Source organism: Serinus canaria, chromosome 2, assembly GCF_022539315.1.
Source record: "Serinus canaria isolate serCan28SL12 chromosome 2, serCan2020, whole genome shotgun sequence".
Taxonomy (NCBI): Eukaryota; Metazoa; Chordata; class Aves; order Passeriformes; family Fringillidae; genus Serinus; species Serinus canaria.
In genome coordinates, this window is record NC_066315.1 from 59,521,013 (window position 1) to 59,809,370 (window position 288,358).

A 288,358-nucleotide genomic window follows, 5' to 3' on the forward strand; every position below is an offset into this window, starting at 1 on the left:
CAGGACTTCACCATCCTCACAGGAAAGAAGAATTTTCTATATCAAACCTGAATTTTGTCCCTTTTACTCTCAGCCCAATAAATCACAATGAACTCATTTGTGGTCATTTTCATCAAGGGCCCAGCTCTTTGTTCCAGCACATCCAGCAAGCACCAGGCAGGACAGCATGGGAACCCTGCTCACAGGTGAGGGACTCAGAAAATCTAAACACCAGCAGGGCACATTTGTCATTTTTCCTGCAAGAGACAGCACTCAAAATGATAGGTAATGACAGCCTCCTAATCCTTTCTCCCTTTTAAACTTTCTCTGAAAGAACCAAAACAGCTCTTAAAATTCTTTTATCTTAGTCAAACCCAGATCTTAGGAGAGCAGACTCAGAAAGAAAGCACAACATTAATATCTTGTTATTCAGACGTGGCTTGGTGACCGTCTTTCCCTACTAAATAACAGCAGTAGATAGTGAGAAAAACCAGGTATCCTGAGGAATATTTCAATCCCTGGAAGTGTCCAAGGCCAGGCTGGACAGGGCTTGGAGCAGCCTGGGACCATGGAAGGTGCCCTTTGCAAGAACATATTGAAAAATGATTAGGGATTATAGCACGAAGCATTCCAGACATGGAAGTTAAGAGATGGTGAAATCCAACAGTCACGTTACCCTTTTGCACTTGTTTCCGAAATGGGAGTGTGCAAAGTAGCAATAATGCAATAATTGAGCACTGCGGGAAGGGCCTGGGCACACCAAGGGCTACAAGCGCCCAAGTCCAGGGACTTCTCCATGCAGCTTCCAGTCGGCTCAGCTGCTGAAGGAGCGCTGGGTGTGGCCATCTGACACACAGGGCCCTTGATGATGCAGGACATGGTGCTGCCCAGAGACCCTTGAGACATCAGAGAGCCCCTCCATGACAGAGGGTAGATAAGGGGCGCAGAGCCCTGGGCTGCTCAGTCCTGTGAGAGTTACTCTCGTAGAAGGAAGCAGCTCCCGGGATCTGTCCTTGCTACAGGAACTGAGATATAGAAAAGAACAAGAGTAACCTCAACTTCCAGTCACCCAGCACCCTGCCCAGCTGGGGACAAGACCAGGCCCTCAGTGGGCACTTGGTGGGGGCAGTGGGTGCCTCACTCTGGCCACAGCACACACTGAGGAGGAGGAGGAGAAAACCTTTGTCATCATGGAGGGAAACAAGAACCCTGGCATAGATGACAGGTGGGGAGACGTTGGGGACGAGGCGACAGGCCGCGACTTCTACCAGTCCGTGTCAGCAATGACTGCAAAGGAAGCGTCCTCACGCAGCGCAAGGAGTGCCCATGAGTGTCACCAGTGGGAGGCGGCTCTGAGACTGCTCTGGGGAGATGGGGGACAGCAACAGCCCTACCAGTGTCAACAAAGGGCAACAGTCCAGGAGCTGCCCCAACTGAAGAACGACGTCACTGAGCCAAAGCTGACCCAGCGAGGGGAGGGAAGTGTGAACAGCCAGGAGAACCAAGCACATTCTCCTGTCTCCAGGGAGGAGGTGCCATCAGCAGGGACACAGAGCCCAGTCCATGCTCCATATAGCCCCAGCTGCCCCCCTCCCTCACCACTGGGAGACCAAACCCCCAGTGAGCAGCTGGAAGAGGCAGAGCAGGGGTCACTGCTGGCACACGAGAGTGAGGAGGGCACCTCAAAGAAGACTGGGAATACGACAGCCACTCTGAGCTTTCCCAAGAGGGCCAAGGTGAGGCAGAGGCAGAGCTCTCCCAAGGAGACATCAGCAGCTCCCAAGACCTCTCCAAGTAGGAAGACAGTGTTGAACCAGAGCTCAGACACCTCCAAGAGACTTCCACAGAGGGAGACAACAGCAGCAGAGACATCCCACTGGACTGCAGGGACCTTATAAGCATTTTCAGCTTTGGGCCCACTCCCTTGCTGTGTGAGGACAACAATGACAATGACTGGGATGAAGTCAGCGTCCTGGAGCTGCACGAAGGAGAAGGCAGGGCCCAAAGCTGCCAGCGCTTGCAGCAGATGGGCTGCCAGGGCCCGACCCTCAGGAGGCCTGGGCTGAGGGGCAGGCACCGCAGTCACTGTGTACCTCGCTTGCCTCCCTGTACAGCGAAGCCTCCGTGGGCCAGCAGGGGCCCGAGGCAGGGCCACAGAGCCCAGGGCCTGCCCCGTACAGCCCTCCCGGCGCCTCAGCTCCCCAGCCGGGAGCGCAGGCCCGGAGGCAGCAGCCGGCTGCCCTGAGCAAAGGGCCCGGCCGCCTCAGGCGGGCGCTGCGGGCGCTGCGGGCGCTGCGGGCGCTGCTCTGCTGGCCCTGCCGGGGGCTGCCGCCGTAGGAGTAGCGGCCGCGCCGGCCGATGGCGGCTGGCTCCCTGCGCGGGGCCCGGGGATAATAAACAGGGATAATAAACCTGTTATTTCTCTGTTGTTAGGCAAAGTAATCATATTTCTCTGCTGAGGTGCATATCCCCCCACCACCTCTCTGGCTGCTTTACAATTTCAGGAATGCTTGTTATGCCCCAGTCTTGATTAATTCCTCGTATGCAGTTAAGCTCCCCTTGAGATCATTGGAAACACTGTCTGCTCCCAGGAATTCCTGTTGTCTAATGAGGTCCTGTTTCCTAATGAAGAGCATCCCTGGTCTTCATGTAAACCATTCTAGATTGATTCTAACCTGATTTTGCTTTGTGTACTTTATGCATATAGTAATAGAATGAACCTTATCACCAAGCGCTGTGCTTTTGCAAACTTATATTAAGCCTGCTTTTGTCAATATTTTGGTCAGTGTTTCTCTAAGTGACCTAGACCACTCATTCACAATGCTCTCTCTTCCTTTGACTTTTCAGACATTTCTTTCAACTTGCTAATGATCTTCATTGTTGCTTTCCCATTGTCACCTATTTAATTGAAAGTCTTTTTTAGCAGTTAATTTTGCTTTAGATATCGCAGTATCTGATTTCTTGTTGTAAAAGTCCCTGACTGTAATTACCTTTCTGTCCTTTGATTAAAGCAGCTTTCATACCCTAAATCAGTGCTGGTGACTTTTCCTGCAATAAGCTCAATGACATCATGTATAATTGTCGTTTATTACAGCACCTTCTCCTTTCCCTGCAATTACATTCCAAGGTTCTCTTACTGAGTATCTTCTATTGGCATTCTTTCAGGTAAAGACCTGATTTAATACATTTGTCAGATTCACTCTCTGGGCTGCTTCCTATGAGCCTGAGATGAGCCTAGAGCAGTGTTAGGATGAATACATCTTCTACGGCTCTTATGCTTCCCTTTTGGATGCAATAGCCAGCCACTATGAGGCAAAGGCAGTTTCATAGATATAAAACTTCAGCTGCAAGTGTAATAATTTCACTGAACTACCCTCACTGCCCTCTACTTTGATCCTGCAATATTCTCCCACCAGGCTCAGCAGTAAGGACTCCAGACCAATTCAAAAGATGCACCATGAGAATTCAAGGGGAAGAAAGAAAGGATCAGGCCTTCTACACCGAGTCTTAGATCTCCTCTCCTCCATGCCAGTTTCTTCTCAAAGGACACTGTGTTGTTTCTAGATGAAAGTACGCTGTAAAAACTCTTTTTTTTAGCAGGGCTTACACTGACTTGCTTCCCACAGCACTTCCCTGAGTACAACTGAAGCCAGTTACAGTTTTCTATTGCAACTCTAGAGAGCAGTCAAGACCCGACAGATCAGAGTATTTCCACAGTCTTTTCAAACTGTCTTTCTCCATTTCTCAGTCTTGATCTGAACATCTTACTCAAAACAGCAAAACAGATAGTTTTTCATTATGGAAGTACTTCACATGATTTGACATTTTTTCCTGAATGACATGGGAGAATAAATATTTTATATCAAAGACAAATCAAAGCTAGATGAGAATTCAGTAATTCCTTGTATGACATCTAAAACAAATACTGACCAAACAATATCCTCACAGTGCAAGGGTATTTTACGTGACCTAGGTGTGATTAGAAATGAAAAGACTACAGAGAGGTGATCTCATTTTCTTTATCATATGTTTTGCATGTAGCTTTTTGCTTCACGTGTTGGAAACACAGAATCATAGAACAGCTTGGATTGGAGAGACCTTAAAGAACTAGTTCCAAGCCCCAATGATAATGATTACAATGATAAAACATATAACTATAGAAATTATAATGATTATAATGAGAAGACATAACTCATTCCAAATGATTCATTTCAGGCCAGTGTCTCCAGGTATTAAATATCAATTCTTTCCTATTTTGTGTAGGTAGGTAGGTTAGATTAGGCAATTACCCATAAACATTGTTTTGGTTTCCATGGTTACTCAGGTGATTCTGGCGCCTTTCTTCCACACCATTGGTTGCCACGGATACAAGTCAAAAAATACAGCAGCTACAAGTCAAGATTGCAGGGGTATAGTCCTCCTGCATGCTGCACATATATGCAACATAGCTTGTTTGACACAGCATTTGAATCCTGAGGGCATAATCAGTGGAGTTCTTTGAGTTAACCAAGTTAATAAATTTGTTATAAAAGGAGAGGATGCTCACCAAACATAAAATGGATATGACATAGCTACATTGCCTGAAATAAAGCACTTGAGTGCCTTCTGGCAAAAGATAGGAATATCCTGATCCTAACTGTATTATAAATTTCCAATCCAGACCAACAGAAACTATATCAGAGCAGAGTGCTGTCTACTGTTAAGGTCAATATTATCCTATCAACAGTGAAAATGTCCTGCACAGTAGGTACTTGTGTAAAAAAATCCACAGTATTTTCAAATATCTGCTGCAAAATGTAAACTGACAAAACGAGACCAAACAGCCTACAAATGTAAAAAGAGAAAGAATAGGAAGTGCACCGAACTAGGTTTAAGTTTTTCTGCTCACAAAATTGCAAGAAGAGGTTTATGTGGGTATTGGTATGTCTAAGTGTCTAAACTACATGGAAATACACACTAGACACAGTTAACCTATATTCAAAAACTGAGCCTTTAATAAACTCCATCAGATAGCATGTAAAAAATAGATGTTCTTTGTAATTTTGCAGTGCACATATATAAAAAAATCAACCCCTGTATTTTCATTAGAACACAGTTCACTAAGATCTAAGCTTTTAAGTTCTTTCAAATGGCAAAAAATAAGAACACCTATACTTTTCAGATATGACACACAACTTGCTGAAAATTAATAACTTCTGATCTTGTAAAAACTCAAAAATTGTCACAGGGTGCTATAGCACAAGATATCCTCCTAGTTGCAATAATGTTTATTTTTTGAAAGACATTTTAAAGTATATTTTAGAAACCTTTCTGAATATTATTGCTGTCTGAAACAACAGTTCATGTTTCTGAAGTAGAACATGACTGAATAAAAAACCCCTTTCCCCCTATGAAAGAGATAGCTTAAATTTTTTAATGGATCACTGTCTGCTGCAACTTCTAGAAATCCTGAGAATTAAGTGTCTAAAAGAGCTTGAATTGGTTTTCTTCCATCTTGATATTTTTGGGGATCTTTCCCTGTAAATGGATATCTCTCTATTTCCTTGTCTAAGACACTATGTTTAATTTATAAATATTTTTTTAATCCATACAGGAAATTTGTAGTACTTTCTTTCTAATATTAACTGTATATTATTGACATTAACTTTTTAAATGTACCAAATGTGGGCAAAAAATTGAAATGGCTTTCATTCCTGAAACATACACTATCCTTCTAAAGTTGGATAAAGTTAATGTACAGTCTTATAATCTGCTTAGAAACATGAAAATAAATTCTAGAGACCCAGAGTCTGCTGTTTAAAATATTACATTGCAATTTTAGATGGCTGACCATTCTTATACTAACATATTACAGAATCTGTGGCGGGAGTCTGATTAGCTGCAGAAGAAGTAAGCTTTTTTTTTTTAAATAAAATTAGTAATTCTTTTTCTTCTGTCAAATTGCCTTCCTTCCTCTCTTTTAAACAGATTTTCACAACTTACATAAAAGTTTGAGTTTTGAGTTTGCTAGCTGATTAAGAATGCTAGTAGTCAGCTGAATAACATCTCCGTGAAAAGATTTGAAAATTCATCATACTTAATTTAGGACCAAATTAAATAATATTAGTTGAGGAATGTAGTTGAGGAATGACTTCTTAAGTTACCAATGTTACAAACCAAAGGCATTAAAATGACATGCAGAATTCACTAGGATGCTGCAAGTTTATGTGAAAGCTGGTCCTCAAAACACTAATCTGCTAATCAAGCAGAAAACATTCTAGTAACACTGTCAAATGTGTTGAAACAAAGTATGGAGCTAAATCTTTAGGCTTGACCTGAATACAAAAATTAAATTGGGATGTTTAGCTCAAACATTAGCAAGCTTTTGAGTCCAGGATTTTCATGTGACTTTCAAGAACTGGCCAAAATCACTTTTCTAGGAGAGCTGCACACTTAGCCATGGGACATGCTTCTGTGTGTTTGAAAATAGCTGCATAGAAACAGAAAAAATATATTGCAGAGCTTCACCAATACTGAAAAAATAAATGTGTAAAGCAAAACAATGATGCACGGTGCCTGTCTTGGGTGGGTTCAGGTTACCAGACTTTTCTGATTCCTGTTCTGAGTCACTTATTTGACAATTCAACCTCCCTATGCTTTGTTTGAGTTTGTTTGAGGATACCAAGCTGCAGGTGTTTGAAGACTTAGAGCTCTGTAACTTCTTGCCAACAGATAGTATGAAAACTAAGAGCTAACACAGGGTCAAATGGAACTTGGATGCTCATGGACTAGAAATACACAGGAACACTACAATCAGCTCACAAAGACAAAACTAGCTGGATGCTGGGCGAATGTAGAAGCTACCACGTATATTTTTCCCTAGCTGCCTGATTTTGGCAACAATATAGGACAGGGTACTGCACTGAATGAACATTTGGGTTGACTGTGCTTGTGTAAGAAATCCTTGACGTGTAATTTTACCAATCAGCTCTCCAGCATAAAAGACAGTAAGTATGAGTGTTACATGAAAGATTCTGCTCAAGATAAAACTACACTGTGAGCTACAAAAACTCTTGAAGCTCAGTCTGGATAATTGGAAATAGCCTGGATTTTCTGTTCTGAGCCCTACACATCTCCCTGTAACTATAAACAGCACAGTGATATGGCTACAAAAATGGACCATGATGACATTTATTTTTTCAAAAGCCTCTATCTGCTTTTATTTCCCTATTCCAGACAGCTATTTCTTTTAGGGAGGCTGGTATCACAGTACAATTTGTCACCATGGACCAAAAAGGCCAGTCATTTTAGTCTATTTTGATGTGTGCAATATATGCCAGTGTGTTTAATTCCTCTGTTTTCTATAGCTCACTTGTTTATAAGGACTGCTTAATGCTACAGGACCCAGCTACTGCAGGCAACAGTAATAAACTTTCAAAACATGAGGGGAAGACAGCTGCAGGGATCAGAGGGTAAGAGCTCCTGTCTCACCACACACCCTTTCCTCCCCTCTCATCACTCTGGATGAGATGATCCTCATCACACCAGAGGACCCTCCCTGGGGCCTGCTGGCCTGGCCTTGCTGGGCATTGCATCATGTCCTCAGCTGGGACAGGGGGCTCATCCTGCTCGTGGACAAGGGTGCTCATGCCCTACAGCCACGGTCATGGCTGTGCCTCTCCACTGCAGGAGGTCATGGCATGACAGGAAATCACTAAGGACAATCAAATTGATGAGAGGGAGAGACAGTGAGAAGGAGCCCTTCCTCTACAATCAGGAGCCCTGGTCACCTCTTGGCCTCAATGAGCTGCCCAGGTAAAGTCAAGTCACATCTAGACACAGCTTTTCATTATTTTTGGCTACATGAAGGGAAACCATGATATGACAACTGAAATAAAATTTTAAAGGACCTATTCTTAACATACTCAGAAAGCTTCTCAGGAGTGTCTCGGCTTAGAACCATCGTTGTATAGTCTCATGACGGCTAAGGCAGAAAACTCAGTATTTGATTTATCCATTTATGTTTCCAAAAAACTAAAAGCTCATAAAATCCTCAGGTGCATGCTAATTTTTATGGAACAGCTGTCAAACACACCAGATATAGAGAGCATTTGTGGGTTTTGGTGGTTTTTATCAATTTGAAAAGCTTTTTGTTTGCTTAGACTTTCAAGGAAATTATGATGATAGAGGAAAGTGTGATATAACCATGTTTGTGGCTTCCCACATTGCCAGATTGTCTTTCATATTTGCCTTTTATACACCTTTAACCTGTGTGGGTTTTTTTACAAGGAATGAATCTGATATTAAATTAAATTACTCCCTCCATCTTAAGTAACTGGGAGCATTTGAGTGTTAAGAACTGGGACTGCAATTTAAGTGATAACAGTGGTATGAAATTTGGAAATCTAATTAGTAGGGTGATATGATGCAGAAAAAGGCAGTTAAGACTCACAACCTCAGTTCATATTTACTGGATTTTTTAAGGAATTTCTTCTGCACCAGTTGTCCCTCTACATCTGTAACTTTAACTAAGCAAGTGTTCCCTGTTCTCCTACATCTGGTTGTGAGTGAGAAGGCCAGCACAAGCAAACAGTGCTCACAACTTTTGATTTGCTTCATGTTCTCTTCTTCCTCTTAGCAAGGAAAGAAAAACCATGAGGTTTGCTTTAATTGCTTACATCTCCTATCCCTCCCTGGGAGTTGCAGCCAAAGGACTCATGGGGAAGGGGAAGGTGAAGACAGAGGGTGAGAATTTAACATTCCTAAGCATCCCTGAGAAAGGGAAAGCACCCTAAACTCATGCTTTGTCAAAGAAGCACCAGTTTACACACCCTTCTACATTATGACTACTTTTGTTTCTCTGTGTATCTTCAGGACTATTTTGAAAGAAAGGAGAAATGTTATTAATGGCTGATGTTGTAGGACAGGTTTCTAATTTGGAGAAGAAAGAAAAGTAAAAAGAGGTTTCAGAACTTTGAGTGACTTAGCATCATGCCTAAGCTGCAGATCCATCTCTACAGCTTACTAACTGCTCCCTCCTTTGATCAGTAGTGTTTCTTCACCTTTGAAAGAGTGAGTGAGTGGGGATGTAATATTTTTATTAGGTACAAGCAAAGTCATAACACTTTGTAAGAGACAATTCATTTTTCTAATTGCAAAGACAGGCAAGAAGAAAATTATATTTGGTGCAATTAAGTGGTTAGTCATTTTTCCAGAATGAGAAAATCTTGCATACAGCTTTTAAAAATTATTTTGAACTACAATAAAGCAATCATATTTAAAAAAAGGCACAAATGCAAAATGTTTTACTGACTACTGAATATTAACCAAGCACTACATCTTTAATTAAATACATTTTAAACCACTTAATATGTACCAATATCACTGACAATCAAGCGACAGAGCATTTATATCAATTTACCTCTTACATGGATGTAAAAGGCAAAATAACTGCTGAATATGGCAATCCAAACTGGTAAGAAAACACAAAACTATTTAAGGTTATAAAAACAAAAAATGTAAAACCTAACAAAATATTTATTAGTCTAAAACTTAGAATTTGAATTCTTTTCGTGAATCAGTGATATAATGTTACAGAAACTATCCATCACAAAGGATTTACATGAACATGGAATATAAGAAAATGCAGTGGTTATCTCCTGTTGATAATGAGAAACAACAATGGTTCTTGATAAAATTCTGTATGATCAGAAGCATTATTTTATTAATACTTTGATTTGTGCATCAAGAAAAGCAAATTCTTCTGAGAATCTAGGCAAAGGCTTAAACATTTCTACATGAAAATAGCCTGAAATTTTAAATCAGAAGAGATATAACAAAATAAGGAAATGTTAAACAACCATGAGGTAAATAATAATTAGATGGATTTAAAAAGAAAAAAGGGGGAGAAGCAAAACCACAGTAATAAAAGGAAATCATTTTATCATGACTAAAAGTATTCATCTAAAGAACATTTATGCTCTTAGCTATTGAAAATAATCTGATCTTAACTACAGAAAATAATCTGAAATTGTAAGTAACAAAACTTTGTTTATAAAGAGGCTGTCATTTCAGTCAGGCTTAGAAAACGGGAGGCTTAAATGGCAGATACAGTAGGCTGGAATGCTGTTACATTACAATTGAAATGAAAGTAATATTGCATCTGCAACAACCCATGGAAAGATCATTACTCTGTCATTATTTATGGATTCATGCATTCTTAACAATAAATAGACTTAAAAACATACAGAAATGTTGTAAAACTACAGTTTTGATTAAGGAACATGGAAAAAGTATAGACTGCCTCAATGAAACATAGCATACTTCAACATCAGAAAGAAGGAAAGGATTATGCCGTGTCACTCTAACCTTTTGCACTCTTATTAGATTTACTGATACTGTCACTGGTGGGTCAGAGAAGCCAATAAAAACCAACTCAGACACAATTGGTCAAGGCAGAAGCTTTACTGGGCTGGCAGTAGAAATGACATGTAAGAACAACTAGACAAATGTGGCCAAGGGGAACTCACCTCATTCCAGCTTTCAAAAACTTTTACAATTACTGATGAATCAAAAAAAAAATCTGTCTCAGGAGCCTTGAAGGTGAATACTACCCTCTTTTTCAGTGTTGGTAGACACTTCCTTGAACTGAAACAGATGAAGTTATTTCACCTGTTTAAATGGGAGGTGGGAAAAGGTTCTTTTCAGAAAAGTGAAACACAATCTAATAAGGATAAAGTAATGTGACCTAAGTGGAATATGCCCCAAACCTCTTTCTTTTGAAACAGATGTCACAGGGAAAACTTCCGAGCAGCTGGTTTAGCAATCCAGTTGAAAAGGGGAAGGAGAGTAGGGTGCAGGGCGACTGGAAGGGCTGTGCCAGCCCCCTGGGGTGGGAGGGACCTCCTGTATATCACCCTAATGTTTTGTTATGTCTCAGGTGGGCTTCCCTGACTCATCAAGAAGTTGTTCCTAAGGTCCACTTGGCAGTGATGGGAGTGCATGTCCGAGGCAGACTCCAAAATGAACCTGGATATCTGGTGCTGAGTTAATTGTCCTGGGTGATGACAGCTCCACGAGACTTTTGTCTGATCATATGAAAGCACTTATTGTGGGAAGGCAGCAGGAGGTAACCAGATCAGCATTTACTTAGAAGGCTATATTTTAATGATTTTGAGATAGCATTATAGCATGCTAAGACTATTATTTCGGGAGGGTTAAGGCTATTAATTTATCAATTATATGAAAGGCAAGAAAGGCTCAGCAAGAAAATACCTTCTTAGCCTCACCCATCTGCAGTAAACCTGCCTTCACAATCTGTTTAGCCATTTCATAGCATTTCTGGAGTTTGCAGACTGGCAGCAGAACAGGCACCAGGTGCTGCTGCTGGGTTTCTCGAACAGGAGCTGTTTGCTCCCATTCCTTTGTGTTTGCGTAGGAGTAGCTGCATCTTGATCACTCAGTGGAGAAGGCAATCTGGAAAGCCAAGGGCACTGATCAGCTACCCCTGTGCAAGGAAAGCAAATAGGGACAGTTACTGCTCTCATCCTTTTCACCCTGTTTTAATTAAGACAGTGAGAAAAATCTCCTGACAGGACATGCAGAAGACTTGTGTCCCTAAGCTTGTGCTGTGCTAAGGAGCCTTTTGCATACCAGCACAAATTCTTCAAAACGTCTGAACATTGAGTGAATAATCATTCCTGCAGAGAAAATAATTAAAAAAAAAAAAAAAAAAAGTGCCAGTGTATCTGGTGGCAGTCAGTAAAATAAGGATCACGCAACCATATGAAGCATTGGAGGTCAATTTTCTTCTCCCTCTGGGTGAGTAAATTGAGTCCCAGTGCTGGCAGGAAGGCTTCAAGGCATGAGAAATGGGGCTGGCACAAAGGAAAGATATCCAGGCTTCCTCTCTCTGCACACACATCCTCTTCCAAGTCAAGTAGACTAGGTCAACAGTGGAAATAATAAGTCTTCTCTTCCTTTTGTGTTGTTATTAGAACACATTTTAGGAATTCACATGATACTTTTTTACTTCAAATGAGTAGACTCTGTCTCCCTAAGCTGGCCAAAACAGCCAACATGCAGAAATCACAGAAACTGTGGAATCAAAATTGGCATAAGAACACAGCAAAAGAAAAAAATTTTTTAAATGTCAACAGACAGCTCCTTTAGGCTCCTTCCTATATATTCAAAAGCAATCCGCTATTACAGTTCCAAGATATCATTCCTTACTTTAGAGAGCAAGCACATGACTCACGACCTTCCCATACTGAGGAAGACATTAAGTACCTTCAGGAAATAGAACAGACTATTGTTGAATACAGTTGGTAAGGCAGGAATCAGACTAGGAGGTAAAAGCTGTTGTTCACACAAGAGATGACATTTTTACATCCTTAAAATGCTTTAATTTTTACATCATCCTGTAGTACCTGCAAAACACTGTTTACCCCAAGTCAAGCACTGGCAATTCATTAAAGACTGAGCAGAACTTGGCAATACAGTAAGATCACCAACAGGTGGAACAGAGGATCTGGGACCTTGATAAGCTGGTGCAAAACAGAGTGAAACCTTTGCAAGTCTGAAATTCACTGCTCTTTTTTGTTTTATTTCACTTAAAAATGAAATTGCTTGTTCTACAATGTTGCTGAGGTGGATATACTTAAATCACTTCTCTATGCCACGTGGACTTTGGTGTTGAGTAGAAAAATGCCTCTTTCCAAATCAAATTGGTCTGTTATTTTGGAGTGAAGCTGTAAAAATCAAAGAAGCAATCAAACCATTTCTGCATGCTCTGACTGCAAACAGAAAACGGCAATGTGGCAAGAATAGAGCAAAATCAAAGACAGAGAGAAATGCTAAATATTTTGTTGAAAAGCTATTCTGAATAAGCCTCTTGCAGAGGCTTCCAACAGAGATATTTGCCATTAGGATGTGGTACTTTGCCAGACGAGCAGCACTGGCTCCCCAGTCCAACATTCAACATTCAGAAAATTGGAAAGCTAAGGATCAGAAGGAAGGTAGAATGAGGATGTGTGAGCTGGGGAGCATGCCCTAGTGCATCTCATGTCTATCAGGTGCTGGCTTCCTGCTGCAGTCGCGCTGTGAAGCCAGTCACCATGGGAAATCCCTATCAGCAGTACCAGTGTCCCCAAAACACTGCACGTGGAAACAGAGCAGCGAAAAGCCGAGCAGGTGGCAAAAGCAGGGAGACCTGCACGCAGGGATTGGGTGCAGGATCCCCTTTCGAGACCAGCAGCAGTGCCGTGGTCGCCTTTCGGACGCTGGCACCCAAAGCGGCGTGAGGCCGAGAGAGAGCCCAGCTGCCTCCCCGCCACAGCTTGTTGGCTCAACACCTCCAGACCTTTGCTGAAGGTCTTCAGACCTGGGAGACCTCTCGCTGCTCTATCTCCAGGTCGCGTCCATGGAGCAGCAAGAGCCCTGTCGGTGCAATGCCGTGGAAGGTGCCACCACGGTCCCGCCGGGCGGGGAGGACAGCAGCGGCAGCGGGACCCCGTGCCGAGGGGATGCGCCTCCCACTCGCCCCCTCCTCAAGATGGAGACGCGGCACCTCCTCGCCTTGCTGCCGGCAGGAACCCCCCCAACCAACTCCCTCTAGGGATGGAGTTGGACCGACCCCACCTCCCCGCCCGGGGGCCGCCTCCCAGCCCTCCCCCGCCGTGCCCAGGGCTGCCCACAGGTGCGGCCCGCTCCCGCGGCGGCGGGCGGTGCGTGCCCGGAGGGGGCTGTGGGCAGCGATCCTGCGCGGAACGCGGCGGCCGCCCCTCGGCAGCGGCGTGGAGGGACGGCGCCTGCTCCTGAGTCAGCAGCGGCGAGGAGGAGGTGGCGGCACCTCCCGCCCTGCCCAGCCCGGCCCGGCCCCGGCCCCACGCCCGCTCCCGGCGCCCAGCATCCGCGGAAGGGAGCGAGGAGGGGCGGCGGGGCTGCGCCGGCTCCTGCCCTCCGCTAGGTAGGGTCGGCACGAGATGGGATCGCCGCCAAGGCCTGAGCGAGGGTGGGGAAGGGGCGGAAAGCGGAGCCGGTGCTCCGGGTGAGGCGCTCCCCGAGCCGAGCTCTGGGCAGCCGCCCTCGGCTCCCGGCGGGGCGCAGCCCGGGCTCCGGGGGCAGGAGCTGGGGACGCCGGGCTGGAAGGCTGCGGGACAGCGGTAGCAATGAGCCAACCGGTCTTCCAGGGAGTTCTCCTTCACTCCTTGACTCCCCCGTCTGCGTGAAGCAAAGTGTGTATCCTGTGCGACCTGTTAGGCCGGGAGCCTGGGGAGATAGAACAGTGGGCAAGCAGCTTTGGGGAAACGTGTGTGTGTGTTGGCAGATAGATGTATTTATTTATGCGTGTAGAAAAATAAGTATTTATGTATGAAGGATCAGTTTTGGTAGGATATTTCCTAGGTATTCATGTGCAATTTTCCGTGTCCAATTCGAGATCAGAAATCATGTCTTCATGTTGTTCTCTGTGTGTGTGTATATATTGATATTTATATATCCAAGGAATGTAAGAATATTACTCTCACCAAGCTGCCCTCCAGTCTTCTGTCAAAGTGTGTTTTTGTTACAGCTCAGGCATGTATTTATGTGCCTGCTGAGAATGGTGCTAATGTATAGTATGTTAAATGCTTTGTTAGTTTGCATTCTGAGCAGTAGAACAGAGCTTAAACAGGAGAAAGTGCTATGTGTGATTTTTATATCACTGCAGTTTTGGGTGTTATCTGCATTATGGGTGCTATACAGAAACATTTCCATCCTTCTCCTGACCCCCTTCAGGCACCTATTGCAGAATAGTCAGATAGTTGAGGGAACAAAATGAAATGCAAACTGTTTTGCCCTCTGTTCCTCCCTTGTCTGTTTATACGGTAGGAACACCCTCATGTTCCTCACACTGACTGCATGACAAGATAGTGGAGTTGATATATTAAACTCTTTGGGGTAGGTTCTCTATCTGTTTTTGCCTTTGCAATACCTTGTCTTTGGAGATTGATCCTCAGCCACACAATTTTGAGAGATGTTGTTTCATGTATCATGTAAGTATCATGTAGGTATCCTTGTGTTTTACAGGATTTGACTGTTGCAGTTGATGTTTCACAGTTAGACATTGTGTTGAGCCAAATTTGAATCCCTAAAAACCTGGCATAATCCAGACTTAACAGGTGATACTGTCTATACTCATTTTGGTAGCTTAGATGATGGGAGGTGAGCTGCTCAGCATGTTGTGGGTCTGATTGGTGCAGGTAAGGTAAGAGTGGTATGTACAAGCTTCTTGGGCTGATGCTTTTCCCTAAGGACAAGACAGTGGAGAATGCAGGATAGCCTGGATTTTGCATTATTTAAGATAAGTGGAATCATGATCATGGGGATCTGTTGAGGATGCTGTGCACAGGGATTGCTTGCCCAGTGTAGTCTCTTCCCTGCCATTTCCTTTGGGGAATACTGTGGTGGAGTGCTGGAGGAGTACTTCTGCAACACTTCAGGTTCCACAGAGAACATGTGCAACTGTTAATCTGCTTCATCTTCACTAGCTGTGTATCAGTGAGCTGTAATTCTGTCAATTTTAAGGAACTGCATGAAGTGATGAAGTTTTGGTGACCTGGAGATGCTGTAGTTTGGTTCAGCTTTGCATTGTGTTGACCTCTTGCCTCTTGGATGCTGTCTGAGCTGGCTGCTAATTTCAGTGGCATGGAAATGGAGGATTTACTGTGGACAGGTTTCTGAACCTGCTAGTGAAATCTCCATCAGGAATGCTTTAAAAACAGTTTATTTTCTCTCCTACCCGTGTGCAAAGACACGATATCTGTTTCAGGTGAAATCTTTGTAAACCTTCCCAGCTGTACTTTCTGTAATGTTGGAAAAGGTTTTCTGTGGGCTTCCACGCATACCAGTGGTACAGATTTGCTTACAGCTCTTTCATTCAAGGAAGTGTGTGGGGAAGGTTTATGTATGCTAGTTTTGAGATGTTAGTATGTTAGGTATATCCTTAATGGAAAACCAGTGATTAAAGGTAGAGCTGTGAACGAGTGCTGCATATCCATCAGTCTCCAATTTCAGGACAGTGGAGAAGGCAAAAACCATTGTAATGGATGTTGTACCCATAGGGAGAAATCTTTCCTACTGTCAGGCTGTTAGCTTTCAATTTCTGTCACAAGGTATCTTTCTGTACAAATTTATAATCTAATTTAACAGCAGATATAGTTGCTTTTCCATTTAAGCATCTAATCTCTTCCTGAATTATGCCAGGGTATGACCACTGAGTATTTTTCAGGATAATGTGACTTTTTACTGAGTAGGTTGGAATTGAGTCAGTCCAGTTGGTGATAATCTAAATGTTGTAAGGCTAATGCCAGTTTTCAGGCTACTTAACCTTGATGAAGAGGCAGTTCAAAGGTTATTTCCTATCCTGATGTATTTTCTTTGATAAATCTGTTCTCTGTACAGTTTGTTAATTGTTTTGCATGTTGCAAGGACTTTCCCTCGTAAAAGATGGATTTTAGAGAAGTAAAACATACTCAGTTATCTGAGATTGGGCTCCAGAAGTTTGCATCTGACAGGAGTCTGTGTGTGCACATTTGCTTTAGCTGTTTATTACAAGCAAGTAATTTCCTGAACAGCAGAGCTAATTAAAATTTCTGTAAAGTTGTGTATTGAGGTCAAAAACTGCATTTTTTGCCACATAGCTTCTTCTTTCCACAGACTGGACTGATTTCACAACACATGGGCCACCATTTTCAATTTTGGAAACTGGATGGCACATTTTATGAGGTTTGAGCCTAAAGATGTTCAAATTGCAGTTTTGTTTTCTCCGGTCTAGCTTATTTTACAAAAATTGTGAGAACTTAATTACCTTCTGGTAATCAGTTTTTCTCTGGTTGAAATCAGTGAATGGCCTAAAGGGTACATAAGTGAAAAAAAATCTTTCAGGCAAGATTTTTCCCTACAGGACAGCAGACTAACAATGGGCATGAAAACTTGCCTTTGTCATGTGGGTCAAAAGACTTCCCCATGTCTAGAAATGGATTTGCAGCATCCAACTGCTCTAAAGCTCTTTCCTTGAAGGTGATAAAATAGCAAGACAAATGGAGAGAATGCTTGTGTACTTCATCTGGAAGATTTGGGCTCTTCTGGCTATCTGCTGTTGTATCCATGCCCCTTATGCAAGCTTTTTTTCTCCGCAGTGTTTGTTATTTTATCTCAGGCAGTCACTGGGTTCAATGTTCTAATCTCAGAAATGGTCAATTAACTTAGTTGTCATTAATACATATATTTCTTCATCCAGTCTCTGCCAATCAATCTGTGAAGAGCTTGGAAAGCTTTCCTAAATTAGATGCACCTCTAAGTCTGGTTTTATCACATCATAGCATGATACAAAAAACATTACCTAACATCCTAGTGCTTCCATTTGACTTTAAGTGTCAGACTGTTATTTCTTCAATTGTATGGTGCTTTGTTCATTAATGAAGGTAGTATTTATCACTAATTTATCACTGAAGGGCATAATTCAGAAAGCTTGCATCTCCTGTAAAGGAAGTGGGTTCAGGGAACTTCTGCAGTAAAACTTAAATTTTATTGTAGTAGTTTTGCATTGTCTTTCTCCACAGTGTTTGCCTTGTGAGTGCAATTAGTGCTAGAGTGTCAAAGTAAAATGTAGTCGTTAATTTAAGTGCAGCAAATTGCGCTGGACAATAACACAGATGTTTTTGCAGCTCTTTCTGTAGCTAGTGTTGCTTTGGCTGAGGTTACAAACTTGGGTTTTTTTGAGACACCCTCATGTTTTATGTGACAGCTGTCCTCTACATTTCAAAGATACAAAGTGTCTGCCATTTCTTTTGAAGTGTGATCATCTCTGTATTCAGCACTTCTGAGATTGGTGTCTAGGGTTCCTGCATAGTATATTTGAAAATTTGGACTCCAGTCTGGAAATACTAGCTTTGATGCTTAGGTAGAGATCATGTTACAAGAAGAGTAATCTTTTTTGTTGTTGTTGTTGTTTTTATTAGATACTAAATAGCAGTACTAACAATTGCAACAGTTCAAGTTATCATAAAAGAGGTCATTTAAATCCTAGCGCTGACTTACATGTGGTCATGACTTTTTCCCCTGAAGTTTTTCTTAAAAAAAAAAAAAAGGGCAATATTTAAAGTCTTGACCAGTCTATGAAAACTATGAATCTTGTGGGTTTAAATTGTGGGATTTTTCTCTTCAGTAGAGAGAGGTTTTTTTTTTTCCCCTACTGAAGATTGGGACTTTTTCAATAATTGCTGTAGTTCAGGAAATGGCACTTTAGGAAAATTTGTCAAAATCTTAAGAACTGCAATTCAATAATGGCATTTTGAATCAATTCATTTTTCCTTTTAATTTGAGGATGTAGAATATAAGTGGAAAAAATTGCTCTTAGTTGCAGCTCAATGCTATAGCAAAGCTTTTTGTAGTTTTAGTATAGTCATTTTTGACCTTGAGTAAAATAAATATATTTTTGTGTTCTTTGCAATCATGTGATCCAGATTAAACTATCCATGTGAGAATTTTTCTTGCACCTCTGCTTTTAATTTCCTCAAGTTTCTTCAGAAGCATCGACCAGTACTTGCAAATTGTCCCTGAGCTGCACAGAGATGCCTCAGTACCAAGCTGGAGCCTGCTGTGCTGTGCAGCCTGCTGAGTGTTATTGCTTTCTGCCAGAATGGCACTTGAAGGAACCAGGCAGTCGACTGAGACCACACAACTTGGTCACACAGGCCTTCAGTCAGCAGTTGGGCAGTACCAAATTTGGATTCTGCAAACTGAAAAAGATTTCTGCCACCTTCTCTGCAGTTGTACATGTCTTTCTGCAAGCAGTTTGCAAAATCCGGTTTAGCTTTTTCCATCCAAAGCTCAAAACTGATATTATGTACACCCATTGGATAGTTTTCTTCTGTCACCTGTTTTCCTGTTAGGAAAAAAGTATTTAAATACTTGAAGGTTGTATAGATAGATAGATATATACATACATACATACATGCATACATACGTAGATGATAGATTGATTCTGAACTACCCTTCATCTACCAGGCTAGATGAAAATCCAGAGGATTATTCAAGGTTGCTTTGTCTTGCTTCTTCTGTGGAAGGTACAAGATACCATCTTGTTCCTTCAAGCTCTCTCTCCCTTTATGGGTCTCACTTAATTTTCATTGTGGAGCACATATTTGAAGGTTGCCTCACTTATCAGTTCTCTCTGTCCTCTATGTCCTTGTGAAAGTGGAAAACAAATGAAAACTGAGTATAATGGTATAGAGGAGCTGTCCAACAGTTTGATTGCCTTCTGAAGAGAGGTATTTTGATGTGTCTGGCCAGTAATGGGGAGAGAAAGGCTCTCAGGTGTCTACTGATCTCACTCTGTGTTATTAATTTTCCTAAAGGTTAGTTTTTGATTAGCCTTCCCTCCTTGCTGGGCTGTCTGACCTCAGGGCTATGCAAATGTCTGTATTGAAAATTCAGTAGTAACAATCGTGAAACATGTCAATCCTGACACTAATTATAATGTTTTTATACCTTAGCAGAGTAGTTCCACCATTCATTGGTGGTTTCAAAATCTTTCCTTCCTTGTCAATAGCTCTTCACCCCATATACCCCATATAGTGGAAATCTCTCAGCTTTAGGATTTCCACTATTGTTTGCACTCTCCACTGCAGTTGTATTGAAGACTGCTGAAATCTTGTAGAATAAAATTGTTTTTTCTGTGCAGCACTACTCTTTTCTCTTTCTCTGGCTGTTTGGTGTCACTTAGCAGTTGACAGAGCTGTGGTTACCAGTGGAGCTAGTTGAGCATGTATCCAATCCAGCTTTAAATGGCAGAACATATTCAGCTATCCAGTTTGTTGTTTTGTCACCATTACCTTGCTATTTGTGCCCTGGACCTGATTGAGGAAGTGGATAGAGTGTTGGGATGTAATAACAGTCTAATGTCAGCCTTCACCAAGACCTGTGGGAGACCCTCTTAATAAAGCAGAGAGACATTTGCAATTATAGTAATATCCTGCAGCTGCAATAACATTCTATCAGAAGTCATGGTGTTGTTTTCAAGTATAGGTACCTATATTTGTTAGCGAATTGTGTGAGAGGAAGGTGACTTTGCACAGGTCATAAGCATTGATGACTCTGCAATACCTTCCACATCTGCTGAAGGGCTTGAAAATTATCTCCTTTATTTAGATGCCTAACTTGTGGCAGTTTTGACGATGTGTGTTCAGACAACACGTGTTATTGTTAGAAGTCTTAGTGGCTGCGCGTGTCCTGAGTATTTCTCTCTGTTACTAGGGACAAATGCTACTGGCATAAAGTTTAGTTTTCTTTCCTTCTGCAGTGTTTATGCAATGTTAATGCTCAGCTATTAAGTAACTGTCTCAGGTACTAATGCAGGTACCAAAATTGATAAAATAACCAATTTGAATTCTTCATGAGAGATGGATTTCCTGAAGGGTTGTTTTGTACTAAGTTTAATAGAAATCCTGACAAATACATGTGTGTGTGTTTATGTGTATAGACACTTTGATTAAGTGTGGTTTTATGTTCATTTACTCAGACAGCCTGCTTTATAAAGGAAATGCTGTCAGTTCAAAAATAGGGATTTGTTTTACTGTGGCTTGAGTTTCAGATGCTGTTTCAGTATTTCTTTTGGAATGTTTCCTAGCTGTGCTAGTGACCACAAGGGCAAGGAGGCAAGGAAATCCTGCCTGCCTTTCTCACTGATGCCAGTGTGGCTGAGCCCAGTGTTCAGGCCCCTCATTCTCCTGGAGGTTTCTGCTGCCGGGCAGTGCTCTCTGACTGCCTTCACAGCACCATTTGTCCCTGTCTCTGATTTTGTTGGCGTGCAGGGATTCTGCTACACCTTTTGTGGAGCACCAGCATACTACCTTATGCTCTATTTGCAGTTTCACAGCTGAAGGATTTGAATGTATTCCCAGACACAGGTAATTCAGTCTGTACATGTTCTTACTGCTAATGGCCCTGGCCTAATTATGTGTAGGAAGTGGCAATATAGTTCTGCTTGGCTGACCCCTTTCTCTCTCTATGGGAGAAAATTACTTGAGTCTGCATTAAAGTTAAGGTGAACCAAAATGCAGAGTGAGATTTGGTGTGGAGGAGAAGAGGAATATAGAGGTAATTCCTTTCCTTGGAAATCTGTTGTAGTTCTTGTGTTATCTAATAAAAGATGTTGTGGTCCTGATCAGCAGTTGCAAATGTTTAGAAGGTCATGGAGTCAAAATGTTTGTATAGAGACTTTTCTCTTATCCTGTTGCTTAGAGCACTGCCAAAAGCTGCCAGCTGGAACAGAAAAACACAGTTTTCAGAGTAAGGCAATATATGTATAATACATACCTATTTTGACTATACCTGCTGCTCAAGGCTGCCATCCCTCTTCTAGCTAAGAGTGCAAGTCAGACTTGAACTTTTAAGAGCCAAAAAATGCCAAAATAATTATCAGCAATGCTGTCTGCTTGTGTTATTATAGAAATAACAGGCTTTGTGTTATATGTGAAGGATAGAGATTCAGCTATCAAATTGATCTCATGGCCTTAGTTATTTTTAATTGCCAGGATCTCAGAGCTGGCCACCTTAAATTTTAATGCATCTTTGTTTGCGTGATGAAACTTGCACTTGTGTGGAACAGAAGAGTATCATGGGGAAGATAAGAGGAGCATTTCATGCACACACTGCAGCACTGTTTACTGTTTTAACAGTTTAAGAAGGCACACAGTGTCTGGTCGCTTTGTTCTCATCTGTGGGTCAGAAGCTGTGCACTGAATTGTGACCGGGTGTGCTTTGTGGCTGAGCTTGATCCTAATATCAGAAAGCACAAGCTAGTGTTGCAGTGAATGTGAGCTCTTTTATTATGGGGAAATTAAACATCAATAGATGTGGAGCCACAAAGGAGCATGGGAGGACACAGTGCTGCTTTTGTGCATTCACTGTATCCTCACATGGTGTGTCCCATCAGGATTCAATGAAGATTGTACATGTGGTCCAAAGTCTAGCATTTTGCAGCTTTGTTAAGTCATGTTTTCTTAATATAAATTAAAAACCACAAAAACAAAAAAGCCAAAACAAACCCAAAACTAAAAACCACAAAAAAAACAACAACATAAACCAAACCAAACAAAAATCCAAACAAACAAACACACACCAAAACAAACAACCAAATCCATGACCGTTTGCTTCAGGAACTTTCATTTCTGAACCTGAGACAAGTAACATTGAAAAAGTCTGGATCATTTGCACAGTCTCTCAGTGTTTTTCTTAGTGTTGCTAAAATGTGGACTATCATGTCAGTGTTGCTATCTTGTGGACTCCTCAGGGAACTGTTCTATGGTAAAAAGAAGCTGCAACTTGTCTCTTTTTAGTGACAGTGAGATTGTAAAGTTGGCCTTGCAGAGGAAAAGGCCTATAAAATAAATAAAATATTTTTCCGCCTTAGGTTGTTGTTAATTTTCACCTTGTGATGTTCTGATACCAAGCCTGATGCATTTTTCCTTAGGCTAAAGAACTAAAAGTCTCTCTTAGGCATCTGGTCCATTTAGCTGTTTCTGGGAATGGGTGAAGGTTACAGCAAATGCACAATATCTCAGAAACCTTTATCTACAGTAGTTAGTTCTTCTGCAAATTGTGATTTTTTTGTGGCTAACAACTTTCCGAGTCTAGAAGGATTTCCATAGAAACAAAAAAAAAGGCTGTATGTGAAATTTTGATTTCTGCATAATAATCTCTTCTATACCTCAAGGATGAAGTATTTGGGGTTTGTGCTAATAAGATGGGGATATTTAATAGGAACATAGCATACTTCTGCTACTCTTGTTTTTTTTTTTCTCAAAATGCACAGGAATGTTTCAAAAACCATTGAAAGATGAAGCCTGTAAAAATTGTATGCTCTGTACATCTCTCTGGTTTAGTTTGAGTGTCTGGAAAAAAGCACCAAATAAAAATAATCACTTTGAGTAATGTGTTAGAATAAACGTACATGGACAAGTGTATGCTGCTGCATTCAGCTTAAAGAAAAGCTTAAGAAGCCATCTCTTTTCAGCTGGAGATCCCTGTCTGCAAAACTGAGATCTGGATAAAGAGAGTTTCTCATGGTGAGGGTGACCATATACTGGCTGATTGTCCAGGAAGTTTGTGGAGTTACCCTCGGAGATACTGGATCTGTCAGGACATGGTCCTTTGGAGCCAGCTCCAGGCTGCCCCACTTGAGCTGAGGCGTGTGGATAAGGTGTCTTACAGAAGTCCCTTCAAACCCCAACCATTCTGTGGATGGGTTGTGTTAATCTCCAGAGTTCATTTCAGTGTGAAATTAAGCAATTCCATTTGCTCCACCTTTACAGTGAAATCAAAATACAAGGCTCCATGTTGTGGGACTTTCTGGACTGACACTTTCCCTCTTGTGCAGAAGTGCTCATTTCTCTTCAGTTGCCAATGATCCTGTACTCTGATCCTGCTCAGTGGCTATTTCAGTGGCTGCATAAGTGGAGCATTTAGAATTACTTGGCTTAAAGAAAATAAGAACTTTTGGTCTTTTTGTCTGCTACAAAACTAAATAAGGTTATAGTTGATGGAAGGACAGAAGAGCAATTAAGTAATGCAAGAAAGTAAAAAATGGTCCTGTTGCTGAAAATTTTGTATCATAGAAGTAGTACCTGGAAGCATCCAGACAATCTTTTGCATCTTTCTTAGGTAAAGTCTTAGTAAATTTGCTACAGAGGAGCACAGTTCCTCTGGCAGGAATTGCTTTCTGAGAGAACATTTAGCTACAGATTTTAAAATAGCATCATCTTAGAAGCAGTATTTTGTTGTGTGTTTGGTTGGTTGGTTGTTGTTTTGCTTTTTTTTTTTTTTTGATCAGAGATAATTTTTTTCATTGTGCAGCATAGGAATAGGTTGGAAGACCAGCTTACTCTTCACTAAGGCAGCTGCCTTAGGAAGGAGATTTTGTTTTATGTTGGATAGAACAAAGGTCACAGAAGTCAAGTATCAGGCTTTTGGAAAGTTTGTAATAGTCTCTCCTAGTTTTACAGGGAGCATTGCCAAAGCCTTATCTTTTTGTACTTGGGACAGTCTTTGCTCTAGTCCTGTTCTGAGTCATTTTGTTTGTGTTTTGAGCAAAGTTTGTGCTTGTACTATAGGTTTGAGGAGAAATTGTCAGAGTCCAGTATTCTTTGACCAGGCTCATTTAGATATTCCATGTGTACAGCATGCAATGTCTAATATCATATTGAATTATATGGAGATACTTACTGTGACATGGGATTTCTGATTTAGTGAAGCAATACAGAGTATGCTGAAATCACAATGCAAATATCCTTTATACTTGTCAAAATGTATCAGTGGCCATATATAGTTCTATCTGAATACCAGTATGATTCTCATCACTGATTTCTATAATCCCAGCATCACAACACTGGGCATCCTCTGTCACTGAAATGGGGCATGTGGGTTGAAGCTAGCTCAGGCCCAGTCCTGTCTTTTAAATTTTTTTGTTAGTTGTTTAGTTTTTATACTCTGTATCAGGTTAAGCAACCTGTTCACTTGGCATGTGCTGGTCTGGCTTCCTGAGGGAGGTAGCCACACTCTTTAGTGAACTAACTGGGGGAAATATTTATTCCATCAGTTGATCCACTCAGCTTTTGATATATCTCCTAACATCTAAAACAAACATCTGGTCCCTTTTGTCTTGAGATAAATACATGTTTTGCTTTGCAAAAGCTGTGGTCAGTCCTAGAAGTGCAAATTGCAGATCAGGGTCCAGTTGTTCATGTGACTTAGAGACATGCCACCTATAAAGGATCCCTTTTCGGAGAGGTTGAGCTGCTAGGATTTCTACTCTAACTCAGTCAGCCCTGGCTTGTCTAAGTAATTTACTTTTCCTTTGCAAGGGAAAAAACCTATGCAGTTTTTCATCATATAAAATTATGTGTGGCAAGGAACCTGCCAAGAGCAGCCAGTTAGCAGCATTTCCATCATTTCAGATATAGGGAGCTGAAATATGAAAGTTTAGTAATGAAAGTGTGATACTCTGCCTTGAGAAGGGCTGTTCACTGAAAAAACCCCTACCTCTGTTTTCATTTACAGAAGTGTTTTTTGGTCAAGCATCCATTTAGGATCCTTTATGTGAGGGGAGTTTGGCTAAACTGGTTTTTTTTTGTTGCCTGAGTAATGTTGCTTTGAACTATTCATTCCTTACATCTGTTTGTTGCTCAGGATACCTTACTTGGAGAATTTAGTGTCCTGACAAGGAATGTCTCCCTAGAAATTCTGGAGTATTGTCTGCTTGCATTGCCTTGATAGCTGGGAAAGAACAGCTTGAACACTGCCTCAAAAGCTGACTTAACACTGCATGGATTTTAGCATGGAGAATGCTGTCTGTGATTCCTTGGTTTAAAGTACCTGCTAGTTTAAAGTTATAACTAAACCAGGGTCTGGATAACTGCAGACAGAGTATTTGTGGGATTTGAGGTACTGGAGGCCAAGAGTGCAAATATTTCTGGGGTGTTTCTGTATCTCTAGAGAAAGAGATTTCCAGGTGGGTAATTTGTTCTGTATCTTCAGCATGTCTGATCTACTATGTCATCCACCAAGAAGTCAGTAAGTAATGATAAAGCCTGCCTGTCACCTGTCTGTTGTCTTTAACTGCGACATTCTAATTAATGCTCACATCTGACCTATTTTTTCCTGTGCTGTTTCAGTGCTTGATGGCCACAGCAGGACACTGAACAATATTAGAAAAAAACCCCAGCACGTATAATTCCCACGCAACTGGCTGGAAAAGGGGTTGTCACTGCCTTCCTGGTTCAGCATGGCATTTGGACCTGGTGTACTCTGCCTGTTCCTATGGACAATAACAGGTAGGAGTACTTCTCCTGTGTCTGAATCATCCAGACAGAACAAGTGAATTAAATACTCCTGGAGTGTGTATACATCTGTGAAATAAATATGAATAAGGCAAAAGCTGGGAAATCTTGTGACTCCTCAGTGCAAAAAGCTTTGGTAAGTTACAGCTTCATAAGTTGCAGTGGAGGAAGGCAGTTGTGAGTAGATGTTTGAAGCCAAATTCAGCATGCTGTTTTGGGGGAGATGCATGGGGCAAGAGTGGGTGGTGGGAGAGTTCAAAGAGATTTACCTCTTTTTCACTTGCAGGAGAGCAATTGAAGAATAATGTGTTGCTTGCATTATGAGCTACATTTTTGTTCTGAATTATCATAAGGTGTTTTATATATGAGTAGCATGAGATTACTGGTTCACATCTCTCACCTCATCATACTCTCTCCAAACATATCTATCCTTTCAAAAAACACAGGAAAGTCCTGTACATTTCTGCTTCAGATGGAATAGGTTATTTATTTCCATAAGCAGTCAGATGAAGCATGATAGTTGATACTGCCTCTGGCAGAGAGAGACTTAATCTGGTGCAGGTAGTTTTGATATGGTAACTGAAGAAAAATATATTACTGAAGAAAAAAATATTAAGAAGTGGGGTTTATTTCCTTAAAAAAATATTGTTTGAATTCTATCTGTGGTGGTACTAATAGTATCCATATTAGCAGAAATTGAGAAAATAATGCACCACTGTCTGACTCTCACTTCTTGTAGTATAAACAGAATGGGCTGTTTCATGAAGGAGAGACTTGCTTAATGTGCTAAAGCTTAAATTGACTGCTGAATTTGGGAAAGGAGATGGATATTAGCCTACAGCTGAGGAGGATTGTCATTAACTATGTCTGAGCTCGTAGGTGGTGTTCAAGGTAGTCGTCAAGATCACCATGAGAATCTCATAGAGCCAAGCTTTTTGAAGAGAGCATGGAGCTGAGTTTTTGGTTGCTGCAGAGAAGAAGTTTGCCTTTTGTAAATAAAATCCTCTCCTGTGAGATACTGAGTAAAAAAAGCCCACAGCAACTTCAGCAAAAGACAGTAATGTGCAGTAAATACTGAAATTTGCCTGTAGAGAATGTCACAGTTTCATGCCTTTGATAATACTGTTAATTGTTAGCAGATTAGAGCATCTTCCACATGTATATAGGAAGTTATCTGGTTTTAGTTGCAAATTTGCTATGCTCTCTTGGCTTATCTGAGAACAAGACCATTGCTCTCAAAATGCTGGCTGTATTTCAAGCCTCTACCTGTATCTCAACTACCAGTTCACAATGTTTAGAGGATAATATAATCTAATAGCTCATATTATTTTAGTAAAAATAATAAGTTAGTATTTATTTCTATATCAGTAATTTGCAATATTTTAATATTAAATTAGTATTAAATTAAACTGGGAGATTCCTGCTAATTTCCAGGATGTGTTTGCTACAATATATCAGTAAATGCTTACCTCTTCTAAGTCAAAAGGACTTCTTTTCAGTGCAGGCTTAAAGTGAATTGAGTGAGACTCAGGAATTTGCTAGATGTTCATTCTGCAGGTTTTTTCTGCACATGAGCTTGTGCTTTTAAAGGCTACCTTTTCTTAAATCCCAAGTTATCTCAACACTTGTTTAATTTAAGATAATGAGAAGACTGACTTAATATAGGAAAGAAAGGCATCACTGAGAGAAGAGAGAAACAGCCTTAGTGATGAATAATGTTGGAAGGATATTGAAAAATATGCTCTGGTTCATTAAAAGAAATTGAAGTGGGCTTCTCTGTCCTGTTTAGGTGATGTTTATTTAGTTTTATTTAGTGCATGATAGTTTTTGACTAATAGTGTTTTACTGCTTTTAATGAATGTGTGGGTTGACCTTTGCTGGCTGCCAGGCACACAGCAAGTCACTCTATCACTTCCTTTTCTCAGCAAGATAGGAGAGAAAAATAAGATTAAAAACTCCATGGACTGATACTTGTAACTGGTACATGAACAAGACAGGTTATGTCTTGTTCATGTACCAGTTACAGACAAGAGCTGACAAAACTTGACTTAGTGAAATTTATTTAATTTATTGTCAATTAAACAGAGCAGGATAATGAGAAGTAAGAACTACTATAAAAACACCTTGCCCTCACTTCTCCCATATTTCTATATTCAACTTTACTCCCAATTATTCTTTCTTCTTTCCGTGAGCAGCTCAGAGAGTCAGGGAATGAAGGTTGCAATTAGTTCATAATATTTCCACTATGTTGCTCCTTTTTCCTCACACCCTTTCCCTACTCCAGCATGGGGTCTTTCCCATAGGCTCAAATTCTTCAAGAACTACACTTCTGTGGGTCCTTCTCCCATGAAAGTCCTTCAGGAACAGGCTGTTTCGGTGTGGATCCCCTGTGGGATCACAGGTCCTTCTGGAAAATGTGTTTCTGTATGGACTCCTCTTCATGGGCTTGCGGTTCAGGCCAGGAGCCTGCTCCAGCCTGGGTATTTCAATGGTTCACAACTCCCTTCAGGGCTTACCCACCTGGTTTGAGTGGGGTCCTCCATGGGCTTCAGGGATAGGTATCTGCTTCAGTGTGGATCTCCAGGAACTGCAGCAGGACAATGAAGCAGTGATTCGCCATTGTTTTTACCACAGCTGTAGGGGAATCCCTGCACTGGCACTGGAGCACCTTCTACCCCTTCTTCACTGACCTTGCTGTATACAGGATGGCTTTTCTCACATTTTCTTACTCCTCTGTCCTGCCTGCAGCACTTGTGCCAGACTTTTTGCCTCTTTCTAAAACCTTATCACAGAATAGCTGCCACCATTCCTGTTTGGCTCAACCCTGGCCAGTTGTGAGTCAGTCTTGTAACAGGTTCTGTCCTGGCATAGGGCATTTTCTGGTGTCTTCTCACAAAGACATCCTGGCAGTTCGTTTCCCCCTGCCCCCATCTACCAAGATGCGCCGCATAAACCTAATTGATACAGATATCCATCACTGACAAATGTTCATGCCTCTCAGGAGGCTTGATCTGAGTGTAGCAATAGGTATGAGTGGGTACCATGCCTCTGTCACTCAACATCTCATGCCTTTTGGGTGATTGATTTCCAAAATCCCTGGATGCAGCTCCTAATTTATCCATATGCATATTCCTTAGCATGCTTATAATCTTGTTTCTGTTTTTTGAATCCATTAATTGATGAAAGCAGCATATATTGAAATAAATTTCATTTATTCTGGCCATTAATTAATGGGTTTTTTTTGCTAATGTATCAATTTCTTTTTTCTCTATGAGAGAGAAGAGACATTGTTTTCCAGCACAGAAAAGTGAGTTTACTTTGCAACTGGGAGTCCAGTATCTTGGGAGCAATTAAGTCTAGCTCTCATCTTGAGCGGGCATATTCTAATTTGGCATTTGAAGCAGACCTTGCAAATACTGCTGTTAAAATGCATGTCTGCAAATATTATGAATAGCATTCTTGTGGCTGACTCTTGGTTTTGTCATAGTGTGTGTGTGTGTGTTGTGTGCTTTGAGATTAGCAACTCCAACAAAAAGATAAACAGCTATTACTAGGTAATTGCAGTCCTAGGTGTTGTGTCATCTAGTCTCCTGTTTTCAGATTATATGATCTCCCAGATTCCTTGATAGCCTTCACCAACTTGTCCTTTTCTTTATTCTAGCAGAAGGTGTTTCTAAATATATTACAAGCCCACAATTTGCTACACATTTCACTACTACTGGTCTTGGACTTTGAAAAAGATTAATACCTCTTCTTCCTACATGTCAAACATGTGAAGCCCAGGCCAGGAGTGTCAAGGAACACTTTATGATGTGGGTGTGCCTTTGAAATGACAGTGGAACCACTGCCCTGGGGTCATGGTGCGTTCTTTGTTACTTATACTACAGTGCCTAGATGTTCTAGTGGCCTGGTTCACAGAGGTCTTTCCCGAGATAAAAGGTGGTGTAGCGCTTGATTACAATCTCTGAGATCATAGTGAGTTATGCCATATGCCAGGTGAGTTCACATTGTCCGTGCCTTCATTGGAAGTGGTCTGGTATTTCCTTCTGGAGGGAGGCAGTAGTTGCTGCTGTGCATCTGCCCTTCTTTTTTCTTATTCTTTTTTTTCCCCTTCTTTTTAAATAGCACTTAGTTGGTTTATCAGCTACAAACAGGGATGATAATTGATAGGAATGAAAACAATACTTGGAAAGGATCATCAGACCCACTGCCTTGACAGATTCTGAACAAAAGAAGTGTGAAGACTGCTGCAAAGACCATAAAGGCTTTGCAGATCATTATTGGCAGATGTTTACTGTTGATAGCCTTTGTTATCGCATATGTATCTGTGTTTAAAGACCTGAGAGACAACCTCAGGGCAGCATGAAGTAAAAGAAGGAAAATGCTTTCATGGTGTGCAGAGATGTTAGCTGCTGCTAGACGAACCAATGCCGTGACATTTCAGATGTTGAAATGTTCAGATGTCAGTTCTACTGCTTTTCTGGTTTCAAGGACAATACCTTCTGTAGGGCATTACCAAAGCTGATTGAGTATGAGCCTTTTTCATCATTTATGATATGAAATGTGCTTTGCAGGGGTTTATAGCTCTCCTGTGGAAATTATCTCTAGCTTGAAAATTGGAATTTTAGTTTCTCCTCTTAGATGACTGTAACTAAAATTAAAAACTTACTTTAATTTTGCTTCCAGAAACTTACCAAAATTATTTTGGTGAGTTATAATGGTAGTAGGAAAAAACAAAACTTATTTTTTACTGATGTGATGTCTTTCATCTCAAAATTCACCAAATGAGGTAAAAGTTACTTGAATGTATTTTAAGAAAGATCACTAAGCCTAAAACCAGAATAGAACTAGTTTGCTGCTAAAAGAGAATAGATGGAGCATATGGCAAGAAATCAGGGACAATCCTACTCTTCCTATAGCAAACTGGTATAGGATCCTCCATGCTCAGGTAGTTCAGAGGTTTTTAGGCTGTGAAAATAATATGCTTTGTGGGCGCTCAATGTTGTGCTACCAGCAAAAAGGTAATGGGATTCTAGTCAAATGTGACATTTCTTGGTGCAAGGTCTGAATCTGAGCTTTTCTCTATTACTGTACATTTCCTCTTACCACTTCTTTCTGCTTCTTCTTACAGTGCTTGCTGCTAGGGAAAGCAGACAGACTGGATAGTTCAGCCCTTGCAGGGCTTCCTGCTGGGGTGCTGAGCCTCAGTGATAGCGCATGGTCAGTTTTCTACTGACTGACTAAAGAACACTTGCGACCAAATCTTTCGAGTGCTCATGGCTGTGTAAGCACGGGGGAGAGAGACTCTTGGGTTTCCATGTCCACTTGAGGAAAGGTCTCCAGCCAACTGCAACAGGGGAACAGCTGTGTTCCTGATGGGCTCTTGACATCAATGGACTCATGCTCCAAGATGTGAAGGAGCAGAAGTGTGAAACTGAAAGAAAGGTGTGGATGTTCCTTCATTAAAGGAGGGAATCACTTTAAAATTAAACTGTATTCCACACTGTGACTCTGTTAGGATTTTGGTAGGGGATACAGGCTGGGGTTTTTTTTTTTTATGGTAACCAACTTGCCTGACTAGGTCTCTGGATATGTCAGTGTTGTCCTACTGTAGATGTAACAAGGTGCAGCCAAGAGGAAGGGAAACACTGCTTGCAGAAGTTTTAGGCTATTGACTCATGTTCCAGAGGGTTTTCAGGGCTTTTAATAAAGGGAATCAGTCTTCCTGTGGGTAACTTAAATGAGTTCTTCTGAAATAGAGAATTGCATGATGCTGGTTTTTGCCATTACTGGTCAGAGTAGGAGAGAAGTTTAATTCCTGAGATCAGTTAACTAAAATAAAATAGCTGTGCTATGACCTCACACAGTGGGTAGTACTGTAGCAGATACAAATATTACTAAGTGAACTTTGATATTGCACACCTTCAGTAAATTTTCTGTAAATAAGAGACCTCACTATTTCTGAGTCCACTGCAGACTGGAGATGAGATGTAAGAGAATATGAAATTAGAGATCAGATCAAGTTCACTCTACGTAGATCTTACATATTTTTCAAATGAAGTGGACGCACCCAGTGTGAGACCTAAATAGCTTGATAAATTCTTCCTTTCTTGTACACCTAATACTACAATTCAACTCAAGTGTAATGCTAGATAAAGCAAGAGGTGAAACTTCCATTACTTGAGATTTTTTCTGTTCCTTGTTGGGATGAAACCAAGGCCTTCTGACATTTGCAAAAGCAGGTAGCCAAGGTTTGTGGCTCGGTTGCAGACTTGGGAGATCATGGTTCAAAGTCATGTATAATCCTAGGAATGTGCTGGACTTGTTTCTCTCTGTGGCTAAAGAAGCACCATGAATTTTGAGGGATGTTGACTCTGCAGTGTGATAACTCATGTGTCAAACTGAAAGTGGTGGAGTGAGGTTTGAAGATGATTGAGGACTTGAAGTCTGGCCTCAGGTTAGGGCTGTGTAGTGTCCAAACTGTGTAAGCCTGTCTCTTATACAAGAACTATTGGTCATTCTGTTCTGAACAAATAAATAGTGAAACCTTCTGTTTGTTTTTTTTAACACATTCTTCACTTTCTGTTTTCAGGAATAAGTAAAAGAAGAGGGGTGATGAAAACAGCCATCAAAGGAGCTTTTTGGCCCACATTAACAGTGCTGTTCCTAAAGTATTCATTATAATGATTTGTTACTGACCTGATATTACACATTTGCACAGAGTCAGGTTTCTGTTTTCCCTTTTTAAAGGCCTGTTACTCATCTCTCTACTGATTTATGGGATTAACTAAATGCATTTGAGTTGCATAAAGACAGAATGTTTGAATGGAATGCCTGACTCTTATACTTCATTTTAACCCAGAGTTTTTCTGGCTCCCCTGTTCTAAGTTGTGCAGGCAACTTAAAGGAAAGACTTGTGATGGCAATTCTGAGTCTCTGCCACCGTCTTATGTTCTTGGAGGTAAAAGGGAGTGTAGAGGAAATGTTTATATGCAGTGTAACAGAAATAATATGCAGAAATCTTGAGCATCTTCTGGGTACAGATAAGTATACTTCATGTTTGGGCTGTATAAGAGCAGGATAGGTTGTTTTAAGTGCATGTTTCCCTGGATAGATTTTTTTCACTGGAAGTGTAAAGTGGAGCAGTTGACAGCATCCTAGCTCTGTGTGAAAGAGCAGCTGCAGTCAGAAAAACGGTACTTGAAGCTCTTTATCTTTTTTGTCAGCTTCCTATTCAGCTATACATTTGCATTACATATACATCTTTTAAATTGGTTTCATGTATTTCCTTACCCCACTCAGCCAGCTCTGCAAAACCATCATACCATCTTGCCCTCTTTCCCTCAGTATTTGGTGCAGTTTTTTGTTTGTTCGTTTTTTTGTTGTTGTTGTTGTTTTTTGGTTGTTTTTTTTTTTTTTATTGAACTAACCTACTTTGCAAGCTTTACATTCTTCCCAGGCAGTTTGATTCCCCACATATGTTTTGATACCTATATTCAGACCATGTATTGTGAAGGAGTCTGCTGCAGTTCAGCCCAGATGAGGTGGTGGGAACTGTAATGTGGTGCTGGACACATTGCATGTGTTGGAGGATTTCTGCATCTCATATTCAGACCTAACCCCTATTTCCAGCCTATTCCTACTCCTTGATTTCATTTTTCCTATTGTGAAAACGACATACAAAGCAAGCAAAGTCAGGTTTGTCTTCCATTCCTCTGTTAGCTCCACAGTGGGGGCATGTTTTCATTCATTGAGATAGCAAGTCCAGTTGAAAACTAAAGAGAATAATTTTCTGGTTTTACTCAACTTTCTTGAAACAATCAGATTTTAGGGAAAAGGATTATGAAGAACAGTTATAAGCAGGGAAAAAACACCTAGAAAAGATGTTAAAAACTGACTGGAATATATAATGTGTTGATTCATGCTTTTTTTGACCATGTCACACTCAGTCTGTAATGTGCTATGAAAATAATTCTGATGTCCTTTTAAAAAATTTTAGCTTTACTGGAAATGAAGGAAAGAGCTCCATGCTGGAGCAGGCTCTTGGGTTTTCACATGAACTTGTGGGTAAAGCAGCAGAAGTTTGAGAAATTGATCCAGGTTTAAATTAAGACCAGTAAGTATTGTTGGAGTGAGGAACTCTTCATGACATTCAAATGAGATGGCAAATCTCTCTCCTGTTTAGAGTTTTGCTCCCTTCTCCTTCAAGTGAAAAAAAGGACATGCTACAGCATCTTATTTGAGTTTTGTTTTAAAACATGTTTCTAAGGATCCCAGTAGGAACATTCTGCGGGAGTAATGGAGGTACCACATGGTTTTGGGTTTTTTGGGGTTTTTTTTGTTTGGTTTGGTTTTTTTGTTGCTGTTTTGGTTTTTTTTTTTATTCTCTGCTCTTTTCTTGTTTTTAAGTGTTGGCAACTTGCTTTCATCTCTATGTATTTGAATTTGTAGCACAGGAGTAAAAGGTACTTCTGCAAAATATGTCAAGGTCCTACACTGGAAAATCCTCCAAAGTGCAAATATTACTGCAAAGGGGCATGCTTAAAAAGGTAGTGGTGATGTTAGTGAAAGGAAATGAGCTTTTTTAAACAGAATACCATGTGTCTCTATCTTGAAAGCTATTTATGGTCACAGTAAACTATAATATGACTTGGATGTAGTGCTGTGCCTTATGTTGGTGGTGTTGTTGCAGGTTCCAGTTGTGAGCAGTGCAGAGAAGGAGCCACATACTCAGGTGCAGTAATATCTCCCAACTTAGAAACCACTAAAATCATGCGAGTTCCTCACGCTTTGTCAGTGTCTGACTGCATCGCAGCGTGCTGTGACCTCTCTGGTTGTGACTTGTCCTGGATGTTTGAACGGCGCTGTTACATCGTGAACTGCCAGCACAAGGACAATTGTGAGCCTAAAAAAATTGAAACTGTCAAGTCCTACCTTACCTTTGTGCTGAGGCCTTCTCAGAGGCCAGCCTCACTGCTAGGGCTTGGGCAAGTGATCCCAAGCATGGTCCACACTGTGGGACTCCAGAATGAGCCATCAGAGGAAGTGAGTAGCCTGAAGAAGCTGTCTCTGCTTGGCAAAGATCCCAGCCTTGAGGAGATCCCTGAATACATTGATGATTATAAAGAGTTGGAGCAGGACCCCTTTCAGGTGGGCATCAAACAAGAGCAGAAGGACGGTATGGATTATGCTGACTGGGGCCTGATAGTGGCAGGTGAAAATGGCTTCAACTCTTCCACGGGTGATGATGGAGATAACCAGGAAGATTTTGCTGAAAAGAAAGGGGAGGCTGGGAAGGTAGAAAGCCTTCTGAATAAAAACAGCTCTGAACTGACTTCTGTCAATGAACACCCCACAGAGAGGTCATCCCTTCTGGATATTACACCACTCCCTGGGAAGACACTTGAAAGGGAAGCAGCAGTTCCACTCCTTTCACAACCTGAGGATGCTTTGCAAAAAGAGGTATGTTTGCCCGTAAGGAAGCAGGCTATGGTGAGGCTACTTGGCAATTATTTTAGTTTTCAAATCTTTGAAAATCTTAGGTTATTGCTTTATAATATTACAACTCTCAAATGACTTACAATCATGTTACCGTGTAGAAGAGGCTGAAGGGGATAGGATTGTCTTAAGAGACAGGTGAATCACTAAAGGACTTTTTTTTTTTTTCTTTCATCAGATGATAAGGAGTTAAATTCCCTTTAGGGCACTGTGAGGTTTCCTTGAAAGTGTACAAATGAGTGAACCTAGACCTGGTTACAGTGGTCTTCACTTCTGACCCACTGAAAGTGGGTCAGAAGTGAAGACCACTGTAACCAGGTCCAGGTGACTCACTGGAAGAAGTTAGCCGAGCAGTACTTCTAGACCCCCTGGTATCCAAAGGTCAAGATCAGGGAACATAAGCTCCTCCATCAATTACATTGGGCCTGCTTCATGGTTTCATGCTACTAAGGCACATTGGTGTTATAGGTGTAAGTGCTGAGGTAATTTTTATAATGCTTTTAAAACATTAGAGGGGCATGGAACTTAAGGAGGGATGATAGCGGTTTTGGACCATGATGCAGCAGCATAAAGTGGATGAGGTGTTTCTGTTCTCAGAATCCTTGAGTCTGATAATTAGAAAAATAAGTTAATTACTTAAAATCCAATATGTAAGTCAGAATAAGTGAGGTGCACCTGTTCTTTGTTTATGTAAGTGCACCTGTTTTCTATTTATGCCAACTCGATGGATCAATTGAGACTAAAGGGGCCTTGGTTTCTTAATAACAGGGTGGGTTCACTTGGAAAGTTTAAACAGGCTGCAAATTCAGCATTCCCTGGGTTTGACTCCTCTTGCCAGAGGACAGAGGAAATTGATCTGTTTTAGCTGACTTGCTCTAAATACCACAAGATTTTGTAACTAGCAAGTATGTATTGCTGTAAAAATGGAAATTTATTGTTGTTACTGTAGGGAAGTAAAATGCAAGCAAGTAAGAAAGTTGAGTGAAATCTGTGACAGCTGCACTTCTGGGAGGGGTATGACTGATGTGTGGAGAGCAGCAAGTCAAAGGAAACAGATAAAAACTTCGGGTAACTGAAAGGAGCCTCCTATTAAGAGCCCTGGTCCTCCAGGTGTATTTAAGACACCCCAATACCTACTGGGGGGGGGCAGGAGAGCAGGGCAAAATCTGTGCAGAAAGTTTCTGAAGGTTGATGATAACTTCAAGAAGGTTATTGCTTTGAGTTGCTTCCAAGAGTTGAGAAGGAGAGACTCTGCTGGACCTCAGCCTTGCAGGAAACAAGATTGGTTAGGGATGCAGGCATGAGGTAGAAGCTCCTAAGAGGGGCAGGAATAAGGGAGGAAGCAGGGTCACAACCATGGGCTGCAGTAGAACAGTCTTTGGCCATTTGTGGGATCTGTTTGGAAGAATTGCAAGGGAAATTGCCCTGGAGTTAAGTGGGGGCCATAACAGCAGGCTGCTTTTTGAGGACCATCTCCTGTAGAGTCAAGGTAGCCTGTGACTTTTATGACTGACTGTTAGTCTGGAATGTATTGGCACAAGTGAGAAGAGATTAGAACTTGTTTTCATGTGTATGGAAGAACACTTGACAGCAGAACAAATGCTGTGGCAAGCTGAAAATTAGGTACTGCTACTGCAAGCAGAATTGATGATGGGAGACTTGTTTTTAAAAGTTCTTTCCATGCACACTTCAAAATGGGCATAATTAACATGGGGGTTCAGGTGAGAAGAGTAGATATTGGTTGTTTTTTTCTTAGTATGCAAAAAGTATGTATATATGTACATATGAAGAGTATGAGACCAAAGTAGGCTGTCACTGCTAATAAAATTTAGAGTGACATTCTAACTAACTAACTAACATTAGTTAGTTCTAGCAGAGGGCAACAGCTGAGCTAAAATAAAGGGCATCCAACCACTGCTATACTAAGCTCATCTCCCATATTTCCTTCCATCTGCAAGGGGAAACTTGCAAGCATATTTTAGTTGCTTCCTCTGTAGTGTGATGGAAATCAAGCCACACCAAGAACCTGCAGCAGCTCTGTGCTCCACCATATTTATGCACTTTAGGTGTGCAGTAAGACTTGAAACTTGTTTCCATTGCATTTTGCTGTCTAATGAAGACCCATTAGCATGGTGCTAATCTTTAGCCAATTGTCAGGATCCCTGCTGACTGAACTGCTTATGCCTTGTACCTTAGAGGAGTCATAAAACTTCAAGTTCACCTAAACTAGGTGTCAGAGCAGTTTGTTCCCTGTCTCTAAGGAACCATGTGAATACTATTTTACGAAAGTTGAGATTTCACATCCTGCAGCAGAGGTAAATATACATGGCCAAGCCTACTTTGTAGATCTCTACTTTGATTTTCCCACCCCAGCCGGAATATAAAGATTTTGCTTTGTCTTTTTACACTGACTGTAGATGGGAGTTTATTGTAAAGTGAAATGGAGAGAAACCTACTTGTCACTGGGACACAGAGTTATTTTTGTGTGATCTTTATATTATGCTAACATTATACTAGCACAGCCACTGAAATTCCAATAAAAAGGCTGAGGAATGAGATTGCTGCTTTCCGTGCAGAAGGGAGGAAGTGCCAAACCTGGGTCAGTCTTTAGCCACAGCTGATAATGATGCTGTACAACTGGTAAGACAAGTGTAGTTGGAAGGTGGTTGGGATGTGCTCTGTGAGCAGAGCTGTAGAAAGCATGTTAATGGGATAACATCAAAAGCTGTTCATGACATGTATTGAGAAATGGCTCTAAAGGCTCTCTATTAATGTAAAGATAGAATCTAGGGAAGCAGAAGAGCTTCAGAAACTGACGAAGTCTAAGTGACCTTTGTTTCCTAGGTGGGAATTCCTTTGAATTTAGACGCATGTGGAGAAATGGAGATGATGAGTGGTGTTAGCAAATAGTTTTCCCTGACCTTCCCTAGAATCAGCTTCAGTCCAGACACATCTCCTGTCCCCTTCCTAGACTCCACTCCCCTTCCTTTCACTGCAGATTATGCTCATTTACTTTGATGAAGAAACAGGTGGCACAGGAGGCTGGGGTCAGTGCCTGGCAGTCTCCTTTCTGCCACTTGTCATTTCTTTATCTTTCCTGCCACTGTTCCTTCCTTTTTGTTTCATCTGCACTGGTGTGGCTTCTCTGTAGGCCTCATTTCCCTAGGTGGCACCATGGGAAACATGCACTCCATGCCACCTTCCCTAGGGAGGTGGCATGGAGTGCATGTTTCCACGAGGGTGTCTTCAGCCCTGTGCACAATAATGTTTGCTTCCAGATGTTTCCTGTTGTGCATGCCCCCGCATCCTCCTGTGTCCCCTGCCCACAGTGGCTATTACCTTTTTTTGACTGGGTTTGAGAGGTCATGGTGTTGGTGCATGGTGGCTTGATTCCATCCACTCCTAGAGTAGGTCCTGCAGCCAGTCCTCTGCCACCTAAGTCCTGCAGGTATGCCCAACACAAATTTTCAACTTGGCTTCAAGATGAAAATTTTCTTTTTCTAGTTTGGGAACTTTACTTGTGACCCTAGTGAAATAGAAGCTGCCTGTGGCATATTGTGGTGATAGGATTTCCTTCTTAGGTGTCTCTTTTCTCCAGCAAACGGATATTTTCATCAAATCTCATATGGATTGTTTAGCACTTATTTGTGATTCCTTCTGAAAAAAAAGTTGTTTTTTGAAAACCAAATTTTGTTATGAAGGAAATCTTAAATTTTTACCCTGGATTAAAAATGCTGAGAGGTTTCCAAATAGTGTTTTCATTGGTATATAATCCAAACAACCTCTCAAACTGTGGTGGTTTTATATAGGTTATGAAAATATGAAGGTCTTAAAATCATGCTTACTACTAAGTTTAATGAATTGCCCTTTTTATTGCACATTATACAATGTTTTCTTATCATCCTCTCAGTTCTGCCACAGCAATTCTGTATCTCTGTTGCTGGATCTGTGCTGATGCACTGCCTTCTGCAGCTTCCAGACAAAGCTGTTTTGACAAGCCAGACAGAGCAAGGTGGCAAAAATGCAATTCCCTGATTCCCTCCCTTCACAGTAGTCAGCAGGATGTGGTGTCAGGTGCTGTGTTTTTTGAGCAAGGACCTGCACAGAGATTTTAAACTGAGAAACCAACCAAACACAGACCTCTGGAGTCTGTGCCCTTGGAGCATCCTTGTCATAAAAGCAGTCAAATGCAGGGAGGGTCTCTATGTGATTTGGGAGAGAGGATATGGGGTTTGTCACTTAAATGAGTCATCTAACTGTTGGGTTTGTATCAGAGTTCAGAGGGATCTTATGGACTGTCAGTCTCCGGCAGCTCAATAACATGAGTGCGTTCAGAAACCTGTACAGAGTATGTGCTATCCAGCTGCCCAGATCAGAAATCTGCAGTGCTGCCCATCCTTGAAGTAAGATATCTGAAAAAAAAAAATTCTTTTTAAATTTTCTAGTTAAAATTTCTTTTTACGATTTCCAGTTAATTTCCAGCTGATCTGCTAAGCCAAATAAGGTTTTTAAGGTCCTAGCCAGAGTCTAGCTGCTGCTATGTTGTTGCTGCAATGTTCCAAACATTTACACAGTAGATAAGGCCTGACTCAATTCTTGTGCTTATTGTATTTGCAGGGATAATGGTGCAGTCAAAATGCATAAATCTCTACCTAAGAAGCCTTAGGATGGCTGACAGACTCTATGTGATGGTGAGCCTTTTAGTGTCTGACTGGCTTGCCTTCAGAATTCATATTTAAGAGGTAGAATGCAGTTGAATAACAGAGATGTTCATCTCTTGTTTTGGCTTTGTTTCAGTTTTGATGCCTGCAGAAGCTGAACAGATCTGTTTGGTTAAAAATACATTGACTTGATCCATAGAGGATGTATAAAACCCCTGAAAGATATTTTGATATTTAGATTTACCTTTCTTTCTATTTTGAAGTCCGTACTTCACGTTATATGGTTGGTCTTATTTTCTGTCAGAATTCTCAAGAGATTTGCACTCAAGTCAAACCCAGGGAACTGGAGGATGTGGGCTCTTGCCATTGGTGTGTTTGTATCAAGCAATGGTGGCTGTAAAAAAGGGTAAAAGCAAACAACCCACAAAGTCCCTACTGGCAGAACTGCCTATAGGACTCACTCCCAGAAAGAATTCTTTTTTTCCTTTAACTTTTACTTTCCAAGCTGAAATTTAGGTTAATCTTGCCCTCCACATCTGTTCCAACAAATCTCTCAGTAACAGTTTCTGTCTGAGAGCTTAATTTCTGATATTGTCCCTGTCCCAGTTGTCTGCTGTCTGCTAACATTTTTAGTTTGTCTTTTTGGCTGTGACACTGCTTTAGACACGACAGTGCCACAGGGCACCTTTTTTGACCGCAGTGTCTTGCCTAGGCTTGCTGACTGAAGTGATGTTTGGTGCCACTGCAGAAGAGGCACCCTGGAAAGGTACGTTTGAGGTGACTTTGTCTCCATCTGTCCTACAAAGCCATGATGGCTGCTTTTCAGCTGCTAGATTGGCAAAGAATGAGGAGAGGAGAGAAGCCAGAGGAAGCTCAGGAAAGTAGACTCCCCTCAAATTCAGAAGGCAGAAAAGAACACTGTGGTTTGCCTAAGTGTGGGAAGAAAATCTTTTGTAAATAAGATGAGGAGTGGAGTGGGTATGTAAAGGAGACCTATCTTCAGGAAAGACCTTTTGCCAAGATACAAAGCAGGATGGGCTTGAGGTTCTCCCTGTACATGATGCTGTCAAGGGTGAGACTCCTGAAGGCACCACTTTATGAGAGCTGCAGCCCCTGATCTTGCTCTCAGTGTCCAGCTGCTCAGAGTACTGTCTGCATATGGAGCAGAGCTGGAAGTGTGGCCACAAAAGTGCTTGTCTTGTCTCTGTTATGAACTCACTCAAAAGTGCAGCTCTTGGTGGTGTCCTCGGCATCCTCAAGGGTGGGCAGCCGCAATCCCTGACACTGCACAGGGATTTGTTCTCTGTGTCCATTGTTGAAGATTGAGATGGACTTGCAGATGACTTCTGTGCTCTGTTTTCTTGTAGGCTGGGAAGGAACAGTTCCTGTCATTGCTTTCACATTCCCAGCTGCACAAGGAGCTTTTTCTCCTATCTATAAGGCACGGCTGCTCTTATTTCCTGGGGAGGCAAACCCAAAAGGGAAAGTAGAGCACCTGAAATGCAAAGAGTAGAGAGTTGGGACTGTTCAGCCTTGAGCAGAGAGGGTTCATGGGATTTTATAGATGTGTATAAATAACTATTATGGGTGTGAAGAAGATGGAGCCAGGCTCTTCTCAGTGCTGTTCTGTGGCAGGATAAGATACAATGGACACAAAATGAAATACAGGGAATTTTATTTAAACACTAAACCCTATATTTTTTTTCTGTGAGGATGCCCAAACATTGGAGGTTTTCCAGAGAGGAGGATTCTCTGTCCTTGGAGAGACTCATAACCTGACTGAATTTGGTCCTGAGCAGTCTTCTGTACCTGGCCCTGCTCTGGGGGCAGGGGCTGAACTGGGATACCTCCAGGGGGCCCTTTCTACCTCAGCTGTTTGTGATGTTAGTGTACACTTTGCCAACCTTCATAATCCTATTCTTCAGTTAATAGATGATGTACAAACAATAGTATTTTGCTGTACCTTCATATGCCAAACACAGTAGCCATAATTAGAAAAATGCTTTCCCCATATCATTGGATCAGAAATAAATCTTAAGAATATTAGGGAAAACCTGCTGGCCCATTGAGGGTAATGTGTCATTGAAAGGCAAGATTAACCCAGTGCTGAGTTATTCATGCCACACTTGCCATGTCCTTTGGAGCAGTTCTGATTTACTTACAAAGTGAGGTGGTGCTGCTTGATGACTGAAGTAGAGAGTGTAGGGTGTTTTATTACTGTTGAGGAGATAAAAAGGCACAAGCAACTTGTGTACTGAGCAGATATAAGAAGCAAGGACTCTTTTATGTTTTTGTATGGCACAAAGACAGTAATACCACAGAGACTTTCTGACTTTGGCTTTTAAAGGTTTATGACTGTATTTAGAACTGGTTTATGACAGTATTCATCCTGTCTTATATGCAGTATTCTTCTTTAATACTGAAAAATTAAAGTATTAATTCTTCAGTATTCTTTAATACTGAAGAATTAATACTTTATTTCTTCAGTATTAAAGAATACTGATTTCTTTAATATTTTGGTAACTGGTAGCGTTAGTTGTATTCCAGGTTGCCATATGACCGTTCTACATCTGAAACTTGGCTGTTATTAGCAATTGTAACAAACCTTGGTTGGAAAAAAACCTAGTCCTTGTTCAGTGGGTATTCTGTATGTGAATAAAATCTAGTACCATAAATCAGTGGGGTCATCCTACATGCTATTTAAAAAACGGGATACCTCTAAATCTAGAAATGTGAAAAACGTCTCACAAAAACTCTTATCCTATAATTCCTATTTTCAGGCTGCTACACCTTCCTCTTCTTCAGATAAGCCAGATTTCTCCCCAGGCGTGTCAGAGAAAACCCAGACTCCCACAGTGGCCCCAGAGAATGCCACTGAAGGTGGGCTCATGCTACTTCCCACTAATGCTGCACCATCCGAGCCCATGCAGCTGTTCACACCACCTGCTACTGCTGCTAAAACAGGTAATGTTTCAACAGAGCTGGCAATCTGAGGGGTACCTGCAGGCTGGACAGAGGGTGGGGATGACTTTTCTACTGTCAGGTTTCCAATCTGTTGTCAATAAGAGCTCATTCTTCATCCAAATGTTACATAATCCTACTTTAAACCTGTAGACCTACAGTAACGCTGCAAACTGCAGACCCTGTAGTCACTTAATTCTGAGGCAAAACCCTGCCCAAGTCCACCATTAGTGGGAAATGACAACTCAAGGAAATACAGCTAGGGAAAAAGCAGAGATTAAGACCTGTTTTAAATGTTTTAGTTTTTGGGGTTTTTTTACTTTGTAAGCAATACATGAAGCTCTCTCGGGTTTCAGAATAGTCTCTTGTAGCCATATTGTTGTTCTTGTTGTGACTCTTCAGAACACTGCTCCTGCTCAGAAACTCTGCAGTAGAAGCCTATCCATAGTTGCCGGATACTATGAAGCAACATAGATGGGACCTGAGGAAGCTCAGCCCTTAACAGTGGAGAACATGGCCCTCAAATCCTGGGAAAACAAAATTTTTCTCTAATTTCAAAACTGTGGGGAAGCTTATCACACTTACAGCTGCAGAAAAATCAGTTTTATTTTGAAAAGGACTTCTGACTGCCATGTCTTCTGTAGTTATGTTAAATTCTGTGTGTATGTTCATGTATCTCCTTCCTCCTGCTGAGTTTTCTGCCTCCCTGTGCACACTGACAAAGGGTTAGAAGGACCACAAGAAGCAGAGAAGCATAGATGTGTGTTTTTATGCACTCCTAATGTACTGAGGGTTGTGGAGAGCTAAGCCCTTTGCTTCCTGGTAGAGGAAGTCTGGTTTGGGACATTCTTGACACCCTCTACCAAAATGCAACCTGCCAGGCAGGACAGCAATAGAAGGTAAGAGGAAGAGAGAAGCTACAAGAGATTCCTCTCTAAGACAGTGGATCATCATTACCATTGATTGATGGCTAGGCAGCTCTTTGTCCTCCTCCTGTGAAGGAAGACATTGAAGAGGGCCCAAAAAGGAGTTTGGAAGAAGAAGCTGAAGGGAAGGTTGTGGTGAATCTCACAGTAGGTACTGCTTTATACAAGGATTGCCTAAAGTTTTTGTGTTCTCAGCCAGACTGTCTAGAAAGTCTCAGTGACAGTCCCTCCTTCTCTCTTTCGGCTATCACCCTATTCTAGCCGTTTTATTATCATCTGATGTGAAGGTCCAAGTGCAAACCTTCACTCCACAGGTGTCTAGGGCAACTTCCATGATCAATTGTGAAGCCTTGGGTGAATTTAAGTGGCAGTGACAGAAAGTGTGTTGTCAGTGTCTTCATTTCATCATTTTAGACCCATCAGTTGCCACTTCTAAGTAGCTTCTTTGGCATCTCTTCTGAGTTTGGAAGTTGGCCATTTAGATACTAGTGAATTCTGCTGTCAGAGAACTTCTGTTCTGTGGATTCCCAATATTAAAAGGAAGATATTTGAAACATTTGAAATACAGGACTAAGTCGTACTTTAGTATATTTCTTCTGGGGGCTGTTTTTGTGTACTTTGGCATTTTTTGAAAGAGAAAAGTTTTCAAAGACAAGGACTGGATAGTAAGTGGATTGAATGGGCAGTTCAGATAAGAAATAACCATTTTCCCTGCTATGCAAGTGGATTTCTTAAAAGGAACACAAGATGGACATTCGAACCTGCCTTGCAAGTGCCACACGAACATAGAAGTAGTACTTCTTGGTGAAGGAAAGTGGTGTTAAAGTTCTACTATGATTTTTTTGTCTTCTGTAACTGTGTTTTTTTAATTCCTGCACTTCCAATTACTGAGGAAAATACATAAATCTTTATTCAAAGCATTGTTACCTCTGATATAAAGAAAGAAAGAGAATACTTTTCTCTGAAACAGAAGTAGGGAAAATGAAACATCATAGCTGGAGAAGAAAAAAAAACTTTTGTCTGGTAAAAGATGAAGAAATCACAGTCATGATTAAATAGATCATTATTTTATAATGCATTAAGAATTTTTTAAAATTATTGCTGCCTGTTCTCTGTGGAGTACTTGTCAAATTTTACTTAATCCATTGCAAATAATATTTGACGATACTAAATTTATATCAGTTCCATCTGTAATAACATAGTGTACTCATCCTGTCTTATATGCAGTTAAAGAACTTATTGTGTCTGCTGGAGATAACATACAAGTGATGTTACCCAAAAATGAAGTTGAACTGAATGCCTTTGCTGTCCCACCACCATCTACAGGTGAGTTGAATGCCTTGGTATACAAGGAGATGCATACACTACCAATTTGTAAATGCAGACAGGTTCTAAGTTATGTGAACATCCACCACTTGGGATAAAACATTTTTTCTTATTTATAATATTGCCTCTTTTGTGGCTCTAACTGCAGAGAGATTTCCTCTCTTAGATTTTAAAGCAGAATTTTTTTAAGTGGCTTTTACTTTCAGAACCTGAACTTATTAGCCAGATGCTTCAATAGAAAGCCTGTAATTTCTGCCAAAAGATGATGAGGCCTAGATTTTAGCATCTTGCTGTAAAGCTCAGGGGAGGTGGGAAAGTAGGTTTTGAATGCAACATTTGCCTTAAAACTGCCAGCTTCTGAATTGCAGGAGCAAGTATAAGATGTTTCATAACTAGCTATGTAAAATATGTTGGCTTCACATGAAGCTGGTTTTTGTGAAGAAGTTGATTATTTGTGAAGTCCATTACATTCTTGCTGCTTTACCAAGCACTGGAAGACACTGGGAATTTAACATGTGGTCATACTGCTTCATTTTACAGGCTTAGGCAGTAGCAGTCATGATTTCATATTGTAGCATTTTATCTGATGAGTGGTGAACTTGATTTCTTTGTTTTCTGGGCTTATCTTGAAGACAAAACTGATTGTTCTTATGCTGTGTTATTGCTCTTAGAAACAGCCTACACATATGAGTGGAGCTTAATCAGTCACCCTGCTGACTATAGTGGGGAAATGGAGCGCAGGCACAGCCAGACTTTGAAGCTCTCTCATGTAAGTGAGCTGTAAGCTCAGGCTAATTATGTTTGTGTGGTCCTTTCATAGAATTGTAACCTGTGGGGAAGGGCACCTTGATTCAAGGAGTTCAAATGGCTTCAAGCCATCCTGAGTCTCTTCACTTGTTTGTGCACCAAATTTATGCCAGTATCTTAGAGTGCTCTAATAATTATCTAAGATAAAGTAAAAACTCCCCCGTGTTTGCTTCATATTCCCCAATTCCAGGCAGTGGCTAGTGGCTTTTTAGGTATGTGTTTATAAAAGTAGTTTGAGGATTCAGGCATCCATATTTACTCTTTGTGATATGATTGTCAGATTTGAGCATACTTTTGTATAATTCAACATGTAACCCCATTTGTTCTGTATTTGTTTCAGTTATCAGTGGGACTTTATGCCTTCAAAGTGACAGTTTCTGGCGAAAATGCCTTTGGTGAAGGTTTTGTAAATGTCACGGTCAAACCAGGTAAATCAGTTGATTGATATAATAAATTTCTTCAATACAAGTACAGCATACTCCTCAAACAGTCTCTCAGTTACTGTTTGTCAAGGACATCTGGCAGTCCAGTCATGCTGTTGTGTTTCATATCTTGGTGTCTAGAGGGGTTTTAAGAAAGTAGAGCTAAGGATCCTGCTCACTGTGTTTAAGTGCTCTCTAGTCCTTCCACCTCCTCAGGCAAAGCCTGAGATATCATCATGCCACCTTTCCTGGTCCTGTTCTCCAGCTGGGGACAGGAATCCTGCTGATCTGGCTCTATCTGCAGGTTACAGTGCACAGCTCTGATCTGAATTACACCACGTAGGAGCACTGCAGTGGAACACTGCTGTGTCAGCACACTGCTCATCACTAACCTCTTCTTTGCCTTGTCCAAAAAGGACAGCAGATGCTGCAAAGCTGTGTCTCCTAAATTTAATCACTGGGGACTATTGATCTGTAGACTTAACATTAGTTTTGCCTGGGCTTTCAGTAATATTTTTTTTCTTCCCCTTTTTTTCTTCCCCCCCCATCTTTCTCACAGCAGTCAGAATTAACCAGCCACCTGTTGCTGTTGCTTCACCCAAAGTGCAAGAAGTTTCCTTGCCTACAACTTCTACCTTCATCGATGGCAGTCGTATGTACTGGACCATCCTGTGCTTATATCCTATATTTTTAATATACAGTTACAACATTATTGTTTGTCAATTTCAAGTGAAATTTCTTATTCTCACTCTTCTCAGAAGTTCCCGGAATAATGATTTATTTTGGGAGTATGTGTCCGCTTATAAATTATTTCAATAAATTAAAAAGTTATAAAACACAACCCTGCACATGGAGATTGAGATGCAGAGCGTCAGAGACTGCTGCATCCAGACAGCAGCTACTCTTACAGCTTCTTCCTGTCCTGCCCAGAGACTCTCTGTGCCAGTACAGCTGGGGCCATAGCAGAGAGCTGTCAGATAGGGTGTGATGAGGTGTTGTAACTGCATTCATAATTACTGAGTGCAAACAAATCAGAATGTGTAGAGTCCAAGACTGATTTTTTTTTTTTTAATTCACGTGTGTGATGAATTGTTTAGATAAATCATACCAAAGGTAACTTGGTATGACTCTGTGGTTAATGAAGCTTGTTCAATTATATTTGTAGAGACAATTGTAGAAAACCGGTTACGGATGAACTTATGAATTACTTAAATATTCACTCCAGCAATTGCTACAAGAAACTGATGTGTTTTTCTTTAATGAATGTAGAAAGCATAGATGATGTGAAGATAGTGAGTTACCATTGGGAGGAAATTAAAGGTCCCCTGAGAGAGCAGAAGGCATCTGCTGACACACCTGTCTTGCACTTGTCTAACCTTGTTCCTGGAAACTACACCTTCAGGTACCTGCATGATTATTTTCTTGGGTGCTTATCTGTGATATCAGCTACATTTTCATTTTTTTTCTGTGCTCACATGTATCTCCTCAAACAAAAGAACCTAATTTTTCTTCTGCATACTGTTACTCTTCATTTTGCACAGTGGGGAAACATACAGAGTGGTTTTATCAAAAAATGCTTGCAGTGATCCTTTATAAGTCAAAATTACAGAAAGGAAGGTATCATAAATTAATTATGTCCCCACTTCCAGCAATAACTACTGTGACAGACTAATTTTTTTTTCCTAGCCTAGAAGCTGGCTAGTGCCCTGAATGAAACTATGAGTCAGGCTGTGAAAGTCATCCTCTGAAGGGTGGTGGTAGACAGAATAATATTGGCAGACTGGTCCTCACAAGACATTGTTATGCACTGATTTTACTAAGAGTCATTCTGTTCTTTATAAAAGCATTTACCTTGCTACTGGTTTCCTCCATTTATGCATTGTTAAAGCTGGGGGCTGCCCAGATAGTGGAAGCAATGTTTGTGGTTCAAGATGCTTTAGTAAAAATCAGTCCATTTTCTAAACTGTTTAACTTAAAGCCCATTCTATAGAGAAGCAGACTTCCCTCTGACCCAGCTTGGGTTCTTTGACTGTCAGTGGCTTGCCTATCAGTCAGTATATTATCTATCATCAGCAGATTGTTGAAGCCAGCATGCATATACATTAACTGTGGTGCTTCACCTAAGTTCCACCAAAAGTTTTACAGCTTCTACTTCTTAATTCTGTATTTTTTATTGGAAGTGTTCCATATCGGACAGTACCAGAAATGAAAGTTAATTTTTTTCCATGTTAAAAAGGGCAGAGTCTGGCTTACAAGCAATGCTTCTAAGTGTATTCCAAACCCTAGGGAATTAAGAAGTCAATTGTTGCATCTCTGCACCTTTGAGGGAGGCTGACTTACCTGAACAAAAAAGTCCAATGCCCTTTATACACATGGCTGTGCACCCCTTGCAAAATGTACATGTTCCTTAATGTTGGAGGTAATGAGCACTAGTTTGGTTCCTGCTCAGGTTCCCTTCCATGTGGTCAGCTATATGCAGTTTTCATAACAGAGGTGGATTACATATTAGTTGGTCACCTTTGAAGTGCCTGCAGTAGTCTCATTTTAAGATTATTTTGTGCTTCTGGGAGGCAGTAATGTCTGAGGTTTTTTAAAACCCTGTACATTTTTAGTTTTGTAACTTGATATTGATATTAAGCTCCATTAGAATTAGTAATGATGTGCCACAAAGAAATCAGTGAGGATCTGCTGCAGTTCTATAAGCAGAGCTTCTGAACATCCAGAGTAGTTTTAGATGTTTCTCTGTACTGTTTCACTATAGGGGATGAATAAAATCCCTGTTTTTTACTGAGTACATTTCTGAAAGAGTTTGTAGTGAATGGTGACGTTGCCATTGACAGCAGGTAAAGGGATTCAGAGTATCTAGGCTGGTTTTTTTTTTGTTAAAGGTTGAAAGTTGTCTTTGTGAAGTTTTCTGAATTTCTTTGCTGCCTTAGTTGAGGGGTATGTGTGTCTGAAGCAGAAGTTCATATCATATAATCATTGGCTTTTGTTTAGGTGATGTTTGAAAAAGTGCCAGAAAAAGATTAATATTTCAATTTGGAAGTTGGCAGAAGTTAATCCTAACAGATACTGTTTTTCCTGTTGTAGACTCACAGTGATTGATTCAGATGGAGCAGCCAACTCCACCATTGCATCTCTGACTGTCAATAAGCCAGTGGATTACCCACCTATTGCTAATGCAGGACCAAATCAGGCAGTCACTTTGCCCCAGAACTTCATCACACTGAATGGAAACCAGAGCAGTGATGACCATGAAATTGTCAGCTATGAGTGGTCACTTAGTCCCAGAAGCAAAGGCAAGGTTGTAGCAATGCAGGTATGTGTATTTCTCCTTTCACAGGATTGAAAAGCTCTTTTATCTTTTCCTCTAATATGAGCAAACACATACCTAAGTAACTATTCAGAAGTACTGAAATACCTAGAATTATGTTATTATTTTTTTGTTTTTCTCTCACATGTATTCAGGTCTTATTTTAGATACTGCTTTTAATTCCTTTTCATAATTTTTTTTAACTATTTGGGGCCAAACAAACTTGCTTGTTCCCTGGTGGTTTGGAAAGACTTCAAGATCACGTTTTCGGTGCTTGAACCCTAGAAGCTGTTTCACAGACTGCTGTCTTTTGAGGCTCTGGGCAGGCTGAAAACTGGTTATAGGAGAATGTAGGGACAGTCAGAGTTTTCTTGTAACACTTTCTCCTAGAAATTTCATTTTCTGAGTGAAAGATGACAAAACCTTTTGGTGGTGTTTATGCAGCCATGCTTTGTGGTGGATTTTTTATCCTCTCTTCACTAAAACATGGGTTTCCAGTGAGGGCTTACAGAATTTATTCTCTTATTTTCATGACTGTTTCTGTTGTTGTTGTTTTGGGGTTTTTTTTAAAGTTAATAAATATTTTCATTGGACTTGCATTTGTTAAGTTGGAGACTCTTACAACTCTGTAGGCAGTTGAGATAATTAATGTAATGAATCCAGCTGAAACTCAGGAGCCATTTTTTATAAGACTTGATTTCTGCCATGTTGGCAAATGCTTTAGACCTTCAGAACTGAAAAGAGATCACTGTAGATCTATTTAGGAAAGAAGTAATATTATTATTGCAAGACTACAGTGTAGAGGAAATTAAAAATTATGGAAGGACTTACAGCATGGTGACTTTTTCTGATCATTCACCAAGACAAAAACTTTCCAAAAGCACCCAAGCAAACTGAACTTGTACTTTTTGAGAGCTGTTCAATCTTGAAGCAACCTTTCTGAAGGAAGGGAATGACTGCTCGAGATAGACAATGGATTCACTGGGTATTTAATGTGGAAATGCAAGTGTATGTTACAGTTTCTTTTCAACAGACTAGTAATCTTTTTCATGTACCTGAAGCTGAGGATCATAGGATCGTAGAATGGTTTGGGTTGGAAGGGACATTGAAGATCACCTGGTTCCAATACCTTGCCATGGGCAGGGATGTCACTCACTAGACCAGATGGTTCAGGGCCCAATCCAATTTGGCCTTAAACAGTTCCAGTGATGGAGTATCTACAGCTTCTCTGGGCAACCTGTGCTGGTGCTTCACCACCTTCTGAGTAAATAATTTCTTTTAATATCTAATCTACGCCTGCCCTCTTTCAGTTTGAAACTATTCCCTCTTGTCTTGTCATTATCTGCCCATATAAAAAGTCCCTCTCCCTCCTTTTATAAGCCCCCTTTAGTACTGGAAGACTGCAATGAGGTCTCTCCAGAGCCACCTTTTCTCCAGGCTGAACAACCCCAACTTTCTCAGCCTTTTTTTGGAGAGGTGCTCCAGCCCTCTGACCCATCTTTATGTCCCTTCTTTCAACCATGCCAGAGGATGCTGGTCTGTGGTGTATTATGTGATATCCACTGTTAGAGTGCTAAGTAATAATTACCTCTGCTGGTTAGTTAATAGTTTATCAAGTCTCTGTTCTTATCATCATCTTTATCCAAACAAAAAAAAAAGAAAACCAAACCTATTTGCATTATGATTTGGTATTCCTCATAAGAAAGATGCCACAAATGTTCCTTTTATTAGCAAAAGGACCTATAGCTGGGCCCAGTCATTTTATGACTTCTATAGGTATCAGCAAATGCTGCTGGAAGAGTAAATTCAGAACAGAGTTGCCTTGTTTCATATGGGGGGTTTTTCCATAACCCTCTTTGTCTGGGTTCAAGTCAAACTTGGTTTTGCATTTAACAGTTTTTATAAGTACTAAAGGATGTCATTATGTTAGTTTTTAAAATATCCCTATGGAAATGGAATAAGCTGTAGGAATTTTCATCAGTGTTTAATTTCCTAACTGAGAATGGTAGTGTTCCATGTGTTTCACAATTATTGTTGTGGAGATGGATATGCAGTGGTTATACAGAAGAAAATAGGATTGATTTCCTATAGATACTTCTCTGGGTTGGTAGGAAGAGTTGGAGTAGTGAACACATTACCTCTGTGCGCCAAATTTTAAGCCTTCTCTTTATCTGCAAGGTGCATAAACTCCTTGCTCAAACAGTATATTTATGACTTAAAGCATTTCTTTTTCCTTACATTTGCTCTGTAAGACCTTTCATTACCCACAACCCTTTCTGTTTAATCCTGTCCTTGGCAATGCTGCGAAGGGAGTGCGGACGCCGTACCTGCAGCTCTCTGCAATGCAGGAGGGAGATTACACCTTCCAGCTGACTGTGACAGACTCTGCGCGGCAGCGCTCCACGGCCGAGGTGACGCTGATCGTGCAGCCCGGTAAGTCAGTGCAGGCACGTCTGGCTCCCTCAGGGCTGGCCCAGCCTGCTGCCTTGGCTCCAGTGTCCAACACCTCCTCTCCCCACATTATACCACTGATATGGCAGCCCAGGTGCCTGGTACCCCTGCAACAAGGACTTGTCCACCTCCATTTTCTGTCAAAGCAAGCAGTTAAGTGTAGAATCAAATGTAGAATCAAACAAAATCCAGGTGGTGATCCTGAGGGCTCACACCGGCCTGGTTCTGTAAGGCAACAGAGGTCTGTTTGCATCTGCTTCTACAACCCAGATTGTAGCTCTTGAGTTTAATTTCCTACAGAGTCTGTTTTGAAAGCTGCTCAGAGTATCAATCAGTGCTTTGCTCAGTTTTCTTATTGTTTTGCAATTCTCCTGCAAGGGTCCTTATGTGATTTGAATTCACTTAAACAAATTGCATTGTGTTTCCCAGTCAACCAAGGACTTTTCAAAAACTGCATCTTTCACATGTTTATTTAGGATTGGGAGCCAAATGATGAATAAGCTGAAATGATCTGGGCCTCATGTGATTTTTTTTTTAATGCCTTTTTTTTTTCACAGTATGTTTGCCTTTTACATCCAGCTTTTTCTGCCCCTGTGCAGGTCTCACATTCCACCATGGGGAAATGTTTTATCTTCCTGTTACTGCTTAATATACATCCTTTGTAGATTATCCCTTCTGGGGCAACTTTACAGCAGTCATTCACTGCAGAAACAAAAACGTGAATAGAAAATGTGTGTGGTGGTGCCTTTTAGAACCCTTTATAGTGTGGAGTTGAAAGATGCTATTGCTAAAGTCAGGCTCAAGGGTAAATGAAAATGCAGGAATATGCAGGTAGCATTGCCAGTTTTACCATGTCACAAAAGCAGAGTCTGAAAACAGAGTTACAGGTTATATTTCTTCACTAAATTCTCTAAGGCTCTCAATTGGCATTAACTCAGTGGCCTTGAGCAGCAGACAGAATGGGTCAGAATCTTCTCTGAGGGCAAAGAATCATATTTGTGTGGGAGGTTTTGAAGGGGGTGGACTGGTAGAACCAGGAGAATGACCCACCACCACCACTCACGTTTTATGACATTTCATATAATGCCTTGAGCATGCAGCAAGATTTTTGGGACTGTGACTGTGCCTTTAGATAGGACTATGAAAAAGGAAAGTAGGTAATGTGGGATTTGGGATCCCACTTGCTGTGGGATTTGGCTTGCTGCAGAATGGGCCTCCTGCCTGCTGGCTTGTGCATGTCATACTTGTGGTTTGTACCTTTTGGGCCAATATATCGAATTTTTATTAAAACACCCTATGTAAAATCTGATTGGCAAGCCTTGCCAGTGACTACCTCGAAAATGTCAAACACTAAATACTAATTTTGCAGAGAATAACAGTCCTCCAGTAGCAGTGGCTGGCCCTGACAAGGAGTTGACCTTCCCAGTAGAAAGTACTACACTGGATGGAAGCAAAAGCCAAGATGACCAAGGCATTGTCTTCTATCACTGGGAAAATATCAGGTATCAAAAGATTTTACTAATCCTCAGTAAAATAGGGAACAAAGTGAAAATGGTTGAGTCTAGAGCCTCTTATCCAATTATGTTGAATGATGAATCGTGATTTATGTTTGAGAAGTGTTTTCAGGACAATCCCACTTGGGTAAGTAATAGTGTAAGAAATAGCAATTTGAAGTTCAACTTGAAAACTAAGACAGTCTCTGCCTATGTTTTGCAATGTTTTGCAAGGCCTCATTTTGAGGCCTACTTTTATAAAATTTAAGAGAAAATGACAGGAACTTTTGTGTCTCCTGTTAAAAAGCAAGTAGCAGATTTGGGTTGCATCCTGTAATATACAGAGTTTTTCATTTGTGTTCAGAACTAGGGTTTCTCAGTCACTTGTTCATTGAAAATAAAGTGTCAGTCACTTTGCACTGAACTTCCAGTAGTGAGTGACTAAATCACTCTTGAATGATAATTGAAAATATTTTACAAAAGCTTATAACTGTATATTTATGTGCAAACCTAACTGATCCTTAATAAAAGGGCAAGGTATTTTAGCTCCTGCAGCTATTGTACGTGGTACAGGAAGAGTTATGCTGGCAGACAGTATAGGTTGTGAGTGGCTCTTAGAGCAATAATATTTGCATGAAATAGCTATTAGTTATAGTTCTGTTTTCATGCTCTCATGAGATAGAACCGTGGTGAGGTTAAACTTCTGGGGGGTGTTTTCTACTCTTCTGATAGGTGGGGAAGTGTGCTTGGGTGCTTTGACTGTCTTGAGAAAAGTCATTAAGGAGTTCTCTAAACTAAATTCATGTCTCAAATGGTTCTTTAGCCATCAGTGCTTACAGCAGTAGTAGACGATAACACACAAAATCAAAAGGCCTGAGCAATGCTGCTGAACTCAGTTTGGCTGGCTGAGCACAATTATTTTTGTGAGATGTTTTGTTTCAGTGGGCCAAACTCTGTACAGATGGAAAACGCTGACAAGGCAATAGCAACTGTGACTGGTCTCCAGGTTGGTACCTATCACTTCAGGCTGACTGTGAAAGACCAGCAGGGCTTGAGCAGTGCATCTGTGCTCTCCATTACTGTGAAGGAAGGTAAGCCTGGCTGCTGCCTCTTAGGGCATGGTGGGCAACTGAACACTTCATTCAGTAGCTGATGAAATGTGAAGGAAATCAGAACAGAAAGGTGTAACATATTCATTGTTATATTTCAAATGCGTTTAAGAAAACAGTTCTTTTGTTGTGAAGTGGTATTAATTAATTACCTTTGAAGAATTAATTTCCTTTGTTGCAAGCTGTTTCAATGTTCAATATATGCAAAATTAGTTGTAATAAACATGCTCCAAAATAATATTTTTTGACAATTGTATGTCTACATCATTAAGAAGATATGTTTTTATTTTATCTTTGAAATTAAGCTTTGAGCAGAAAAGCAGTTTTACTGAGGATTTTAAAGTAACATCCAAGAAGTGACATCTCAGTGAAGCAAGTTCCACTTAAAAATTTAATATTAAAAGACCTGGGTTGTTTGTTTTGTTGTTTTGGTTTTTTTTTTTGGTTTTGGGGTGGTTGTTTTTTTTTTTTTTTTTGGGTTTTTGGGGTTTTTTTGGTTTTTGGTTTTTTTGTTTGTTTGGTTGGTTATTTGGGTGGTTTTTTTTCTTTTTTGTGTGTGATGTGTTCTTGTGGTGAGTTTGGTTTTGTTGGGGGTGTTGTTTTTTTTTTTTTTTTAATTATACAGAGAAACAGTTGCTGTAGTGTGGGGTATTTGTGGGGTATTTTACAGTTTGTGGGTTTTTTTCCCAACATGCAAGCTGTAGAGGAGGCTTTAGGATAATTACAGTATCATTGAGTGGTTTAGGTTTTGAGGGACCTTGAAAATCATCTGGTTCCAAACCTCCTGCCATAGGCTGGGACACCTTCCACCAGACCAGGTAGCTCAAAGCCCCATCCAGTCTGGCCTTGGACACTTCCAGGGATGTGTTGACTTCAGCAAGCCCAGGATGCAGTTGGCTTTCTGGACTGAAAGTGCACATTGCTGGGTCATGCTGAGCTTCTTGTCAGTCAACACCCCAAGTCCTCTCTTCAAAGCTTAGAGGCATTATGCTGACTACTCCCAATCCAGTCTCTACCCAGCTTATACTTGGGATTGGCATTGCTGTGACCCATGTGCATCTTGGACAAGAAGCTGGACTTTGTTTTACTCATGTGCAACATTGCTTGAACTGTTTCAGAGTTTCAGTTTGTGTTCAGTTAGAAGTATGTGGCAACAGCTCTGCCCAAATGTGTCCATGGTCTTGTTTGTGCTGTGAAGTGTGGCCACATTAAGTTCTGTCTACAAGTGCAGGTTTGATATTAAAAATACACAGATTTCCAATAACCAAGTTTAGTCAACTGATTTTATTTGGAAGAGGCAAACCCTGTGCTATTAACAGACAACACCCTTGAGATCTGCCCAGGATTGAATTATTTATGTCCAACTGTTTGTGTACAGTGAGGTATTTCACTCAGCCCCACAGCTTCCTTGAGCCCTGGTTTACTAGTTGTGTTCTGAAAAAAATCAGTGATGCCTAATTTCTGAAAAGAGAACAATTTAGTCTTTCTTTAGCTTTTCTTTACCATATGCCCAATGCATGCCTTAGTTTCACTGCTAGTGGTGAGCAAAAAACATTTGGGAATTAGACTTACTCTTAAGTTTCCTGATTGCATTTTTCCTAAATACAGGCATTTTGAAGATACGAGATCTTGCACAAGCTTCTATTGGGTAATAAGTGATTTTCCAGATGAAAAGGTCCCAGCGTGGTGATCTCATGCTGTGCTGTGTTTCTAAGTAGGCAGAAAATCTTTTTGCTTGACTGAGAAGATCTGATGCTTAAGTTATTGTGAGACTATAAATAGAATATCCCACAATGCTTTTTGAAAAAGATCTTTCTCCTCTACTGCAATGTGCTCAGAGCCAGATTTTGTATGCCCACTCATCCTTTCCTTGTAGCTTTGATATGAGGCTGTGTTGTTATTGTCTGTAATCATCAGGTAAAGAATTGCAGTGTGGGTGTATTGGCAATGGCATGTCACATGTTTTGAAAGCAAATCCATCTCCACTATTTTTATGGCTAGAAAACAACAGTCCACCCCGGGCACGTGCTGGTGGGAAGCACGTTCTAGTGCTTCCAAACAACTCTGTTACCTTGGATGGCTCAGGGTCTGCTGATGACCAGGGGATTGTGTCATATTTGTGGATTCGAGATGGTCAAAGCCCAGCAGCTGGGGTAAGTTTCTTGAAGGTTGTAACATAATTTGGCTTTTCTTATGCATGTAACTGCAGCAGGGAGAGCAGGTATGACCCATAAGATGCTGTCAGGTGTGCTCCCTGTTTCTGGTTTGTCTCTCCTACTCTCTGTAGTGCTGTGGTTCAAGAGGCTGGTGATATTTTTTTAGTACAGCTAGAGAATATAGTAACTAAAGACTGCAGCAATGCAGAGTAATTGGTGATAGTATGATGCTAATGTGTTTGAGAGAAAAAATAAAATCTGAAATCCAGATATTTCAAAGGAGGAAGGGTCGGAGAGAGCAAGTACCAATAAAGATTAAGGAATCCTGCCTGCTAGCATATGAGGTAAAGTTTAAGGTAAAATTGGTGTTTGGCATTACATGTGTAGACACCTTCCCTGGCAGACAATTAGCCTGGAACATTAGGGCAGGGTGTTCTGCTCTCTGAGTGGGACAGGCAGCAGAAATACCTGAGGATAAACTTCAGTTTTGTGTCAGCTAATAAAAGTGGGATAACTTTTTTCCCTTTTTGCAAAAAGTGTTGTGGACAGCTCTTTGGTCTCAGGGAGATCAGCAAGATCGGTTAATCAGCAAGTACTGGGAGAGAAGAAGCAAAGTCATAAAAAAAACTTCTAGAAGCGATTCACATGAGTCTGTAAGAACTGAAGAGGTTTAGCTTAAATATAGCTGACAGAGTTGATAGTTCAAAATGCATGAACTCCAAGGAGAAGAAATTAGGAGTTAAGGAAGCAGAACTAAGGATACCAGAATAAAATTGAGAAATCATAATGGAACTATCTTGTATTTTCAAGAAGATGAGTTCTTCAGATTGTCAGCTGTTCTGTCTTTGGGTATTTTTAATGAAAATATCCATAGTGTGCAGACATCCTCATCACTGTTGCTTTCAAATTTCATTACTGTGCTATAAACTGTGGGTAGGTCACATTTGTCCCAAAAGTCAAAGCAAGAACACACAGCATCATACCAGATAGCTGTTTTGATAATGAAATCTGCAAATGACATCTTTCTCTGAGGGTGTAACTCTTCTGGACCTTGTTTTTGCAGGATGTGATCCATGGCTCAGACCACGAGGCAGTACTGCAGCTAACTAACCTTGTGGAAGGAACCTATATTTTCCACTTGAAAGTGACAGATGCTAAGGGAGACTCAGATGTTGATTCAGCAACTGTTGAAGTGCGGCCTGGTATGACAATTAAAAGGTCATCGACATGTTGTGAATACCACATCTTTGTTCTCCTCTTCACTTATTTATTCAGATGTTGATGAGAATCTCTCAAGTTAAAACACAGAGCAAACAGGTCTCTCTCTTTCTGCCTTCTTACTGTTCTGTGACTAGGCCCAAGTGCGTTAAAAGGTGACATAAGGATTCTTAACTACTACAATTGCCACAGCTAGGACCATAAATAAATAAAAATTATACTTACTAGTTAATATTTTCATTAGGCTTTTGTTGCTTCTCATTAATTGTAGGGTTTTTGTTTCTTTTTCTGGTTGTTAATTAGTCTGGCCAAAAGAAAGAGATGGGAGCTGACCATTAAGTTTAAGTACAAATGCTGCTGTTTTATGGCTTTGTTTGTTTTTCTCCTTTCATCCTGAAAGACCAAATAATTCCTCAAAGAATTTCAGGGGGTTGTAAATGCAGATGAAATAGCTAAATGATGGAAGTTGAAGTCTCCGGAATAGAGTCTGAAATCTTGGGTCTGTCAGAGATACCTTGTTTATCTGGCTTCTGGGCAGTGATTTAATTTTTGTTCCTCAGTTTACTGTTGAATGTAGTCATAGTAATTGGATTATGATTCTCATGGGATGTCTGTGAAGTTTGTTTGCAAGCACTTGAGAAGTTCAAGCACCATTTAACAGAAACCTCAGTTTGTAAGGGTAGGCAGGGTAAACTTACCTGATATTTCTCAAATTTACCATCCTCATTTAGACTTGTTCACTGTCTTGCATGCTAAAATACGAGTCCATCTTTGGCTCCCTTTTCCTGAGTTGCTGGCAGTAGATTACTAGCAGGCAACTTGGTAATTGGACTCATCTAGTGCTTACCTCTGACTTTAGGATGGCAGCATTTAGGAGAGCAGAAGTTGCTCTTCTGCTTGGAGATGTGTAAATGCTGAAGGTGCACCCTGAAGTACTGTATTTCTATTGCTAAGATGGGTTACTATCTTAGGACCCACCAGGTTTGTTTCATAGATAATGTGACAAAATAAGCTGAGTACTTCTCCAAGAACACAAAAGAGTTGGCTTATCAATGGTATGGGTCTTATGCAGAAAACTATATGTTAATAAAGACTTTCAAGTTCTGCATGTTGGTACTGAAATACTTGCCAGGCTCTGAAGGAATAGCATGTTCTTCTTCTGTCAGATCCCAAAAGGAGTGGTCTGGTGGAGCTGATCCTGCAGGTTGGAGTGGGACAGCTAAGTGAGCAGCAGAAGGACACTTTGGTGAGACAGCTGGCTGTATTGCTGAATGTTTTGGATTCAGATATCAAAGTTCAGAAGATACAAGCCTACTCAGATATAAGGTACAAAGATGTCCCTTTGTGCCAGGAAGACTTGTGATTTACTTTGCCTCTCTCACTGCTCATAATTATAAATAATATTATAAATAAAAATAATCTTTTCTAAGATGACAAAAAATGCTATACTTCTCAACAGAATGTACTTTAAAAGGTGACTTTCTTCTGTGGTAAAAAATTGACAACTCTGTAGAGGCTTGAACTGACGTGTTTTGTTTTAAAAAAATCCCTTTTCTTCTGTACAAATTTTTTCTTTTTTCCTTTAAAGAAAGTGCTGCATATATATTTCAGTGTCTTTGTTTCATACAGTGCTGCTGTTTTTTCCAAATGTTGGATGAAGTGAGATAAACAGACTTCCTCACAGTGAAGCATGTATTGTATTTCAAAATAATGTTCCAGCTCTGTTTAATCAAACCTATTTTATTTCCCCTTTTTTTTCTATTTCTTCTCCATGGCTTTGATATTCTTATTATTTTATAAACATTTTCCTAGGTAACTGGTGATGAAAATCCATTTTTTACACAGAAAATTCCACAGTGGATTCTCTTAAATGTGGTATTTTAACATGAAGAAGAAATACTCCCTACATGTGGTGTAGAATGCTAGAGATGGCTGTGTGTTCCCTGAGAAACTTCTCAGCATGATTGGTAGAACCTGTTTACATGAGTTAGCTTTAAATTACTTGTTGTGAATCACTATGTTATTTAAAGCCCATTTTCATGTTTATTTAGCTTTTGGGGAGCTTCTTAAAATTTAAAAACACAGCGTGGAAAGTCTACCATTTATAGCTATGATATTTTTAATCACAGCTTTTCAAATTAAAATGTTCCCTGAAGTGTTTGATACAGGGTGAGATCAACACCACCCAACTTACAAGTTGTGGATTGCAGTGTAGGAGGGCTTCCACATGAAGGTCTCTAGATCCCTTGCTTCTGAGCTTTTTCTCCTATTAAATTCAGTTTCCTAAATTTAGTGAAATTGCTTCAGAGTGTTTTGTGACAGGTTTATATGACAGTGGAGAAAGCAAATGTATGCATACTTAAAGCAAAAGTCAGAAAGACCAAGGAGGGAATTATATTTGCTGTTATCCTCCTCTGTCTTCTGCGAAACTGAGAATCCCAAGAACAGCTGGTGTTCCCAGCTCAGAATGAAGATCAGTTGAGTGCTCCGCAGATAAGAGTTCCCTAGTCTTTATCAGTGGTGATGTTGGCTTTCCAGAAGCAAAATAGACTAAACTCTCTATGCCTTTATACTTTATTGCTCAGTGCCTGACAAAAGTGGTCTGTGACAGCAGTCCTGACCTTAGCTGTTCTTTCTGCAGCACTGCAGTTGTGTTCTACGTGCAGAACGGGCATCCTTCCACAGTGATCAAGGCATCAGATGTCTCACGGACTCTGCATGTGCAGCTTTTGAAGCAGAAGGCTGACTTCCTGCTTTTTAAAGTCCTGCGAGTTGACACGGCTGGTATGTTTTGGATTGTGCTTGCCCATCTCAGAACTTTGCAGACATTTGGCTAACACAGCACCTGGAAGCACTGCATGAAGTCTTTCAGTCTGCCATCTGGTGTCTGGGCTCGGTGGGTGTAGCTTTACAAAAGATGATGTTGGTGATGTTCATGATGTGTGGTAGGTAGACTGGTGTCAGTCACTCTTAAAAGATGTCATCTGCATCAGCAGGCAAAAACACATCTTAATTTGGTCTGCATCAGGAAGGCCTGTGGAATGAGGATAAAGATACCTTAAAGGTATATTTAAGGATAATGAGGATATGAGGATAAAGATACCTTTTCTTAGAAGATGTGCAAAACTTAATATAGCCATAAAATAGATATGTTTCCTTCAGGGCTTTTCAGTAAATAGCTTGTAATCTAACTTGTTCTTGTCTGCCTGTATCAGGCAAAATGGGTGATAGCTGTGTTACCACCTAGTCTTCTAATCTTTGCAATATACACAGGCCACTGGGGTTTTCTGTAATGAACTCTTTGTTTTGCCCAAAAAAGATGCTTGAACATCTAAGCTTATTTTAAACATCAATAGTAATGTCAACCCTTTGTGATCCTTAGGTATTACAGACATAACTTCTCCATAATTTAAAAACAGGACATAACAATTCAAGTACAAACCAAGTAAGCAAGCTTTGATGATAAAATAGTCACTAATTGTGTAGTAAATTCTGTCTTTACTTACTGGTTGAAAAGGTTGTTGTTCTATTATAAATATACTCTGATTCCATTCGTTCTCCTCACAGCTAGCAGTCTGCTAGACTGTAGAACTATTTACACATAACCCCAAAGGAAAGGGAGTTTCAAAACAAATCACAGTGTAATGAGCCAGATGCTTTGCCACCAATCTAGTCTAACATTAAGAGGATGTATGACAAGTTGTCCATTTACACAACAGACCCTGTGTTTGGTTCTGTTCTTAGCCTGTCTTTTGAAATGCTCTGGACATGGGCACTGTGACCCCATAACAAAGCGCTGCATTTGCTACCAGCTATGGATGGAAAACTTGATTCATCGTTATCTAAATGATGGAGAGAGTAATTGTGGTGAGTTTGGGTGTTGTGGGATGTCTTTCAAGAATAACTTGTCATGTGAGACTGCCGATTATTTGTTCTCAGAATGGGGAATACTTAAGAGGTAGATGAAAACAGTTTAGTCTCTGTTTTCCAGCCCAAGAGTACCTTCCTATAGAAAGATATTTGGATAATTTCTTGAAATGATATCTTGACAGTAGTAGCGTAAATTTTGGAGAGAATCCCTATTTGATGAAATAATGTGACACCTTGGTAATGGGAGGGAGATTTTGCAACAATTTGGGGCCAGTTGAAGGGTTTGTTGAATAACATGGGCATTGCAAAGCTTTTGATTAGGACTGTTGCAAAGCTGGAAAAGAGGTGCAATTTCAGTTGCTCTGAGTGGGTGGTTGATGCTTCTGTGCCAGAATATGATCTGATCTAAGCAAAGACATCAGTCTTCCAGTCTGACCAATACTGACCTTAAAAGAACCTGATAAAACTGACAACAGTGAGTATACACATGTTGGAGTTCAAATGATTGCACATCTCTCCGTATCCTTTCCTGTTTACCTGGATTTATAAATATAAATGTGCAGCTAGAAGGATCTACATCTAATAAGCTCCTCTTCTGAAGCACTACTAAAGTGCCAGACCCAGAGCACCTCTTTTTATTTCACTTAGGGAAGGATTACTGAGGTGATAACCATGACCCTTTGTAGGACTGTCAGTTCCCACATAGACTTCAGATATCTTGGGATGGTAAAAAGTATTTTAGAGTATCTAATATCTAATAGAGTATCTAATGTGCACTTCTAATCTTAAAGCTTAAAGGTTTTTAGGAATTCATCTAAGAATATGTTGGTGCTGAGTTTTCCTATATTCCTGTTGCCACTCCCCATTCCTCAGGATTGGTTATTTTATTGGAGTTGTATTAGAAGTTATTCTATTCATATGACCTTACAAAGCACTGTTGTGTTTCTTTTTTCAGAGTGGAGTATACTCTATGTGACTGTATCTGTTTTTATTTTGATTGTGGTCATGGTAGGGCTTGCCTGGTTCTGCATCTGCTGCTGTAAAAGGTAAATGATTTGTGCTTCTTTTTGATGGGGTATACCCAAAAATTGCACACAACTGCCACGTTTTAGTCCAGTCCGTAGCAGTAAACCACTGAGCTCATTTTGGACATGTGAGGAGCTTCCTGTAGCTGTTTCTGTAGACACACACTTCTTTTGAAAAAAAAGGAGTATCCATTTGTGGGTCCATGCTCTTCTGCATTTTGAAAACCAAAAGGTTAATGTTGCAGTATCCTTCGTATTAAGTGATAATTGATGTTAAAATGCTGAGAGTATACTGCAGATCTTCAGTCTTCTACTGACTCCTGCAGGTACTCCATGCTAAAAAAACAAAAGGCACACCCTGAAGGTCACTGGTGTAGGAATGTTCTAGGCCACGGGAAGGGATCTGCTCCCAATCTGTTTTATGCTTTGGACAAGAAGGGTGGATGCCCAGGCTACATGTGGCTTACAGGCAAGGAGTACTCTAGTGATCTCAGTCATGCATACTTCTTGCTTCCTCTTTCCTTAAACAGGAGCATTCATACTACTGAGTGTTGTTTCCCTCCCTGCCTCCCCTCCAGTCTTTCCTAGTGAGCTGATAAGAAATTCTCCTTTAAGTGACAAGCCCCTGCAAGTTCTGTCACTAGAGCAAGTGGTTTTGCTGCAGCTCAAACAGCTCAGCAAATAGATAGCTTGTTCAGGTGTCAGCAAAAATAAAATGCCATCAAAATCTTTCTGGGTTTTCATCTTTTTCTAGGGTGTCTTTGTGGTATGTAAAGGATGTGTAGGAGTTGATACCAATTTTATTTTTATGGTTGAAGGAACAGCGCTGTTAATAGAAAACTTTAAATAGTAAAGTGTGTCCCATTCCACTCCCACAGTGTGGGGTGGAGCTTCACAGACTTGTGCATATTGGATGATTATTTGAGGGATGTTTTTGTAAGTTCAGCTGCTTCTGTCCTTTGTCCTCATGTGGCTTGTGCCCGAGAGTGAGGGCTGGTTGATATAGATCCATGTGAAAAAGAGGAGGGAATTACAGCATGGGACAGCATGTCAAGCGATTCCTTTTGCCTTGTGGAAGCTACATGAAAAAGATAGCGTAGATTCAAGACTTGGCTGGAGATTTGGAGTTTTTAAAAACTTTGAGTTGCCAGATGAATTCTACAGAAGATCGTGGAGGGAAGGCCAAGGCTGGCTGTTGCTGTAATGCTGGCTGAGCAGTAAGGTAGCTTCTCCACTGTAAACTGTGGGGGCCCATGAATATTCATCTACCATGTTTGTAGTTACTGTGCTGAAATTGAACTAAATGTGGCTTAGGAGATCAAATCAATCTGCCTTGCTTTCTTCATCTTTTTATATCAATGAAAAGTAGCAATACTGTCTTGTGCACATTGTACAACTGCCTCACTCAGGTATAAACTAGAAATATTTTTAAATGGAGGTGAGAAAGTACAATGACATTCTGTCTATTGGGGTATGTATATGAAAAGGAAGGAGGGGCAGATTTATGTGTGTACATGAGAATTAAATGTCTTTTCATTTTTGGTTACTATCTTTTTAGCAGGAAGAGGACAAAGATAAGAAAGAAAACTAAATATACCATCCTAGATAACATAGACGAACAGGAGAGGATGGAGCTACGGCCCAAATACGGTACGTGCTGGATGGCAGCCCAGGAGCTCACCCTCCAAGTCTGCAGCCAGTGTGTCTGAATTGTTATTTGTAGGCTGGAGGAGCCCAGAAGCAGGCCTACAAGTTTGGGAATGGCAGAGACAGACAGACAGTGAAGTGGTTGGGGGAGAATCAGTTAATTTCTTTAATAAAGCCTTGGACTCAGCCTCTGCTCTTGAGCTTCTGAGTTTATTTTAATTTAGAACATTCAATTGCCCCACAGATTTTCTCCATGTAAGCCTTCCTCCTCTGCACATGCTTTAATTTGGAGCTAGTTTTGTGGCTGCACAGCAGTTTCCTCCTGACCCATCAGTGCCCTGTTAGATATCAGTAGATTTCAGCTGCTGTTTACATGTCTTTTAATTTACCTGACTTTGTTTTTAGCAAGGGAGATGTTGGAATCTAAGGAAACAAAATCATTCTGAGAAATTGCTGTCCTAGAAAGACAGAGATAATGTTTCTGTAGAAATCATGACCTTTCATTGCCACTCATGTTAGTAAGGTCATTGAGTGGAATCTGATTCCAGATTCAATATATTAAAAATATATTGGGTATGTACTAAGATAATCTAGTGGTTTAACTACATTTAAATTTAAATGCACATATTCACATTTCAGTGTCGTAAACTGATGGGCCTGCAATGAAGTCATAGGAGTATCTGAAATGGTATATGATACTTCTAAAGTCAGTTTTTGTATTGGTGTATGCTGTTACATTGCACTTTAGAGAATGTTTTACTTACCTTTCATATCACAGCAGGGGAGAAGATGGTAATATGCTACTAAAAATCCAAGCCTTTCTAATGAGTTTGTTTTGCTTTTTTATTGTCAGGTATAAAACACAGAAGTACAGAACACAACTCCAGTCTGATGGTCTCTGAGTCAGAGTTTGACAGTGATCAGGACACTATCTTCAGCAGAGAAAAGATTGAAAGAGAGAATTCTAGAACACTTATAAATGGGTCTGTCAGAAATGGAGTTTCCTTCAACTACAGCTCCAAAGACAGATAACTGAATGAGGGTAAAAGCACGGAACACACTGGTGCAACACATCTGAAACATGTTTGGCCCACTTCTGTTGTTCCAGAACCAAAATCTTCCTAAAATATCAACTAATTGCAGATTAAAGGGTAAATTTTTAGCATAGGTAGGGGAAGGCAAAAGGAGGGAGAAAGGATTAGATGGTCAGCAAACTTCTCTTGTCACCATTATAGGAACAAGAAAAAGCACATCTTATTTCTTTCATGTTCTGTGCTGAGTGTTTGAACTTCAGAAGGCCTTTTTTTATATATCACTGCTACAAAACTAGCCAGGGCTGTTTCTGCTACAAACTATGGTAACTAACAATGGCATACAGATTCATATGTGCTCCTAATGCTCTCTCTGAGAAGTGGTGTGATTTGCAACAGCAAAAGCCAATATAGATGAAGTTCCTTACAATTATAGAGAGCAATATGTGGCCGCAGGCTCCATCTTAATTTTTAGTTTAGGATGGAAACACAAAGGGCATTTTTAGTGCATTGTTTTTATCCATCTGTACTTTGGGACTTCCTTTTCTAGAGTAGTGTTCATTGGGTGAAAACGTTGTTTTCAGAGAAAGTTAAAAACTGGAGCAGTTGCACTGGATCAGCTGTAATGTAACATGGTATATCTGTGTCCTGCAGGATGCAATGTTCCCTGTATTCACATAGGGGGTGTGGTGTCTGCAGGGAAATCCAGCCTTAGGTTGCTTCTGTAATGATCAAATTGCTTTGGCTCTGCTATGTCCATCCAGGAAACTGTAGCAGGAAGGACTTAGTGATGCACCTTGAGAAGCATTTTCAGCATCCCAAACAACCTTTTTCGATCACTTTGAGGAGCTCTGGACCTTTTAAGACTAAATGCTCAGCTGAGGTGAGTTTCCATCTGTCAGCATCAAGTGCTCAATAAAAGGATGTGCTGGGCACTTGTGCAGTGAAATGTTTGTGGCAAGTACCCTGTGTGGAGCAGGAGGTTCATTGTACTTTCATTGTCGTGGTAATTGGTACTGAGCAATGTTTTAGCTTGAACATGAGATTGTTTGACTTTTTCCTTTCTGGCTATTGAGTGACTGGGTGTATTGGCCTAAAGAGGTCCTTTTTGGTCTTTGGCAGGGGTAGGTGTATTGCAGTTCTGACATTCTTGTTCACAGTCTGGATAATTTTTTCACAGTCTGATTGTTAGGCTTTGAAATCATGTCCCCAGTACTGCTTTTGAAATCCCTAACTGAAGACCTGACTTTTATACACAGGCCTCACTTGTGGGAGCATCTGTATCAATGGTACTGTTTAGCCATGACATCTGCTTTTCCTGGGGGTACTCTACTGATGTGCTGAAGTCTAGAGCTGAGACAGAGAAAGATGTGTTTTGATGGAGAAAGCATTCCTTTTTGAGGAGGAAGCATTTTTTAAGATGGTTTTTTTTTAATGTTTTGGGGGTTTGTTTTGTTGTTTTGGATTTTTTTAATCCAGTAGTAGAGAACCCGTTAGCAGAGGATGGAGCAGTATAGAGATCAAGGGGAGCAGTTTAGAAGGGTCAGGGAGGGTACATAGCCCATTTCCATCATGAGGAATAATGTAGTTGAGGATTTTGGCGCTTTCTCCATCCTTTCTTTGAAGTCTGACAGAGTAGCTGGGTTGAACACTGTGGCTTCGGTGCTTCTCTTGTTAATGGGCTTGGGCAACACTCAGAACTGTCTAGGCTGGAAGAAATCAGTGGTCAAAACTTGCAGCAAAATATCATGCTCATAACTTGTATCATACTTTTGATTATCAAGTGCAGTCAGCAACAGTCCCTAAAGCTACTAATTCAGCACTGAGGAGTATTTACCCTGTGTCCAGCCCTGCATTTTTCTGGAGATCTTTGTGTGGTGGGAGAGGCTGTGAAGAGCTAGAAAGGGCTAATACAGGTGTTGTCTCTGTTTTTCCCATAAGCAGTGCAGTATGAATGGTATGATTTGCTTTATTCAGAAACCAAGTTTCAACTCTGTGTATGGAGGGTTTAGGCTATTTCTTGAAACAAATTTACTTTATCACACTCTCCCTCTTCTTGAGAGTGTGTGTATGTATATATATATATTTAAATATCTTGGTCAACAAAAGCAAGGTCAGCTTCTGATGTCTTTCAGTTCCTGCTCCAGATGTGTTAACATAATAAAAGCAGCATTCATTTTAAAGCATTCCTGAAAAAACTTAAAGCCCACTCAAAGCAGTAATTTATTTCTTTCCTTTGAAATCCAAATGTTGGGCTTAATCCATTATGAACAACTAGACAGAATGTTCTAGCAGGAATTATTCTCTTGAAAACATGCATTTTTAAACATGCATTTTTAAAGGAAATGATTTGCCTAAATAATTTCAAGTTTGTACGTACTGTGCTGCCATTGAAGCTTCTGCTAAATACTGTCTCCAGTGTGCCTTTATCTATAAGCTTACCTTCTAGAACATGTCAGTGCAGTCTGTAGCATCTGTCAGTTTTGTGAAATTAGTGGCTTATGTCTTTTAGGTTTATTTTATGTTTTTAAAGCCAGTGTTGAAACCTAGGATGTTCTTCTTTGGAGATACTGAAATATATCTTTTTTTAAAAAACAAACAAACATACAAGCCCCACAAAAATGAAGAATTGTTTCTGTAGTAAAACAACTCCAGGAATCCTAAACCTGCATTCCTTAATGCTGCAGAATTTCCAGGACTATTCCCCTCCCCACAGACACACACAGGTGGGCCCAGATCTTTGGATCTCTGGTAAGTTCATGGCCCATGAGAACATATGCATGATTTGGCTAAGTGTTTCTCACTCTAACAAATAAGAAATACTAGACCAGTTTCTCATTGTATAAGGCCCTAGCAAGTGAAAGTTGCTTGGTAAATTCAGTTCTCTGGTGATACTTTAGCATCTTTGTTGCTAACAGTATTTTAGCTGTGTTTTTAAAGTTGCATATAGTTTAAATTTTTCAGCTGTTCCTGATTCTAGTTTGATTATTCCACCTGCTTGGAGTTATTCCTCCTACCATAAGAGCAGGCTTGATTTTAAAATGTGGCAATTGCACAGAAGCTGAAAGCAATAATTTCTGGCTCTGTGAATTTGTGGTATCACATTTGTGTCACTTGGGCAAGCATGTTTGTGTCAGGAATTTAGGAGGGACTATAGCAAGCCTTGTACTTGATTCAGTATAATTGTTACTTCTAGAACTACTGCTTTCTTGCAGAATGTCAGTTCATACCTTGAATGAAGGGTCAGAAAACTGGCTGTAATAGTGCAAACACAATGGCAGAATTTGAATTCTAACCTTTTGGTTCAGGTTATTATAGATTCCAAGCAGGTTCTCAGTTCTCACGTTTACTTCTGCACACTGTTTTCCTTCACATACAGAAAGAGTACTGGCAGCTGATTTGTAAAATTCCCAAAAGACTGATCTGCACTGAAAAGCAGAGGAGACCAGATAGAGCTTGTCCTGTGTGGCTTATAGTCTACTGAAAATAAAGAATAGTTCAGTTTGGCACTGCTAAGATACTGCCTCTTGTTGAAGGCAGGCAGTGTGGTGATACTTGCAGTGCCTCATTGCCTTGAAGTATAAGCACTGGATTTTCATTTGCATCTTGATTTTACACGCACAAGGGATTGTCCAGCTATGTAAAAGGACTGCCTTTGTTTGCATCTTAAGGAAGGATTGTATTTTGGAAAAACTTCCTAAGTATTAAACAGGTTCAGTATCCAATTGTAGTATTCAGTGCAGTACATCCACAGCATGAAACTGCCATGGCTGCAAACAGATAATTGTCTTGTGGATTTTATTTTCCTAACTAGAATAATACTGCAGTATGGAAGTTTACCTTGGCAAATCTGTTGAGATCCACATCCAAATTCTCTGTCCTGTGGTTCAACCTGTCATATTAAGTAGAAAAAACAAAGCAAAATGCAGTATCTCTAATTACAGACAATTGTTTATTTACATAGGTGAAAAAAGGTTGTTTATTCTTGTTTTGTGTGTAAGAATAAATTACCAATTCTGTCTTTTTAGTAAAGTCTTACTCTCCCTCTGTCAGATGCATCAGATAAAAAGTACTGTTCAAGCATCTGTTTTGTGCTGTCAGCTTTGTCTCCTTTGGGCAATCAGAAATTCACAGACGTACAAGGAACTTAACAGTGAGACAGTGAGTCCATGCGTGTGTTCTCTGTGCTGGTGCAAACTTTCCTCAGATACTCGGATGTTCTTGAAATAATTGAGGTCCTAGGGAAATGTTCTATTCCTGCTTTTATTCCTGTTCTATTCCTGCTCACCTCAAGTGAAACTAATTTTGTCCCCCAGTGTACCGGTAATGGGCAGTAGTCAGGTGGAGCTTCAGGGTGATAGTAATAAAAGAACAATAAGTGTAGTCTTGTAACATTTAGGTGAGATTTAAGAGAGGAAAATGTTCCTCCAGGAGAAGGGAAACAGGATACAGGTGAGTTGGTTTCTTAATGTCAGTTATTGCTTATCAGGGTTATTGCTAACTTGAATACTAATCCTATACTTCTGCAGCAAAGAAAAACCTATTTCATGTACCTTTTATATCCTTAACTCCCCAAGGCAAAGGAGGGAAATTAAAAATTTAGAAATAAAATTTTAAGAAGGAGGCGGCAAAGGCAAATGATTTTTGTACAGGCTATGAATCAGGTGCAGATGAGCTGCACGTCTGTATTTTGTCTCTCTTGGTATGAAAGCACTTCTCCCTGTGGGTGGATGGGTGAGCTATTACAGAATTTATATTAGGAATCTGTTTCTAGAAAATGTTATTTATTGTAAATGCTATTGTATTGTAACTGGAACCATTTCTGAGCTGAAATTACTACATTTATGTAACTATTAATAAAGTTTTGTCTTTCCTTTTAGAAACCTGTCAGGTACTCTTTTAAGCATGGTATTCTGTATTGAATCCCACAGGCCAGGTTAATAGACATATGTTGTCTTCTATAGCTTGTTCATACTCAAACATAAAAGCAAAGCAGTAGCTGATTCCTTCCCTCCCTGCTGGCAGAAGCATCTTTTCCTAGAGAGGTGACATAATTCAGTAGATCAGAGAGCAGGAAAAAAATAATTTACTGCACTTCACAATAAATTTTCATGTGGTGCTTGTCCTTACTTGGTTTAATTGGCTGTAAGTAATCACCAGCTGTCATGCCAAGTGTGGTGGTTTCACAGGTGCTGTGGCTTACTCTGTAACAGATTCATACTTGAGTCAGCTGCTTAGCAGTAATCAGAGATACAGGTGTGCAATATAACCCAAAATATGCTGGTAGAGAGGGGTAGGTTATGCTCTGTGTTTCTGAACTGGAAAAGAAAAATCCTTCCATCATTAAGTTTGTGCCAAATAGTGATAATAAAAGGTGCTATGAGACACAAGGGTCTTTCTGTAAGAAAAAAATCACACAGCCTGAAAGCAACTTTTTAAATCTGTTTGGATACACAGTGCCATAGCCTGGGTGGCACAAAACATTGCCACTGGACTGCAAGGGAGTCCTGGCAGCTAAATGAGCTGATGAGATATACATGTCCTTTGTTGAAGGATAGAATCTGCCCCTTTGTTATTGCACTGAACATTTGGTAATAGCAGTAGCCTTCCCCCACCCCTGTGCTGTGAAGTGGTGCAGCAGAAGATAATGGGCGTGATTCCAACACAACTTCAGCCAGTTGTGCTAAGCAGCTTAGCACTCACTGATGAAGTGAGTAAACCACCAACTTCTCATGGTTCTTGTTGGAAGGACCTAAGCAGGAAGTTTTGACCTAGAAACTCTTTAAACAAGTGCTAAAATGTAACTTAGAGCTTCTGAACACCAAACTGAAATCTTTAAGATAGCTAAGTTGTTAATGTCTAGTAGAATACATAAACATAGTTTCTTGAGAGATTATTGCACAGGGAAGTCAGGTAGTGGGGGTGTGTGTGGGGCTGTGTGTGTATGTTTGTGAATCAGCTGTTTAAAGAGTAACTTAAGAAAACAAACTGGAACTTGGCCATGACTGTCAAGTTGGAAATTTAAACAGTTTCTCAGGCTTCAAGACTGTATTAAATAATAGAAGTAAAAGAGCTCCCAAAAACTCTATTTTAAATCTTAATTAATGAAATAAGGAATTATGCAAGTAATCACATTACAAAAGCAGGGAAGACACTCTCATCTGTTTTGTGATAAAAATGTTTGACTCAGCATAAAAGATGGGCACACAAAATGACTGATGGCATATTACTGTGCCCAAGTAGTCTCACCTATCTGATTTAGATTCAAAGGACTGTAATTGGAGGTACCGAAATCTTACACTATATGAACATGTGGATGCCAAGAAGTGGTGTCTTTTCCAGTGATTAAGCTGTCAGAAGAAAATCTCTGCAAATCTGAGAGACTGAACTTAATGTGGCTGCTGTCAATTTGTCAATTCAGCACTGAATAACATAATAAACCACAAAATCTGATGCTTTCACAGAAGTTATTTATTAACTGAGAACATTTTTTAATCACAGTTTTAATATCCAGGAATTGCTAAACTATCACAAGTGCAATCAACACAACTGAGGTGTGAGAATTCAATTAAGTCTTTTGTTGAAGAATCCCGGCTTTTGCTATGAAGATAACTTTGATTATTCTGTGCTTAACTGATGTGGACTTTTCTGACATGAGGATATTATACTGGAATCCAACCACAATCCAATCTAGACAAAAGTATTTCTTAAGTTTCTTACAAACATTATCTTTAATTATTGTTTGTGCTTGTTATCAGGCATTGTAAAAGGTGTTATTTGAAAAAAAAAAAGTAAACACTCATTAGAAGTGCTATTATCAGAACAGCACATTAAAAAGACATTAAGATTTTAAATGTACCAATGCATCATCAGTAACTTGTAGTGAAGAGAGCAAGGGTAAATAATTTCTCCTCCAACTGCACTGTCCCAAGAAGTACACTCACATTAAATACTACACTGTCATACAGCTGTAAGTAAGAGGATTTTAATTTGACCTTATACAGTTTACAGGCAGATACAACTGAATTTCAGTGGCCGATATTCTGCCTGTGTATAATACCTGTAACTATGCCTGCATCACTGGGTTGTGGAAGCTGGGAACCTGGGCATGACCTTCTTTTACCCAGTTGTTTTTTCCAATTAAACACATTGGTAGCCAAGGCTGGCAAACAGCTTTCTCCCACAACACTGTATTCCCTAAATTCAGGCAGCCTGTGTGCTCAACAGTGTTATTTTAGAAGTTGGGTATAGGAAAGTTTCTTGCAACTAGTGCAGACAGAGGCCATCCTTTTTGTGTTTTTGACAAGCACAGATAACAGTACTAAAGTCCTCACTACCACAAATCTGTGGGTTTGGTGCATTGGGAATTACTGGAGGGGCAGTAAATACCCTTTAACTGCCCTTCAGTTGGCATGATGCACACAGTACAGACAGAAAATGTGCTCCAGACCCACCTGGTCTCAACTGCTACACAAATACAACCATAAAAAATATTTTAAAACTAGGAGTAGCAGTCAATGCTACTTTATGTGCGCTTTAAAAAAACCCTGTGAAACTCTGTTCCAGCTTGCTCTCCCTCCCTCTCCAAGTCTTATGTTACCCGGTACCTCTTTGCCTGATGGGATAAAATATTTTAAAATATTTCATTTTAAAGGGTACATTCATTACTTTATAGAAAGAAGAATTTCATTGCCTTCTTTAATTTATTTTTAATAATGAACACAAGAAAAAAAAATTTATTCCACTTAACTTCTGCCATGCTGATTTATTCACCAAATTAACATTGCACATTTAATGTGCTTTGTTTGACTGCCATTAAAATGTTTTTAACAACATTGTTTATTTCATACTGAGGAAGCCTTACATCATCTTTTGAAGATGACAGAATACTGAGATCAAGCCAAAGATCAAAGCCTCATCTCTAACCACCACTATTTAAATCTTTATTAGGTCACAAATAAGCCATGTTCAAAGGTTTTTAAATCTTCCTCCCTAATGGACCTTCACCTGTGTAACCACAAATCTAATTCAAGACACAAAGCCCACAGGGATGGATATCTGCTCCTGTTCTTTGAAGAGGGTGAGTTATGCTGCTTTAGACACTGAGCAATATTTACATCAGGGACTGTACTTCTACCCAAGGAGAGTCATGGCCTTTTTATGGAAGAGAGGGAGTTTATCTGTATCATCATGTCACCACTTGTGCCTTCTTCACACTCCCCTTACAGTCTTCCTTTATAATTCTACAAGTTGTTCCTGTGGGTATCTTATCTTCCTCCTGCTTCTCACTAAGCCAGCAGTTTCTTTGTCCTGGACTGTCCTGTTCCCAGGGCTGCTGGGGCTAACAGGCATCAAACAAGGGCTATATTTCATCCTAGACATGCAAGCTGTTAAGCCCAAAGTACACCTCAAAAACCTAAAGCAGCCCTGCAGTCAGCATTAACAGTGCTGAAAAAGCTGTCTGTTAGCCTGCGTGGATCCCTAGATGTAGCTCAAAACAATTCCTCACCTTTTGTAAGCAGCAGATTTCTCCCACAATTAAAAAACCCCAAAAAACAAACAAAACCCAACAAAAAAAAAAAAAAAAAAAAAAAAAAAAAAAAACACAAACAAAAAAAAAAACCAAAAAACACCACCCCACACACTTGCTTCTAAAGGAGGTCACATAACCACATTAGAAAGTGTGAGTATTTACACAAAATTCCAAAGGGAGACTGTCATCCCAAAGCCTCCCTTATCCACACTGAAATACTAAAATACTAAAGGTAGTAAAAAATGGTGATCTAGTTTCCCTTGCTATAGGTCACAGTCTGTTTTCATTATGCACAAGTCTCAAAGTTCTCCCAGTTACACAGGGATAATCCAAGAACAGTAAATGTACATCCCTACTCTTTACTAAAAATAATGGACATTGTGATCACATTGCTGAAAAACTGGATGGATAAACAAAGACTGTGTAAAAACATTTGGCAGCACAGAATACTGTAGATATCTCTATACATACACACAGGACAGGGCTGATTAGTTCTAATGAAGGTAGAAGTTGCATTCATACATATTTCTGGCTCAAGAAGCTTATAAAAACAACAGCACTCTTTCCCAAGTTGTGGGGATTGTGCTGTTTGAAGGCTTTTATAATCCTCCAAAGCAGACATATTTTATTTCTAAGTATTCATCAATGCCATATTTTGAGCCTTCTCGCCCTAAACCAGACTCCTTTACCCCACCAAAAGGACACTCTGCTGACGAGATTATGCCTTCATTAACACCAACCATTCCAACTTCCAGCTGTTCTGCAACTCTCCAGATCTGAGCTGGATCTTGGGAGTAGAAATATCCTGTCATGCAGACACAGAGATACAGGAGTGAAAATCAGTAAGAAAAATTGCAGAAGACTGAAAAAGAGACTTAATGACATTCAAACTCATCACCCCACAGCACTAAAGCTCACAAGACTGCAGAAGTACATTTATCTGAGAGAGAAGCATACCTGCTAAACCCACATTAGCTGCATTTGCTATAGCAACAGCTTCTGCTTCAGTCTCAAATCTGTCAATAGAAAGAGAAAAAATAAAAATGAGGCCCGCAGTTCACCTGCTGTCTTGCTGACTTACTGACAAGAAGCAGCCTTATTGGGAATTAAAATGTCAATATATTTTTCCCAAAAATGTACATTAAAAAGCTAATTTAACTTGCATTTTGAAACACTGAAGTGTTTACCTCTTCTCTGAATTTAAACTGCAGTTAAGTAGTTAAGATTGCCTTTATCCCCCCGAGGTAGCTGGATGGTACCCAGACATTTACTTCACCTACTTCCCCAACTTTGCATCACTCTCAAATCTGAGAGATAACTGTATGTTCTTCAGTCACATCCAATTGGTCTGCACAATGGCAGGGAAAGCTTTAAGGAGAACAGACAGCTCCAATTCATCCTCTGTCAGAAAAAGCTTAGGACTAGAAATCACATGACAAACTCAAAAGTCCTGTCTCCTATTACATACCACAGATCATGAAGCCAGTGAAGGTTTTGCTGCTGTTTTTAACCATTGAGATACTTTAATTTTCAAAATGTTGCAGAGATGCTAAGATCAGGACAAAAATATTTTTTTGTCTTTCAAATTTTATTCAAAATAATCTTTCACTGGTTTTTTAATTGTTAATTTTAATCTGTGGAATTAATAATCTTACCTGATAACTGGTGCTAAAGGGCCAAATGTCTCCTCTTGGGTGCAAAGCATTTTTGTTGTGACGTTAGTAAGTAACGTTGGCTCAAAGAAATTCTTCCCCAAGCTGTGTCGTTTCCCTCCAGTCACAACAGATGCTCCTTGAGAAACTGCATCCTTAATGTGTTTCTCTACCTGAGGTATGCATAAAAAAGTTAAAGTCAGCATTTAAGAATGAGCAATAATACATTTCCCACTGAAGAAATAATACTCTCCCAATATTTAAGAAAAAATTTTGAAGAGAGGTTTACACTTTGCAGACGATCATTTGCAATATTATCTAATTTCTCTTCAATTCTTGTTTCTCTCAGTCTGACATAATTTCAGGGGGATAAATTATGAATGTGGTCCCCAGCCCACTTTTCTGTAGAAATTAAAAGCCTACACCTAATATGAGAAAAAGTCTTTGCAGGACTAAAAACTGAATCTTGTATCAGTGATCAAGCACTATGGAAATGCAGTGTATGATTGCCATGGAAAGAGAAACAACTCTCAAGATGGAACTGGAGAGAACATGTTCCTACATCTATGTTTCTACCTACCCCCTACAGTTACAATTCATCTAAAGACAACAAAGCAATAAGAAAACTAAAGTAGCAATCCCCACCTAGAATACTGTCCTTTGAAATTACAGAAAGTGACTATATACAGTGTTTATTTGTATATATAATTGTACCTGACACACATACTACACTTTTGTGATGCAAGAAGGGAAGACATGAAGAAAGGAAATTCAAGACCTATATCCTTTGCCTCCCAAATAACTGAATATTTTCCCATTCTTTTATAAAGAGAATCTGGCAGCATTCATGTATAATGGATTCAAACCAAACCTGCATGCAACTGAGCTGTAATATCTTACAAAGTATGGGCCACTTGATTCAATAATCTTTATACTACGAAGAGTGAAATATTATAAGATATGTGACTTTTTAGGATTTTTTAAAAAATAAATATTCCTGGAGTTGCAGGTCACCCAAAACAGAAGACCCAAACCATGAACATGAAGTTTCAAGTGATTACAACATCCAGAGTTCTGGTATTTTTAACCATGAGAAATTATTCTGCCTAGATTTTGCCAAAAAGAAACACTGTTCCTCAAAGGAAATTGTCAATCACAGTGCTTCAGAACTGCAGGATCACTGTACAGCTCTCACAATGTATTCAATTTCAGTGAATGGACTTGAGAACAGCTAGGGAGTAATCAGGAGGAATCAGTTTCCCCTTAAAGGAAACAGAGGGAAGATACATGAACTGTCCACACCTGTTTGTCTACATGTACACATGGACTTGGGGGACAGAACACACTTCTAGCCACACTGCAAATATGCTCTAATAAAACAAGGGAAAAAAGGTGAAACATAAATGTAAAGTTATTTTATGGATTATAAAAAGATAACTAGAATGATAAAAATGAAATATTTACTTATACCTTCTCCACTGCTTTTTCATTTATTAGTGGTCCTTGGGTAGTTTTTGCATCAAATCCATTTCCAACATGTAGTTCCTTGTCTATAGCTTTAGCAAACTTTTCCACAAATTCATCATGAATTCCCTTTTGCACCAGGAAACGGTTTGTGCAAACACAAGTCTGAAAACAAACAAGGTAAGACAAAACCCTGTTAGTTTATATTGTATTTAATCCATCTGTTAATTCATTCTGGCCTTCAGGCCACAGAATCAGGTTACTACACTGATGTCCTCTGCCTCTCCTCCCTCATCCTAAGCTGTTACCTAGCTGTGTCATTTCTTTCACCACCAATTTCACTTTAGAAATACAACTTCAACAAGCTGTCAGTGGTTGTGTGAATATGCCACACTGCCAAGTTGCTTACACTGGGGAAATGTTTTGTGAGTTTTGTGGACTCAGATACGTGGATCAACCAAGGTCCAGAAGCTGCATGAAATACCTTCAAATTAGACTGCAGAATGCTGGACTGAGCAGCAAAAACTCAAAACACACTTAGTGGTCAGGGGTCTTTTTTTCTAACTCCTTTATTATCTGAGTTTGAGTGTGCTTTCTTCCTGAAAGTTGTTTGTAAGTGCTTTCAATGGTCTATTTATTTGTGCTACCCCTTTGCTCTGACAAAAATATATGGGATTTCAGTGTTGCTATTTAGACTTGCTGGTAATTGATTTTAGTGCCCAGAACCATTTGTGTGTGCAGCACCTTTCAACATGCAATAAAGTGTTTTGGGCTTTCCTTTTACATAAAATAGCTTATTTACAGCTTAAACTTTATGCACAGCTCTTCACTGTCTAGACACAAGGACAGAAATTCTCACCTGTCCTGAGTTTCTATACTTAGAAGCAAGAGCTCCTGCGACAGCCTGGTCCACATTGGCGCTGTCAAACACAATAAAAGGAGCATGTCCTCCAAGCTCCATGGAAACTCTCTTCACAGTGCCAGCTGCATGTTTCAGCAAGATCTGTAGGCAAGAAAAGAGACACACACATCTGTACCTCCAAGAGATGTGAACAGTGAAATCACGGATGCAAGAGAGTGAAAAATTAACTCTGGCAAGGACATAATCTGCATCTTCTCTACAATGTTAGACCATCTCCTATGACAAAAGCAACTTTGATCCATTAAAATCCTTAAAGATGAAATTCTGGTCAAGGACTAAGGGAGAGAAAGATTTTGATCAACTTCAGATCAGGCTAAGCTTTTACACACTAATATTGTCAACCTTTTTTTGTTCTATTTTTTTGCTAATGAAATCTTGACTACTCTTATGAAAGTTTTCCAAGATCCAACAGAATTTGGTATTATGATTTGCCTTGATACCAGACTTTTGCTTCACTCTGCATACAGCCATCCTAGGGAACTGTCATTTTGTAGCCACACTCTGGAGTTTTACTGTCTCAATTAGCGATGGTTACAAGATTGCTTATTGACTAGAGTAGATAGCAGAGATTCCACGGCCTCACTCCTCTAATACTTTCTCTCAACTGCTGAAGCCATTCTTGAATGGCACCTTTGAAACTCAGTTTCAGTGTTCTTATTAGTATGTTGTCCCCTTACGATATAAACCAAGAACATTGTGTACAGCACTGTTCACATTATAGTTTACTAAAGGGCAGTGATCAAGAATTACAGACAGGCATTCTTCTGTGAAGTACTGATGCTAAAACATATAAGCAGTATCTCAAGAGGTACAAAATTATTTGGACAATCTGTGTACAGAGAAGAAGGCTCTGTATAAAGGCACACACTTTCCCCCTACCTTTCTAGTATAACCACAGTAAAAATCTTCAAGGATATTCTGTCCACGTATGTACCTTTCCTGTTGCTGTAGAGCCAGTAAAAGATATTTTGGATACCAATGGATCAGTGCATAAAACTTCCCCTACAGCTGCTGTCTGTTGTCTGGAGCAAGGGACAACATTATACACTCCTGCTGGGATTCCAGCCTGGTTTGCAAGCTGCAACAAAAGAAAAACAGAATTTACATAATTAGTGCATTTTGTAAGAGGAATAGTCACTTAATGATTGTTCACTGTTTTGAAGAAAATTCTGTAAGTCAATGGAAGCCAAAAGGACTCAGTACAACCAGGAACAAGTGCCACAGGTGCTTGAGAGAGCACCTTTGCTCCAGTTTAAGCTGTCTATGTTCAGAAGAACTAAATTAAAGATATAAGGATATTTTGAGTATCAAAATGGCCCAATACACTTTAAAGCTCTAGACCATATTAGAGGCAATTTGCGAAGATTCTCAATAAACTAAAATACCTGCATGAAGTCAGTTTGTCCTTTCTTCACACATGAAGCTGGCCAGAGCTACCTGTTTACAGTATCAGTTCATTGTTGAGGTAAAGCTTAGTACTGAAAGCTCACCTCCCCAAGAGCTAATGCTGATAAAGGTGTGTCCTCTGCAGGTTTCACCACTACTGTACAGCCAGCTGCCAGAGCTGCACCAACCTTCCGGGTAATCATAGCGCTGGGAAAGTTCCACTAGGAAGAGAAAAAATAGTACCATCAAACCTAGGAAAATTCTGCCTCCTGTTTTAGCAGAAGTAAGTGACATTTTGAACAGGGGGTTGAGCTGAAAACCTTCATGTGACTCAGAAGAGTTCAGCTATGCTTACTGGGGTTATAATGGCTGCCACTCCTACTGGCTGCTTTAGCACCAGGACTCTTCTGTCCTTTGCAGATGCTGGAATAACATCACCATAGATCCGTCGAGCCTCCTCTGCAAACCACTCCAGAAACGAGGCTGAATATGTGATTTCACCCTGTGCTTCTTTCAGAGGCTTCCCCTTTGATTAAATCAGATTGAAGATACATTGTAAGCAGCAAACAGAAGCAATACAAACAAATTCAAGTAATTTTGGAGTTTCTCTGCTTTTCAGAGAACTTTATGATCGTCTCCCTCTGACATACACTGTGATCTCTAGCAAGGATTATGTGATTACAGCAGCAATAGTTGTGTGGATTCAATACACCATCATTGTATAGTCAATAATTTGTATGCTGTGCCTGGATTCATACCTGCCCAGGACAAGAAAGAGAAACAGCAAATGTAGCATGCATTTATTTACACACTCTAAGTTAGCTGCTATTACCACTCTGAAGAAAGACACAAATCATGGCAAAACAGTTCAAGTTTATTCCAGGGTTATTTGCTTTGGGGGTATTGCTTTGGACCACCCCCAGGTCTGACCCCCAGGACTGAACGACATTAGCACCTGTGATGCAACAGAGGAGTGGCTGAAGTATCTTCCAGCAAGGTTTTGTCCAAAAGGACACAAGTTTGTGAGCTCCCAGACTACTCAGTGATACAGACTATATGAATCCAACTTGGAGACCTGCATGATTTTTCCCAGTCACAAACACTTCTGACACGGGGACCATGGTTTATGTGGATGTACGCTTTTGCATGCCAAGAAGCACAACATGGGTCTGGTTTCCTCTGATTAGGTATTACCGTAATCAAACCAACCCACTTTATGTATGTCCGGAGAAGGAACGTTTGAAACGTCACCCACTGACCTAGCAGAGCAACGTGAGTGCACAGTATGCCCGAAGTTATTAAAAAGGACATGATTGCTAAACTGGTGAAGCACGCAGGGAGAGGCTTGACGGCTGTCACTTTTGCTTGGTGTTCCCGTTCGCCTGCCTGTGTTGGGTTTCCCAGCGCGAATGCCAGCACGGGGCAGTGCCCGTGCCCACCCTGGCCTCCCCACTCACGTTCTCTGCTGTGATGATCCGCGCCAGCTCCTCCTTGTTCTCCATCATCAGCTCGTACCATCTGCGGAGCAGCGCGCTCCTCTCCTGGAGGAGAGGAGAGACAAGGCTGCCGGGGCCGCCGCACGCAGGGACGGGGAAGCGAGGCCCCGGGAGACCCAACCGGGCCGGACCGGACCGCCCCGGGGCCCCCTCGCCGCCACCTCCCGCGGCCGCTCACCTTGGCGGGGAGGCGGCCCCAGGCAGCGCCGGCTTCGTGCGCGGCCCGCACAGCCGCCCGCGCCTCGGCCGCCCCGCAGTCGGACACCCGACCCAGCTCCTCGCCGCTGGCCGGGTCCTGCACGGGGAAAGCGGCGGCCGTCTCCACCCACCGGCCGCCCACCAGGCCGCCCCGGCGCACCAGGGCGGCAGACAGGGCCCGGCTGGCGGCCCGCGCCGGCCCCCGGGCCAGCGGCGCGGGGCGCAGCAGGAGGCGGCGGCGGGCGGCGGCGGCGCCCCGCGGCAGGAGGGTGGCCATGGCCGCGCTGCGGCGACAGGCGGCGGGCCAGACACAGCCCGGGCACGGCCCGCCCGCGCCGCCCCGGAGGAGGAGCTGCCGAGGGGCTGGGCCAGAAGCGGCGTTTCGGTGGGGCTGGGCGGTCCACGGCACCCGGTCAGGGGCACCCGGTGTGCCCGGGCAGGGGTGGGAGCGTAGCCGAGGGGCTTGGGGGCTGGAGCGGGTTCTGCTTCCCAGAACTTCCTGTCCCGCGCCCCATCGAGACCCCCGCCTCGTAGGGAGAGGGGAGGCCTAGAGTCACAGAGTACCCTGTGTTGGCAGGAACGCCCCGGGATCATCGAATCCAGCTCCTGGCCCTGCACAGCGCACACCAGGTGTCACACCATGGGCCTTAGGGCGTTGTCCAAATGTTTCTTGAATTCTGTCAGGCTTGGTGGTCTGACCGCTTCCTGGGGGAGCCTGTTCCAGTGCCAAAGCACCCTCTGGGTGCCTTCCCCTAATTCCCAACCCAAACCACTACTGACGCAGCTTCATGCCATTCCCTCGGGTCCTGTCACTGATCCCCACAGAGATCGGTATCTGCCCCTCCCCTTCATGAGGAAGTTGCAGATTGTGCTAAGGTCTCAGGGCTCTCAGTCATCTCAGGGTCTCAGGCTAACTTGTGCTTAACTGCAGGAGCCCTGGCCCCTGGGAGCCTGTGGGCCCCTGGGTCCCATGACAGCAGGTCAGTCTGTGGCACAAGGGCCACACAAAGCCCCTGGCCAATGCCACCGTGTCGCTGGGGAATGGTGTGGCTGTGGCACACGCATGAAGGGTGGCTGGGAAGCGCAGGGTATCCAGCCTCTGCAGCCAGGAGTTCATAGCAGTACACTTGGCAGGAGTACTTGCATGAGTCTCCCACATATCAGCTGGGCTTTCAATACTGACCATAAAACCCAGACTTAAGTGAGCAATATCCTGTCAGCTCACCAAAGGTTATGAATTTGTATCACCTGCAACTCAGGAGCTAGTGTTTTCCTATCAATACTGCTTTGGCAATTGGCTTTAATTTCTTTTGTGAAATGGGATGTAGTTGCTGTAAGGCAAGCACACCATGAGCTGGACAAACTCTGAGAGGATACTTTTTGCCATGCTGTTGGATTTGACAAAAATCTCACTGCTGCTGTGCAGTGATGCACGGATTACACTGCTCAAATCCCAGAGATATTACAGAATTCAAGTGGAGAGAATACCCACTTTATAAAAAAATCACTTTATTTGCAGTAAAAGAAAGCATTGGTATAAAATAGCCTTTCAAATTTGGCAGTCGTTTGCTTGCTGTGTCAGCAATATGTGTGAAAGAAAAGGCATGCTCCGTAACCTACATTTCAAAGGTCACAGTGCTACTGCTCCAGGCTTCTGAAAACCACAGTTGGAGCCAGCATCATGGTTGGTCTGAAGATTTGGTCTGTCTCGCTGGTTATACTCTACCATTTCTGTCAGAGATGTATCCCATGTGGAATTTCAACACATGTTGAAATAGGTAAGACATGTTCAAAATGGATTTTCTTGTGTTTTGAATTTCTTGTGAAGAGAAGTGAATTCAGATTCAGCTGGAAAGCAGAGGGAGGGAATAATGTTAAAGTAACAAGCAGTCTACATAATTTTAAAAATGTGAATAACAGATAGAATAAGTGAGCAATTTGATTTTTGGAGTTTGGAATTTTACTGGTTTTGTAAGTAAAATGCTTGAGTTGACTTGGGTTGCATATTTTTCCGTCTCCTAAGACACAGGCATTATGTAACTGGAATGTTTTTGTTTGTGAGTCCTACGCAGACAGAGTTTGGTTTGGAGAAATAAAAGGAATGCTTTAGGCAATTTGTGGGATTGTTATATTGAAATTAAAGAATAACCCCAGTTCTTTCTGGTAACTCTGTTTTTAAATCACTCTGTATTAATTATGCCATACCTGCACAAGTAGATAAAATTCTGTAGTGTGTTTCTGTCTGTAACTAACAGCATTAAAATTTTGTTCTGTGTCTCTTTCTAATACGTTGCTCTCTGTAGCCAGAACAGCCTAGATTTGTAGAGAATGAAGGAGAGAACTGAGCGAACATCAAAATGGAGAAATATTTCTGTTTTGAATTCCTTGTTTGCCTGTGCTATTTTTAAAATCTGGTTTCTTCCGCAGTTTTGCGAGCACAAACACAAGCAGTGTGAGGTTATTCTGAGTTACTCATAATAATTGACAGTTTATGTTGTTTCTGGTTTTGTTTCTAAATCCATTGCTCAAACAAATGGTAAAATGTAGAATGTTGCCTTTATTCAGGTAATTTTCTTAGACTTTAAGTACTGAATACAATGCATGCAACTTTGAACAATGTAAAGACTGGGATTATTCATGGTGTTTGATACTGGAGTGTGTTCCCTTACTGAGTGTTGTACCCGTGGTCAGCATCCTGGAACAATTTGCTTTTCCTAACAATGTGTCAAGAAACCCATAATAATCTGTACGAGAAGCCACGCTGCCTGAGGTTAGGCAAGTGCACACCACTCTGCAGGCTCAGGGCTCTAATTACTGAGAACAAGCTTCTGAAGACTTGAAATAACAGATTTGCCAGAATAGAATGTGTTTGAAAAAAAAAAAAAATTTGCAAAGAGAAGCTTACAGATCTGTCCCAAAACAGTCTTTTTTTTTTTCTTTTTCTAATCAAGGGAGCATGTTGCAGAAAACTTGTGTTTATATAATATAAAGATCTTGGTTGCCTGAGTTGTGCATATCCTGAACTATTGGGTTATAGTTTACAACAGGTTTTGTCTGTGTGTCGGAAAATTACGTTAAACTGTGATCAGCTCTGATGCTGCTAAAATGAGTGCTCTTGTTGTTGTTCACATAAAAGTCTATGATGATAAGATGAAAATATTTCCAGAATTTGAACACTGAGTACTCTGGGAAAACAAAAACAAGCAAACAGACAAAAACAAAACAAAAAGAAAAATGCAAATATGAAAAAAACCCCAAACAACAAACCATAGAAAGGAATTCCTCTTACTCAAAGCCAGCACCAAAGAAATCCTGGACAGAGTTTTGAATGTACTTTTAAAATGGTGAAAAGCTCTGCCTGTTCAGAATGTTGATGGTGTTCAGTGTGCTTGGCAGAGCTGTGCTGTGTCCTACTTGCACGGCCGTGCCTGGACGCAGGTCTGAGTGGGGAAGCTCTTTGCCCTGGGGGTTCCTGTCAGACTTGTGAGGCTCTGTGGGACTGTGGGGATCTGGCATAAAATTCCTTGTGAAGGTGGAGTTGTAGAACCTGGGCCCACTTGAGTAGTGAGAGAAGTGCAGGGGAGGTGTGAGGCAGAAAAAGCAAACTGTCAAACTGAGGCTCTCCCACACTGGAATCAGAGATGTGTGTAGAAATGTCTGAGCCTTAAAATTTTAGAGTATTACTTACTATTTTGTTGCTGTTTCTCTTCTGGTGCAAGACTGGTCTTTAAGGTATCTTACTTGTATAAGGATGATTTAGATTACTGGGTAAAATTCAAAGTGAAAGATCGTTCAAACCCCTACAGTTTTGTCTAGATCTTATTCCAGAATAGTAATGGATTGTTTTGGATTTGGTAGGGGAAGTTTTTTGTTTGTTTGTTTTGTTGTTTGTTTTTTTGGGGCTTTTTTGTGATGTGATTTATTTGGTAAGGAACAAATTAATCTTTGAAAACAGCTTTAGAGAAAATTGGGTATTTTTAGAATAGTGTTGATAGATTATTCCTGGGATCTAATATTAATTAGGCGACCTCATTAATGAGAAGGATATAATTTCATTCACTTGTTATGCCAGCTAAATAAAGATTTTGGCAGTAAGAATATCTGCCAATTCAGTGAATAAGTAGCGTTATTTACCTTGCTTATTTACCTTTAGATTTTTTTGACTTTCCATGCATGTTAAAAATCAATCAAGTTACAAACACCCACATTGATTCCCAATATACCTTTTTCACTGTTAAGGGCAACAATGAAGCTTGAATACAGCTAAAACTTTGTGGTCCATGCTTTTCATGTGCTGTGTGTGGTCCTGTCAGTTCACTGCTGTAGCTCATTTCTGGACATGGGGAGTTCATTTCCCTGTGATCAGCTTGGCTGGTCAGCTCAGGAGCTAGGGATTAGAGAGAGACTGAAGATGTGCCACAGAAAGAGCACTTCCTTATTAACTCCCTAGGTGAGAAAACACATACCTTCTCACAGGTACACAGTTCTGTGAGAAATGGTGTTTTCATGCACTTGGTGCTTGGCTTAGGTATGAAAATGTGACATCTTCTGGTTCTGCTACTGCTTCCACCAAAATGTGGGCCAAACGTGGACACAGTACCTGTAAATCAACACTTCAATATATTGTTTTTCAGCACATAGAGCTCTGGAATTTTTCACTAAGCATGAAGGAAGTGTTAATTATAGAAAGGTAGGAAGCATATTATTCCTTAATTTTGTACAACTTTCTTCTGAATGCTTTTCTTTCTGTCTTCTTGCCTTTCTTTATTATTCTCAGTAATGTATGCATCAATATTGTGCCCAGAATGTAATTTTTACCTTTTTTATTCAAAATAATTTGACTGTTTCTGAAAATAATACAGAAATACAGCAATTATACCAGTGTGTGTATATATATATTTTGTGTGGTTTCTTGCATGTTTTCCTATCTTCTTTAGTCATATTCTATGTGAGCAGTTGTATTAGAAGAATCAGTAGAGGACTGTGGGAAAGCAGATTTAATAAACCCAAGGACAGCAAATGACAGCAAGGTTTTGTGCACTACATGGTGCATTTTACCAAGATACTAGTTGTATTTTGCTGGATATTTAGAATGTATCTTTGATGTTGGCAGTAAAATGTGGTTTTGTGCTGTGCAATAGCATTCTGATTCCTTTCCCCCCCCCTCCTTTCCCCAGTTATTACTAAATCACCAAGATGCCTTTCAGGCTGGAAGCATTTATCCTGATGCCTTTTATCCTTCAATCTGCAAAGGTGGTAAGAGAAGCTTTTTAAGTCCAATGTTTTAGCAATTCTATTTTTCTGTGGAAATCTTACAGAATTTAGTGGGTTGAAAATGGTTATATTGTAAGAAATGAAGTGTGGCCAAAAATGCTTTCCTATCTACCAAAAACTATCTACCATTTTTATTAGAGCCTTCTTGTAGTAATTTATAATGAAATAACACATTTGAAAATGTTTTAGAAAGTAATTCTTGGGTAAATTTAACTATTTCATGGGTAGGACAATTTGATAGAAGGATGCTGTTTGACTAAAATAGGTCAGATTACTAAGTACAGAAAGGACAAAATGATGGTTTTTTTATAAATCTTAGGGAAGGCCTAAAACTATTTCTGTGTTAAAAATTATTAGTTTCTATCAGATCAGTCAAGAAGAGGATAGGACAATCTAAAAATCACACAGCAACAAAATAGTGTAGGACCTGCTGGGGGTGGGTGGGCAGGCAAGTGTTAGTAACATCCCAGTCTGAAGCCTTTTATATTGCAAAGTGCAGTCTTTTGCCTTTTAATCTTCTTGTTGGAAATTGATGTCAGTCTTAATTTTGCTGCTTGCAGATCAAAAGACTGCAGTACAAAATTAGCACCCTCTTGCAATAGCTGTAAAATGTCTTGACTTGCAAATGGTCCCCTGATTTTTCAGCTCTGAAAGGTCAGCTCTTGATCATAAGCAACTTCTTCAGCAACATTAGAGCTATAAAAGAGCCAGCCAGACTCTGGCTGTAGGATATTTGCTACTGAAAGGGTAAATCTGAGCAGTTAGCAAATGGAATAAAGAGCCTGTCCTCCAGGTACAAGCTATTAGGGTGTTTAGGCAGATGCCAGACAGGGCAGTGGTATGTACTGGCTTCAATATTGTTGAGATATTAGTGCAAGTTTAAAGTATTGGAAGTAGTTTATTTTAGTGGGCCATGCAAATTCCATGAAATTTGAGGGGTAGTTAGGATTTTTCTTTGGTTTAGAGCCAAATCACACAGTTGCAGCCAAAGTTCTCATTTTTCTCAGACAGAGGTTGTTGATGCTGTCTGTTGGTTAGGCCAACTACAGGCTGCTTCATATCCTGATGTGCTCAGTTCACATCCAAATCACCTCTCTGTTCTGGCATTTAATGCTGGTTTTGTCTTCTGTCACTCGCTGGGTCACTCATCTCGGTTTTTTGCCTGGCTCTGCTAACTTCTTGTCCCAAACTTCAGTCTTGTTTTCCTTGTTTTCATGACTGATATTCTCCTGGGAGTTTTTTCAGTTCCTACTTCAGTTGCTTATATCTATCTATCTATCTATCTATCTATCTATCTATCTATCTATCTATCTATCTATCTATCTATCTATCTATCTATCTATCTATCTATCTATCTATCTATCTATCTATCTCATCTTTCCCTTCTAACCATTTTGACCTGTCTTATACCAGGTCAGAGCTTCTCTATCTACAGTATCTAGTCTTCATTCCTTCACTAACCTTGGAGTCTGTCTTGCCTTGTTAGTCAGGCCACTTGTCAGCAGTTTCCTTAGTTAATATGGAAGAAATAGGTGCCTCTTCAGACCTGAGCTGTTTTAACTGAGTGTGACAAGATCAAGAACAAAGCCATCCAGGCTGCCTCTTTGAGCAGGAGACAAGCTTAGATGTGGAAGGCTACTCTGGTTTTGCTAAGCAAGAGCCATCCTTCTTTTATCTAGTTTAGCTGCACTGTAATATGTCAAGAGGCCAAAAGGTAACTGAATTGCCGCCCAAGGTCTGCTCTCTCAGTGTTTAATCTACCCTAACACTGTGCAGTTTCTCTTTGCTATGTCAACAAACACACACTCTTCCTCCAAGAGTACTGATGGTCTGAACAATCTCCCACCTACCTTCTTCCCCCTTAGAGAATTTAACATTGTATGCTGATTGATCTCTTTATGTCAACATCCCTTTGCACTTGGCTTTATGTAGGTACACAGATATTTTTAGGCAAGGTCACTGTTAGATCCTACACAATCTTTCTGCCTAAATTCAGGTGAGAGTAGTAAATTATTCTTCTGAATGAAACCTATTTTTTCCTGCTTTCCTCCCTTTTTCCCCTCCTGCACTGACTGTATCTTGGCTAGTTTGCCTTCCTCTTGAAACTGATTGGGGTGATAATGCTGACATAGCATGTCTCTGCCCTGTGAAAACTGATACCTGCCAGAAAACATGTACAGCTTTTTTGCCATACAAGTGGATGCATTAATTTAGTCAACAGGTTCTCTGTCAGCTCTCTTTATCCTCTCTGCTTGGGAGGCAGCTTTTCATTGTAGTGTACCTACCCACAGACACGGAGAAAAGGAGCAGGCACAAAATTTTCAGATGCTTCAAACCAAAATCATAGAAGGTAAATCTAGTATCTATTTTGTTAGTATGAATCAGATAAAAGTATGTCTCTTTTGGCTGTTTTCATTAGCTGGAGTGCAAAATGTATCATCTGTCTGACATGAAATTGAACAAAAGTCTGTGGGGTTTTTAATGGAGAAAAAAACCCTTTATTTTTCTTTTTTTTCTATTAAATTCTTCCCCAAAGAATAAATACTGGTATAATTTTATTGTAATAGGAATGTTCCATGATGTGTCTGAAGACACCCACTGGTCACCATTTCTCAAAGCAAGTATTGACTACATCCGAAGGAATTATCCTCAGCCTTGGGAAGAGGTAAGAAAATTGATTAATTTTGCTTGATTGACTTTGTTTTCAGCTGTTTTCTGTTGTCTTAGATAGCATGAGTTCTAACATCATTATAGTGCAAGGGTTTCAAATAGCCAGAGCTTCATACCCCCTCTAGGTTTCTCGCAGACAGCTCCTCTAAGCACTGACTGTTCCTGGTCCTTGCAGCAGTCCTCTGACTCCAGAGCCCACCAATCCACTCTTTTATACCACTTGCTCTTATTGGTTACAGGTGTGGCCTGTTAAGATCAGGCCTGCTTCTAATCTTTAGTAATTGGTCCAGCTGCAACTCATTGGGGGATGATTACCTTCTATACCCCCTTCATTTACCTATACTGTATCCCCCTACAGTTTTCTTCACCTTCACTTGTTGTAATTTCATAATTTTTGAGGTGTAGAAAAACCCAGCATTTTTATATTAAAGTCTCTGCTTATATAGTAACACTTGAAATTTTAATACTTAGTCTTTAATGTTTCAATCTTTACCATACAAAAAACTTACAGTTTCCATATAAAGTCTGTCAGTTATTTCCACTGTGGTCTGGTGCATACATTTCATAGGTCCAAACTTTTAAATATCATTGGTAGTCTTGCATTCCTGTGAGATCTGGTTTGGGTTTGCTGTTTGAAAACCAGACACATTTTAGATTTCTTACTTGTGAAATGAAGAGCAATTTGTCAAAAGTGAGCATGCAGAGGAATGTGTTTCTCTCCTCTGTCTGCCTACACAACAACCATGATGGCAGAGTTCAGTCCTTGGAAGTGTTTATCCTTGGTCCAGAAAAACAGCTTGGTATACATTTAACTTGAAGTATGCAAATTACCCTCACATCAACCATATAATTCTATGGCCTTGGACTGTATAAACTGCTTAAAGCTTCTTAAGTACCAAAAGTTGACCACAGCATCAAGCAATGAGTGGTCAGCACTTTGTCTTGATCAACTCTTGGACTATAAGAGCTTCTCACCTGTATCCTTGTTTAATGCATATACAGAAAATGCTAACATTTTCTTGAAGACAGGAGTAAAATAACAGACAAATGGATTGTTGTTGTGTAGGCTACAGAGAAGCTGGTGGCGTTCCTGTTTGGAATTGCTTCACATATGGTGGCAGATGTTAGCTGGCATAGCCTGGGCATCGACCAAGGATTTCTAAAGGCCATGGGAGAAGTAAGCCTGTATCATTTTATTTATTCATACAACTGGATTTATTGGAATGGATAGCTTTGCTTTGGACTGTGGTGGGGAAGAAAGGGAAAAGCTGGAGCCCTGTTTCAGGAAGATTTTTGGAGAGACACAATGTCACAAACTTCATAAGAGTGAAGCTGGTCAGGTTTGGGACCTTTAACCATTAGTGTTGCTTGGAGAGTTTGTTTCTGCTCATATGAAAAGAAACAGGCAGTTCTCTTGTTTTTCTCTTTCTCCAGATAGATTTTCGTGGTTCATACTCAGAAGCGCACAGTGTTGGAGATTTTGGTAATGTTTCTGTTTGCCAATCATAGATCCTTGTATTGGAATAAGTCCTCTTCAAAACCATGGTGGTTGATTCTGGCTCTTGTCCTGTGCAATGCAGGAGTTAAGGATGGCATATGGACACTGTATTCTTGCCCTCCCCCATGGCTTGCAAAGTCCTGCTGTACCTGTCCTCAGGTTTCAGGAGATGTGATAAGGCATATGGACATTTGGATTAAAGCCAAAATGCAGACCAAAGGATGCTAAGATATGGATGGAGTCACTACTGTGATTTTAAAGTGTACATTATTCTCTGGAGGTATAAAATGTGCAGCATACTTTCAGGTGAACCATTTGTGTATTCCAAATATACAGCTGGAAGATCTGCCATATAAATGCATGTAGAAGAGCCATACATAGCTTCGTGCACACTGATACCCATTACAGATACCTAACAGCTGTTGTTTGTTGGGCTGTGTGGGTTTTTTTCATTCTTTCATCCTCAGGAGGAGATGTGGTGAGTCAGTTTGAGCTGGACTTCAGTTACCTGGCATCAAGTTGGTAAGATAATGAGGTTGCCTTCTTTCATATTTAATGGGGAATTTTGTATAATCATATTTAATAAAATTACATATAATATCACCTGATTCTGTATTCATATGTTTTTTTTAAATGCTGTCCTTTATTTTTCTTTCAAAAAACCCCTTGCAACTCTTTCAAATGTTATGAGTTCAATATTTGGTATATGCATATTTAATGTTCTTTGACATAAAAACTGGAAGGACAGAAGAGAGTTTTATGTACAGGAACACAGCAAAAAAGATTAAATTACTTATGTCTTAAGTTATACGTAGTTATATGTAAAATAACTAGTGAAAACCTTTTGCTGGAATGTCCTAGCAGCTAGTTAAATAATTCAGTTAAACTACAATATCAGTGAGATATATTTAAACTTTGGGAAGTTGAGGATGTTGAATTCAGTTTTAAAAGCATAAAAATGAGCAGAAGACTTAGATATCTGCTATTTTTTCTTCACAGTTGCATGTGCAATCCTGGTATTAGTAGATCTTCATGACCTTATGTAGTCTTTTGAAATTTGCAATATCTTATAGTCTGTTGTTATTACAAGAGCTGCAATATTTTATCAGGTGATGTGGCTCATCTAGTGTTGTAATACATTCTTTTTTGTTTTCAGGTATGTACCTGTCAAAGACCTAGCTGCTATCTATAAGGAATTTTATGGAAAAGAGATCATAACTGAAAGCACAATTGCTGAATGTACTTATCTGCTGTTTTTTGAATTGTAAGTTGAATAACTCTGCCTGAGCTTGTGTAAGTGAAACATATGTAGGAGAAATATGATAATCGTATTTTAAACACCTTACGTATTGATGTCAGCAACGAAGACTCCCTCCTAGACCCCCAAATCACAGAACATCTGAATTTTTTTAATGACTAGGATTCAAATTTGGACTACATAACAACTGGTAAATTATTACACCACAAATGGTGAATCTTGGCTATTTAATGCATTTATACATTTAACGTATTTATGACTATTTATCTGAGAAGAGCTGTATCTTCAAGTACCATTGCACTGTAATGAGTTAGCAGTATAATTATCATGCACTGAAGGAGTCTCTTATCTACACTCTATGTAGATCCCTTCAAGTCCAAGAATAATTCATAAAAGACTTTGGATATCTGGCAGTGTCTGCTTTTGAATATCCTGAACGGCTTAGCTGTATCCTGTATTTCAGTTAATTACCAATAGTCACACAACATCTACAAAAACTGTGAATCCTTCAAAATTAAGGGCAATAAAGTTTATCTTGTTTTACATTACAACATTAAAAATATATTAACAATCAATATGGAAATGCAATGACTTGCATAGGATTTACCATATAGGACTTTTGAAAAGAATTAGTTAAACTATTAAATATTAAATTAAGCAAGTTTTATTTCTGATTTTTTTTCAGGCATGGAGAAAGGCTTCTTGTTGGCAAGGTTGGTTTTCTGTTTTCTTTATAAAAATGAGCATGGAGACGATGTGATCCATCTTACTGAGTATGTTGCCTGTCCCTTAGCTTTTTCCAACAATTGCTAGTAAATCTCCATTTCTGGTGGACAAGTTCCACGAATATTTCCTTGGGGGAGTGGATGACATGGCATTCTGGACCAACAACATTTTTGAGCTGACGAGCCATATGCTAGAGAATGGAACCAGGTATAGTGTGTGGCAAACAACTATGAAATGAAGTAGTCAAGTGCTGACACCCACTTAAAGGTTCTTCTTAAGGCAGGATCTTTGCTAGAATAGGTGCTGAGCTTTAGATCCTCACTAGGACAAGGGGATTTCCATGTCTGCCTTTTACCTGGGTGCACAGGATTATGCAGGCCTTGCATTTGTATTTTTTATGTGTTCACACTCGTTTGCCCTAGTGTGCCTCTGGCATGTCCAGGTGATGCTTACCGGGGAAAATTTGGGGCATTCTTTAAGAAATATGCAAGGGTTTGCTTAAATGTTGCATAGCCATGCCTGCACTGGCAATCTGATTCTGCACCTTTTGGCTGCTGCCATCACTCAGCAAAGATGTCCCTTTTGAGGAGAGGTCAGATATTACCTTCAGACTCTGAAGGCAAATAGGATTAGAAAGACTAGGAGTATATATTCTACTGTTTCAGCTTAGGCTTCTACTCACAATTTCATATTATAGAAGTTTAACCTTGAACAGCTCTATAACAAATACAACCTTTCTTCTTTAGAAGACCAACAGTGGCAATCCATCCATTTATATGGAAAATATAAAATAACTACTGTTGCTATTTTGGGAAGTTATGCTTGAAATACAGAATGGTACAATCTGTTATGCTCTTTGTAACACTTTGATTAAAAGTGCTTTAAATTCATATGCACGCATGTTGCAATAAGTTTCCTTCAAGAGCTGTATAAAGACGTGATATTCATACAGAATCTAATCAAGGTCACCAAATAAACATCGTGGGGTTTCTAAGGGTTATGATGATGCTCTGATTTTGATTTTCTTGAGAAAACTGATGACTTCTGACAGAGGAATCAGTAAGTATAAAAGTTGTATTTTTAGTTTCCTTTCCATTGTGGTAAAATCTTTAAAGTGCATTTTCTGTATTCTTCTTTAGTGACTGCTACCTTCCTGAGAACCCTCTGTTCATAAACTGCACAAAGGAGCACAAGGACAGCCACATGTAAGTATAGCTCTGATGGTTTAAGCTTCAGTGATGATAGGAGACTCTTCTGCTAAGGTGGACAGTGAGCTACTGAAAATTAGAGATATTTTGGGTAATTTTTTGTGTATGAATTTGAGATTCTCTTAGCATGAATAACTAAGTTTTGTATAAAGGAACTGTGCAGAATCTAAGAGTGGCTTTTACCTCAAGTCTTTATTTCAGTTATGTTAATTCTTATCACTGCCTTCTTTATTTTAGCAGAAACAAACAATCAAAACATGAACATCACAAGAATACAACTTCTTTGCTTTCAGAAACACTGGAGAAAAACATAAACTATACAGAGAGAGGAGTTCAGTTTGACATACAGCCTTGGGCAACAGTAAGTGAGAAGTGACAGATGTGTCAGGTAAAAGTCATCTCTATATAATATTGTTCTTGTTTCTGTCTGAAATGCTGCATGAAGGAGCAGGGTTCCTGGATGGTCTTTGACTTCATGGACATTCCAGTACCATTGTTAATGTATCTGTGTACATCATAAATACTCAATTTTTAAACTTTACTCATTGTATAGAGAAGTTAGAACACATCCTGCAATGCCAAAAATTACAAAATATATATTTAGTATTTACATTTTACAGACATATGATGGCTTTTTTGGGTTAAGAACTCCCAGAAAAGCATAGCAGTGAATGATTAGTAGTGCTCCCTTTAAAGCATCCAGATTTTTGTCTTTCTAAAATGGTTCTTATTATCGGAGTCAGACTCCTCTTAAATCTGTGTGGTGATTTCCATTGCTGGTGACTTGATTTTTGAGGTGTCCCAAAACATTCTGGACTTTCAGCCTCTGGAGTTTTAACCACTGTTGTGTCCCTTTATTATTTTTGTTTCAGAAATCCCTCCGCTTGATAAACCATGCTTTTAAAACCAATGTCTGGAGAGCATTAGGAGCTACACACCAGAAATCTTCTAAGCACATCTCCAAGCCAGCAGCTTCATATTTTCTGACTTCACCCTATGCTAGGCTTGGATGGTTGGTAACTTTTTTTCATCCCACTTTCCTCCTAATTTCTGAAAATTTTGAGTATCTACCAAAATATTATTGCTGTTCCTTTGGATACTTTTCTAAGGTGACAGTACAAGTCAATTGGTACAAGGTACAAATCTGAGGGAATATCTTATGTTGTATGACCAGAACAGCAAGTTAATGCATAAGATTTTTCTTTCAGATGCTGATCAAGCTCAGAATGGAAGGAACCAACATTAGAACTATCATTGTCTTTAGTTCTGCACAGTAAAAAATTATTGCTACCCATTTTTGGTTGTTGAATGATGTTTGTGCAAAATTAATCATCTGTCATGAGCTGATGATTGATGATGTCTAGCAAGACCTCTTGGAAATACTCTAGACTAGTAGGGAGTTCAAAGATAGATTCAGGAGAGAGAGAGGCATATTCTCTCTTTTTGCCAATGAGGTTCTTCCTTGACTTGCAACAAGGAAGAGTAATAAAACAAATTTGCATTGCTGCTTATTTAACTTCCCTTATTCTGTCTCAAGATTTGGTTTTAATTCTTGATTTTAATTCATACTGGCTAAATTAACAGTAATTAGTCCTTTCCATGGTCCCTCTCTAAACTCCAGCATGTTACTGAGATCTGGATTCTTTTGCTTAACTCCTAAGTCCATTAAATAAAACAGATGTTCAGTTTAAAAGGTATTTAACTTCTTTTTTTTTTTTTTTTTTGGTATTCTTTGTCATATGCAAACAGCCCTTTTTAATGCTCCTTGCTCTGATTGCTCTCAGGTGCCTAATGTCAGTAAAAAGCATTTCCTACAGATCTCAGATGCATTGATGGAAGATGATTCTTCTGGTTTTACTTAATTCAAGAAAGCACAAATAAATATATAATATTTAAAATGCTGTATCGATCTTTACAAATAAATATGGGAAATCATGAGTCCTGGTTTATCTGATTTATGGGGGCTTTTTCCACTAATGTTGTGGTAGTTTGGAAGCTAATGCTGATTTTGTATACTCCCTTGCTGTACAGGGCACTGATCTCAGCTGACCTAAACCAGGATGGATATGAAGATCTGGTGGCTGGAGCACCAGGGTACAGCACCATGGGCCATGTTCAGATAGGAAGGGTGTATGTGGTCTATGGCAACCAGTCAGGTTTGCCACCAGAGGACATGGATCTGGATGGGAAAGCTGACCAAGTACTACAAGGTTATCAGGTAAGGAGTCAAGGCAAAAATTTGTCACTTAATTTTTTTTTTGCCTGAAAATTGGAGAATTTTGAATGAGCAATAGTATCATTAATGTGTATGAGTATTATTCCTGAAACACTCCTCCTGATGTCTTAGGATGTCATATGCTTTTCAAAAAAAATGATCATTATTAAAGTCCCAGGAACACTTGAATTGATGGTGATCTGTAGGTTCACTTCCATTACTGTACCAGGTAAGTGAGTATTAGACTATAAAGTGCCCTTAAATAAAATTCAGGTTGTGTCTCTGTAAGTCACAGTATAGCTAATTCTCGTGCCTGCATTTAAGAAAATATTGTATTTCATGTCCTTTTTAATCTACAATTTTATATGTTTTAATTCCTTTGAGTCTACATTTCTTCATTAATTGATAAGTTCTCCCCAAATAATTTTGTCTGTAGTAAGAGTATTGGGAAAAAAAAAAAATAAAGAGAAAACTCTTGGACATGATGGTGGCTGGTTTGTAACCAAGGAGTAAGAGCAAATGACCCTTTTGGGTGTTAAATATGATCCTCTGTAGAAAATACCTTTATTCATAAAGAAGATAATATGAAGAAATGAGATACATTTCCTTTTAATTTGTTTCTGTGGTTATAAACTGTGGAGTAACAGCTTCTATCTTCTTACAGAGTGTTTTAGTGGTTCCCAGTCATAATGCTTTCAACAGTAAAGACCATAAACTTGACATCATGACATCAGGGGTGCACTGGACTCAGGAGAGGAAATAGCAAAGCAGCACCATATTATATTCAGTTGTCCTTAATTTTAACACAGTTGACTTTGAATTAAGTGTGTTGACATAGGGGTTATTTCTTAGAAGAAAAAGAATTGTTGGAATAGACTTTTGTCACCTGTTGCCAGTTATTCCTTGTGCAAATGTACATTTGGTTTTCATGATTTTGATTAGAAAACATGAGAGCAATCCCTTTTCTTTTAGCCTTCAGGAAGATTTGGTTCTGCCTTGGCAGTCCTGGACTTCAATGAAGATGGAGTGCCAGATCTGGCAATTGGAGCACCTTCTGTGGGATCTCAGTTTCTTACTTACAAAGTAAGCTACAAACATGGGTTTGTTGTTTTGTTGTTTTTCTTTTTTTTTTTTTTTTAGTTCTCCAAACTGAATGTTTTTATTCATATATAATTTTTTAACATTGAAATGAAAAAGAGAATTTCTGTTGTTGCTCAAGGTGACATTGTAATTTGAACAGAAGTTTATAACCTTTGTGGGTACTTTGACTACAGCAATGACAGCTACCTGTAGTTCTCTTTCAGTGGCCTTTTTGCACATTAGAAATCTAAACCAGACTTTGCCACACTGACATGCTGGAAATGTAAGGAGCCATTAATGAAATACAAACATACCCTTTTTGTTTAGGAACAGAGAGTCTGGAATGGACCTCATGGGTCAATGAATTTTTTCATATGGATGCTGTCACAAGGCCAACAAATGATATCTAAAATGTGGTATGAACACAGACACACGTGCTAAAATAATCAAGTTACAGAGGCTTAATGACTTGCAGCATATGAGATAGGCCCGTATAATGGTCCCTGAATATTTTTAGGCCATGCAAACTAGAGGGAAAATGTTTTGATTTAGACTATATCCATTAAGCTTAAAACTCTTCAAAATTTTAGATACTAATTTAGCTGTCTAAATAAGAATTTAAGTTGCTTTTATTTAGACTCACCACTTGGAAAATTTTGTGCATCTGTTGTGCCATTGCATTAAATAATAATTGTCAAAATTTGAGCCATCTGAACATGTGTATTATGAGCATAAATACACTAGGCTGCCCTTGTTCCTTACACACAGTATGATGAGCATGCACTTCTCTACTTTGTTGCTTGGTTACAACAGTACCAATTACCCATGGATATTCTTAGGTTTGGGGTGGGAAAGAAAGTATTATGGGAAAGCTCTGAGAGGGAAAGTGAAGTTGTATGAATAGCCCTCGCAAAACTGTTCCACTCGTTGTGATTGACCTTGCATTTCATACTTGATACTGACATCCAGTTGCTCTCATGCTTTATTTTCTTTTTCTGCTGTTCAGGGTGCTGTGTATGTCTACTTTGGAACTGAGGGAAAAGGCTTTGCATCTCAGCCAAACATTACCATTACTTGTCAGGTATATTGTTAATGTAATGTCCTGTTTATACTACCCTGTTAGCCAGGCTAGCACAGGGCTACAGAGGCAGGAGGTGAGATAAAGGGGAAAAGAGCTTATGGGCTTAAAAATAGAATGTTAAAATTCAACTTATCATTGGAAGGAAATTTAGACTGATGGGGATGGAGCAAGCAGGTGCTTGGTTGGATTGGTTGTATTTGGGAAAGACATTTATACCCCAGTGAAGGAAGGCAGCAGGATGACTAGAAAGGTGCATTAGCTCTCAAAACCAAAAAAAGCCACCAAAAAACCCTGACCCAAACCAAACAAAAAACCTCAGAAAACAAAATTGAAGCCAGGCAGTGGGAGGATAATTTGGTCAAAAGCAAATTTAGGAATTTAGAATTAAGTTGCTCTATTTTGCTACAGAATTGATGGTTTCAGTTCTATTTCAGGCTTAAACTAACTGTTTATTGCAGTATTCCTACTGTAATCTTGGTTGGTCCCTCCTGGCAGCTGATGTTGATGGGAATGGAAATGCTGATCTGGTTGTGGGCTCTCCATATGCACCCGGTGGTGGGAAGCAGAGAGGATTTGTGGTTGCATTTTACTCTCATTTGAACAGGAGTCACCAAGGTAATATTTGTTGAGTAAATTAACTCTCCCATAGTTTATGTGACTGGTTATTTGTTCCTTATTAATCACAGCATAATTCAGGTTTGAAGTGATCTCACAGGGTGTCCCTCCTACTTATGCTGTGAAGCCAGACCAAATTGCTCAGGCCTTTGTCCAGCTGCATCTTAAACCACCCAGTGGTAGAAATTGCAGAGACACCCCGGGCAGTTCTACTTCTTGGCAGTCCTCATAGGGAAAAAAACTATGAACCAGTATGAACCTTTCTCGTTTCAGTTTATGTTCATTGTCTATTTTCCTCCCACCATGCGTAGTGACCTTACAGGCACAGAAAGCATGGAACATCCCTACTGAACTTGCTCCAGTTTGTCAACGTCTTTGCTGTTAGGGAATGACATATTATAGGTGTGATCTAGGGAACAATCACTTCTCTCTGTCTCTTTGCCATGCTCCTGCTTACATTGTCTGAGGCACTCTGGCTGTCTGCTGTCAGAGCCTCACACTCACTCCCTGCCCACCAGGATCTCCAGGGCCTTTCCCACATGGCAGCTCCTCAGCTAGTCTGTCCCCAGCTGTATCTTTGCAAGGGCATCTCCTTTCCCAGGGTTAGGCTTTGCATTTGTCCTCACTGAATTTTGTGAGGTTCCTGTCAGCCTGTTACTCCAGCCTGCCTAGGTGCCTCTGAATGAGACTACCCCCCTGCAATCTCCTGTTATCTGCCAGCTTCAAAAAAGGGCATCTTGTCACCTTGTCTAAATATTTTATTATAAAAGTGACCAACAGGATGAGTCAAAAAATTGATCCCTGAAGGCACTCCACTTGTTGCAGGCATTCAGAGAACAACACATGGTTCTCTCTTGTCAGAGGGATAATCTCTACCAGGTTTTTCCCATCTGGTTTTCTGTCCATCCGGACTGCAATGTCCCAGCTTGGATGTAAGAACAGTCGTGGCAAACTGTGTTGGGAACTTTACTAAAGCAATGGATTCAACCATCTATTGTGAGTCCAGGGTAGGCTCACTGCTCTTTCTTGGAAAATTGCAAATGAACCTCAACAAATGAATATTTATCATTCTGTACGTTCCTTCATGTGGCTAAAGAGGAATGCTACAAGTGAATGAATACAGGTGATGAGGTTTCTAGTGAATGAGGGAGAAAATGTCATATATGGAACTAAATAATAAAGCTTGGGCAGCTTTGTCAGAATCATGTAATTGAGATTTTATTACGTTAATGCCTAATTTTTGCAGCTTATTCTAATTAATGTAAAATTAGAAAAAACAAGAACATGGGTTTGGAAACACTGATAACTGACATTTTTGTAAAACCAAAGCACAGGATTACTTATTTAAATTATAGCCAGAATGGTCTGAAGCTCTCCCACCCAGCACCCTTGAAGAATTACAAGTTCTGATAAACAGTAAGTAATTTAGGGCAGGCTTGAGTAGGCTATTGGAAGGATTGAGAAACAGCCTGTGTCAAATGAAAGCTTTCACCAGCCAGTAGATCTGCACGGTGAGCAAGCAAAGTCAACGACTACTGATGCCGTGTCATGAACAGTGTAACTTTGCACAGAGAAACTTGTTGACATAGGATGAATCACTGGAGGATTGCCAATGGGTTTTTCAATGCCAGGGCACACCAAGATTTAACTCATATTTTTTTCTGGTCTCTAGGACTTCTGTCAGTACAGGATGCCAACTGGATGGTGCAGGGGGAAGAAAACTATGCTTGGTTTGGATTTTCACTTGCCAGCTGCCAGCTGGAGAATGTGACATTACTGCTGATTGGTAGCCCTGCATGGAAGACTTGTTCTAGGTGTGTTGCATGTGACAGCTTGCTGTCTTCTCCACTCAGCTCTGCTTCTACAAGGTTTAAGATTTGCAATAGATTAGACTTCCAGCTTTTTAGGAAGTTTCCTTTTTGTTCTTCTTGGAATATTTTTATTAAATTAATAGTTTTATGTCTTCACCCTTCTTTATGAAGACAAGTATTTTTAGACCCTCGATAGAGCACATATTTGTTATTTAAAGACATCTAAGAATTTCTTGGGTTTCCTTGAAGAGGGAGGAGAGGGGTCACAGAAATGCTGATAGGTAAATGTGCCTTAAATAACTATATGGATAGCTCTTACTTTGAGATAGCATTTTTAAAAGCAAATTAAATATGAAGATGTATTGGATGATAAAAAAGTGGACAGACAGACCAAGTCTATACTCTAAGTATTGTGTAATTAGTTAGAACAAATATGGAAATTACTGCAGTAGATTTCTAGAATTTTTCAGGCATTATTATTCCAAAGTAAAAGGGGAGAACATGTACAATAATATGTTGTTAGATACAAATTTATTTTGCATTGTAATTGAAGCTGCAATCCCCTCTTGCCGGATGTCAGACAGAGTGTTGGGAAGGTGTACGGGTATAACCCACCGAGTACAGAGCGCTGGTTTGAGATAACTGGAGACAAGGTAGGGCTGCTTCTTTAGTATGGGAATAATTTGTGATTATTTGTGAATAATTTGAAGTGAAGTGACTTTCTGTAGAAATTACATAGTTGTTTTTAAAATCTAACAGGAGATGGGCAGAATGGGTTTGTCTCTGGCCAGTGGTGTGCTGTCTGTGGCTGGGAACACAAGGAAAGTTTTGGTGGTGGGTGCACCTACTGCAGGTATGTCCTGAAAATTGGAGACCATTTCTGCTTTAGGATGTTTTTTTCTGCATGACTTGAGTACAGATACAATGTTTAAGGGAAAATGGATCTTTACATTTCCATGTAATTAAAAAAAATTAATTAGAAGTCACTGTAATCACCGTTATATGCCTTATATGTACAGTCCTCTTTACTGTGCCTCAACTTCAGTGGGTCTTCTTCCTTCTTTAAAATGGGTTTAACAGCATTACTACTTTGCATTATTTATGTAACAATGATTTTCTAGTAGACTGCATATTTCTCAGACTTGAAACAACACAGCATTTTGTCCTCACTGTGGCAGTAGACAGCAAGGAATTGAGGATGTCAAACTGCTGAAGTCGAATGGATTTCTCCCCTGGTACTATGACTAAAAGATTTTGTTTTCCTATGCTAATTAGTGTTAATCCCATATATGCTGATGTCATTTGATACATTATATTAATTGTCCATTTTATGTAATGCCAGTATTACCTATAATTTTAAGTATTAAACCTTAGTTCCTATGTCTGATGCTCAACATCTGGTTTTTGGTTTTTTGGGTTTTTTTTTTTTTTTCCAGACAGCTTGTCTAGGATCTTATTTATGTCCTCAATGCTGCATCAAGCTGGACTGGCTCTGGTATATGACCTGTCAAACAGCACCAATCCTTCTCTACTCAGTGCATTCAGTGGGGACAAGAGGTTTTCTCGTTTTGGAGGAGACATATACCTAAGTGATCTGGATAGCGATGGGCTAGGTAAAGCTTGATAACTCTAGACCAGAAGTGAAGTGTTTGACTTTTGGCAACAGGAAAATTGGTCATCTACATATTCATACAAGTGCTATACACAGCTCAATTGAATTGTACTAGTATTCCATTGTGCCTTACAGGGACGCCTCTCTAAAATCCCAAGCAACTCAATCAGAAATTGAAATATTTTACTTGCCATCATTAATAGAAATTTTGGTATCTAGAGGCCAAATGCCAGCTCTCCTGTGATTTGGTCTACCATTAATTCACTTCTGCTGTCTTATATCCTCTTTGAAATATGTGCAGATGAAATGATTGTGGCATCTCCACTGCGAACTAATGGTGTCACCTCAATCCTGGCTGGTGGGGCTGCTGGCCGTGTTTATATTTTCAATGGCAGACAGGCATCCTCAGGGAATGTGACAGGCCACTGCACATCATGGACATCTCCTTGTCCTGAGGACTGGGTAAGAGTACATGAAAATGAATTCTGGACATAAGTTTAGAATGACAACTAATTAATTACATCCAGTACAAATACCAGGTGTGTTCTGCCTTTGTTCCAGAAAACAAAAGGTTTTCTCAGGCTTCTGAATCTGGGCAAAACTGTCAGGTTCCTCCTGTTTGTTCTTAAATTACTTTGCTGTTTAGGAGCCAGGGTTATCATACTGGTCTCCTACTCTCTTCCACTGACTTTTTATTTCCTCTTTTTTTTTCTTCTTTAGGCACAGCATGTCCTGATTTCTCCTGAGGTAAGTAACCAGAAAACAAATTACTGAGAGAAACTAAAACATCCTACTTAAAAAAGCCTAGCAGCATTATAACCAGCAATGTTATTTTACAGGAACTATCAAGATTTGGGAGTTCTGTTACCACTGTGAAATCTGAAAGAAAGGTGAGAAACAGTACTGTGGTTGGTTGTTTCATATCATCCTTCTAACTCATTTGCATATACTAGCTAACACCTCACATGTATCTTACATATTTTCAAGTCTTAAGTTCTTTACATAGTTAAATTACTCTCTGAACCAATAATTAAACCCATTTTATAGATTGATGAGCTATGGAGTTGCTAAAATTTTGGCACCTAAATTAAAAAATTCGAATCACTTTAAATAGCCTGAATTCTAAACTGCTTAAGAGTATGCTGAAAGGCTCCATGGGAAATGCAGCATAGGTGCCTCCCAGCTTCATGCCAACCTGTATGCAAAGTGGATGCTCAGCTGTGGAGCAAAGCAGGCACCCAAAACCATCCCTCTCATTTAGTCTTTACAGGCTTGCTGTCCTGGCTATCACCTGCAGTGAATGCTGTTCATATGTCGTGTTTCTAAGTGCAGAGGTCCAGTTCCTACCTGACTGGTTTAGGAGGTGTTTGTGTGCCTGTTTCTCTTTGCTTCCCTCAAATGCCCATTTTTTTACCAAACACCAGTTGCTACATTTGTATGATGCACTGAGGAGCCTTTTTTTCAGCTGGTAGGTTACTTAGTGCTTGTTTGGCCGAGTTCCAATGTTCTGCTCACTCTAACACCACCTCCATGAGGACTGGGGTTCTCAGTGTCAGTACAGAGGAAGCCTCAGTACCAGGCTGAGGAGGTCTTCAACAAATGGTGTTTGACTTCATGTGTTAAAACGTGAGATGGAGAAACACCTGGAAATTCTTCTCAGCTAGATGAGGGTGCATAATCTAACACCTGAAATACAGGCATGGCTAAGTGCAAGTGAGGCCATTCTCCAAGCAGTTGCTTTCTCTTGCTATAAAACCATCTAGTCCACAATCCCCCTTCATCCCTATTGATATTAGCCCCGAGAAGCAGTTTATATGGGCAAGAGACTCATTTCATTTGGTTCCAGCTTGCTCCAGTTCCCCAAATTAAATAGTCTGTTTTGCCAAACTATCTTCTTGACTGCTACTCCAATGAGGTGGGCTGTTCTCTCATTTCCCATCACATTTCTTAATGACACTAATGAGATGGTAAAATCCACGAGGGAAGCTTAAGGCAGCCGTGCACCTGCAGTTGCCTTTTCCTAACCTTTGCTCTTTATCCCTGCAGAAAGAAGTTGTGGTGGCAGCAGAGAGAAGTTCTGCGAAAGCTCGACTTGGTGGAAGGCTTTTTGTCTACTCACTCTAGAAGTTCACAGTAGCCTTAAAGACCAGGGCTCACCTGGTCTTCTAGTGGAGAACCTCTGCAGTATTTGTGCTACTTTCTTGAGTCCACACAAACCAACATACCGTGTCAGCAAGCTTTTGCTGAATTGTGGTGGGCAGCAGCATCGCTTATCTAGAACAAGCAAGCTGGTCTGAAAACCTTTTAGAGGTTGAAATGAGCAAGCAGCTGCATTTTTGGTAGTAGTATTTGGCTGTATAAGGAATGTTCACTGGCCACCTTCTTTACTGGCCAGATCTGAGTATCTTCTTGACAAAACTGGGAAACTGCAGCACAGCATTTACAATTCTTATATATTGTGCTAAGGATTCTAAGTTATGGAAACTTACTGACAAAATAATAAGCATGGAGCAGGGGCAGCTTTAAGACTGACAGAAATGTGGATGCTGATCAACAGGACTGTCTCTCTCTCTTCTCTCTCTCAAGTCTTGAGGCGTGCATTGAGGGTGTAGTGCAGCTCAGATCTCCCAGGGAAAAAAAGAACAAGCAAGACTGATAAAGATAGAGAAAATGCAATTTGGCTGATTACTCTTGACATCCTTTCTGCTTTTGTGTAAAATTCCATTACCATGGTAACACAGAGTTGTTAATGGCTTTTATTGTTAACAGTATTGTCTTTAACTAATTAACACTAATTTTGTATGATGCAGGTTTAGCAGTGTGCATCAATTATCTATTAAACAACTTGAGCAGCAGAATGTGTTGATATAATTATTACCAATGCTAGTCTGTAGACACATATGTGTGTTTTCTCTCTTGCCTCCTTCACAAAGTCAAGACATTATTTTTATTTTATATACAATTGCACAGAATTCTAAAAGTCATACTCCAAAATTGAACACCTCAACCTACCTTCCTAGGAAATCTTTCTCAAGGATGTTGTTCTAAACAAATCAAAAAAAGAAAGATGAACATTAGCTTGATTTACAATGCATTCTGGTATCTATTTTGAGGACTAGCCCAAACAGCAGAACACTTAGAAAAGAAGTTAAATCTGAACTTTGTGAAAAAAAGTAACTGGCTACAACTGGGATTGCAGTACTTATGTTACAAATCTGTTAACTGTGGTATGAGGCAAAACAAGCAGTGTCCTTTTAAGGGCAGAATAAAGATTTTCTCTTCAAATCAAAATGGACAAAACCAGTATGTTCTGTAGCAATTCCATTCTAAGCATATACTCTCCACTGGCTTTTTTTTTAGGTATGACCTCCACATAATTTTATTGCACTTGACTGCATTTTGATTACTTGAATTTTAAGAAAAACTTCAAACATTTGCATATGTCTGTGGATAAAAAGCAGTCTTGTAGAAGAAATGTCTTTCGCTCTATGTTTTTATTGTGTTATTTGAGTCAGTTACGTACAAGTAAAGAGTCAAAAGCAGTTCACAGAAGCCTCCCTGCAAAAAAGCTCATGAGAAAGCTTCCCTAACAGCTGCACCAATATCAGTTCTGGCCTAAAGAAACTACAGCTCATTTGAAAATATCAGTATCTATCTCCCTTTACACACTGAGATTCCTGGGGTTTATCAGCCAAGGTATGTAATTGTTTTTTGCAATTTGACTGCTCAGTTGAGTGATTTTTTACTACTTTACCTGCTAAGCTTAAAGGCTGCAAAAAAATCAGCTAAAAAACTCAGAAGCATTACAAGCCCCATTATCCTTCTCACCTTCCCATGCCATTAGGATCTGTACTTAAAAGTCACGTACAGAAGAACTGTTGAAAAGTAACCACATACAACTGACTTGAGCCAAACCAGAATCACAGGCCTGGACAACTTTAAATTATGAACCTTTTTATTTCCATCTTTTACTCATTAGTCCTGAGAAGAATGTTCACAGCTACAGCTACTGTCTTTTCAACCCTGCCAGTACAATGATTTACATGGTAGCACCTAAGGAGCTGCTTACCGTGTTACAGATAGATTAAAAAATCCCAAAGAAGAAATGGACAGAGTGTGACGTGATTTAGACATATTTCATGCTCCCTCTACAACCTGAGAGAAACCAGTGGATAACTACATCCTTAAAGAGAAGTCCTAAGAACAAACAGAAATAGTTGCCATAAGGCTTTTACTCCTTCCTTCAGCCTATCACAGGACATCAGGCCTCCACACCTTTAACCTGGCTACTTACTGTGGTGCAGACTAGTCCATGCTTTGTCTTGGAGGAAAGAGAGAAAGCACAGCCCACCTTAAGAAAAACCAACAACCTGTCTGATGATTTTTACCAGAATTTGAATTATGGCAACACAAGGACTGTGTTAAACTGCAGCTGTATCAATGTGTTTGAAACAGTGTCAGATGGAAAAGTCAAGTGGGCATTATCCATAGGCCCGCTTGCCCTGTGCCTAGAACTGCTGTTTGGAGCCTAAATTAATTGTTAAGGGATATACAAGATTAGCAGCTACATTTCAAAGCCTTTTATTGCTCCTTTTTTCTCACTGCTGCCAATCTAGAAGTCATGCTTCACAAGAGATGCAGGTATGCTTTTTGCTTTGGAAAACCTGTTTTCTGCAATTAAATATGGCCTTAAAAATCCATTCAAGAAGTCACTCTTAGGATGGGTTTTTCTTTGAAGTCGGATTCCTAAATCTGCAGTTCAGAACCAGAATTATTTATCAGTCCTGACTACTTCCTTCTTTAAGCCAAAAATTCTGTTCTCTGTAAGAAGAGCCATTAAGCAAAGCAGCATTTGACAGAAACACTACAAATGAGAATGCCCAAAAAGTAAGTACATGTATGTGATACAGAAAACTGAAGGCACATACATGGGGTGGAGGTGAAACTACTATAGAAAGCATTTTGCTATTTGCCCTCGTGTTTCTCTCCTTATGTGCGTGAGCATTAAAAATTTCATTGTAAGTTTTTGGCACAAAATATATATTAAATTAGCAAGTTTAGAAATTCTTGCAGTTTTCAGTAAGGAAGAACAAATACAAGGAAAGAGTCCAAAGTCCACCCTGGAACAACAAAAGTCTCTTCATTCCTGCAGTTCCTACTGGTTTGTTAATGTGCTTCTGCTCAGCCCAAATGTTTCTCCTTTAAGACTGGTCTTCATGTCCACTCTTCCAGCTGCTGGTTGGGATTTTTTCAAAGCTGCAGGAACCTAGGCAAGAAACAAAATAGCCTGATTACATGAGGAGCTGCTCTACATGTGGCAGAAGGAAGTAAGGCTCCACAGGTGCTTGAACCCTGATTTTGCTTGCCTTATTTTCAGAACAGTGTCTTTGGCTTCTCCCTCCCTAATACCTCCCAATGTCTTTCCCCAAGTCAGTCAATATGTGCTGGACTTTGTTTTGAACTACACTTCAGGATATTCTAGTAAACTGTAGCCATAGTCAACAATCCACAACTACTGCCAGCTGATTCTTAGTTGCAAAAGAGGAGAGGGAAGAAGGGGAATTTATCTGAGCCTCCCTTTGTCACTTGTAGCAACTTAACTTTTGACTTTACTGATGTCTGCCATGAATATTACAGTGCAGAGATGAGGTAGACAACACAGTTCCACAAGTCCTGGCAAGTGTAGTCAATAGGGAAAATGACCCATACATGCTAATCTGAGCATGGTCTCTTTGGAAATCTTCCTACAGCTCGGAACAGCCTGCAGCTTCACTTCTGCCCAGTGCTGGGGCTCCCCATCTCCTTCAGTCCAGTGAGGGAGCAACTTTTCTGTCATGGAACAGACCCTGAGCTGAATTTTACCATGCTTTGTGGACTACCCTAAGATCTAAGCCATCTTATTTTCTGCCTTAGGAATGGAGTGTACAAGCAGAGTGTGAGGCAGGAGCCCCAGCCAGCCATACATACCTGAGGAGGTAGCGGAGGATCCAGGTGCCGCCCAAGGAAGGAAAGTAAGCGCCGCCAGATCAGACCACTTCCCAGAAACATAATCCCTGTCACCAACCAAAATATCCTGGGGTCCTACCAACAGAACACTCTCATTAGTCATCCAATTATCTCTCCAGAAAAGGGATTACCCAAAGATAATCTCTCACTCCCCACCAGTGTTTTCTTCCTTTAGAAGAGGAAGCAGTAAACTCTTCACCATCAACAGCCAAACCCTTCCTTGGAAAAAGGGCTGTTTCACAGCAAAGCAATTTAGGATCACTGTACTGTATTCTGTTACTGTTCCATGCAGCAGTTCTCCTTCCTTCTCTGGGAAGTTTGAAAATTCAATCCTTATATTTAACTGATTTGAAAAGGAATAAGTCTTTGCTTTGTTTGTTTGTTTTAAAGGTGGCATGGGGAGTTTTAAAGTTGCAGCCCCCCAGCTGGTACCCCTTCCTCCCCAGTTTAGGTATAAACAGTTACTGACAGTAGAGTAAACAATTACTGACAGTAGAGCACTTCCTCTGATGTGCTGGAAATGCCCTGGCTGCTTGACATATACACTTGTATCTGGAAGACAAAGCTGCTCTTTTCAGAATAGATGATCATTAACAAAACTTTAATACTACTTTATAATCAACTACTTATACAACCAAAAATTGGTCTTCCCATTTCTTTTCCATGGACATGACACAGAAAAAAGGCTGCAATACAATACTGTGCAGTTTGCCATGCAGTCATTTGCTTACAAAAGAAGTGACTGTATGAACACATGAATCACTGGAGCTTTGTCCATGGAAAAAATTAAGTTGTACCAAATATGAAATAAGCTGTAAGAGCAAGACACACATTTTATGATAAACACAGGACTTGTTCCTTACCTCTTCAAGGGATGACTCCAAGTTCATACCAAATGCAACTCCTATGAGTCCAAAGAGAGAGACAGAGAAAGTCCCCATGGTCAGCTGCAAGTTCAGCCTCATCATCACATTACGGTGGCTAAAGAAGGGAGAAACATCTGTAAGGGGAACCCAAAAATTTATTTGCTGCCTAAATTCTTAAATTCCATATAAAATGCACTAAAAAAGAGTAGTGAAAGAGAGGAAGTCATGCTGAAATTATGTAACTCAGTTGCAAAGATCATGAAACAACAGTACAAAGAAACAATCATTTTAACATTGCTACATCTGGACACCTCTAAAGGCTGCAGGTTCAGCTTAACCATCATAAGGCTTTCCAGTATTGCTCACTTCTCAGAGGTGTAATATACAGAGTAACAGTAAATTTCTGTTGAAATTTGTAACCTCTCACCATCTGCTGCAATTGGCTGCAATTTCTATGTCTGTATTCACAATGGACAAAATTTTTTTGTTACCTTGCAAATTAATACCTTTTACAAAAAACAGAGTAGCTAAATGCTGCAGACTATAAACTTCAGTCCTTTTGAGTGAATTTCATATTCAAGTCTTCCACAAAAAGATTTTTGTGGTTTCCTGATACAGCATCCACAATGTGTTTCTACAGATAACTCCTCAGTGCAGAGGAGAAAGAATATTAAACACTGACCTCAGGGTGGCATATTTGTGCAAATGCAAGCTACAACTCTTTTTCAGTAAGTAATCTGACTAAATGTGAAAAATGTAGCATACAGAGAGAAAGAGAAACTTGCTCCCAAGCTATTAATTTTTGTATCACTCTACAGATAATTTATCTTGTACTGGAAACCTGAGTAGCCTAGCCAGACTATTACTAGTTATCTTTTCTGAACAGAATTTTAAAATGTTTCTCAATTTGCAGACATTTCCTGTACTGGATAGCTCCCCTGAAGGGTTTAGGAGAAGCCAGGTTTCACTGCTAGGGAAGACTGATGCCTAGCTACAGAGTTACATACTAATTACACACACTAATTAGGCTATCTTCTTGCTTTGCTTTATCCAGCTCACAACTAGAAAAGCACAATACAGCTGCTGTGACTACAAGTCCATTCAACCCTCACTAAGACACAATTCTCCAACTTTCCTTGTAGTAAAATCTGAGAAAGTCTAGGCCAAGAAAATCTAAATTCCAGATTTTGATAATCTAACAGATGGTAGCTAACCTGTCCAGGTTGATAAAGATGATGCTTTCTGAGTCGTCAATCAGTACTCTGAGTTCACGAGCTTCATTTAAAAGATCTTCTGCTTGTCTGTAATAATTCTCCAACAGCAGCTCCATTTCCTCTGCATGGTCAATCCCAGATGTACTCTCCTCACTGTGAGCAACAATTTATATTTTCCTGGTTATATATACAAATATGTATATACATACTTATTGCAGAGAAGTGTATTACTGGTGTGTTAAGGCATGTAAGAATTGTGGGGAACAAGAATGCTGTTAGAGACTACACCACAAAATCCAACCTTTTGGTGAGGAATTTCCATCAGTTCCAACAGCATAAAATAAATACTTCTGTATTTATCAGCACCTCAATAGAGCAGTCAGTTAACATTTGATGTGCTCAAAGTATGCACACCACCACATATTTTAATTTTTTCGGGATATTACAAAGATAAAAAGTTATAAATTTTTTATATATTATTAAATTATTATAAAATGTTAACTATTTTGACAGATTAACTTTTTGGTGCCCTCAAGTGGTGAGAGCTGGTAACAGTGCAGTAAAAAAACTCCCAACAATAAAGCAAAACAAAGTCAATCCACAAACAATTACACAGTGATGGAGATGGTTTAGGTTATATTAAAATGGTTCAATAATAAAGCATTTGAGCTGTCCACAGAAATTCCTTCAAAGTATTCTTCAATCCTGAGGCAGCCAAGGAGTGACGATCTTAATGGTTCAATAATAAAGCATTTGAGCTGTCCACAGCAATTCCTTCAAAGTATTCTTCAATCCTGAGGCAGCCAAGGAGTGACTATCTTAATGAAAGATGCTCCTTTCTTAAGTGAATTTTGAAAGACTTTCATATTATTTCAGAGTGCTACTGCTGAAGCAGCAGTCTTCCTCTGAAATACATGCTTCTGGCATTGTGTACATGAAACTGAGGCATCTGAGGTCTCTAAGAGCTTGAAAACTAAGCAGCAAAGCCAGGAAGATTGTTCATGTATTTTTCTTTTGTGGTATGATCTCTAGAGAGATTCAAGTTTTTAATGAATCTCCTCCTGGCATTACTGACTGCTAAAGAAACATCTCTGAAATGGTTTTCCATGAAAATAAGTGGTATGTCTTACAAATCAACTCATGTAAGCTCCCTGAGGATCTTTAACAGAGCACCTAGTTTCTCTATTTCCAGGGCAGAAACTGAGTTAGCCAACCTGATTTGAAAGCCCTCCAAACCTTGAGGTTTTTTCACTGCATGGTGATGAGAGGAACTGCAGACTTGAAAGTCTTAGAGCACTGTCTGCAGTATCACAGATTCAGCTCAAGGTAATAGCTGATGAGCATCTTTACATTTACATCAGCTCCTCTGGGGATATACAAAATAAAGACAGCCATAAAGACATGAAAATAACCGCCACTGGATGTGCTTTCATTAACTAGTCTCCATCTGTCTCATGACTCTTCCACATTCTAGCATTCCTACACACAAAGTTAAGAGGTCTGCCTCATCTCTCTGACCTAAGTTCACCATTCTGCTGCAAAAGATTTCTGATGGCACCTATCTGCCTAACGGGGCTCCTCCACATCCTTTCAGGATGAACTGAAATTTGTCCTCACCAAATACCACCTATCAGTTGTATCAATCCTGGATCCAAAAAGAGCTGTTCACACATAGCCAATGTGCCTCCAAATGTGCTGTCATGGCTTGTGTTTCCTGGTGTGCCTTGTGCACAGACTGCCTCATTACATCCTGCAGCCCAGCTCTTCACACAACCCCCTATTACCTCTCCTACCCTTGTGGACTGGTGTCTGAAAGAAGGGATGCCTGTGTGTTTCTCTAGACACAAACATAAGGTGCCACTGGGATCTTTCCTAGATCCCCTACACACTGTCTACCATGAGGCAACTAAGGCTTTGCCAGCAGACTGTATTATATCTAAAGGAAGGCTGTGAGCAAAACCAGGAAAAAGACCAGCTCTGACTCAGGAGCAGCTGGAATTTACAGCTACCTCTGATACTGCTCCAGAAGATGCCTTAGAAATGCAAACCATGTCCCACTTCTGGAACACTGAGTTTCTGCTGCACATTTAGATTAAGCTCTGCAGGGCAAGACTTCAAACCCACACACCGTATGAACAGGATTAAAATGTACAGGCACTGCAGTCAGGCAAAAGTATCATTCAGCAACTTCACAAAGTACCCTGGAAGGGAACTTCTGTTGTCTGCTTAGATATAAAACACATCTCTATGCCGAGACTTAAATCCAATTCAGCCCAAAACATATTTGGAAATTGTATACATTATCCTTCTGTTTTTTCGTTTTTATTAAAGTGACCAGTGTGCTTCACCAGAACCCCAGAGTGCAATTGCACATACATCTCCTGGAATGCTGTTCTTCAGGTGCCCAAGGTTACTCCAAGGCCTCTTTCTTTCAGGTTCTGCTGATGAGCAAAAAGCTAGGAGCAAGGTGTTCAGAAAACTTCTCGTAAAGGAAGTGTGGAATCTGATCTATTCAAGACAAGCTTTAAAACGTGCCATATTTTGGTGAAACTGAAGCAAATATTCCCAGAATGTGCTGATTTATACTGAAAAATAACATTTGCTTTTTCTGCCATCCTGCTCCTGTTCCATCACATACTAGATGATCCAGCCTGTTATGTCAAGAACTATTTGTAACTGTGTAACAGTGGAGTTCCTCTCCAAAATGGCAACTACAATGGTTTCTGAAGTAGCAAGCATTAGGGTTTAAAAAAATGAGAAAGACTTTTTCTTTCTGATTTTTAGCAGTATAGTGTTCAAGTTCTCCTCAAACAAAAGCCACTGTTAAAAAAATGTATGTGGTTTCAAACTGTACATACAATACTTGTGGATCAGTCCATTTAGACAGACAAAGTTCTTCTATTACTTCTTCTTCATCTAAGATCTCCAGAATTGTTTCTTTGAAAACTTTAACATCTGTTTCCAGTTCTGACAAGCTGAAAGAAGAACAGGCAAAAGGTCAAATAATACCCAGTGGCACCAGTACCCAAAGGTAATCTCTACATGGGTTTGCCAGCCAGCACCCTCACCAGACAGAGTGGCCAAGGAAGACTTCCTTGCAGGGTTGTAAGAGATCCTTCAAAACATGCTCTACAAGCCACACACTTAGCAGTGGCAGTGATCCGTCTGGAGACCAGTGAGGTACAGACACACACTAAAAGGCATCCAGATGTGTTTCTGGATGTATTTGTAAGCAAAAAAAACCAAGCATTCTTTGAACACACAGCAAGTGCACATTTGCACTATCAAATGAGTGAGGCCAATACATGAAGGTAGCACTGTACAAGTAACCTCAAAACATAGATGTACACAGATTTACAAAGGTTTACATTAAAGGGAAGGTTTTTTAAGGTTTACATTTTCACACTGTTTGATTCTCTTAGGTATTATTTTGTTTTGTCAGATGCTATTTAAGAAGCATGACACTATTTCTGACTCTTCCGAATTTCTTTCCCTTTCCCACTGTATCACTAAGTAATTCATATACTGACTTTTATGTTTCCAAATAAGGTGCACAATCCAGCATTACAGTAATTAAGGAAATTAATATCAGATACCATTTTTCTAACACTTTAATGCATGCCATTTTCTATGGTCACCTTCTAGTGTCTTCACAGTTTATTCTTAGTTACCTCTTGCCATTTTGCAGAAGAATGTGTAGTTTACTCCTATCCACGGATAAAAGCTTGGGATCCACTAGGGCTTCCAGCGTCTCAAGGATCTGAGGCTGCAAAGTGTTAAGTCTTCCCTGCAGTTTGCTGATCTAGATAACAACATGATCCTTCATAAGAATTAAAATAATTCATTTAGAATGATTTGGGCAACTGACTCCTGTCTCTCAACACAGAATTCACAGTAATAGGTATTTAATACAACCTGCTTTTCCAGTGCCTGGGAAATACTTCCTATATGGATACTCCATAAACACAAAGCCAGCGCACAATATAGTATTTCATGGAAAGTGAACTGAAACCCAGTGACAGCCACACCAATAAGGCTAATAAAGCTAAAACACTATTGTCTAAAAATGTTATATATATAATGTTCTAATATTAGAATTAGCAAGCACAGATTTCTAATGATAGCTAGAAATCTCATCTGACTCCTGATAAAGAGGCCAAAACCTCAGCAATTTTGTGTGATTTTCATTCCAGCTACAACATATCTGTAGAAAGAAATTCTGACTTGGTTTTTCATTATCCAAATGGTAGTGAAGCCATCATATCTAAAAATTTATTTGGATAAGGGAATGAAAATTTCCTTTACTGGAAAGGGAACGAAAACACACATACACACAAAACTGTAAGAACTAAGAGGTCAAAAAAAAAAAAAAAGAGAAAGTGGAAATGCAGAATACATTTAAAAATATATACATGTAGATATTAACACAAGACTAAAATCATACTGCCATTTCTGTGTAGCAAGAACTTCCCAAACATTTTAAAAAAATGAGATAGCTCACCCAGTACTGCAGAATTGCTTCTATGGCTCGGAATTCAAAGGGCAGGGAATACGTGACTAGTTGACCTTCCCCAGCCAGCTGAGATGCTAGTTCATTGAGGAGCCAGTGTTCCAGACTTAAATTACGATAATCTAGTATCAGAAGAAACTCTGGTGTTATGACAGCCTTCAAGAACTGAAAAAGACAGTACATGTAAGGAGTCTAAAAAAAAACTCACTGAAGATTTCTCCTAACACTGTAGCACATTTGATAATTTGGGCTTTGATAAAACCTATCTTCAAATGTCATTTCAGGTAGGAAAGTAGCAAAATCTCATGCTAACTGCAAAGACACAGCACTGTGCAAGGGATTGAGAAGAGGCTCCACACCAGCCTTTACTTCTGTGACAATGTTAGTAATGTTTCTCCAGTGTTCAACAAGGAAAATGGTCACTAATGTGTACAGGCAGAGCTCCAAAGAAACATGTACTGCTGGACTGCATGTCACAGAAAGCTGCTGTTTTCTTGCTGTGCAAGAAAATCAATGTGCAAGGATGAGAGAGGGTTTACACTCAGCTACAGGAAAACCATTACCTCCATTCTCATGATGATCCTGTTGTTCCTGGTTGCAATGCTCATCACATGTTGAAATCTTAGATCTCGAGCTTGAAGACCCAGCTCCTGGTACAATTCTGTTTTCTTCTTTTCTATCGTGAAAATATTTTTAGATGAAGACATTTAGAGGACAAGCACGTATGTTCCGAAATTACATCCTAGTGTGTTACCAAGTCCCACAACAAAACATTCTTAAAGGTTTTTTTCCTATTAATGTCTCAATCCAAGTTATTTTCTACAACATTTAAAAGACTGTATTTTGAATGGAAAAATTCCAGATATAAGTGAAAAAGTTGGCCACAACAATTAATTTCATGTCTGAAACAACTGACTCATTTGAGAAAGCACATGTAATCCTACAAAGCAGGAAAAAGAGCATGATGGCCAAAAAAAGAAAAAAAAAAAAAGGGCAAAAATAACCTTCCTGTGAGAGATGGTAACATATTATTTTCAAAATATTACTTAATGTACAAAAACTGTAACAACAGAGATGCTATGAAGGCCCAATGGAAGGCAGCAAAACAGAAGAAATGCTTCCACATCTCAAACATAAACATAGTGAAATAGCCGAAACATAATTTTTTTAACCAAGTAGATTTCAATAGGGCTTTTCTGTACTGGACAAGGAAAAAGCTCAAACAAACCCAAACAAAACCACAATGAAAACTTACCAAAATAGGTAGTATTTCCCTCTTTGTCAAACTTCATCTGGAAGAATGGAAAAAAAAAATTAACAGAACCACTATAAAACAAGAAATCAATTTCTGAAATTATTTGCAGTTCCCTAGAAGCCAAATGGAAAACACATTATGAAGAGAAAGCAATTTTTATGCTCTCTATTCACAATTAAGCAAAATAATTGCATGAATTGACCGCATTTCACTGTGTTTGTGACCAGTGTCTTCTGCATGACCGTGTTCCTACACAAACCTTGTTAAGGTGATTTACTGAGGATGAGACTTAGAAGAGACTATTTCTGTTGGAAGAGACCTACAATGATCAGAGTCCAGCTGCTTGACCAGTTCAGGGCTGAACAGAAGTTAAAGCCTGATATTAAGGATGCTGTCCAAATGCCTCAAATGCTGACAGGCTTGGGATATTGACCACATCTCCAAGAAGCCTGTTCCAGAGTCTGACCACCCTCTTGGTAAAGAATTGCTTCCTAATGTCCAGTCTAAACCTCCCCTGGCACAGCTTTGAGCTGTTCTCATGCATCCCATCACTGGATCTCACAGAGAGGAGACCAGCAAGGCATCTTACATCTGGGATTGAAAATTCAGCTATTTGCTCTGTAACACTCTGAAAAATTTACAAATAAAACTTAAAAAGTAAAGATTACCACAGACTGTACGGTTAGGCTTTGTGCCCACATCAAGTATTGCAAAGACATACTATTTAGCTTGTAGCCTGCATCTAAATACTTCTTGTCTTAGCATCTGTCACTCATATTATTCACTTAATGCTTGTATTTCTTAATAAAATTATTTTCTTGGAAAGACTGCCATTCTGGATTAATAATGAAGTTTATTGATTTTCCTCATAAACAGTGCAGCTTAATCCAACATTACCGACTTTTAAACTGACTTTCAGTGAATTAAGTCTACCTAAGCATTCATTCCAGTAGAGCTGCAAGGAGATTACACGGCACCTTGTTGAAAAACAGAATGACTGCTTTTCATTATCAACAAGGAGACCACATCTTCCTTCACTGGCACTAAAAATGGGATTTTTCACAATATATTTATTTAAAAGAAAACCATAATGTGCAAACCAAGCAGCTTGCACACAGCCTTCAGTTGTCTTTAAAAAGACAGCATAGAGAGAGCTTATTTTCACCAAATTCTATGTTTGCTTAGAATTGCAGCTATCAAGACACAAGACTAATAAGGTATTAGCAAGCCTTGAGAAACTTAAGAATAAACTTCTGACTGCAGCACTTCCAAAAGTTGACTTGCTTTCACAATTAGAGCCAGAGAATTTCCAGCAGATGCTGGGCTTTAGAAAAGCATTTTTATCAACACTATGTACTCTAAGTAATCCTCAAATCAGAGTAGCTCAAAGCAACAATTTAGAACTTAGGGATGTTCTCCGAGACACAAATCCATTTGTTTTTATGACTCCTTAAGATTAAAAAACAACCAAACAAACAACAGGGAAAGAGCACCATCATCTTGCACCGGCTGCCCTCGCTGGCGGAAATGCCTGCAGGTACTTACCACGGCAAAAACAGGAGACACGCTGGCTAGGGTGGCTTGGGAGGTCTCAGTGGGGGCATGTTGATAAAATTTCCCTGCGGGGAGAGAACACAGCTCTACTTCCAGCACACCGCCCTTGGCACTGAGCTGCGCGGTGCCCCGCTCCCAGGCTGCGGCACACACGTCAGGAAGCGCCGGTCACGACAAGGCCCCGACCAACCCGATCCCGACGCCGACGCGCCCGTCCCGGCCGCCCGCAGCTCAGCTGCCCCCGCCCCCGTGTCCCGGGGCCCGACACGACGCTCACCGGCCCAGCGCAGCCCGCGGGCGCCCGGCGGCACCGCCGCCACTGCCGCGGGCCGGTCCCAGGCGCGGCCCGGCGGCAGCCCAGGCGCGGCCCGCGGGCGGGAGCCGCCACCCGCCCAGCCGCGGGCCGCGCAGCAGCAGCAGCCGCCGCCGCCCAGGGCGCGGGGGAGCAGCGCGGCCCCGCGCAGCATCGACCCCGCTCGGCCCCTCGGCCCCGCACCGCTCCCGGCGCGCAGCCGCGGCGAGGGAGGAGCCCGGGCCGCGACGGGGGAGGAGGAGCCCGGCGGGGTGACGGCAGCCCCGGCGCGGCCTGCGGGGAGCGCGGCCCCGGCGGGACCTGCTCCCCTGCAGGCTGTGGAGTGGTGTGTCCTGCCTACCCGCTTCTGTATTTCTTCTAAACGCTCTGAGATAACTCAGTGGCGCCCTGGAAGTTCGTAGCCATTGTTGTGTATGTGAAAAATGCGTATTTTACGATTGGCTTTTCGCAAATACTAAAATGAATGTTATATGTGTTGTGTTAGAAAGTAATGCTGTATTAATTCTCTTAAGTAGTGTGTTAAATATAGTTTTAAGTTATTACAAAATGTTAAAATAAAAACTATGCTATGCAGGATGCTTTCTTTTTTTTTTTCTAATGAAAGGACTAGCACTGAGACAGCAGCCACAGGACACCTAAATCTTTCAGAAAGACAGAATTTATTGCCCCATTATCAGGAGAAACGAACTTCTTCCAGCCTCGCTCGGGCAGGACGATGCCGTTAGGATTAAGAGTAAGAAACTGACGATGACCAGACAGAATCCGGTGTTTGAATGGAATTTATGCATCGTGTATGAGATGTATGAATATGCAACAGGTTTTTAAGGGTTAATCCTCTGTTAACGTGTGTCCTTTTTCGGGTTTATGCTGCCCAGATAAAACGTACCCAGACGTCCGTAACTCTTTGTTTCTATTGTCTCATATTGCCCTAATTCAAATTGTCCAAATTATTATTACTCTAATTATATTACTATTTTTATAACAATTTTATTACCATTAAACTTTTGAAAATTTAAAAACAAGTGATTGGCGTTTTACACATGTGTATGCACAGAGCCATGATCCTTCTCACCACCTCACCTGGCCTGTGTTCAATCCCACGAAGATTTGTGAGAATGGGAAAAAAAAAAAACAAACAGGCACCCCATAATGCTCACATGAGCTCCTCTATTGAAGAAGGTCTGAACTGAAAAACAAATTAAATGGATAACTCTTCCCACAAACTTAAGTGTTCTTAAAATCCCAGCTCCAGCAGTGCTTGTAACATTAGCACTCCTTACTGTGGCTGGGATTTTCCTTGCTGCATTCTGCCACTTCTGGATGATCTTCTAAAGTATGGGGTTTTTTTCCAAGTGAAGTACAGTTTTGTCTCCAGCAAATGCCTTGGAATTAAATTTCCTTGCCCTACTTCTGTATCTAAGATAGATTCAACCTGGGTGGTTAAGATGTGAAAGTTTCATTAGCAGCACAGCAGCTTCCACTGTGGTATATTCTTTTGAAACTGCAGCTTTCATGTGCAAAAGTGCAATGCAGGTAGCAAAGGTCCTTTGGCTAGTCCTGCTGAAGTGTGTAAACCAGCCTGGAGGCAAAGCCTGCATCCAAACCCTGCAGCAGAACATGTTATCAGAATGTACTTAGAGTACTCATTAATCCTCAGCAGGGAGGTAAAAAAGGAAGTGATTAATGAAATGATGCGTGGCTGCTCCAAGAGGAAGGCAAAAATCTGCAGGTCAGAGTTTTAAAAACAAGGGTGTCACCAAACAGGACAAAAGAAACTTACCCAACACCAATTTGATGTGAATAAGCAGACACTTCTTTTTTTTTGTCCCTGGGAACACAGAGGATTACTCCTTCAAATGTGTTCCACTAAGTAAACAAAATTCATCTATTTTATATAGTTTTTTTGCCAAGTCATCATTACATAAGTTGTTTTATGTACTATGCATAATACATCCACTCTTAAATTTAACCTTTGCAATAACTGGTTTTGCAAGATGTATAACTTCATTAATATTCCTACTTTTAAGACAATCATTGATCATCTCTGCTGAGCTCTACTGAAAGGAATCCTTGACATTCAAATCAAGATGGGCAGGGTATGGGGTTTCTGAGCAGTGTAACTGGTGTGCATGATGGTCTCCATAGTTTCTTGAACAAAACATAAGAATTCCAATGACTTCTTGGTGAAGTTTCTATGGTTGCATATTTTAAACACAGTACTCCTAACATTGCTATACCTTATACTTTGCTATTTTCTACTTGTATTCATAACTCTTTTATATTATTAAATCAATCATCAGAATATTTATAACAACAGTATATTTATAACAACTTCTTTCCTGCAGCAGATGACCTGTGCATTTGTATGTTTGTGTGTACATATATACATACATTAACATACAAAGATGAGCCTTTGTTCCAAGTGGATTGACATGCAGAGAATCTGAAGGATGGTTTACACACACATTCACATAAAGGTGAACGACCTCACAAGGAAGTAATTCAATGAAAAAGTTCCTTAGTAGTTATGGACAGCATGTATATGTAGACTGAAGCCATCAGATGTTTTCAGTTAAAGGGTATAACCACACCTATCTGCAAATGTTGTCCCTATTCATACCTGAAAAAGCTGGAATTTACTCTGAATGGAATATTTTAGCTCTAGTTTTTGTTAATCACAGCAGGTGGCAGTATGTGCAACACTAATCTCTTGGATGTTAGAGGTACTTAATATTTGTAAATAGCAGACAGCACAGAAAATACCTCAGGAAGGTAGGAAACCAGTGCACACTATTGCTGGAAATTAAGGACAGCTTATGTGGGCTCTGCATGTTGGAATGCAAAAACTAGGGAAGCATCTAAAGGATATCTGCCAGAAATTTACATTTAATGAATGTTCAGTAAGTTTTACAAAGCTGACATTTCACACTCTTCAATAAATAGGGAAAAGCTGCTGGGTCGATCTATTTGGGTTTTTTTGCTCATCTGTTTTTCTGGCTCCTAAGACAACAGAAGTGTTGGAAATAAGATGATGTAACTTCTTACTGAATCTGTACTGATACAAACTCTGCTATGTATGATCCAACCGGCCAAAGTACTGGTAAGCACTGGCATTGTATCTCATTACAGCTGCATTATCAGCCACCACTGCAACTGTCTGGAAGGTCAGACAATAACCAAGTGTCACCTCTGTCTTCAGAGGTGAAGGCAGCACATCGGTGTGCACTGGCAGCCAGGGACAAGTCATAAAGCACACACAACATGTCTGACTTTACACTGCTGCTGGCAAAATATAACTGAGATCTAGAACTGGCATCTATTTATTGTAGCTCTAAACACCAAGGAGCTGCTTGTTGATTCTGCTGTCAGGTATCTGTCCTGCAGTGCCGGCCTTCGGGAGATGTTTGCTGAATCTCATCAAAGAAATACTGGGCCAAGCTCATCTGCTGTTTCTTGAAGAGCTCACTGACAAGGACAGGCATGATGGCTGTTCTTCATTCAGCCAAAAAGAAAGGATATCTCCAGCACAGGCTTGCTTAGTCATGAAACTGCCATCCAAACCAGAAGCTATTTGTGAGGTTGAATGACATGAGCAACTAGTTGCACTGCCAGCTGAATGTCAGCACAGACGGGACTGCTCTGATTGCAGCCAGGCTTTGTGCAAAGAAACACCAAGGAAACACCAAGGAAAAACACACAGAAAGAGAAGGAAAACATAGGTGTCGTCTGAAGAGTCCTTATAAATCTCTGCTGAAGAAAAGCTCAGAGAACTTTTTGGTAAAATTATGGTAAAAAGGCATCTTGGTCTACAGACAATTCTCAGTGTATGACTTGTCCATTTGATCTTTTTTTATATACAAATATGTGCCTGTACCTATGACCTGTTTCTTCTCCTAAAAGAAATGTGCAATTTTATTCATTGAGAAAAAAAATAAAAACAAAAAGCCAGATGAACAAAAAACCCTAAAAGTGCTACCAGACAGTACATAAGTGATGAGTGCTACACAAGTAGAGAAAGATAGGAAAGACCTCATAGAAAAATTGCCAAAAAACCCCACTTATGTTTACAGTAATTTTTCTCACATGAATGAATCAGGAATACCCAATTGATAATCTCAGGTGCCTTGATCAAAGGTAGCTACAGGAACGCACTGAAAAATCTTTGCTTAAGAAGGATGACTTCACTTTCATTACTCTATACCAAGACCACATGGAAGGTATCTTTCAACCTTTTCCTTACTTTAGGTAACCCATCAGAATTTGTTTTTCCATGGAGAACTATTTTCTTTTGCGCCTCTAAGGGTTTGCTAAAGCCTTTTCCCTATATAATCCTTCAGCATCTTGGCTGCCTCAAAAATACTGTTGGACAGGACCTGTGTAGTCAAAAGCTGTGACTTAAACTGTGATTGTCTAAGGTATTTTTTAAAGCAAAAATACTTGATCATGGTATTCTAAGGAATTTTCGATCTGGCAGTTGAACAAGTGGATGTATTTGCTATATAGCATGAGCTTTAAAATTTACAAGTGCATCGGTATTTTACTTCTAGTGTGTGCATGTGAGCTGAACCACTTGGTATTTATGTGCTTTAAACTGCCAGTGCAGACAGTCTGGCTACTCCAGACTTACAGCTGGGAACAAAGTAGCTGCTATTGCTTAGTCTGATTTTCTGATAAGCTGCACAGAGTTATTAAGTGTGATTCTCAACACTGTGTGCAAAAGAATAAGCTGGATTTTATTCTGTATCTAGAAACTTCATCCTTTTCCATTCTGTCCATTTTGTTAGTCTTTTATTCAGCACTAGAGCATTTCTGTCTTCATAACTTCATGTTTTGCTGTCACTGAGCATAGATGGCAAGGCCCTGCAACAAGCTGCAAAATCTTTCCTGGTTCTGAAATAGCAGAGGCTTCACAGCATTCTGGTGCAAAGTGTCCCATTTGATGCTACACTATGCCATGACTCTGCTCTCATCACATCCCCCAGCATTATGGTATGTTACGCTCCTTATGTGACCTCAGGAGATCCTGACACAGGATCTGACAGACTTCATGTCATGCACCAACCTCATGTAAGATGAGAGGTCTGATGTTGCTCCATCATAAAGAGATTATATGTCTCTGCATTTATCTTAATTATGTCAGTGGGTTCAGCAGCTTGACTCCTTACTGTTGAGAATGTGATAGGAGATTGTTTACAAGGTGAAACAATAGTGGGAATAAAAAGTCAAACATTGGAAAAGCTAGGAGGATTGTCATGGATCGAGACACTGCTATTACAGACTGAAGTGTCTAACCTTTTCTTAGCTTTTGGTCAGCGGTTGTACTTAGGTGAGATGCAAAACAAAGGTTTTGTCCACAAATTTTAGGCTGTTTTAAGGCTAGCAGTGCCCTGGCACCATTTAAGGGATATTTTATTGCAGTCCATAAAGTGATTGCAAGTAGTGTGGCCATAGGTAAAGACCAACAGTATTTTGAAGTATCAAAAGTGTCAAAGTGGGTGCACCAATAAAATATTCAAAAATATGTCAAAAATGTTGTGTGACTACAAATTAGACCTAAGATCACTAAATGTGGTAGAATCTGGTATAAAATAGCAGTTAGTTGACATATCACTATTGAATGCAGAGCAGTGTGAGGGTCATCAACATTTTTGGTTTTTACTCAAAAGCCTATCTTTAATAACAAAAAATTCCTTTCAGGTTACAGTAGTTCAATGTTAAACAGTATTAATTCGAGGATGATAAATGCTTGGTTCTCCCCCTTATTAGTCAGGAGACCAGCAACGAGTGGGAACTTTAGTTGTTAACCAATAACAGTAGCATGTTTGACTGCCCTCACTCTGAAATTGCTCTTTTTGTAATGGTTAACTGCTCTTTTGTAACTCACAGCAGGGGGGTAATTTTCCCATCAAAGGAGGTAAGATAAAAGGAAAGAAAATTCTTTCCATCCCGCCTGTTAAAAACCCATTTGAAAAGACAATCATTACTGTACACTACAAAAGTTCAGGTAGGAAGGTCTAGTGCATTTTTAGACTTGAGGCTACTGGCAGGGGAAAGAGTTTGTTAAAGGAATTACATTTGAATTGAAGGCAGTTCTGTTTTACTTTTTCTCAGGTTTTACGGCTTCTTGTCCCGAGGGTGTGCCAGAGTGCGGTGTGGGCGCTGCCGCCGCCAGGGCAGCTCCGCCGCCGGCCCGACCCTTGTGGGAACCGGCGGTGGTCGGGCAGGAGGAGGCAGCGCGGGGATTTCCCTGTCTCCCTCGTTCCCATCCCGTTCCTCTGCCCCCGCGGCCCCCTCTGCCCTCCTCTAGGCATGCCGCCCCTCTCCCTCCTTCCCGCGGTGGCTCCGGGCCGGGCAGGCTCCTGGCGGGCTCCCGCCTGGCTGCCCGGCGGGGAGGCCGAGCACAAGCGGGGTCAAGTTTCCCGAGGAAAGCAGGGCGGCAGGGCTTCCCGTCATGGCAGAGCCGGGGGATGAAGGCCCCCGAGGCTGCGGTTCCCGGCAGTCCGTGTCCCGGCCGTGCCGGCCCGAGTGTCACGCCGCGTTGTTCCGCCTGGGTTGGCGTTTCCCACACGCAGCTCCCGCGGCGCCCGGAGCACCGCGCTGGTTGCCGGGGAGGAGCCGCTGTGTACAGGCTGCGCAGGGCCGGCCCAGGCCCCGGCGGGCCGCGATCGCTCCCGGGGGGTGTGCCCGTGTGCCCGGCGTGGGCGGTGTCAGGGCTAGAGGGGTTCCCCTGCAGGAGCCTCACCCGAGCAGACAGGTGCGGGCGGCTCGGGTTGCGCAGGAGACACCGGCATGGCCAGTCCTGGCGCAAAGGCGTCGTGGCTCTCGCAGCCGAGCGTGAAGAGCGTGCTGGTGTATCGCAACGGGGACCCTTTCTTCCCGGGGCGCCGCATTGTCATCCACGAGAAGAAAGTGTCCAACTTTGATGTGTTCCTGAAAGAGGTGACGGGTGGGGTGCAGGCACCCTTTGGAGCTGTGCGAAACATCTATACCCCCCGGGGTGGGCATCGTGTCCGGCAGCTGGACGAGCTCCAGAGTGGGGAGCAGTACGTGGCTGGTGGCAGGGAGGCCTTCAAGAAGCTCAAGTGAGTGGCTGAAATGTAAGATTTATACAGAAATGAGTATCAGCATTTGTGGCAGTGCTTCACCCTGTCCCTTTTATTAGTCATTGCTCAAAGAGACTTAGAAGCTGTGACCCAGGGCAAAAGGAGAAGAGCTTTAGAAGTGAGCCCCAGAAAGGGTATTCATACCATGAGTCACACAGTGACAACTCCTTGACATGACAGTAGAAAAGGAGAAACAGCCCCTTAACCCGAAGGACATGTGGGAGCAGTATGTTGTTGTGATGTCTGTGCTTAGCTGAAGGGCCAGTGTCCGTATTTGTGCTCAGGGGTAACGTGGTGAAAGCAGTAAAAGGTGGAGTGTTGACAGTCCTGCCATGAAGTTGATGAGCTTGGGAATTCAATACCCAATGCTTCCTTTCTTGTTTATTTTTTAAAATTCTTAAGTATTCTACCCAGCTATCTGTGTCTCCATCACTTCTGTTCATTTTGGATACATATACAGCCTTTTAATGTTTGTCCTGTTGTTTAAAATATGACCATTTACATTCTTTTTATACCTGGACGCCAAGAATTAGGCTGCCAGTTTGTCTGTTTTCTAGTGAGTCACTGGGAGAATAATGTGAAGGAGGTCTGGGTTTTTCGGTGTGCTTCCAGAGTAGCTCTGCATGTGATCAGTAACTGTTCTTAATTCTGTCTGTGAATGTCATGGTCTCAATTGACCATACTGTCTTTTGCTTTGTCTTTGTGGGCATTTTTCCTACAGTTGAATTTATGGAAATGAATCTCAAAATTAACATCCCCTTTCCAGAGATGTGTGAGAATTCATATCATCAACTACCACCTTTACAGTGTCTTCCTCATCTTCGTTCTGTAGAGTTGAGGACATTATATTTTTCAGGAGGGCTCATTATGTTTCAGGACAGAACTCTCTGTGTAATGAACTGGATCTCTATCATCACCCTTACCATTTCTGTCACTAGCTGCCTCTAAAGATTTATTGAAGCTTCTTGCACTTCAGTAGGAAAGCCAGAAAGAAAGATGTATGACAGGCTAAATATAAGCCCTTTTCCAATAGTACTTACTCTTTTCTGTGTCAAATGCAGCGCTCAACTCTAAGAGAGATCTACCATTTCTTTTTCATATTAAATCGTGATTTAATATGATTGATTAATTGTGATTCTGTGGATGGCTTAAAATTGTTAAGTTATCAGCACATCATGTTACACCTCCCTAAATGTGTTTTGTGTTGATAGGCTAAAAATAAGTAGGTGTTTGGCATTAGCATGCACTTTTTAGAGAACTGGGCACTCTGGATTTATATTGTGTGGGGGAAAGTATTTCTTTTGGTCAGGACACACTATGTGGTCAGTGTTTTATGGTGAGACTTTCAGACTTTTATGGTTGCAACATGCAACAAGGTGTCTAGTTATTTAAGGCCAACAAAGATAATACTGAAAGAAAAGCTAACCTAAGGGACAGGGTAAAAACAGGCTGTTTTATATATACCTTGATAATATGTCCTAGTCCTGTGCTGTAGAGAGGATAAATGGGATGACTTGAGATCCCTTCCGTTTCTGTATTCAGAATTTGAGTTGTTCACTTACTAGTATTTGCTTGCATAGTGCTGGAAATGTTGGCAGTGTTTTTATGAGCATTAAAAAGAAGCTGAAGGGCTTAATGTTGAAGTTTTTTCTTAATTGGGTTGTAGACAGAATGGTAATTAGGGAGACAAAAGTCAGAGGAGAGGAAGGGTTAATTGGAAGGAACAGTTTTCTGGAAGGAAGTGAAGGAATTAAAGAAAAATGTGTATGTTTGTGTAATGTGTCACAGGTAAACAGTTACAGTGTGACAGACCAAAGCATCTGCCTTAAGGGATCTGAATCTGGTCTGATGGTATCAAGAAGTTAGATTTAAAAAAAAAAAATCTATTTAATTTTATTTTCCCCCAGTGGTTTTTATTGGACATATTAATTGCTATAACAGACTATGCAGGACATAACTTTGAGATGAAGGCTTGTGGCACTGATGTGTGGGAGCTGTGGGAGTGTAATGGAGAAAGTATCCAAGCAGTAGCAGAAGTTGAAAGTGTCATTGTTCAGCTTCAAGCAGTGCATTTGTTTCTTCTCAGATGCATTACACTGAGAAGTGAATCTCTTTCTTTCCTGTTCAGAGTGAATTCAAGATTGAACTGCGCTCACCTTTAGCACATGAGCCAAATTCTGGCTCTTAATGTTTTGAGGTTGATAGTTCTGGGGGCATATGTTCTAGATAAACTGCTGTATAATTTTTTAAATAAATAAAAAAATCAATGGTTAGAAATTCTGATTTTAGAAAAAAAATAAAATAGGAATTTTCTTCAATGGAGGAATTCTTAGTCAATGTTAGCAATTTTTGTAACGCGTAACAAGTTTTCCAGCTTGTTTTGTCACTTAGAGGTGTCCTAAGTTTACACACTCATTCTGTTGTATATGTGGTAAGGTGTGTTGGTATATTGGATTTGTTGCAGTGGTGAGTGAGAATGCACATGTAGGCTGCACACCTGTGGAGTTCTTCCCCAGCTCTCAGCTTTCTGAAAGAAGACTGTCTATGCTAGAGCTGGTTTGGATTTTTAGCTTTTTATTCAGCATGCTACTCCTTCATCCCCCTTCTTTTGCCCATTTGCTTGTATCTGTGCCCATTCATCAATGGTAGATTGTCCCCTTTCCAGCTGTGTCTTTCTAAACTATGCTGTAGTTTCATCGCTGGCTTGGCTAACCATGGGTTGGAAGCATTTCTGCTTTCTTAGTAAGTGAGAATAAATTTGTAAAATTTTTGATCTGAGGTTTTTTTCAGTGTCATTAAAAAAAAAAAATCCTTTGCTCTTATTTAGAACTTTTCAGATTTGCAGGTCCTTGAAATTTGATGAATGTTCAGACTTCTGCACAGCAAATTTAAGCCTTTGACTGTGTATTTGCTTTTCTTTGTCATTTTTCTTAGTTCTTGGTGAAGTAACTCAGAGGTACTTCAAAAAGAACCACAGTCAGCAGATATTGTTACAGGCTGTTGGAACAATTTTGCCTGAGGCACTTATTTCTTTTCAGTCTTGCAGGCTGTAAGATTTCTTGGTTTGGTCTGAAGAGAACTCATTTCTTTTTATACCAAGAGCTTGGAATGGTTGTTATTATTTGTTTCTAAACATGAGGCTTTTAAAAATGTTATCCTATGTTGCTACACTTACCTTTTTCAAAGCGTTGGCATGCGCCTTCAAGCACAGCTGGGCAGCTTTGCTGTGTCTTACTGTCCCCTCACAACGAAGCCTTGAAATCCCTGTGACCATTCTGTGTACCCTGATAAATGATTGCTATTCCTTCAAAGAAAGGATGATGTTTTTTCTTTCTTTTTTTTCCTCTTTCCTGCTTTTGCACCTTCATTCAAGTCCCATGAATTCTTAACTTTGGCCAAGTTTGTTCTGGCAAATGAATCTGATCCCAGTCATTAACTACAGAGCATGATATTACTGAAGGGCTGCAGATGTTGTGAGATCTGAGGTCTTATGGTGAGCTTGCACTGGTGCTTGGCTTTTAGGTATACCTAACTTCTCAAATATGGTCTTCTAGTCTGAAACTCCTGGTAAAGCACCTTCCCAGTGGAAGTGAGATCAGGGAATATCACAAGGAGAATATAATTTTGTCCAAATAGATGTATTTTTTTTTTTTTGTTTTGCTTGTCCAATTGAGACATGTATTTTGTAAAATAATTATGAAGCTATTATTGGTTCATCCAGCCACGAGAAACGGGTGTTCAGATGCATCTGCATTCTATTGAAACCCCAATGGTACAGATCCTTTTACACTTTAGCTGATGCCCTGAGTTAAACTTGGGTGTGCAGCAAGCCTTCAATCTATCAGTGACTTACTGTGAGAAACTAAGAGGCAAGATGATGACTTTGAAAACTCTGGTAAGGTGATACTGTGCTGAGAATTATTGATCCAACTCACAGCTGTATATGAGCTTCTTTCTGACAAGGGGGTTATTGATGGTCTGTTCTAATCACCAGTGACTTGAAGGACTTGAAGGTAGGTGGTTGCTTCTCCCCTGTCTTTTATATTAGCCCAGAGGGCTAGCCTGAAGATTTGTATTAAGAGTTAGTTAATATGAATAATTACTTAATTTTTCTGTTATTTTGAAGCATAACAAGTTTTAAAACCGTCATGTGTAAAAAAAAGTGTAGAATATTGTTATTGTGTAAGTTAGATGATCCTGTAAATAATCAAACCTGTTTACTTTCCACAGCTATTTGGACATTGGAGAAACAAAGAAAAAACCTCCTGAAGTCAATAATGAGGTAGGATGGCTGAAATATTGAAGAAATAAACCTGAAGTTTATGTTAGTGACATGCCTACATGTAAGCCTGATTTTTAATATGCATTTATTTTATTTAATTTTATAATAATACAGTTATCTACCACTCTTCACATATTTCTTCAGTGAATATTGCTCTGGTTGCTCTGAGCATGATGTATTGTCTGTCTTCGGCTCAGCTTTCTAAATTGCCACATCCAGCTAAAAACTCAGTAACAAAAAAGGTCTGTTGTCTTCTTTGAATTTGGTCATAATCCTAAGGGAGATTTGTACTTGCAGGAAAAAATGGTAGGAAGGAGACTTTTGGGAGTTATAGACCAGCAAATTTTCTTCAAAACTTGGTATTTCCTCTGAAGAAGAGACATTTTTGTTTGAAAAGTGCTAGTGTAAACTTTTAACTAGTTCTAGTCCATTAATTGCCAAGCTCAGTTGTTTCTCTTCAACAGTGCTTATGCTGTAGTTGAAGGAGATAACTGCAAGCTTCAAAAAGAATCATGAGGATTTGTGTAAGATGCGTGGCTCTGCATTATTTTTACTGTTTTATTGTGTATGGAGGTAGCAGTGACTCCCAAAAACATGTGAGTTCCAGCTTCTGCCTCACAAGAGGCATCAGCTCACTTGTTTGTCAATTTCTTTTGCCTTTTGCTCTCGGACCACATTTTCAGCAGGTGTCTTCAGACAGTAGGACACCTTGTACTAGAAGATCCTCAAAATTGCCCTAATGACCTTTAGTGTGATACTCAGATACTTCTTATTCAGAAGCTATGTAATACAACAATTTTTTAATTTAGCATAACTTGTCACCTGTATTTTTTTGAATGGGCTCACTGAACAGGAAGATCAAATTCAAGTTGAAAATTTGATACGCTGCTGCTACAACTACCCTGTAAATTTATTCTTAGTTGGGTACTTATCAGTACAACTACAGCCTTGCTTTTTAAAGGCTGGTTTTAAGGCTGATTGTTCTGCTGCAAATCCTTAGAAGATTTTTAATATAACAGAAAGTCTTTGCAGTTGTAGAAGTAGTTGTAGAAGTTGTGAGGTTTTTTTACTTACAGTTGCATTTTGATAAAAGGGGCTTTTATTAGTTTGTCTAGAATCAGTGCTCATTGTATATTATCTTAACACTTTCAGCCATGTCTTGGGGCTTTGAAGTAATCCAGTATAAACCCTCCATTATCTCAGCTTTCTTCTTCATATTTGACTTATGTTTGCAATCTCCACTGTCTCCCTGTGGAGAGCTTAAATCCCTGTGCTGAATTCAACCTTAACATGATTGATCTATTTGGGGAGAGGAGTCATAAAAATGAGATGAAACATATTGTTAGTCTACAGATTTTTATCTGGATTTATGAATAACACAACTTTATGCCCAAATAATTTAATCCTGGGAGCGAACTTTCAAGGGACTAGTAACAGAAATTTTAATGCCTAAATTAGTTTTTGTTGAAATTATATGAGGTAGCAAGTCCCAAGTTACTTTCTTTTCCAGATGTTCACTTAGAAATCAAAACCCTAGATGTGTTGTAGGACCAAGAAAGGCAGCATTATTCCTATCATGCTTAAGTATGAGGGTATCAATTCTGATTTTATCAAGCACAGGTAATTTGGCATTTTCTCTGCTAAAACAATTACAAATGTCTAATTCTGGTTAGTGTTCAGGGAGCCAAAACGAAGAAAACTTTATGAAGCTGCTGTACACTGTGTATTTGTATGCAGCTGTATGTTTTCTTTTGTGTTAGTTAAGCTGCCAAATGCTTGGCATCTGCTTTTGGGAGCACTTTAATGTTGTTCTTGAAAGCAACACCTCCATTACTTTAAATTTGCAAATAACTAGAAAAGTTGTGTCAAACTAGCATTAAGCAAGAAAAAATTTATGTTCAAGATATGGTGAAAATCCTCTGGCAGAGCCATCATGCTGTAATAAAGCATCTCAAAATTTTAATGGTTGTGTTACTGGTAGGCAAAACAGTAAAAAGATTTCATTCTGACCCAAGCTAAATATTTGTTGCAAACTCTTTCTCATGTGTGTTTCCATCCATGTCTTCTTTTGGCAACTGAGCTTCTTGTTTTCCAAGAGAGATCCCTTTTGTACCAAAGCTGATGTGCAAGTCCAAATACATCTTAAATGATGTGCTTGAGGAATCTAACAATTGATCTCTTGAGAAAATACAGACCAACAGAGTTACCAGTTGTTTATTATAAGCTTAATTGTTTTCAAAAGGTACCGAATGTTATTTTCCAATTATAATGGGGAAAGTCTGTACATTTATATTTCTGTAGGCACTGTTTGATCTAAATGGTCTCTCCCTCTTCACTCAAAGAGATGCATTTTACTTGCCATTGGTGCTGGGCAAGCTGAAGAAGAATCGGCTGAGCTTTTGTATTTGCAAATCCTGTAGGCAGCTATATATTTTAAACTCTCTTTCCTTCATAAAAATATGTTCAGCTGGAGCCTCCTTTCTTCTTTGACTTCTTATGATCAACTACTCTTTGAATACACTACAGTAAATGAACTTTGCCCTGTGATACTGTAACAGCAAAGAATTACAGGTCCCTAAGAAAAGCAGAAGTATTTTGATATTGAAGAAGCAGTCTCTCGCAGCTGAGAGAAAAAGGGAAGGTTACACTGTCTGTATGAAACAGCTTCTGTTATCAGAAGGCGATAGTAAGCCTGCAGTAAGCTACCCTACTGTTGATGCACTTGCCCTTGGTTGATCTTAGGTAGTAAGAATGTTGCATTTTTTTGTCTGCACTTCACTTTTTCTCCTGGACATCTAGGACAAGGTGATTGTGTGGGCAGCTCTGACACAACTATGTCACATTTTCCCAGTTTTCCCAATCACTTTTTCACTGTTTTACCTTATTTTATTGTTCCACAACTACTTTTCGATTGCAACTTCTTGTTTTATCATTTGGTTTAGGTGTGGTCACATTTATAGGAGTATTTGTTGAATGGAATAATCAATGTTTTTATGAATGATTCTTCAGAGGATTAGTAAAGATTCCTCAAAGCTATCCTACATGTATGACCTGCATATTTGTATCTGTATACACATCCAGAACATCTCTCCCTGTAGCAAACTCTTACCAATCACAAGGATTTGAGTGAATGTCTAAACTTTTTTATAATTTTAAATTTCTTTTTCTGATCCAGTGCCTATCAGTTCTCATGTTGGTCACATTTTGGAAGACACAGACATGGGCTAGGACAAGGAGTAAAGTGCTTTTGCTTTCTAGGGAGCTTCATAGAACATGTTTGTTCCTGTGATGAAGTGTGACTGCAGAGTGAAAATGTGACTGACAGAATGTCTTCTACCAGTGGTCTCCAGGTACAGCCCATCACTTAGCAGCTGCCTGGGGGGTCTTGTGAACCAGGCATAGTTGATTGGCAAATCTCAGTGTAGGTCAGCTGGCCACTGTGTTCTTGGTGAGGTCCTGGGACCGGTCCTGGTCCCTGTTGTCCAGCGCTGACAGAAGAGGCAAGCACCATGACAGGGGAGTGTGAAGTAGAAAATACAATGGTTGACACTTGGTGGATATGAACTTAGCACTAAAATTTTCCCCAAAAGCATTTAAGATGATGCTATTAAATTATTTTGAAGATTTGAAAATCCTGCGTTTCTCTCTGTTCTTCCATATTTCAAAATTAAATTATTTTAGAATCATTTATGGCAATTGTTTTTCCTCATCCTTTGTTACTTGAAAAAGTCACCACTATCTGTCAGCAGTAATATGATTGCACTTACCTGTAAAAATTACATTTTGGAAGTCTATGATGTCTTAGTTTCACAAATTATTTTGGTATATTCATGCTGGATATACCTTGTATTTAACTTGACGTGAGTAATTATTTTTCAAGTCCCTTCTCATGAAAAATCACAGTAGTTATAATTATTTTTTATTTCAAAACTACTGTTTTATCATGTTTGACAACATACATGTTTAATCATAAGAAAAATCTTATAATTTTTCAATTATTGGACTCTTGATTCACTTTAACATCTGTCAGTTAGAAATGGTTCATGGATATTTTCTCTCTACAGAAGATAGTTTTGTAAAAGGGACTGAATAGATACTAGAAATTATCCCAGGTTGTGCAAATTACAGCTTTTTGATGTCAAAACAATGTAACTACGTAAGATATTCTTTCCTAAGGATTAAAGAAACCTCAAACATTATTTGTGCTACCCAAAATTGCTAAATACAAAATACTGTTTGGCTGGTAACAAGTCGTGTATAAAGGTTCACTTCATATTCCTTTGCAAAAATGCAAAACTATGGGTTATAGGTTGGATAATAGGAAAAAGATTTTTACAGAAAAAGTGATAAGGTTCTGGAATGGTCTGCCCAGGGAGGTGGTGGAGTCACCATCCCTGGATGTGTTTAAAAAAAGACTGGATGTGGCACTCGGTGCCATGGTTTAGTTGAGGTGTTGGGGTATGGGTTGGACTCAATGATCTTGAAGGTCTCTTCCAACCTAGTCATTCTGTGAATTCTGTAAACCCTCTTGCTACTCCATATTTGGCCCATTTGATTTCTTCTACTGCTGGCATCACAGACTGGGCAAGAATTTTTTTATTTTCTCATGCAAAATTAATTAGTAATTCTGCTTGAAGCGTATTTTAAGGAATAAGACTATTAAAATGTGAAGTTTAAAAAATGTGATATATATCTTTAATCTCCTGAGCAACATCTCTAATAGTTAAATGTGATATTGCCATTGTTTGGTACTTAGTATCCTGGTAACATCATTAGCACAACAAGACATACAAAACAAATACCCTTCCTGAGTGTTCACAGCCTAATGCCAGGAGGCATTAGGGAAAAACTGCCCAGATATCCAGTTAGAAGATAAGCTGTGCCCTTTTTTCCTTATTTGAACTACGGATGCATAAAACTTCTCTTTATATACTTCTGTATTACCTGAACTGTGCAGTTTCAAGTATTTTGACTAGCAGCTTGCTTACAAATGGATTTATTGAATTTTTGAGCAGCAGAAAGACTTTGGTTCATGCTACTGGAGAAATCCATGGTCTGTATTGAGTTTGATCTGAAACTTGAGAGTTGTTCTCTTCCTTGATTAAGACCTGCCTTGCTCAGTAGAGTAGCTGGTCTTCCTGGCCTGTGAGGAGGCCAGGAGCGAGTGAAGAGGTGCCAATACTGAAGCTTTTAATGAGGCATGTGTTAGTCTCATTAATAATTTGTTGCTGTATATTAAATTGATTTACTTGAAACATTAACAGCTTTCACCTTTGATTAAAAATGGTGAAGAAAAAACAAAGATTTTTTTGGGGGGTGCGTTTTGTTCTTCAGCTGTTTGACTGTTCCTAGCTTCAGGTCCTTCTGATGAGCCATAAAGGCCAGAGACTTCCTTTTGTTTTAATTAGTCTAAGGAATTTGGGGAAAATACACAAAATATGAGAGGCAAGACCGGCCAGAATCGTCACTATCATGTCAGTGTCAGAAATTAATATCAGGATCTATTTTGCTTGAATAAACTCTGTTATTGATGCCATCATTGTGTGTGCTGTAAGCGGTGTGGGTAGAGCATTATGCAACTCAGTGAAGAAGTGGGAGCTGTTCCTGGGATCCAGAGGGAACAGAGATGTGATCTGTTTTGGAGCATTGCATAGGCTGTATGTCTGGACAGATAAGGCCATGCCATTGTTTGGCTTATCCCACCTGAAGATTTGGCCCCTAATCTGATGTCCCAAACTCCTGGCAGATCCAAACTGAAACATTTTTTCTTCCCAAGACTTAAATAACTGAGGTGAGATGTATAGAGAATATAAACTCCATTTCACTTGCTCTGGCTGAAAAGGAGGGCTATTTACCTTGAAGGTGAACGGGTTGGCTTTAAACACTCTGGGAATTTTGTAGGAGCTTTGCAGTCTAGAAGGCTCTCTCAGTCACTGCAAAACTTTGCTGTGGAACAGCTCATTTCCAGCTCATCCATGTTTTATGTGTGCTGAGAAGGTTGTGTGCAGCTGTGGCCTTGTGGCCTATTGCTCAGTTATTAGCAGTTTGAGCATTGCTTTATATCCACACCAGAAGAAAGGTTTGTAGTTTCTGGCTCAAGGCTGGTTAGTACTATCCAGAGCACCATCTAGCAGTGCAAAGTAGCTAGGGAAATGTGGATTATCCAAGTTAGCTACTGCATAGGATGACTGAAATGGTTTTGTACTAGCCAAACACCTCAGTGAGTTTGACTCTGCAACTTGAGTCAATGTGTAAAAAATGTCCATTAAAAAAATGCCATGTTTCTATGAGATAGATAACATGTTTCCTGTGCTGTAATAGCTTTAGAAAACTTATCGTTCTAGATTGGTTTTGATCACTGAACCTTGAACATTCCTTTCTTTTACATCACAGGGTGGTGATGGTGTGTATCAGTGGGGTTTTGGTTCTTTTGACCCCAGTTCTACCCCAGGGAATGTAAATATTTGTTCTCAATTTTCCTGGGCACATTGATTAACAAACAGGCCATTGTAACAAACTGGCAAGGCCATGGCTCATTGCATGAGCTGATAAATTTGGAATGTGACATTGTGTTGAAATATTTAAAGCTTCGAAAGGTTAGTTATAAAGTGACGTAAGTATTGAGTGAGATGTTCATAGCACTCAGGACTGCCCTGGTAGCAATAAGAAAGACCAGCTTTTAAGCTTGCACAAATCAAAGTAGCACAGAGCATCTGGTTCAGACACATTACATTTTTTGACCCTTGCTTTGTTGCTGTCCAGTGTGGCTTTGTAAATACATGTTATCCTGCAAATTGTGCAGCTGTTTAATTGTCCCCTTTGATGGGGGGACATTTCTGGTAAGGAAAGGAAATAGATCAGTTAGTGATACCATTTCTTAAGTATGGGTGACTGGTGCATGTATTCATGGCAGCACTGCGAAAGTGCAGCCAGACCTCTGTATTTAGCATATGTCTAATTATTTAATGAACACTGAAAGGAAAAGAAAAGCTAAGAATGGCACATTTCTATTTGAACCGATTCTCAAGTGCATAAAAATCACCTTTTTAGAAACTGAATATGTAGACTGGTGTGTTCATAGGCCAGTTAAAATAATAATTCATCAACTGTATGCTTTTCTTATATACAAAGATTGACTCAGTGAAGTGTCATGTGCCTCTTGCAAGTCCCATGTAGCTAAGAGGAGGTTGTGTAGTTTTCAGAGTCTGTCCCACTTTCCAGTCTATATTTTTATAATAAGTGTTGAGAAGTATAGTGCAGCATTCATAGAAGCAAAACCTCTATGCATGGGGATCAGCAAATAGGTTCATACCAACCAAAAAATAAACCAACTTAATTTTGATACATCTCCATGTCAGAGATTAATCTTAATTATCTTTTACTGGTAAGCATGTGTCTGAAGAAAGAAGTGAAAACTATTAATGTTTATCTGTACACTTCAAACCAATGTATGCCTTTCTCTGAGTCCTTACATGAATAGCCATTATCAATGATGATTTTCATTTAATGCCATATGTGTGACATTCTCTTCCCAATGTAACACTTCTTGGAGTTAGAAAGATTGCATAAGCAAACTCATTCATGGTGTTCTAAAAAGGAGTTACAAAATTTTTGTTATTTAATGAGGTTGACTCTGCATCTTTTGTCATATTGTATAAAAACACCTATAAAAAAAAGAAGTCATGTTTCTATGAAACAGATTTTTGGTGTGCTGTAATGGCTTTAGAAAACTTTCTGTTGTAATTTGCTTTCATGTAGTCAGCTGAACATAAATGTAACAGATTTTTTAAAATGAAAATTGTATTAAAGTGTGTATATATTTATGCATACACACATAATTACATTCAACTAGTGGATATGGACAGACTAATTCAAAATGGTTTTCCTATAAAAATATGACAGTATGCTTTAGGTAATGGTTTGGCTACTGATCATTTAGCTTTGTTTCTGGGGTTTTTTTCCGACAGTCAACACTGGAAGATATAAGTACCTAAAGTAGATTGAGCAATGTGTTGTATGTGTTTCTAAAGTGTTGTGTTTGTGTTTCTTGAATTTTGTAAATATTTAGAAAATAGCTATGTTCAGCATATAATTGAAAAATGTATGGGATATTGTTTAAAACAAACAGCTGTGAGGGCATGGATTTTATTGCCTTGCTTCAGCTGGATGCTGATGTGCTCTGTGTTTGTGTTTACAAAAGGCTGTTAGGAGACACTCAGAGCTAATCACAAGTTCAACACCAGTGTGTTGTGACCAAAGATGAAAGCTGGACTCCCAAGAGACTTTGTAAAATGTGTTCTGAGACTCAAGTGTTTACAGAGTTCTCAAACACTACAGAGTGATTCCCATTCCCAGAACCTAACCTGTGCTGAGTTTAGCTGTTCTGTTTTTCCCAGACTTTGCAAGGTGCTTTGCAAAGTCATTTCACAGAGGAAATAACTCCTCTCTTAAGTAAGGAAAATCCATTCTGCTGTAAGAGGCTCTGTGTGAAATACCTTTTATTTAAAGAATAGAAAAATAAAAATTATAGTGGTTTTGAGTGTCTGTGATCCCATCGTGTATTTCCAGCTGTGTAACTCTTGTTGCCTTGCAAATTGTCATTGGATTGTTTGCTTCCAGATTACATAAAGTTTTCTCTAAGTTTCTTCTTCCTCCCCAGACGCTTTGTGCTGCTGCTGTGTGTTGTTGGGTAATACCTCAGATAAGTATCTCATCACAAATTATGAATTGTTGGCAAAGTTTGTCAGTAGGAAAAGGAAGTTGCCCTTAAATGGGTCTTTTCAAACAAACTGAAAATGTACGAAATTTAAAGATAAAATCATAATGGGGTCAGACCACTGATTAATGTAAATCATCTTGCAGTTGCTGACGTAAATGGGAAAGGGCTGATGTACATCATCAGAGAATGTGGCTGGTAAAATGAAAAGAAAATAAAGGGGTTAGGGGGCTAGTGATGCTGGTCTCTTAATGTAAGCACAAACTTTCACCAAGACCACTTTGTTGTTAATATGTAACTCTGCGGTGCCAGAGGGGTCAGGATATTCCAGACTCTGCAACAATGTGGTGCCTCCCACAAACATAATAGGAGCAGAACTATGTATTCTTTAATTAACCCCTAGTCTGGGTCTTCCACTGGGATGGTTTTGTGGAACTCCATATACCTCAAAGGAAATAAATTGATTTACTGTGGCTGAGGTCTTGGTCTTTTATTGAGTATACTTCTGTATTTTGAAGTTAGCTGTCTTGCTTTTCATGACCATAAATAGTTTAACATTGATCTGTCTAGAAGTTATCCTAAACTCTACAAACAGAACAGTCGGATTAATAAAAATAAACATGTATAATATGGAAGTGGTGGGTTTTTTATTACCTTTTTCTTTCTTTTTTAATCACAGTGTAGTGTTATCTTTATAAAATATGCCTTCAGAGCATGCTTCCTTGCACTGATTTTTGTAGTTTCACTTTATCAAATGTATTATTGCACTAAGATATTATCTTCATTTTTTTAATATAGAAGGTACATTGATTTAAACAGGCTTAGATAAACAATGCAAGTTTATATTTTGTTCCAGTTTAGGCCATGCTTAGATAGAACAGACAATATTTAGTTTTGGCCCAAGCTGGTCCCATGTTTTAATCCACTGCAGTTTCCTTGTTTAATTACAAGCCTAAACTTGTAAGGGACAGAAGGCTGCCAGAATTACTAATGATCTTCAGAGATCAGAGCAACCCAAAAGACAAACTTCCAAGTTAATGCTTCAATATCTATTAGGGGCAGAAATACAATCCTTCAAATAATAAATGGGCTCTTAACATCTGTCAGGTTATTGTTTTCTCCAGGGTCTGGTGAGTGGGCTATGTGCAATCACTTGATGGCCTTCTGAGGAGCCTACACCAAAATTAATGGTTTCATCAACCTAAGGAGCAACCAAGTAACAGGACACACCTAAGGCTATCCTAACCGGCTTCTTTATGTTTAGTGAATGCCTTCTAACTGTTCCAGTAAAGTGTGGAGCATTGGAACTTGATTGCTGCAGACTGCATCAGAGAACTTAATTTGAGGGACTGTTTGGAGAGACTGTGGGAGAGCTTGGGCAGCATAAGTGAGCATCAGGAATGGATGTTGAATCAACTTTTAGAAAAAGTGATTTATAATTTTACTATTTATGTATTGGATATTTTATAGGGGATTATCCTGGCAACCTACCAGCTACAAAGAAAGGTGTAAAGGCATTCAAGGTTCAGTAACTCCCATTTTGTGTTTGTTGCCTAAACGTTAGGACCTGATGCTATGGAAGTAAATCAGTATTGTCTTACCTCCAGTAGGATATTCTTTAGAAAGTAACTTTTCCCCCCTGTAGTCTGAAGTTTTTTTTTAGATTGCTTACACTAAGAAAATAACCCTTTAATGGCTGATAGCAGCAATAGAAATGTTTTCAGATGTTGCAGTTTAAGGTTTATTTTAATTTTTTTCAAGTAAATTTTCATTTCAAATTTTGGTGAATAAATGACCAGTTATGCTGAGAAGAGTATGCTTCAAATGTTTCTGCAAGAATGGCTGAGCTCCCAAGTTACTTGGCAGTTCTCAAAAAATGTCTTTGCCTCCCCTAGTGAGGTATACGATAGCAACTTTTTATTCTCTTTCCAAGCCTGTGGCAGTAGGTGTGAATCTTTCATCTGAATCAGATCACACTGGAATTGACAGCAAGACTGTGAACTGCAATTATGTTAGGCATTAGTGCATGTACAGTATAGTACAAAATTTCTCTTTGCATGAGGCCAAAACAAACATGCATCTGCAAAATAGGTCTGAGTAAATGCAAATGGCTTGTGAATTGCTTGCTGAAGGTCCTCAGCCATGCCAGGAGTCTTCTTGCTAGTCTGCAAGCCATGCTAGCACAATGCAGTAATAACATCTTCCTTGCTGTCTCTCCTCTTGTAGATGTCTCTGGCCAAAATATCCCTTTGCACTGACTTTCACATCACCACACCCTTCTGGGGCTGGTCGCTTCTGTTTAGTCTTTTAGTCTATGGAGCTGTGCAAAGGTTGATTCTACCTTTCTCCATCCATAAACACTGTGGGCTTTTATGTCCTCTGAGTCTCTCAAAACACAAATGTTTGAGGGCTACACAGCTCACAAGGGCCTTTGAAAAACACAAAAAGTTGAAGTGAGTTAAATTCAGAATAAATGTGCTTCTTTTTCAGCAGACATTGGAAAAAAAGAGATTTTGTTCAACAGATTTGCCTGTTGTTGTATTTTACTTGAAATGATTCTACGCTAAGGAGCACCAATATTGCTTTTGTTTTGTTGGTTCCTTTTCTCCTAAGTTTGCTATCTCACCTCCAGAATTAATGTGCTTGGTGCTGAATTTGCTGTGTGACATTCTTTGACCCATGTGGGAAGTCAGGTTTCATTATTTTAATAATAATTTTTAGCCCATTGGGAATATTTACTAGATTGGGCACCTTTGTTTTCAGTGTATGCCTGAGAAAGAACTGGAAAGCATTCTAGTCATTACTAAATGAGTTTGTGTCAAAATCCAAGCAAAGACTAAAAGCCCTGGAGTTCAGACCATTTCCCACAATTAAATGAGAAGTACTGGTTAAGTTAGCACCAAGTGTGATAAAATTGCAACATACTGTGTCATTAGACTGCTTTACGTGGTGACTGGAAAATTGCCAGTTTAAATAAACTTTGTACATCTATTTGAAAACATGTCTCTCTGCACACCAGATATTTAATCCTAAGCTTCTATGGTATTTTTTTTACAAATGTAGTGAACTTGTAAATGCATGTACTATAACTTTTGAATGTTTGTTTGGGTTTAACACCTTCTTTAGATTTGCTAATGATGAAGAATTAAAAACAAATCTTCCTAATGATTTTGGAATTTGGGTTTATCCTTTTCTTTTTTTATCTTTCTCTTCAGAATAACAACATTATTTTTTATCTCAATGCAATGTCTGTTCAAAAGAGTATAGGGAATAATTCTGGGAATTAAGTAGCCTATATGTTATTCTGAAGGCTAAAAATCTGCAGTTCACCTCACTTTTGAGTCATTGCTCTAAAATGAGCAAGGTATTCAGGAACCTTTATAAATTACTGATGTATTTGGATTAAGGCCTGTACAAAACCAAAGGTAGTTATTATAATAGCAGAGGAATCTAGCAATGTCATTTATTGTTAAAAAGAGGAGATAGTTAAATTGTCTGCACCATGGTTATAAGCAATAAAGACTAAGACAGCAAGAACAGCATTTGGGAGTATTTCTTTGGGTCTGTAGAACAACCAGAGATGTCCATACAATTCTGTCTCCTCAGTGCAAACCATGTGTTGTGCCATGGTGCACTGTGGTATGCTGTGCTGTGGTTGTTACTCAGCACACACATAAATCTGCAGCAGTAATTGTGTGTGCTATGTAAAAGGTGAACCTGGAATGGAATAACATGCATGCTTTTAAAAGACATGTTTTCCCACTTGCTGATGGTGGTCAGGGTAAACTTCTTCTGACTATGAGGACTGTGTAACTTCTAATTCTTCTTTTGTTCTTGTAGGTCAAGCCAGTTACTCACAGTAGGATCACCGTGTCAGCACGGTTTCGAAAGCCTCTCCAGGAGCCCTACACTATTTTGTGAGTAGAATTTTCACTTAGTGGGTTGCCATTTCAGGGGTGGTAGTGATACTGTGTTCACTTTGGGTGAGCTTTGTTTAAAATGCTTCTCCAAGTTTTTTTACTTTGCTTTATTTCAGCCTGATTGCTAATGGCGACCTTATTAGCCCTGCAGTGCGCCTCCTCATTCCCAGGAAAACACTGAATCACTGGGACCATATTCTTGAAATGGTGACAGGAAAAGTTACCCTCAGAAGTGGAGCTGTTCACAGGTATAAGGAAGCCAAATATTTAAAAGATACATTTTATATGCCTAGATATGTTTCTAAAACTCCATAGGTAGATATAATGGATCATTCCTATTTTATGGGAAGTTTCACTGTAAGAAAATTAAAATATATCAGAATGCCACAAAGTGGGAATACATTGACTCTAAGTAACTGTCACATTTCATTTCTACTGCTATTAAAAAAAAGAATTGTAGCAATTTGCTTGAACTGTTATTTTTAAATTAATATTTATTAATTAACTATTTAATTAGCAGGCCTGTAATAATACAATAATAATGCAATAAATTTAGTACTAATAAATAAGTTACATGTCATAATGAAATAAATGAGCATGGTAAAGTTGGTGAAGATATTTGGAATGTGAGATACATGTGATGTGTGTTATTTTTTAATTTTGATAGTTCTTTAAATTCATTGGGGCAAAAAATTTCACGGGGAATATTATAGATTCTTTGGGATTTGGATACCTTAGGCAAGACTACAATGTGCTTCATATTTGACTCTCAGCCTCTTAATAAAAGCCAAGGCCAAAGTTGTTGTTGGGGTTTGCCAGTTCCAGTATCTCATCTGGTCTGAGTTGTTAAGGTATCTGAGGAATAGGAGGTGACCTCTTGGATAGGTAGGTTTCAGTCCCTTAAGGCTTTTACAATGTAAAATAAGTTACCTAAAATGGCATTTGGTAGTTTCTATAAGTTTAAGAGCAAAATGATAGATATGATGTCTGTGAGAAACACTGCAGTGTAAGTGGGCTCTCAAGGTGTGCAAGCAAATTACTGACATTCCAGTGCTGCCCCATGCAGAGCACATTACAGAAATCATTCCCATCAGGTGGGAAAGGACCTTTTGTGGAAAATCATTCTTCACAGCCTATGCAATATTTGGAGCTAAGCTTGCAAAATCTTTCTCAAAACAGTGCAGATAAGGTAGTCTTTTAGTTCTTCTGCTTGCTTTCCTTTTTGATAAGGGTGAGAGAAGATTAAGGTAATGCTGTTGAATATTAGCTCTCAGCAAGTTTTTTCTCTCAGCCCTGAACTTCTTTGCTCCTAGTAGCTGTCTGCTTAGGATTTTCACTTGCAGTAAAGTAAACCTGCAGCTTTCTGGGTCTGTTTCTCCGCTAGTGTAATTCAGAAGTGAACAAAGCGAGAAAAGACATTTACAACATACCAATTCTTTCTGCTCTCAGGTTGTTTAGCAATTTAAAAATCTTTCTCATTTTATTCTTATTACTTGGTGTCATTCTAGTGAAACTGAATGTTGTACATAAAAGCATTGAATATATAACTAAGATTCCTTTTGAGATGTTCTCTTCAGTGCTCATCTTTAATCCTTCAAAAATAAGATAATGAACATGACATTTTAAATTATTTAATGTTTTCCCCTTGCTGGTTTTCTATTAGTTTCTATCAGTTTTCATTTTCTTTTCTTTAAAATATTAGAAATACATATTAAATCCATTAGTAAAGTGATCATAGTTCTCTAGTAAGTTACACACTACTTGCTGGGGTTTACTGAAACTATGTTAGCATTAGGAGAAATCTGGTAAAATCACTGATGCTGGGAAGATGTAGTTCCTCATTAAAGAAGCATAAGTGAACTTACAAGAACTTGCATTATGTACACGGCAGCTTTTTCTTTTCCATGTTATTAAAAGACTTAAAAAGCTACAAAGTCTCACAGTTTCACATGGGGCTTTTTAAAAAAGAAATTATTGATCACCCTGATCAGAATAGAGATGCAAGCATGAAATATGAGAGGGGAGATGACGGGAAAGTAGCTTTTCTGCTTGCCAGCTTGTTGTTGGGGATGGGATGCAGCAACCTGTTGGGCAGGTACTGGGTGCATCAGCAGCTGGGAATTTGGGGATATTGTCCCAGAAATTGTCTTTGCTGTCTCCCTTTCTCAGCCTGTATGCTTGCTTTCCTTTGGCTGCCACTTTTTAGCTTAGATTCAGGAGGGAAAGTGGAGGTCCACTGACATCTCACAAGGCAAACTTAGGTCATCCTCAGAAGAAGTGACCACAAGGACATTTTTTTACGTAATACAAGACAGAGAGAGCCCAGCTGGTCTGTGAATGGTTTTGGCAAAAAAAGAGTGGGTGAAAATTGTGGCTTCAAAATTCAGAAATTGTAAAAAAGTAGCTTCAGAAATTTGTGTCACAAAAGTTGTGTGTGCTTGTCAAGTCCATTTAGTTAGTTATTTGTTTGAAGATCGATTTTTAAAAAGTGCATTTTTGATTTCACTTTCATCTTTAGAGACTGATTATGTTTGATTTCGCTATTGTGATTAATATTTTCAGGGTGAAAAATGCAATTAAAGATTGCCAGGTAATCTGTAACATTTTTTTGAGTTATATTAAACAAACAACTTGCGCACTTTAAATATAACATTAAAGCACAAGCAAAATGAAGAATCAGGAACAAAAAAACCCCATTATTTTGTATGTACCCCTCTATATCTGCAGCCCCAAAAAATACATAAACAATTCTTAAGCTGTGGTACACTGATTTGCTGGTTTTCCTCCCGAGTTCCCAAAGTGAAGTGCAATCTAGCAGAACACAGTGAGATTAATTCAGAAATAGGCTTCCTGCTGATTTTCTGATAGCTTGTTTTATTTTCATTGTTTGTATGTAACTGATGTTGACTCTGTGGTAGTGAAACATAAATTGCTCTTTGAATTGCTGGCATGCCTGTAGAACGTTTGCACTATGAAATAAATATGAGTCATACAAATGAGGTGCTCCAGAGCTTCCCTTTCTCAGGGAAGCTGCAGTGTGATCTAGATTTAAAATAGCTGCAACTTCACCTTTCAAAATGTTCAGTCTTTGCACTTAGAAACATGTTCCCACGTGGCAGAAGACACACAGAAAATTAGGGTACTTTTATGAGGGTAATACAAGAAAGACATGGACATGTGGGAACAAGTAGAGCAAAGGGCCACAGAGAGGAAGGGCTTGAAGATACTTGTAGTGTGAGGAGAGCTGGGACTCTGCAGCCTGAGGAAGAGAAGGCTCAGGGGGATCTTTTAAATGTGTTTATATACCTGATGGGAAAGAGTGAAGGAGACAGAGCCCGGCTCTTCTCAGTGGTGTGCAGTGATAGGACAAGAGGCAATGAGCACGAAATGAGAGAAGGAAATTTTACTTGAACAGAAGAAAAAAGAAATTTACAGTAATGGTCATCATATATTGGAACATGTTGCCCAGAGAGGCACTGGAGTCTCCATTCTTGCAGGTGCTCAAAACATACCTAGAGACAGTCCTGAACAACCTATTCTAGTTGCTCTTGCTCTGCAAGGCATGGTTGGACTAGGTGGTCCCCAGACATCTTGTTCAACCTCAGATATTCTGTGATTCCTGGTTCAGTAAAGTGCATGATTTTCTTCTGCATTTATTCAAGGTTATGCCACCACATGTATCAATTTTAAAAGCTCTTTATTAAACTGAAAATTTTTGCACATAGTAAGTCAAGGGTGTACTCAAGGTAGGCTTCTGATACTCTTCCCCAGATGTTCACAGTATAGTTGTGTATATAATTTTACATCTCTTTGCTTTGTGTTAAAATTTATGACTATAAATTCAAACATAGTATAGCTCCTGTAGAAGGCTTCTAGAAAGGCAGTTGAGATAGCCATTCAACATTCCTGCATTTAAGAATTTAATGAAAGTTGTTATTGTTGAATTTTAAATTAAATAGAAATATTGTTGAGTTTTGAACCATGCTTTGTTCAAAAAGAAAGAACTAATTTATTATTGAATGTTCCTCCTTACTCACTGTTTTGACTATGCTAAAATAAAATCACTATCTTGACAAGGAAGTAAATTCTCCCCACCAGCCCCTGATGAATTTCTTTCTTCTTAAAAAGAAATTATTATGGTAAAAATCTACCTGGTGAAATAGACATAGTCATCATTGCTATGTGCCCAAGATACTTGGCTTCTTGTTTTAATGTAGTACTGTATTTACTGTTGTTCCCATCAGCTTTCAGCCTTCTGATCTACACAATGCAACAATATAGATGCAATGTTATTGGCGTGGTCTGTGTGAGGTGGACAGGGCTTTCAGTCATGAGTGCTCTTTTCTTCCCAGGTTACTGTATAGTTCCCTGAGCACACATAGAAGGTGGAACTTGGTAGGAGAGGGGGGTCAGGAACTCATGGAATAGATTCCTTCCAAAGTAACAAGGAAAAGGTTTTGAAGACCTTAGAAATATAAAGAAATGTATTTCTTTCCAGAAATTATGTATTTCTTCTATTATAGCACTTCATACTTTGATAGTTTTACATAAGCTGTGATTTAAGTAGTTATTTTGTGGTTTTCCTTGGTGGTTTGTTTGTTCTGTATTTTTTTGGGTTTTGTTTTTTTTTGCTTGGCTGGGTTTTTTTTAAAAATGTAGTTGCTGATCATGGTATGGTGTCCACTGTACTTTATTAGGTTTCATATCTGGAAATTCAACATATATTTTGTGAGTTTAGATTAATATAGCTTTCAGTGCTCTTAATGCACCTAACTGAATGTTAAGGTTTATTAAAATAGGCATATTCATATTTTTCAGACTCTACACTGTAGATGGAAAACTTGTTCAGAATGGGTCAGACTTGGAGAATGGGCAAATTTATATTGCAGTGGGTAGAGAAAAGTTTAAGAAATTGCCATATGGTGATCTGCTGTCCAAATCTACGACAAGAAGGCCACAGGGGTAAGTTCTAAAGGTGTGTGATGCACTCCTGTGTGTTTGTATATGTCAATAATAAAGTACAAAATTATTATTCCAAGAATGATGCATTGGTTAGTATGGATGTAAAAGTTCACTGTCAGCTTCTGAGAAAACTGAGATAAAAATAACAAAAGCAGAAATGGAAATTCAGAAGACCAGTTCATCTCATAAGCATTCCCTTGATCATGTATCACAAAATTAGCATCTGAGAAAAATTAATCCAAGTCAAAGTAATCCAGTTTTTTTTTTCCTTGGGATACAAATGTGTACAGCTGAATTAGCAGTTTAGGTCTACTCTTGGTTAGTAATTTTTTGTGAACTATATACTCCCTTAAGATTGTTTTATGTTTGGGTCTATTTTTTGTAGGCTAGAGCTATCACATAATAGAGTCCTAAACTGGGTATCTGTAAGGACAACCTTGTGCTTTCTGTACTTTTGGAAAACATGAGAATTTGGAACCATTTCATTGAAATAGGAGGAAAGAAGTGGAAATTGTAAGGAGAATTGACATATTAATTCACTGGATACTGCTCTGCAAGGTTTTGGTATATAAAGTATGCATTGTAGGGTAATGCACTTGTTGAATAAGTTAATGATTATGCATTTAAACATAGTCTAGTAAACAGAACAAGCGATGCTTAGTGAAAACACGCAGTGAAAACAACAATTACCTCTGTTGCCATAGCCATCTTGGTGTTATCTGCCTTGATTATAGATACATAGTGTCTGTGCCAGTGACAGGGTACACAATTCTAATATATGGCTTATTCCTGCAGTTCCAAAACCTCTGTACTACCTCCAATTGTGGGATCTCGAAAGTCTAAAGGCAGCGTAAGTATAAAATTTCTAATTTTGTTGAATTCTGGCAGATGGAAAATGCCTGTCCTTTGGGTTTTATTTAAATCTGAAGAGAAAAAAATTCACAGGTGGCATGATTATTAAAGACTGATGAATCTGTAGCTATTTGCAGTGTCAATTAGACAGAAAAATCTGAGAAAATATTGTTGTGATAAGGGCTGTTTTGTTTTTGATAAAAGCTTCCATAGCAAAGATCAGCTGCTGGGTTAAGGTCTTTCCTATAAACTTGATCATTTGTGTATTTATTTATTTATTCAAATTATATACCTAAAGGAAAAACACAGCACCTTTCACAAAACATTTTGCAGAAAACAGTGTTTCTGAACACTGAGTCCGAAAAAGTCCTAAACTAGTTGGCAATCTGATATGTTTTATTCTAGGTAAGCACTACATACAGAGCTTGATCCTTCACTGCTTTGTATACTGTTTAGCCATTTATATGTGTCAAAAATGAGTCAGGGAACCATTAAGGTTGGAAAAGACCCCCAAGGTCATTGAGTTCAATCTCTGACCTATCACCACCATGTCAAGTAAACCACAGCGCCAAGTGCCACGTCCAGTTTTTTCCTAAACCCCTTCAGAAATGGTGACTCCACCACTTCTCTGGGCAGCCTGTTCTAATGCTTAATCACTATTTCAGTGGAGGAATTCTTCCTTATGTCCAACCTGAACTACCCTGGCATATCTTGAGGCCCTTTCTTCTTGCCCTGTTGCTTGTTGACTGGGAGAAGAGCCTAATCCCACATTGCTACAAGAAAAGTCTTCTGTGGATTTAATTTTAGTGCCAAAACAGAATATAAGTGTCTGTTTTCACCAGTTCTCCACAACTGCAGTTTGCTGTACAAGCACAAGACAGCAGGGAATCAGACTCACAGTCTGTCATTATAATTGTGGTAGTTGATCATGTTCATTCATTCTTTATAAAACATAACAAAACAAGTATCTGGAGCCACTAAAAAGAAGTAAGCTATAAAACATAAAAGTTTCTGTTCACATTGCACTGAATGTGTTACTGCGCTGTGAGGACTGTCATTCTCTTTCAGCTTCTCTTGACACTTAGAATAATGCCCAGGTCTCATTTACACAGACAATGATTTATTAACAAGTCATATTAACGTGTTATATCTTATGGCTGTCCGCACATATGAATGAGAGATAGCTGTTTATAATATGTATGCATGCATAGGTTCATCTAGCCATTCTTTTTGTTAAATGAAGCATTATTTTCTTATAATAAATACGTGATTTTTCTCCTGGAAGCTGTTGAGAATTTAATTGGTCAGATCATACAGTAGGATAGTTATACTTCTCTAGATGCTTTAGGATATCACTTAAATGTACTAATTGTAAATTATTATGCTTCTTTCACATCTGATACCAGTCCTTAATGAAATTTTAAAAATAAGGTTTTTATTTTGCATCACTGATAATTACACCCTCTTCTTTTCAGGGAAATGATTGGCAATCTAAATCTACCAGTGACCGGGGAGAAAACAGTTCCTCACCTCAGCTTCCCAAAAGGAAAGACAAAAAAAGCCAGAATCCAGAGAATTCTGTGTCCAGGCGACACTTTTCTAACCCCTCTACAAAATTAAAACAGACAGTAAAAGCTTCCACAGGAGTCCTTCAGGATAATGGTCAGTACTGAGATAAACACTGTTGTAGCATCGTGACTTTTGGTCTTCAGTTAAACCAGTGAAACAGTAGAATAACATGTTTGAATAGTTATTGAATTGTCCATTTACTCTGAGCAACTGGAATTGCCAAAGTTCTTTCTGATTAGGAAAGGCGCCTGTGTGTAGCCACTACATTCCTGGCTTCATTTACAGAGCACAAGAGGCAGTGTCTGATTTTTAGTATACCTTGGAAGTTAAGCTCATATGGTTCTATCATTATGCTTTTGGTAAAGGAAAATAAAAAAATATATTTTCACCATTTTCTCACTGTTCTGCCCTGCAATAAGGTGAAGAAAAGGAGCTGGTGTTCTCAAGACACCTCGCTGTCCCTGAGAATCCCTGATTACCTGCCTGGCTCTGTGTAAAAAAAAACAGCCTGGGGGAGGAACACAGACAGAAGCTCCAGTTTACTGGTAGCTAACTAATCCTGCAGTAGAGCTGCTTGAGGCCCTTTTAGAATTTGCCCTTCTCTGTGTTGTGACAGCAGTGGCAGCAGTTTGCAAATTTAGGCACAAACATCCATATATAAGGAAATATTTATATGTATGTAATGCTGTTGCTGCTCCACCTGCTGACAGAATTGGTTGGAAAGCCTCTAAGTTTATTGAAGAAGTGACTGTTTGCTTCTCACTTCAGCTTTTCTATGCTATGTGAGTCTTGTGTAAGTAGGAGAAGCTGTTCAAGGCAGCAGATTGTCTAGTTTGAGCTCAAGTGTATTTTTGGAGAAGCTCTGTGATCCTCTATTTTACCTCCATATATAAAGACCTGTTAGTAAAAGTGGGAATGGGCAATTGTAGCCAGGTGTGGTTCAATCTCTTCTCCGAGGTAAAAAGTAACAGGACAAAAGGAAATGGCCTCAAGTTGCACCAGGGGAGGCATAGATTGGATGTTAGGAAAAATTTCTTCACAGAAAACATTGTACCTGCTGCCCAGGGAAGTAGTGGAGTCGCCATCCCTGGAAATACTCAAAAAAAGTATGGATATGGTACTCTAGGACAAGGTTTTAAGGTGAATGTGGTGGTGGTACTAGGTTGACAGTTAGACTTGATGATCTTAAAGATCTTTTCCAACCCTAACTATTCTATGATTCTAACTCTTGAGAAATTAAAGTCTTTGCACTCACCTCTGACTCACTCAGTGGAGTGTGGGAGCTGCACTGTAGTCAGAACTTTGGTAGCTTGTAGTGAAGTGATTAAAAGAAAAGGAAGAAAAGGTCCTACAATGACTCTGAATGGTCACCTCCTGCAAAGTTGATGTCTTTTGTGCTTTCTGTTCCGGACACACCTCAAGAAGGAATGACCTTAAGCTCAGGCCAGGCAGGCTGTAGGAGCAGTGAGCCGTGCTGCTTTGGGAGTATCCCTTGCCCAGCCAAACCTCATTGTTAAAGACTGCCACTGACAGAAAGCCAGCATTGCAGAAGTACACATTATACCATGGTCCTTTTCATTTATCTATCTCATATAATAAAGAGGGAAACCTTTTATCCCATCCAGATGCATGAAGTGTAAAATAGCTTTTCAACAAACCATCAGCACGTTCCACCATCCTGTTTGTTTGGGGATAATAATAATATAAAAAACTCCTTTGATACCCTCCTTTTTGTCCCAGTGCTCTATCATCATGCTGGTCTCAAGAGTGATCCTTTGTCAGTTTGTGTGTAATCTGGAACAGGAAGACTGGAAAAGCAGTTATATAGCCCTGAAATAATAGCTTTGGCATTAGCATACCTGCTTTTAGTGACAGCTAGCAGTCCAAACACCACTTTCATTCTTATCAGTACATGCTTAAAACCAATCAATGCTGAATACATTTTCTCATTCTCTTCAGAAACTTTTTGTGAGCCTGAATGACCAAATATTCCCATGAGGCAATTGCCAAACTTCTCCTTTAAAGATATAGTATCCTAAAGTATTTTCTTAATGTTCTGTGACTGCAAGTGTGTGAGTTCCATTGTCTTTCCCCAGGTAAACATAAACATACTTTGGCAGTATAACATAAATTGCTTTGTTCATTAAATTCTGGTGCATGGGCCCTATTTCCTTTAAAATTTATGTCTAATTTCTCAGCATCCATTGGGGTGTTTAGTGAAATTTGAGCTCCTCTATCAATCACATATTTCAAAGGATGTTTTCTAGGTCCTAATGATAAGTAAATTGGTAGGCCATAATGCACCAGGTGATAAAGCCTAAAGTTTTCCCAGCACTTTAAAAAACCAGTGAGGTTTTTTTCTTTTATCTCTTTTCCTCTCCTCAAATGCTTGCAGGTATGTTTTTTCTGTGAAAGCTTTTGTTTTTTTCACATGTCCCCCTTGCACTCTTTTCACTAAGTGTTCTCTGGTTGTTGCCTGAGAGCTGCATGGGAAATATATAAAGCTACTGCCGTCCTCCATAGGTCATTTTGCTTCAGGGCTGTTTTGATCCTTCTTCTGTCTCAGGCAAGGTATGTTTAAAAGTCCTCACCTGGCACCCAGGAAGTCTCTGCACTTCAGTTTTTGGGCCCCCTCAAAGGCACAAGTTTGTTCTCCAGGATGGGGTTTCCCAGCCCATTTCCCTAGCATGGTTTACTGTGTCATGAAAGAGTCTTGCCCAAGAGGAAGGGTCATCTTGGGGATCTTCACTATGCATTACATCTCCTCTTTGTCATGTCTTTGTCTTCTCTATTTGGTCTTGTCACCCTACTGAAAACATTTTTAATGTTATTAGGGCTTCTTTCAATAGAGGTCTTAACATACTAGGATTGACTTCTGCGGAGATTGGGATGTATCCATTTAAGTGTCCATACATTGCCTTGTAATAGTGGTGAATATTTCATGAGATGACCACGTGGGTATGGAAGCAGGTCCTGCTCTTTCCATAACTTATGTTCCTCCTGCCCCATATGCAAACCTGCTGATTATTGAATGGGGTTGATTGATAGGCACAGGTCCTAGCCCAGTATGCGTCAGCTTCATTTCCATCCAGAAACATTCTCTTGCTGCTGAGAGACTTTCAACAAATGCTCCGTCTCTGACTCCCTTGGTTTTCATCCTTATTTTTTCCTGTATGTCTGCCACTTGCAAGGGGTCCCAGGGAGTAGTTCTGACCATGTTTTTTTTCTGACTTCCTTGAGGTCCTTTGAATGCTTCAGTCTTAATTATGGGTATAATTTTGATCCTAGAACCTCTTCCTTTTTAGAAGAGGACATAGAGGTTCAGTCATTTCATCAGAGACTCATTCTCCCTCATCAGCTTTATCATCAGGGTTTTCCCAAATACCACCATTTCAATCCTCAGGTGATACTATTAATTTTTGGATTTTTCTAACAGCTGGGAGATTGGTGAGTTTTAAAGTCAGCTCTAATTTTTTTTCCCCCAAGGTTTTTTGCTTTCCTTTGGATTCTTTTAACTGTTGTTTCACCTTGTCATTTTGATACCATAAAGGCAATTTTTCATTCCTTTATTTACTATCTCAGATGCTTGGTTTATTTCATAATTTGTTCTCTTTATTGCCGTGCAGCCTTTAAGCATAGCCTGCACAACTGTAGTGTGCTTAGTATTAAAATTATGGAAGTGTGTTGAGAACTCAACAGAGCAAATAATATTGGTTTGGCTTTTTTTTTTGCATTTTAAGCATTCATTACAAGTTAATGTGAATGCTGTGCTACAACTGTGGAACAAGAATCTTTAATTTAGTTAAAAGGAAACAAAGCCAACAGGAAAGAAAGCCAACAGGCAAACTGGACAGATCTTGTTAAAAAACAAAGGACTGTTTCATTTTTAACAAAAAAAAACTCCACTGAAGTTAATGTTTAAAGATACTGGGCCTCTGGGTTTCAGAATACAAATAACTGGGCATGGCTTCCTCTGGCAGTGAGACATGCTGTGTGCATACTTTTGCTTACCTGTGCTTGTATGCTTTGTTTACCTGTCTGCTGAGGACCTGTCCTACTTCCCTTTGGGTGTACTTCCCTACTTATGCTGCTGGGACATCATGTTGGGATCCAAAGGACAGCAAAGTGCCCCCTTTTCTGGGGGCACTGCTTCACCTATTGTTTTCAGTATCTCTTCATACACTGGAGAGCTGCATTAACATCCAGTCCTGCTTGAAAGGGCAGAATACAGGCTGTTTGAGCTTCTCCTAATGTATGTGCTTTTAATGCTCTGAAAGTCTCCCTGTCAGCCGAGAATCTCCCTTGCTTTGTCCTGGTTTGTCACCTTGTCTCAGGGTGAGACAGACCCCCACAGTGGCTGTGTGACTAGTGAGGCTGCTGATGAAAATACCATAAGAGCTGGTGATCAGATTGGTTTGTTCTCTCAGCTGACTGAAATTAGAAATCTAGTTTAGACTGGTTGCTGAAGTATGGGATATATGAAGTAGCTATGTCATTGCTGCCTTGCTGCCTTGAATGATGACATTTTCAGGTTCATTTTAGAGTGAGGAGTCCTATTCTGAAATGGAGATTTACTCTTCATGGAGAGCTAGAAGCCAGCTCCAGGAACACAGTGATAATGGAGACTCCCAAGTACTGTTTTGATCAGTACAGCTCCCCTGTCTATTCTGAAGGCTCATTGCAGTTCCTAAATTGGCTTTGTAGTTTTATTCCAAAACAGTCCTTCAAACTCAAAGGTCTTGGATTGAGTAAGGGAAGCATTTGTCACTATCTTAGGAATTTTATTTAATTTTTATTATAATTTTATATTTTTCCTGATGGACAGTGAAAGAGGCTTTTGGCATTTTAGCTGGCTGCATTTGGCTATCACTGATAAGTGACTAATTAATTTTAATCTGAAACCAAGAAATTGCACAGTGAGTTTACACATGCATATTTTGGGGTGTATAGAAATAGATAAAAAGAAAATGTTCATAGTAGCAAATGTATTCTGTATTCTTTGCCGTCATTTCCCCTGCCAATTTAGCATTTCATGGATTCTTCTCTTGAGTGCTAGACTGTTTGAAAGTGATTGTTTCCTGGGTCTTAACATCTGAAGAATTATGCACACAGTGTATTTAAGTCTTAACCTAATCTTCCAACTGAGTTTAGTTGGGCTAGCTGTATATTTACTTTGAATTTATTTTTTTTATACACTGAGAATTTCACCAGCATGCCATTTATATTACAACTGATCCATGTCATAATCCTCTCATATCAAGATGATTAAAGATTTTCGTAGAGTTGAAAGCTCTTTGTGCAAGACTTACATTCACCACTCCTCAGGACAAATTGAGTAGATTGTGAGCTGATGCTTTGGTGTTTGTAATCTGTAAAGCACACTATTAATGTGTGATGTGTAATGATCAGGCTTCCACTGCACTCATAGAAGCCTTAATGACATTGAATATATTGTATGCAACAGTAATTGCAATTAGAAATGTGAGGTTTAGAGCTTAGACTAGTGCATCTGGTTCAGCAGAATTTGGGTTTATGAAAGTGACACCAAAGGTACATTTAATTATCAGCAGCTTGTTTTGAGGTTTAAAAAAGAAAAAAAAATATGGCAAACCACCAAAAAACCCCCAACCTATTAATTTTTTGGTTGGTGCCACATCCTGTAAAGATGATGTGTAGGAAGTTGATTGGGAAAGCAGCAAATTCAGAAGTGTAGCAGAAAAATTTGGAGGGGAGAACCCTCATTTAAAGCCTGTTCTGTTCAAATACAGTAGTTTAATTGTGGTCTCATGGCTTGTGAAGTAACTCTCTACATAAACTATAAAAGAACTTCTACGGTTAATAGACTGTGGAGTTTGAGTTTTTTCTGTGATTTGGAGAAGTCATAGAGTGGACATGGGCTGACCCACTCCACAGTTTTTCAGATCTATTTTCGAGTATTGTGAGGTGTTAGAAGTTAGTTGTCACCTCAGTTTCCTGGGTTTGTTACTGGCTCTAAAAAAGGGAGAAAAACACCAATCCTTATTTATGTGGAAAGCTGCACAGAACCCCAGGTATTGCTGTCCTGCTCTGAATTGGTTTCAGTAAAACTATGAACTTGCCAAAGAGTACAAACCTGGGCTGCTGAATATCCACTCTGCATTGTGAGCTGTTGTCTGTGTTTTCCTGCTGACAACTTTGAAGATTAAAAACCTATCTGCCATTAAAACACAGATTATATCACTCTGATATTGTCAAAGCAGAGGAATTACTGCTGAAGAAAGAGAGAGTTTCTCATTTTCAGAGATTTTACAAGACCTGCTGGCTTATTCCTTGCATAGTAGGAGACAAATCTGTAGCAAGAAATGAGAACCCTTTTTGCTGTAGGTGTGTATTGTTACAGTGCTGCATCATGGTAGCCAAAGCATTCTAATGGCAGTGTGGAACTAAGATGATGATAAACCTTGCAGCCACTTTATTCAAACACACAAATTTCTTTGGGTTTGCTTTTAGGGAAGTGAATACTTCACAAAATGTTAAATAGGAAAATACATACTTATCAGCAGGAAAGCATGCTGCTTAATTCCTAGAAAGAGGGTGTAAAAGTTTGGAATGATGGGACCAGAGCAGACATTTCAGGGCTTTTACATTTGTTTAGTGACAGTTTAGCTCCTGGCACACAACTATACTCCAGAGAAGGCTGAGTTATGGAACAGGCATGGAATTAAAAAAAAAAGTGGCTAAATGAAAACTGCTTTCTTAATTTAAAAATGCAAATGGCCGTCCTTAATGGTCTATAATTTATATCAATTAATGAATTGGATGCTTAGAAACACGAAGAGTAAGTGGGATGAAGGGCCAAAACATGGAGAGGGAAAAAAACCCCCGGTGTATTCTGACACTCAGTCCTTTATTTTTGTAGCTGTTGATGTATAAAGATGACTGAGCTATTCCAGCTTTTCCTTTGCTCCAGCATAACCATATTTCCTGTCAGTAAGGGAGAGTGCATACAAGGACAACCTCTAGAAGAACCTTTTGCAGTTTCTGTTGAGGTAACCAGATGTCAGCATTCTCTAATAGCATCAAATTATATTACAGATTCAAAATTTTCAAAAGAGAGCAATTGCTTAAAAACTTGAGGCTGCAATAGTATCAAAGGAAGAAAAGTATGTACTTTTTAATATTCTCAACAGTTTCATGTGTGTATTGCTAGCAGGTTCTTTTCAATTCCATTGCATTTTGATGACAGGAGTCACAGGCATGACCACACATGCAAAACTGTCATGAAGGCAGTGGCTCTGTTGGAAATGGGTTTGGTTCAACAAAGATGCTTTTAAATTAAATAAACCCCAAAACACACACAAAACAAGAGAATAAAATTATTTTGTATGCAGGCATAAACAGATGTCCTCCTTTTTCCTCACAGCAAACTATTCAATTTTATAAGCCACTTTTTTATTTTTTACATTTTGTTTTTAATTCTACTTACTGTTTTTACGATGCAGCCTCTGTTGTAAGTCACATTATTTTTTTTTATAGTCATATTAACTTTCTTCCTTACCTATAGGGCTTGCACTTAGTAAATGCCTCAGATTTCCACAAAATATTCAGGGCAGATTATTATTACAATGACTTTTAAAATTTCTACTATTAAACTTCAATCAGTTTAAAATTTGAAATGCATTAATATCTCTAATTTTTTAAAATTTTTCTGCAATAAATATTTCACAGTTATCAATGTTTGGGAAAGGAGCTTAAATAAAAGCCATTCATTCCTGTGTTTAATTATTTAAAAAGTACAGATTTCTTGTGAGCTACTTTAATATATAACTGAATTGGTATTTAATAAAGTCATATAACCTTGTTTATCAAAGTGCAGAAAAAATAATTCCATCTGAAGTACTGAATGGCATCAAACAGAAAATGATCTTTCCATTTTAGCCAGAACTTGGTAGTTTATACATGCACCAGTTTGTGGTTTCTTTCTCTACATGCTGAACTGAATGCCCAATACACTGAACACCTCTATGTTGAGAAAACTACTGAAATGTGACCAGTGAAATGTTGCTAGTTGAAATCTTTTGGGCATTTATAAATTTGCTCTTGCTGGTAACTTATCTGTTTGGTACCTATCAGGAGATTAGAAAGTAAAAATGATCTAGAAAATAGCTAGAAAATTCTCCTGAATGGGCAGCAGAATCTCTTTCACACAAATGAATCCCCCAGGGCTGAAAAGTCAGCAAGAGCTGGCATGGGTAAGGGCCGGGACAGAGTAGGTAACTCTCAAAATGAAGATCTTTGACTTTTAAGAGTCATTGTGCAAGTCATTAGGAAGTCTTAAACTTTTCTTAAATTGAATTGGTTTTATCTGTCCATTTGCAACAAAGTCAGAGCTGAAAAGCTCTGCAGGAATACAGTACCACCTTCTATCTTTGGTGAAAGCAGCTGAATACTGAGCTGCTTAATTTGAGATAGACCTTGGCCAAGTACAAAACCAGAAACCTTGCCCCCTGTTTACCAGTCATTATCCTTTCCAAGGCTCTCATCCAAAATTGACCACAGTGCCTTTCTCTCACCTGTAGCCTCTGGACCTGATTACCAAATACTAAGTGTAGTGGTAACATCCTGCTCCTGTAACTTCATTGCCTTTTTCAGCTGGAAATTTCCCTTGTTCTTACTATTTGTGTGGCTTTCTTGCTCCTAGCTGTAGAGGTTGGCTGTAAAGTAAGTGCCAGTGTTTCAACACCTGTATCATTTCAGTTTGCTTGGGGCAGGTTGAGTTGGTCCACGGCTTTTTTGAGAGTGTAGTTACCTTTCCTTGGCAGGATTGTTACCAGGCTCCAAATGTTCCTTTTCCTGGTAACCTTGACAGGACTTCAAGGAATTCAGAGCTTTAAGTCATATGGATCCACTTGAGATTTCATTACTCTTTCTCTCTGTGGGATTATGGAGGTAGAGAAGAAGTGGGAGAGAGCAAAACTCTTGAAGATCCTCCACAGGAAAGCACTTAGCGTTGCAGTTTTTGTTCATCTCTTCAGCGTGAAGCCAAAAAATCCTGTAAGAACTCTTTCCACTCTCCAGAGTCTTAATGAGTAGTGTTTGTTGAAGAAATACATATGAACAAAAAAATACTTGCCTGAAAACAAGGAGCATTTTTTCATTGCTGTTTTTTTTTTTTTTTGCTGCACTTCTGTGTGTGTGGTAACATTGGAACATAGACATTCAGTTGCTGCTAGGAAGTAGTCCAGCATTCCTCTTTGCAGGCTTTCCTGAAGGAAGATTCTTTTAGGAAGCCTAAATTGGCTTGGATACCTGCTGACTTTTTTTTTTCCCCTCTCATTCTTTCAAGCTTCTACTCTTCTACTCCCTAAAAGCCATTTTTCTGCCTTCCAGTCAGTGCATTGGACCCCTTTGCTTCCCTTTTTCTCACTAGTATTTTCTCATCTTTCTATTTGCTCTTATACAGTTCCTCATTCCACATACTTTTTCTAACATCACTGTGCCTTCATCATCTCCCTCAGTGTATCTATCCTCCAGCCTCTGCATATTCTCTCTCCACTTGGCTGCTCCATTTGAATGATCTGTTCTTTGCCCTTCAGCAGGTTCTTCTTTCCCCCTTTTTACCTAAATTGCTGAACATGACCCTGCTTTAAGATAATCAGAAACAACAGGAGATGTTTAGGTTAAATAACTCTCTGTTGAGAGTATAAAAAATGGTGCTGATTTTTGGCTCAAGGTAGTCTATTGTCTCACACAGTGACTGGCAAAACTTGAAAAATTCCAGTATCTTCTCTTTGTCTGGACACCATGGAAAATTATCCCCACAGAAGATCACGAAACTTTCAGGAGTATTTTGCTTGGCCTCTTAACAGAAACTGCACATGCTCTGGCATGGAGAACTGAGAACCTAACTGAAAGAAATCCTCTGTTTATACTTACCAGCAATGCTGTGGGGAAACATACCTTCCTTTCTTGCCCCCTTTTAGAGCTCTTCTGCCCCAGTGTTACCATGGCCCTGACTGTGGTCAGTTCTCAGGTAGTTTGAGGCAAAAGAAAATCAGAGCTGACTCATAAAAGAGGACCGTGTTTAATCTACAATTTTGTATGAACTCTTTGGAGTAGTCATAAATGTCCCATTTAATGGAAGTGCTGGACTTTTTCTTTTTGGCAGGGTACACCACATATTTCTGCTTCAATGGAGATTGCAATAGAAGCCCATAACAATACAGGATGAAGACTTGCAAAAATGTTTCTTCATGTAATTTATGGTATTTTCTAAAATGCTTTCTTGTTTTTCCTCCCTTAGAGACGTGAAGAAACTGACTAATGATTCAGACACAGAGATGTGAAATATTGCATCAATAAGATTTTTTCATACTTTTTTTTCCTAAACCAAAAAGAACTATCTATAAAATATGAGACAAAGTTACCCAACTGAAAACGTTACCTTGGAAGTAACTCAGAGCACTGATAATTGTGATTAATGTGGCCTGCAAGCTCCTGTTGACAAGATCTTGACACAGAATCAAACAAACAAGAAATCTGCTGGCCTTTCACTAAGCTTCCATCCTCCAGATATTTGTAACTCACATTCAGAAAGTGTAAATACTTCTGGCTATAGAGTAGCAATGCTAATAATGTTAACATTTTAAGCTACTTTTATAATGCTCCATTTATTTAAATTAATTTTATGTAAATTATTTTGCAATTTTTGTATTTCTTTTTATTTTTTGTAACAAAAGACAACAGTGTGTGTGTAAGACTAATTGCATTCCTTGCCATTTCCTTTGGAATTTTTTGTTCAAGTATTACAACTTCCCCATTCTTCAGTTGGTGTCATTTTTTCTTCATCTCTTTTGGCACATTTCAGACCTAAGTGTTTTAATTCCTTCCCTGACTGTACACGTATTTTGGACATCTGTCTTCCATTCTCTTATGTTTGTGCAGAGGTAAATAATTAATTTCCCTTTTGTTGTAAATGTTCTATTTTCCTTAAATAATATTTTCAGTCTGTGGAAGAACAGGAGTGCTGTTTCTCTTGAGAATGCTTTCTGTGCCAGACAATGAACAGCGGTATCCCCAAGAAATGCTGCAGTGTTTTGTTTAGAGTTCTTTTCAACTAATATCTTTTAATTTATGATCAGCTTTTTGAGCAAACACCTGCTAGAAAGTGCTTGAAGGAAATTCCATGGAGATTTCAGATTTTGCTTATTGAAATTCTACTGTTACTAACTTTTTGGGCACTCTCTTTTAAATGAGAAATATGATTCCTTACTGAAACTTAGATTCTTCTTTCCTCTCTCCTGCTCCCTCCTGGCTACATGAGTAAGTCTTTTCAAAATACTGTGAGTCTGTCTACTTGGGTTGTTCAGAATAGCCCTGAGCTTGATCTGCTCTTCTAAGAAGAGGTGCTTTAAAATTGAGAATCCTCAGCTCTTGAGTGGATTTGGCCTCCAGGGCTAGCACATGTTCATCTCCCTTGTACTCCTCCTTTTGCCCTGGAGTAAAAACTTGATGAAAATTGCCCTTGCACCTGAATCCTTTTTACCTCTAGAGGCCAGACAGTCCCCATTTTGGTTAAAAGACTTGGGGACCTTGAAGGCAAAGGTTTTGGTTGTGTTCGCAGTGGTCCCAGGACGAGGGAAGAGACGAGAATCTTGACTCCATGTTTCAGAAGGCTGATTTATTATTTTATGAAATATATTATATTAAAAGAAAATGATATATTAAAACTTACTAAAAGAATAGAAGAAAGGATTTCATCAGAAGGCTTGCAAGCAATAGAAAGGAATGTAATGATAATAAAATCTTGTGACTGACCAGAGAGTCCAAGACAGCTGGACTGTGATTGGCCATTAATTAGAAACAACCACATGAGACCAATCAAAGATGCACCTGTTGCATTCCACAGCAACAGATAATCATTGTTTACATTACGTTTCTGAGGCTTCTCAGGAGAAAAGATCCTAATGAAAGGATTTTTCATAAAATGTGTTCGTGACACAAAGGTGTTATTACAGAGCCTAAATGGAAGGATGGTGATATTAAATGCAGTTCTTTCAGACACTGAGTTGACTTTTTGTAGTTTAGTGAGCCAAGGAATCTAGGGCAAGGTTATTTACTTACGTACATAAGGGAAAGCCTTGAAAAAGGAGAGTCTTCATGGTGGGTTTTAGGGAACACATTACGTTTTCCTCTCAGAATATGGTGAAAATCTATAACTCAAGTGCCTGTGATGAGAGGCAACAATGATAATACCAGGTAAGAGAAACAGAACATTCTATCTCTTAAAGAGCTCAGAAAAATGGGAAATGTGAAGTGCATTGATTATTTGAAAAAGTACAGGTAGCATCTGTTCAGATGCAATATTTTGTTATTCTCAGCACCTCCATGGTTTTTTTTGCTGATTTTGTTCAAAAACCCAAACAAGTCTTGTGCCAAGGGGATTTGTAATGAGATATATACAGGTAGATTGTCCAAGATTTATCATATTGCTATCAAGTATTGAATGTCCTTAGTTGGTTTGAATGGAATATCCATGTATATGCATTGTATTTAATACATTCAATGTATTTATTGTATTTACTAAATCCCAAGAAAAAGGAAACTAAAAAAGAAAATTATTATTTTCATATGAAGTACAAAAATGAGGTCTTGAAAAACATGTGTGAGTTATTTAGGATAAAAGTCCAAGAAGTGATGCTAAGACCCCTCTGGTATTTCCAACAGGGATACTTTCAGAGGATGAGTAGTAGTATGGATCTTTTTGGTAGGTTGGGGAGGTTCCAGCAGGACTGATGCCTGGGTAATCAAGCTGCTCTGTCCATCAAGACATCTTTCTCCTAATATGCACCCAGCACTACCACTTTGGAATTCCATTGTGATGTGCCATGAAACCCCATTTCTGCCTCTTCATTTCAGACCGAGAGAATGGCTTTCATTTCTGGTCCTCTGGGCAGTGGCTGTCAGGCCACTGTCCAAGGCCTTCTGGCACCTCCCCTCCAGTCAGCCATTTGCTGCAGTATGGTGCCTCAGAATTTGTTCCCAGGGCAAACCCTTCCCTTAGCCCTCATAGTGATGAAAAAGTAACTGGAAAACTACTGGAGTAGTCAGTGCTGATTTTTTACATAGATGGACTCTGGATTTCTATAGGTCTTGGGGTTTTATCAATTACTTTTCCACCAAAGTGGTTCTGTGCTGCACTAAAGCTGTTCATTTAGCAGCATGCATCGATGCAGATCAATTTGCATGGTCAGTTGACATTACCAAGTTCAGATCATTTCATGAAGAACTAGGAGGCAGTCAGATACAGTGGAAATACTTTTTTTGCTTTCTTACTGTAGTTACATATTATGTTGGATATGGACACATCTTCATCTTTCCTAGATCAATGGAGAGAGATGATTTGGAGTAACTTGTGCCTTTAGTTTCTGGGCTGTTTTCAATTCAGGGGAAAATACAGAGGATTGTTCATCACTTGGAAATCGTTTTCTGTATGTACCTATATTCACTTTCCTAATTAGCTGATACCATAAGACTTGTGCTGGAAACTTCAAAGACCCCTAGTTACTTCTTATACTCAGGGAAAATAAATTAATTAAAGCAAAATCTCTGCGAAATGTAACTGTTAATCCTTTTTTCCAGGAGTACGTGCTTTTTAATGCGGATGTGGAGTTTCAGCCACAGCTCAACATGCATGTGCCCAGAGTTGAGAAGTAGAGCTAATCCAGCTATTTCTCTTGATCTCTTAACCCTAACCTGATTCAGCATGTTTGTTTTTGATTCAGAAACTGAAATTTTTGATAGATGTATGTTATAATGCTCATTACTAAAGGATACTATAATTGGCTGCAGAAACAGATTTATTATGTTGTTTTTGTAATGTACCTAGTTCAGATTCACTCTGGACCTTTGCCCAGAGTGAAGGAACTCCAGATCCAGGACTTTGTTCAGTTCCCTTTCCCTTTGCCTTTTCTTCCCCCTTCCCCCAGTGGTGTAGTATGTAAGTATTTGTTGTTAAAAGGAAAGAAAAACCAATTGACAGTAATGGGAGACTGAAGACTCGAAAGAGCTGTGTGGGGAATGATGGGTCAGCTCAGAAAGCTGTTCTCAGAAGCAAAATAGAATGTGCAGTTCAGTAGTTGAGCCACACTGTGTCACTATTGGACTTCACTTCCTTCCACTTTATCTTTCCCATTATAGGTGAAGATATTTACAAAGCCAGAGAAGAAGGGTCTGAAATGTGGGGGGCAGTTGAAGTGCAAGAAGATGAAGATACTCTTGTGGAAGTTCCACTGGACCAGGTAGTGATCAAGCTTTAAATAAATGGCTTTCCTTTTTTTTTTTTCTTTAGGATTACAGATTGTGTGTTGTTTCTCTTTCCTCAATTTCTTTCAAGTGTACAGCATAATTCTGTGGAGATGGCTGTAAGCTCAACAATACTGCTTCTTTATGGCAGCTTTAGTAAATCTTTCTTTCTGTGTTAATATGTCAAATGTCAGTTACCTTTTCATCAGCCTCAGAACTGCTCTATAAGTCTTACAGAGCCTTAGAGAATCAGGACTCCCTACTGTTACATCCTATCAAATAAGTTCACCTGAATTGCAGTCTCTTTATACTGATAGAGCAGTATTCCTCCAGTCCTGGGCCACAACTGGTGCAGATTTATCTGATTTTTGTTAAAGCTGACAGCACGTTGTTCTGTTGGAGCAACATGGTGCTTTGTTGGCCAATTTTTTAATCCTAAGATTTATGTGCAATAAATAGGTCTTGATAACTAAATATAAGATTATATCTCCCTTTTTTTACTTTGATTTGCACTCCTGTGGATTGAAATAATACAAGAACTAGGTAAATTGAACCTAACAGTAACAGCAGCTACTGTCCTTTATCTTGCTTTCAGTATAAATTTCTGTATTTGTAGGAGAAATTGGAAGAAGTGTGGTAAGCATGGGGAGGAAAATATCCTTATTGAGGGTAGGGGCTGGATTTGTGGGCTAAAAGGTAGGTGAAAAACCAGCTGGTTTGGTGAGATTTAAAAGGTCAGCTGGTTGAGATTTAACTGGCACCTATTTACAGATGGCGGTCCTCTCAGATGGGTCTGAGACATTATAATATGTTCATGGGTCACACAGATGATGGCATGGGACACAGCCTTATTGAGGCCCAGCTGTTGTTACCAGGTGAATGCAGGGCTGTCTTTCAGAGCCATCTCAACAGCTTGAGGGAATAGGGTGACTTGAGCCTCATGAAGTTCCACAAGAGAGGTACAAAGTTGGGCACCTGTCGTGCAGTTAACTCTCAGTGCAGTCTGGAGACAGGTGGGCTAGAAAGGAGCTGCAGAAAGGCCATGCAGCTCCTGTGGTTGGCAAGTTGAGTTGGTAGTGCTCCCTGTGGGGATGAGGTGGACTGTGCAGGCTGGGCTAGTAAAAGCACAACCAGCACATCAAGGTCACTGATTATCTCTTGACTCAGCATTTCTCAGGTTCCATCTAGAGTATTTGTCCAGCTTTGAGTTCTTCTCAGCAGGAGAGAGTTATTTAGGAGAAGATATTTTGGAGAGATATTTAGGAGAAAGTTCAGCACGGCAACAAACAAAAAAGTTGACAGGCTAGAGCTTATGACACTAAATAGTGCTTATTGTTTAGCTGGTTGATTCTTTTCCAGTTTATTTGTATTTTGTAAAAGAATACTAGACATATATACCTTTAGCTTGTGTTCTGCTTTTAAACACAATACCTGAGGGGAAATAGATGTTGTATGAACTTACTCACCACTTTGAGGACCAACACCTTACCATCTAAAAAAAATACAGATTTTATCTTAGGCTCCTGTTGATAAGAGGGTCATTCTCATTATTTATTCACTTCAATGGGAAGGAATGTTGCTCAGCAATTTTATAGGCATTGTTCTTGAAAACCCACGAATCAGGTGATAGAGGCAACAAAAACAAGACTGTCTTGGTCCCTGATAGAAGGGATGCTACAGCTGTGTCTTCTCACAGCACATACCTGTTCCAGCCTCAGAGTCTTATATGATGAACACCATTGGGCTCATCAGCCCTGTTAATTGTGGTTGTCCTGGTGAGGTGTAGTGATAATTAGAATGTGTTTTGTTATATTGATAGCACTGATATTGGGGAGGAACATGCTGGCTGTTGTCTTAATCTTTGTTTCTTATGACATCCTGAAGCACATCCTACTCTGGTCTTGACAGTGTAATAATCAAATTCAGAAATTATTACCCTGTTTATTGGCCTCTGGAGGTGTGTAAAGAATTCCTCTGGGTAGTGTAGAACATTTGGCTGTGTAAATTGTGTTGTCAGGCCTTAGTTTTTAGGTTGACTGCAATTCCTATGAAATCCAACCTTGGAGACAGCTTCCTTACTTCTCCACAGAGATCCTACAGCACAGGCAGTAGCTCTGTGTGTCTCCCCAGTTTGCCTCTGCCTGAGGGTGGTGACCATCCCTAGGGAGGGGAAAAACTCTCTACTACCACTTCTCTGTTTGGCAGTGGAACTGTTCACATAGTTGCCAGTGAGCATCAGATGTGCTGGCAAGCTTTGCAATGCTAGGAATTTGCTGAATACCTCTAAGCTCATGTACCAAGGTCCATTCATCATGTTCAGATGGAAACATTTTTCTACCAACAGATTTTGCTATCTGGACAAGGAACTGCAAGCAGTTGTATTCGATGGGGAAAAAAATATTAAAAAATCAGTCATGCACACTATGAATAATCTGATTTTCATGTGTCCATAAAAGCCAAGCAAAGCACCAAAATTTATTGCAAAACAAGCCACGTTTTATATATAATGTTAAAACTTCCTGTATAGTTTCCTTGGTAATCTCACAAGAAGCCATGTCCTTCTGAGTATCACAGAGTACTTTTTATTCCCAGATAACTAAGGTCACTCTAACCTTAGAAGCATTTAGCATTTTGCATGTTCAGGTTCATATTAATGACCATTTAAAATTGTTTTAAATACTGTCATGTAAAGCTTTTTAGCTTTTTCTTATCTGCACTGCAGTATCTGTTATTGCTAGAAATATGGGAAAGGACAGCCAGCCAGGGCTTGACTATCTTGCATAATGCATAAATATTTACATGCCAGCTTTCACTAGAATGCTGACACTTCTGATAGGCTATCATTTCCATCAGCCACATAAATGAGGTGGTGAAGACAGAGCTTAATATTTTTTTTCTTTTTATGCACCTTCTCTGCCTTGCTGTTTGAAATACACAGTTGAACAAATGCCAGATTAGCCATTAACTAAACCTAGCGTTATACTGGCTAGACTCTCACTTATGTCCTGTTCTGTAAAATGCTGTCTGCCAGCTGAAAACACATTAAAAGAGCAGGGTTTGCTTTACTCCAGACTAGCTGACAGTTGTAATTGAACATCAAGGAAGAAAAAAATGAATATTTTGCCTTAAACCAAACCAGACCTTTCTGTTCTATATTCTTTACCAAGACTTCAGCTCCCAAATACAAAATGATTAGTTTCTTCTTTTGACATGCAGGCTTACTCCAAGTTTGTTGTTTGCATCACTGTGTCAACATTCATGGGGACTGATGACAGACTATGAAATCAGTTCTGCAAATAGCAAACGAACAAGGTGGCTCTTGACAAGGAGGCAGCAAAACAATAGTAGTTTCTTATTGGAGATAGTAATTAAGTGTGTTACTTTGAATTTGCTGGCAATAATATTTTCAAAGTAACTTTGAGAGAAACATTTCTGACTTTTAAAGCTTTCAGAATAACCTACTCTTTTTCTTTCATTCTCTATAAGTTCTAAAATACAAAAGCAGCAGTTTCTAGTGATAATACTGAAATAACACGGCAAGTTTGCAATTGTTTATCCATTTCCATAAGCATGCTTTTTCTTCTCCCATGCTGAGACGTTGGGAGGTGGAGTAAACATGAGAGTTATGAGACCTGAAGTTATCCAGCACATGACCCTGTAAGGAATTCAGGCCAGCCTGCTTTGCCATGGGGTATATTATACTGGCTATTAAGATGTGATGTAGAAAGAAACTCCATTTGGGTTTTGGTTTTGGTTTGTTCTTTGGGTTATTTTCCCCCTCCAGATTCATCATGCCCATCTGCTTCTCTCCTTCTGTGTTTATTTGTAAAAATTACTTGGTGATAAATTTATCTAACATGCACTGGTTTGGAGTTTTTCTGTAGATGTTCACATTCTTGGTTCTTTCATTTATCCATTTGCTTTCCAATTTTACAGACATGTCCACTGATTAATGCAGTGCTCCACTCATTATTTCCCATTTCCTGGGCTTTGATGTGATGTGAGATTGTGTATCTCTCCTAGGTGAGCTAGAGCTGGAGTATATCAGAAATCTTTCACCTTTCATTTGCAGTTTTCATTATGGAGTACACATTTTGCTTTAGAGACCCAAGATTCACCTCAGTGAGCAGAATAAAATGTTTATCTTCCCCATGGCTGAAGGCAAAATGTTAAAGTTTATGTTGATTCAACATTACAACAGGCTGACTGCTTGAAGAGACATTCTTTGATTAAAAAGGCTACAACTTTTCACGAGGAAACGTTTTGCACTACATCAGTAAGGTTTCAAAATGGCATTTGGAAAGAATGCCTGCAGAACTTCTTTTGCTCAAATTTCACTACAAATGATGCAGCTGTAATTTAACCCTTATGAATTTTGAGTGCTGACAAGCCAGCAGATAATATTTTCCACTGCATGTTCTTCTTTCAACTCCACTGATTTACACTTAATGTTGTTATTGTTTGTCTGTGTGAGATAGGGAAGCTTAATCTGATTGGTTCCTTGCAGTTCAGAATGAGAAGGGAGATCTTTCCTCATTTTATATGGTGCCTTGAGAAGGCTGACCTAGAGCAGAGGCTAGACAGAATTAAAGAATAAAGTAGGTATTTATTAAAAGGCCTTAATGGAAACACCTTGGGCAGTACAAGAGCACCTTCTCAAGGCATCATCTGCACTGGGTAACTGCGATTTATGAAGTTGTAGTAGCAATGCCTGACCTTGTCTTTAGAGTCCTGTGTGTCCAACAGCTGAGGGCTTTCACATGTTCTGAGTGAAGCCTGGGAGTGTAAATCTCTTGTAAAACTAGTTTTGATGCCACTTTGAATAAAGTTTCCTCTGTGTAACCCTGTTTTCAAAAATTTCAGCAATCCTAGAGCAGGCACTTTCTCAAACTGCATAACTTACTTGCTTTAACTTGTATTTTTGCAGTCTTAGTAGGACTTTTTAAAAAATGCTTGACAATTTTCTCATTATCTACAGGTCTGCTCAGCAGATCATCCTATATTATAGGAAGTGAAGTTTAGGCAAATATTATTGAAGAATTTGCATGCAGAATATTGGGGGAAAAATAAACTACTGTGTCACTGAAGTAAATGGAAAAAAGTATTTTTAACTTAGTAACATATTAGAAAATATTTTTCTAATTTTATTATAACATCGTAAAATCTTTGAATGGTTTGTGTTGAAAAGGACCTTAAAAATCATCTCATTTCAACCCCTCTACCACAGGCAGGGACACCTTTCACTAGACCAGGTTGCTCAGAGCCTCATTATCCTGGTCTGGAACACTTCCAAGGATGGGGCATCCACAGCTTTTCTGGGCAACCTGTTCCAGTTTGTCACCACCCTCACTGTAAAGAACTTCTTCCTAATAGCCAGTACAGCCCTGGCCTCTGTCAGTTTGAAGTCATTCCCCTTGGTCCTGTCACTACAATACATCCTCTCCAGATTTCACCTTTCAGAAAAGGTCCTCTTCAGGCCTTGGAAGGTGCTGTGAGGTCTCTCTGCAGCCTTCTCTTCTCCAGACTGAACCCCACCAACTCTCTGAGCCTGTCTTCATAGGAGAGGTCTATGTCCCTCTCATGCTGGGGGGCCCAGAGAGCAGTGCTCAAAGATGCTGGCTTCTCTGTCATGTCTGCATTATGATGAAGGAATGAAATAAGCTTCCAGTTACCAGACAATGAAACCAATGAAGTGAGTTTGAAAAGGTGATTTTTTCTACACCTCAAGTTCTTTAGTTTCCATTCATTCTAGTTGGACTTCTGGGTGCTGTGACATTATGAAAAATTAGACTCTGTGGATTCAGGTGCTGTATGTGTTGTAAAAAAAAAATAAATAAAACACCCATCTCATGAAAAAGTTGGAGTTTAAATGTTGTGGGGATAAAGACTTTTTGCCTTCAGGAAGAACAGTGCATTTTGTGCAAATATGGGAACTATGTGGGAAGTGTAAGACAGTTGAACCTTAACTATTCATTTGCTTGTTTTCAAGAGCCTGGGTTTTGTAAATGATGTGGAAGAGAAGAGGGCTGCTGTCACTTAGCAACACTTTCTGGTTCAGGAACAAAATGTTTCGCTGTTGGAATCTATGCAGTGCTGCTACAAAACATTCCTGAGTAGGAGCAGGGGAGCTCTGTTCTGGAGAGCTTTGGTGCAACTGAAGTCAAGTGTTCCTGCTGCTGCATTTGTGAGATGTATTCATGTTGCTCTTCATGACCATTAAGATTTTTGTTGTCTACCTCATTGTCTGTCTGATGTGACCATTAGCCAAGTAAACATTTCCAAACGACTTCAATAAAGCAAAATTATGTTTTATGTTAATGGTACAAAATAATTTCTGCCTTAAATGATTTGTGATACTGCACTTTTCAGTATCAGTCATGTACAAGCCTTCTGAGAGGTTTGCATTAGCATCCCTAGAGGAAAAGAAGCCAAATGCTTCAATGTCTGAAGATTTCCTGACTTACTGCTTTTGAGTGATGATGGCATTTGGTAATGTAGCTCTTAATGAATAATAGCATGATGAGTGTAATTAGAATACGTCTTTCTTTTTTAAACACTCTGTTTTTGCTTAGATTAAAAATACTGTCAAGCAGTCCTTGAATGCAAAATGAAATTTGCTCTGTTTCTCATCAACCTGTAAGTTAAGTCAGGAGGTTTCCAGAAGGTGAGATGGGTCTGTATTTCCAGCAAGAAGCTGAGAACTGCTTTAGTTTTTCTGCATGCCTTTGACTGAATATGCTTGTCAATGTACATATACAAGTCTTTTGTCAGTGAGTCTTTTTATTGCTAGTCCATGACAAGCAAAGGACTCTTCTCACATTCACACAGGTATGGTTTCAAAACTAGTTATTTCAAGTAATGTGCTTTTAAGCATGAAACTGCAAAAGCATCACCTTCGCTTAAAAGATAAAGCCAGCAATGCAAAAAGTAAGGTTACTTCCTATTTTCTTTCAACTATTCAAAAGGTAAAATTACAAGTCTTTTATTATTTGTTCTGGCTATAGGAGGAATGGGAATAATCTACCACAGTGACTGGAGAAGCTCCCTGATCTAGAAGTCACTTTATTGTGAAAATTACCTTATGGAACAGGAATTCTTCTCCAGTCCAAGTTCAAGTTGTGCTGTTGGTTTTTGAGATGTGTAGACAGGACTAAATTAGTGCAGGAACATTTATTCTGTAGTTCATTACAATATCTGTGTTCAGTTATACTGGGCTACCACTGGCTGGTTGCTTCCAACATGAATTTTTGATGTGTCTTTTATTCTCTGTTACCATCCTTTATATCCTTATAATGACTGTGTTACATAGAGTTGATAGAAGCATTCAGGCCTGGAGATATATCCAGAGCTGTTTCTCTGGATTTGAGATAGCCTGAGATTTTATAGGAACCACAGATGTGAGGGACAGCTTCCTGTGAGCCAACACAATGGCTGAAGGCGGAACTCTTGACTTCTGAACAACAAGAAGAGCAGTCCCATATCCATCTTGGCTATCCATCCAATTCATTCCATACAGGAAGTTCTGACTGAGAATATTTTGATTATTTAAAAGGTGTCTGAAGAAAAGCTAAAAACTAAGATGGGAAATGTCACTGCTTCCTCATCAGTATACAAGGTCATTGCTGACTTGAGTCTGATAATTTCTGCAAGGATAGGTAGGTCTCAGTCAGCATACCTGTTTTGCTTTCAGTGTGCCCATCCTGGTTTATGAGGGAGCACAGTTTGTGGTAATTTTGGTGCATATTTAATAGGCAATTTGTGCAGTCGTAGGTGGAGGTATCGCTGAACTGCATCAAATTCAATGAAAAGGTTCCCAATGACTCCAGGGGACTTTAAATTACACCCTGACCCACCAAGTACTTCAATGTAGGCTTTAGTTCAGTATTTCAGGATCAGTGCTATCACTGAATCTGTTCAAGAAGGAAAAGTTAAGCATGTACAGCATTTACAGGCTTTGCACTATTAAGACCTCTGGTTTTCTCCCTTTTTCTGTTTTTTTCCCCTGCATGTATATGTGCAGATAAACATTCTCTTTCCCTAAATATGAAAAACCCAAAATTTTCTAAGTATACCTCTTTCTCAGTGAAGAAAGTGTACTTAAAATAAAGATGCTAATTTATGCATAGTGAGAAGGTCAATAAGATCTCAGTAGAAAGTATCACACTTTTTTAAATGTAAAGAGCAATGTACTATTTGGTGGGTGATTTTGGCCTTCAGTTTCCTCCTTATAGTCCTGTCTTAGGTCTGCTGTGAAGTCTGAAATGCACAGTCAGTGGTCAGATCCACATTTGAAAGGCTACCTTTGACCCTGCATGCAGAGGGAACTGTACTACATTTCAGATTACCTTGTGAAAAGTGTTTTACTCTGAATCAGTGTTGATTTTTAACTTGTTTGAAATGTCTATTCTTATGTAGTGTAGCTTGAAAGGAAATTAAATGAAGAATGTGTTTTGCTTTCCAGTTATTAGCTGAAAATGTGGGGTTTTTTTTGCCTGAAATAATAATGACATTGTAGTAATATGCTCAGCTATCTTGAAATTTTCAGTTACTATAAAAACATTATACTTGCACTGATGGGAGTTCTTCTACTCATCTTGTTTTCTACTATTATTTTTCTTGCAATTGAGCTTGATTGATCAAGTTAAATTAGTGGGAATCTGAATGTTATTTCAAGCCAGTACTATTCTCTGTGAGCTTTCAGTGAGTTTCTGGGTACAGTTCAATAATGCTGTGTGTATATTCTATGTTGGTCAGATTTACCTCTTCAAAAATTTGCATGTACACCTATTTTAGACAGATAAAGTCAGATAAGTCTAGCTAGCATAGCATTTTAGGGAATCACTGTCCCTCAAATGTCCATTCTGCTTCCATGCCAAAGACTGCTTCCACAGCAGTGAAACCAGTTAAAGCATTGGGATACATATGTTTACACCATGGCATAAAGCCTACAGACTTCCTTCTACAGTCCAGAACGAGCCACCATACTAAAGCCATGCAGGCAAGAGCATATATTCACTTCTGCTTGTACCCAGTACCAAAAAGCTGGAATTGTAATGTCCTGGATGACTACAACATTAACTGAGAAAGTATGTGTTGACTTTTCTTATCCTCTCTTCATTTAGTGTGTGTAATGTCATGGGAAGCAGGTGTCATTAAGTAAAACCAAACAAATTTTTAGTTAGTGGTGTCTGGTGCATGTAATTTGTCCCACCCTCCCCTGTTTCTGGTCAGAATCCAGAGCTGCTAATTTCCTTAGCAGAATGAAAGAAAATGAGTAGATAACATGTCTAAAAGTATAAAGTAACTTCTGAGAATTTATGGATCTACAGATTCTTTGCTATTTTTATGTGCTGCAAGGTATGAAGGTTGGATCAAGTTTGCTTTGGATGGTGCCTTCTTTGAAGGTTTCTGTAAAGACTTGGCTCGTTAAAGTTTTATTTTAGTGGTAATAAGGCCAGTTTGATGTTACTAGATGAAAGTGAGTCAGAAAGACTTGAATAAAAAACACATAGAAATGACCGTACTTCAAAAATCACTTACAGAGCCACTATTTACCTGGTTGTGTACCCATGCAGTATTCCTGGCAATTCCATAGTCTATTAATTATTACAACACAATAACTTGTTCTTTTTGCAGCTGTGCCAATATGGCATTGTGCGCTGGCATAATAAAGTTGTCTCATGTTGCTACTTAGATATCAAAGGAAAATCAAGATGTTTCATCAAGAGGCTTCAATAAATTCTTGATCTTACTGAACTGGCTCTTATTAATACGTTGAAGGTGATGAGAGAATTCTTTTGAAATGTTATGATTAGTGAGTAAAAGAAATTTTTAGAAGACAACTTACTTTTCTGTTGTAGATAGCTGCTTGCATAAAGGAGCTACTGAGGACAGTAAAATTCCAAACAGTTTTGATTAGGAGATAATCTATTGTTCTCAGCTTGTTTGCTTTTGAATTAGAGTCTGATGAGGCTGGGTGGGAGGCAGACACCTTGTCACTCCTGTGGGATTTTTTCACTTTATTTTCATTCATACCTCAGCACAAGTATGTGAGTAATCTTGGCAGGTGGGAGCACTGGTGGACTGAACAGTCAAGTGAAAAAAAACTGAAACTGGAAGGCAAATGACAAAGACCAGACAGTTTGTGCATCCATCTCCCATGAGATGGATGCACAAATGTCATGAGATGATGCTGCCAGCAGCTTTATCCATAGTGAGTTTCTGATAACTCTTCTACAAGGTGAGGCAAGATCTTGTTTCTTCTGGCTGCTGGTCCAATTCTGTGTTGGAAAAAAAAATTGCTGCCAAATGTCCAGCAAAACCTAACCAAGCCACCATACACAGGGATCTTTGTGAAGGGAATGATGTCTTGAAAGTGACCAGTGGTAGCTAACTCATCTCTCTAACTACTTTTCTGTGTATTCAAAGAAGGCAAGACCCATGGTCATGGCATGGCCTGGTCCATAGGTAAAATGCGTCTTGGGGAACAGTTTGTAGGCTAGTAATCCATGATATTTTCTTGTGACAGGACTTTATAAACAAGTATGTACTAGATGCTAGAAAGTCAGAGAACCTGGAGTAGATGGAACAGAGTAAGCTGTTGCTGTGTCAATTAAATTTAGCTCATTCCAGTTGTTCTGAGTGTGGTCAAATGGATTAAACTCCGTGTAATAAATTAAAATCTCGCCAACACATTTTGGAAATGAAGAATAAAATGGCATTATGTGGTGTAAGTACAGGAGCATAATTTTCTGTCCATGTAGACAAACCTCAAATTAGCATACTTATTCCTCAGTAATGATGTCATTGTGAATTTGATGTCTGTCACGTTTCAGAATTGCACGGAGCATTCTGGTTTAAAATGCCTCATAATGCTGCTTTTCCTTTCACCAGAGACCAGCAGAAACTGTAGATGAAGAAGAAAATGTAGAGGAGGAAGATGACAGGGGAGAGGAGGCATATAAAGGAGAATATCCAGAAATGAATGGAGAGGAAAATGGGGAAACTGTTAAAGAAAGAATTGAAGTGGAAAAAATTGAAAATAAATTAAATGAAAATTATGAAGATGAAGCAGGAGAAACAGAGAATGTTGACCAAGCAGAGGAAAAGGAACTTATCCATTTAAATGGCAAAAACAATGAAGGAAATGGTGCAGGAATGGAGCATTTGAACTACCAAGGTGATCTTCAGCCTGAAGAAGAAATAAAAGAGGATTCTGGCAGTCAGAACCAGGTGAGTCTTTATTCTTTCAAACTTTCTTATGGTATTGTTCCTCATTCATCTCAGCCTTATGGTTCTCATCTGGTCTCTAAGTAGTGAATTTCTGATGAAGTCCTGAGACCACTTATAAGAACTTTGGTTTGTGGAAAAGTTGTTTTTCATCTGTATAGATCAGTTACATCAGTAATTACATTATATGCCTTCTGACTGAGAGAGCAGATGTTTCTCACTATTTGATGAATCTGCATCTCCTACTTTCCTTAGTATGCTGAATTTTGAAAGAAAATGTAATGAAAAAAATTATTGCAGTTTCCAGAAAAGTAGAATCATTATATACTTCTGCACTACTTTGTCTTCTAGGACAGAGCAGAAGGGTTTGTTCATGAGACCAGTGCCTCATTATTTTGATAAATTGACTTTCACAGAAGTTGCATTTCATAAAGAGATTTTGACATTGCTTTGTGGAAATTTCATATTTTTTTCTTAAAAATTGGAAATAACAGTGGATATGAACAAGATCTTTCAAAGCAAGGGGCTTTAGTCAGTTTAAAAGCAAATATCCTGTTAATTTAGGATAGATAGTAACATGCTGTTGGCTTAGATGGAGGGATGCAACATACATAATTCAGAAGAACTCCCCTGACTGTCAGATGAACTGACCAGCTCACAGAGTGTGGGAAACAAAGTGATTTGTTTGATGGGGAGAATCCAGGTCTGGGAAGAATGGGATTCATGAGTGTCAGAAGCAAAGCAAGTAGCTGCACATTCGCTGCCTACAGGCTGCTGAAAAAGAGTTTCTTCCTCTGCTTCCTGTGACACTGGGAGTGGTTTCTTGCACTTTGCAAATGGACTTTCTTCTGTTCCTCTATGACACACAAGAATATTTTTCAGTTGAGAGAGTTGAGTAACATGACATTTTCTTGGGCTCTGAATTTATTCTGTGCTTCATATATTTGAAACTTTTTTTTTTGTTTTAGATAAGCTGAAGTTATTTATGGAAATGGAGAAAGTGAGTGAGCATTCACTTTAAATGCATATGTGGGTAACTGAATGTTTGATGAAAGAACTGTAGGAGGCAACCTCTAATGTGAGTGCTTTCTCCTAAATGCAAATTTTAACATGATCACTCTTGGAAAACATTTTTTTCATTAAGAACACCTTGTGGAAATTTAAGTATGAGGTGCTTAATGCTGTATTGGAATGAAGTGAAATCTTTGATACCTGATGACGTTAACAGTGCCTGTCCTTTTGCCTGAGGTTGATCCTGATCTTGAGAAAGCATCCACAAGTCCAAGGGTGACAATCACCAGCCCCCAAGAAAGTGAAAAGAATGACCAGAGCAATGACTGTGCCGCAGTTGCATAAAGAAGAAAAATGTCATGAGCAGAAAATGAAAAAAGGATAACACTTTAAATATGAAGCATGTTATTTTTTGTGGTTGGTAAGGAAGGAGGGTTGAGCAATGAGTGGAGAGATGATGATGCTCTATGGACTGATGAAAAACAAGCATTTATATCTACTAGAAGAACATAGAATTATTTTTACAGGGTGAGATTTTCTGATAGGATTTGAGGGGGGGGGGAAATGCAAGAGTACTTTATAGTAGTATTAGAAATAAATGAACTATTCTGTGGTATAAGATAGTTAGCAGCAATAGAACAACCACAAAAATTACACTGTTCCAGGTAAAGGAAAAGAGACCCACCCAGATTCAATGTCAAAACTTATTTGTCGATTTGTTCATAAAAAGAAACTGTTTTTCACCTTTTAACTAGGACATGTGTGGTTTTTCCTCTGAAATTCCACATGATAGGTATAATTTCCAGGTAAAACATTAGGATATAACTAGAATATGTTCCTCACCTAATGGATTTATGCTCACCAAAAATGGTTTACTATAATGAGGGACCAGTTCAATGTTACCAAATAGTCTATTTTCAGTATATTAATTAGAATTACTAGGTTTTGCATACATAAGTAGCATTTATTTAGCACTATGAATACATGTGGACTGGTTGCAATACTGCAGCTTGTTTCCATTTAAAACAGAATTTTTTTTATTGTCCTGAACTGTTTCACTAAGAGTGAATTATTGTCCTCATGAAAAAAAACAAAGGAAGAGTACATTGTATATTAATTTAAAAATTTGATTTTGGATGGATTTGTAATTCAGTATAGAGAAGCTTAATTTATTAATGAAATTAAAAAAACCCACATGCCTGGATTCGGACTGAAATTTCCATTAAACCATTGCTGTTGATGGAGCCATTTTAATATGTGAGACATCAGGATGAGCCCACCCAGCTTTCTGTAAAAGTCAGAAACAATTATTGCATTTATGAACCCTCTGCATAGCCTTAATGGTTGGAAGTGTGTCATCATCCTTTTGAGCAAGCTGTCTCCTGATAGGCTGTGGCTTAATATGCATTAGTAAATAAGGCATTGATCCACAGTATTAATTCTCTTAATGACACTGATTCCACTGCTCTTATCATTTCTCTGTTAGTAATGGGAATAATTTGTAGTTCGTAGAAATACAGCCCTGAGCATAATTTTATTAATTATACAAAAGAAATAGTGGGTTTCCTTATCATTAATGGTAGTAAATTATTACTACAAGAAACTAAATGTCATTTTTGCTGATTTCATGCCATTAAGAAAAGAATTACATTTATGAACAAATTGAAGTTGAAGCACTGTTTAAGGAATGTGAAGAGCCACTTGTCATAACTGAAATTCAAGCAAACATCTTCCCTTCTTCTACTAGTTATTAAGTATATTTTTCCAACGTAATTGAAATTTGTGGAGATCCTTCAGCATATTTCTGTGCTTTGGCAATGTTGGTATAAAAGACATGTTAAAAAAATGTATGAACAGGGTTAGAACAGTTTGCCCTGTCACATCTCTGAATTGTCTGTGAAACTTTCTTGAAACCTTCTGTCTGTGAAACCTGTAGCTTCTGTTGAGCTGTCTGACAAAGATCGAAGGGAATATTGCATTTGTGATCAGTTCAAAATAAGCTCCTCATTTAGCCAAGCTCTCAAGCTCTTAAGCAAAGTATGCATGCTTCTCTTTATCTTTTTTTTTCTTTTTTTTTTTTTTTTTTTTTTGTGATAGCAATTAAGCCTATGGTCAAATATATTTGATTTCTCTGGGATTTAAAAAGACATTTATGGTTAAGCAGTTGTAAAAACCAACCAACTCTTCCCCCCCCAAACATCTACAACAATAGCCTGAAACAGAATGGACAAAATAACTGAGGGTGATAGTGAAGTAAAATGACACAGGTGCCTTTATTGTTGGTTTCTATTTATAGCTTCTGAGTGCCAGTAGTTTCTGTCATTTCTTTCTTTTCCCCAAAAGTTTGGTATTTTCCGTGCTTAAAAGACTTACAGATATCAATAAGAATAATTTAAAGGATTAAACGAAATTCTAGGGAAATGTAATGTTATCATTTTTCTTCATAGGAGCATGAAATTCCTGTGAGTGTCACTCAACTTCGAAAATGTTTCCCCCTCTGTTCTCTTGTAAGAAAGACAGGATGTATTTCTTCAAAAAAACAAATCACACTGTGTGGAAATAGAGATATGACCATTTTATCATTCACCTTGCAACACTGACAACATGAATTTTGTATCAGGTTCTTTTATTTAGGGAAACTAGTTTATGCCTAACAAGTAATTCTAGTAGAAATTAAACTAGAGTGATACAGGTGGTCTTGCTAATAGTTTCTCTGTCATGATCTGCTGTGTGTGATGGCTTAACTCAGTTTTACCAGTTTATGTAATGTTATTTTATTATGCTTATGTACAACAATTCTGAGTGTTTTTTACAGAACTGTTGTCTTATTTTGCTTTTATTTTTAAAAATAATTTGCTAATAAAGAGAACTAGTACAGATATTCCTGTGTTTTCTCTCATATCAAGGCCTGTTTGATGTTAAATCTGTCTTTGGGTTACTGACTTTATAAATTTGGTGATTTTGCAGCTGATAGGATTCTCCCATACTAAAACTTAAAAAGAAAAACCAAAAAGAAAAACAACTGATTTGGTAGTTTTCCTATTGAAACTGTGAAAGAAAATATGTTGACAATTTAGCTGATACAGAGTTACAAATGTAAGACTGTTGGTGCAGTTAAACTTACTCAGGGAGTTTTTTAATGTCACAGCTCAGGTTAGGCCCGGGTTATTGGGATGTGTGTACTGTTCAGGCAATGCTCAGCAAAGGACAAGAATTTTGTCTGTTCACTGGCAGTTCCTGGCAAGATTACCAAGCTTCTTCCTGTCTCCCTGCAGAGATTCCTAATTTCAGCAAAACATTAAAGCACAGGCTTAAATCCCATAGGACTGCAGTTTTAATTGAATTTTAACTGAGTGAAAACAAGGAAAATATAATCCTTGCTCAGCTACAACTAAAGTACAGTGAAATAAACCTGTGTGCAGAAGAATAAAAGAGTAAGTGTGAGTATTCTGATCACTTGAAAATACAGGGGAATTTGGGCTATTGGGCTATTTTAACTGATTACCCCAAATGTACATTAAAACAAGAGTTAGATAATGAATGCAAATACCAAATGAAGTATCTCCAGGAAGGGTGTGTTTACTGAGTAGTTGCAATCAGAATGATTGAATGGGATGCACTCAAGGATGTTTTGTTCTGGGTGGCTGACAGCCTTCACTCTAAGTTGTGATTAAAAGAAGTGCTGTGGACATGGCCATAGACAGTGGAGCCATCTGCTCTCTGTGGATTATTCTGTGTGTGCACCTTTGTATCCATCAATTTACAGACGTGTGTGAGTGCTGAAACTGCAGGCATTTGCTGTGTGCTCACACACACACTGCACACACAACTCGTGTGCACATTAATAGTTTAAACTTCATATAGTGTTAGTGATGGAAAAATATTATTGGTTGTAGCTGAAATTTGATATAATTATACAAGATTATATAATCTTATATATATCAAAACCTAGTAATAACTTCATAAAAAGGGTGAAGCATTTTCTTATGTTGTGTACACTTCAGTGCTTTGCTGAACCAAGCTCAGAAGTCTTGAAGCACTGAAATAAAAAGGAAATACTGGCCTGGGAGCTACTGGAAGCTCTGGGGGCCATAAGGAAGTGGACAGGATTTGGGAAATTCAAGAAAGAAAGTACAAGTTTACAAGCAACACGTGACACCAAAGCATTGAAAGGTCTTTAGTATTAACCTGGTGAGTGGAAATGTCTCCCAGCATTGCTAGATGGGGCTGTAAGAGGACTTTGCTTGGGACTGTCCTGCAAGAACCAGGCTGTGCTTAGAAAGCCACAGGTGAGCCTCCATCCAGCATCTACAGCCTGAGTGTGTTGGAGCTGGGACCCTCTGCCCTTCTGAGCTCTCTGAGAGTCAGGTTTTTCCTCCCAGCGCTGCCAGCATGGATATGGTGCTGTTCCTGGTGGCTCCCCACCCACTCCACTCCTTCAGAGACACTGCAGAACCTTTCCTCCCTCCCTCATCCCACTGACTGCACATTCTGGGGGCACAGCCCAAGGAGGGTGAAAGGCATCTCTGCCAGGCCCTCCACCAGCCTAGACCAAGGGATCTAGGACATGGAGGTTCCCCCATCCCTCCCTGCTGGCAGGCTGCTCACTCCCTGGCCAGGCTCTGCATATGGAAATCATGGAGTGCAGGCCTCCTGCCAGCACTGCTCCGTGCCTCCTGCTCTGTCTGGTGGCTCTTGGCTCCCACTGACCCACCTTCCAATGGGCACTGGCATGGAGCTGAGGAAGGCATTAGCACAGGACTTCTCTCCAGTATGGCCAGTGTCTGTCTTGCACGGGGAACTTCTCGGGGTCTCTAGCTGGTCAGTCTCTTTTCCCAGACTGGTGCTCGAAGAAGGAGTCAGAGCTCTTCAGTTCTTGGTCTCAAGGTTGTTTATTGTTTCTTATTTATAAAATTCTTTCTCCTGTCCTGCCAAGGTCTGCTCAGCAAGACAGTCAGAGGCACTCTGTCTGCCCCCAGGCAGTGCTATCTTTTTATACTAAAAGCTACTTATACAATATTTACAATTACTTTCCAATCACCTATGTCAGACAGAGAGCTTCTACTCTAAACCGATCTAAAAGTGCCAACATCACAGCAGAAGTTAGAGGCCAAGAAAAAGAAGAAGGAGAAAGGCTGGACATGTCCAGATTCCTCCATCTTGCCCCCTGAACCCCCATTCTAAAAACCCCAAAATCTACTTTTTCACCCCGTGATAAATTCACTATCATACTTAAACTTTCGTGGCTTGTAATCCTTCATAAAGAGGTTGGTAATTGTTTTTTCCAAGGGCTAAATCAAAGGCACAGGGGTCTTGGGCTCTGTGCCAAGGTCTCTGAGCCCCCTGGGCAGGGTCTTGAGCCCTCCAGAGCAGCTAGAGGAATTTCCTGGGTTCCCACAGGAGCCCAGAGTTGAACATAGATGAGGGCAAGGGTCACCTCCCTTCCCTTGCTGCCAGAGCTTTGCCTACTGCAGCCCAGGGTTCCGTCAGCCACCTCTGCCCTAAGGGTGCTTTGACACCTTCAAATTGGGGCTCATCCTGGGGTTCTCCATGACCCAGGTGTTTGCACAGCTGCTTCAGAGCTGGCTGTGCCCCAGCATCTATTGCTGCAAGGGTTTGTCCCTCCCTGGTGTTAGAGACTGAAATGTTATAATTTGTGGCTTAAACATCTTCATGGAGTACTTTTGCCTCTTGTAGCAAACCTGTATAAAAGCAGCAGAGAAGACCACCACACCCTGAATAAGGCCCTGCACTGCTCATTGACTGAGATAAGATAAAGGGACTCAGGTCTGGGCTGGGGGAAGAAGAACAGAGGGATCGAGCTTGGCGGCCTCGAGGTGGAGACCACAGCCCCAGCACTGTCAGCTGCCTGACTTGAACAGACCCCTGCACTAAAGGAGGGGGTGAGGAGAAGTTTTGGGTGACAAAAAAGCCTCCAGCCAGAGGCAGTGAGCACCCATCCTCTGCTGTGCAGCGGAGCTCAGCTCTGGGGCCCCTTCACCCCAGGAAAAGCCACATCCACATGAAAGACAGCAGAGGGGGTGTTGTGGCCTGTCAAAGGACCTCCCCCTGCACTGGAGCACTGAAACATGATGCAACAGATCCACAGGGTTGCTGCAAGGGACAGTGTTAAATGGCTCCCTGCAAGGGAGGTATGTGGGCATTCCCACCTGGCCCAAATGCATTTTAATCCATTGAATGCTGTACTTTTCAGCAGCAGGAGGTGGGGAGGTGGGGAACCCTCACCACCAAAAAGACCAAGTGGAGGGGAGCAACAAGATGTCATTGGGACCCTCGGGATGGTGACATGTTTCTACTTAATCCGAGTCACGTCTCCCTCTGTCATCCCCACCCTCCCCCTTTTTCTCTTACTTTCTTTTTCTTTTTGCCTTTTTTACTATTAAATAAAATACATCAACTTTTTTTCAGCACGACGTCTAACTTAATTTGGTTTTAATCAAGTTTTGGGGTATATTTTGAACCTTTCTGGGTTCAATTCATTTTATTCAGAGACATTTTTTTTCTTGGCTCTTCTGTGTTTGAGCCAGTTTGAACACCTGGGTGCAGTACTTGGCTGTTGCCCCGGTTGAGGTGCAGGCAGTCCCAGCCCCTTTCTCCAGGCCATCAAGGCCCCTCTGCTTGGCAGAAAAGAGCAGCTGGTACTCACCATTCAGAGTAACATGACTTCTTCCCCACAGTGGAATACTGTGTTGAGACACTAAACCAAAAGATTTTGTAAGGATCTAAGGGAAACTAAATTTCCTAAAACTCACGGCACTGCTTTCAATTCTTAGTATAGGGCTCTTATTTGCTTTCTTCTTTCTCATCCTACCCCTATCAGAAACTAAAAAAATCCTGTTCAGATTTTAAGGTTTTAATTATTAAACTATTTATGTTTCCTATCTTCTTCAAGGCTGTTCAACAGAGTAGAATGAAAAAGCATTTCTAGAAATGCATATTCCAATTTAAATTCTACACCTGGTAAGATAATTTCTGTCAAATGCTAAAACCACCCCCTCCTCCCCAATATTACACTATTTATTTTTCAGCAATTTTTTTTAAAATGAGATTATTCTTATTGATATTTCTCATTAAGAAATTAACTCCCAATTCCCCTTCCTCTCTCGCTGAGCAAGATTTTCCCACACTGTGAGTATCCCAGTGGCTGGAAACTGTGTCCTGCTTAAGAAGATGGGAACAGCCAACTGCAAGAGGGAGAAATTAGCAGTCCAGCCTTCAGCTGAAGTAGTTTTGTGGATGAACCAGTTGAATGTTGTAGAACCAAGGAGCTCGACAAAATCAATGCTTGAGATACAAGGAAATTCTTATTTTATTACCAAATACTTAGGGGGTGGGTAGTACTTTCAGGGTTGTGTTCACATAGGTGAGTGAATTCTCCCACTCTTGAGAGAAGAAAATGTGTTCAGACTTCAGTAATACATAGACTTTTCTCCTTGTATTAGTTGGGAAGGACCTCTGATTTAACTAGAGATTTGAGTGATTTAAACTCCCCTGTCATTGTCATATTTTCTGAAAAATCCCTTTGACAGGATTTCTTCTCCTGGGAAGCTGAGAAGCCTCAGAGAGAAATGAAAACAATAATTATCTGATTGCTGCTCCTCCTGTGTTTGCTGCTTTGGAGTGTGGTCTGGAGATTGTTTACCAACTGGTCATTGTTGGATTGGTTTCCTGTGAATTGTTTTAACTTAATGACCAATCAAGTCCAGCTGTGTTGAGGCTCTGGCAAGTCATGAGTTTTTCATTATCATTCTTGTTAAGCCCTTCTGTCTATATCCTTTCTTTATTCTTTAGTATAGTTTTAGTATAGCATTCTTTAATATAATATAAATACATAAAATAATAAATTAGCCTTCTAAGAACATGGAGTCAGATTTCATCAATTCCTCCTTTCTCCTGGGCACCCAGAAATTACCACACTCACCTGTCTCTTGATGAAGTGGTGGTGTCAGAGATAACCAGGCACACTGCCACTGCACTTTGGGTACTCAGCTTGGAATCCTCACAAAGATGCTGCCCTTGCTTCCTCTGCTGCCATGGGTTGTGCTTTCATCACTGCATACAATCCCTCATCCTCCTGTTTCTCTGCTGCCTTTGCTTCTTCCAGATTGGTTGTAAGGAAAAGATACTACTAAAAATAATGCCTGTACCACATTCTCGCTTATAAATTGTTGACTTGAGGTTGGCATCCTTAGAGTAACCTGAGCTTTACACCTTCCCATCATTCTCTTTTTGTTCCCACTGACCCCCACAGAGTTAGCACCAAACAGAAATGACCTTGGTGAAAAATGTCAATCACTTGTTTTTAAAATTTTAAAAGTTTAATAGTAATAAAACGGTTATAAAATAATAATATAATTGGAGTAATAATAATTTGGACAATTTGGATTAGGACAATATGAGACAATAGAAACAAAGAGTTATGGACGTCCGGGTACCTTTTTCTGGGCAGCACAAGCCTGAAAAAGGACACACGTTAACAGAGGATTAACCCTTAAAAACTATAGCCTGTTGCATATTCATACACTTCATACATGATGCATGAGTTCCATTCCAACACCAGATTCTGTCTGGTCAGTGTCAGCTTCTTCATCTGAATCCTAAGGGCACCTTCAGGGCTGAGCAAGGCTGGAAGAAGTTCGTTTCTCCTGATAATGGGGCAATAAATTCTCTTTCTCTGAAAGATTTAGGTGTCTTGCAGCTGGTATCTCAGTGGGAGTCCTTTCTTTAAAAAAAGTATCTTACATAGCATAGTTTCTGTTTTAACATTTTGTTATAACCTAAAACTATATTTAACACACTACTTCAGAAAATTAATACAGCATGACTTTCTAACATTACACATATAACATTTTAATATTTGCGAAAAGCCAATCATAAAATACGCATTTTTCACACCTTGGTGGGACAAGGGCTAGGATTTGCATCCGCTATTTAAAAGTAGTCTCTTTCTGCTGTGAAAGAGGCACGGGCAAAGACTATTTCTCCTTTTCATGCAGCACAAGGCCTAGTTCAAGATGAGCAAAGAGTCCATAAACCAAAGTACCCTGACCCTGTGACTGCAGGTGGCTTATCCCAGGACAAGGAAGGTAAGGCAGCTGAGCCTCTTGGGTGCCTCTGGCTGGGGGCCTCACCCTCAGGCACATCTGATGCTTGCAGATGGTCCTGTGTGCAAAGGGAGGAAGACATCTGTTGAAGTAGCATCATGCTTGCTCGTGGGGATTAGAGCCTTTCCCTGGAAGGACCTTCCCAAGCATGATTTTCTGTGGGGAAACTGGAGCAAAAGTTTTTTTGCATAAAAGGAGTGGGTTCTTTGTTTGTTTGTTTGTTTGTTTTGGTGGAGGGGTGGGTAGTTAATCTCAAAGATTAATATTAATATATAATAACATTTTATATTGGTGTTAAGACTTCTTCCACTCACTAGCACCTCTCTACACGTGGATGTTTCACTGCTGTCCTGCAGCAGAGAGAGCTCTGGTGCTGCCAAGGGTCCCTGAGCGTGGCTGCTGGGCTGGGCAGGTGCCAGGCAGTGGAAGCAGATCATGGTGTGCTGGCTGACCTCGTGGTGTTTGCCGCTGCTCTCAGACAAATGCCTGCTCCTCTGGAAGCCTCCAGAAGGTGAAAAAACCCACCCAACACTGCCTTTGAGGGCTCCTGTACCCAAAGAAGCTGCAGTCAGGTGTCAGTGCTGTATGTCTGTGGGTACTGGGCTCCACGAGGTGCTCCCAGCAGCTTGGCTTTTTTCACTGCTCAGCCTGCAGGGAAGCAGGGGGCCAGTGAGCCAGTGCTAGATTAGTTCCCTTACAGGTGGGATGCAGCTGCAGTCCTTGACACCTCTGTTCTCTGCACTTGCTGTGAGTGTGTCTCAGGACAGGCACAGGAAACACGGCCAGCAGCCTCCTTACGGAGCAGGTCTGGAGGTACTTCGGTGTCCACTTCGAGTTTCTTCTACACCTGCCCCAGTTCCTTCAGAGGGATCCCCAGGGGCCCCCCAAGCTGTATGTTCCCTGGTAGCAGCAGCAGGCAAGGAGCCTCCACACGGCTCCTGAGGGTGCTGATCAGATGGGGTTTATTGGGGGTCCCAGCCCCGGGAGCAGCATGGTTTCTGAGGGAGAGGGGGGGAAGGGGAGGGAGGGGGAGAGAGGGAGAGCCTAGGGAGAGAAGGGCCAAGAGAAAAGCTTCTGTTCTCCTTAGCACAGTTTTACAGGGCACAGAATAAGCCTTGGGCCAGTGGGGTGGGGATCCATGATACTGCAGGGGAGGATCACAGGCTTGGAATAAACCCTACATTTTCAAGGGGTGAGACAGAGCACACCATTTAACTAAAATGTAGCAGCACATACATCAACATCTGTGTGATCCACAGCTGGGTGTTTTAAAGATAAGGACTTGATGGGCTGGTCTGCACTGCTCCTGGAGAGAGGTTTGGGACCTGCCTTGTGTATGCCTGCTGGCCTGCTGGCTTTTTGGCATACAGCCTGCATGAGGAGACTTGGCAACACACCAGACAGCTAAGAGCCTTCCCAACAGGGTTGCCATGAATGCATCTGCAGAGACAAAACAACCTGGCTGTCAGGTCTGGAGTTGCTTTTGAGCTGGGGCCTTCAAGGTTAATGCCAGTGGTTCAGGCAGGTGAACTTGTGTGAGAGCTGGAGAATGCTTTCCTGTCATACTCCTGGCTAAACACACATGGTGCCTGAAGAGCAAGGAGTTTAGTTCAGAGAGCCATGCTGAGGGAGGGACTCCTCAGAGGGCAGCCACTGCTGCTGGAGGGGCAGAGGAAGGGCAGAGGACTCAGACAATGCTCCATGTCAGGGCAAAGATCTGTCTACATCTCATGTAAGACCTAAGGTCAAACACAACACAGGTTTAAACCAACAAACTCAATTTAACTTAATTTAATTTAACTTCTCATTTACATGATCACCCGGAGGTCAGAGCAAACTCTTTGCCATCCATTCTGCTGTGATTTTAAGCTAAAGACAAGCTGGCTGCATGTGCTGCAATCATCTCTCTTTAACTGGTGCTCACTGCAAGGGACCAAGCTCTTACTGCTCCCCCCTGGCATAAGATGGAGATGTCTCCTGTGGAATCCTCTGCTTCCCCCCCCCACCCCAGGGAACTCCCCAGGGCCCTGCCTGGGAAGACTATGTTAGGGTTTTCCCCACCTAAGCTGAAAGAGAGGATTATCCATGATGCTCTGCAGCACTGCTGCCAATCTACATCAGATTGCCTCCCCCACTGGCCAGTTGACACTGCTGTGAGGAACAACTGCTCACTCTGAAAATTTGAAAGGTTTAATAAACCTTGACAAAGATACAACAAAAGGACTAAATAAGGAAAAATTCGCAGCACTGGGAACTGCCTTTGTGGATATCACGTGGCCAGTTCATCTTCAAGATGAACTCAGCCTTCAAGACATCTCAGTCTTTTATACCCCTGAGGGTTGCATCAGCCAGCCCTGGCCCCTCCCAAAGTCTGTCAGTCAGCTCTTTGCCATTTATCGGTGGAGACTGCTTTCTTGTAACATGATTGGAGATCAGATGTTGCCATGCCACACCCCCAAAGCACCAACCTTTTCCATTTCCCGCTGCCCCAGGTAAGGGGCACCTGTGCAGCCTTCTCTCTACCTGTCCTAGACAACCCCCACTGTCTGATGGCAACAATACAGGGGGAGAAAAGGGAACTATGGGGAGAACAGAGGAATCTAAACTACAATAACATAACTATACATCACTAAAGCTTTTCTTGATATTCACACAATAGCCATCCCTTAATTGTGAGAGCCAGTCATCTCATTATCTGCCTGTAACACTGCCCACCCCAACTGCTCATCCCTCATCCCCCCTACAGGTTGCTGCCCTGTGCCCACCCCTGTGCCCTCAGGTCATTGCTCACTGACCCCCACTTAGGTCCTGCAGAGCACGTGGTCTGCTCTTTGGTCTCTGGCCCCTTTGGTGTGGTGGGTGCAGTAAAACCCTCGCTGGAATATATCATGCAAAGACCCTTCCTGTCTTTCCTCTGCTGAGCTATTTGTGGCGTGTGCATGGACTGGAAGTGGCTGTTCCCCTGGCCTTACTCTAAGTGGCTTCTGGAGGAGATGCCTCAAAGAAGGTTGCAGCATTTCTACCATGCTGCCATGCTGCAACAGTCTCCCTCTGGTGAAACCTTAGACCTTGGCTCTCAGGGCACAAGGGAGTTCACACGGCTGCTATGGTGATTTTTGGAAGAGTGCTGGAGCTGCCTCTGCTCTAAAAGCTCAGCTACAGGTCAGAGCTAAAAGCTGTCACTGGCTTCTGTGGCTGTCCTGGGTCTCAGTGAATGCCTCTGCTCTGATTTGCACTGATGTGTGCCTTGCTCAGGGCTTTCTCAGTCACCTCTGATCTGCAAGGGGAGGTGCAGATGAACCCACTCATTCATGACCTTACAAAGCAGGGAGCCAGAAACCCAGTCAGCCTGTACGTGAGGGATACTGGGGTACCCTCTGATTTGTGCTCCTTAGAGATAGTGGCTCTGTTCAGCAGGCTTTGAAGTGAGGATTTTTGTCTGGGCACAAACTTGCTCCAGTTTCAGAAGTGCCTTTGCAAGGGGTCATTCAAGAGCTGAACCCATTCTGAGCAAAAGCTACCTGAAGAAATTTTTCTTATCATAGTGTCCTAAAGGGAAAAAATGTGTCCTTGCATTATAGATAATTCACTTGTCCAACAATAAAGTCCTCATGCTTGTCTAGCCCTGGGGGTCACAATATTGCTGTTAAAAGTTGACTTTTTTTTTTTTTTTTTAAATGTCCACTTCCACGAAGATTTTAGCCATTGTACTTATGTTTTTCTGGCCACAGGTTTTAGACCTGCAGCAAGTTTTTCTATGCTTTCAATATTTACTGACTGTCTCTTCTGATATGCATTGAATACAACAACACCAACACCAAGGCATCCTTTTAGCCTCAGGCTGAAGGGTGCCTTTAGCTAGGAAATGGCCTGAAGTGATGAGTGCCATAAGTTTTGAGGTTGAAATTGCTGGAGCAGCATAACATACATTGTTAAACTGACTAGCTTATTAGCATTGCTCAAAACTGACGTCCCCTCTATATTTGCAAAAGTCTGTGAATGGAAAATCATGGGAAAAAAAGAGTGCCTTCAAAAATCAGCTGTAAATAATTAGGAAAAAAAACAATAAAAGAGGTCATTTGATGCTAGCTCTTTTCTCTGAAGGGCTGTTAGAAGTACTTGCCTCACCTACTGTCAATATGCAGAGATTATTTTCATCCCAATACCTCTGTAAATTGTCTGACAGCAAAATTGAGCTTTGGCCTGCTTAATGTGCATCAAGTGAACTGATGCAGGAGATGCACACTGTGTGGTCTGCCACATGTCCAGATAAGAACTGAAGAAAAAATGAGGGGGTGGATGGATTGTTTGCCCAGACACCAGAAGGCTCCAGAAGAATCACACACAGTCTCTAAATATTGGAAATAGGAGAAAACTTGGTGGATCTTCCCATTTACAATTATTTTCCTCTGGGACAAACTGTCCCATGGGGATGAACTGCCAAAACACAAGCATTGTTTCTCTAGGAGATGCTTGGGCATTAACCCCAAATGACTGGTGCAGGGTAATGCTCTGTGGAGATGTTGCTTCCTTCAGCTGTGTGAGGGGTAGGACATGGAAGGGGTGAGGCTGTGCCTCTACAGCCTGCTCATGCAGCTTGTATTTTATTGTCTCTCCACCCCTGACATGCAGTGAGCTGAGGGGGCAGCCTGCTGTGGAATGGCAGGATGACCAGTCACTGCTGAATAATCCCAAGTGCTAATTCCTTTCTTTTACCAAAATTGTTCCATTCTTAGCCCTTTTAGAAAGCTGATGGGAAAGTGCCTCCAGCTAAGGTACTTGTAGTCTTTTGCTGTCTCCTTTGCATTTAATGTGCTCAAGGGCTGAGTGGCCTCCCTGGTGTGTAGGTTCTGCTGCTCCACCCCTGCCAAACCTCTCTCTCTGCAGCCTCCCCATTCTGCTGCTTCTGCTTTCATGAAGAGCTGTTTGCTTGTACTTGAGCATGATTAAAAGTCTTATACTTGGAAGTGGCAGGCTGAGGCTGTAGCTGAAACTGGGAATTAAATTTACTTACAGGCAGCTCAAGAGGAGGAATGTTTCCATCTCTGTCTTTTGCCTGTGATTCAGCATGCACTAGGAGAAAATGGAAAATAAAGGGGTCAAGACAGCCTGGAGAGTGGAGGACAGAACTGATGCTAACAGAAGCCTTTTCTGCACAGTGTGCTGGGGAAGCAGAGCTAACCTTCAGAACATCTATTATCCAAAATGAAGCCAGTAATTACCTCTCAGATGAAAACTGTGATTCCTTTCACTGCAGTTGCAGAGAAAATAGTGTTGGGCTGGGAGGGATTGCGCTGTACTTTCAAGCCAAATGTGGCTAGAAGAGGGCCAAGAAAAAGGTGAGCATGAAGAAACTGGAAGTAGCCTCTGGAGCAGGGAGGTCAAAGGGTTGAAGAAAGAAGAGCTTGGCTGCTTAAGCCATTTCATTTGCACTGGGGTCTCCATTAATGTGTCCTTTAGAAAGCTGATGGCAGTCAGTGCTGGGAGGGGAAGTCCCAGGCAGTCCCATAGTCGAATGTGTGCTGCAATTTAATGGGGATGGGAAAAGTGAAAAAGTTACATGGTAGGGAAATTGATATGTGCAGGGACAGATTGCCCTCAGCCTCACTAGAAACTTCCCAGGGAGCCTGACTGCCTCTTGCTGTCCCCATCTGGAGGCCACATCACAGGCATTTTCCACAAGAACAGCACAGTACATTTCCACTGCCTTTTTCCAATGCTTCTGTTCCTCCACCAAAGGGTGAAGGTGGTAAAACGTTACAAGAAAATGGATCTTAAAAATGTTCCTTAGGTGTCCTAATTTTTCCAGTATGTGGTTTCTTATTAGTAACAGAGCAATTTTCTGTTCAATATTTCTGCAAAAGCTATGTGTGGCACTGATTCTCTGCTGTGAAGGATTGCAGCCTCTGGAGATCTCAGTTCCAGAAAAGCTCCAAGCAACCGAAACAAGGGTTTAATGAGATGAAACGTGTGTGGCAACGTTAGCCATGACAGCATTATCAGCTTTGCTGCTGATGATAAATCCCAAGTGCATTTCCTATCCCAGCAAGCTCCACTAAAATCCTCAAGGGCATTTCTTTTCTCCTAGCACCTGGGTAATGCCATGCCATGACTCATCTGCTTTTGTACTGTCAAAGCATGTTCAGTTCTGTGCAATGTGACTGAGCACCTGATGTTTGGATCCGCTCCATCAATTACCTGTTGGGTCATCTGTCCTCTGGATGAAAATTTTGTGACACTTGCATGTCTGCTGGAGTGTGTTTTAAAGAGAACTGTGCACCCATATAGCCAGTTTGGGTGACCTACCCCAACCTCTGCTTTCTTTTCCAGCTGGATTTTCAGTCAAACTTCCAGTACACTGTTAACAAAATGCAAGTGAAGAGAAGGGACTCAGCTACAGGAGCCCTCACTCTCATCTCCTTCTGTGAACTTCACTGTGAAACTTAAAATGTCATATTTCCTCCATGCACAATTAAAGTCTCAGTTGAAAAGGCCAGAACAGCTTGACTCTGCTGCCCACACACTGATAGCCTGACAGCAGTGAAAGTCAATGGCAGTAAACAACAGTCCTTGCAACTCCGACAGGAAACGCTGAGGACCCTCTCTACCTGGAATCACTAACAGACAGCAGCAGTGACAGCCTCTCCATGTGCCTTGTGACTAATCAGTACCCCTCACCCCTGTGCTTGATGGCTTTCTTTATAAATATGCAGCTCACCTTTGCCAGTCTTAGAATGTTTTCCTCTTCAGCACTGCTTCACCTACTTCTCCCCTGAGATTAGAGTCTTATTTTGAAGTACTGGGTGCAACGTGCCTTTGCATTTCTAATATATGGCTGCCAGTGAATTGCCAGATGCCTTTACACCTTCTTTCTTCCATTCTCTGTGACCATGTGTGCATGTAAAGAGCTCTCAACTGTCCATCTTTTCAGTGCTAATTGGACTCTGCAATTGTGTTGCCAAGATGGGAACTTTATTTGCAGAAGAAAATTTTACTTCCCATGGTACTGTCAGCCATGATAATTACTGCAGATTCAGCTGAAATTTCCTAACACATATGATCTGGCTTATTGATGCTGTAAGCCTGAACTGAGTGTCACAGACCACAAAATGTTTTATGAGCAAGGGAAAGTGCACTTCTCTTATCACATACCTGCCATTATTGTGGCAGAATCTCTTTGATTCAGCACCAAAGTAGCTTCCTCGCCACTCCGAGATGAAAACAGACTGCATTAAGAGACCAGTGAGTTTCAACTGCTGATTTCTCCTATAAGCAGTGCTCCTAAATTTCTTTTGACTAGAAAGAAGCTTTTCACAAAATCAATGGTGAATTGTGAAATGGCTCACGCCTAGAATTTTATTCAATCCATTCAAAAAATAGACAGAACTATAAGGTGCCACATAATGTCAGAGAGTACAAATGTCACATCTTTCTTTATACACTTTAATTTAAATCCATAGATTAAGACAGTAAAATAATTGCCCTGGGTGAGAAAATAATTAGGGGTCTTCCATGAAAGGACAAGTCTTTAGGTAAGCATTTACACAGATGCATCTGGTTAAGCATAACTTTTTCTATTCTCTATAAAAATATAAACAGCATTTCAAAATGTCTTTAGATATGTATGTTGAGATCATCTGACATGGCACTGACGTACTGACAGAATACAGGGCCTGGGTATGTCAAACCACATTTATTCATTCTCACCCAGACGAAACAAAAACATTTTGTATTAGCCTCAACATAATAATCTAATGAAAGAAACAATATCAAAGCAAAGACACACAAGTATGATGTTCTTCCTCCCACAGGAATTCCTAACTTTATTTTGTTTGTAGTTTTTGCTAACATGGCAATGACTAAGACAGAAGTGGCACTTTAGCACAGGTTAGTTGCAACTCAGGATCAAGTATAACTTGCCTTTCCCAGGAAGTTACATTGCTGGGAAGTGCCAGGATCAAATTAAGGGCTCTCCCTGACATGTATGTTTTACCTGTGCAGTATTACTTTGATACAGACTGTAGCGTATGACAGGATGACAAGTGCAAATTACAAGGGCAGAATCTTGGCTTCCCAGACAGCAGAACCAGGTGGAAAATGTAACACTGAACAGTATTTTAAAGGCAAAAACTCATAAAAATTAAACAAATTAATGAAATTGAAAAAATAGCAAATTCATCTAAACTTTAAATAGTGGGATGTAGAGTGCTCCTGGTACAGCTTTAATAAGTGCACCTTAGGTTTCCCAGGGATGCAATCTGATAAGCTAAACACCTAATAATTGTTGCAAGAACTTACTGTACCCACACAGATTAAAAGGTTCAAATGTACTGAATATATTAGTCACATAATTTCCTTTTTCCCAATCCTAATTTTTTACCAGAGCAGCTCCCCCATTAGCTGCATGTTTATATAGCAGAGCACTCGATGTTTTACTTGACTAGCACAGGTGCCAACAAGGGCTGATATTTTCCACTTAAAGTGATCTACAAGAGAAACAAAACCCAAGGGAAGGGTTCAGGTTTCAGATAAAGGCTGGACATTTTGAACTCTAGACAAAGTGACAGGTATCTTTGATTCTCCTGGTGCTGGCGCTTTTGTGACTGGGTTTGCATGGGCTTTTATATCAGCTATTCTCTCTTTAAATCTTTGCTGGAGGTACTTCTCTTCTTTGGAGTAACTTTTAGCAAAAGCAGACATCAGCAGACACGCTGCCACAGTGGACCCTCCCACACAGAACAAGATTGCTCCAGCCAGCTTGCATATATCGAGGGACCCATTGAACTGAACAGCACGGGTATCCACAACAATAAAATCATCCTTCCCAAGGGCTTCTATTTTCGGTGGCACAAGAAAACCCACTACAAGAACAGCCACACCTATCAGCATAAAAGCCGTCCCAGAGATGAGTCCGACCTGGAAAACAAACACAGAAACAAACAAAACCCCAGTTAATTTCCAGTTTTTCCATTTCCCTTTCTGGTTTTCAGTTGGGAAGTGCTCCTAAGAGGCATTTATCTTTCACTGTGCCTTGAAGATACAGTTCCCTCTCTTAGGAGAAAGTGGGTATTTTTCTTTTAGGATATATGAGGCTCTAGTAGAAGTAGAATATATGGAAAAATGTTCTTTTACAACTCATATTTATACTAATTTCTGGAAACAGCGGAATATGCATTACTATCTTTAAACAGCATTTCATGTTGAAAGGCCCCATCAGAGAGAGGATCAGAGTTTAACCCCAGTGCTGTGTAATGATTATTTCTTTAGCTTTAGCTGGTGGTTAGCACCAGCTGCTGGTAGTCTTGTCATATCCACCACTCGCTTTTACTTCATGAAATGTCATTCCTTTGCAGGGATTAGGAGTTACTATTGCAGTTATTATTGCCATATGAACAGATCACAGAGTGTTTATACACATTTCAAATGAAAGGACAAAATCTGGTTCACCCAAATTGTTCCTTTGGGTAGGGATCATCACAGGGTAGCCTGTGAGGCCATGAGACTGCATGGCCTCACAGGCTCCACCCAACCTCTATTCTTCTCCAATTCTGTCAAATTCCCTGACCTTAATGGAGATCTTTAGGTTTTCTTGATCTCTATGTCACACTCTGCTCTTAACCTACCAGTCCTGGAAGGACTTCTACAGGTGCAAAGCAGAGGTAAACTACACTTTCAAGATGTTCATGGGGGTTCCCAGACAAGACTTTGGGGACAGAGAAACTAGTTGATCCAAAGACCCCAGGGAGCTGACATATTTGGTAAGAGTGCTCTGCTTTCAGACATAGTTATTTGGCCACCTCAGGCAAAACTGAGCAACAACAAAGGCCATTCTGGATGAAGGCTTAATACGAGTAGTTACACAAGGAAAGTCTTGAAATGGGAGTGTCTCTCTCCAGTAAAAAGCAACAGGCAGTACCTTCCAGAATACAGAGCTCCACCTGCTTGGCGATCTCTGGATCTGAAAATCATCCTCATACTCCCAAATTGAAGCTGTGCAGTCCTCATAAAACTGATGCAGGTAGGACCGAACTCCGTAGCGTTGGTACCCTCCCTCGGTGCTGCCCTGCGCGTGCTTGGACCCGCAGATGTCAGCATAGGAGCTCATCCTTCCTGCCTGCAACGAGAGGTTTCACACAAAGCAGATCATTACCAGTGTAGTGGGAAGACCAAAGATGGCTGCAAACTCTCCAGATGTGATGAAAAAAAAAAAAATGGCTCAGGAGAGAGCTTTCCTTCATTTCTTTTTCCAAACCGAGAAATGAGCTGGGTACAGCTGCATGCAGTGACTCAGCCTGACTGAACCCAAGGAACTCAGTGACTTGGCACAGCACAGCACAAAGGTGCTGCAGGGAACACTCACTCCCATACACAGGGTGCTCACTCCCCATCTTTCACACTAACGTGCTACTGTGTTTCCGTGGAGACTGAAAAAAAGCAGGATATGCCAGGTAACAAAATCCAGCATCCCTCAAGGGCTCATGTGGCCTCTCTAGAGACTGTCTCTGTCAGTCTCTAGAGTTTGTCACCCTACAAACTTTCCAAACTGCTGCATAAGAGGGGCTTTTGAAAATGTTTTTTTCTGAGCTTTTGAAGTGCAGGACTAAGAAATGATATACCATTCACAGCCATGGGAAACAGAGGTAAAATAAGTCCTAGACAGATTAAAAGAATATACAAATTGTATTTAAATAGGAATAGTTAAAAAAAAATTAAAAATTGAATACCTTAAAAGCATCAATCTGCTCAGTGAAACCAAAATGGAAATACTAAGCTTACAGGCAAGTACTGCTCTGCTGAAGAAGTTGATGCCCAAGCTCCTGCTGACTTTAATAAAATCAGAATTTTGCCTGCTATGAAAACTATCAACAAAGTTTCTTACTCTTTCCATTTTATGTAAGTTCTCCTAACACACAAAATCCATATTTAACTATGCAAGTCCAAGGCCTGAACTTGCTTGTGCGAGCATGAAGCTACTGAATTCACTGAAATAATACTAGACCCTAAAACCAACTTGAGCAATAGCTCAATGTCACTTAGGCTCATCAGCTTCTCTTTAAAGAAGTTCAAAAAACCTTAGTCCAAAGGGAACTGTTAATCAGAACTTGCACCTGAAAGTCATGGCTCAATTTATATCAGCTTCAAGCAGTATGTCAGATTTCTGCAGCAATTTCACTTAGAGGGAGGGAGATTTGATGTGCTCATGGCAGCTGGGACCTCCCAGTTTTGCAGCCCTACAGACCTTTGCCCTTTGGGAATGAGTGATCCTGCTAAGTATGAAATACCCGAGTATGCAAGCATTCAAATTAAGGAGAATCCAGAAAATATTGGTGGGGAACAGCAACAATCTGGCTGAATCTTTTGGCTTGCTCTGCTAGAAATCAGTGCTGGCATAAACACTGAACTTCCAGCCTCTGGGAATCTGTTTGTGTTCTCGGCTCAGTAATAGAGGGGGATTTGCTTTTTCTTCTTTACAGGAACCATTATCTTGGGTTTTTATTTATTTTGTATATCTAATATGCATTTAGTTTGGCATTTCATGATCTCAGCATCTTACAGCTGCAAATATACAACCCAGTGATGAGGTTCCGAGGCTCTCACAGAAGTCATGAGCCAGTGGAGAAGGCAGCCCATGTGTTGCTGGGAGACCTGCCAAGGGCCAGAGGGAACACTGCTGGTGATGGAGCTTTGCAGAGCAACAGGGGTAGCACCAAGCACAGATGCTGTCAGGAGCCCCTTTTCTGAACTCCTACCTGCCTCTGTACTCCCTGTAAGTCTCCCTTTTCCACCTCAGCCACTGTAAAGCTTTAGGAAAGTAAAGAAGTGCTCTCCCAGTCTGTGGATGGGCTTGCTCTCTGCTGATAGTACAGCACCAGTGTCCATCAAGCTCAAGGTGCTGGCCTTCCAAGGAATGGTGGAAAAACAGGCATGGTGGAGAGAGACCTTGAGACAGCAGGAAACTACTGGGCAGCACCAGCTGCTCACCAGGTGAACTGGGAGAGCCTGGCTCTGGGGCCACCCTGTGTCCTGCTGTACATAACTAACACTGATGTTTCCAGCTACAGTCAATATGCTGAAAAACCTTTGTCTGTGTCATGGTTTAAGCCCAGCTAAGCACCTTGCAGTCACTTGCTCATATCCACCCTCTACCCTTCCACCATGGCAGAACAGGAAGAAGAATCAAAAGTAAAGCTTGCATGATGAGATAAGAACAGTTTAATGATTGAAACAAAGCAAAATATGGCACTACTAATACTAAATTAAAAAAAAAGAGAGATAAAACCCCAAAAAAAAAAAAGTGGCGCACAATACAGTTGCTCACCACCTTGACCAATGCCAAACCTTGTTCCCAAACTGCCATCATCCCCTTCCTGGTAACCTCCACAGTTTCTCTACTGGGCATGATGGTCTATGGTGTGGAACACCCCTTTGGCTAGTTCACATCAGCTGTCCTGGCTGTTCTTCCTCCCACCTTTTTGTGCAGCTCCTCACTGGCAGAGCATGAGACACTGAGAATGTCCTTCATTTAGGGCAGGCATGAAGCAACAACTGAAACATCAGTGTGTTATCAGCACTGTTCTCATACTGAATTCCAAACACAGCACTATAATGGCTACTGAGAAAAAAAGAGAACTCTATCCCAGTCAAAACCAGGAGTTTGTTGTGCTTTTTTATCATGCTATGAAGTTTTGAACAGTATCATTTTCTGAGGTACAAAAACAATACAAAATTGTGATTTGTATAAGTATATAATCTGGACTATTGTGGGGAAAAACTGCAAGTTTTGTTACTTTTGGGGGCTCCTTTTGTTTCCCTCAGGAAAACTGTTTATTCCTCACCCAAAAAGTTAGAACAAGAAGTCCTCTTAACTCACTGCCACCATTTCTTCAACAGCTAGGGGCCATCTTTAACAGCACAAGCACTGAGAAGTTCTCATAAAACCAGAGTTCTGCCCACCTCATAAACATACCTCAAGGGGAAAGGAGAAGAGAAAAAAAATTGTGCAGTTTACCACAGCTGCTCCAGCTCTCCAATGCAGGGTCACACCGCCTATACGTCAATGTTACACTTTCAAGATTCCATCTCACACATCAGAAATAGAATAGAGAGGTCAACTAAAGATCTGCAGAAACTCATTTTCTTGGGTCCTTACTTAGATCTTTATTCTCACGTCAACTCTATCTTCTTAATAAATTATGCTTAACTTCTGGCTAACTTAAATCATTGAGGTAAGCAAATTTAGCACCATGCAATGAGCAGAATGGTAGGTATTTTCCCCAGGTGTAAGCGCCTCCGTAAAGTCAACTGGGGGAAGAACCAGAATTAACATAACTGGATAACGTGGCCTGCCAAAGCTTGCTTGTATTACTCCAGCTGCCACCAGCAGCATTCAGAAAGGAGGTGAAGCACTTTGCTGAGTCTGAACCAGCAACTTTAGTTATTGTGATAAATTTAAGAAAACTAAATGTGACATGACAGAGATCTGTATAAACATGATCTTGCATTCATTGTATTGTCTATAGGTTTAGTCAGGAGAGAAAAAGGAGGATGCAGTGTTTCAGCTTGATGAAGAACTGTCTGTAAGGACCACACAGATTACATGACACTTAGATTCTTTTTTTTTTTTAGCAATGTAAAAGGCTAATAGGTGGTTATGGTCAGGTATATGAGCAAAATGATAAATAACAGCTGGGATGTGAAAAAGAAAACAAAAGAATGACCTTATGCTTGAAAGAGTTGTGATACCATCAAGTAGCATGACCTTTTAAAATGGAAAAAAAAGGGCTGTAGGAATCATTAATTCTTTTCAAGCACTGCATAATTTTAATTCTACTGAGCATTTTCTTCATGGTCAGACTCTTTCACTTATAAACAATCTATCTTTTGAAAAATATCTTGCCCCTTGAGAGAGAAGGCAGCTCCCCAGCCCTATAAGAAGCAGCCTGGTAATCTGGGCTAAGATGGTCTCTTTTCTCAGCTGCAGTGTAGATGTAATGTTCTTGCTACATTCAGATAGGGCACAGGAACTGAACAGTCAGAGAGAAAACAGTTCTCCACAAGTACGAAGGAAACGTGTGTCACAGCACCAGTTTACACTGGATGAATAAATACTGCAGTAGCTATGATCTCTTGTGTTGATGTGTATTTGCATGTCTTGCCTTCAGGGCTGAGAAACTAAACACTGAAATGTTGAGAAACTTTTGCTAAAAAAGAGAGTCGCTGTTACCCAAATCTGTGTTATCCTCAATCTGAAAACATACATCCAGGCTGAAAGAAGCAGCTTAATCATTAAGTTTTTCAGTGCCTAAACCCAAGGTCCTCAGGAAAATGTGGGATGTAGGATCACAGCTTCAGAGAACACCACTGCGTAGTAGCAATCCATCCCCTAGCAACTTTTGTTTCCATGGCAAAAGCTGCCCTGTTTACTTTGAGCTTTACTATCCTCTGCTGATCTGAGGAGATGTGATTGGATTGGTGAACAGACAGATTAAAAGATGAGCAAGCTCCACGAAAAATTACCCCAAAATTTTTTCCGAATACTTTGCTTTATTGTGCCAAGGTCGAACACATTTTTAAAAAATTAAAACGTAAGGAATTGTCATTTAAAAAGCAGCACAAAAGGAAATATAGATGTGTCATTGCTCTGTGACACCACACTGCCACCGAATGTAAGCCACAAATGATGATGGTTGGCACAGGTAAAGTCGCCCTCCCCATTCTTCAGACATACATACTTTGACCTTTCTGTCTGAAGAGCCGAGTTTCCAGTCCTTACCTACAGAGAGCGTTCCATGCGAAGGGGGAACGCTGGCATATACAGCCTGCCTTTGACAGCAGTCTCCTAGGTGGCCTTTCTGATGCTTCCTGAGCTCCGGCGCTTCCCGGGCCGGCAGCGGGGCCGAGCCGCGCTCCGCCCGTCCCGGCGCCCTGCCCTCGCTCGGGGCTGCGGCGCTGCCAGGGGCACCTGCTGCCGCTTTCCTGAGGATGGCCGGCATGCCCAGCTGCCTCCGGCAGCCAGTTCATCTCCCCTGCCCTGCACGGGGGGGTGCGAGCAGCATCTTCTCCCGCGTTCCTAGGGGGGCGGCCCCGCCCGCTCGGCCGCCGCCAGGGGCCGGAGCGGGATGCTCTCCATCTCCCGTTTCCCGGCCGAAGCGGAAGAACTCCGCAGCGCCCGGACGCGGACGAGATCTCGGCCCCCGCGACCCTCCCGGCCCGAGGGTGCCCCGGTGGCAGCGGAAATCCCGGACCGGCCGAGCCCTCCCCGACCCCGGCACTGGCGGGGCAGAGCGGCACCAGCCTGCCCGGGGAGAGCCTCGTCCCCTCGAGCCGGGAGGCGAAGCCCGGGGCGGCCGGTGCCTTCCGCGGGACGCTCCGCGCCGTCCCCCCGCCGTGAGCCCGCCGGCGGCCACGGAAGCCCCCGCCAAAGTGCCGAGCCCAAGTTTTCCGGGGGGCCGGAGCGGCGGCCCCGCGGTTACCTGTCCCTCCCGGCGCTGCCCTCGGCCGGCGAGCCCCCGCGCTGGCGGCGCTAGCTGCGGCTGTCCCGGCCCGGCCCCATCTCCGCTCTGCGCCGCGCCGGCCCCAGACACCACGTATTATGTACGGCCCGGAGCGCCGCTCGCTCCCTCCCGCGCCGTGCCTGCGCACTGAGCCGCCGCCGCCGCCGGGCGCGGAGCGGCGCCGGCCAAGCTCGCCACGCCGCCCCCGCGCTCGCCACGCCGCCCCCGGCCAAGGGCGGCCGCCCGCCCAGGGGAGCCGGCCATCCCCAGCTGCCGGCCCTCCCCGGCTACCGGCCCTCCCCGGCTACCGGCGCTCGGGGTCCCGCCGGCCGCGGCGGGCAGGCCCGCGGGGTGCACGCCAAGGTCACGGCGGTGCCCTCCGTGGGTGTAGGCGCTGAGGCCTCTGATCGTGCTCCCCGCACCTCCTCCCCCTTGCAGTCCGCGTGGAAAACCGCAGGGACCCGGAGCTGTGCTGTCTGTGCAGCCGAGTGGATAGACGTGATGGAAAGTGTCCTGCGAAGGAGAAGGCGCTGAGGTCGGGGGTTTGGGGAGTGGATCGCTCGGCATGACACCGAGGGGGCCTCCTCAGGGAGACACAATGAGGTTGAGGGCCAAGCGTTGTCGTCTGGGGCTGCCCTGATAGCAACAGGTTGGTCGTTCAGTGGGAAAAGATTGCAAGAAAGCAAGTTTGGGGGCTAAGGAAGCTACTGAGGAAAGAGCATGACAAGGCACCAAGAGCTGGAGATGCTGAAGTGAATCCCACAAAGGTGCAGTATGTAATTCCTCTGAAAAAATAATGAGAATGCGAAGTTCAAGAGTTCTAAACACTCATATCCGTATCGTGCACTAGAATATGCACAGAAATAGAGTGTTGTTGCATGCAGAAGAAGTGCATTAAAGCCAAATGGGGTAGTATTAGCCAAAGGAAAAACAAGGTATTTCCAAGGTGCCTTAATCACTATAGTATATAAAGAAGAAAGTGAGAGTAGTGGTTCCATTAATAGACCTCTTTGGAAGCTTCTTTGGTAAAAGCCCTGCATTTCATGACGACAGTGAGTTTGGGTAGTTGCAAACTAGGAATCATAAAAATAGCAAATAAAAAAAAGAGCAAGTAAGGGGTTAGATTTGGAGGAAGAAACGTTGGTTTCAGTGCATTTCATCTTGTCCTTCCAAACGCCTCTCTTGTTTCAGGCAATGAGTAATGCCAAAAGTGTTCCCCTGACCTACCAGAACTACTTCACAGCAGTGTGCTGTTCACTGAGTATAATAAGCATACCCCAGCCCACAGCAGCTAGCACGTAATAAACTGACAACTATTTGTGAAAAAACCAGGAAAATACAGTGAGGTGATAAATGAGAAGCCAGATGGGCTATCAGTCTTGAAAGAGATTCTGTGATTAATTTTCCTGTTAAACTAACACCAGATTTACATGTAGTATCGCAGTTACAACTGAATGCTGCTTTATCTCCGATCAGGAGGATGTCTTCTACAGAAAAGGCAATTAATCTACATGATGAGTGCTCCCTCTGTTTGCAAAGCTTCTTTTGCTTACTTACCTATTAACAAAAGCAACAAATAAAAAGAACGTGAAATACCTGTGTTGGCCCAGTTTTAACACAGAAGTTACATGCTCAGCTAACCAAGAAAAATTAATGTTTTGGCAATGGAAACATTTGCAGTAATGCTGATCTGTGAACTCCAAATTTGTAACCCCAAAGGGGTTACCAAGGGATCACCATTGGTGGTATCATAGGGTGATTTTAGTGCACTTTTAGCACATTAGGAAAACTTTGAACTCAGCCTGAAATCAGAGGTGTTCTGGAAGTGTAGCTGAGCTTGGTTATGAGAAACATTGAACAGAAGGGTGTAAATGTCCTGTTAAGCTTCCAAATAGGTAACATCAATGCAAAGATGTTTTAAAATAGCAGAACCTATAGGTCATGGTGGGACATTTGAGCTGCAGGTATATGAAGGAATTTCCAAATGTAGTCTTTCCTCAGTTATCAGCTTTCAAAAAATTTAGACTAAGTTTATCCTGAGGGCTTCAGCTGGTAGGGGCATGGAGAGGAAGTGCAATATCCTACCTCAAGCTGTATATATGGTTTGGGTTTTTTTCCCCTTGTGGAAAGGAAACCCAAGTCTAGTGCTTTCTTTATCTTCCATCTGCTGTTTTGAAGGCTTATAATGGACAGTAGTGAGCATGCCAAGGAAAAAATCCTGTCAAGAACTTCTGTAGGTGGTGGTGTTGGTTGCCATAGAGTTTACAGGCTTCTCTTTTACTGAGAGTTGAAGTGTTTTTATCAGCTGGTTTGATGAACAGGGTTTAGGTAGCTTCTGAGAGCCTGTGCTGAATTGGAGAAATTACAGCTCCTGTAAAATACATTTATCCCGTAGCAAAATGCAGCAATTGGTATGAGATTCAGGTTCACTCCCTTGCAGATGTCTGTTCCTATTTGCTTAATGGTGATGGCAAGATTCCAGAGGCTGTTCTTCTGCTTCATGTGCTGTGGCCTGAATAGTTCTGCTGTAATGACATTATTGACACAGTTGCCTGTCCTTACTTCCTAATGACTGGCTCACCTTCATCTGGAGAGCAAGGCCCATAAAGCTCCCACTTCTGAAAAACCTGCAGTTGACAGAGATCCACAAGGAGCAGGACTAATGACTAATAGCTGTCTGCCCTTCTGTCTTGGAGTCTCCTCAAGGAGCTGTCCTGCCATTAAGGGGGTGATCTTGAGTGGCCAGAAATCCTGGGGAGGAATGGGGCTAAAAGGTGAAGGTCAGTTCAAGTCTGTAGTGCTGTTCTAGAGCTGGGAGGATGTATTATAAAGAGTATTTTATTTTATTTTTCAAAGCCTCTGAAACAGAGCATGGTTTATGAATCAAAGAGGTGGCTTTTTCAGACTCAAGACATGCTGCCAGCTGCTGCATTCCTGTTTTATATGAGGTGATTTGTCTGTTGCTATTGTCCAGAAATCGGTGCCTGGCTACTTGTTTGTCAGACATTGCTTTCTCAGTGTTTTGTTCAAAGTGTTCTAGCTAGCAAAAATGATTAATTGTCATAATTTGTCACATTCTGCCATCTCCATCTTTGGATATAGATTTGTTCTTGTCCCCTTTGCCAGAAATACAGAAGATGCTTTCTTGACAATCAAAATCATAAATCTAGGTGTCTTTTTTTCTATCTTACACTGAAAATATATGGGCTAGGAATTGTTTGTTCTCTTTTTCTTTCCTTTTGGTGTTGGTGCATTTGAATATCATAATCCCCGGAAATATTTAGGAGCTGTGTAATCCAAAATGCACATACACAAGTGATTGAAGATGTGACAGGAACCTCACATGAGTCAGTGAACATTTGCCTGTGAGGGGATGCTGAGTGAAGAGGAATAGGCAGTAGGAATTAGAAGTATTTCAGTGACCCATCTTCACGCAGAGACTGCTTCCATTCATCATGTTTGTGTTTCCAGTGTTCAGTAAGAAACTTTCATGCTCTTAGGCCTAGCTTTTTCCAAATAAACTTTGCAATTGCTGTGTGTCATCAACATGGTTTAGAGGCAAAAAGCCTTAACTTAGACCCAAATGAAACAGCAAAATATCAAACCCACCATTTTCTGAAAGTGTCAAGTGTTGGACAGCAAATGTGTGCAGCAGAGTATTTTCTTTGCAGCAGCAGCAACCGCTACCACTAGGCAGCCCGTGTTGTTTTAAAATGCACTGCTTATGAAGATCAGTGCCTGGGAGCTTGAGTTAATTTTTCAAATTTGGTTTCTTAAGGGAAGAGGAATTCAAAGTCATGGGCAAGGGAGGGGAAACTGTTCAGTTATTTCTTCCTGAGGAGGTGTGGTGTAACTCTGTTTAAGTGCAGAGCACCCCTGCCAAGGGAAGACTTTCCAGAATGCTCTGCTCCCAGTGGCACAGCCAGCCAGGGGCTCAGTTTCTCAGCAGGTTGAGCTGTGGCTGCTGCCTGTGTGGGCTACTGTGTTTGAATGGGTTAGGACACATCAGATGGGTTTCTCTCTCTTCTGTATTCCTGTGTGCCTGGGAGGAAAAATGTTTGAACCAAAGAGTCTTTTGGTAACTCTCACATGCCTGTGCATTCTGCTCCCAGAGGTGAAGTTGCTGAAGTTACTTCATATGCACCGAGTTCTTCTGTGTTTTGGTGCCCACATGGAAATGGGAGCAACTGAAAACTTGACCTCTTCTGTGAATGCTGAGAGACATGAAGATGACATTAAAAACTGCTCTCAAAATCCCCTGGAGTCTTAATATTTTATCAGTTTGCTTTCTATTCCAGAAACCATTATATTTTTTTCCTATCATCTTTTAATAAACTGGTTGACTTTTATAAGGCAGACATTGAAGTTTATAATGCAACTACTCTGGGCTTGGTCTCTTCTATACCATTATATGTAATACAAATCTTAATGACAGGGCAGAATGAAGGATACAGTGTAATCAACATAAACACAGTTTTAAAAGACGTATTTTGATTGTAAGAGCAAAGATGGGAAGGACAACACTCTGCTGGTGCTGTTGCCCATGTATACTGGCAGTGTCTGAGAGTGGCTGCTATCAGGCGGGAACCATGTTATCTGGAGGATGCTGTGAAGACCTCTGTGCAAAGGCATCTTCTGGTTCAAGGAGTTCTTTGTTTTTGTTCACTGAAACAGTGCAGTCACTGTGTTTTTGTAATGTAATTAGCCATTATACCAAGCATCAATTGCCAGGCTGTCACTGACTGTCTCTTAGTCCATATTTCTTCTTCAGAAAACACTGCTAGATTTAAGCAATAAAAGTCTCTCAAACAATTACTTCCCAGAGAGCAGTGAGAAGGATAAGTACCATCTCAGCTTTTGCAACCAACTGTGTATTTGTGGAGGAGAGCATACACTGATTGTTCCTATGATTTATAGATGTTATGAGAAAATAAGCATCTCAAATCTATCCAAGGTGTTTGAATAGAGGCACAAGGAAAATGTTGTCTTCTTTGTAGTCAGTCCAACAGAAATTTCATTCCACCTTCGATCCTTTGCACTTTGAGAGGGCATGGGATTGGTGGGATTGCAGGCAGGTACCATCAAGAGACCATTCAAGGGAACACTATTATTTCTGAACTAAAAAACAGTCAAATTTCACTGTCCACCTTAATTCACTGATGATGTTCAAAAGTAAAGAGACAACAATCAGAGGCAGACAAGTTCCACACTCATGCACACTTAAGAGTGAGAAGTGCAATCTCTTTGATGTATAAGCCAGCAAGGTTCCAGTGTCAATATCATCCTTTTGACACCATCCTTAGACTTCTGCGTGGGACAGTGTTTTTATTGCTGCATTTGTGAATATGTACCAAGGGCAGATTGGTGGATGCAAATCTTCTGCTTGTGCCTACAGAGTTCTAAAACCTTTTTGATTTCTATGACCGTGTTTCACTGTGAGCATGGTGTTCTGCAGTTCGTAGAGGTAATTCAGCAGAGCTCCTTTTCTGCCCAGGATCTTTGACCTTGTAACAGTTGTGTGCCGACTTTATGAGGAGATAGTAACACCTAACAAAATATGTTTCACTGTCTCTTTTCTTCTGTTTGCTTGCTTGGTGTTATATGATACTAGGTTCTTCTGTGAAGAATGAATTTTTAACTGGGAATTAAGCCCCTTTTTCATTCTATTCCCTTGTTTAATAGCTCTGGACATCTGATTGTTCTGGGTGTTTTGTGCTGAAAATATTGAAGATTAAGGGACAAATGTTCAAAACTGCATTGGGATCTAATTATTCAGGCAGTGGTATCTCATTTAAAAGAGCTAAGCCCTTTTAAATCAATGAGCTGTAGTTATCTAAATAATACATTTGAATGTCTTTTATTTAATCTGAGGAAATTAATGTGGTTTTTATTGGGTTTGTTTGTTTATTTGGGGGTTGTTTGTTTATTTTTGTTTGGTTTTTTTTTTACCAAGCCATACTTTACAGTGAGTTATCCCCAGTGATTTTTTACTTGATGGTAAGATGATCATGATGTCACTGACATGGTTTGGTGGGTACTGACAAAGACTGGAAGTTTCACTGGGTCACCAACTATGCCTTTTTATTAGGGGTTTTGAGTGCAATTTGAATGCCCTACAACAAAGAAGTGGAAAAAGTAGGATCTTTCATTCATGATCAATATACCCAGCATTCAAAGAAAGTTCTCTAATTCTTTTTGCCTAGGCTGTATATTTCAAGGCTGAAAGATACCATTATACTGGGCTATTCAACATGTCATACCAAGGGCAATAATTCTGTTCTCCAACGCTTGGAATGATCTTTACCTATTCTATAAATGAGGATGTAATTTTATTTTGACAGATTGTAAATTCACTGAAAAAAGTTGTTTCTGGAAGGTTGGAGAAAGGAAGTATCTTTTTGTTTGGTTCAGTGGTGAAAGCAAAACATGGAAGGAGAGCAGAAAGATTTTGAAAAAACCTTTTGTTAAAGCAGTTCTCTAAAACAAATATTTCAAATAACAATTGAAATATCAAAATATTTCTAGTTTGAAACCTAATCCTTTGAGTCTTCCATTAAAAAGAGTTTGGTTTGGTTTTGTTTAATAAATGGACCAAGACAGAGAGAGAAAAGGTAATACAAAGAAATCTATTAGTCTCAAATGAAACAAAACCTCTAATTTTTTGTCTGTCCAAAATGAATGTTTGTGTTTTGTAGCGAAACCCCCAAATCCTTTTTTCTCCAGCTATTGTGGGGTTAATGACTTTCCTGGTTACTCATTCCAGTGATTAAATGGTTTTGTTGTTGTTAGGGTGCATCTTGATCATAACCTGTTAAATTATATTGAATAGACTATGGCTTTTATAGGGGAGACTTTTTAGCTGATTTATAGCATTTTCATTGCTGTAATCAACACTGTGGCTGTTGTAGTAGAGGCAATTTCTGGTAGTTAATAACTGTAATTTTAGAGAAAATAATGTATTGTGATAAAGGTGCTCACAATTAATGCAGTGCTAATGCAGGCTAGAAATGAGGAACATGGTTCTAAACTGTAACTAATTGTTTTAGTGATTTGCCTAGGAGTTTCCTAGATTCTTCTCTGTCCACTTTCATAATCAAGATTGGCAGTCTTTTTGGAAGATGCCTGAGTCCACCAGAAATAACAGGCTTCATTCAGAAGCTGTCTGAAATTGTATTATTATTGTATTTTCTGAATCATGCAGAAGACAAGAAGACACTTTTATGCTTTTAAGTGTTATCTTAAGAGAGGATAACAACTCTTATTACCTCTTGGGCAACAGTGTAGCTCCATTGGAGTCAATGGCAAAATTCCCCATAACGTCAATAGAGTTCACATTTCACCACTGACTCAACCTAAAGTGCTTCCTTAGCTTAGGTGGCTCTGTGGAATAAAACCTTGCTTTGAACCTTAATTGTGTAGGTTAGGATGATAAAAGTGTTTTGCCAAGAAATTGGACTTCCTTCCTGAGTGTTGTAGTAATGGTATCTAAATGCAATTCCAATTCAGTTATGAGGAAGAATAGCATTGCAATGCTCCTCAATCTCAGACTCCTTCAAGCCTTAGGCCAGGGACACTTTCAAATGCCTCTAGTACCTGTTGTACTGAGGTAGCTTACTGTAATGCATTTAGAATTGCTACATAGAGACTAAGTGGAGTGAGGAGGCATTCCAGACTTCCCTTGGCAGAGATGTTAGATAGTTTCTTCCAGCCCTTCCCTTAACCACAGCAGGGTTTTGGTGGTTGTGGAGGTATTTTTGTTTCATTTTGTTTTTGTTTGTTAGTTTGTTTAAATAATCTTAGGCTACATAATAAATTACATTTCAAAATAAGACTAGTTGTTTCTTCATAAATCACAAAAGAGGAATTGTCTCAACAGAAAACCCAATTAAAATGTACTGCTACCATGGCTCAAGGAGCTCCTGAAGGCATGATGAATACTCTTGTGCCCTTTGACTTCTAGTTACTAGGTATTTAATCTATACCCTATTTAAACCCAGCTTCAGGAGTGCTCTATAATGATGATCACTCACATGCGTTGCCTGGCCTATAACGGGAAGAGAAACTCAACTTCTTTTGTGGTAAAGTCAAAGGGAGGGCTGTGGATTGCAAACTCGTGAGTGCAAGGTTGTTGGTAGCAGCTCTTTCTGTTTTTTGGTGTGTATTAACTTCTCAAGCCTTGGCTTAAATTGCATGTTGCTAAACAAAAGTAAAGTTACTTACAAGAGCAAGCTTAGTCCCTGGGGCTGCTGGAAGGAAGAAGCTCATCTGCTGGTTGTGTGAGTTGGCTGTAAAGTACTGCTGCACTGTGTTTGTTCACTTGACAATGGTCCCGCTCAAGAGAATTTTCTTTCATTGTAAGTTGACCATTATGTTCATATGCTCAACTCCAAATAAATATTTTTTCAAAAATGCCAGAGGAGAGAACTGGGCCTTGCCAGCATCTTTAATGTTTACTTCTGCCTCCATCTGTTGCTGCAATGATTTCCTCTCTTGAGATTGTGTTTGTTTTGACTCTTATTCCCCTTGTATGTTAATTATATTCATGCTGTGCTCTTATTGATGAGGAAAACATTGATGTATAAAGGTCAGCAAAGAACTTGCTCTTTTTTACTTGTATCTGCTTTAGTAAGTGGGGGTATTTTTCTGTTATAATTTTTGCATGTTTTTCTGTGATCCTGACCTTGGTAACTATGAGGTAAATTAGGAAACGCCTTTACTGACTTCCATTAATGCTAAGCCAAGTTAGAGTTTGCTATCAGTTTTTATTTAATTGGACCAGATATTTATATTCTTCTGGTGTCTTCTGTTCCCAGAACATGTTACCCGTTTGATTGTATGCTTACTTAACAAGCCTTAAAGGTGTTTTCAAGAGATACCGGGTGCTGTGCTCTAAAGCTGTGGGGGGGCAAAAAGAATCTGAGGTGCTTGACATTGATGCCTGACTGTTTTGATTGCTTTGTTTATTAGAGGCACATCTTTGAGGGAAGGGGTTTTCATTCCCACTGTTCTTGCATCTGAGATCCTCCTGTACTGTGGTGGCACTGAGGGAATTAACGTACTTCTCAAGAAGGAAGATTTATTCCTAACTATGTGTTCATACATCACAGTAGACATTTCACTCACCTCATAGCCATAGATAGTGTACTCAGTGACTTGGGACTACAAGCTGGGAAAAGATGCAGCTATGAGATCTTATTTTTTAACATTTTGGGTACCTTAGCACATGTCCTTCAAAAATACATTCCATCCTTTTATAGTAAAATCATTTGGCATACAAATATACTCAGTGTCCAGTATATTTTGAGTGGGATGGAGCTGGAAATGAACAGAGACAGTGATAGAAATAGGACTAAGTGGTTTGATACCCATGGATTTGGAGACCTGAATCGATGTACCATTTGTTAAATTACATATGATTGCATACTGTAGTGATTGATCATTACATGTTAGTAACTGTACAGCTTTATAGAAATGTGTGTATGTTATTCTGCAGATATGAGAAACAATGTCCAAAGCTGAAGTTTCAAAGCATTTTGAAAATCCATGGAAATAACTCAAGGTTTTTATATTCTTAGTCCAGGCAATAACTGAAGGAGTGGAAAATGGCTGGTAGGTTTATCAAGGTCATCTGAGGTGATAATTATTATAAATGGCATGATTTATGTTCAGTGTTACACAAAAGTAATAAATTCTGTTCCTAAAATCTGATTCCAGTCTGCTTAACACTGACACTGAATGTTACAGTAAGTTTTGGTAATCCACACTTCCATTCAAACCTATTTCTGCATTCTAGTGAGACACAGCAGTCTTCAAAGTATTTGGAGTGTACTTGTTTCACCTTTATGTTCAAAAAACACTTCTGCAAGACACGTTTCAGGGTCTGATGATCACATTTTTATATTCATAAGAACATTCATTTTCCTGGGTATGTAGATGCCTTGTAAAAAAGGAAACTGCCTACATTCTATAACTCATTATACAAAAATTGCTCTCAAATGTTAGCGATGGTATTTTCAGCTTGGTGCTTTTAAGGAGAAATGTGTAAGGATACCCAACAAGTTACTCACACAATGATGTCCTAATTCTAGAATCTTTGTAGCTAATCTTTGTAACTCTTAAAACCATAATTTTTTTTTCATGGCTGTTTCATCGGGGGGAGTCCAGAAGTACTCACTTTTATCATATCCCTCTTTTGAGTAAATTGTTATATCTCTGCTTGAAGTTAGTAGAACTGTGATGAATCTCATCTTCTGGGACCTGTGGTCATAAAGCCAGAAATTCTCTGAAATTTGAATTGCATAGCAATACCCTTCATCTTGCAGACAGGCTTATGATTCAAGGTGAGTGGACTTTGAGTATTGTTTCAGAAAAAAATGGCCAGCCAGGGATTGTCTTGGACTACTATGGGATTGTTACATCTCACAGAACTAAAATACAGCCAAAAGTTAGAAAAGACCTGTAGTTAAACAAAATTTTCAGAACAAGATGTCAAGGTTGAGTGGTGTGTGTAGCATTAAGTATCCTGTCTGGAATGCCTGCCCAGGAAGCCTTTGCTAGGGAAAGCTTGAAATGATTGAGAGAATATGCTTTCAGTAAGAGATTTACTTAAAAATGGGTAGAGTGTGACAATACAGTCAGCTCCTTGTTTGGTCACTTTGTTCTTGTTCCAGCTGTGTACCCCAAGGAGTCTAAACCACATCAGAAAGTTTGTGGAAGTCATCTCATCTCATACCAAACAAACTACTGCTTCCCTTGCTGTTGGAGCACTCCAGGGACTGTATAAGGAAGGGCTGGTGATGGGCAACGCTGTTTGACTGATGTGGCTCATCACAAGCAATGTCATCTCTGTGAAGGAGGAAGCCTTGATCAAATTTTCTTCTTGCTGTGTCCTCTGGTGCAAGGCACTATATTTGGGAATTGACTTTCCTATCTGCTGACTCATCCATGTCAAAAATAAAAGGACGTTAGGCTTTTATTAGACCAAGGAGACCATTATAATTGTTATAGAACTTGTCATCTCTGAGAAGCAATTGTCTCTGCAGTTCCTAGCATTTCTATAAGGTAGTACAATGTCCTTTCCAACCCAGTTCATTCACAGGTACATGTTTATCAGTAAATAAAATGGTCCAGGTTCTTTACGGTGTAGTCTTGAGGGCAACTTGGCCTGACCTGGCCAGCGCCACATGTGTGTCTGTCCCCATTTTTCTCCATTATTCATGCTGCATGTGAGAAGCATGCTCTGTGGCCATGTCCTTACATTGTCTGGGTGACAAGATTCAAAATGGGGTTAGTGTGACAACAAGCAGTGTCATGAGAAGGTGTTCATATCTGTGCCCTTGCTGGATCACTCTTATAGACATAGCTGTGGGGGGATGGCAATGAAGTTCCAAGTTCATGCTCCAGAGCCCTTTCTTCAGTGACATCCCCCTTCTGCTGTTTTCCATATTCATGTCCACATCTTCTGTCTGAATCAGAAGGAACTTGACTTTCTCTGAGCCCTGAGCCTAGAGGAACTTACCCATCAGCTGTGGCTGGAGAAGACAGCCCTTGTGGTCAGAGTGTATTGGAAGGAGTCTTGAAGGGCTCCAACACTGTTTTATTTGATTAAGTGTTGGCTGTATGAAGCAGGAGGATGGTTTGTCTCTGCATATTTGATTTCTTTTCCAGTTAAACAGAGGGAGTGACCTTTCCCTCCTTAAGATGCTTGCAAATGACTCCTGGTCTGACTTAATAGACCTGAACACAATTTACTATGTTATGTACTCCTCAATTGTCTCACTTTTTAGAAACCCACACTTTTGTATTTTCTTTGGTCTCTTGTGCTTGTTAAATTCATTGCTAATTGAGAAATAAATTGCCTAATTACACCAAGATTCTGCCTGAGTCCTGAAAGTATTGAAGTTGTAAATTATCTGGTCCAGGCCACTGTGAAGCTGTAATTGCATTTAAAGAGCTCAGTAGCTTACCACAGAGATGTCTTTTGTTAGGCATTAACACCTTCCTCAGGTGGTGAGGTCACAACAGGGCATTTCTCATTGCTTTCCTCTGTCTTTGCTGTCTGCTCTTAGATTCTGTGCACTTGAATTTTTGATGTGGGCTGATACATGTACAGGCATACCCATTTACTAATCTTAAGCAATATACAAGAAATGTAGTTTTCTTCTGAAATTACCTATATTGTATTTTGTTAGCTTTTTTCTCCCCTAGATGTCAGAGAAGAATATATAAGAACATTCACCCTGTGGCTTAGTGCCTATCTTATGTTTTATGTTGTTCAGTCATGACTACAGATCTCACCTGGGCTAATGTGGAAGTTCCCATTTCCAATGGTTCAGGAGATATGTGGGAAAATCTGGGAGCTAAGTATTGTGGTATTTGTACATGAGGAAGAGTGTGTAGCCGTGATCACTTAGGACCTCATTTCCAAGACATGATGCCAGTGAGCCTTGATAAGAACGTGGTGGCTTTTCAAGAACAGGGAAACTGAGATGGATAACCAGGCTTGTGTCTGGCTTGAGTGTACTTGTATGACTGCAGTCACACCTTGGGATTGTAATGGAGCATCTACCATGGAATAACTCTGTTCTAAGCAGAGTTTTTTCAAGGATGGGTGCTTTTCAAAAGGCCAAATCAAGTTCCTTCAAAATGGAATATTTTCATATTTGAGTGGGAAAGAGTGAGTCAAAGCAAGTCTGGTACCATTAGCAGCTACCTCATAAAGATCATAAGAGGATGGGTGTCATCTCAGAGAACAGGTAAAGCATACATTTGAGGCCTGATTTTTAAAATGGTGGAATGAGGAAATGGAAATAGAGGGCCTGGAAAAGAGCTAACACAGACAAAACCATAACTAATCAGTATGATGCTCTTTCACAGGGAAGATGCCATTCCAAAGCATCTTCACTGTACAGTCATGCACAAGATAATATTCCTCTTGGCAATGTTGGAGCACTGCTGAATTTTTATGATTATCCTGGAAATATCCAGAGTGAGTGTGCTGGAAATTCAGAAGTAGTAGAACTAATGCCTAAATATGTCCTTCAAAGGAAGCGTGGAGGAATTGTTCTCTGTTTAAAGAAGTAACTGAGGCTGGGACATAAGATTTCAAGACTGTTACAAAAATGGGGAAGATCAGCTGCCTGCGAAGACTGCAGAGAACAGGACATAACTGCACAGCAAGAGTTTGTCTTGAGTAATACAGACAAATTTTTTAACTGAATTCAGCTATACAGTTAAATATAGTTGTTCTTAAAATTATTATTCCAAAGAAAATCTTTTACATAGACCCCCTTTGTCAGGTTTTATTCTATAATTAGTCCTGTCCTACATTTATTTTTCATGACTAACTCACACAGGAGCTATTGGGAGGAAGGGATGCTTGAAAATCCCCTGAATTACATGCTGAGCTGCTGATCTGTGAAAGCTCATACATGATAATGGGATTTAAATGCTTAAGATACCCCTGAGAAATCTGAGTATGAGGCCTTCCAAGGTTTTAGAACAATGACTGAAGAGCCCTGAATTTGAGCATAAATTGCTCCTTTGTTTTCTGAAAATGGAATTCATAAAATACTGAATATCTCAACAGGCTTTCTAGCCCCTTGAGATCCCCCTCTGTCTCCTCAGACACTGTCCTTCCTGAGGCACAGGTGCCTAAATGTCTGATTGGAGGTTCTCAGTCCCATGTGCTGGAATAAATTGATGTATGAACTATGGAAAGTATAAAAGTTAAGATTTGATGATTCTTATACCTCATGGGTGCCTTCTGACAATATTTTCTTATTCCTTCTTACAGTGAATTTTAGCAGAATGGTCAAGGACTCTCCAAAATCTGTTGACAGAAGGCTATATGGGTAGGAGGCTGTGTGGTACCAGTCCCCTCAAAAGCCATGCTTCCTTTCCTGCTTTTTATGCTTTAAGCAACTGGCTTCCCCCTTCTCAGGTGATAGAGGAAAAATGTGTATTTTAGTAACTGCAGGTGGCTGCAGAACTGTGGCCTTTTGAAAGTTTAAGCACTGGAATCTGGCAGTGCATGACCTTGATCAATATGAAGAGAATTTTGAGACAAGCTTTAAAAGTGAAATGAGAATGCAGTTTTCCTCAGCAAAGGAAATGTAAGGCTTTTGTGGGCATGCAGGTGTTTACAGCTAGGATGCCTTTGGGATAAGAGATGCCAAAAATGAAGTGATGGATGTTGCAGTGAAGGTAGCCACAGCTTAGTGTTGAACTGCTTGAGGCTGGGTTTAAGATTTCTCATATAGCAATGCTCTCTGTAACATAAACCATGCTGTCTCCATCCCAGTAGTTTGCAGCACACTCAACTGCACGGTAAGGAGTGTGCAGATCCTCCATCAAAGTCATTTGGCTGGTAGCCTTTATGGTCTTTGTGATTAATCAGTCTTATGTGCACCAGAGCCAGCCTCAATCCCTGACACTTTCTATTGAAGAGGCTTTTAATGGAAAAGGTGTTAACAGGAAAGGGCAGAAACAGGAAAGGTGTTAACTTGCAATTCTGTGTTTTGAAAGTCAAAGGGACACATGCTTCTCTTATATTCGCAGGAAAAACAATTAAGAAAGTAACCAAAATCAATTATCCACATGATAGATGTTCCTTAAGTTCAAGGTTAAGTGGACCACTTTCTAAATGTAAAACAAATGCATGCAGCCTAACCCTGATGAAAGGGTAGGTTGCAGACTGCACAGTATATCAAGAACTTGTAATTGACTTGGTTTACATAAAGTAACGCTTACAATCCAAGTCCGGATGGTTAAAAGTGCTACTGAGTTTGTGTTTGCTTTTATATAGATATACACATTATATATAAATATATAAAAATGATTTTAGGAGTTATACTGAATTCCCAATTGCTTTTGAGAAAGAATACCCAGGAGCAATTTTCTGTAAGTACTGCATCTTATTCCAAGGATGTTGGTTTTACAGAAACCAGTGCCTCTTCTATATTTTTTTAAGATATTTAATTCACTAGGATAATTTTCAGTTTCATTGCTAGCTTTGAAAAATGTAATCATAAGGCCTTTCTTTCAGGCCCAATAGTGAAACTCTGTTGCCCTTTATTGCTCCTTTCTCTTCTTGGAACTTGTAGAGTACAAAATTAATTTTTGTTGTGATATTCTGATTCTGTTACTTAGTGAAAATCTCTCTCGTCTGACTACTAGGTTTTGTTCTGTATAATCATAAGAGGCTAGATTCTTGGAAAAGCATGAAATTGATATTTTAATTATATCTTTTAAATTGTACTTGTATATCACTCCCCCCCCAAAACTGCTAAAAAGATTTCGTGTTCTTTGAGTCTTTATGCACTTCAAGTAAAATGCTGCAGTAACATTAAGCTGTTTAAAAAGGTTCAGCTTCATTACCTAGACAGTAATTAGGGAAGTGCTAGTTACTACAGACATACCACTTTTTTGCAGTTTCCTTGACACTACAGATTCTACAACTGTTTCTAAGATGGTGGTGCCCATCTCACAGAGCATTTGGAGGAAACCAGTGTGGTTTATGTGAAGCTTGTAAGTTGAGGCAATGGTGTGGTTAGAATCCCTGTGCTCTGCCTCTACTTGCTTTTCTCTTACAGCTGTAGCAGCAGTGAATGAATTAGAAGTTATATTTAGTTCTCCTTGGTGAGTCAGAGGCTGTTAAGAATGGCTTGAAGGAAAATAGCTGAGAATATTGAATTGCTGACCAAGCACAAACTGGTAATAGTCCTGTGACTTTACAGTGCTATAAAGAATGACTGACTGTCACAGGACTGACAATACAAGTGAAACCACTGCTCTGCTGCTGAAGCTCTCTCAGCCATTTCACTTTCAGGATAAACTCTGCTTGTATATTGGCTTGGAAGGGAACAGACCACCTTTCTGTGGTGCTGTGGTGCTTTTTACATCGTAGTCAGAAGTTACATGTCCTGCAAAATATGCAGTGAGATAGTAAATTTTTCAAGTGTGACAAGATACTGTGGATTGGATAAATGCCAGCACCTCACATTTTGTGATGGAAAATTGCCTAATTTCTGCTGAGCAATGACTTGATGCTTCTCACAAGGAGGGGGACTGGTGGGGAATGTGAAACTCAAGGGGAGCCTTGTTTGTAGTGACCATGAAATAGTGGAGCTTGAGATCCGAAGGGCAGCAAAGAGGGCACATAGCAAGCTCACTACCTTGGAATTCAGGAGAGCAGACTCTGGCCTCCTGAAGGATCTGTTTGATGGAGTACCATGGGATAAAGCCCTGGAGGGAAGAGCGGACCAAGAGAGGACCTTGGATGCTTTTACATCTCCCAACAGGTGAAGGATCGGGCCTCAAGGATACTTTGTCTGTCAGCAATCCTCCAGGAATAGCAAACCTGAGGGTTTGCTGGCTCTGAGAGTCGTCCTTCTCAGAAGGAGGTTGCTGGATGCAGACTGCTGCAGCCCAGGAGAGCTCAAAGGGAAATTTTGGACTGCTGTTTATGGGGTTGCAAGAGAGTGGGCTTTGGTCATAATAATGGCCACGGTGTGGGTAAGCACTTTGAAGGTATGAGAGCAGGAACATTATGCCTCAGGAAAGAGGAATATTTTATGAGGCTGGTCAATAGGAAAACAGCAGCTTGTTAGCAATTCCTGAGAGCAGACAGTGTTTTTGATAAGCTTGGAAGGAGCTGATTCAGGGTGTTGTTTTCAAGGCCAAGGCCTAACAAGCATTTGTTGGATCACACTTGCAGCCTGGAAAGGAGCAGGGGGGAGTGTACCACCACAATTGGTGACTGCCAACATGGTTTCACTAATGACAAGTTATGACTGACAAGTTTGGTGGCCTTCATTGATGAGGTGACAACATATATTACTATATACATAGTGTATAATGTAAGAAAAACTGACATTACCTACCTGGGCTTGTACAAAACATTTGACACTGAACCTCATGTCATTTTCTGAAAACTGGAGGAACATAGATTTGATGGTGTCATAGTTTGACACTGGCCAAATGCCAGGCACCCACGACAGCCGCTCACCCTCCCCTGCTGCAACTGGGCAGAGGAGAGATAAGAAAAAAATAATGGAGTGTTCATGAGTTGAGATAAGGACTGGGAGAAAACACTCCAAGGGCAAAACAGATTCAACTTAGAGGTACAAAGTGAGTTTATTACTAACAAAATCAGAGGAGGATAATGAGAAGTAAAATGAGCCCTTAAAAATACCTTTTCTTCCCCCTAACCTCTCCCCCTTTCCCACCAAAAGCACAGGGAGACAAGGCATGGGGGTTTTGGTCAGTTTGCCATCTGAGGTTCTCTTCCACTGCTCAGGGAGAGGAGTCCTTCCCCTGTGAGACTGTGGGATCCCTCCCAAGGGAAACAGCTCTCTGCAAACCTCTCCAATGTGGTTCCCATCTCAAGAGCAGCACTCATCCCAAAACTGCTGCAATGTAGGTCCTCCCACAGGCACAGTTCTCCCAAAACTGCTGTGGTATGGATCACTCTTCCAGGGGTGCAGTCCTCCAAGGACAGGCTACTCCAGCCTGGAAGCAGGGCCCCCCTATCTCCACTGGGTCTCCCACTGGATCACAGCCTCCTCCAGGCATCCACCCACTCCAGCATGGGCACCTCCCCTACAGTCTGCAGGTGGATCTCTGCATCCCCTGTGGTTCCCCATGGGCTGCAGGGCACAGCTGCTTCACCATGGTCATCAGTCACCACGGCCTGCCGAGGAATCTCAGCTCTGGTGCCTGGAGCACCTCTTCCCCCTCCTTCTTTACTGACTTTGGTGTCTCCCTGTTGTCTCACTCACATGTTCTCATCTCTTCCTCTTCTCTGACTAGAAAAAACTGTGCCCCCACTTTGCTTTGATTTTCTTCTTAAATATGTTATCACAGAGGTGTTACCATCTGTAATTGGCCAAGGCTTGGCCAGAGGCATGTCCATCTTCAGAGCCATCAGGGATTGGCTCTGCCAGACATGGTGGCAGCTTCTCACAGAACCCACCTTTATGGCCCCCCCTACCAAAAACTAGGCTATGCAAAAGCAACACAGATGGACCATGCAGTGTATAAGGAATTGGCTGGGTGGCTGTGCTCAAAGGCTTGTGGTAAATGGCTCTAGGCTGGTGCAGAGTGGCATTCCTCAGGGGTTTGTGTGGAGACCAGTGCTGTGTAACATCTTTGTCAGCAGTATGGACAGTAGGAATGAATTCATCTGCCAGCAAGCTTGTTGATGATACCAAGCTGTGTGATGCAGTCAACACACTGGATGGAAGGGATGCCATCCAGCGGGACCTTGACAGGCCTGAAAGGTGGGCCCATGCAAACCTCATGAAGTTCCAATGAGACCAAGTACAAGGTCATCCACTTGGGTCAGGGCAATCTCATGCACAAATACAGGTTGGGCAAAGAATGGATTGAGAGCAGCCCTGAGGAGCAGGACTTGGGCATGTTGGGAGATACAAAGCTCAGTGTGAGACAGCGATGTGTGCTCAGAGCCCAGAAAACTAGCTGGGACTCCCAGGACTCCCCTTTTATGGATTCTACCTGGAGTACTGCATTCAGCTCTCAGGTTCCCAACATAAGCATGTGGTCCTGTGGGGTAAGTCCAGAGGAAGGGCATGTAAATGATCAGAGGGGCTGAAACACCTTTCCTGTGAATACAAGGCTGAGGGATTTGGGGTTGCTCAGCTATGAGGAGACCTTATTGCAGCCTTCCATTATCTAAGAGGGACCTGCAAGAGAGCTGGAAAGGAACCTTTTACAAGGATGTGAAGTGATAGGATATGGAAGGGGGAAATGGCTTCAAACTGAAAGAGAGTGCATTTAGATTAGATTTTGGGAAGAAATCCTTTGCTGTGGACCAAATTCCCCTTAGAAGTTATGCATGCCCCATCCCTAGAATTGTTCAAATTCTAGGGATGGGGCAAATTCTTTCCAGGCTGGATGGGGCATTGAGCAACCTGGTCTAGTGAAAGGTATCCCTGCCTATAGCAGGGAGGTTGGAACTAGATGAATGTTAAGGTCCTTTGGTCCTTTCCAACAAAAATCATTCTATTATGTGAGTAATTACATAGATGTAGATAGATTAGATAGCTCCACCCAGTCCTATGTGAAAAATTGATAGGAAAATGTTGTTGTAGGTATGTGTGCAAGTTTTACGCTGCTGTGGTATACCAGTTTAAATTTATACCTTGGATTATACAAACCACATTTATGTTGCACATTTTGAGGAGCAGAAAATAAAGCCTCCTAATTATCAGTGATACTGTCAGCTATGCTAATCATCTTGTTCTGGTGAGCAGTCTTGAATGCAGTAATGTAAAAACACAGCCATTAGCAAGTCTCTGTGCTAAAAGCTTTTGTACAAAGCTTGATGCATCCACAGGCTAATAACCTATAAATTGGTAGGGGTTTAGAAAGGAGAAGCATTTTTACAGGTGGCCGAGTATTCCAGGTAATAGTAGAAAGCATTCAGTTTAAAATAAGTAACATAAAGGCAAAGGCTTTTCAATGGCAGCTGAGGTTATGTTAGGGATGTGAATCTCTGTGTTCTGGGGAAAAGCTATCTTAAACTGATTGAAGGAGAGGAGAAACTGTAGTTGAGCATCCTGTAGCAGCCAGGCATGGACTTTATTGAGCATTTCTCTAAAGTGCGTGTAGGTCTGGACTTGATTCCCATGCAGATCAAGGCAGGCTACTTCTCTGTTGCATGCCAAATGTTTCTCTGTCCCTGTGTGGAACCTCCTAACAGCATGCATATCTGTGTTTTATTGCATTCAATGTTTTCTAGTCCAATTATAGTTTCATTGCTTCCCAAATAAGTCTGGCTCTGCTACTCATTCTGATTCACCACCGTAAACTTAATTATTTGATGTTCTCAGTAAACAGACACTCTGGGAGACAATTGGTGATTGTTTTCAAAGAAATCACTGCAGCATTTCAAGCTTCAACATTATTTCTATGGAATATAATTGTGTCATCCTTCATCACCGTTTCATACCTAAAGTTACTTAAAAAATTACAAGCAATCCCGCTATAATCAAAATTCAAATTTGTAACTGCTACAAGTTTTAAATATCCAGCATGCATCTTCAAAATTTTCTAGTGTGAAACAGTTTGTATGTGTTGTTCATCACAAGGCAGACTGTTTGTTGTACATATTTATCAAAGCAGCATCTTTGACAGCAATGTGACCCATATAATATTTGATGGCTACAAAATAGGTAACTATTTTGTTTAATTTATAGTCTTGGAATCTTTGAGCATGCCATTAAGGGCCATCCATATGCTTATAAATATAAAAAGGCAAGACAGGCAGTTTGCCATGTTTACAAATTGCTCTGGCTACCACAATGTGCCAAGGATCTGCAAAAGAGTTAAAGAAGGGCTGTTGTGCTTTTTACTTCTGTGTAACATCTTATATTTGTGATAAATATTGGCAGGTTTCCATGGTTAGGGAGCTGTTCACGGCCACTGTCTAGCCCAGAGCTAATTCTGTGGATGTTACCATGGGCACTGATGGAAGAAAATTCATATTGCATGAAAGAGAATCATGGAAAAGAGGCAGGAGGCAGAAAAAGAGTGACAGTTATAATTGTGTAAGAGGTCAGGAAGGTCTTGTGACTGTGGAAGAGCTGTGAAGCTGTTTTGGCATCTCATAGTACAGAAATATTCAATGTATGTATGCTGTGGCTATGGAATGTATGAGGAAATAATGCTTCCAGCCCAAGAGCAAGACTATGGCTGTTGTTCTAATCACTTAGGAGCTGTGACTCTTAAGCTCACAGTGCTAGAATTTAAAAAAAAAAAACAAAACCCTTTTGTTCTCTGTAGGCAATACAGAGTTAGTGTGTGTCCCTAATTCTCTCCTTCAGGAATATGCTGCCCATATAGATTATCACATTTAAGTGAGGCATGGAGCACGTCATCTTGGAAACATTACAACACCCAGGCAGCTTCATTGATGTGAGCAGCTGTCTTGGCTGAGATATGGACAGCACATTTCAGAAATAAGATTAAAAAAACCCAAAACCACTCCCTCCCCCTGCAGCCCTTCCCCCCACCCCCAAACCAAACCAACCCAACAAAACCCAATGTCAACACACACACACACAAAATCCATATTCTTGCACATTCCTTTGACACTGATGCTGCTGTGCATTTTTGATTTCCCAATATAGTTTAAATCACATAGAGTTCTCCTAGTATTTGGGGTATAAGGCATTGGATCCTTATGGCATTGGACCTTGGCAATTCTCTTGGGCACCAGCGATTCTCCTGGGATTGGGTGTTATTGAGAGGATTAAGGCCACTGAATAGGATTTCTGATGTGCTCATTTTCAAGGGTAAAAATTCACATCAGCAAATTTTAGTTCCTGACTGTCCCTGTCTTTCAAAGCCAGTGTCTCTTGTGCCTTCAGCTTTTCCACTGCTCTCATCCTTGTTTCCTGACTCAAAATCAGTTTGCTGGTTTTTGAGGTGTCAGAAATGAGAGCTTCTGTTAATTCTTCCTTCTCAAGCACCTGTGAGTTGAGTTGCTGTGAAGAACATGAGATATCCAGTGAAGAATGCTGGAAGCACCTGCCAGCGTGGGTAGTGTACATGAGGAAAAGCTGGGATGAGATCCAGAGACTATATGTTGGGAGGAGTTTGAAAATTATATTCTGTGGGGGAGAGATGGCAAATGGCCATCCTTCACCCTCATGCATTTTCACTCTTCAACCACCTTCCTTTTGTTCACAATGAAGAAACCTGAGTGGTGTCCTGACTCCTATTTTCCTTCTGAACACCTTATAAACCTCGTTGTGTGAACCAAGTGGGCCTTGTCTGTTGTGACTTCTTGGGCACTTGACTCTGTCTCCTGCCTTTTCACGAGAGGCAGCTGACCTACTGCCAAAGGCCTGATGAAAGACTTGTGGGGGGGAAATTAATTAAATTATTTGTAATGGTCTGAAAAGTAACATTGAGGGACTAAAAGTTGAAGTTTTCCAAGATCTTTCTGGATATGACAAAATTATTTCCCTAGTTTTTCAGCGCATCTTCTCTACAAAAGGAATCATGTCTGCTTTAATAAATATTGCTTTAATTTGAAAGTTTAGGGTTTTAATATGAAATCTCAACAACTTTGGACCCTTCAGTGTAGCATCTTTTGGTTTATTTCTTTTTTCTCTTGATAAGAAGTATTTTTGACATCCTGCCCCTCTTGTTGAAGTTTCCAATAGTAGGAGCTAGTCAGTATGGACAAGTGCAATGTTTTCCTGATGAAATCAAGTCACGGCTTTTTCTCTAATTTATTTTGAGAAAAAGAAAGTGGAGAAAAGATTGTTGTTCTAGTTGGAAACTTTATAGTGGCATCTTAATGGGCCAAATGAAATCAAAATAACAATTGTGTTTACTTTTCTTGTCTGAGTTTTCTCAAGAAATAAAATTATTTAGGACTCTTTCCTGTTCAACAAGTATCATTCTGTCAGCACATTGACGCAATGAATGCATTTTCTGCTACATTTCAGTCTAAGGGAAACTAGGAAAGTGAACAGTTTTGCCTTGAGAGGTGTGAAGTGCCACTGTAGCAAGTCTCAGAGCTGTAAGATGGGGTAGTTATTCTCAAGATTGTTTTCAGGAGAACTGAGACTTCTCATGTTAAGTGATTTTATTTGGCTTGTTGATTTTACTTCACTTTTTCTTGCTTTATTGCCTCTTGTTTTTCCTGTCCTATATGCTCATTGTCCCCTGCATAAAACTGGGTTTTGAGATCAAGCTGTACTTCTCAAGCCGCAAAAATATGTGGAAGGAGAAGAGAGCCCAGATGTGTGTCTGAGTGCATGTGCAAGAAGTGAGAAAGTGACATTCTTACGATTTCTTTTCAGACCAAGACACTTGTATCTGCTGATCAGTTGGAGGTGGGGCACTAAATATTTCCCTCTATGTTGGAAAAACAATCAATGAAGTCCAGTGCTCTGTGTAGGCAAATGCACCAGTTATTTGTTGATCTGTGATGTGGGGAGCAATTCCAGCCTTTTGGGTCCTAGGCCATGGAACATTGGGAACCTTCTGTGATGTTTCTGTTCTGCCCCATCACTTTTAGCACTTCACCCCATCTCCACATTAAGGCTGGAGATTAATCCTGGCAATTTGCAACTTACAGTGGGAAGCAATTACTGCAAACATGTAGTATGCTCCGTATTTTATATGTTTTCAAAAGAAGCAGGCTGCTGAGATGGGGGCTGCTCTAGCCTTCTTCCAGCTCCCACAGGGGAAATTCCCCTCTGCTCAGCTGAGGCTCTGCAACTCACAATGGATAGAAGAACTTTCTAGGAAAACTTTGGGGGTGGGAAAAATTTTGTTACAAGCAAAATACTTCATATGCAGCCTATAGAAACATCTTTTAGTAAGTAATAAAGCCCCTCTGACAGGAGGGAAACAGAAGAACCTTCTAAAAGGATATGGTTTTAAGCTAACTTATCTGCCAATTGGTTTGACCATTGACGAGGAGGCGTACCATGCCCCTGGTGTCCCTTTCCCCTTCCCACATTTCTGCAATGTATTGTGGCTACTTCCTCATCAGGTGGGGGATAATGGGATCCTATGTTGGATCCTGGATGTTGGGCAATGTCCTGAGACTGTAATGATTTTCTAATTCATAATTCCCATATCCAGGCAAGAGTCATGATTTACCTATCCATGATTTCCCTACTTGCAAAACTGCACTCCAAAACTTTACAAAGACCATGGCTGCTTTGATTTTTTTCCCCTCATTTATTCACTTATTTAAATGGGGCTTAAACTTTAACAGCACTTAGGACTCGCTGACCCAAAGCAGTTTCCAGACCTTTGTTGCTAGAGATGTTAAATCTCTTGTTTTTCTTGCTTTGTTGTGTGCTGAAATATGACTTAATATTTCCATTGTTTTTGGCTTATTAAATAATTCTTGGTATTGTAATCATGGTAGGGATTAACTAGATACCTTTATTCCAAATAATTTTTTTTTCCTATTTGGATTTATAAGGACCATAATTGTTTTAATGAGTCATTCATATGGTCTGCCTCTGGGTCTGAGATTTCATTGTGTTCAACATCAGAGTGAATGGTACCTAATGGTACCTACAAAAGATGCTATATGTGCCTCTGGAAGAGGTGGTAAACACTTGCAAAATGTGTAGAGATGTTCTCTTAGTATTGGAAATACAAGTAAATATGTTTACTTTTTTCCCCTTGATTCTGGAAGAGTAGAGCCGTATGTTATCCATTTTCTGCCTCCTACAAATTAATTAGAGCATGACTGTTTCCTGACTAATGGGGCAAACACCCTCATTTGGGTTGTTATGTGGAAAGGTTTCTATCACTGTACAGATTTTTACATGGCAGCAATAACATAGAAGAAGCTGCATTGAGATCAGCAAGTAATACACAGTGCTAAACAGACCTAATTGAGCATTAGAGGCTTTGTAAACACAAACTCATTTACCTGGTGGTGCACTTCTGTTGTTACTGGAATGTGCTGTGGTGTTTGGTTTGGGGTTTTGCTTTTTGCTTATTTTGTTGCTGGTTTGTTTTTTGGTTGTTTTGTTTGTTTGTTTTGAATGAGGAATCTTAATATGTTTGTCTTTTTTACTTTCTGTCCAGGATCTACTAAATAAAGATTGCTCTGAGGCGCAGCCCTGATATACAGGCCGTCTTAAAACTTGTGGTTTCAAGATGCATGTTAAAAGGACTGCAGAATATTCCTTTCCTTTAATACCTGGCTCTTTTTGAAGTCTCAAGCTTCTTGGGAAGGGAAGCTTTTGTCTTACTTTCATAAATGGAGATCAGCTGCAGTGGCCCTGGAACTGGCGGTACAGGGATGTTCTCAATTGTGGTGGACTAATATTGTTTGGTTTGCAAAGACCACACTGCAGAAACTGTTTCATGCTACCCTTGTGGAAGGTAGATGTACACAGGGTACATTTTCAGAGGACATGTGATGTATTTTGTTGGTTTTTTTCCTTTCTTTCCACAACACCTCCCAGTAGTTCGGCCTGGGACAATAGCCTTGGGAAAATGACTTTGTTTTCCTTTTACAGTAGCCAAATTTTCTTTTTAAATGTGTCTGTGAAATATTTTGTTTGTGCTTTTATGGTTGTATCTGTGAAACAGTGCACTGTTGCTCTCTGTGTTGTGAACCAGCATAGGTGCTAACAGCTTCTAATTCCAAAGCACACTGTCCCATGGAAATGGCCTCAAGTTGCACCACCACATCATACACCTCTGAATTATGGTGGGTCCAAGAGAGCTGGTTAATACTTGAGTATCACTTCCTCCAAGCTTGATTCCTTACTCATAGGCTGGTTAATATCTGAGCATCACTTCCTCCAAGGTCAAGACTGCTTGATTCCTTACTCATAGGCATGCAAAAAGGGGTAGAAAACCTGTGTGGCTTAGCAACGAGATCATGGCAAAGGAAGTTTACAAAATGTGGGAAAAGAGGCAAACAACTTAGGAGAAATACAGGGATTTTGTCAGGGTGTGCAGGGATGTGACAAGGACAACAAGAGGAGTTTCTTTAAGTATATTGGTAGCAAAATGAAGAGTAGTTAAAATGAGAACCTGCTGCTGAATGAGGAGATAGGGAAAACAGAGTTACTGAATGCCTTCTTTGTCTCAGTCTTTACTGCTGAGGCCAGCTCTTGTGAATCCCAGACCCTGGAGGGAAGGGAGAAAGTCTGGAGAAAGGAAGACCTTCCCTTTTTTGAGGAGAATCAGGTTAGAGGTCATTTAGACAGACCTGATAACCATGAATCTATGGGCCCAAATAGGGCACACCCACAAATCCACAGGCCCCAAAGGGATACACCATGAGTGCTGAGCAGATGTTTTTGCTCAGTCATTCTTCATCATCTTTGAAAGGTGAAGGAGAACTGAAGAGGTGTCTGAGGACTGAAGAAAAGCCAGTGTCACTCTAGTCTTCAAAAAGCGAGAAGGAGGACTTAGGAAAGTGCAGGTCAGTCTGCCTCATCTTCATTATGGCCAGAAAAGGTGATGGAGCAACTAATTATGGATGCCATCGCTAAATATGTAGAGGAAAAGATTATCAAGAGCAGTCAGCATGGATTCACGAGGGAAAGTCATGCTTGATTTCTTTGAAAGCCTTCTAGGATGAAATGACTGGCTGGGTAGATGGAGGAGAGCAGTGTGTGTTGTCTACCCTGACTTCAGCAAGCCTTTCCACACTGTCTCCCATAACATCCTCATAGGTAAGCTCAGGAAGTGTGGGATGGGTTAGTGGACAGTGAGGTGGATTGAGAACTGGCTGAATGGCAGAGCTCAGAGGATTGTGAGCAGAGGATGCAAAACTGGGAGTAGTGTCTGACACACTGGAGTGCTGCGCTCTCATTCAGTGAGACCTGGACAGGCTGGAGAGCCAGTGGAGAGAAATCAAATTAAGTTCAGCAAAGGCAAGTGCAAGGTCCTGCGTCTGAGGGAGGAACAATCCCAGGTGCCATGAAAGGCTGGGGACTGACCTGTTGGAACATAGCTCTGTGGAGGAGGACCTGAACAACAAGCTGTCCATGTTCCAGCAGTGCCCTGGTGGCCAAGAAGTCCAATGGGATCCTGGGGTACATTAGGAAGACCATTGCCAGCAGGATGAAGGAGGTGATCCTAACCCTCTACTTAGCCCTAGAGTTCACATCTGAGTTCTGTGTCCAGTTCTGGGCTTCCCAGTTCAGGGAAGAGAAGAAACTACTGGAGCAAATCCAGCAAAGGGCTGTAAAGATGGATGGGGGACTGGACCATCTCTCTTATGAGGAAAAGCTGAAGGAACTGGGCCAGTTTGCCCAGTTCCTTCAGCTTTTGGAGAAGAGATGACCAAAAGTGTGGTATTCACATATTCTTTGAACAGAGACACAGACTTTCCCCAGCATTTTCCTGGGCAAAGTCAGTGAAAAAGGTCAGACAAGGAAGAAAAACAATTCTTATCTTCAACTGCTGCATCTGTTGTTTAGCACATGTGGAATGTGTTATGGAGATTGTTTACCAAAAGGGATTTCTTAATTGGACACTGGTGATGGTGTTTTGGATTGATTAACCAGTTAGGTCAAAGCTGTGTTGTGACTGTCTGCAAGGGTCATAGATTTTTCTTTAGTATAGAAGTATAGTATTAATGTAGTATGTAGTATAATACAGTATAGCTTAATAAAGTATTTGTTCAGCCTTCTGCAATCATGGAGTCAAGGCTCTTCAGTTCCGCTTTGGGGATGCCGTGCCACAATACAAAAGGAGATCTTATCAGTGCTTATAAATATCCTAAGTGTGGGTTTCAAGAAGAGGGGATCAGGCTCTTTTCAATGGTGCCCAGTGACAGGACAAGGGGCAATGGGCATAAACTGAAACCCACTCTCCTGTGAGAGTGACAGAATATGGAACCGGCTGCCCAGAGAGGTGGTAGTCTCCTCTGGAGACACTAAAAACTCAGTGGATGTGAAACAGCTTTAGCAGGGGGGTTGGACTAGATGCTCTCCAGAGGTCCCTTCCAACCTCAACCATTCCATGTTTCCATAATCACATTTGGTTAGCCAATACGGTCTTTCATCATGCTCTGTTTTTACAGTTTGTCTGGCAATACCCCAGCTTTCCTCACCCAGTTTAGGATGATAACTTTTGACATTTGTCTTTCAAAAAACACAGTGATCTCTTCAGCTACTGTTCTTTTTTTTTCCATGCGCTTGGCTTATGTTTCTCAGTTTGTGACTTTTACAGATGTCTGTTTTGTATCTCCTATTTAGCAGCTCTTTTCAGCTACCCTCTTAACATATTAAAAGGGAATAAAAACATCTATATAACAGAGAGGAAAGTTACATTTAATGCCCCTGACAGGTGTACTTGCTTTTTCCTCCAGCCTACCTCACCTGGCACCTTCAGTCACCACTGTGTGACACTGCTTCCTAGGACAAGCCCTAACTGTGTTCCCTGAAAGCTTTGATTAGTTAAAGAATAATCCGTGGAAAAGTGTGCAAAGCGCTCCTGAGAGAGAATCCTTCGGTGCTGCGTTTCTAGTGGTGCTGCCACAGAGCTTTCTTGTGGAGAGTGAGAAATGTGTCACAGAGGCTTTTGGCAGACTGGAAACCTTTTCACCTGATGGCAGTGAAGAGTACTGGGCTTTGATGTGCCATTTGGCTCAGGTCAGTCAAATAAAAGTACAGTCAGAGAGGGTGTCTGCTTTCCACATCAAGTGGAAAGCAACTACCACAGAGGTCTCATCCTTTTCTGCACTCTCTGGGAGATTAGGATTGTCAAATTGAACAGAAGAATCATAAAATAGTAGAGAATACAGGTAATTGGGAAGATTTATAGGCTTGTTAGCTGGAATGTTTCTTAATTTAAAATGTCATGTATTCCCTGAAGGGAGACATTACTTCTAGTTGAAGCCTTAATTGGAATGGGCTAATTTTTAGTTCTGGGACTACTACTACAACTGAAAAAAACCCTTTAATCTTGAATAGAGAGAGAGCTATTTAAATTTCACAAGCTGTAAAAGTGTCAGGAACACCAGTTTTAGCTTTCTCTCCTGAGGCCACAGAGGAGACTAAAAGGTGAATAGCAGCACTGGGCAGTTGTAAGAAGGTGTTTTCTTCAAATTGTTTTGCCTAGATCTGACTTGGAAATGTCACAACTTTTTTTTCCCCTTTCACTTACACGGTGATGCTTATGGTCTCATACTGAAATTGCTTTAAATAAGTGTATCTTGGTAGGTTGCAGTTCTAATGCTTACAGGCTGGGTAAAATTGAGATATCTTTCTGAAAATGGAATTGTCTACTTGTATGAAGAATAATCACTAGTATTATTTTTTTTTTTAATGTTTTCAGGTATCACCTAGAGTCAATGTCTGCAACCAGGTCATGACAAGGGAAGTACTCTATATGACTTTAATGCCCTGTATTTATGGGGATGGTATAATGTACTCTTGTCTCATACTTCTTCCAATAAATTTTCAGATTCTTATGTTATCTAACTTATTTTAGGCACTTGTTCCTATCTGCTCTATTAGGAAAGAGCAGTATTTTTCATGTGTAAATACATGTATGATCCTGAAGGGGAGAGTCTAAAGTAGAAACATAGGTGTAACAGAGTGAAAAAAGAGGAATAATTGTTTCCCATTATGCAGAGATTTTTCAAAAAGCATCTAAAGCCACATGGTTTAGTTTTAGGTAGTCCTGAAAAGAGCAGGGAGTTTGACTCTGATCTCTATGGGTCCCTTCAAACTCAAGAGATTCCGTGATTTTGTGCTCAGGTGGAGTGTATGCTTCCCTGTGCCTCTCAGCATTTTTGTGGGGTTGGTGTTTTAGGAGTCTTTTGGGGATTTTATATTGCTTTGTTCTGGATGCACCTTATGAGCTGTCACTGAATTGTCTCAGTGATTTGCTCTCCCATGAGAATGAGTAGTCATTGGATACTATTTCTCTTTCTCCAGGAACAAATTATTGTTAATTGGTTAATTATTGTTAATTCCTACTCTCTCACTAGCACGGGAGGATACTAGTTTCTCTGTTTACTTCTTTGTTTTTAAGCAGTGAGACACAACTTTGGAGGTCTGAGTGCATGAGAATGTAAAGTGGCAGATGTTCAGTCAAGTATCATAATCCTAAAAAAATAACTTTTTTTGACCTTCTTATGACTTGGAAGTTCCAGACAGGGTTAAATATGCTCCAGTCATGCTAGCAGCTGCTGCCTGCCCAAAATGAGGGACCCAGAGAAGCTGTGACAAGCAGAGATCACCAAGGATGCAAAGGAGGATCTCGGGTGGGAGTGAGGCAGAGAATGGTGTTGTGAGATTTCCATGGCAACAAGGTGTCTGACAATGGGTCATCTGAGACTCCAGTGCAGAAATAACTCCTCGAGCCTTCTGTAAATAAATAAGTGCCTGGGGCTTGATCCTTCACTGGTATAAGTTCAGACTTGTGTGGTTGCTTTTGATAGATGACTCATGCTGTGAACATATAGCTTGTGGAAAGAGAAAAAATAACTTACAGTTCCCTGGTGCTTTTTTAATGCTTTTAGAAAGTCTTTTTTAATGGAGATTTTTTTTTTAAATATAAACATAGGTTCCTGAAAATATGATAATTTGTAAAATAGCAGTTTGGTTTATGAGATCTGCTGTGTCTGTTATGAAAATCTTCCGTAACTTACAGTTCATAAGAGCAAAGGTAGAAGCATATCGAATCCAATGGTTTTGATTCAAAAATTCTGTCCTCTGGAGATCATTCCCAAAGTCAAATCCTATTTTGCATCATGTGTGATGCTTTAAAAAAATCCTGGACTCCACTTCTTAGAATTAGAATGAATGTGTTGTATTTTGAAATAAAGCTAGAAAAATGACTATAAAGTGGTGCTGACAGCCAAACTAAGGATAAAGCTTTAAGTATCTGATAAAAAATAAAATGTCAGAGGGAAGACAGAAAGGAAAAAATCCTCTCTAGTTCTCCTTTCTGTGCTAAGACTCCACGTAGATTTTAACTAACTTGTGACACCATCTTTTCATGGCAAATGTTTCTGAAGGTTCCCAGTGTCATAAATAGTATCCATTAGCATCATCCCTTTGGTTTCCTTAGCAACTGAGACAATCAATTCAATGATAGTTTTATCGGCGCAGAAAAGCACCAGCTACCAGAGTTATGGACAGAAGTACAAAAAGCAGGTAGGCTGGAATCTATTTGTCTACAGACAAGCTTTATTTCTTTCTCTGCTTCTTTCTATTTCATGAATTGCAAGCCTTTAATCACAAATTAAGCACAAATCTCTTCAAACTGTACTGTGCTTGTGCATCAGTGATGGTTGATGCTGACTCTAAGGGATTCTCATTCCATTCAGCCCAGCTGCAAGAAGCTTGATATTTTAGCTTCACAGCCTGAAAACCTTCTTCATTTTCATATTTTGGATTGGGTGTGAATATATAACTTTTTTGTTTTGAGTATTAATTAGAAAATTGCAACATTAAGGCCATGCTGGGACTTGTTTCAGTGGGTAGAGGAAAGGGGCCTGGTTGCTGCTGCTGCTTTCCTCATTCCTTTCCCGTACAAAGGGGTCACATGCAGTTTGTGTTTTCTGTCACTCAGATTCACTCTGAAGAAGAAAGCAAGAAAAAGTTGCAAAAGGCATAAATTGTTCTGCAGACTCCACTTGTAAAGGATGATATGGCTGGGAGAGGCATTCCTTTAAAAAATATATTAAATATATATTTTTTTATTTTCTAGAGCAGCTTCCTGCTGAAGCTTCAGTCCGACTCTGTACGATTCTGTCTGCAGAAAGGCTTTCTTCTCTTAATTTGCACTGCATTGTCAGTACCAAATATCAGGGAGGGAAATAGTGCTATGATCGTAAATTATTGGAAAAACTCTATACTATTTACAGAAAAAGTAATTTTATTTCTCCTTCTTTAATTTTTCTGCATTTCTTCAGAGTCTGACAGCTGGATGTATTCTGAAGAAATACAGCACGTGAAATGAAACTCTGTCAACTGCTACTCCTGAAACACAGACAAAAGTGCTGCTTTGTTACTTTTGTTCATTTAGATACTTAATTATTAAAAACAAGTTAATATCAAGCCTCTTGAAGTAGGTGCAGAAGGTCCCTTAGGTTCCTGTGGAGACTTCCCAAGCTAACCATGGAACATAAAAATTTATTAAACAATAAATTCACTGCATGCCTTACTTAGTTCTGATGACTGCTTCTCCTAAACTCCAACAGTTTCTGTATCAGTTCTACCAATCCCTAAGCCCACTGTCATGAGTAAGACTCAATGCAGGTTTCCGAGTTTAGTGTTGGAAAAAATCAGGTGGAGAGTCAGGCTTGCTCATTGTCGTGAGTACTGGGAATAGTGCTCACCCCCTGAAGTAATGGGACACAGTAGGATGACTCACTTTGGCTTTTTTGGAATTCTGCTTTCTCCCAGACACTTTGTGATTCAGTTCCTATAGTTGCCATGAAAGAGCTGTGACAAGTTCAGACTGATGGCTACAGAGAACTCTATTCCAACTTAACTGAGGCTCTGAACTTTTTTAGAATGTAAGAATATCTTCATAGTTTCACCAATGTAGGGCTTGTAAACTGCTCAGCAGTCTTCCAGCACCATTACCTTTGTTCTAGTGGAACTTCAGTGTGGCACTTGCCTGTTAGGATTCCACTGAGGATGTAAGCTCATTTGATCTGAGGTGGAGGAGGAAAAAGTCATGGCCTCCTGGGCATTTTGGAGTTGTTGCTCAATATCTCATATGAGTGCTGACATTTGTCATCAGTTTTGGTTTGGCCATGGTGTAAGGTAGAAGTATTCAGTGTGTATGCAGATTTTTTTTTCCCCTCCCTGCACATAACAGACCAGTTTGGATCTAGCTGTCATGACCACGTGTCCCTTTTGTGACTGTGTAGCCTTTGTTTTCACTGTGCCTTCCCACACACACCTTCTTTTCTTCTTCTTCCCCCACTTTTTTTTTTTTTTAACCACCTTGAAATTGTTGGCAGAACTCAGCACAACAGCTCTGAGTTCACTCCTTCCTACTGGTCAGCAGTGGGATGAGCATCAGTTGCTCCGGGAATTGCATGTTATGGATTTGATGTTTGTATGTTCAATGAGCATGTTAAGTGCAATTGCAAACAGGTTAATAGAATGAATTCTTGGCTGACAAATACGGGTTTCCCCCTACTAATTACCATTCCCAGAATTAGATTTTTGGCTTTTGCAAAATCTGAGGATGCATTTGCAGATCTGGTACTTAGAACTGTTATACTTTATTCGATTCACAGTTTTTGGTGGGGGGTGGGGAGAGAATGCAATTTCGACACTAAACTAACTGGGGTATGAACACAACATCTTAGATATATGGGAACATTTTACAATTTGTTCATGGACAAACTGCCAGGTACTTGAAAGACCCCAAGTAATATTTGGCTGAGCCACTTTGTGAGCAATCTCTTAAAATTCAGGGAAACTGCTAAAACCTAATAATTATTTTGAAATGAGATAAACTTATCTCCATGAGCTTTAACCAAAGTGTGGTAGCCACCACTGACACTTTGAGTTTCTGCACTGTCCCTCTTCCATGGTGACAGGAAAGTGCAGTTTAGAAACAGTTGATGCAACAAGGTAATATTGATGAAATTAGTCAATATATGTTTTCAGTAGACATACAGATACCATAATGATGGTACTGTTCAATGGTTGCTCCTAAAAAATTGTTAGGTATGACTTAAAACAGGTCTTGACCTTCAGTGCAATCCGTATGCTCAGTCAATACTTTTAAATTGCTAATGCAAGTAGAGGGTGAAAATGTGAGAAGCATAGCAGCAAGCAAGTCATTCTCTATTGACCAAGTAGCATGAGACTGTGTGTGTATATATTTGTGAAAACAAAGGCTACAGAAAGAACTTACAACCAAATTAATTGAACTATTTTTTTTTCTTCATTCTTTTCAAGAAGTGGTACATGAACGAACTATTGCAATACTCAGGACTTCTGATAATTAGGACAACCACATAACATGGAAGGTCTGCTGTTTTTAGGTAGCTACTGACCTGGAAAAGAATTCAAAGGATCCAAGCAGAAATGAAACTTAAAGGACCTTCAGGGCAGGAGAAAGAGGAGATTTTCCAGAAATGCTTGTGAAAACAGTCAGGATGATTTCAAATGTGATGGTCCCAAGTCAAAAGCACTTTTGGAAAACAGGAGAAAAAATTTCTGTTGGAGAATTGTTTGAACTCTTTGACTTTCATCATTAATGCTTGAAAATATTTTCTCTGTAGAAGCTTTGTACAATATTTTATTGCCCTACATTATAAATATTTATTATATAAACAACTACATACCACATAAAATTGGGACATATGCAGTAAACCATTTTTCAGGTGGCTTTCCCCTCAAGGAAACAAAATGCAATAATATTATAACACATAAATGTCACTAAGGATATGTTAGGTGTGCAAGGGCTTCAAGAATTGAAAGTATACTTTCAAAGTGAAATCTTTACCCAGCAAATTAATCTGTGAGCGCAGTTACATTTGCTGTAACTAAAATGCTGTGTGAAAGCATCCTATTTAGAAATACTGCATCAAGAGATTTCATTGGCATTTCAGAAACAGAGGAATGTTGTTATTAGGTTTCATGTCTTGTTCCACTCCACCAGCCTTTGTAAACTACTTTGTGTGGTACTACTTGTGTCAAACACCTCAATATAGATTTGCTGTTAAAGCAACATCAGCCTAAGTGCTTTCAGCAGTCATTCTTATCATGAGAGGATCTGTTAACTATCCCGTGAAATCGGCTTGTTGGAAGCTAACAGCCTGGAATAGGGAATGAATTACTTGCCTGCCATCAGCCCTCCTTTGACAGTGTACTCAGATTGAATTCTAGTCTGGCAAAGTGTGATAGAAATATACAGCTTGCTCATGTAAAAGTGTTCACAGCCACTCTTCTCTGCAAACAGCTCTGGTGGGGAAGAGCAGAGCAGTGATCCTGCAAACAGCTCTTTTCTTGTAAGGCATCTCCCATGTTCATCCAGAAAACATTTTTACTAAAAAAAAGTTTAAAAAGTGCAGTGCATTGAAAAATAACAAGAAACAACCCCCTGGTTTTCCCTACAAGGAAGCCATTACCTGGCAAAAATGGGAGTCATTGCATTCCTGCTGTTAAGAGCCTGAAACACCCTTCTGCCAAAGGAATGAGCTGTGCTCAAGTACAAGCAGACATATCTTCTTGTTCCTCTGCCCTCCAGGAGTGGCTGTCTTGCAGTAAGACAGTAATTTGCTGGGATGTGTCAGCTTATAGCTTTCATGGCTTCCATTCTAGTCATCCTGTGTCTGAGTAAAGATTTCCATATACCACCCTGATGCGCTTGGGGACGGATCAACTTTTCTTCTACGCTGCCTCCCTCCTCCCTGTGGAACATGGTATCTGACACTTTTACAAGCACAGAGAAAACAGAGCCAGGACAGTCCCTTGTTTCAACTTGTCTTGCTGTCAAAATGGGTTTTAAAATACCCTGTCAATTAATCTCACTGAAATGACTAGTGACAGTTCTGCTCACTCTGTCCTTGCAGCTCTGTGGTTAATTCATTTCTGATTTGGAGATAGGTTAGTAGAAGTGGCAGTGTCAGATTGCCCTCCTATCACTGCAACAGAAAAGTTAAAATTGGATGATGCCCCATATACTGCAAGCTAGGTAGCCTTCTGTTAGAGAGAAAACAGGATACTTTAAATTAGTGTTTTGTCCCTTGAAATCTGCCTGCCATATTAACAGGGTGATTTCACTGCTATCTATACACCACCAGCCTGGTCTGGAGTTGATTACTCATTTGACTGGCTATTTGACTGGCAGGAACTGAGCAGGGAGAATTTCCTTATATAATAGTGGTAAAAAAGATTAAATTGGTGAAGCATTCAGGCTGCTAATCCAATAGTTAGTCATTGCAAGAATCATCTGTTTTGGTTCCAGAGACCCTGGTTTCCTATGATACTGCTGAATTTAGCATTCAGCTTAATTCCGTTTTCATTCACCTTCAGCCCCCAGTGAAAGATCATTGCCCACCTACAGGTTAATTTGACAGCATGAAACAGCAAAATGATCCCTTTTCAGAGTAAGTATTTTAATTTTAGATTGCTAATAACCATAGCACAGTCATGATCTGGTGATGTGGAAGTGCCTGTGGTCTCAGCAAGCCACAGAAGCCATCAGTGTTTTATGAATTTATCAGAGAGCTAACCTTTCCATAGGAATTTCCTGCTCCCTTCTTAGAATGGGATTTCAAAGAAGACAGGTTCTTATATTCAGAAACAGCCTGAGAGTGAAATGTTCTTTCTTGAGCTATATCAGGGTTCATTCATGCTTGTGAACATCAGGGACTTGGTTTGCGGAGTAACTTGAATGAAATGAGGCTTTTTCCAACAGAGATTCCTAACAGTCCTTTCTGAAATAAATGGAGTGGCTGATGGCTTTCAGAGCTGCAGATGGTGTGATACAGTGTGTTTTAGCTAATGCAGTGGTGGGGTTTGCTGTTTTTTTCTACCACACTAAAGTATTTTGTCAAGAAATACTTAACAAGTATCACAAACATTGTTTAATCTCCCCCCTATCTAAAGCAGATTGTATTTGTTGTGGCTGTAAAGAGTGGCAATTGAACTGGCTGATATGCATAGATGTTTTTGGCTAACAGAAGAAACTTTTTTTATTAACCATTCTTCTTTAACTTTCTCCACAACAGAACCTAAGATGTGTCTACATGGAAACTTTCTCTGAAGGTAATATGTACTTTTAGAAGAAAGAACTGCTAGCCACGCCTCAGCAATTGCCTTTTTTAGTGTTTAATTAATTATGTAACCTCAAGTCAATATCAGAGCATTTTTCAAGAGTATTAAACCTTACGTTGCAAGCAGTTGCATAAGTGCACCCTTTGAAAAACAGCATCTGTTGCCCTTTGTTTTGTTGCCTGTACATCTGTGGCACCCAAGAGGCAAAGGTGTCTCCTGAGGGCTATCTGACAATGCACTGTCACAGGCATGCACAAATGTGACACCCTCACTATGCATTTCTGTCATGACATGTTTTATGAAAAATCCTTTCCTTAGGATTTTTCCTCCTGAGAAGCTGAGAGGCCTCAGGAACAAAATGTAACCAATGATTATCTGCTGCTGTGGAATACAGCAGGTGGATCTGTGATTGGTTTCCTGTGGTTGTTTCTAGTTAATGGCCAATCACAGTCCACCTGTCTCGGACTGTCTCAGTCAGTCCAAGCCTTTGTTATTCATTCCTTTTCTTTTCTTAGCAAGCCTTCTGATGAAATCCTTTCTTCTATTCTTTTAGTATAGTTTTAATATGATATAGATAATAAAATAATAAATCAAACCTTCTGAAACATGGAGTCAAGATTCTCATCTCTTCCCTCATCCTAAGACCCCTGCAAACACCATCATGCATTTCCTCATGGCATTAGACACAACACTAGAGCCTGAAAAATGAAGACACTTCTAATAAGATGAAGTCAGATTTTCATTTTTTTTTGGTCAGAGATATGGGAGATGATGTGTACCCTTCTGTTAACTTTTAGAGTATCCTTGGTATGCAACTTTATATTATTTATGTAAAACCTAGAAAAGGCTCTGATTCCACTGCACCACAAATTTGTGTTATAGTTGGCTTCCATATAGTTCCTGCATGTATTACCTCTGTTTGTGCATTTGACAGTAGGATTGTAGCCAGGAAATCAAAACAAGACAAAATACAACCTGGTAGGTCATATAGGAAGTGCCTCAGTGTATGGGAGGGCCAAATCATATCCTGTTGGACAATACTGTATTTCAATGTGAATCTCTTTCCCCACCTGGAAGTTGAGGTTAAGATCTCTTGTGTGTAGTAATAATTAATATCTACTAGTGAAAGAAATAGGATAACACATAGGTTGCTATAAAACTTAGGAATGAAATTGTGCCTCACATTAGAAGTGTTTCTGTTGCCTTACTTACCTAAGTATATCAGTTCTGCTGAGGCCTAAGTATCTTTCAAGGAATAGATATGATAGGTCATTAATTGCAAAATTGAATGTCACTGTTCCAAACTTTTTTTCCATTAGCCAAGCACCTAGTAAACAACCAAAATGTGTTCTTGAACAAATGAGTTCTTGGAAATTTTCATGTAGCAGTCAATGGATTTGTACTTTATTTCAGAAAGGAACAGCAAATTGCATCTCCTGAGGCTGGGGAAAAAAAAAAAATCCAGAAAAAACTCTATTTAATTGTTTGCTTGGGATTGGTCTTCTGTCTTTTTCATGGATGGAAAAAATGCCCCTAAATATTCTTTAGGAAATTTTTTTTTTTGTGTCAGATTAAACAGATCTCCTATATATTTGTAGGGGTTTTCTTTTTATTTATTTTTGGGTTTCCTGTCTGTAGTTGGGGGCTTTTTGGTTTGTTTTATTTTTTAAAACATACAAGAATTGGAGTAAATGATATTTTAATGCACAGAAATTGGAATTTTAAATACTAGGTTGTCATAAACAAATAATATGAAAGAGGAGTCCTTGTGTTTCCATCAGAAATCTTGACTGACTTTAGCCCTTATTTCTTTAGAAATGTTGGAAATTAAGTGCACTCATAACGTTATGCCTGTGAATTTTATCTGATGAAATAATTTACAGGTGAACAGTCTTTTAGTAAAAATAGCTACAGAGAATTGTAGTTAAAGTAGCTGAGAGTTGAGAATTTTTTCTACTAGAGCTGTTAGGGACTAAAAGAAATCATATTGAACATAGTTATAATAAGACTTTCATCTGTGCTTTTATAAAGCTACAGCAAACAATACAAAAGTGACACAAAATTGCAGCCATTTCAGCTTGTTTATGCAGGAGCTCTGAGCAAATGCAATCCTGAAATGCCCATGGGTATTTAGGAAACCAACACAAATGGACCATGTTGCTTCCATGTAACATTTAAATACATCAGACTTAAATTAATTGTCTTGCAAATGAAAACATTCAAGTAGATTTTGTAATTGCTTAGATAGGGCCTGGAGTAGGAGGACCATATTCAAAAGGGTCTTATTCAAAGGAAGACCAGAACTTGGGAGAAGAGGGTGATCCTGCTTATGGGAAAGGAAGCAAAATGGAAATCTACCATGGATATGTATGAGGGCTTATTAGAGGTTAATTAATGTTAAGGTAGATGGATGACTCGTTTTTCTTTTATAGGTTCAAGATGCACAGATATTGACTTAGGTCTCATTGCAATGTTAGGGTTTTGGGTAGCATGCTGATCTGTTTTTCTGTATCAAGTACTATGTTGAGAATAAGTCTTCCCCAATTTCCAAGGAAAGATTTGATCTACAAGTGATATTTGGAGGATATGTAATTTCTGATGTCATTAATGAGATTTGTTTAGCTCTGTTCAGTCTTTCTGCATCCCGCCAGCCTCTGTTTCAATGTAGTATTTTAAAATATAGTGGGTAACCCTCCTACCTCTGCCTCATCTAACCACAGTCTGAACTGAACTTTAATCACTCAATGCCTGATGAAACTTGACAGCATGTTGGAAAGTTTTTCTTTGAATTTTCTTGTTATTACTTAGTAAAGTGTTCAATTCTCTTTGCTGCTAAGCCCTGGTAATAGTAGAACTCTTGAAGTTAAGAAACTGCTCCAATTATTTTTGGAGAATTCTGGGTCCATTATATATAGAGGATATAAGATTGTTAGATTCATTATAGCAGAATATCTTTTCCCATCAGAAACCCTGAAAAATAAGATGGTTCTGGCAGTGCACATCTTGCATGAGAAACTGTCAGAATATAGAAAAGAATTGTTTAGAAAATGGTACCTAATTTTAAAAAATGTAATATTTTCCCCTAGGCACTTGTAATGGTATCTCCAGGAACCAGATTTTTTTCCTTAACCGTTTTATTTCCCTGTTCATTCTCTACTTTGATGTTTTTTGCAAGTGCTGCTTTAGACAGAGTTCTCAGTCATGAATAAGTTGCTGTTTTTAATGTAGTTTTGCTATTTAGGTTTCCAGAAGTGATTTTTTTTTTGTCAAGACCCCAACTATTCTCCCTATCTCAGAGGCCTTGCATGCTAGATTTTTTCCTTTGTTTTTTTTTTTTTTTTTTTTAATTTTCTTTGGTTTTGCAGGGGTTTTTTATGGTTTTGGGGTTTTTTTTTTGAGTTTTTTGAGAGGCTGGAGAAGGGGGAGGAATTTCATTGCACTCTCTCTTCAGATGAATCAGGGAAAAAGAGACAATCTTGTAATGTTGCCCAATAAAATGGGATCTGGATGTTCTAACTCATTTTGAGCCATTAATTAGCAGTAATTTGATGAGGATTAGTTGCCATAAACAGAATTTAGGATTTTCTTATTTATCTTTTCTTTGCGTGGTATCTTTTCAAACATTATAGTCAGAACTGACTTCTATTAAACACACCCAGTTGTCCCAAACATTTGGCCTCATCCTAATCTATGACCAACATTACACTAACAAAAGTACAATTAATTTTGGTTACTATCTCTTTAGGATAACAGGTAAAATATTCTCATGGCCATTTAGTAAGTGGCATCACAAAGATAGTAGCATAAATGTAGTAGCAGCAGCATAAATATAGTGAAAACTGTGATGTGTGGGAGACGCTGAATGGGTAGAGGATACCACTGAAGAGGTATATCTTGGCTTAAATAAAGTCTCTACATGTTTTGTTCACAATAACCAGACTCTTGGTTTAATTTCTGGATTTTGGATGTCTTATTAGGTAGAATTTGTTAATCCTTTCTATTCCAGTGTGAAATGTTTGTGGTTTTCTTTTTTGGTGTGTGTTGTTTTTTGTTTTTTGATGTTGTTGTTTTTAGTTTGATTTTTTTCGTTGGGTTTTGTTTGGCTTTTTATGTGTGGTTGTTTTGCCTTTTTTTTTTCCTTAGGACAATTTTTTCCTTGGGACATAATTTCCAAAGATTCTGCCTTTTCCAGTTAGGAGGGTAAAAATGTTATGAGCTGGGGTGCTACTCTTAATAAGTGTTTTTACAGTTCTGGCATGGAAACACTTAAATATTCAAAACTAGAATTTCACTGACAGAATATTTTATTCACTAACTCAGATTTTCATAGCTCTAAATTTTTGGAGTTAGAGTAAGAAACTGGGAAAAAACGAGAAGCCAGGGTCTGAGATCATTGCAAAGCAATGACAGTGCAAGATCATCCTTGGTACCTTATTTCTATTGTGCTGGGAACAATCTGTTCAGTCACCAGCATTGGGGTGGCTGTGATCTGTCATGAGAGTAAAAAACTGGTACTGCTGATAGGACACCTCTGTGCTTCAGAGTTGGAGACATGTACAGCTTAGTGCTGAGCATCTTTTGTGACCTGACCTAGAAATTCTGCCCCTTGCTCTGCTGGGTCCTATAGAACAATTAACTCCCAAAGTACCCCCAAAACCAGGGCTTTGTGCTGCGAAATTCATCCAGCATCTAAATGCAATTAAAAAAAAACCAACAAAAAAACCCCAAGATGTTGTTTCCTGTGTTTTTTTTTTTAAATACAAAACAGGCTGCAGTAAGCCTACTAAACCAGAGAAAACTTAGATTTGTATGCATGAGCAGTATCTGCCATTTAGCTTCCAGCCTGTGGAAAGGAGGTAATGAGAATCTGTGGCCAAGGGGGAGGATGGGAGAGCAAGGCCCCTTTTCATGGCTTATTGCTACTATACTGTCAGGTAGAGGTAAAATTGCAGCTTGGCTTCTTATCTTGGTGCTTTCTCCATCCTCTGTCTCAGCAGCTCTGACACATCATGCTCCAAGAAGGTCACAAACTGAGGAACTGGCCTTGGAGCAGGGCTTTGTTGTTTGGGGTTTTTTATTATAATTTTTATTATTTTGGCAATGCCAATTTTATCCTCATACAATTCTTGCATGCTTTAGGGATGTGTGTATATAAGAACAGTATGATAAAGTACAGGCTGTGGGACTACATGATAGTTGTCTTCCTGGTAGCAAACTTTGTCAGGGAGAGTTCCAATACACATGTGGATAGGTCGTGGTTTAGCAATGGTATTGCCTAATTTAGTGTTTCCACTGAAACCATTCCAAATTACACACCAGCTGCTCCTGCCCTGCTTCTTCTCCCTCCTCTCTCTGGAGAGGAGGATTGGAGGCACAAAAGGTAAAAAATCCCAAGTTGCTGTAAGAACAATTTACTGGAAACAGCAATGAGATAAGAAAACAAACAGGAACAGTGACAATATTAGTGACAAAAGTGCACAAAATGCAAATGTTCAACAAATTGCCATGCAGAGCCTGACAATTCCTGACTGCTTCCATGTACCCTCACCTGTGTTCCCAGAAAATGATGTGAGGTGGTGTTGGCAACCATTGGTTCTTACCTCCCTCCTGGCTATTGCCAAAACTAACAGTCCTGGCTGAAACCAGGACAGGATATTATTTTTCTGCAAATGGGTACATAAACTTGCCTGATCTACTATGTTGTCTGAAATTGTCATATCCAGTGTCACCAGGGTTACACTAGAAAATGTTGTCTGGTAGACTTCTGTTCACAGAATCATAGAATATTCTGAGTTGTAAGGATCATCAAGTCCAATTCTCACATGAATGGCCCATATGGAGATCAAGCCTGTGATCCTGGTGCTATTAGCACTATGCTCTGATCAGCTGAGATGATCTCAGGGTCAGCTTTCTCCTTTCCAGCCCAAACCATTATGTGATTCCATCATTCTGTAACACAACTGGAGTCAGGAAAAACTGGGCTTCTCTTTTCTCTTAACAAGAGCCTTAATGTCTTAAAAATCTGATTTCCACTATTCCCTGGTGGTGATAGATCAGAGAGCTTTCTCAGAAATTCTCTGTAGTGGGGTTGCTGAGCAGTGATTCCCACAACTCAGCAATGACCACCCCCTTGCTTTGGGGAGATGGAAAAACTAGCTTAGTTTCTTTTGTGGTTCAACCAGTAAAAACCTCCTGGTATGTGCAGTATGGAGGTAAAGTCCCCCCAGCAAATGTGAACACAGAGCTATGGAATTCATGCTCACAATCAGGGAAGGGAACGCTGCTTGCTGCAATGCCAAGATCTGTAATTGTTCTGTATCCCTGAGAGTATCCCAGGAGCAATGCTTTATGGTCCTGATCTGGGAGCTGGCCTTTCTTTTTGGAACAGCTGTTTGTTTCCCTCACCTTCATGAGAGCTATAGGTGTGCTGAGAAAGTTGTGACTAGGACTGTGCAAACTAGAGAAAGAACAGGGGTAGATGTCTAAAGCGGGGGTGGGGGGGGGGTAAAAACCTCAATCCCCCTTGCCACCTTCTCCTCAGATTTTCTTTGAATTGTTTGTTTTTCAGATTGTCTTCAGTCAGAATGGAAAAAAGGCTCCAGTTGCAGGAAGAACTGGGGATTTCTAGGCATTTTATACCAGCTGAGCTCATGATGCTGCTTTAATAGCCTGTTGGAGATGACTCAGCCAGCTCAGACTGTGTAAAATCATCAATTATTTATTTCTAATTTTCGTGCATTGCTGGTCTGTGGAGATCATTAATGTCTGGATAAAAAATTACTGGAGAGAAACAGTGCCTTGCTCTCTTGCAACTTTTCAAGTAAAGGCTGTAAACAAGGATGCTACTCTAGAGCAATTGCAACCTGAGCATTTAAGGGACTATTCCTAATTTAGTATTCTGTGTTCTTTCTCTCTGCTTACCTAGCCAAAGAGCAATGCTTGCTGTTGCAGTTGAAAAGACCTAAATTCATCCACATGTAAATTTTTGTGCTGCGTATTGCTGTGGCTTGGTTTCCTTAATAATTCTTCCCTGCTGTTGCACAAAATCATGTTACTCAGCTATGACTCACTGGGTATCTATTCACGTGTCATTCTGCTATTAGAACTTAATTGGGATAAAATGGGATATTCTCTCTTCTATCCTCTGGTCCAGGCAGTGTTGTGATTTGCAGTTTTTAAGAGATGATTTTTATTTTCTATTTTGGTAGAGATTATGCAGTTGCAGCTGTGATGTGTTTGAGTAGGGGTTTGTAAAAGTGTTACACTTTTATTTAGCTAACTGACGCAGTTGCAGAAGCCAGTACTCTATTTTCTGGGTGCAGTGAGTCCTTCTACAGCATCCAATAAAGCCACAATATAGATGTTAGTAGCTGCAGAGTTTTCTTTCGCTGAGAAAATTCATTCAAGCCTAGATCCTCTAAAATGAAATCCATATGTACAGGGAAGTATATGTAATACCTGTCCTTGTGTTTTTATCTGCGGGTCTTTTTTTGTGTACTTTCACTTTTAACAGAACATCTCATGTGTAAATGCAGGTAGAGATTTGATTTTACTTTAATTAAATGGGAAGCAATCTACTTAGTGATACCCAGTCTGTGCCAGATCTTGGCATTACAGCTAGGTCTTCAGAAACATCATCTGCAGTCCTTCACAGCACTGTTTTAACATTAGTTCTTGCACTCCCACCAAAGATTTTAGTTTGTCCATAAAATTTATGTTGTAGCAGGCAAAAATACAACAGTACCAAAAAATTATGCTCATGGTTTCAGGATGGTACAGAATCTAAAACTATGCTTCAGTAATATCACCATGTGGAATAAAAGGAAAATTAATTAAAAAAATCCTTAAATGGGCATCTGGCTTATTTTTGACTATATCCAAGATGAGTAGTAGATAAATCAGCCATCAGGATGTATTTTATTAATTTGGACACTGAATTCAGGGCCAAATTCAGTTCCCATTCTGTAGCATTAAAATGATCCTTTCTTTGCATATGCTGCTTGTGGTTGTTTGTAAAAAAGAAGCTGTCTCAAGGATTTTATAGTATCCTGAGACTGAGAGATGTCTAAATAGGGGTATGTGACTGATGGGTTTGAAATATGAAGGTATCTGAGCTGTAAACTGGTAATGCTAATGCCTGGAGTGATTTCTCATGTACTCTTAGTGTGCTTCTAAAAGGAGAAGGCTCTGTGTTCTCCATCAGCTTTATAGCTTCAGTCAGGCTTTGCCAGGGATGCATCTTGGTATTGTCCAAGGTTGGTAAATGTTATAAGGGATTTAACCTTATCTTTGAATTTTGACATTGGGAGTTTGACTCTCCAAATGTTATCTTGGATAAATTTTTCACAGAGGATAAATCTCACTGTTCACTTCCCCCTTTTCCCTCCCTCCTTAATTTACACTACTGAACCTAAAAGCAATTCATATTTGGCAGAAGCTGAAAGACAGTAATAAAAAACTGATGATCCTAATATGAATGGAGTGACTTGTGAAGGTTAGAAGTACAATGTCAGAGAGAAGGTATTTACTTTCTGTTGGCCTTTTTTTTTCCCAAGCCTCCACAGTGAAAAAAGCTCATCAAAATTTGCATAATCAAGCACTTGCAATGAATCATCAAATGCCATGAAACGTCATAGTAAAAAGTTATTCTTGGGCCACTTGCTGGAAATGGTATGCCTATTGATTTCCATGGGTAGGCATGAGGCAGGACAGAAACATGATGTGGAACTGCAGGAAACAGAATCCTGCCTTGTGTGACTTCTGCTTCCCCTCACTTACATCTTCCAAGGCATTACTGTCTAACATGAAGAAGGTGGTGTTGTCATAACTTGTTCTTTCACTCTGCATCACTGACCATCCAAGAAGGTAGAGAAAGATCCCAGAATTGGGATCCTCTTAAACTGATTTGTAGGGAGAAGTTGAGTATTAATACTTTTACACTGATGTAAGATGGATGTTTCATGTCATGGCCCAAATGGCCCAGATTGTTGCTGGTAATTCACAAAAGGACCACTTATTAGCAAAGCAAAATATTTCTTCACTGACTTACAGAAAGCTCCATGTCATTCCTTGCCATAATGCTCCCAATGTCATATTTAAAATCAAAGTAATTTCAGCAGAATGTACCAGGTATGTGATTTCAAGGTCTCTCCATTTAAGTCACATTTTGCTTGATTATAAATAAGACTTACCCTATTACACAATTCATTATTTACTTTTCTCTTATTAGAAAAACAAAACCTCAACCTTAAATGTAACCTAGCCAGAAGGTCAAGGATTAGGAACATCAAGGAAGAATATAGAGGGGACAATGATGATGGTTTGTTGGTCCAGCATGTGCAAAATTGATTTTCATGTGGTTGTGCTGCTGGAATTCTTCATCTTGTTCTCTTTGTCCTTTTGTCCTCAGAGACCTGTGTACTTGTACAGTGGAACATGTGCCATGATCTCCAATGTCAAACTTTTTGCAGTGCTGTGTGTTTAAAGAATGCAGTTTTCCATAAGTGCTGTAGTGTGGCAAAGAAACAGGGCTGTGAAGGGAGAGTGGAAACCATGAGAGTGGAAAGCAGCAGAGTGACATTTTTCATTTTCATCATCTTTGACAGCTGCTTCATACTGAGAGTAAATAAGAGGACCAATGGTGGTATTTCTACTAATCCAAGTGTGGCAGCTGCTTTGGGGGAAATTCTGCATCACAGTTGGTCTTTTGCAAGTTTTCTCGCCTCAGACAATCAATAAACAAGTGACACAGAGGGAGATACCTCCTACCTTTCCAAATCTGACACCCTTACACATGTAAAGCAACACCTGAGTGTTCAAAGAAACCATACACGTCCCCCAAATCTTTCCGAAATCCAAGCTGTGTTTATAAATGCCCAAGTAAAATGGCTTTGCTTTCAGTGTCCAAACCTCTCTGTACCTGTGCCCTCTCTGATCACCAGTGCCTGACCCTGCTGCCTGAGGCAGATGCTGGCAGAGGAGCTGACTGGGCAGCCTGGAGCCTGGTGGAGAGCAGCTGCATTTTATCTTCTCTGTGCTGCCTCTTGCTTCAGCTGCTGCAGCATTTCAAAAGGCCAGGCTTAATGAGCTGTAAGGGGGGGTGGGGTGATATTCAGACAAATCTTGGTAATATGCTTTGATTGATTCAAGAGCTGAAGGTAGCTGAAAAACCTTTTTTTTTTTTTCTTAATCCAGGGTATTACTTTATTACCTTACATAGCCTTTAATAGCACAGTGTATGTAAACACCTCTCAGTAGTGCACAAAGAAAAAATTATTAACAAGAATTAGGTCTTTTTACTTGAAATATGTGTTAGGCTTTCATGTAAAATCTGGTTTTCCTTCCCTCAGTGTGGGTATAAAAAAAACTAAGCAAAACCCTCAGCATAAACCAGTCAATTTTCCAATATAATCAGTTTGGGAATTGGGTGCTTTCCTGAGGTTTGCAAGCTCAAAGGGAATTCAATTGTGCCAAGTATTTTTTTCCATGTAATGTTAAAAAGTACATTAACCACCCTCACCAGTTCCAGTAGGAAATAAGCTGTTACCTTCTGCTTTCTCTTTCCTGTTCCCTCCTCCATTATAATTTCTTACTTATTTTTTTAAGTGGTGGGGTACACTTTTCCTTTCTCTCAGTAGGCCAAATCCATAGAGAAAAGGGAAAAAATGATCCCACCTTTCTCTGTGACATTGTACTCTTTTATTTCATTCTGGGATGACTTCATTTCAAACTTGGTCAGACACGGAAGTGCTCTTACTCCTCTTGTACTGTGTGAGTGGACTGAAATATTTCTGGCTCTATGTCTCCAAGTCTTGTTTAAGGGGCCAATATTTTTAGTGATTTTTTTGTTTAGGGATGGCTGGGTGTCAATTTCTTTCGCTTGGGTGGTGAGTAGTACCCTTCTACCTCCAGCAGTAATAGCAAAGCAGAAGATGCCTCCTGCAATCTGAATGTCACCACAAGTGGCTGTCATTTGTTTTCTTTCAATCTTCTCCCCTTCATTTCTATTGGGTATTTTGGCTTAACCTATTTGTCTTTTTGGTGCTGCTTCAGTCAATGGCTTCTTACAATCTGAGTGAGCCTTCAAAGAATTTTAGTTCTTAAAAATACAAATAGATAATAGATTAATAATTGTAATAGATAGTAGATTACAAATACATAATAGATTAAAAATTCTTTTTAATCTATTATGTAGATTAAAAAGACAGAAAGCTGAAAAGATCTATTTTAAGGCACTTATAAGCTGTGGAGCCGTGTGATGTCAGCTTGCATATGCCAGCCAATTGGCAAGCTGCTGATTTTTGTCTCTGAGCAGTCGTTGCCTTCTAAGCAATTATTGCCAATATAAATGCCGACCCTTGCTGCTCTCATTCTGCATGACCATGTATAATTCTTCTTTTGCTTTGAGAGCTCTGCTAGAGAGAGGCAGGGATATGTGACTATAGAAATTGTGTTAAAGGCTCAGATTATGTTATTTCTGAAAAAGCTGGATGCTTTAGTGGAATTAAATATAGCCAATTATGAGACAGAGTGATCTGAATTTTTTCTGTTTTTTTTTCAGAGGTTCACTCATGCTCTGAATAATATGAGCATTTCTACACTTTTCCCCTGCTACTGAATGCAATTTAATATATTCTTATTAGTATTAAATAGTTATATAACTTGTCTGAAATCTTCTAATTCTTGACTTCATTGATATATTTTGATATATCACCATTTTTATAGACAAATTTCACAACTTTCCACCTTGAAAAAATCAGAGATACATGATTGTTATATTTCTGCAAGCTTATTCTTCATGCTTGCTTGAATCCTGTAATGCCATTTTTTTGGTACTGTATCATGTCTGTTTTCTATCAATATTTTGAAAGCCATATTTTGTGTCCTTTATGTGTTTGTGGAGCATGTGGGTTTTTTTGTGTTGAACTCTATACTCTGAAGAGAATTCGTGTAGAAAATGTGTTTCTAGCCAATTGCAAGGCTAGGCACAAGATGTTGCATTTTCCTTCCGTCAGTAGTTTAATGTGTGTCCTGGCAATATCTCAATTTGTCTATACCCAAATAACACAAAAATCTTTAATGTGTATTTATATTCAGTCCTGTGGGAGGAGAGCTTTAAAGCAGGTATTTTGGTTAACAAAAAAGTCATGTGTTGTCTGGGTTCTCTGGAAGGATGATTTGACTTTTAAACTTGAAGGAAAAATTAGCACACCAGAAAAAGTGGGTCCCAAATCTACACCTGTGGGATTTAATCCCAACAAATAATTCTGAATTAATGTATTTGAGTCTGCAAACTGACTCAGGCAGTCCGCTCTCCAGCTGGTGGCAATACTATATGGAAAAATGTAAGCCTACCTTCAAACTGCTGTAAAAACCTGGGGATGAAGGTACCATGGGAGGTTAGTTGAGCTACATTGGCTGTTTTCAGAGCTCCTAATATCTCAAGGCTAGAATTGTTGAACAGAGTCTCCATGACAGAGATTGTGTCAACATGCAACTAAAAAAACAGGAGGTGGGGAGCGGGAGGGATGCATCCCTCAGTTCTAATGTTCTCCTTAGATTTGCAGTTACCTTTAATGTAGGGATGCCTTTCTCTTCATAATAAAGTAGCATGCCAGAATTAAATGCAATGTGGATTTTTTTTTTTTTTTTGGAATGTAACAGTTCAAAGATACTGTCTTTTGGTGGAATGCTTTCAGGTACAGTGAGAGACTGTATACCCTGGTTTATGCAGTTAAAAGAAAACAGCAACTTTCACAGTGGGTGCCCGTCAAATTTCTCATCCATATTCATTTAAATATCAGAAATTACAACTTCCTCTAACAAGTATTTCAGAGCATTAATTAACTCAGGTTATGGTTTTCAAGTAAATATTTACAGATAAATCGTGGTATGGTTTTATGTTATGCCACTGAAGGGTAATGTGGCTGTCTGGTTTCTAGACTAGTGCCATCTGGTGACTAAAAGTTACCATGAAGCCTTCCCTCCTGCAGCTGGAGGGGTACAGGATGGGTTTGGCCAAGGACTGAATTAAAGAATCAGGAGAAACTCCTCAAGAAGGTGCCTTGGGTCTTTCCATGGGGGTTATTGTCTACTTCTGGTAAAAGCAATGCTGAGACTGACACTTAGAGAGGCTGTGACTAAAGTTTAATGCTTGAATGATTATCTGAACTACTGCAGCTCATAATTTGTCAGAACTGAATAAGCTGCCTCAAGGTAATTTGGGCTGAGGCAGCAATACAGTTTTGGAATCAGTGGTCATCACCTTGAATTTTAGCATTTTGCTGTCAGGCACAAGGTTTAAAGAATGGACTCCTTGCTACACATTTGCTGTATGTTTTTGCCATAGGAGACAACTCTCCAAGCCCTTTCAGACTCCTTTCTTCACTCATCAGTTATTAATGTACTGTTCTTTTAGTCAATAGCACATAGATATGTTTTTCTCACTAGCTCTTTGCTAAAGTCATTTTAGGGTTTATAAGAAAAAACAGATTTTGAAGAAGAGTTCTTTCCAGAATGTGATCCAGGAATGGTTTGAAATGATTTTAAAACAGGAGGCAAACAAAATCTCTGGTTTCCCATCCTCTATACTAAAATGCTGTCTTTTATATTTTTTCCCCCTTAAGTACTTGTTGCAGAAAATCATGTTCTGTCATCATGTTGCAGTGATGGCTTGGCTTCTGGCACTTCAGCGTGCCAGTAATTGAACTGTGATTCCTCGGTGTTGTTCTTCCTGTCTTTTCCTGCATTTTCCTGCACAAAGGCTAGGGTAGAAGAGAAAAAGGTACCTGGTGGAGTAACAGTCTAGCAGGAAATGAAGAACATTATACGTGAGAGAAGAAACAGTAACATCTTCCTTCTTTTCCAGAGGTGGAGTTTCATGCCACACCCTTTGTCACAGTGCTCAACAAACAGCTCTGGTGATCAGTTCTGATACCCTTGAAACCCAGAATTTCCCCTTCAAAGGTGCAAACAGAAGTAATCCTTGGGCTAATTTTACCTGTTTTGGATCTGAGGTTGAAACTGTGTGCAAAAAAACCAAACCAGCTTGTCCTCATGGGATAACTGGAGCCCTGCAGGCTTTGCTGGACAAATAAGAGATGTATTCCAACTGCTTTGTTAATCTCTTCTTATTGTCTTTAGGGAAAATAACTGATTTTGACAGCTCCAGGAAAATAAAATATATATGTGGAAGATATATATACACACAGATATGAGTGTATGTCGTAAAATACTGATAACAAGTACCTGCTATATTACTGTGAAACTTAACAATATATAGCAAGAAGTGATGTTTCTCTCCATTTAAATTTTGAGAATAGCAATTTCTTCCTGAAAAACCAGTTGTGAGTTTATAGGTGTGTGTTGTGCAAGTCCATACATGACTATGTGTGTGTATGGACACCCACAGACTCCTAGAGAAGGCACAGAGTTTCTCAGAAGAAAGCCTGGCCTCAGTTGTCAAGTTCAGATGCTCAGTGCTTTTTGTAAACTGCTTCTTCAAGTCACTCAAGCTGAAGAGTCTTGGTCTGCAAGCACTCAAAATCCCTGTGCATCTGTGGAAATTCATGGCCATGTATCCGTAGGGTCTGTGCCAGAAGAGAAATTTTGAAAAGCATATATAGAATGGTTTGAGTATGAGTAGTTATGTGTTGCTTCAGCAATATGGAATCAAAATGGAACCTGGAAAAGGTAATGACTGAAGGGGATTCTCCCTTGTGTGCTGAGTTCAAAATCAGAAATGTTCATTTCCAAATCTAGTTTGACTATAGCCTGGGATAGTGCTGTGACTGCATTATGTTTCCTGACTTTTAGAAAAATTTTATGCTAAAATTCAAAAGAGGTTTCTATTAGTTTTGTTGAGTGTTTTTAATAAATCTTAACAAATGAGTGAGAGTACCACTTATCCAAGAGTAAAAGATGAAGTTTTTTAGTTACAAAGGTCTCTTCAGAAGTATGTCATCTTCCATAAACAGGGCTTATGGGATTTAATCAGAAAGCATGACTTAAAAAAATGTATTCAAGTGTGCTGGTTAAGGCACTACAGTACAAGTTTCTGTTGCATACTCTATATTTCAGCTTAGTCAGATCCTAATTTGTTTGTCTTTTTGGCTTTTTTGGATTGAAGACAGATAGAGTCATCAGGGGTTGAATTTTGGGATTTATTAACTGTTGTGTTAGCTATTCACAGCATTTGTTTTTCAAATGTAGCTCAGTTCATCTTCACAGAGGCAAAGAAGATGTATAAGTATGGGGGAGAAAGGCTGTTGTTCCTACAGGGGCAGCCACCCCTGAAGCACCATTAACCATACCCACTATCTCCCTGTGGTGGCAAAAGCCATGGCTCTGGCTCTCTGTGTCCGTCCTCATGGGCAAAAACAGTTCCAGGGCTTGTTCTTTTCCATCCCTCTGCTTCTTCCCTCAGACACTGGCCCAGGGAGAAGAGTAAGCTCCTTCCAGGGTAGAGGAATTATTGAGGAGGCAAGCCTGTGCAGAAGCACAGTCCTGAAGATAAAGTCAGCTACAGCTAAATAAGGTTAAGAAAGGGAGGAAAAATGTATAGCCTTAATGGTATGCCTGAGATCTCCCTCATACTCCCACATCCTGAGCATTTAAACTGTGGAGACTCCAAATTCACAAGATTATTTAGATGCAAGTTATTAGCAGAGGCTGGGCTGTCTGAATTTGGGCTTTTGTGCATCTGCATCTGTTCCCTTCAAAAAATATAGGAATTTCTTGGCTGATGGCCAGAGTTGAAGGCAAAGGGTAGCACCAAGTACCTGTGACAATTTTGATTCAGCTGTGAGATTCACCTGCCAGCCTTTGGACAGGGATCAGTGGAAATGCTACTGAAGTCCAGAGCTGCTCCCTTTGCCTTTGCATCTGGACCATGGTGTTCTTGAGGGTAACTATCTCCAAGATAGTGTGTGCAAATCCTCATAAGCAACACTTCCTCGTGTCTTTTGGAAGAGGAGTGGTCAAAATATTCAACTTGCTATTATCCAGACAGTTTGAACCCTACTAGTGGAGAACAAACAAGCAAACAAATGTTTTAAAAGGCAGCCTCCTCAGCATGGTTAACTTTTTAAAATGTCTTTGTCAGGCTGACAAATACTTGTGACTACCATAAGTATGAGTGCAAAGGAGTGACTCATTAGACCCCAACATCTTGTGGGTCACACTAGATGAGTTGTATTTTCAAAGCATTTTCTTAGAGCTGCCTTTTCTTTTTTTATACAGGCCTAAGACTTGAAAACTCAGACATTGAATCAGAGGATAGTTTGGGTTGGAAGGGACCTTAAAGATCATCTAGAAAGTTTTATGCATTTGTTTATTTCTAGTTTAGAGCTTGATGACATCTTCATTCAGACAGGCTTGAACTTTACTTGTGTGTTGTATGTGTGAATGGAGCTGCTGAAAATGACAGTCAGGAGCAAGAGAGTGTGCTGCAACTATGAACTTTTCTCAGCTGGCAGATCTAACAAGGGGGAAATTCTTTAGTCAGTTTACCCAGCAGTTTGTAACTTATTCTCCATGGCCCTTATGTGAAGTAGGGACTTATGATGTTGAAAGCCTTATGTGAATATTTCACTTGAATGGGCTACATCCCTCATGCTTCCAAAGGTTCTTTTGGAGGAGAGGAAGGTGCTTGGCTATGCAATCATACAGTCGTAGACTCAAGATACGTATTTTAACCCAGCAAACTGGGAAATAGGATGTAATTTCAAACCATATGTGGATAGGATGTTGCATACTGGAATAACCATTCTTCTGACACTCATCTTACATATAAAAACCAGTTTTCCTCTTGCACAAATGAAGACCATGTCTTTTACACAGAGCTTCCTTTTGCTGTGGATCACCTATCGGATCAAGACGACCCCGCTGGCAGGGAGAAATGATGAGGAGGACTCCATCTTATCAGAAGGCTAATTAATTACTTTATTATACTATATTATTCTATATTATATTACACTACATCTAAACTGAATCTGCTAAACACTCAACTGCACTCCCCTGCACAGAATCTTGTGATTGTCAGCTGACAGTCCCGACACACACACATGGATTCAATTGGTCAGTGAATCAAAACACTCAAACCAGACTCCAATTACCAGTCTTCCACAATGCATTCCACTTGTGAACAACACAGGAGTAGTAAATGAGATAAGAATTGTTTTTCCTTTCTCTGAAGTTTAGAAGATATGAATCCCAGAAATTTCTTGGGAAGTTGTGCCTTGCTTTTTTCTGTGAAATGTTACGACAATCACCTTGTTCCCATCTGCAACTGCCTAAAAATAAATAAAGTGCAGAACTCTTTACATCAAAAATGAATTGCTTGTGAAAGGAAATGGACTGAGGATACACAGAAAGCTGTACTTGATTACTGGTAAAGGCTAATTATGTATTAGCTACTTTCCTTTCTTTTCTCCTTCCCCCCTCCTTCCAACCCCTTCCCACTACAGGATTTACAGTTGTTCTAATATTATGTGTCTTCTTACTGACCATGGATGAATGCAGAGGATGCTCTTTCCCTTGTGCATCTCTCAGTCACTACATTCTGCTTTTATTAGGCTGTGTTTGCTGTGGCAACTTGGGACACAGCCTGTGTCTGTCAGATGAATTTCCTTCATGGTTCCCTGGGGAATCATCAGGTCACAGTGAGCATCTGTAACACTGCCATCCCTGCTGCGCTGACTCACCCCCACTGCTTATCAATGGAGAGCATCCATGACAGTCAAAGGGGCATGGGGAGCTTTTGCTATTTTTAAATATTTGCAGTATTTGAACTGTATGAATAAATCAATATTTGTACAAAGAAACAATGAGAGCAAGAGTTTTAAGAGTTTTAACCCCCCCCTCCCCCCCACCCCCAATTATTGTATGTATGCCCCATTCTGGATTTATTCTTCCTTTTATCTGTGGATGGCCAAATAATAACAAGGGGAGAAGCTCCAACAAACAAGAATGAAAGACAGACACTTTCTGCCTGACTCTGGGCAGATGTGGAGAACAGTTTTCTGTGGTGGAAATGCTGAAGTTTAATCCTGTTGTCTTTGTCTTGAGGGCCAAGGGGTTTGAATTTCCCAATGTTTATTGGTGTTTCTCCTCTGTGTTACTAGGTGTAGGACTGCCTCTCATACCTGAAATAATATTTTGACCCAAAACTTATTTAAATCCAGAACACAGGAGATTTTTGGTTTTGGCCGAAGCCTTCAGTGGGTTTCAGCAAAATGTGTACTTGATAGAATCCTCCATCCTCTCTGGATGAATAACTAGATCTGTAAGTCTATAGAAAAATTCTGCCTTCTCATAAAAGAACAAGTTTCAGCTTAAATTCAGAAATATGTTGTTTGAAAGGGCTGGTTTTTAATCTGTTAAAAAAGTATGGTTTTATGATGATTAACTCCTAGATCTACTTCAGAGCAATTTCAAAAGAGGCAGAATGTGGGCAGGTACCAATTACCTGTCACAATTAGTGTGCATCTTATTGTACATATTTAAAAAATTAATGACAGTAGGTGGTTAGAACTGTCTCATTGCTACTAATTAATATGATAAATCTTCAGTAGGTCATTGGCAAAATAAGAATACCAATTAAATGTGATGTCAATAATTATTAATTATAGGAGAAGAGATACACTTCAAGTCCAGTAACAATAGTGGCAAGCTGTGCTTTCTTTCAGAGACATTTCAGTGCATCTACTACTTGAAAAGTAGTGTATACTTTGTCTTAAATATTTATTTAATGGAAATCATGCCTAAGAAGTGCATTCACTTGTCCTTGAATACTAGAAATTGAAATTTTGTGTCTGCTCGATAACTTTCTCATCATCCTTCTAGTATTTGCACCCATTTAATGTTGTTACCAATAGGATGGAACAGCACATATGGAGAGCTTGTGTGCCTAAGTATCTAGTTGATATAGACTAAAGATAATGTTTCTCAGTGTATCTACAGTAATGATCTCATCTTCTCAGTATTTATCTCCTTTTTCCGTAGAGTAAGAGCTGTTCAGGGTGGAAGGAACAGGCAGTTCTTCATGTGGCCTTCTGGTAGAGTATTGTTGCAATACGACACGAAATGAACGATACTCACATGCTGAGATGGTCTAGGCAAAAAAGAGTGTGTTTATTTTTTGACTTCAATATTTATAGAATTCCAAAGGTGACCATGCATTGGTCAAACTAACAGTCTATCAATTTTCTTTTCTTCCAGAAATGAATGCAAAACAGTTATTATTTACGTGAAAAGTGCATGAGAAACTCCATTACATGTTAACATCAGAAGGCTTAGAAGAACTTTAGAAGAACAGGGCGACAGAGTATACCTATGTATTATATAAATTGACCAAATATGACGAAATTACTACAGAACTATTAAAAAAAGAGTAAGAACAAGTATGCTAGAAAAAAAAAAATCTGCCTGATCTGCCTGATATTTACTGTTGGTTCCAGTTTGCACTTGTTTAACCAAACCTGGTCGTGTGAGTCTGCTTGACATGATGGGACTCAGCATGGTGTCCAGCACTCCTGCAGAGGAGGAGTGTCACAGGGTAAAGTCTCCAGTGTTTGCTGGAGCACTGCCCTGCAGCTGGGGCATGAAGCCCGAGGGAGCTCCAAAGGAAGGACACAGCCCTACAGGTTTTGGGACAGAGAGTTTCCCAGAGCCTCTTGCTGAAGTCAGGGCAGAGGGAGATGCTGTCCCTGCCTGCACAAGGTGTGCACTGACAGAGGACTTGTGTCATTACACTGAGGTCAGTCTGGAGGAGGTCAGCTAATGTGCCCCATCAGGGAAGAAGTAAAAAGCAATTGAGGGGATCTTCAGAGACCCTGTGGAGAGGAGAGCCTGAACTCTCAACTGCGCAGAGGAGAGGCAGCCAGAAACCATTTGGTTTGATGGAAAAGATGGGAAGCTTAGGCCTTTTTTTTGCAGCAGGAGAGTGGCTGGTTCTCCAGCTACAGGTCTGCAAGTGCAGGGTAATTCCCATGTCCTACTAGCTAATGGGGAGCAGAAAGTCACATCTCAGTCAGAACTGAAGTCACCTGAGACTGAGCCAGGCAGAGAGGCAAGCACTGCCAGATTGAGGGAAGTGATTACCCCTCTCTATCAGCATTTGTTAGGCAAAACCTGGAGTCCTATATTCCTAATGCACCTCATATATAAGAAATATACTGATGAACTGGAGCAAGTTTAGCAAGAGGCCCTCAAGATGCTGGAGCACTTGTCCTGTGTGGCCTGATAAAGAGGGGACTTCATGAGGATCTCATAGCAGCCTGTCAATGCATCTGAGGAGCTTATCAAGAGGATGGACATGGGATCTTCTGTATTGAGTCACAGAAGCACAATAAAAAAAGATGTAAACTGATGGAAACCTCCTGGTGTCTCTTCTGATCCTAATTTCCACAATTAATTTTCTGTGATCATAATAAACTTCTCCTTACCACAATGACCCATCCTTGATGTACTGTGAGTTTTTCACTGAGCCTCGTGCTGATGTACAGTGAGCAGTGGTGGCTTTGACAGTGTATAGGTAACTGCTGGTTTAGGACAAAGGAGGAGAAATGTCGAGGCAGGAACAGAAGGGTGAAATTTGATGTTAGAGGGAAAGAACTTTCAAAGGCTTTAGGATTCTGGAGTCAGGAATGGAGTAGTTGAAAGCCATCCAACAAGGGAAGTGTTCACAGAATTCTCTGGGTTGGAAGGGATTCACAAGGATCCTCAAAAGTGACTCTGAAGTGAATGGCCCATATAGGGACTGAGCCCACAACCTTGGCTTTATTAGCACCATGCTTTAACCAACAGGACTAATCCAAATGTTTCCTTTTGAGGAGTGAATACTGCCAAGAAATTCTCTGGTCTCTGTGAGGTCATAATAATGTCAATTTTAATATGTGAGACTGCATTATTAGTATTCTGCTGGATGCAAGTGATTGAACAGGAGAGAAATAACTGCAACTAATGTTTCCCGATGGAGGAGGAGAGGCTGCCTGTAAAGCTGTATTCTGGATGGCCTTCCAGATTTATGAGGGTGTTGTTTCACCCTCATAATGGGGAGACTTTGGGATTTTGTCAGCTTATTTTGTTTTCATGCAAGAACCTTCAATTTAGCTTGGTAGCAGACTAACCACCTCTCCACTTGGGTTTCTTACTGCATGGGTCTTGAATGCTGCTGCTCAAATGCTGCTGCCTCTTGTATAGAAGAGATTTCTGCTGTGAGGGCAGTTAAGGTGTTTTTTGGCCTTTTATTAATTGTCAGTCAGGGCAAAAGCCAGACTTTTTCCAAGGGAGTCAATGTATCATTCCTTTTCTGTTTCAAATTACAGCAAAGCCACTGCTATTGAAAGAGGATCAGCACTTTCCTCCCAGCATCTCAAAAAATTTTCCTTACTGCTCTGACCTCAACTACCACCCTCCATTGACAGATTTTAAATGATCAAGTGTTGCACCTCTTTGACTTCTGCTGTGTTGTCTTCAATCTGATGGCTGCAAACATTCCCAAACCCTTGTAAGACAGCTGATGCAAGTGGTTTCAAGGGAGAGAAGCAGTGAAGACGAGACATGATTTATTTAGGGTGCAAATTAGAAAAAGATGGATTATCTATTTTTCCTGTGGCTGCCCTTCTGTCAGTCTGTTCAAATAAAAGTAACAAAGGTAGAAGAATATGGCATAGCAGCTGTAGCTTTTGGCATCACTGTGGAACTTCTTTCATAATGCAAGTATAGGGTAGTATCAGGAAGCGGGGCTGGATGCACAGAAATTCAAGCAGAAAGTCAAACTCAGCTGAAATTATATCTTGATGAAGACAAGCCAGTGGACAGCAGGACACGAAGTGGTCAGTGGACAGCAGGAAATGAACAGACTGAGACAGTGTCCAAAAAATATTCTGCTCTTGCTTCTCTCAGCAACAGCTAGAAACTAAGAAATATTTGCTGAAGTATTTTGAATTTTTTCCTTACTTCCTCTCTTTTCTTCCACATGCCTTCCTTCTCCTTTAACTAATCTGGTATTTTGAATTTCATATCCAAGCAATACTTGAGTATGATTTTGAATGATTTAAGACATCGCTTTTGGAATGATTACCAAATGTTCTTTTTTCATTAGAACTTTATTTTCTTGTCAGCTCAACCTCAAATACTTAGACTGAGCTTTAGACTGGCACTGAACTAGAAAGATGATATTAAAAAAAAAATTTAGGTAAGACCTTGGGCATGGTGAGTTGTTTTTTCTCTTGGGCTTCTTTGTTTTGGTGGTTTTCTTTGGCTGGTTGGTTGTTTTTTAATTTTATTTTAAAAACTAGAGATTTGTCTTGGACATTTGATTTTTGTCTTTGAATTATATATATGACATTTGATTTTGTCTTAAATAGTCTCAAATAGTTTCTTCAGAGATTATATATCTCTGAAAAATAATATCACAAAGGATTACTCTAATCTATATAATTCTAGTGTATGTTTTTCTGGAACTCTTGTCTTGTAAGTCTGCAATGATAACTCTTCACAGCGTTCTTCAGTTCACCCTTCCTCCACTTCTTACTTACAGCTCAATGCATTTTCCAATCATACAAGTCGCTTAGGTAGACAACAAAGTATTTGAGAAAGGGCTTTTTTGTGTCAAGATTGTCAAATGCCTTATTTTTGCCAACATAAGATGTTTCTGTGCAGTAATTTGGATGGGCAGCATAATTATTTTAATTTTTAAAGCTGTCTAATCACAGAAGATACCCAGTAGTATAAAGTCATGGACCATATAAAGTGGTACCAGTGAAATGCAAAAGAGGTCTTGGTTGTCTCTTGGAATTTTTTTCCAACTTTCTGGACAATAGCATTTGGAATTTATAGCTCTTTGTAAAAAAAACTTTCATTAGGGAATTTAGCACATGTAGCTACACAGACCAGCAATTATCTGTGCTTACATTTATTCAGTACCAATGGGAGGAGTTGGTAGCTTCCAGACTCTTTAAATATCAGACTTACTCAAGAAAGCGGAATTGTGACTGTGACAACTGAGTCAGAGGAGGAACAGCTCCCCTGGGTTTGAAGGGAGCCAAAACCTACAGATGTTACCAGTCAACATGTATCAAGCACACCTGCAAGAGTGGCAATCAGGTTTTTGTGTCCCTTTCTCTGGCCAGGGAAAGATGAGAAAAGCTTGTACTGAAGCTAAAGGAGAGGGAGGGTTGGCGAGTGACGTGGGAACCTGTATTACTGGAGATACACCACGGTCTTATCACTCTTTAGGGCTGGCTGAAATGAACAGGATTTATTTTCTGGAAGGTGAAAGGGGGAGAATGTTTTCAGGAAATTATTTCTAGTCTGGGAAGGTGAATGTGTGATAAGCATGTCTAGGGAAGTTCAAGGCCATACCTGGAGAAGTGAGAGAGATGTTTAGTGATGGGACAGGCTAGGTGAGCATCTTCTTTTCTGCTTGAGGAAAAAGAAGGAGATCATCTTCCCCTAGAAGCTGGCAAGATTGAAATCTTGAAAAATGATGGGGAGTCTGGTATAGACACAGGTGCTCCTTAAGAATGAGAAAACTGATTGCATATTGCTGCCCCTCACAACTCAATCCCAATTCACTGCAGATGGTTCTGATTTGAAACTTGTTTTTATGCTTTCCTTCTTCTCTGTAGTTTAACAGATACTCAGGATGAACTTGTAGGATAGTTACTTTAAGAACTGTTCCTTCTCTGTTTACAGCTCAGAGTGGGAGGTCTGCCAGTCTGTTGCATGAATGCAATTGCAGCTTCTAAAGAGTGTTTGTCATGCTGTATGAAAACTGTACCAGAACAACCTTGGTACCCCCAGGCTTCTCTGGGCAGCTCTGCTCTGTGCTGCGCTTGTCACTCTGCTCCATAGTCACACCTTGGCTTTGTCTCCCTGCATTTTTCCTGCCTGTAAATTTTCACTGTACCTGCTTGAGCTACAAAGACTGCAGACATAACAATGCAACAGGCTACTTAATCCTTGTTGCCTGGAGCACCAGAATTTTCCTTAATTGTTATTAAAAATTATATCTGTGTGTGTACAACACAGAAGTAATGTCTAGTGCTGGCAGGACCTTGACCCCTGTCAGGACATGTGCACACACAATCTCTGAGTCAATTGTGAACCTCTCCTAGAGAGATCCTTCTAAGAGGATTCCATTATATTAATGAAACTTTTTCTAGCACTACACAGTATTTTCCCTTATTCATTAATTAAATACTTGCTGCCATCTACCTTTCACCACCAGGTTTCTTAATTTCCTAGTATTTGCTTACATAAGTCAGTTTGTGCTCTGTTCTGTTGTGTGAATTATCTTCAAATTATTGTAAAGCCTTTCCTATGTCTGCATTTTTTTCTGCTTTCTCAGAAGGTTATTCTGTTTATAGGCTGAGTTCTTAGAAGTTGGCAATGCTCAGTCTGACTTGAGCTTTCAGTATTTTGATTCTTAATAAAGTCAAGCCTACGTTAAACATCCAGCTATCTTGTCCAGTGATGCATTATGGTTTCCATCTTATAATGTAATCCAGAAGCCTTTAATCTATTTAGCTATTTGTACTGATAGCCAGTAAAAGATGTCCGTGGTTTGCCTTTTTCTCAATCTTTGCCTCCCTACAGTCTCATTACTCTCACTGAATTGCTGTGCTGAGACTCTGAATGCTTTTGATCCTTGCATCCTATTATTTTGTGCTTGGGTGAAGCTATTTATGTGTAATATAGAAGTATCTATTATGTAGAAGTGGAAAAACAAATCTCGGACATCTCGTAAACAGCACATTTGTTATAAAAATGAAGTGATTTAGAGGTTGTCTCCCAAGTCATCTAGGAATGTTTTTTTTCTCTAGGTCTGTACCACATCTGTCCAAATCATTCCTGATGCTTCTGCCCATGTAGGGTGGGGGAGCTTCACTGGCACAGAGTGACACAAGTCTTTGGCAGGTGGGTCTGACAAGGTTTCTTGGCTTGCTTGGTATTTGCTGAGCTGTCCAAATTAGGATGGTGGCAAGGCAGCCCAGCTCAGTGGGAGCTGTCTGAGACTGTAACCACCTCTTTGCAGGGAGACCATGGGAATTCTTTCTTCTTGCCATGTACTCCTGACCCTTTCACTTTCACAGTGTTTCCTACTTTAAAATGAAAGACTCTTTTGAGTCCTCTTTTTCATCCTATCATCAACCAAAAAAACCAATAAAAAGTACCCAAGAAGGTAAAATAGTGTTAGGTAATATCCTCCTCTAATGAAGTAAATAGTTAGCAAATAGTTTTGGGTGACATAGTATTTTATTTAATTTCTACATCCAGCATCATACTGTTAATCATTTAACTTATGGACAAAAAAAGTTTTACTCAATTCTCCATAATGTTCTGTCTTTGATAAGTGTGGGGTTTTAAATGTGGATAAGTTCTCTTGCTGCAGACATTTCTCCCTGTGATTTTCTTCTTCCTTTATTTTCTGGAAGATTAAGATAAAATATTAGGCTGGCATAAAAATGGGACAATTATGTTAATATTAACAGTGAAAAATCAGTTTTTTAAATGGCTTTAGAATACCTAGTGAGTTTGATTACAGGGAAGTTGGTGATGTTATTAGCTAAAACATGGAAACTTCAAGTGCCTTACCTTTGGCCTACACATCTAGTGCTAGCCTGAAATTCCTGAGCATCTGATAGGACACAAGAAACTGACTCCACTACAGTCCCTTTTCAACAGCGCTGTACTCCAAGTGTTGGAATAAATTTGAAGATTAATCTAAAAAGCATTAGTATTCTGCATGAAATTAGCCAGTTAGTGTTGTTATCAAATCCTTCTGTATCTTTTGTTTGTTCTTTTGGCATAGCATTCTGTTCAGAAGCTCTTTTAACAGCTCCCAACTCAAAATGTTCTGTGAAGGGCAAAACCTCTCATATCCTGGGCTCAACACTCCCCATAGCAATTATTCACTGAGTAACTCTTGTGATGGGGCTCGGGGTTAAAAAAGCACTTAAACATTATTCATATGCTTGACTGCTTTCCAAAACAAAAGCTCTCATCATGAGCATCTGAGCTGAGAAGATAATCTTTGGTTTGCTGTCAGCTGTCAGCGCCCCATCAGCGCCCCGGCTGTGAGGGGTGTAGCTGGATGCAGGGGTAGGTGCTGCTGGCTGGGGAAGGTGCAGCCTGGCAGCTGCCTCCTTTCACTCCCCAAGCTCACAAATACTCGCTGGTGTTAACTTGAATGATGGCAGACATGGCAGACGTGGCAGAGAGCTTGGCCTTCTGCTTGCTGCTGGGAATTCATCAAGGCAAATCTGAGCTCAGTGGTGACTGATTTGCCCAACTGATCCTGCTGAGTTGGAGGGGAGAGGCAGGGGTGTTATCTCCGTGCTGACAACACTGAAGCAAGAACCAAGTGTGTATAACTGGTTATTGGATTCATGTGGGTGCTGAACATGATGCTTGACAAGATTAAAGTGCTCTGTTCCTGGAAGGCAGCTGCTCTTAGTGCAGATGTCAGAATCAGCCAATTTAACCTTTTCTTAGAGACTAAGACCTACCTGCAAATGTGGACAAGTCAACTAGGAATGCACTTCACAGGTGATGACATATTTTTCATTGTGAATCACTGGAATTTGTGGCTTCCTGAAATGATGAAAGACTACTATATCATTGCTAGCAATTTTTAGGAATTCTACTGTGGACATACATATATTCAAGTTCAATGTCCATATTATCTTCATCTGGTGCTGTTACTTTTTCCCTTCCTCCTTCCTTTTATTTTCTTCTCTAGGAAGAAGTATGAAGTTCCCAGAAAAGGAGAATGAGATCTGGGATAGGGCAAATCAAATTCACTCTTTTAATCAGTAGATGTCAGTCACTTCTGTATAATGTCCTCTCTTTTTAAAGCTAAGATTATTAAGTGCTAAAGTTTTCTAGATTCTTCTAACTTTACTTGGTGCACACTCTGTCTAGACTGAAAATAAATAACAAAGAACACAGTCTACATGCACATGATTGACCTCTGTCTGGTGTTAATTAAAACTGGTGACAGAGTATTGAAATACTATAGCTTATACAATTCACATTAATCTGTTTACACTAATAACTTTGACTTCTATACTCATAAGAGGGCAGAAACAATTAAACCTCTGCATAAATAGTAACAATTTCTATGTGAGCACATATACAAATTGTACAATAGAAATTGGGTTAATTCTGTGTGCTTTAAAAAAAATCTTAACCTTAGAAACTTTGAACAGGAGAATGGGTGAGTTGTGATTGAATGCATTTCTACCTTTACTGTGGCATCCACAGGTACCTATTCCTCATAATAATAGTGTTTCTTGCACAGTATTCCTGGTAGATAATCAAAAGTACTAGAGGAAAAATGACTGTTAACCATGTCAACACTAAGTCATTACTAAGAAAAAAACAAAAAAAAAAAAAAAAGAAAGGGGAGGGAGGGAGAAAAAACATCTCAAATGTCTGGTTAAAGATAGATGGAAACATGATATGCTTTCAGAATAGAAATTAGAGAGCCAATAACCTTTCCAAATGAAATTATGCTCCTTGTTCTGGTATATTGCACCCAACTTGACTCACAAAGGAATTTGAAGAAAATCTTCTGCCTGGCAAGCATTTGCAAGGTGGCTGGGGAGGCATGATGGAAAATGGTGACTGCTGTTGCTATTTTGACAGTAGGTGCTTAATATTAACCAAAATCCATGGCAGCTCTGGGCCAGGAATGGCACTGTGGCAGTACAACTAGTCAGTAGTTTGCTGAAGGTCTCTTTGTTCCTGACATGTATTGCACATGCTGAAAAAATAGTCAGAGTTCAATTTCAAGGGAGCTTTTAGCTCTGACTTCGCAGTTCTTTTATTTTTCTTTTTCCTTACTAAATGCACAGAGAAAGAGGGGAGGCAGGAAGGCTACAGGCATTCAGGAAGAGGCTCCTTTGGCTCACCCTCCTGTAGAGGACATTGGTGTTTGGAAGTATTGCAGTCTGTGACTTTCATTGAGGGTGTTGTCCTTGAGCAATCCAAACACAGCTTTCAGTTGTTTGAAATACTGCAGAAAAATGTTCAAAGTACACTTTTATACCCAAAAAATGTTATTCTACTAGGGCATATAGTCTTTTATTGGGTCTCTGTTTGTAAGTGACATAAGGTATTTGTTTTCACTGGAGGCATCCAGAACATGATTTTTTCTTTTAAACATCTACTCCTGTAACAGTAATTCCCCTGTGTGCTGTATAACTCTTTTATTTAGGAGATGGAAAGAATTTCAGGTTACCATAGCAGAGAAAGCCCAGCCTTTCCTTTGTTCATAAGGGATGTGCTTGTTCTTCAGGTGCTGCTGCTTGGGATGGATCTGCATGTTCATGGCTGCCTACCCCATCTTTGTTCCAAAAAGTTGCTTTCCTTGTGTGGTGAAGGTGGAACTAAAGTTTAATCACTTTTTTTTCTCAGATTTTGAAAACTATGTGTTATTGCTCTGGGGACTGAGCTTCTCCAGAGGCCAAGCCTGAAAAAACAGCAATTGAATTGCTGCATAAATCAGAGAGAACTAGTTTTGTTCTCATTCCTCAGTGTACTTCTTGTTGACCATTTTTTTTGTAATTTCACTTTTTCTCATATTTTACTTCTTCTATTCTGCAATTCTCTGTTATGTTCTTTTTGTGGCCTCATGCCTTTTTCTTACTCAGACCATTTATCTTACCCTTTAATATTAGAAAGAGGCTGCATATTGTTTGGGTATATTTGAGCATATATGAAATGACAGATGTCTGCAGAGACAGAATCTGTCATATGGGAGGACTTATCAGAGCATCACACTTGCCCTCCAGCTTTTCTTGCCCACCCTTGTCTTCCCTTTCAGTGTCAATGCTACTGTTGCTGGTACTTGTCCACACATTTGTGATTAATTAAAACCTTTCATTTTACTTTAAGGATTTGCCACAAGCCACTTCCATTATAGCAGTGTAAAGTTTCTTTAATCTGGCATATTCTATGAGCCCACCATGTGTGCTGCTGGAGCTAGTGGAATAACTCAGGCTTCATTCTCTTTTTTGTACCAGATATGATATAAGTTTCTTTGGCTTGCCTTGCCATGCTCAGGTCTAATTGGATGGCATTTTAGAGTCCTCCTGCAGCTTCAGTACAGGCTCTGTGGCTTCTGTTACTGAAATCCCAGTTGTATGATCATGTGTTGGGGTGTCAGAGTGATCCACCTGCCAGGTCTGCCATGGTGGGGCCTTCTCCTGAGCCTGCTCATCCCTTTTCCTCACTCCCTTTTGCATTTGTGATATAGGCTTCTAAGCTCTATAACACTTTGTGTCTGTTTTGCTCTTATCTGTTTTGTGTCTCCTCCAAAATGATTTGTTTTCTCATAGCGTGCAGTACTCCTCAAATTCCTGTAATTCTGCTGCATAGTTTTTTACCTCCTGCCTGACTTGAAAAGCTATTAAGATAAACAAGACAGAGCAAGCTTTATGCACCAGCTACTATCAGAAATTAATTTATCTTGGTTTTGTTTTTCTTCCTGCTTAAGGACACAGCACTGCTCTCAATCTGTTTCTGTTGTCCTGCATGCTTTCAGAGACCTTCGACTCTCATGAAGCATTTTACTGCTCAATTACTCTAATCAAGCTGTTTCCCTGGCTATGCCTAGACTGCAGCAGGAATATGCCTTGGAGTCTGCCTCTCAAAGTGAGTCTGGTGACATGGCATGCTTGGCCTGGGAACAGGAAGTTTTCCCAGCCTTGAAAATAAAGGAGTGGGGGGAGGAAGATACCACCCACTCCTGAAGGTGAGGGTAACTGAGGTTGTTGTTAATAGATCCCTTGGGGAGCAGATTAAAATGAAATGACACTGAATGACCAGTGTCTGTGTGTGTATATATATATATATATATATATATATATATATACATATATGTAGGAAAGAAAGGTAAAGGAAGAAGAGTAGCTAGCAGAGAGGAAAGACATCACCACCTGTTGGATGGAGTGATGAGACAATGGTTATCATTTTGATGTCTGTTGGTCGAAGCAATGGTTGCAAAGTCTTGCTCTGTCTCGGGTGAGGGAGGCCCATGAGACACGGAAATCAATAGGTTAATATAGGTTCACATTCAAGTGGGAATGCCCAGGTACCTCCCCTGGGAGGAGTGTGTGTGTTGAACACTCTTGAAGCACTGTGGCTCATGCACAGTCCTCTGACAGAAGGCCTCAGCAATAAGTCTGGGAGCACTTTGGAGGTTTTTGGTGGTTTATGGCAACTTCTAAGTTGTCTGCCCACCTTCTAGGATGTGCAATTTACCCTCATCCCTCCTGCAGCAGCCCTTGTGCTCCCTGGATCCTTTGCTGACCTAATTTGACTCACTGAAAGGGAAGGAAAAATACCTCTTTTTCCTCTTCCTCACAGCTCAGTTTTTATTAAACCAATTGCTTCGTGGGAAGAGAGGGGATGATGAGTAATGCCCTATCTTGCATCCTCTGCAGAGTTTTATTTCCAAAGAAGTGAAGAACAGTGAGAAAGCATATGCACATAATGACATACAAATTTTTTTTAGGTTATGAGACCAGTTTTCCAGGACTTATGGTATTTAAAGTAGTTCAGCCTAAATTTCAAAATTTTTGTCACTTGTGTGTTTGTAGTGACAAAATTATGTGGTCATGTATTCTGAGGCCTGCTGTCTCATTCAGTGCATAGAACAGGCTGGGTGAAAGAGAGCCATGGTACTGCTGAACTCTTCCTACTGTAGCAGCTGTATCCTGACAGGAAAGCTTAAAACACCCTCCCAAATCTGAGTTTGTTTGTACCCGAGTTTGCTGGAAAATTGAGCTAACCTTTGTCACATTTTTTTACCAACTAGAAGTGGCTAAAGGCCTGTTTATACTGGCTGTTCATTGTGTAATTTTATATCTTGCATGGAATAAAGAGAGCTGCTCCTTAAATGTAACAATTGATTTTCTTCCAATGGATCACAAACAGCTCTTTTGGAGAAATCCCAACTATAGGCCAACAAGAAACGTAGGGTATGTTTTTGCAGACTAAAGGTAGATTGAGTGCAGATTCAGTGTGCGAAGAGAAAATATTACCAATTCTCCTTACTTGCATATAATTTGCTAGTGTATAATTGTGTTGATAAATAAATAATGTGTTAGAAATTATCAAAGGCAAACTTGACATTTGAGTGATAAAGGCCTTTTACAGATGTTTTGTATTTCCTATTTTTCATAAGAAGATCATTATTATATGAAATTGGTATGTCTAAGTATTTCAAAAATCGTGAGTAAGGTTCATTCAACACTTCTGCTGTTTTTAGTTCTTATGCAGTTTTCCAAAAGCATTGAAAAGCACTGGATGTTGTGGTGTATTCAAGGTTGATGCTTCTGCTATTCTCTTCTTATTTTCATGGTTTGCCTTTTAGGTGTCTGCCTTCAGGAATCATGGCACAATGCCAAATGTCTGTGTTGGTTCCTTCCCCACTGCTCTTGTGGAGCCTTTTGCTGGCAGTGACAGAATCAGCCACAGAGATTACTTCACATCTGCCCTGGGCATCTGGTCATTTCCATTTTCTGTGAATGCTTCCTGTGTGGGAGCTGCTCTGAGCCATGTGTTACATTGAAGCTTAGAGTGACTCTGCCAGAGCACACCTTTAAAATTTAGGTATAAAAGTTGCCTGAATTGAGAAGACAGGTAAGACACAAGTTCTCTCTCTCTCTTCCTAACTCTCTGACTTGCTGCTGTTATTCTTCACACCCCACCAGACAAATTCTGGCCCTGTTCTTCCTATATCCAAAGCAACAGGAGGAGGAACAGGTCAGGCCTTGATGTCCCATGATCTCCTCTTTGCTTTTCTGTCCCCCAACAAAGTGCTGTTACTGTGCCTGGATCAGCAGCAATGCCACAATCTGATATTTTAGTTGAGTCAGGGATGCTGTGTAGAAGATTATCAGTGGCTGCTTCCAAACCGTGGGGGACCACTGAGAGTTTATTACTTCCTTTTGCTAAGCAGAATCTCCTGATGCCAGAGACTCCATAGTTTCCTCACTGGCCTCCTGCAATGCATCCATGGATATTGCATACTGCTGTTAGAATTGGGCTGCAGGTGGTGAATTAAAGGATTCATCTGCCAAGAAGAAAAATAATGTTAGTTGTTTTTTTTTTTTTTTCTCTTTTATTTTCCCTATTGCTTTGTGTTTGGTGAGGAGAGAAGATGCAGCAGGTGCTCAAACCACTACTGCTGCCTCGGGGGCTCTTGTCCTGCTTCTGCTTCTGCCTCTCTGCTGTCACCTTGCTCCTGCTGTTTATACAGCAGGGCCTTGTGCTTTGCTAGGAAACAGTCTAACACATATTTGGGGGTGGAGAGCTCACAGTATTTTGGAGCTGACTAAAAGGCAAGATGGGTAGTAGCCTTCTCTTGTTTCTGGTGGCTTGGTTTTTTTTTTTTATATTTCTTTTCACCCATATGTTTCCTCTTTTTGCTTTTGTTCTCACTAGACTGTCTCACACTGTCCCTAGCCAAATTCACATTCTCTTAAGATTTATCCAGACATAGTAATGCATCCGAGAAAGGATTCTTTATCATATATTCTGCTTTTCCTCTGAATTAATATCTAAATGTTAATATCAATGCTGATGTTAGATTAAAAAATTAAATTCTCTGTTTTTCACTTCCTTTTCAATGCATGCTTCCGCCAGGTTCCCCAGTATTCCAAATGCTGTTGCTCTTTTCCTTTTTTCCGCTCTGATTAGGCTAATGGTTAAATTTCTGAATTCTTTCCTATCCAAGCATCTCTAGTCAGGTATAAAGACTTTTTTTGAGAACAGATGTCCTGTTATTTTGGCTGGTGATAGATAATTAACCATGATAAGCAAGTGTAATTAGGTTTCCAGTTTCATGGTATAAGTTCATCACCACGGAAATGAGAGAAGACTTCCTACATATATGATGCTAGGACATGGATTAGAGTAGTATTTTATTAAATATTTAAATGTGGCAAACCCTGTCCTGTTGTTACAGCTGGTGCACACATTTATGTTACATTGTCAGATGCTATAAAGCTTGTGGTGGCATGGTCTCCAGCCCCATTCTGGAACCCTTCTAATTGCTACCAATCATTTTGGATTGGGATTTTAGGCTTTGCATTAATTGATGTCTTTCTAATACCATCTTTCACATCAAGTTATCTCTGATTAGTAGCCCATAGAAAAGAAACAAAGTATATTTGTGGGTCTGGAGCAAAGAGGTGAAAAATGACAGGAACTTACATATCCTTTGCACTGTACAAGCACAACTTTTCCCTTGTGCAAAGACAGTCTGGACTTGATATAGCTCTATAGGCCTCAAAAATATAAAGCCGAATTAAATCAAACCTTCATACAATTCAATAGTTCTGGGGTTGTTCTAGATTTGCATATCAAAATCCCAGTGATAAGCACATTAAGGATTCAGCTTTTGGAGTCTAAGGACAGCACTCAAAAGCACTTGGTCAAGTTCTTTTTAAAATTAAAATGTAATAGCTTTGTAAGAACGCTAATTTTTTTTCAGCTGTCTCTGTTCTAAGCATACCATTGCACAACATAGCCTTTGCTTTACTTCCACCAATTTGACACTAAAATATCCTTTGAAACATCAGGGGAACTTTTCTAGTCTTCATCCAATGAAAAGACAGTGGAACTGTTTCTGAGCCATCCAGCTTAAATGCAATGCAGTCTGAAAAGGGTTAATGTATACAAAGTGTTTCATTTATTTTAGATTTGTTCATGTTTTAGTGATAGAAGTTTTCAGACTCTTAGGAAAATTAGCCTTGAGAAAAATAAGACCTCTGTTTCTCAGCGGGATGAAATTTCATGCTTTTTTTGGCATTGGTTTTACCATGCATTGGCATTGGTTTCTTTGCGTAGCTGTGTGACTATAAAATGTGGAACCTGAAGCCCTGCCTCCAGAGCTGCTCCAGGATGGTGAGTCTGGGGATTTCCTCCTGTTGCAGTGATATTGTTTCTTATCTATTCCTGGTATAATTCGTCAGGGCTTTAGCATGCCAGTGGTAGTGAAATTAATGGCTAATGACAAATTGTATGCATGAAGGATTTGTAAGGCCCTAGAGCGTGATTAGACAGATTGTTAATTTTGAGAATACAAAGTGATCTCTTGATATAAACCTACCTTCCACTGAGAGTATCAGTGAAAGTAAAATACCTTTTGGCTTAATTGTAACCAGTTATACCCAGAGGAAATTAAAAAATAAAAAAAAAGAAAAGTCATTATGAGAGTCCCTATGGATCTATGCCTGAGTACTGGGGTCTGCTTCAGCATTGCTCCCTGCTTTCTGAACATGGTAGATGCCAAGATGTGGCAACAACGGCAAGAACTGCTCCTCCTTTCCCTTGCTCCAAGCTACCTTGACCAGCTTGGCTTTAGTGGATTGCAGGGAGCAAGTGACCTGTGAATGAAAGCAGGTATCTGGTTAGTGAGGATTCAGGGAAGGGGGTGCTAAGTTTGGCTTAGCAGGTCTGCCCTTCAGCCTTGTGCACTCTTCAGCCATGTGCACATTCCCCTTTATCCACTTATCTAGTTGTCCTGGTTTAGGGCAAATTTGGGAGAAAGCCTCCAAAGGGGCCCCCTCCAGAAAGCAAACCCACATGGCCCCTCCCCACAATCGGTTCGGGAAGGATTCCTCAGAGAGAGGTGGAAAGAACCTGTTTATTTAACAGGCACAGCACCCCCAGCACACAAAATGAACAATACTGGATGACACCACTCTGAAAAAGATGACAAAATCAGAAAGTCTCTCCTGAGGTGTTTGCTCTGGTATCAGTCCCTCCGGCGCTGGGGCAGCTGCTGCAGCCACAAGGTGCAAACTCTCGGTGTTCCCAGGTCCCAGTCCGGAGCAGGTTCGAGTGGTTCCAAAAAAGGGAGAGGAAAAACAGTCCAGGGAAAATTCAGACTGCTTAGCCAATCTAACTAACGAGAAGAAGCAAAAAGCAGGAGCAAAGCAGAAGCAAGAGCAAAGCAAAAAGCAAAAGCAGCACTATGTACTGCCCTGTCTGTGTGTCCTGCCAGCTGTGGGGGAGCGGCTGGTAGCAAAACCAAAACAAAACTTTGCTCTTCAGAGCCAGTGTTGAAGGCACAGAACATAATATCCAGCATGAACAGAACACACAAATGGGGATACAAGCATCATAATGTCACCCTGGGACACCAGTGGATAAAGGGAGATGCTGATTCTCATCTTCCCTCCTGATGCTTGCAATTGTGCAAGTTATGTGGTGCTGCTGGTGACTGGAGACCTGTTCCTGTGGACACTGGCTGTGGGGAAGGTCACCTTGAAGGAACTTCTCCTGCATGCAGAGAGGGCACAGAGCAAAACAGTTGTAAGCATCCGCAAAGAAACCACTTCATTAGAAAAGGACATTTTGATTCAAGAGTTTTCAGTGGTCTGCCATTGAAAAACCTTCCAACAGTACTGAGCTCATCTACATGAGCTGAGGATGGCATTTATCCTCAAGAGTCAGAAGTGTTCATAAAACCTAAAAAGTATCTGGGCCATATCAGTCCAAGGAAAGGGGATCTATGGCAAGTTCTCGGAAAAAAATGCCTTTTGTTGTAGGCTTAATATTTTTAAACAGTTTCTAGGAAGATTTTTTTATTTCAGATTTTTATTGAGAATGGAAAGAGAAAGGTCTTTTAGGCTACTCAGCTGCAGACCTGTGACTAGGAGATATCAAAAAAGCTGGTTCATTCATACATGGTGGTGATGGGGGATGAATAAACAAGATAATCATCCCACTCCAGGAAGACTCATTTGGTTTTGTGGTGAATATTCAGTATTTTCTCCTGATTAAATATATTATTCTTCTTCATGTCATTTTATGTAAAAACAATAAGCTGGAGTTTGCCCTATGTTAAATAAACTAAACTACAGAGTCAAAGAGAAACAAATCAAATATAAAAGATACAAAAAGGACTTTAGCTACCTCTCAGTAGAGGTAAACTTATCATCAAGGAATAAAACTTCTTGAGAAGTCACTTTTGATTGATTAAGACACTTGCAATTTAATGTGCTACTGTAGCAAAATTTAAGAGCACAATAGATTGTAAGGAACAGATTGTTGTTCAGTTTGTTGGCAGTTCTGGAAAAGAGAAAAAACATTCCAGAAATTAACATTTCAAGTGCATTGCAATTTGTTTCAGGTCCATCACCACTTCTTTTGATCTGACATGAATTTTTTGATTCTGATTTTTCTCTTGAGTACTTCTAAAAACAAAAAGTGAGGCACCTGATGTGAAAAGCCTTATTTTTTGACTGCTTTTCTTTTTTTATATGGATGATTGAATGGAATACTTGAACTGTTTAGTTTTCTCTATTCAAGTGTATAAATGTATTCTCTGCTCATTTGCTTCTGTGAAGGAAAAAGGTGAAGTCAAAGTGAACGTGATATAGTGGTGCTTCATAGCAAGTGTTCATGGAGGATTAATTTATTCTGTGATGGCTGTGTGGAAAAAAAAGACAACAAACAAGAAAAAAAGAATTCTTAGGGTTTTTTTGACCTGTGTGAGGGCTGCCAAACAATGCCACATTAGGATATATTGAAAGGATCAAAGTGAGAAAGATAGAAAAGGATGACTACTGAAAGAACTCAAGGCTTTTAACAATGCCAGAGGGAAATCCTCTCACTAGGACGGTGGTTGTCACCGTCATATTTTCTGAAAAATCTCTTTGCCCAGGATTCTTCTCCTGGGAAGCTGAGAAGCCTTAGAGAAAAAAGGAAAACAATATCATCTCATTTGCTTCTCCAGTGTTTTGCTCCTTTGGTGTGTGTTTGGAGATTGTTTATCCAACAGGTGATTGTTATTTGGCTTCATGTGAATTGTTTGGACTTAATGACCAATCAGGGTCAAGCTGTGTCGGGACTCTGGAAGGAGTCATGATATTTCATTAATATCCTTCTAGCCTTCTCTAAGTATCCTTTCTGTATTCTTTAGTAGTTTAGTATTTATTATTTTATGATACATTCTTTAATATATCATAAAATAATAAATTAGCCTTCTAAGAACATGGAGTCAGATTCCTTCATTCCTTCCTTCATCTGGGAACCCCACAAATACAAGACAGTTGTCACTAGTGTTAGGTTTGCAGATCACTGTTTGGCAGCCAGGAAATTTGGGGTTTGCTCCTGAAATGATTTGGGACAGCAGTCTTTTACCAGTGAATGGAATGACAGTGGTCATATTTATGTATATTTAACAATTCAGCTTATTTATACTGCTTTGGTTTTAATTCTGCTTCAAAAAAACCTCCAACAAACCATTAATTTTCTTGGCTTACACCCCCTTTACTTATGGATGTCTGTGGTATTTTCTGAGACCTCTGACGAAAGAAGAAAAGAATGAATCTGACTCCATGTTCTTAGAAGGCTAATTTATTATTTTATGTTCTATATTATATTAAAGAATACTATACTAAACTATACTAATGAATACAGATACAGACAGAGGGCTAAAAGATACTACAGAAAAACTGGTGACTCTCTCCTCAGAGTCCAACACAGCTTGGCCGTAATTGGCCATTAAGTCCAAACAATTCACATGAAACCAATGAAACAAACACTTGTTGGTAAACAATGTCCAAACCACATTCCAAAGCAACAAACATAGGAGCAGCAAATCAGATAAGTATTGTTTTTATTTCTCTCTGAGGCTTCTCAGCTTTCCAGATAAAATCCTGGACAAACAGATTTTTCATAAAATATGACGGTGACAGATGTCCTAATTCTCAGCTGGACTGCCCAGGTTAATGCTCAGCATTCCTGAGCTGCAAGAGCCATGTAGCAAATGTACCTCAGAGCTAGAAGGGCACGCAAAATAATATCAGTAACATTCACCAAATTTTCCATAAATTATTGGAAAAAGATTTTCTATTGTTTGTAAGACACAGAATGCATTTCTACATGGGTTGTGAGGACATGATGATAACCTCTTTGTGTGATTTGCCTGTTTTGCTCATGCCTGTAGCACTTGTGTCTTATTAAGAGATGGTGAGTCATCCTGTTCCACATGGACGTTAATTACATCTTCAGAGCGCTGTGCTCTGTTACAGAGCCATCTTAAATATGAACATCTGTATGACTCTTTCACAGAGCTTACCTCAGAAGCAAAACCAGTCAGATTTAACCACAGGTTAGCATAAGTTATGTAAAAAGAAAAAAAAATGTGGAATTTGGTGGAAACTTTGGTAAGTCTAAGTGGTGTTAATTTCACTTGACCCATCCATTTGGATAAAATGAAATCTCAGCTGTAGCTTTGACTATATCTCTTCACATAGCTCTGGAAGACAGAAGAGGAGAAGAAAGTTATCTCCCAGGATGTCTCCTCAGTGAAGAAAAGGAGGATGAATTTGTGGATTTGTAATGGTCCTGTCCCTAAAGGGTGCTCATATTGCATGAGTAAGCCTGCATGTGCACGTTTATACATATTCACACACAGTCACACTTGGTATATATATTTAAAAATGTACTTCAATTTATTCCATTAAAAAATAAACCATTTTTACAACATAATTTCAAACAGGTGAATTATACTTCACTGTGTTCAGAGTATCAAGTAGAAAATAATGGAAGTCTTCTGATATGTCAATGTTACCAGTAGTACCTAATTTCTTCAAAGGATTTGTGATTTCAGGTGCTGGGGTTGGGAAGAGGGGGATCTTTTACTGGGATTCTAGAGACAATCTTGTGCAATCTTCCCTCCTAGAAAAGGAGGGAAAGGAATCATCCCACTGGGTTTCCTCCACTATCCTTTCTTTAAATGTACCTGCAGATGGTTAATCATTGATATGTATTGTTTTAAAACAATATGTAATACATGTACTGAAAGCTGTTTTTTCTTAACTATATTCTGTGACATTTAATTTAGAAACAATTTCAGTATAATTATTACAGATGTTTAAAGTATATCCCTTGCAAAATTGAGAACAGATACAAGAAAATGAAGTTAAGTGCTGCTACTGCATTTTCCATTTGGTTGAAACTTAGCTGTGTGCATTACTCCCATGGGAGCACAGTAAATGGAGTGGAATTTTCATTTCATTTGTTATGAAAGACAGTCAGTTCCTCAGATGCTTCTCAGTCTACAATGTCTTTTCTTTTACCAGTTGGAGCTACTTCATTTCTAGAAAAAGTGTATTTCTTTTGTACTGTGCAATGCAAAAATCATACTTGAGGTAAAAACACCACTGCTGAAATGATGTTTCTCTTAAAATCCATTGTCATATTGAATCCTCTTTCTCCCACAGGGTTTTAAACAAAAGCTTTAAAACAATTGTGCCCTGAAAGTTGAGGAATTTCCCTACCTGGCTTTTGCCATGACAGCCTCAATTCCAAAGACAACGCTCTATTAGCAGGATGAACATTTGTCCTTTTTGGTCAGGTTTTAAGTTTAATTTGTGAAGTTAAATAAGAATCTAGTTGCATTGGGAAGAAATGCTGGCAGTTACAGAATTTATTACCTTCATTCCTTTAAGGGTACATAGCCTCTGTAAAATGGATTCTCACTTCAGCTACCTTTGTGTGCTCTTATAGCTCAGATGAAGAGGCATTGTATAGATGCTGCACCGTTGCAGGAACAAAGCACTTTCCAGAGACAATATTATTCTGTACTAATGGAAAAGTTCTCAAAATTCAATGGGAAACCTTTCTGAAAGGTTATTTTGTAACCACTCTTTTGACTGAGCAGAGGATTTTATCTCTTCCATGGAAGGGCTCCAATGAGTTTTTTTAAAGGAATGAATTCTGCATAAAATTCTTAACCCTTGGTTAATGCTTTTATCCCAGTGGGACTTCATTGTCTTCAGTGGAGTTATTTGTATTTATGTTTTGATAGGGATAACATCCTCAGAAACCTTTCATTTCTGTGCAAGGCGATTAGTTACCTCTTTGTTAAACCTGCAGGGCTTTTCCCTACAGTGTGGAGAAAAGGAGAAGGAGAGGACATTAGTAATTCTCTTTCACACTTGCAGTATTGAGATATGATGCTCTTGAGAATATGAAAGAAACATGTTCTGCATGTCTTCTCTGCCTCAGAAAAAAATAACTTCTTCTACCTGGCTGACTGTGACCTGTCAGGCACCTGCCTGGGGCAACAATAACAAGAAAGGACAGATGGGCCTGGATAGATAGACAGACTGCCATGATAGCATTTTGACTGCTTTGAAATATAGACATTTTATTTCCATTTTGTGTAGAGAGTCTGAATGCAAAATGAAAATAATTTGGCTGATGCCTCTTTGGTGTTCTGGCATGTCAGTGGTCTTAATTTTTAACATGAGAAAGAGAAATATTGTGATCACAGGAAATGGGTGCAGAGAGAGTCCCTCAGTGTCCATCTGACAGACAGTGCAGGAGAGTTTGCTGCCTTGCAATGTGCTTTTTTGGCTCAGCTTTGTTTCTGATCAGTCACTGACCTCTCCCATCATATTCCTTGTGAAGAATAATCTAACAAACTGAAATCAGTGGGAGCAAAGGGAGGAAATGGGCTGGAAGGCAACTCAGTGGCTCCTGCGTAGGACTCCTAAATTTGCAAACTGTGTGTTTTTTAAACAATTCTCCCTTTCTTCATTTGCTCTCTTTCCTATGCCTTAACGTCACTGGAAGCACCACAAGCTGGGCAAAGTAACAAATCTTACAGCAGAGAGTGGTGTAATTCTGGGTTGTGATAAAGAGAAGATTATGATGGTGTGCACTACCTTGGTATCCTGGAAGCTACCTGCTGTCTCCTTTTCCTTCCAGCTCTCCTGCTTTTCTCCCATATGAGAAAGGATTCTTCATGGGCATTGCTCTGTGCTCTGCTGACCATTAGCAGCTGAGGTAAGCTGTGGGGATGGGGGAGGGAAAGGGATGAGCTTAAAAGGACATTTGTTCTGGGACAGTTGCATCCACAAGTGAAGAAGATAAAGGGAGGACAAATGGCACAACTGTTTGTGGCTTGGGTGTGGCAGTTATTGTTGAGGATTCAAAATATGCTTCTGTTTGGAATCCATGAATTAACATGCTTCTCACTGAGAAACAGCACTCGTGGTGGGGGCAATTGAATAGGGAAACATCACTTATTATCAATGCCTTGGGCAAGATGCCCTTTAAAGAGGGACATCTGAGGCCTGAACCCAGGCTCCTGTTACTGTAAACATCTTCCTGTGCTTTACTGCAAGGACTGATGATAACTTGAGGCAAATAAAAATCTTTGTGAAATAATTTAAAAATGTTTCATTCTCATTTGGGAGCTGAGAAAAAAACTGGAAAAAATAGTAAGGTGTTAAGAAACTGTGGCCTCACATCAAAGATGAAGAGAATGGGGTTTATTACCTGATAGCTCCTTAGCTATTTCTAGCCATTTATATAGACTATGTAACAAGATGCAATACTCAGTCTTTCTTGCTGCTTATGAGAGGGAGAAATTAACCTGTGTTTACACAGTGGAAACTAATAAGCTTCCATTTAGTTCTGATATCAGGAAAGAAAACTTTCTACCTGCTAGCCTGATGAAACACTTGGGCTGCATGGGGAGTGTTTGGTGGATGCTAAAAAAAATTAAGGATCAGGTCAGACAAATATTTTTTGTGTGCTGGATGCTCCCTCAGAGCAGGTGGTGGCTTGGGTCATGCTTGAAAGCTTTTCCATTTCACTGAGTCTTTCTTTGCCATCTTCTTTGCTAGCTTGAAGTGGTTAAATTATACTCACTTGACAGCTGTGGCTTTTACCTTCCATAACAATTTGGCTGAAGGCAGAAAGAGCTGTGTGGAAAGTCTTATAGACAAGATACATGAAATGAATTCAAACCACAAAACCTGAATAATCAAGCAGAGTCTTAAGATCAGACTTCTCCATTTGAACTGCTGTTTTGTTTGGGATACACTTCTGCCAGATAAAACATAATTAGTGACATTTTCCTCACAAAGTTAAGTAAAACACCAGGGTCTGTGTAATATTTTTTTTTCCCTTTCCTACAAAATTTAGATGAAATTTGGATTAGTCTCCATTTCTAGTCTTTCTCTGTATCCAACTAATTGGGCTATCTGACTTGTTTGCCAGATGGTGAAAAAGAGGCAGATTGTGGGCTTAAACTCATCCATCAAAAAAAAAAACCAAAACCAAAAACCACCAAACAAAAAAATGTAGAAAGAGAAAGGACATTATCTGGTCTCCCAAGAAGACAAAGTAATATAAAAGAAATGCCACTTGCTGATTAGTTTTGAAAGGTGAGTGCCTCACACCTTCCTGGCAGATAAAGTTTGATAATGAGTTGTATCTAAGGTGCCTTTGGCAAGGCTGCCTTGGAAAGATTTTCCTCAGGTATCAGATGGTCTGCACATTCAGTATTGTATCAGCAGATCCCTAGGGCATGAAGTAGGACACCTGGGAATGCCTGTCAGTGTGTGCACTGCCCATGGTGGCAGAAGAAGGGGTGGGAGAGGGGTTACAGGCAGGAATGGGAAAAAAGGGACATAATAATAAGTCTGTGCAGAGGCTTCAGGTAAATCAGTGGAGTTTGGATAAAAACTGAAGGAGGAAAATTGCCAGTTCTCTGGAAGCAAAACAACATTTTGAAGAGGCTGCTGGGATACAGTCTGACATGAGTAAATTGCAAGCTGAGATAAATATGCCTGGAACTATCAAAAAGAGTGCTGTACAACATGCACAAGGTATGATTAGCCATCCATTACAATTCATGACAGTCCTGCTGGTGTAAGTACTGGAACTGGAAGAAGGGCATGCTGCTTTTGCAGTCAGTCTTGTTATGGGGAGCAAAATGTAAGTGAATGCTTAGTTAGTAATTTTAGCCTCTGTCTATGTTAAAAAATACAAGGGTTTCCTACAGTGTTGGCAATTAGGCAATACTTATTCAGGAAAACACAACTGCCTTTTGTTCACAATGCTGAAAACAGCAAGAGAATATAGTTTATACCTTGATTCAAAATGCCTGTGCCCTGGCAGGGCCAGATTAAACAGATGAACTTTTAGAGCAGCACATAAAGCTTGTACTGTTTACATAAAATACGGCAATTTATTATCGAGAGCATCATTTAGGCCTAAGTATCTGGAAAATTATTTGGATTGAAGTGATGACTTCCACAGCTTTGTAATCAAAAGGAAATGGACTCACAAAAATAAACTGCAGAAAAGTCTTTTACTGTTTCATTTTATGCCTAAAAGATCATGGCCCACTCTTCACCACAGTGTGGGATATGGTGGAAGGAAAATCTTGGGGATTGTTGCTGCAAAAGTGAGTGCTGGAAAGAAATTAATGGAGTAGAAAGGCATCAACTGTCATCTTAAGGGAAGCTGAGCCATTTTTCAGCCTGAAGTACATTTCTGCCCAGACATGATACCAACTAGACTGAGTGAATCGTGGCCAATTTTTGTGTTTTAAATGATCAGTCCCTCAGATTCATTTCAGTACAAAACGACCCAAATCCCACAGCACGGCGAAGTTGGGAGCAGGTCTTGTTGCAAGCCCCTGGCAGGGGAGCCAGAAGATAATTTAATTTCATTGCTCTATAAAAGTCTCTCTTGTTTGCTACCTCCTTTAAATATCCAAATCTGTGCTTTGAGCAGGAACTTCAGTTGCTGTGTGCAGTCAGATTAAATACTGCTTTTTGCTGGGAATATCAGCAGCTCTCCTAGTGACCTGCAGGACAAATCCAAGGTGAGGATCAAAGATGGCAGACTAGGAATCATGAGACCTCAGGAAAATGGAGCCAGATTGATGGTGGCCTGCAGATTGCTGAGGTGTTACTGAAAGCTGTTAGAAAGTTTGAATATTTGGCAAATAAATCACTGTCTGGAAAATCCTCTTGTTGTGTATTGTTGCTTGTAGAGAAGGAAAGGAATCTGAAATAATCTAGACCCAGTTCCTTACACAGTGCCTTATAAATCTGCTGCTGCCAGATGAAGGTTTTTCAGGTTCCTTCTGGTACAGTAACCAGATGCTTTGGTCTCTAGACAGAACTACTCAATTTTTATGCTAACAGCTTGGGGATGTTTATTTTTCTATTTCATGCAGTAATTAGATCTGAAGAAAAATAAATATTATGATTTGTGTGCGAAGAATATAGTAAAAAATTTTTCTCCTAATTTGCGGAAAAACAGATTATCTTAATTTTTTTACAATCTGATGCCTGCAAATCTCAGGCTATGTATTGTTTTTGGTACAGTCTCTTATCTTTTGCTTGACCCTTTGTAGTTGGAAAGCATTGCCTGGAATAAACATTAAGAATTTAGGCTTCTTTTGCACTAGAAGAGTGATATCTTGGCAGCAGTGGATAAAAAAACACCTGATTTCCAAAGGCTTAAGGGATTCTCAGGGTTTTGTGATCACTCCATTACTTGTACTGTTGACCATCAGTGAAGCAGCAATCACTTCATTTTATATAGGTGCAGGTGAGATGCATGTCCTTGCCTCTCAGGAGCTGATACAGGGAGCTATTGACTCTGGCAGAACTACTTTTACATTGTCTCAGTGACTGAGTGCCTTACCATGCTTATCCCATGTTTTAAATGTCTAAAGTTTCACAAGTTTCCTTCAGTCTGCTTTGTGGAGCTGAAAGTGGAATAGCAGGATAAGTGAAATCCAAATATAGTCTTTTTGACCTTTGCAGTACATTTTTGTGAAGCACTAGAAAAAGCAATGAGGACTGACACAGTTCTGGTGCTTTGTCATATGGCTGTCCTTAGTCATGTTAGCAGTCAGCCACTGTAGGTGCTACTGTAGCCTGTCTTAACACTCTAATCCTGAAATAAGATTTGCCATATGTTGCCTTTCCTTTAAATAGCAATCATTCATAAATGCAAGGCATATTTTTCTCAGCTCACACAATCCAGTGCTGGCTGAGATGATATTCATATCTATGGCCCTTCTGAGAAATGTTGTCTTTATTTTAAGCAAGATTTTGCAACATGAACACATTGCCATTCACTTCCTAGGGCAGGATGCTGACTTCTCTCTTCAGAGCCCTGTGCTGTTTATTGCAATTTTATGTTTAGGAGTGCTGAGCTCTGAGGGATCTCATGTGGCAATTTCACCATCAAGCTGTGAGAACAAATTTTCTGCTTCTCAAGACAGGGTGCTTCCTCCTCTGTAAAATGGTGTTGCCAATGAGATGCTGACTTTGTGGGCATGCCCCATGGTGGTGTCTAGTGGAAGGGATGAATTCTCTGGTAAGCATGGATTTCTCAGGCCATCCATGCAATGGTTTCAACTGTAGCTGTCTGGTGTTGTTGGTGATTGCTTTGTTGCGAGGGCTACAGGATTCAAGTTATAAGTAAAAAAAGTCAGGTTTTTCTCTGTTATAGCTGTAGCCAGGTAGCAGGGTTTCAACCAGAGTGCATGCCTTCACTTCAGTCTTTTAACAGCCTGGGGAGTCCTGGAACTCCTTGGTTAGTCACCTGTGCAGAGGAGGTAATGCATGGGTCTGGGATACTAAAATGATTTGAAACTTACTCATTGGCTGGATTACTAGATGTCTTCACAACTAAGTATTTGACTTGGAGTAATTTTCACCAAATATTTGGAGCTTTCCAAGTGGACATTTCAGACTTTCCCAATGATTTTCCCTAGGTAACTATTGCTATGTTTTGACCAGTTTCTTTGCTTAAACACAATTATGAACATACTGAGTGAGGCATCTGGGTGTCCCAGTGGCACCCAGGTGGTTCCTGCTGTAAGACAGACCAAACTGCATTTGTAAGATGCTTGCAAATCAGTAGAAGCTGTTTCTACAGATGCAGAAATGGTCATGAAGTGCAGTATTTTTTAGGTAAGTAAGATGGGTAGGGGGTGTTTTCTATGAAACTTGAGACAATAGTGAGGGATCCTTCATGTACTGGAGGGGTTATCTAGGCCAGGAGCAGCTGGATAGAAGGAATCTGCAGAGCCACAGTCTGGAGAGTCTCACCTGACCCAGGTGGAGATGTTGCTTGCAACAGACTCCAATCACTGGGACTCCCATTGCTGTCCAAAGCAACTGACCAGCGCCTTTGACAAATTCAAATCCCCAGGTGTGGGTTATCCTATGCCTGTAGTAAACTGTGTTTTTCCCCTAATGAAACAGTCTATAGGAATATGAGTAACAGTTTATTTTATTTTTCAGTGTCTTTAAATTTCTTAAATTTGCATCAAATCCACAGTTGACAAATTTGGGATTTTTTTTTCATCCTCTGTTCTTCAAGAGAATTTTAACCTGTTTTTCATCAGCTTCAAAGTTGCACTAAATTGTTTAAAGCTTCAGGTAGTGAGTAATTTAAGGAGCAACTTTGTAGAAATATCTCAGAGAAGAGAGAAAATACAATAAGAAGATAAAGTAGTCACTATTTGTTTATAGAAATGCTTCAGAGTATTTCAGATAAAGTATTCAGATATACAGGTGGCTTCATAAAAAGCATGAAGGATATGAATCCACTTCATAAGCACAATTATTGTGCTCACTGTTGCAGAGATAAACATGAGTGCCTAGAGATAAAAGAGGAATCTTCATATACACAATGAATTGTGTATCTATACTCTAAGGTATGTGTTTCATGGGTTTTGTGAATTTGTGTCCTTATTTAATTTATTACAATATTAGCTTTTAAAATTTCTAAATACATCTCTGTCCACTTTTAAGATCTTCTATATCTTCCTTATATCTTCAGAGTTTAGCAAACTCTGCATCATTTTAACTAAAGCCCTACCATTCAAGCCAATTTAGGGTATATTCTTATTTTGATTTAAACATAATTTCCTTTTGTCCCATTGTAAAATTATAACCCTAAATATTGATTATTTCGAATGACTCTAAACATGACAAAATTAATCATTACAATGGCAATTGGCAAAGTTTTTGGAAGTAGCAACATGGAAAGTTAGTCACCTGGGTTTTAGATGGAGAAACCCTGGAGAATATACAATCCCATGTTGCTACTCTTCCCTTGGGATTTGCTGTTCTTGCAGCAAAAAAGGGGACTTTTATGTTTTTGGCTTTTGCTAACCTCAGGTGAATTCCCAAGGACAGGAGGAGAGACTCAGAAAAGGCTTAGGTTTTGCTTTAATTTTCAAAGCTATAAGCTGTGAAAATGGGGTACAGCTCAAATGGGGTGGGTACAGTGTCTTCAGCTAGAGTAGTCATGGACTTTACACAGGGGTAGGGGGTAAGGGCAGGACTGGGCTGGAAACTGTAAATCCTCTTTCTGTCTTTTCTCATTGTTCTTATAGTCAGTAGTTGAGACACTTTCAGTAATGTTCTGATAATAACACTTGCCTCCAAATTGTACACTTATCCTATTCTGTTTACCAAAGTCCTTCTGACAAAAGCATTTGAAATAAATGGCAAAGACATAAAGGTATTTTTAGAATGTTTTTCTATGTGAATTGTTTGTAGACAGACTCCCAACATTCCTGCACAGCAATCACCAAGCAAATGTGCACTAGAATGTTTTCATCTTTTTTTTAGTATTTTTTAACCATATCAAATTTCTGCTATGATTTAAAATTCATCACTATTTGCATAATTCTATAAGGTAGGTTTTGCTCTGTAATCGGAATATCTAACTTCTGAAAGAATACAAATTGCTAATCTAAACCAAAACATCTCCACAGTGGTTTAAATGTAAGAAATGGACATGTTTATTCCTGAATTTGCTGGTAGGCATGTTGTTATAAAAAGAACATGCAGTTTTCAACCAAATCAATTTTTTTTAATGAGAAAGCATTCATAATAATAAATTATTTTTACAAGTGCTATGGCTGCTTCAGTGTTGGTAACTACCTGAAACAAGAAGTCTTTTCTTATCTGGTAAAGATGTCATCTTACCAAAGAAAGCAGAAACATCAACATCTTTTCTTGGAATTCTTTCATCATGAGGCTGGTATCAAAAACCTACTGCAAGTGCTATCTTTGGAAAGGGTTTCCTTCCTTTCAGCCAGTCCTGCTGAACAATTTACTGGTAGTGTACGCTGCATCATTTAATGCTCAGACTAGTCAGGCGTTGACTCAGGGTGAGCCAAAATGATCTAATCTGTGGAGCTGATGTCTCACATAGGACATATTAGTTGTAACTTTTCAAATACAGGAATTTTTATTAAGTACTATCTCTTTTTATGAATTCCTTAGAGATTCCTATTCTGTAGTATAACCTTATCAACATATAGTGAAATTGTCTAACTCTGTATAAAACACAAGGACAAAGAAAAAGAATTATCATAGTTCCTACATGAAGTTTTGCCTATTCTAAAATATATTTGTTCCTATAGTGTATGTCACCATTGAGTGTATAATGTGGAATCTCAAATATCTCCTGTTTTAGTCATCTGAAAAGAGCTTATAAATATGAGGGAAAAGGATTTCAGAATAGGAAAACAGTAGTACTCCTCAGACCAAATGATCTGTTTTCAATTGAAATGAATGCTGGATGCTTTGTAAAGAGTCTATAAACTAGACCAGTATATGATAGCAATTCATTGGTATATTCTACCAGTCTCACTTTAGCTCTAGATCCAGATTTATTTCTATTTGTTACGTGCTCTACTATCTCTGCTCTGACATGTGGCATCTGATATCTTAATAAGGAATGCATCCCCAACCCAATAATAATGTTTGGAATAGTCCATTAGGACTTCAGATTCAAGATTTTGTAAAATTTTTCTTTCAGTTGAAGTGGATTTTTTTGGGGTTGGTGATTAAGGAGTATTTTGAAATAAGGATCTAAGAGAGAAGCATTCTTAAATATGAGGGTGTCTGTTGGTGGATTCACTGTTTACTCTGTGGTACTGTCATAGATGTAAGGTGCTTTTTGAGCCTTCAGTATGGCTATATGATTATCTTGCACTGCATTGATTTATTGCTTGCAGCCCTGGGCAAAGCATTCCCCCAGACTTGGCCTTCATTCCATTATGCCAGTTCTATTGCTTATTCATTTTAAAATCATTAGGGTTTGCAAAGTGCTTGGAAGGATGGAGTGCTATGAACTGAAAGTGAGAGGCAAGCAAGGGCACTGTTGGTGGTGTGCAGATGCTCTGCTACACGTGACAGGAGTGCTTATGTGTGTGGTATAGTGTAGTGGTGCCAGAATTGCTCTGAGTCTTGTGCTGATTTGTCTTTGCATGTTTCTGCACAGCAAAAGCATCCTGGGAAGGGGAGAGTCCCCACCTTTCTTACTCCATCAGTTGGAAAGACTGTAAAATGCTGCTTCTACTGGCTGTACCTGCGTCCCAAATGTGAGATTTCCACTGCTGGAAGTGCAATTCCCACAGAAAGGGTATCCCGTGGGAGTGTCCTTTTCTAGTTCCTTATTGTGACAGTTACATTTACTTCATTACTTTTTATAAAGGATTTTGGTAAATAGCAATTATAAACTCATTAGTCTCATTATTCTAAATGGAGCAGATAAGTGCATATTTCATCTGACAAGGATGCATGTAGTAAGTGACTGATAAATGGAGTTTAGGAAAGGTTTTGGTTGAGATATTTCATAGTAATTAGTCTACTCAAGAAAATAATTCACTCGGTCTTATTGATGGGAAATTGGAAGCTTCCATTCTATTAATCTATTATGTAATACACTTAGGCATGCTGATTGTGATATTTTGCTTTGAGTGTTTTCTCTAAGCATCTATGATTAAATTGTGCAGTAATGGGCTTAATGACAGCCTTTGAAAGAGATGACCTTTTGCAGGCCAGTAAACAGAATGTTTTAACAATCTGAGACTCTCTGCTCTTGCAAAATTAGCAGAAACTGCCTCATGCAACCTACATGAGGAAAGGGATGTGTAAAAAATAGGGGGCATAAAGTCTCTTGTGAAATATGAATCTTTCTTTTCTTGAACTGTGCTAGATTTTAATGGCTTTGGATAGGCCCAAAGGACAGTCTTCTCATATTTTGATAGTTCTTCATCCTTTTAAAACGTACGACAGCATCACCTCTGGGAAGTGTTAAGTCATGTCTAATCAAAGAATAGACACACAGTAAACAGGAGTGATAAAGAATTTTGCAAAATATCCAGCCAGTGGGGAGCCAGCTGTTGACAAGGATGGAAAATATTTTTGAGGGGAAAATAGTAGAGGGAGTATTTGAACAAACAGGCATAGGGAGTGGTCAACAGTAGATTTAACCCCAATTCCATCCATTATCTATCATGTATGGAATACATATTCCTTTACCACATACTGTGAGCATGTCCCTGTAGGTCCAGCATGTAGATATATTGACCTTGCTCTTAAGGCTGAGCCTTTTGGTTTATGATTTACTTGATTTAAAATGGAAGTATTTATATAGGCTTTGCAGAAATGGAAAATTTAGGCTTCAGTAATAAAAAATTTCTTAAATTTACATGCAGGCCTACCATTTAACTTAATGGGATTACTGAAAATGGTTTTTACTGGGAATGAAGTACATGAAGCAGAAACCAAGATGCATATTTGCACTGAGACAAGCAGTTTTCTATCTTAGCTTTCTCTCTTGGGTACATGTGGAGGTAAAAGTCTTTTCCATGGTTCAGTGGAGCTTTTGGACTTCAGTATGGTAGGAAAGGTGGAATCTGGAAATGACCTGGAAATCTAGACCTGGTGCTTTACCCCATACTGACAGTCTAACAGAAACCCAGCCAGCCCCCCAGTCTGACTCCATCCCCTCACACTGGGGAATTGTGTGGATGATCCAGTCAGCTTCTTGCTTCCTTGGGTGGGGCTATTCATCAGTGTAGGACTGGGGCTGCAGTGGGCAGTGAGGAGCTCAGTCTGTAAAGAGACTGAAAAGTTGAACATGCGAGAAGACTTTGCAAAATGGGGAAAATGAATATAAATAATTGATTGTAACCAAAATAAACCCCCCGTGGTTTTATTCCTAATAGATTGCTGTGTCCCAAAGGAGGGAGAAAAGGGAGACTCACTGGTTCCCTGGGAGACAACCCAGGGGCAGGATGTTGGGTGCTAGACACTGGGGAGTGCTGACCTCTGGAAATGCCATGGAAAATGTTCCAAATTCACTCCTTGGGGGCAGAGAGCAGGGAGAAAGAGCTGCGCCTATCTCTGGAAGCAGATGTTTAAGTTTAAAACCCTGTCTTGAATGACAGACTGAAGTTCATGCCAAGCTTGGAATTTCTGGTGGAGGAGATTCATGGAGCAAGAAGGCAGCAAAAACTCAAGCTGCAGACACAACCTGGATGTGCTATACGAGCACGTACTGCTAAAGGCACAGCCAAAACAAAGGCTCACAAACGTGCTGAATTTTCATAAACAGCTCAGTGCATTCATCTTGCACGAATGTGTTTCTGAGTGGCAGCGTTATGCAAAATCACTTTACCCTAAGATAAATAAACAACCACCTTTTTTCCTAAAATTTGAATATTGCTGACCTTCTCTGCAAGTGTATGTGCTTGTTTAAAAGGATTGGTTTTGCTCTTCCCATTCTGTAGA

General features: G+C 40.0%; 6 protein-coding genes across 14 annotated transcripts; 3 read left to right on the forward strand and 3 right to left on the reverse strand.

Annotated features, from left to right (window-relative positions):
- Positions 1-34,592: 34,592 nt before the first annotated feature.
- KIAA0319 (KIAA0319 ortholog) lies at positions 34,593-67,441 on the forward strand. 2 transcript variants are annotated; one of them, XM_050970883.1, is made up of 20 exons: positions 34,593-35,297; positions 42,775-42,958; positions 44,364-44,369; positions 45,109-45,207; positions 45,879-45,976; positions 46,355-46,442; positions 46,996-47,088; positions 47,706-47,838; positions 49,527-49,755; positions 52,059-52,182; positions 53,570-53,702; positions 54,636-54,784; positions 56,804-56,955; positions 58,022-58,160; positions 59,343-59,502; positions 60,818-60,960; positions 61,921-62,043; positions 63,002-63,092; positions 64,630-64,721; positions 65,572-67,441. In XM_050970883.1, exons 1-20 carry the CDS (start codon positions 34,608-34,610, stop codon positions 65,748-65,750), a joined length of 3,105 nt encoding a protein of 1,034 aa, XP_050826840.1. In that variant the 5' UTR covers positions 34,593-34,607; the 3' UTR covers positions 65,751-67,441. The 2 variants fall into 2 exon arrangements, with proteins under 2 accessions (XP_050826840.1, XP_030091980.2); XM_030236120.2 differs by lacking the exon at positions 44,364-44,369.
- A 4,758-nt stretch (positions 67,442-72,199) lies between these two features.
- On the reverse strand, positions 72,200-81,677 carry ALDH5A1 (aldehyde dehydrogenase 5 family member A1). Its single transcript, XM_050970570.1, has 10 exons — positions 81,381-81,677; positions 81,164-81,247; positions 80,062-80,232; positions 79,811-79,927; positions 79,255-79,398; positions 78,258-78,401; positions 77,405-77,563; positions 75,938-76,107; positions 75,240-75,298; positions 72,200-75,087 (listed from the first exon to the last, which is right to left on the reverse strand). Exons 1-10 carry the CDS (start codon positions 81,675-81,677, stop codon positions 74,882-74,884), a joined length of 1,551 nt encoding a protein of 516 aa, XP_050826527.1. The 3' UTR covers positions 72,200-74,881.
- Positions 81,678-83,031: 1,354 nt separating this feature from the next.
- Positions 83,032-107,148, forward strand: GPLD1 (glycosylphosphatidylinositol specific phospholipase D1). Of its 7 annotated transcripts, none has more exons than XM_009093890.4 (25): positions 83,032-83,178; positions 86,035-86,090; positions 86,578-86,656; positions 89,242-89,339; positions 90,411-90,521; positions 90,779-90,827; positions 91,310-91,364; positions 91,999-92,106; positions 92,786-92,813; positions 92,894-93,033; positions 93,966-94,031; positions 94,272-94,395; positions 94,907-95,046; positions 96,066-96,252; positions 97,222-97,332; positions 98,336-98,410; positions 98,869-99,025; positions 100,698-100,839; positions 101,390-101,489; positions 101,596-101,689; positions 102,273-102,449; positions 102,750-102,910; positions 103,169-103,195; positions 103,288-103,338; positions 104,495-107,148. In XM_009093890.4, the coding sequence occupies exons 1-25, from the start codon at positions 83,082-83,084 to the stop codon at positions 104,570-104,572; spliced, it is 2,511 nt and encodes an 836-aa protein (XP_009092138.3). In that variant the 5' UTR covers positions 83,032-83,081; the 3' UTR covers positions 104,573-107,148. The 7 variants fall into 7 exon arrangements, with proteins under 7 accessions (XP_009092138.3, XP_018773828.3, XP_050826526.1 ...); XM_018918283.3 differs by having other exon boundaries at positions 101,417-101,489; XM_050970569.1 differs by having other exon boundaries at positions 92,939-93,033.
- Positions 105,924-118,534, reverse strand: MRS2 (magnesium transporter MRS2). Its single transcript, XM_030227404.2, has 11 exons — positions 118,131-118,534; positions 117,845-117,918; positions 116,300-116,336; positions 115,608-115,720; positions 115,036-115,209; positions 114,206-114,336; positions 113,393-113,509; positions 110,535-110,687; positions 109,318-109,435; positions 108,416-108,529; positions 105,924-107,714 (listed from the first exon to the last, which is right to left on the reverse strand). The coding sequence occupies exons 1-11, from the start codon at positions 118,318-118,320 to the stop codon at positions 107,604-107,606; spliced, it is 1,332 nt and encodes a 443-aa protein (XP_030083264.1). The 5' UTR covers positions 118,321-118,534; the 3' UTR covers positions 105,924-107,603.
- Positions 118,535-124,909: 6,375 nt separating this feature from the next.
- DCDC2 (doublecortin domain containing 2) lies at positions 124,910-178,974 on the forward strand. 2 transcript variants are annotated; one of them, XM_009093892.4, is made up of 10 exons: positions 124,910-125,248; positions 129,500-129,551; positions 142,108-142,184; positions 142,304-142,435; positions 147,006-147,149; positions 147,945-147,999; positions 149,477-149,663; positions 163,749-163,849; positions 174,747-175,085; positions 176,331-178,974. In XM_009093892.4, exons 1-10 carry the CDS (start codon positions 124,956-124,958, stop codon positions 176,436-176,438), a joined length of 1,488 nt encoding a protein of 495 aa, XP_009092140.2. In that variant the 5' UTR covers positions 124,910-124,955; the 3' UTR covers positions 176,439-178,974. The 2 variants fall into 2 exon arrangements, with proteins under 2 accessions (XP_009092140.2, XP_018773832.2); XM_018918287.3 differs by having other exon boundaries at positions 176,051-176,351.
- Positions 178,975-192,544: 13,570 nt separating this feature from the next.
- NRSN1 (neurensin 1) lies at positions 192,545-200,855 on the reverse strand. Its single transcript, XM_030237719.2, has 3 exons — positions 200,692-200,855; positions 195,135-195,332; positions 192,545-194,134 (listed from the first exon to the last, which is right to left on the reverse strand). The coding sequence occupies exons 2-3, from the start codon at positions 195,321-195,323 to the stop codon at positions 193,736-193,738; spliced, it is 588 nt and encodes a 195-aa protein (XP_030093579.1). The 5' UTR covers positions 195,324-195,332; positions 200,692-200,855; the 3' UTR covers positions 192,545-193,735.
- Between the last annotated feature and the right edge of the window lie 87,503 nt (positions 200,856-288,358).

Coding starts and splice junctions, on each gene's coding strand:
- KIAA0319 (XM_050970883.1), top strand. CDS start 34,608: ATGCGAGTTCCTCACGCTTTGTCAGTGTCTGACTGCATCGCAGCGTGC. Junction 52,183..53,569: donor GACGCTGATCGTGCAGCCCG/GTAAGTCAGTGC, acceptor CTAATTTTGCAG/AGAATAACAGTCCTCCAGTA. Junction 59,503..60,817: donor CAAGCCTACTCAGATATAAG/GTACAAAGATGT, acceptor TTCTTTCTGCAG/CACTGCAGTTGTGTTCTACG.
- ALDH5A1 (XM_050970570.1), bottom strand. CDS start 81,677: ATGGCCACCCTCCTGCCGCGGGGCGCCGCCGCCGCCCGCCGCCGCCTC. Junction 81,248..81,380: donor GGGGCCGCCTCCCCGCCAAG/GTGAGCGGCCGC, acceptor CCTCTCCTCCAG/GAGAGGAGCGCGCTGCTCCG. Junction 75,088..75,239: donor AGCTAATGTGGGTTTAGCAG/GTATGCTTCTCT, acceptor TCTGCATGACAG/GATATTTCTACTCCCAAGAT.
- MRS2 (XM_030227404.2), bottom strand. CDS start 118,320: ATGCTGCGCGGGGCCGCGCTGCTCCCCCGCGCCCTGGGCGGCGGCGGC. Junction 117,919..118,130: donor CCGCGGGCTGCGCTGGGCCG/GTGAGCGTCGTG, acceptor CTCTCCCCGCAG/GGAAATTTTATCAACATGCC. Junction 113,510..114,205: donor CTTCTGCAAAATGGCAAGAG/GTAACTAAGAAT, acceptor TTCTTCTTTCAG/CTTGTCAGAACTGGAAACAG.
- GPLD1 (XM_009093890.4), top strand. CDS start 83,082: ATGGTTGGTCTGAAGATTTGGTCTGTCTCGCTGGTTATACTCTACCAT. Junction 90,828..91,309: donor GCACAGTGTTGGAGATTTTG/GTAATGTTTCTG, acceptor TTTCATCCTCAG/GAGGAGATGTGGTGAGTCAG. Junction 91,365..91,998: donor AGTTACCTGGCATCAAGTTG/GTAAGATAATGA, acceptor TTTTGTTTTCAG/GTATGTACCTGTCAAAGACC.
- NRSN1 (XM_030237719.2), bottom strand. CDS start 195,323: ATGAGCTCCTATGCTGACATCTGCGGGTCCAAGCACGCGCAGGGCAGC. Junction 194,135..195,134: donor GGAGCTCTGTATTCTGGAAG/GTACTGCCTGTT, acceptor TTTGTTTTCCAG/GTCGGACTCATCTCTGGGAC.
- DCDC2 (XM_009093892.4), top strand. CDS start 124,956: ATGGCCAGTCCTGGCGCAAAGGCGTCGTGGCTCTCGCAGCCGAGCGTG. Junction 125,249..129,499: donor GAGGCCTTCAAGAAGCTCAA/GTGAGTGGCTGA, acceptor TACTTTCCACAG/CTATTTGGACATTGGAGAAA. Junction 163,850..174,746: donor TGGAAGTTCCACTGGACCAG/GTAGTGATCAAG, acceptor TCCTTTCACCAG/AGACCAGCAGAAACTGTAGA.